The sequence below is a fragment of the Colossoma macropomum genome, unplaced genomic scaffold, assembly GCF_904425465.1.
Source record: "Colossoma macropomum unplaced genomic scaffold, Colossoma_macropomum, whole genome shotgun sequence".
Classification (NCBI taxonomy): domain Eukaryota; kingdom Metazoa; phylum Chordata; class Actinopteri; order Characiformes; family Serrasalmidae; genus Colossoma; species Colossoma macropomum.
Genome location: NW_023494807.1, coordinates 15,092,196 through 15,345,348, shown reverse-complemented (window position 1 = coordinate 15,345,348; position 253,153 = coordinate 15,092,196). Strand labels below are relative to the sequence as shown.

The window sequence follows — 253,153 nt, the reverse complement described above, 5'->3', positions numbered from 1 at the left end:
GTAATAAAGGTAAAGAGTGGACACACTAAATACTGAAAATCTTTATACAATAAACAACAGAAATGAAGAAGTGCTACAGAGGTCACAAAAATGAAACAAAAGACAGGTGGTCCTGGGGCATGGGTGCAGAAAACTCAAAAGAGAAATGGTTCCATGTATGTATATACACACACACACACACACACACACACACACACACACACACAAGCTTCTGCCACCTGTTGGTCAGGAAGAAAATAGGGGGAGAGAAAGGGGAAAAAATAAATAAATAAAATAAAATTTCAGCAAAAAGGAGAGAAATCACCAAGTTTGAATGATTTACAAGAAAACAAATCCACAAACAGATCATCTCTAATCATACTGGAGCAATGATTGCACCCACCACATCTAAAATTGCCTTTGGGTCTATGCAGCCATGTGTACTTCGTTGTATTTCCAAGCTGGCTGTGCACCAACTTAACTCTTTAAGGATAGGGACTCTTCTAAAACAAAAAGATGGAGGGTCAGGGAACACTGTCACTTTGCACTATATTCCAATTTCTTAAAATAATGCTTCTAATACAGCCAGTCTCTCTACTATACTGAGTCACGAAATGGACTTGAGACTGTCTCTGACATCGTATCACTCCCTGAAATAATTTGACTCAATTTGATGTTGGGATTGATCGAGTAAAGATAGCCATGAAACTCCAAAAGTTGTGACTCAGTACCCCGGAAAAATAAAAGACAACATACCTGCCATAAAACAACATGTTACCTCAAAAATGATTTAAAGAGCTATGAACAAATCTTTCTTCCCAATATCCTAGAAATAAACATGCATAGCTGGGAGCATAGCAGGCACCCATAGCTGTACTCTTAATCTGCTGAAAGAGTTGATCCTGAAATTAAAACACATTATTATGCAAAGTCCACTGCGTTAACTGCAGAATGAAGTGGCTGAGGGGCATCAATCCTTCCTCCCTGGATTGAAGACAGCGTCTCAGGGCTTCAATGCTTTCACTACGGTCTATATTAGTTTAAAGTGTCTCTACATCCATCATAACAAGAAAAGCATCTCCCACATTCTTCAGTCTCTCAATTTTTTTCAACATGTGTTGTATCTTGTAGGAATGATGGTAGCTCTGAAACAAAGGGTTTTATAAAATAGTCAACATATTTGGATAAAGGTTCCATAATAGTTCCAATACCACTGACAACTGGTCAGCCAGGGGGATTAAGAGGATTCTTATGTATCTTTGGGAGCAAGATATTTTCTTCTTGACCAACAGGTGGCAGAAGCTTGCGTGTGTGTGTATACATTATATATATATATATATATATATATAGGTGTTCTCAGGTGTTTTCTATTGACATGCCATTGTTCTGTGTCCTGATGAAGGCCTGAGAAGCACATTTTTATACTTATTGCCATGTTTCAATAAAAGGCTTTTTATACTTTTTCTAAGGACGGTGAGCCCAGGATTTCTTTGCTTTGGGATTTATTTTGCACATGCCTTGTGGATGTAGATGGATACTTTTGGGGTTTTTTTGCCTCTTGGTAATTTTCTGCTAAAATGTTTTCTGTTTTTTTTTCCCCCAGACACTAAAAATTGAATAATTTGTACTCAGTTGCTGCTTTTGCGACTTTTTCACAATACAATGTTATACGTCCAGGGAAGTGGACGACAGCTATACGAGTGGATGACGTTATGAACTAATGGGGTGAGAGTCTGAGTCAAGTCTCGAGTCTCCGAGGTGTGAGTCGAGTCTCGAAGTATTTATACTGCTGGTTGAATTGAAGAGATTCAAATTCAACACTTTATATCAAACTTGTGGATGTTTCTGGTATTTTGTGGAGGCTTTTAGCCCGACTCTACTAAACTTTGGGCCTTGGTGGCTCATGGAGGTTGGTTGCTGTTGGTTGAATTGGGAAGAGTCAAATGAACTTTCAGAATTGTGGACACTGCAAGTATTTTGTGGAGGCTTCTGGCTCTATTTTGCTAAACTTTGGGCCTAGTGGGCCTTGACACGGGATGATCAAAACATGCCACCCAAAGCTTCCAATAACACCACTGAGGAATATGTCACCATGACTCAAATGCGTGAATTGTTGGACCAGCAAAAAGATTTTTACAGAACTTTGCTTGAACAGCAAGAAAAGAGCTTTAAATCTTGTGTACAGATCATAGTTGATTCTTCAAACAGGAGGAGTGATGATCTGTCAAAGCAAGTCTATGATCTCAAGGTGAGTTTAGAAATGACTCAAAAGGAATTTGATGATTTCAAACTTTCAGGTAAAACTTGGTCCAAGAGCAGTAATGAAACCAGGGCAGATCTGGACACCGTCTGTAAAAGTTTGATTTCAATCTCAGACAAGACAGACTATTTGGAGGGCCAGTCAAGACAACATAATATTGTTGTTCATGGCATCAAAGAGTCTATCAAAGAAAAGGTATCTGATTCTGAAGAAAAAGTGAAAAAGTTATTCAGAAAAAAAACTACAACTGGATCATTTGAAAACAGAATTGGATGCGGCTCATAGGACTGGGAAGCCAACATCGTCTTCAGCTAAAATCTTGAAGAGCTCAGACATCTTTATTAATGAGGACTTCCCTGAAGCTGTCCGACAGAGAAGGAAAGAACTACTCCCAGCAATGAAGGCAGCTTGAGAGAGAGGTGATATTGCATATTTGAGATATGACAAACTCATTGTTCGTCCACCAATTCAAAATCCATCACAACAAAAAAAGCTCATTGCTCAGAATTCAGCTAATTAATTTTCGCTATTGGATGTTTACACATTGCTTGTTTGGTTTACATATTTACACCACATTGTTTTCTGTTTGCATTATGGACTGTAACAAATGTGATTCTGAGGGTCAGATTTTCAAGCCACTTGATCTCTCTACAAGTGACTCTTATAATTTTTACATTTTTCTTCCTCATTTGATGTCTCCAATATTTGTACCTTTTATAATGAAAGCCAGCTTAATGATTTGTGTTGCTACGCCTTCTAATATACTCTCTACTCTTCATTTGAATATAAGAAGTCTTTCCAGTAACTATGATAAATTTATTCATTATTTATCTACGCTTAAACATCATTTTTCTGTTATTGTTTTATCAGAAACTTGGCTTACAGAGGATTCTAAGGATATCTTTAAACTTCCTAAATATAACTCAGTTCATTTTGTAAGAGAAAATAGATCTGGAGTTGGAGTATCTCTGTTTATTTATGAGGATTATGAATTTAAAATTATGGATGATCTCATTTTGAAATCGGACAGGGCTGAGATAGAATCTGTTTTTTTGGAGTTTTCTGGTACTTTTAACAGAAAGAATGTTATTGTTGGTGTTATTTATCGACCACCTGACTCTGTCGTCAAAGATTTTAATGAAAGTCTGTCCAGATCACTTGACTTGATAAATATGGAGGATAAACTTTATATTTTAGGTGATTTTAATATAAATCTTTTTAAAAATAAAGTAGATACCCCTACTGGGTATTTTCTTAATATTCTTTATTCTAGTTATTTTTTTTCCTCTCATCTACAAATCTACACGAGTTAAAGAAAATTCAGCAACTTTGACTGATAACATATTAACTAATTCTTTGAATGAAGTGGTGAAATCTGGAGTACTGATTTCTGATTTATCAGACCATTTTCTTATTTTTCAGTACTCTTTGACTGACATTAATAAAACCAAAAATACTAAGAAAATAATACACTAACGAATTATGAGTAAGTCAAATATTTCTAAATTTAAAGACATGCTTGCTAATACTTCATGAAATGAAATATATGAAGAAAATAATGCTGATTTTGCATATCAAAAGTTTATGAAAGTTATTAGTCTTAGCTTCAATTATTGTTTTCCAATCGGCACTTTCAGCAAGAAATGTACTCAAGACTTCAAAAAGCCTTCAAATGCAGCACTGTGCAAAAGTCTAGGGCACCATTTCTTATTTAGAAAAAAGTAGTCGATATCTTGTAAACTAGTTTGAAGAACATCACTTCGCCATCGCATGGATTTGATATATTCCATCAGCAGCACACTTGATTCAACATAAGGAAGCATTAATTAGAGAAACCGGGTCTTAGATAATAACCAAAGGTAATACTGGGCTGCCATGAGGAAATGTTTGGAAATGGTTAAACAAACACACTGACATATGTAAAATCAGTACTTACTGAATTAATATTATTTAATATTTGTATTAAAATTCTAACATTAGTTTTTCTTCTGAGCAAATAAATGTTTACAGTCCAGATAAATAGCTTTTTGAATGTAATTTTTTAGGTTCCTAAAACTCTTGCACAGCACTGTATATCAACTTTCAGCTCCGCGCATCATTTTGTGTACATAAAATACCAAGCAGAAATTTTCCACACCCTACTTTGGAACTTGGTTTGGAACATTACATCTGTCTTACTGAGATATTTCAATGCTCCCAAAGATGTTGATTAACTGAATATGATTAGATGTTAGATTAGGGTCGAAACTGAACACTACATGGCAGTACATCTCCAGAAACAGTGAGGTGCAGTCCTGTTACACCTGAAACCCAAATCTCAGAGGGCAAAACTCACATCTGTTCATAACTAATAAAGAAGCATTTTATATTCAAAGCCTAAGGAACACTGTACAGTCTCAAAATCAGCACTTTTGTGTTCTTGACCAAAAGATGCTTAAAATGCGGAAAAATGAATATATCTAGTTCACCAAACATAATGGAGGATCTCAAGCAAGAAAAAAAGGTAAAAGTATATATTAGTTGTAATTCTACCTCATGACCACTAGGTGTCTGTGTTCTTCCAAAACTTGACAAAAATCTCTTGCATAATGACCCACTGCTGTGAAATGTGGTACAAGTCTCCACCGTCTCAGGAAGGCACGCTTTATCTCCTTCCCTCACACACACACACAACATGAAATTATCAAAAAGAGCATTTAGAAAATTCACTGAAAACTCTATGAACTAAAAACACCACATGACTCTTCACTATTCACTCTCTCCCTTAGAGCTCCAGACTCTTTTCTCAGGCACAATGGCCAGCTGGTTAAGATTCAGTAGAAGTAGTTTTGCTGGCCTACAGTAGAGTATTCAGTACCAACAGAGGCAACGCTCACCAGCTCTCTATTAATACCCTCCTCCCTTTCTCTGCCTCCTGCTATCTCTCTCACCCCTCCCTCTCTCTCTTTATCTCTCCCTCTCACACACACAAGACACAAGATAGACATTTGCTCTCTCCAAGCTCAGAAAGAATAAAAATATTATGCACACAGGGCAAAAGCTACAAGCTCCTCCAAAACCTGACCTGGTCTGAAAATAAAAACATGTCCTCATAAATCTCTGACCTCAATCACAATTCTTTAAGAAACAATTATCTCAACTTTCACCTTGAACGATTAATTTTGGTTCAAAAAGTTTTAAAAATATACTGAATATGCAGATGTAACTGGCAGTGGAATATACACAATAAAATACACACACCAAGCTTTCTATTGATTGTTATGGGAGTACTGATACACTCAGCTCACAATTCAGTTTGATTCACAATGGTGGGTTCGTGATTCAGTACTCTATTTGAAAAAAAAATTGAATGGAGAAAAAATATGACTGATGGCTACAGTTATGTTGCTGAACAGCTTACTTATGAGACTAGATCTGGGAGGAGTGTGGAGTATGACATGCTGATGTGCTGAAGTGGGTTGTTTGGTTGATTGTTGTTGGTTGTTTTTAAACTTCGGCATTCAAGCAATGCAACTGCTTTGGATGCCACACACTCTTAGCAAAAGGGTTGTATATAGTTAAAAGGTTCGTTGGCTATATAAAACCATTTTCTTTACTAAAGAACCCATGAAGAACCAACTTCTTCAAGAGTGTGTTTAACAGAATGTTCATTCTTTATAATGCATTGTCAGATTCCTATGATGCACATTGTCACAGTTTCGCATCACAATACACTATAACTGTTACTCCTCTAACCTTTATATACGAAAACATTTCAAAAAGTTATTTTGGCCAAAAAAAAGCGTATATTTTATGGAATGTTCTTGTAATTCACATGGCTCCAGTCCTCACAGGCCAAAACACTGCAGACATCAGCATACTGCCTCACTAAATACACCTGACTCAGCTAATCAGCTAATTAGCAAGGCCTTCTTGAACAGAATTCAGAGTGTTAGATGAGGGTTAATGTTAATCTCCACAGCAATTTGGCCCAGAAGTTCCCTGGTTTGACATGCCTGTTGTAACTGACAGAGCCCAACTGTTATATCGTCTGGCCAATAATATTAATTGATATTGACAATCTGCAGTTTCATTGCCAAAAACGTTGCATATAATTAAGTTGGTTGGACGTTTTTTGCATTATTACTGGGATTTGAACTCGTGACCTCCTGATGACAGGGCAAAATGATGGATCGTGCCACTGCAGAACCTAATTATAAACACTCCCTGTTTAATGACACAATGGCAATACAGTCTGAACTGGTGAATCTAAACATATAACATCATTAGCTGAAAATGACAAAAAACTTCAACTTTAGGATGAGAATAACATGTAATAAACAAAACAATAATAAAGTCAGAAAGGCGTAATTAAAACTGTAAAGAACTCTGGACAACTCACCCACCCTGCTACAACATTTATATGAATTAAGATTGTGAGTTTCTGCTGTTCATTCGAGTTTATAAAGTGTGACCATTGAGGACAGTCATATTTCACAATTCACAGTTGACAACTGAACCATCTGTCAGTAAAGTATTGTTTAACTAAAACTATTGGGGTACATAAAATTAAAAATTATATAAAATTAAACTGACCAATATTACTGGTTATCAGACTTTTTAGCCCCTTAAAATCAGTATCGGGATTATGGGTGAATGAACCCTCAGCCCACATTTCTATTTGTTTCACAATACTGGGTCCATGACTCTATATTCCCACAATATTTTGATCAAATTTCAAATGAAGCAAAATGGTGAGTGTGTCATTGATGTTGCACAGCTTATTCATGACATCAGAGCAATGAGGTAGGAGGAGCTGTTGATTGTTGCTGGTTGTTTGCAAGCTTTGGTGTTCAAATAACACAACTGCATCAGCTGGCATAAAAAAACAGAATGCCAATTCTCCATGACACAATGTGACTGATGAACTGACGGAGCTGAATCACCACCTTTATATGGATGCATTATGATGCATGGATGCATTTTTTCACCTCTATATCTTTATCTTTACTTTTGCACTCTTGTACCATAAAGTGATAATATTTATTTTAATGGTCAGCCACAATTTAGCATGACAATGCCCTATGTACTTATGTTGTTTTTATTTTTACACTACATTTAACTTTTTTATACTAAATTTTACTTTTGTATTTCTGGAGTATTTTAGTAACAAAATATAGAGTATGTTGTAAAACTCAAAAGCTTAGAAATGGAAACCTATCTACCTTCTTTATTTGTATATTGCTTTGGATTTTTTGCCCTCAGCCCACAACAAACAAGACAAAAATTTGGGTGTAAGAAGACAGAAACAGTCGCAACAAGAACACAAACACATGCACATATAAAATGAACAGCAAATATCTCCCCCGTATCTCTCTATCTCTCTGCCCATCTTTCTTTCTCCTCTTTCATCTTATGCCCTCTCCGTCTGAAAGCTTCCAATCCGTGGCTTCTTTCAGATCAGCTGATTACAAAACAATACCAAAGCAGTCAGCACATCCTGACACCATTAGAATGCACACACACACAGCCTCTGCCCTGACCAAGGCTGAGTTATTCATCCCTACTCTATGTTTCACACTGCATAACACTTCTGTTTACTCTCTATGCTTAGAAGACTGCACCCACTTTTCACATTCACACTCAAGTAAAAGTAATAATACTTCAATCAAAAGGAAAAACAGCAATCAAAAGCAACATGAACAGAAGTGAAAAAATATCTTAAACTTAGTACTGAGGAACCTTCAGATCTTAGCACAAAAATCATCTATCAACAGAGGAATTGCAGGTTGTTAGGCTCTGTTTTTCTCTGTTAGGGATTCTTTTGGTCTAGAACAAGATGCTTATACTCATATCCAAGATATGTGAGCAACAGAAGAGAATGAAATGAAACACCAAAATAATTTGTATTAGTAAGTAAATGTCAGTGGCTAAAGTGAAACTCAAAAATATACTTATCATTTTAAAATGCTCATCACTGCTCACATAGTACTCTTAAATCAAGCAAACTGGTATGGTCTATAAGCCTATAAGACTGTCCCACAACTCCAGTCACCTTGTCTTATCATTACTATTGTAACAATACACATTTTTTCAGGTTTGATTGCTTTTAAATACCATGTTTTTTCAGTTTTTCGGTAAAAAGTGTAAAAATGTCTTGATTCTAAAAAGCTCTAATTATTGATCCCTCAATTAAGACTTTTACAGTGCTCTTGATTGATTGATTGATTGATTCAATCAATTATTGACTGGTAACCTCTAAAATTTATATGCAACCCCAGGAAAAAAGACCTGGTCATTGGAGCGTGGGTGTGTCCATATCATAAGCCCTGCTCAACCTGCCCCACCCACTTTACTCTCACAGGATGCACCCAGATATCTTGTTTTTATTAGTGACAGTGGTTTGGTTTTGATGAAAGATGGCAAACAGGAGACCAAGGAATGCATCAAATGTACAATTTTAAAACTTCAAACTTTTTTTTTTCGTTACTGTACTGAAAATGTTCACACTACGTCTCACTTAACTGCTACTAGACATCAACTAAACTCATTCTAGACCCGTGATGTAATAGACCTCTTTGGACACATCATTATGTAGTTGACATGCCCAAATAAGAAACTCTGTGTCTAAGCAGTTTTTCTGTAAGGTTATAAAATTAATGGCCTGATACATTTTACTGTAGGTACAGTTTTCCCCCTAAATGTCACTATATCCTCTAAATTACAAGGTAAATAAAGACTGAAAATGCAAATGCAAGCTAACCCTGTTGTACACTGAACTGACATCATAAGACAGGCAACCTAGCCAAATATCCCACACAAACCATTAGGGTATGTCAAAGTTAGTTAAGTTGCTTTGGCATTAGGAGCCTACAGTTTGAGTAGCTGATGTTTTATAATAGTGCTGAATTTCATTAGTAGACTTAAGTCCATGCAACGTCAGTTTCAATTAAGAGCTTGCTTGTAGGTGTGAGCTTGCTTGTGGATTGTATGGATTATGCTAACCAATACACTAGAAGACTTTGAAAAGACTTCTGAAAGACTAAAGTCTGACACCCTCTCACATCTAAAGACAATGTCACAGTTTTTGGTCACAGACTATGATTTTGCAAAGACTAAGAATCTTGCAGTATCACTATTTGCAAGACCGCAACTAGATTATTCCTAATTATGCACCTGCTGGAAATTTACAAGCAGATAAACACTATTCCTTCCACTCTATAGTGGTACAGATGGGAAGATACGTTGGCTGGGCATGTAAAGATCTGGGGCTCAGCCCAGTTCACTGTAGAACTGTACACTCTGGCAGATCATCACCCAGAATGTTTTTAATTAACCTGTAAAATGTGCAATTACTTTTTTTATTTAACGTACAGATTTACACATTAACAAAACATGCAGTGATTCAGCATTGTTAAGTGGGTGTTATAAACTAAACCATAAAAACAAACAAACAAAATAAGAAACCAGTGTAAAAGAAAAAGGGAAAAAAACAGGCTTCCTCAGTAATGCCATTCTTAAAGTCCTATGCACATTTCCTTACATCAGTGTTACAGGCTCAGTGAACTTGAAATATTAAAACAGTCAGTTTACATTTTTAAGTTAATATGATTATTGTTTTAAAGTGGAGCAGATTTGCCTTTTTACAGAGATTTCAGGCACTCACACATGCATTTTCTCCCTTGCACTCTCTGTCTCTCCCTCTCTCTCTGTCTAGTGCGCACCCCTGGCACATCACTATTTGCATGAGCCAAGACTTAAAACTTACAGTAATATTAAATATGGTTGATTTTGTCACAGCGTCAAGACGAGAAAAACACCTCAAGACAGCCATCCTGACCACCTCACACTAAACGTTTGAGATGACGTGTGCTTTACGCAACTCTAGCAAGACTGCTACTGTAGGTTCAAGAAATAAAAGGCAAGACATGGACAAAAAACTGTCATATGTGTTTAGAAAGTTCGCTACACACAAGACCACAGTAACTGTTTATATATAATGCAGTCATATACTACCTATGCAAAAAGCATTCATCTAAAATAACTGTTACATTAGTGCCCCCCCAAACTGTACTGTAGGCTCATTACATCTTCATACACAGTCTAGACATGTGTTCACACACAGCTCTCACAGCAACCATCTCTCTATATAACGCACATACAAACACACACGCACACACACTTTCATGATTCAGTTCTTCCAACAGTCAGATTTAAACAATGCGCTGGTCATCTCTCCCTCCCACATCAGTCTTTCTTTCAGCACACACACCTTCTGCCAAGTCCATTTCAAGCAGCACTTTCTGTATGTCTACATACACACAGGCTCAACCAGATGATAACACACACTCCCAGAGCTAATAAGAAAACACAGAAGAATTAGACATTAGAAAACATTAGAAGACATTAGAAGATAATCTTTAAAAACTACTAGCTTTTAAAGTTACAGTTAAATTGAAGACCCTTCACTTAAATGTGAATTCCATCATCTTTTCAAATGCATAATGTAACCATTTAGATGTAAACAAAGTCATTCAGACTGGTTTGGTATGAAATGCTCCATTCTACAGAAGGTCCGAATTGTTCACAATGTTGGTGATAGGAACCAGAGGCATTTTAAGCATTTAATGCTGCTGAAAGCTACATCACAGAAAGTTATTACATGAAAAGGTTATGAAGACACTTCCTGATGCCTGATACACTGATTTACAATAGTTCTGAGATACAGTTTGGCCTAAAACACATTTTTAAATACATTGTAGATAGGTATAAGCAGGGCACTGTAAGGCAAAATAGTACCCAAACAGTTTTTTTTTATTTACCATTATTATCATAACATATAATAACTTTGATTGAAGTAGGGAGAAACAAAAAAAAATGGAAGAATGGTGGAATTCCCCATTAAGTTGGCAATCAAAATGTTACAATGCTCAAACTGAAAAAAAGTACAAAATAAAAAGACAAAATATCACAAGCTAGATTTTTCACAATATCAGATGGCATTTGCTTATTTTTAACTCCAACACCTAACCCAACATTGTCACTAAATATTAAAGAATGTGCCATCAGCAAAAAGCTCTTCAGACACTGCTATCAAGAAGCAATCCATTACCAGTCCACACAGTCAGTCCACAAACAGGTTTCAAGACTCAAACTTTACCTTTCATAAGTATAAGCTCTCCACTACGCAGCTGTGTAAAATGTGTGTTTGTGTGCATTTCTCTGTCTCTTACCTTAATGGAGCTGGAGGCATAGAGCATGTCCTCCAGAGTGAAGTGGCAGCAGTTGTTCAGATTCTCCCTGCAGAAGTCTTGGATCAGCTGTAGGTTGTAGAGGCTGTCGGCCAATGACATCGTCTCCTTCACACAGATATCTGCACGGGGCGGAAACAAAACGTGGAAGCGACCAATGAAAACACAGAGACTTGTGTGTGAGGGTTGGCAGGAAGAGAACTGGTGACGAATGCTGGGAGTTACAGGGTGGGGAAGTGTTTATGTTCGAAAAACTGCTCTACCGGTCACTCTACGGTCTTCCAGCCACATTATTACAGGGCCTGCTCAGAACAATACTGTCCTTCAAAGAAAGTGTTCCAAAAAGAATCCTTAAACGGATTCAGCTCCTTCTGAACTGAAAAGATTCATTCAGATGTAATGAAGCTTCCATCTGGTCTTTGTTTTCCCCCAGAGGGTTTTGCTGTTGCTACTTCTATAGAGCACTTTTTGTTTCCAACCACCTTCATTTCCCTCCCATCTCTAACTGTAAAGTTTGTTACACACTGAACATGAATTATTTGTCCAATGTATTCAGATGTCAAATTTATTCCAACAGCTGTATAACTGATTAAACTTTGCACACCTAATGCAATGTTTCAGATGGTCAGACAAATGTGGTATTATTTTATTCACCTTCTATTCAATTTTTGCAGACTTTCCTAGGCAACAAGGACTCACTCAAACAATCACTGTTGTCTCTGGTGCTGGTACAGCAAACAAGGTTTTTTTCAAAATAGGATGTAGCCAATGATGTAGCCTACCCATTGTTGACTATTGCATACAGTTTTTACAGTATTGTTCTCACTTAGTCATTTTGCACATTGTTTTCTGTTAGGGCTTTTTAGCAGTTATTCAGAATTCTTTTTTTATTTCACGTGTTTAATTTATTTGCATCACGTCAAAGTTGAGACACTGTTTTTCAAACTGGGGTTGTGAGAAAGGAATGGTTTACAAGAAAGCTGGATCAGGACATATTACTAGCTTTGTTTTTGTGTTAAGTGAAGGGCATTTTAGGCCAAAAGCAGGAACCACCCGGTTTCTACACCGCTACACCTTCCAAAGCACACCCGTATTATCAGTGTGGCCTTATTATACTAATTATTATATTAGTGACTAATTATGATATCAAAATTTTCAGGATTTAATATGTTCACTATTTGCCTTTCTTACAGCTCCCATTCTTTTCAAGTTGTCGCTTTTAGTTTTACAAAGAAATCTGCAGGGATGTTGTTCCACACCTACAAAGTTCAGCTGTCAACCCCCCCTTTCACCCTGTTTTTTCAATGTCAGGACCTCCACAGGACCACCACATGGCAGGTATTATTTGGGCAGTGGATCATTCTCAGCACTGCAGTGACACTGATGTGGGGGTGGCGTGCTAGAGTGTGTTGCGCTAGTACAAGTGGATCAGACACAGTGCTGCTGGAGTTTTTGTGTCCACTCACCCAGATAATCCCTGTTCTGTGGTGGTCCTTTGGGGGTCCTGACTATTGAAGAACAGGGTAAAAGGGGGCTAACAAAATACACAGAGAAACATATGGACTACAGTCAAAGTGAACTACAATAGTCCATCTAAGTGGAGCTGATAAAATGGGCAATGAGTGTAGAGACAAGGAGGTGTACTTAATGAAGTGGCCAGTTAGTGTACATATTTGCTGATTACTACTCATTTACATCCATGTATAGTGCTATTTCTGCAGTACCTTCCAGTGGAACTGCACTGGGGCAGTAGAAATGCAGCAATGCAGCCAGAGCACAGCCATCTGTGTTGTCCTTCAATAGATTGTCCACCAGGGGGAGACAGAGTGCAGCCTGCACTTTAGAGTCCTCCCTCTTGTACCGTGTCTGCGTGGGTCACAAAACAATATGGTTACAATCTGAACTGAGCAAAAAAATGTAAATACAACTACATGACACCTTTGAAGTGACAGAGATGGGGAAAGGGATCCATTTATTCAATCATTCAATATGTTTCAGTACACAAACACACACATGCACACTGGTGGCTAAGCTGGGAATTATTAATGCACTTTGTATTAGGAACGAGTAACAACAGTTACATGAAAAAATCTCACAGAAGGAGATAAAGTGATAGTGCCTGAGGTCTAGCAGTTTGGACAAAAGGTCATGGTTTTGATCCCAGTGTATGCCTACTTTCAGTGCTCCTTTCAATAAAGTACATAACCAGACGAGCTATCCTTTTAGTTGGGTAATGCAAGTCCATTTGTAATTCAACGGAGTACCATGACTTCCTTTTTTTTTTTTACAGTGAACACCATACTTGCTTTATATTTTATCAACTGATCAAAACATTTTAGTAATCTATGTTTTACTCCTACCTTTCGTGACAAGAGTAGGCATGTGCCAGTGTAATAATTAACCTTCGATCATGGTTTACTATATTACCATATTGCATGTTATGGCATATATATATATAAAAATTATATGTTAAAAATTAAAATGTTTTTTAATGTCAAAGATACATAAAATACATTCTGAGTGTATTTTTTTTAAATAACAGAAAAAATGTATTTATTCTTTATTTAATGATGCTCACTGTATCATTATGCAGGACTACAAGCAGTCAGGACTGGAGCTGGAAACTCAAAACACTGAGCCCTTTAACAACAGCTGTGAATCTGCTCCAACAAACATGTACTTTTTCAATATTTGCACTTAGGTAACACTGAAATATTTCAACTTATAGCCTAAAGCTACTTTCACACTAAACATGGAAAAACTCACTGCTACATTTTTTCAAACACATTATTTTCAATGTGATGTGCAGCGCAAACAGGGATTTTCACGACAGCGAGCTTCACACACAAGGTCATATAAAGTTAAGGTGATATCAAATTTTATGTTGGCCACTGTTTCATAAAAGCAATAAGCCACTTGAGGCTGGGCGTTACTGCGATTTTATCACAGGGAACTCACCTCTGTTCTTATCTGGAAAGGTTTTCTTCTATTGAGGTACTACAGGAGTGTGCTCATTCTAAAGATAAGCCTAGATTTTGGGATCATCATTCATCTCATAAAAACCTTACGTGAGCACATTTTCACGAGCACAATGACCTGTAAGTTTCCAGAACTACATCCTGCATGCATGCATGTTAAAGTATTCAAAACCACAAACTGCAGCAAAGGCTGGGGTTCCGGAATGAGATCAGACAAATGAGATGACAAAAAAACAAAACAGAAGTGAGAAGAGGGCATGCTGTTAAACTGGACCCAAACATCGAAGCAATTTTCTCATGACTTTTTCTTTCACGGACTAACTTAAAGTAATGTGTAGCAGTTGTTTTCAATATCTGCCATACAATAAAAATATCATAAAGCCAAGTAAACCATCAGTAAGTCAATCAAATCAAAGTACTGTACTGAATACAGAATGATTCTTGCATTAAAGACAGGTATTTACTACAATGCATATATAAACACATTACTTTATGGCTATAAGAACTTGCTTTTCTTAATGTTGCTACAATGGGAGCATTCAGGATGTGGCTTGTCCAGGAAATGTTGTGAACGTACTGTAATAAGGGCGGGGCAGTCAGGGCAATTCTTAACTCTCACCATAATTAGTACCATGTTCAATTTTCAGTGCAAGCCACTGCCAACTGCATCTACAGTTAGCTACATAAATAATAGCAAGCAATAAATATATTTTTTCCCTCCAAACTTGCATTTACAAATATAGATAAATATAAAGTGTTTTCAGGCTTCAAATTGGAATTGTTCACTCTCGTTCTTAACATTTACACGAGGCTTGAGGCATCAGATATGAAACAAATGATAATGTATTCAACATAATGCAAACATAACCTTTATTATTTAAGTAGGATTGTTGTGAACTTGCATTTCCTAATGTAGTTGCTATGTTGGTAACAGGGGTAGAGGTGTCCAGAATGTGCTGTGTATCGGATGTGGTGTGCACAGGATGTGGTGAGCACAAACTCTGTGTGAGGGCACAATCGCAATGTAATAAAAAGCATTTTCAGCATTCGTTGTGACGCACTACCAACTGGATTGTCAAGTCTGCTACATCAGTAACAGCAGCATCAGAAGTTTTTGATTTTCGTCTAGACTTTCTGACACACAGGTAAGATTTTAAAAATGCATTTGATATTTATTGTAAGATTGTTATAAATAATTGTCCAAACATAACTAAAATTTTAGTTAATTTTAATTGTAATTGTAGTTAGAAATGATTTGGGCTTGTAAAAGCTATAGAATGTACAAAAACACCATTAAATAGCTTCTTTGAACTAAACACAGCTGGTAGAACCATTTAGAGCCGTTTATCATTCCATGGTATTGTGTCTAGATTGTCTTTAGAGTGACAAAGGTTTCAACAATGCTTGATGTACTCTAGTTATTTTCTACCGATTTAAGATACAAGACAACAAGACTGGAGAGAACTCTGATATAATGGTTTAAACATGTCACTCATGTTAAGTACAGCAGTGGTTTCCAACCCTGGTCCTGGAGTAGCCTATCCTAAATTTTTCAGTGATTTTCCTGCTCTAACTCATTCCCTGAAATTCAGAAAGGGTTTGTTAACTAGCTGAAAAGTTGGCTCAGTTATGACTACTTTTAATTCTTGTCCGCACAGTGAACCAAGTCTTGAACTTGATATAAAATCATTTTCTGTAGTGTTGCTTTTCAAGCTATTTAAGCTTTCTTTATGCTGCACTGCTTTCAAGAGGTTTGAGCAATCAACCTCTTTGTCAAGGTAGTTCTTAACTGATAATAAATTGTGTTTTTGTACCTTCATTGTGACACTCTACTGACTGGATAAGTAGTCAGCCACATTAATAACAGCAAGCATTAACCCCTTAATATCCCAGGATTATTCCATACTAAGGCTTATTATTCAACAACTACGGGGACTTCAATGCAAACTGGCTGAGCTGTTCTTAGCTTGTTAAGGGTATAAATGAGTCACTCAATTTTCCCTACTTGCATTTATAAACAGATATACTTGAAATGTCTAAGAGAATGCATCTGAAAGAACTACAGGTATGAGTCACTTCTCCTTTTTTACAGTTAGTGTGTGTCTGTTCACCACCCAAAAAGTAAATAAAAATCTTTGGTTTTTGGTGAAAACTTTGAAAGGTCTCACCTGCTCTCCTGCAAAATTAATAAAAAATTACCTGATATAATTGTGTGCATAAAGCCTATTCTGTGTCTTAGTTTCTAATGGATTGTTTTCTTCCTGCACCTGTTTAAATGTTTTACATTTTCTTGTATTTTATTTTTTCCCTAAAGTACACTAACACATTTTATGTGGTTTTATGTATGTTTTACATAATTCATTTTAAGACTAAAATACAGTGAGGTGAAACAAGCATTAGATATATACTTTAATTTCTTATTTTATATAATATCAGTGTATATATTCACTTCACATTAACACACAAAATTTTATTTGAAAAGTCGCTCCCCGATTGCCCCTAGTGGTCACAAGTCATTGCACATTAATCCCAGTAAACATAACCATAACGGACACCGGTAACAGAGTCTAAGCATAGATCTAATTCAGTGGTCTAAGTTTCGATTAGTCTCCATCACTTGTCGCCTAATACCTGCCCAAGTGTATCATAAAAATTGATTATATAAATATTAACTGTGCACTTCTCATGTAAAGTTGTCACTGCACAGATACTCACCTTTTGGGTTGTAGGTTTGACCTCAAGTGTATTTCTTGTTGTCTGCTCTTGAGCCAGGATCTCTCTCAAGTACTCATTTACCTGTAGTGAAACACACACAAATCCAAACTAAGCAATAAATTGTGTATTTAAACATAAAACTGATACAATCTTTGCTTGGAAACCTCTATCTTTACATTTCATAGGTCCACAGACAATATACAGCACAATATACAGTACACTGTATTGGGCAATAACAATTTTGGTTATGTTCCAGCACAGATGAAACAATGACTATGAAATTGAACAGAAGAATATTATCTTTAATTTGACTTGCATCTTTTTAAGTTACATACTACTATTTATGTCATTTAAGACAAATCCAAAAATCAAAGTGTAATAAGCAAACAGGCAAAAGACCACAAATTTAGTGCAGCAATCTTTTGCTTTTTTGTGAATTTAAAATGATCCATAAAAGCTCACTAAAACGTGCTGAGCACTAAGTGTTTAAATAGATCTTTTTTGAATAGCTCAGGTGAGCTGGGCAAATTGTCTACATCAAAAGATTTGTTTATTGATCAATGTACCCAAATAGAAAGGTAAATTTCTTTCTCAGCTACAAAAGACAGGTTGCCACGCAGATAATGTGACAATGTGAAAAATGCATGTGGCTTAATAGGAGCCATCAGAAACTGTAGCCTACACAATATTTCAGGATACCCACTCTGTAAATCAAATCGTACATATTTCAAATCTTGCATATTTCACTTGAATGGATAGTTGGACATAATCAAATTAGTAAAGTGATTGTAATGCTCATCATGAATTTGCAGCCTCATCAAACATGCAAACATGTCAATAAAAAGGTTAACATTAGGGCCGCCCTTAACAGTTCCATAATTATCTACATTATTATGCCTCACACCATAACCCCTAACCATAACATTTAAACGACCCATTTGAGGGCCACACAAGGCGTTGTCCACATATTAAGTTCCTAATATCAAAACGACATAACTTTTATATCACTTTTCTAACATATGTAGCCAACTAGTAACTAGCTATTCAGCAAAGCACATGTGGGAGTTGGTATGTCGACTGTGTGGAAGTATTTAATACTAAAGGAAGAGAAAAGTACAGCTTTGTAGATTTTAAAGGACCAAAAAAAAAACAAAAAACAAAATTGAGATCATATCAGCAGTGGTTTCACACCATATCTATCTGCTGGCACTTTAAATATGTGTGTTTCTCATACTGTTTTCTTGAATAAAATACTGAATAACTGAAATAAAAGAGTGAATGCATTTTGGTTTGTGAAATAATTGCTTGCTGCAGTACTATTCAAATTAATATGTGTTTAGATTTATGCAGTAAAACATTTTAATATGTTATTCTTGTTCCACCTACAAGGTGTCCACAACAAGTATGTGAAGAAATCAGGGGTGGAGAGAACAGGCACCAGGCAACTTTACAGAATCTTAGTATGTTAAGGTGGGTTTTTTTTCATCAAATGTGCATTGTGTAGAAAATCATACTATCAAAATATGTTTGTATAGCATTTTTAGGAATTTAATAGAAATAAGGTGAAAGAAAAAACATAAATATTAACAGAAATATTTGTGTTTCTAAAGTAAGAAATGGTTATTCCATGCTCACTTAGGGCCTGTCAGATCATGCCATGGATTTCCATATACAAATTCAAGCAAAAAACATTCCATTCATTCAACTATGCAAAACTTTTTCACAAGTTTGACCCATCAGGTTTTAAATCACATCTTAAACACAGAGGGTCCTTCAGGTTTTAGATGTAAATAAGATGCATTCCGCCAGCATGTTGTTCATGAAACGGCATATGGGCCCAAGTGCATGAGTTATGCAGCATGTAAAGCCTTTATGCAACACTTCACAAGACCACACAATTAGTAGACAGTCCGATGTGCAGTTTCCTATTTAGCTACAGTACAATAAAACAATGTTTCATTTTAGATTAATCAGTTTAACTTTAATAAATGTCATCTTTGAAGAGGTTAATTCAGAGCATTAAATCTTTCATCTTAAATATAAATGTAGATTTCAAAATTATTTTTGCAAAATTTTAGTTTTATGGTTTATGTGCTATTCTTACATTTGTTTTGATACTATTCATTTGTAGCTTTAAAATAGTTCTAAAACACTTCATAACTAGTACTAATCTCTAATCTCTACGTTCCCTTAAACTTATGTTATATGTCCACTTGCAACTTTGCGAAGTCGCATCCTAGTAATTTTAATGGAGCGTTCTGCTGGACCCATGTGGTGCATAACAGTCAAAATCTGTATCATAGCAAAAAAAAGTTGATCACATTTCAACTTCATGCAAATTGGTCAAACTGCATTTAGCCAATCTAGCAAGTAAAGACTGTTGCTCGTTGCCAAGGGCAAATATAAAACTTTCTCTAAACGTAGAGAGGAGAAACAACCACTCTTTTTCTCTTCTTTGAAAGACTTTATTGGCAGCTTGTGTGGACGACTGATGCCTTGAAAAATCTAAAAATTTAAAAAGCATAAATCTGTATTTTAGTGTCATAGTGAGCTTCTGTGTAGCATTAAAACAAATAGGGTAGAGCAAAAAGAGTGTATCAGATCAGACTGTTCTCTGTTCTCTAAATTCTTTCATTTCTATAACAAAAACAACATAGAAACTCCCACCAATGGTGCCCACCAACTGCCTTTTTTGAAAGATCAAATTTCACTTTGACAAAGTACACTGATCTATAAAATAACCTGCTGAGGATTTTTTTTTACATGAAACTAATTGATCTCAAATTAAATATTATAATTTGTGTTCATTCTGAATTAAAATTTCAGCTCAGTATAGTGAGACATTATAAGCAGTAAAACTCAGTATTTAGGATATAATTAATTGTAACAGTGGTAGACGGAACCAGACGCTTGCAGCAGAGGCTTGGGTTAAGATCTTTAATGCCAAAGGCGTTGCCCAAAATCACAATCGAAAAACCAAAGCAGAAAGTCGAAAACCAGAAAACCGAAACAGAACTAAAGGGTACAGACAGAATCAAAGTCATAAACAGAAAACGGTCATACACAGGAAATCAGTCAGGAACACAAGAGAAACACTCCGTATGCACACAGTGTGACGTTACTTCACAAGAAACCTAAGCTAAAGGCCGGGCTTATATACTAAACTAACAAACAGGTGAAAAAAAGAACAGGTGTGAATGATCAGTAGTCTGGAGAAGCTGCGCGATTACAGGTGGATTGGTTAGAGTCCTGAGTCACATGACGGAGCGAGGAGCTCTGGGAACTGTAGCCTAATGCCTGTCTGCCTGCTGCTTCGCATGCTGAGGGGCTGACTCGATATTGCAGTGGGTCTGTTTCCAGACTTCCTCGCTGCGCTTCATCCAGTCATTGACGTCGGGGATGTTCGAAGGTCCAGCAGTCCAGGGGGCGAGAGGAGGCTGATAACCAAGAATGCACTGAAAAGGTGTCACACGTGTTGCAGAGCATATTAAAGAGTTTTGTGCTATTTCAGCCCAGATTAGAAACTTAAATCAGTCTGTAGGGTTACTGCTACTAAATGCACAAAAATACTTTCTCAACTCCTGGTTTACTCGTTCGCATTGCCCATTAGATTGTGGGCGATATCCTGAGATGAGACTGGCATTCATCCCTAAATGCTCACAGAAGCCTGACCAGACTCTAGATGTAAATTGTGAACCTCTGTCAGATACTATATCCTCTGGGATACAGTATCACAAAATTACAAAAAATGTGCTCATACAGAGCTAGAGCTGTATCTAAGGCATTGGGCAGGGACTTGAATGGAATGAATTTAACGCCTCTGGAAAAACAATCCACCATTGTAAGAATGGTAGTAAAACCTTTTGATGGGGCTAAATCTGTAACAAAGTTTATAGCTATATGAGACCAAGGGCGTTCAGGCACACGTAGAGGCATAAGTTTGCCAGCCAGAAGTTTTTTTTTTTAGGTGTTTTAGTTTGAGCGCATACAAAGCAAGACGACACAAACCTATGAATGTCTTGTTTAAGTGTTTCCCACCAGTACCGGTTTAATAACAGTTGTAGTGTACATCAGGATGACCAGAGCTAAGGGAGGAATGAGCCCAGGTAATCAAATGATCACAAAATTGGTCTGGTACATAAACCTTATTCTGTGGGCAGTTGTCAGGAATGTTAACTTGTTCCAGTGCTTTAGTAATTTCATCGTCAACCTGCCAACGAATGGAGGCTATTTCCACAGACGGGGGAAGAATAGATTCAGGCTCAGATTGGAAAACAGAGACCATCTAGCTTGTCGAGGATTCAACCATTTTGCAGAGCGGAGGTACTCTAAGTTCTTATGATCAGTAAGAACTAGAAAAGGGTTAGCAGCTCCCTCCAGCCAGTGACGGCACTCCTCTAAGGCAAGCTTAACTGCTAGGAGTTCGCAATCTCCTATAGCATAGTTCTGTTCAGCAAGGCGGTTTGTGGGAATAGAATGCTATGGGGTATAACTTCTTGGGGTTACCACTTCGCTGTAATAGGATGGCACCAACACCTGTTTTAGAAGCATCTACCTCCACTACAAATAGCTTGGACGGATCTGGGTGTTTGAGGATGGGTGCCGAAGTGAACGCTGTTTTGAGATCATGGAACACGGTTTCTGCTGCTGAGTTCCAAACTAGCTATTTGGATGCTCCCTTAAGAAGGGTTGTGAGAGGTGCTGGTATAGCACTGTTACGTTACGAATGAAGCATCAATAAAAATGATGAAATCTCTGACCATCAACAAAACCTAGAAATCTCTGAAGGTCCTTTACAGTTGGGGGGATAGGCCAATTGACTACTGCCTCAACCTTTTGGTCATCCATCAAGACTCCCTGGGAGCTAATTATATACCCTAAGAAGGAAATCACTTTCTAGCAGACAGTGTAAGGCTTGGCAGATGTGTTGTACATGGGTGTCATAGACTGGTGAATAAATCAGGATGTCATCAATGTATGCTATCACAAATTGTCCTATCATGTCCCGGGGGATGTCGTTAATGAACGATTGAAAGACTGACAGAGCATTAGAAAGACCAAAAGGCATGACAGAGTACTCATAGTGCCCCCTAGTGGTAATGAATGCAGTCTTCCACTCATCCGCTTCTTTAATACGTATCACATTGTATGCGCTGCGAAGGTTTAATTTGGTAAAATACTGGGCACCCCAAAGTTGTTCTAGAGCAACAGGTATTAAAGACAAAGGATAGTTGGAACGAATTTCTTAGTAATATTACTGAGAGCACAATGATCAATACAAGGTCTAAGGCCGCTATGCTTCTTTTTAACAAAGAAAAATCCGGATGCAGCAGGCGATGTGGATGGGCGAATAAAACCTTGAGCTAACGCCTCGTCAATGTACTCCCCCATGGCTGTCTCCTCCTCTTGGGTTAAAGGGTACACTTGTGATTTAGGCAAAAAGGCACCCTCTATAATATCAATGGAACAATCGTAGGGGCAGTGCGGAGGAAGTTTAGTTGCATTCTTTTTGCTGCAAACCTCCAGCAAATCAGAATACTCAGGGGAAATTTGGGTTGCGTGAGTGGTTTCTGGGCTCTCTATTGTGGTAGACCTAACCCTAAGTTCTGGTGATGTGAAACAATTAGAAATGCAATAATCTGACCAAGCTGTGATCTCTTTGCTAGACCAAGAGATTTGAAGATTGTGTCTTTGTAGCCAGAGAAGACCTAAAATCATAGAGAATTCAGAAGAGTCAATGACTAGAAAGGGCAATTGTTCCTTGTGAAGAAAGCTGGCCTCTAGCTGAATGAAGGAAACTGGGTCCACTCCAACGGGTGTGAACAAAAGTTCTCTGTTGGATCGTCCCTCATGAGAGTGATCGAACACAGTTTTAAAAGGCATTCAGAAATTGCTCATATGACAGATCTTGCAAACAAGACCATCCTGCGGTAGCCCAGTCTAAAGCTTTCTCCAACAGACATGAAATAACAAAAGCAATCTTAGCCTGATCAGTACTAGTGGGGGAATTACTGAAGTACGCAGAACACTGTAACAAAAACGCTCTACATTTATCAGGAGACCCACCAAACTTGTCTGGTTTACTCACAGGGGATGTAAGGACCTGACTCTCACAAACTGGGTTGTTAATAACAGAAACTTGAGTAGATGTAGGAGCTATTGCGGAAACAGGGAGATCCTGCAGCTGAGCAGCGATATCTTTAATGCCAGTCAGGAGTTGAGAAAGCTGGACCTGCTGCTTGGCTTGTTGCTGGCTCAGACTGCCGCCTGACTGAGTAACATCTGCCAGCACCTACCTTGACCTTGGCTGCTAAGGACCTTCTGCACAGCCTCCATGCTAAGTATCCTGTAACAGGGCAGACGGAACCAGACGCTTGCAGCAGAGGCTTGGGTTAAGATCTTTAATGCCAAAGGTGCTGTCCAAAATCACATTCGATAAACCAAAGCAGAAAGTCAAAAACCAGAAAACCAACACAGAACTAAAGGGTACAGACAGAATCAAAGTCAGGCAGGTTGCAGCAGAATAATCAATCTTTGTCTCTCACTTACTGCAAATTGCTGATGATCCCTTCATCAACTTAAAAAACAAAACCACCTTAAACTAAAATGACACATAAATACTCAGAGAACGTAGAATTTCACAGATTTAATCACTTCACACTGAATGAGCCACTATAACCATGTGTGAAAATATGCACCCATAAAAAAACCTGTGGGATTATTTAATCTTAAAACCTAAAAGCTGTAAAATTCTTTTTTAGTAATAATTTGTTTTGCCACTAGAAAACTCATGCTGAATGACCACTTAGAAAATGCTTTACTGTCAAAATATGTTTTTAAATCTTATTATGTATTTGTTTTGCAGCTGAAGTCTAATAGGGAAGAACACGAAATGCATCGCTACAATGAATGCTGATCTTTGAAACTAGAATGACTCAGAAAATGGAGTTTCCACGTAGAGTTGAGGAGTGGACAAAAGAGCAAGTTCACCAATGGCTGTCTGAAGAACTCAAAGTAGACCAAACATGGGCTGACAAACTGTATGAGGAGGAAGTATCAGGAAAAGAATTAGTTTGCTACAAACCACGAGATTTATGTGAATTAGGAATTAAGCATGGTCCAGCTGTAAGAATCATAAACACCTTAGAGGATTTAGTAAAGTCTCAAGAGAACAAGTCAGGGACAGACATTTCTCAAACACAATCACATTCAGAGTCTCCTAGATGTTCAAGAATAAAGCATACCGAGACAAAGCCAGACACATCCTCAATGAAAACTGCTGTATCAAAGAATCAAAAGAAATCACAAAAAAAAAAAAATAAAGGAACTATGCAGAAAGATTTATCCAATCCTGATACTTGCACAACTTCAGCACACAGAAGCAGTGCAAATGAAGCATCTTCGAGAAATACAACTATTCAAACAAGAGAATTACAAGTGGAAGAAACCCTGTGCAATATAACTAAAACACAGACAACAGAAATGTGCACAACAATGACTTCACAAGGAGCAAAGAATAAGGAAGAAAGTAAGGCAAATGTTCCCTCTAGTAATGTCCCTGCTCAGGTTCCAGAGACATACCCCACAGCAGAATCAAGAGATGACTTTAAAATAAAAGTCTCAAATGCAGGAAAAGTATCAGGAATGAAAATGGATGAGAAGAAGCAAGGAAAATCAAAACACCTATGTAGTTTCTATCCATTTGACCAGCAGTCTGTCTCTCACAGATATATTGAAAACTATATTTTACCACCAGAGTCAGGACCAAGTAATCTAGTTGACCCAGTACATGAATACAAGTTTCTGGGAAGAGCAGAAGACATTGACATCATGAAGAAAAAAATCAACAAAGAGGTTTTTCGGTTTGCAGCAGGATGCCTGAATAGGAGGACAAACGGAACCATCCATTTTGGTGTAGCTGACTCCAAAGACTCTACATATTGCCATGGTGAGATTGTTGGGGTCAGTGTCAATGAAAATGATGTCATCATTGATCATTTTAATCAGGGCATCAACCGGTACTTTGAAGACAAAGCTGACGATGCAAAAAGGTGTATCAGACAACCCCGCTTTGTGGAAGTGTTGAGCAGTGACAGCACCTCATCCAGTAAATATGTCATAGAGGTGGACGTTGTCCCAAGTTACAGCATAGTTCATGGTAAAATATATTATACCCAGACTCTGGATGAAGATAATGAATGGAGGAAAAGTAAAGGAAAATCACTGTTTATTAGGGATGGAGCAGCAACCAGAGACATATGTAAAATTGGGAACCCCAGAGATTTGCAAGTTGAATTAGCTAAAGTGAATACAGACCTGAATGTTCTAGACACATTGAGAAAGGAGGCAGAAAAGAAGCCTGAAAGCAAAAGAAAATTAAATCAGGGAGAAAAGTTAAAGAATCTGTTGACATGTGGAGGTGGTACTCTGGATCATTATGATTACTACATAATTGTAATGAACAAAAGCCACTCTGACCAACTGCAAAATCTAAAGTTTCTGACTGCATGGAAATTATTCTGTGTGTTAGACTTTGATCCAGATTCAGTGAAAAACGGATCCTGTCACAGCTACAGAAAAAACAGAATTGCAAATCTTCACAGCCCAGGACAGTTTCATGGGGATCCAGGATCATTAATACAAAAACTAAACTTGTACCAACAAACCAGCTGGGTGTTCTGCAATGGAAGAGTGGACATTGATAAAGAATCTGATAAACCACTGCCTCCTAGTGAGTGGTTAATACACAGAGCTGGTGAAGTGCAAGACATGATTTCCTTCCTCTGCCATCCAGATACTCTTCCAAGAGGGAGATTCTTGGTCATCTTCCTCCTTCTCTCTGTTGTTGAAGGCATGAATGATCCAATTTTTGACACTTTCATGTCATTTTACAAGAATCTCGGGGGAACACAGAACATCATAAGCATATGCACATCAGACAGTGCATTTCAGAAATGGAAAGACTTCATCCAAATCAGAACAGAACTTGACATCAATGGTCAAAGCATCTATGAATTAGAACTCAGTGAAATCAATGGAACAATTCTTGAACAACACAACCAGACAAAAGACAGACTTTTACCTTCTGTTGATCGAAGCTCAGTGGTTCTAACACAAATAGATGAGGATTCAATGCCTGCTCTGGAAATTCTGTGCCAGAACCAGTGTGAAAATGTGTATGATGAGGAAAGTGAAGAATTTGTAAACTTTAGGATCAAAACAGAGGCAGAGTTCTACCGGGGTGACAAAGTAAAATGGTGGAACTTTTACTTTTCAGATAAAACTCCAACAAAACCTTTCATTCAGCGTGACAAATACACCCACGTTAAGAACATGATCAGATCCCAAACCAATGAGCCCACGAGTACATGTGTCATGGTGAATCTTTTTCATCACCCTGGATGTGGTGGCACAACTTTAGCCATGCATGTGATGTGGGATCTGAGAAAAGAATTCAGATGTGCTGTACTAAGAGATAACACAATCTCAAAAACAGAAGTGGCACAACAAGTTAATTACCTCATAAAGTGCGGAAAAACAGAACGTTCACGTAAAACCCCGGTCTTGCTATTGGTGGAAGACTCAGAAGAAACAGAGAACACACAAGAGTTGCAGCACTGTTTAAGGAAAATCATTGGTGAAATGGACGCTTTTGTCGTCATCTTGAACTGTGTACGTTCAAAAAGTCCAAAAGAAAAACACAAAACCAGTGTAACTGACAGCCAGTACATCACTGCTGCTTTATCAAAGGATGAACAAAATGCTTTTGAAGTAAAGCTTAAAGAACTTCAAGAAATTCATGACAAACCTGAGAACTTTTACAGTTTTATGATCATGAAAAGTAACTTCAATCAGGAATATGTGGCAAACGTTGCATATAACATCTTAAGAGATGTTGATGTTGGAAGCAGAGAAGCCCAACTTCTCTCTATCTTGGCATTGCTTAACACATATGTGGCAGACTCATCCATTTCTGCGTCACTTTGTGAGGATTTTCTTGGCATTAAAAGAACACCCCACTGGAAAGAATTTGTAATGAATAAAATGGAGCCTTATTCATGCTTGTTAATTGAGTTCCAAGTTGAAGAATATGGAGTGTACAAAGCTATTCGCTTTGTTCATCAACGTATTGCAGCAGAGTGTGTCAAGGTATTAGAGGAAAGGCACAACAGCCCAAGAGCTGACATAATCCTCAATATGCTGCACACTGACCTATTTTTTGAAAGGGGAATAGGCAAAGATAACCTACTGCAGTCACTGAAGAGCATGCTGATCACACGGCAACGCAAGACAGAAGGTGATGAGAAGGACACACTGTTTTCACCTTTGATCGAAGACATAAAATCTGGAAATGATGGACCGAGAAAAATTCAACACATATTAACTGAAGCATCAAAGAGACTTTACAAAGACTTTACAATCCCTCAAGCTTTAGCAAGGCACTACTATCTCAATGAAAGAAACTTCGACCTTGCAAAGGAATGGGCAAACAATGCTAAAACCATCAAAGAAAATTCGTACACTGTTGACACAGTTGGACAGGTCTCACGAAATGAACTAAAACATAAAATGGATAGCAAAAAGCAAAAACTTTACACGTCTGATGATTTGCAAGAATTTCTTGAGCTAGCTAAAGCTGCAATAAAAGCTTTCCAAAGAGCTCAAATCTTGGCAAAGACAGACGACAATGCTGATATTGAGGAGAGACGTCACTGGAAGCAAAACACCTACAATATATCTGGATACATGAGTGAAATTGACATTGCTATGACAGTCTTTGACATTGTGAGGAGGCTTCCACTGTTTCCGGAGAAAGACGCCATGAAAAATGAGTACATTAAGCAATTTTTTGAAGGAAAGATGCCACTGTCCTCAATTCCCATCGCTCAAACTGATGCCAATCAGAAACTTGTTGCTATTCTGAAGGACTATGAGCAATTTCTTATTTCCTTGAAGTCATGTGTGGACAAAGCTTTTGAATTCCTTGAAGTGTTCTTCACCTACACAAGAGAAAAAGGTGTGGTTGACAAAGAAAGGCAGAACAAAAACAGGAACTGGATCTTTGATCATTATAAAAACTACACCTCTTTGTTCTGTTCATCATCTGAGGAAAAACTGAGTAAACCCAAACTTAGCCTAAACATGGAAATAGAAGAATGCAGGATGTTCCTTAAAGAAAACAGAGCAAACTACTTCCCAAGAATTCTCCAACTTTTGGAGGTCCGGAAAGAAATGATTGAACCAATTGCTGAAAAACATTCATTCATATATCAGAACTGTAATGACAAATCTCTTCAGGACAAGGCAAATCATTTGCTCACACACATAATCCTGAAATTGATCCAACCAAAATCAAAAGTGGCAAAATCCGAAAAAGAACTGACTGATCTTTTGAAGGAAATTTTACAAGAAGCTGGACTATCGCATCAGTATCCAGAACCATACTATCTTGCACTGCTGTTGCTATGGCCTGGAAAGAAACAGCCTGATAAACAAATAGCTACATATGTGGAAAAGATAAGAAACGCATCTCAAAAGCAACATTCTCCCATCTTGAGAAATAGAGCCTCAATTGCCCACTTATATTTGGGAAAATCAGATGGATTAGACAGGTTGGTTTCTAAAACAGTCCTTGATGGTTGTTTCAGTGATATTTCACGGCGAAATATTGTCTGGCAGAGCGGAGACATCTTCAAGGAAAAGGCTATTAAAGAGAAGCTTCTCAGAGTAAATGGCATTATTGAGCAAAGACACCTGTACGCAGAGTATGGCAAACTACAGATCCCTGTCCGGCCTGCCTACCTTGGTGGAATAAGAAGTGGGCACAGTACAGAGAAAGTGTCCTTCTATGTAGGCTTCGCCATTGATGGACCGCTTGCTTATGACATTCAATATGAAGATAGCTAGATCATCAATATAGGGCTTGCCATCAATGGACCTTGTTGATGGAAGACACCTAGACCACAAACAAGACAATCCTGTATCTGTAATTTCCTGTATCTGTTGCACCAGTTATTTTTTCCTATGTATCAAAATAATTTCTATGTGAAATCTGTAAAATATATTGTTGAAAAATGTAAACTTTGTTCTAGAAGATATCTGTGGTAATTAGGAGAAGCCAAGATAAGGGCAACCAACTGTTAATTCTCTTCTCGCAGGACACACATTTTTGTATAATAGATGTTATCAAAATCTTTTCATATAGCTATTTTGTGACTCACAAAGTGGTAATATTCACTTACATGTATTATTGATGCTGTTATTTGGACTAAGTAGAAATGTTTTTTGGATACTTGTTTTTCTGTTTTCAGAATATGCAGTTTTGATGCAACAATGAAAACCTAACGAAGAATCACACATAAACTCTATGCAGAAAATACAGTATGAATACACAGTCTAACTCTAAACTGAATTGAAATCTACACATGCTAATCTGTAGAATTCATTTACCAATGCACTGAAGTCCAAATTTAGACATTCTATATATACTGTTAAAAATGCATATAAATAAAGCATACATATAGTGCATTTTAACACGGCTGCTGTTCATTTATAAAAAATAAAATGTAATTTCACAAAAACAAATGATCACCTTTATTTCACATTCTTTTGCATTTATTTTAATGGTTGTCACTGTTGTTATTATGGTAAAATACTGTGTGTCAGAATAATTAGTTGAACTACCAAAACTGTTGAATTACAGTAAAAGCCAGTATTTCTAAGAAATGAAATGACCAATTTACAGATTTTTACTATTATAGAGAAAACATAGTTTTACTATTAATTAATTGGTTTTGTTTGAGTTTTTACGGTTTTTTTACAGATTCTCTTTAGTGTAGTATTGCTACATGTCTATCAAATCTATATATTTTTAATTTATTCATGCAATATTTGGAGCTTGCAGCAAAACAATGTCTACTGTGCAACAGGTTAACTATATTCCAACTGCAAGATCAATATTTTTATGATGTAACAGGCTGTTCAGAACTTGGAAAACTGTTAAAAAATTTGTTAATGAAGCAAACAGGGCTTTATGTGTAAACACATATACTGTAAAAAAGTGGCTCGTCTGATCTACCTAAAAAAATTACTTAATGTGGTAACAAGTAAATGAACTAGTTTTATTGAACTTAAAAATTACACTGATTGAAATAATCGTTCAATCAAAGTATTTATTTAGGTTGAATAAAACGCATGATTTTTGCATGTTATTATTCAAAATGTCTGAGTGCTTCCATCATGAACTACAAGCCTATAAAAACATTTCATATACTACAGCACATAAAATGTGCTAGCAGTTAGGGGTGGGGGAAAAATCGATTCTTACGATGCATTGCGATGCAGACGTGGACGATTCTGAATCGATTCACAAATGTCAAAAATTGATTTTCTAAATTTTCATTGATAACTTAATGTAACGTAATTGGAACACAAAAGGCGGAACTTGGAAGTGCTGAAGTGCAGCGCCTGGACAGTCTGTGGCGGCACATAACAAAAACACAAATGGATGAGAGAGAAATCCGACCAGCACCCTCTGCATTAAAAGCTAGGTTAGGTCAGGAGTCACAACCCAAATGTTAAGAAGAGCCATTTTGTCCTTTCAACAAAAATCAAACCACAACATTTAATGTCCAATATGTCTCAGTATGTGATAATGTCCTAGTATAGTTTTAAAGAGTAATATAAACGAAAACGCAGACTTACTGTGCTCTGCCTTAAGCTTTAGCTCAGCTATAGCTTTTTTCCTCCCATCTCTGATAGGAAACTTTTCCACAAAAGTAGATCAGTTTCTTGTAAAATGTCTCTCAACATTCGACTGTTTTATGAGACTGAAGTCGCTTCTTGTTCACCAGCTTTTTGTTTGAATTTTCCCATTCCACCAGAATGTAAATGCAGCACCATTTAAGGTAGAACGGGAGAATTCTAAAGAGAATCCGATTTTGGCTTCGCAACTATTTAGTGTTTTACCAGTCTGCACGCCAGCCTTCAGCGTTATAGGGAGGTGAATTAGCAGCGTTTATGACCATCTATTGTTGAAACTGTGCTAGAACGATCAGCAGAGCTTTATTTTACTGCAAAAGAGGATTATTTTATTTTTACCTAAAAATATAATTCTGCTGTGGAGCCACAACAGGGCAGTACAAGAGCCACATGTTACCAACCCCTGAGCTAGTATATGGAAGCACTTTGGCTTCTATGAAGGGAAAAGGGACCTGGATAAGATACTATAATATAATATATAATACTATATGCAAGTTGTGTCACACTAAACTATTTTGGAAACGATAAACACAAGAAACCATATTACATGGTTCCACTCTTTTCCGTCCATCTGTGCTTGCTGCCCACCAGAGGACCATTGAGCAAGCAATGTCAAAACCTCCACCCACCTCGGAAGCGAATTACAAATTCTGTCACAACTTTCATTGCCAAGGGTTTGCGTCCGTACTTTTGCATATGTTGCACACTTTAGAGCCGAGATACAGTGTCCCGTCTCGATGATATTTTACTGACACAGCGACAACACTCTACAACAGTGAAATATATTGCACTGTACTGTGTTTAATTCTGTTCCTTTTTCTCTCGATATCAACACAGGCTTTTGTTTCAGTATCTGAGCTGACAAGCTTTCTCTCTAACCTACTTGTAACTAGCAAAGATACTTTCTCTAGATAGACAAAGTACTTTTTGTAAGTTGCTCTGGATAAGAGCGTCTGCTAAATGCTGCAAATGTGAAAAAATGTAAACAAGACCAAAACCAAAGTTATGGAATCACTGAAGAAAACTGGCAGAATAGCTGTAACGTGCTGTGTGGTCATCCATTACCACAGGACCTTATTTCACCGTAACTGCGCATTTTATTGCAGATGAGTGGCAGCAGCGTCTCATGTGCTCCAAACAAGAGCAGTGAATGAGAGCCTTCTAGTTCACTTGCCTCATTGCTTCCGTTTGATTTATTAATAAAAGATATAGGAAGTAAATTCATTATGGATTATTACAAATACTTTGCTTTAAAAGTACCAAGTCCTCACACAGTGAGAAAAAAGGAATCCTGTATAGAAAAAAAGATGCATCAAGATGCATCGATAATCGTTTTATAACTGCATCGCAGCCCTCTGAATCGCAATCGAATCCACTCGTGAGGAGCCTAGAGATTCCCACCCCTGCTTGCAGTTCTGATGTTAGTAGCTGTTAGTATTTCATTTCTTTTTATTTTGCACAGTAGTGAATGGTGCTTTTATAATTTCGTATTTTGCTATTTGCTTAATAAAGAGGTTAGATAGATTTCTATTTACACATCCAAAAAAAAAAGTATGTGTTTGCGTCACATGCAGTCACTGGCAAATTATTTTAATAACAATTTATCGCTTCTCATATTGTCATTGTGACATCTGATAATTTCGAACATCACATTTTATATCAATACAGTACAGCCCTAATGAAGAGTAACATATAATGTACAATGCAATATAAATGCAATATAAATATACAATAAAACTCAAAAAACTACCCATGCTAATCTCCACTCTTCATTCAACAATGAAATTTAACAATGTCTCAAATATAATCTCAATGTCTCTACATAGTGTTCCCACATTTCTATCAAATATATGAATTATTCATTTTTGTAGTACATTTACTAAAAAAATCAGAAACAGCTACATATTCTAATAAAAGATCCATCCTACACAGTTACTGCTATTACATAAAACTACACACTTTTGAAAACTGAGTGAGAGATGAAAGATTTCACATTCTGAAAGTACAAATTGACCAGTCACATGAACATGATGGGGACCTCATAACTCATAAAGATTTGGACTACTTTTTAAAAATTTTATATAGATGCATGAATTAAATGTAAATTTTTGCTTATTTGCCTTTCAAACAGATTTTATGATGTAAGATTATGAAAAACAAAACATTCAATCATGTCCAAACTTTTAAGTGGTAATCTGCTGTATTTTTAATTCAGCCCTAAATTCATCTAATTATTGATGCAACTTTAGTAACAGCGCAGGAATTGAATTTTAGTTACATAATACTAATGCTGTGTAATATGGACAAAAATATGATGTGCAAAAAAGAGGTTTGGTATAGCACTGACAATGTGAAAGGTAATAAATTAGGATTAAACTATACCATTTCAATGTATCACTGACTGGATATGAGGCAAGGTCACACCCTAAAATTGACCAACTTGCTTTTGCTGTGTAAAACAAAATAACTCTGAGTACTGACCCTTGTCTCCAATGCTTTCTTCCACAATTTTTAATGAAATATGAAATATAAATTGAAACATTCTTCAGTTACATTTTTTCACAAGAATTTCTATAGGTGCCAATCACTGTGACATGTTTTTGTTTGGGGAAAAAAATTCATCTCATATTTTCATCTCAAAATCTTTTTCATATGTTCATTAATATTGAGCTAATTAACCACAAAGACATTGTGGTGGCACGTTACAAGATATGTTAGATATGGTAATATGGTAACAAGTTGTACTAACCTATCAATTAAATGCTAATTTAGTGGTTGTTACTAAATAATAAGTTAGCATTTGTACTAAGGAAAAGATGTCCAGCTCTTAAAGTATAATGTCTGCTTAATCAATATATCACTGCAATTCTTTTAAATCATTATAGGGTGATATAATAATAGAGTTATTACCAAAGGTGTGGACTCGAGTCCGACTCGAGTCATAAATTTGATAACTTGAAACTCAATAAAATCAAGAAAGACTTGAACACCAATGACTCTGACTTGAGCCTCATGACTTGGAAAGACTCGAGACCCAAAGTGGAAGAAGCGCAGAGAGTCTGACTGCAGACGGGACTCTACACAGCCGCTTACTTTTCATGTGAATGGATTTGTTTCCTGCCATAAATCTGATACACAGCAGTGTCCTCAAATGTGTGGTACTGTGTTTATGCTTGACTTGACTCAAAGTGTGAAGACTTGACTTAACTAACTTGAAACTAAGTGACTTGTTCCAACCTCTGCTTATTAGCATAAAACAATGCAGAAGTTTTAGTAACATTACATGACATTAGTTACAGGCTGTGATTACAGTAAAATTAAATGGTACTGGAGGTGTAAACTTACACCTTCCATCTTGTTTCTCAGTTACTGCCTGTCACACCAAGTAACAACATCAGTTCCTCAGATTAATGAGGATAACTGCACTGAAATGATGACAAAATTACTGTATTATAATCACTCATGGTTATTCTATTACTTTTACATGTAGGCCTTCCTAAAGTGTAGTTAGGGCTGGAAAATACAACAAGTTACAATACAACAGTTAACAAAAAACACAACAGCTAACAAAATAATGTTACTCTATTATAAAGTACAAATCTGCCAAAAGGCTCCAAAATGAGTTCAGTGATGGAAACCCCCCCACATGACATATCTATATACATCATGTTTATCTTATTATGTACTAACAAATAATATTAGCATATCATTTTAACCATTTTATTAAGAACTTTAGAAATATAAAATTACAAAAACTACAAAGTTAGCATGTAATTGATGGGTAAGTTCAACTTGTTACCATATTATTACCACATCTTTACCCACTGATCTGTAAAGTGCTACCAACATTTTTTATGACTTTTTTTATACATCTTTACCAAAGCTGGCAATAATTATGGAGCTGACTATTTATGGATGGCACAGGTCAAACAAATAAGCCAATTAAAAAGTGTGCTGTGTTACTTCTGGTCTGCTTCAATTTGAAATTGCATCATTTTCTTTTAGATCATTTAGACGGTCCAGTTTTATTTCACTTCATAGTAACTAAATGAAAATCTTTAATAAAAATCACATATTGAATAATATAATACAGAATAACCCAACATCTTTTCAACTACTTCATCTGTTGTTTTAATAGTTGTTACTGCAAACATGTGCATTCATGAGCTCCTTAAGGTGCAGGTGTATGGTTTTTGTGCTAACAGCGCTCCCTGCTGGAGAAACCTCAGACTGTGATTTCCCAAGCCGTGCCCACCTACTTCACACACAAAAAAATGAGGTGTTTTCTGTCGTTATAGCAGAGTCACTCTGGAACCCAGCCATACATGCCCTAGGAAAAGCATGTAGTATTTATTTAAAGTCTATTTTCATTATTTAACCACTGAACCACAGGAAAACTGCTGTACAGTAAATAACAGGAAACCCACAGGAAACCCATAGCAGAGACAGTGAGAAACTTACTCACTAATGCCCCATAATAACCCAACATTTTAATAGTAAAAAATAATAAAACATTGTGTGCATATTATTCAATATTATGTACAAGCTGTTTAAAGGTAAATTAGTCCTTCCTAGTTCTATGTCAGTTATTTTTCCCAAAAAGGTGCATATTGCCTTTTAAACATTGTCATCAGGTTACTTGCCAATCACTGATGATATTAAATTACATCCCTGTATCGCCTACGCCTGTGATACACATGAACATATCCCACCTGCGGCTGGGTCAGTTATCTCACCTTGTTAATCCAGGTGGTCACAGCCTCTTCTGCATCATAAGGGAAGTCTTCCTCAGGGAAGAAAGGTGAGTATTTCTGTACACAGTTCAGCACTCTCTCCACACTGATCATCTCCACCGTATATGCCATCATTAGAGTGTCAATCATCGCCAGGTGGGAGCTCTGCAACAGTGGGAAGAAACAGAACTATGAAGATTGTGGTAGGTTTGAATACAACCGCTGAGGAGTTTACAAACATTACAATAAGTAACAAATACAAAAACAACACTACATCTCTAACAGCTGAACATAAACACAAAAGAAAACACAAGCAGGTAGAAAGTACAACAGCAGAGCTCACAATGTTTCCCTGTCCACACACAGTCACAGTCACATAGTCAAAAATTTAAAAATATTTTTTGATATTTTGGACAATTTAGCTTGTTTCTACATTCTGTCACTTGAGAAATACAGCACTTATTTTCACCTTACCTTTGCAGATGTTTACTACAATTCACTTTATGTGGCATCATACATCTATACTTAAAGATCTGCACTGATTACCCATGATTCAAAGGATTACTGTTAAGGTTTCAGCTAGAGGTGGGTAATATGACTATTATTCACAAATACATATAGACATATTCAGAGTAGATAATCTCTATTATGTACGGTCAAACTAACAGTAGCAGCGAACAACACAATAAGCATAGTACTTTTTCAAGTGCTAGCATAGCGCTTATGTTTTTCAGCATTTAAGAGAGGATGCTTTACAACCAATTGTCCCAAGTTTTAATATTTTGTGACACAGAAATTCACATCGCACATCAATCCACATACAAATCGCAGGATTGTTTCAGCCAAACATTTTCGATATATGTCGTCTTGCAACCACTTCTTACTGAATTTGCATTTACCCATGGCTGAGCCTGCTTTACTTGCTTGACGCACTGTGTTCCTGATTTTTTCCTTTTCTTCTTGTGGTTTTGTTTTTTTCCGCCACAGCCCTTAAACCAGAATCTGGATCAACATGTTCGTCTTCTAGTTCAAAATGCAAATCACAGCCACACAAGGTGTACTACCATTGTATTACTATTGTCAAATTTATAACGAAGTATGTGCAAAGCAGCAGCAATAAAATATAACAAAACTAAATCAGTTTTTCTTTAATCAAATAAAATTTGTAAAAAAAAATTCAATTTAAATGTTAAATATAAACAGTGCAGTCTGTGATCTGTGCATTCTGTTGTCTGTCTACACTCTGCTGAAACTAAACTGTACAATCACAGGTCTTTATTGAAACGGAGGAAAGTCCGCGTCTCTCCGTGCTCGTGTGAGAGTCTCGCTCTCCTCTAAGAGCGGATATTCACCTCAGCAGGGAAGATGCGCTCTGATGGCGCGGATGGGAAAATCGCGAACGTTTGTGGGAAACTTCTCTATGAACAGTTAAATTTGAACGATTTTGTGTAAACGCTTCATTTCGGTAACCCTTTGTCCAGCTACCCTGTGTGTTCACGGAGAACTACCTCCTTAAACCGTTAGCAAGTGGAGCTAAACGTTCGCGGAGAACAGTAAACTGTTCATAAACGCTCTCTGTGTCCGCCGAATCTGACCGCACCGGCGGCCTCGACGTTTAGATGACGATGCAGTGTTTAAAACTGTGAACGTTATCTGGAAAGTGAACAGGGTCGCTGTGAATAACAGTTACATGCTTCTCTGTTCCAACTCCGTTAACAATTCCAGAGAAAATGCATTTCGAAATATCAAATGTTACAGCTCAGTTCACAGCTTTGAAGTAGGACGGCTTTTAGCGTTAACATTAGCTAACTAGGTTAGCCCGCTAGCACAACTATCGCCGCGTCCCAAACCACACACTTCTGTACTTCACGTACTACACTAATAAGTGCACTTCTAATGGTATATGCGCTATTTTATACACTATTTAGTGTGCTAGTATGCGGGTTGGGTTTAGCTCCACACTTTTGAGGGGTTTGTTCTTGAGGCAGCCATCGCGCTGTTAAGTCTCTAGTGAGCGGCAATGTCAAACCTCTCCTAGTGAGCGCGAGAAAGACGCGTAATGACGTCACCAACTAATCGACTACTTAAATAGCTTGGTCTTCGATTTTAGTCGACTAAGTCGAATAATCGTTGCACCCCTACTCTGTATAAAAAAGACAAATCTCCTAACTATCATTTACAAATTCCAATATGGCATAATCACAACTATGACTGGCTTTTCCCCCTTTCATACTAGAGAATACAGTCTGAACAGTTTCCACTCTGTCTCTTCTTTCAGTTAGCAATATTAGCTACCATGTTCATATTCATTCACAGTGATCAGAAAGTGAAAAAAAAAAATCACACCAGTGGGAAATTCTGCCCATTTCACCAAACTTTAGTGATTGTATGTCCCCCCTTTAAGATTACAATGATGTTGTGGCCATTTTTGTAACTGTCAGAGAACTGTCTTGTGAGCATTTTGAGCCAAAACATGCATTTTCAGGTGAGCCCTGGGAGACGGAGGCAGGGCAACTGGGGACAGCAATTGAACTCCTTTGTGCACTATTCACTTTATTAGGCATGCGCCATCTTGTTTTACCTAATATATAATCTTTGCTTTAACTGGCTTAAAGCGGCCCCAATAGGAATGTGTGAGAACTGCAACTACTTCAATTTGAGTGCAGTATGAAAAAAACCTCACTTTTAGCTGAGTTAAGAAGTAACAGGAATTGCTCCAGCTGAATGAAGACCTGAATAAAGCTTCACAAAAACAGTTCTGATAAGACTCTCTCTCATGTCTGTCTTATCCTATGACTTGTATTGTTACAATCATGAGTGAAATAATCATAGAATTGAATCCATATTATATAGTTACATATTCCAAATGCTTATGCATGGAATTCAGCAGCTTCTCATTCACTTTAATTATAAGTGAGTCTAAGTGTTCATAAATGAGTCCATTCATGAAAAGTTGGCATGTTGTCCGTGATAATCGACCCTACAATACAGATGTGGCAGACAGAGATTAGGTTGATCTGATACAACACAATGACAGAAAGAAATAGAAACAGAAAAGGACACAATCATCAAATGAAAACATGAACTACAAGCATTGTATGGCCACAGGAACAGAATGAACTCAGCGCAGCATCTGTTACTTAGCCATGCCAATACTAAAGGATCTTTGTGTTTTAAACAGTAACCCATAATTACAGCCTCAGTCCATACACCGTGTTTAAGAAACCATTTACACAGTTTCCTAATGACTCCAAGTGCTGCTGACTTAACAAACGTTTGGATATATTTTATTCACCCACATTTAAATAGAAACCTTGAAAAAAAACAGAGCTGATCTCAGTTCCATTTATGTGTAGTGGACAAAAAAAAACATCACAATATTTAATATTTTTCATGTTACACAACATTAATTATGATTTAGTTTTTCTGAGATTAATGAACAACTTGGATCAGAAAAATTGTACCGGCACAACAGCAGTGCTACATGTAAAAAAGCTTATAATACATATAATGATTTTCTGAATTTTATATAAATGAACTATGTAAAGTCTGGAGCCCCAAGCCATTCCTGGGCAGGAATATTTTGCTGCTTTTATATTTAAGCTTAGAGTGGGTCTATTTCTGACTGCAGTATGTTAGCATTGCATTTCTATGGAATCTGCAGAATCTAAATTACATGTAGGGATCATTTACACATCTCTGGGATGCTTTTTTCAGGTAACAATGTAAATGTAATTGCATGGTCTTCATAGGCACTTTTTATAAGAGCCTATGGGGGCGCTCGAAGCTTTGTTCTTCCCTGGATATTCTGCAGGGTTAAGCAGCTCAAAAATGAGGGTATACTGCATTGTTATTCCTACAGCTACTAGAACCAAAGCGATGACATCGATGAAGTGAAACGCAAAGTTTTAGTAGCTTGTCCAAGTAAGTGCCGGACAAACCAAACATTAAAATGAGCCTATGTAGCCTATGTTGCTTAGACCATTGAAAGTTAGCCACAAGTTGTAAAGGAATCATTCAGCATTCAACTTTTCTGCTGAACTCTGAAGTATTTAACATAATTCACTAAATCTTTGTATGACAATCAATCAACTTTTGGCAGTCACTTTAAAATATGCACAGCAGTGTATAAGTGTTAAGAGGGAACAGGTGGAAAACAATTAGCGAAGATAAAAAGATGGCATAACACATCTAATCAGCTACTTGTTCCAATGCCTTTACTATTCACTGGTTGTTGCTGTTTGTTCAGTGTTCTAGAAGGACTAAGAACACCCAGCCCTAGTTAGTTAATAAAGTCTAGCTAATACGGCAAATTTAAACCCTGTTAATTGTCACCCTATTTTGGGCCCACATATTTTGGGCTACAGTCATGATCTTGGTCTCATTTGAAAGGTAACACTTTCAAGTTTTTCCCCAACTGTCAGAATAATTGTATGAATTACTGACAGAGTAAGAGAAGCTAGAATGGAGGAGTTTATGTCTGGCTGGTGAACTGACCACTTCTTTATGAACTGACCACTGACTCTTGCCCTGTTATCAGGACCACATGTTTTGGATTATGATGTCTGTGGACAGCAGCAACGCTTTGAAGGTAAGGACTCACAGATTTGCTAGCGTTTGCTCATTCGGTGCTTATGTTGAAAATGAGACGTTAATAACGGCTGTGAATAACAGATCATAAAATGGTTAAGATGAATCCAATCCTGAGATTTCAAGCTTTCTAAAAGCATACTGCGTCATCTTACTGCTGGACAATTTAACGCATAAAAATGATGTATAAAAAACTGGAAGTAAACGCTTGGGCAGAACTGTGCCAGTACTGGTACAGTATTCTAGATAAGGTTAAAAGAAAAAACAAACAAAAAAAAACTGTTCAGTTTTAGCTCATATACTGAATTTTACAGATTTTCATTTGGTTGACTTGCCTCACCCACAAGGTTACGCACAGGGTGGGCTACCAAACACAAGGTACACAAAATCTTTTCAGGTTAAAGCTACTGTGGCTGAAAGGAAAGAGCTGCATGTAGATAAAACACTCAAGCAAAAACCTGAAGCAGTACAAATGTTGCACAACAAGCAGTCATGATCACAATTTTAGTGAGCAAATTTGCTAATGAAATGTAGTAGAGATGCACAAACTGTACCATGATAGATATGTTTAGATGCTTATCTTAAGTGATGTACAACATGAATGGATGGAGAATGGAGTCTGTGGACTGCAGGCCTCTTTCAAATCCAGGCTGTGTGTGTTTAAAGTATGTTTGAAGTGATATTCCAGTGATCTACGTGATGAAGTCATTCATAATGTGTGCTAAAGATAGCATTCCATGCTGAGGCATCACTTAATGCATCTACTCAACCATGACGACAGTGTACAGAAAAGCAGACGCGCTGTAACAACACTTCCTCTAGTGTGGGAAAGACTAAACCTCGAAGAGTGTCTGACCAAAACGTCAGACTTTATTCTACTTCAGTCCCTTTACTACTCTGAAAACTTAAACCCACTTGGAAAGGTTCAGCAGCTAGCCTGCGTTTCTAGTCTGTTTGCAAACAAGGCTTCTACTGTTTTCTCATTTACTCCTTTCTGTAGTAGGTGTGAAGTAAGGACTATTTCAGGAAACAGGAATTTAAAAGTTAGAAATATCCAGCAGGAGTTCCCCTTACTTACTCACTTATTCAACAGTCCTGGCTTTCTGCTGAAGGGTGTGGTGTGACAAAAATAGACTTTTCTGAAGGATTCTAATGCAGCTTTTCAGCATGGTTATAAAAATCACATGGCATAACCGAACCTTACTCGTTAAACATGTATTCAAGGAAAATTCTATAACCAGAAATTTATCACAGGCACATTTCAGTCATGTATATAGTACAAAATGATTTCAGATATTATATGTCATTATACATTTATATAGTCTAAATCCTTGAGTTACATTTCCTTGTTATTATGACTAGATCTGGGACCACTTATCTATGTACTGATATCATCAAAATGGTTGCAAAATCGCTAAGTAGAAGTTTAAGTTGTTCCATTTTGTATGCGTGATGCTTCAGCTTAGATCTCCGAGCATTAACATGAATTAACAAACCACAAGAATAACTATGAGCTCTGATGTGAAAGACAACTGTAGCATTTAAAACTGCAAAAGTTTATGTTTTCAAAACTGACCTGTACAGAATATATAACTGCAAAATGGTTAAAATCATTTTTTAAAAAGCTATTTCTCAATAATACTGTCTGATACTAATATACTAATATCTGATTCTTTTTCCAAACTGCAAATCATTCCACCCCAAATTATAACTTAGTAAGATATCTGAATGTGTTGTGAAGTCTGTAATGGCAAACATTTTTAAGGCAGCTTGAACCAGTGTAGTGCCTGGACAGGAAGATATACTCTGCCTGTTAAGCAGTTCCAACCACAAAACGTGTGCACCGTAAACACACATAAACACCAATTCCCTGTAGAGGCCAGTCTATAATTAAAGGATCTAAAGTAGGCCCAAAAGTCTACTGCAATAGAAAAAGAGACATCAATATAAACGTAATACAGCAGCCTGTACTACAGACATTTACTTATTATTCATAAGCGCATTCATTATTGTATCAAGTGTGAAGTTTAAAGTTGATAAACAGAATTTAGGGAAGAGAGACTATAATCATATAATAGACCATAAAACTGATTTGTTGGACTGGAACATGGGAGTCAGTGTTACTGACATCATCAGAGCCAGCTTTATGCATTTTCATATTCTTTTTGTTTTTCTCTTCACCTTTTCATCCATTAGTTTTGTGATAATTCCTTAAACTGAAGTGGATGCAGAGGTAAGAGCAGTGATAGTGAGCTGAAGCTTAACCGTTGTCTAATAAGAGAACATAAAGGCACAGTTTAGTGAAAGTTGTGGTTGTAGTATACCGTCATCTTCCATTCAGCCACGAAACTGTAATTAATCTAGGAAGACAGAACGGAATTGTGAATGTCACAAGAACACAGTTCGAGAGTTTGTGGTCACTTAGCCTGATGCCTTCATCTCCACATCCATTTCACAGGAGGCTGTTTGAAAAGGCCCGCTTCACTTGAAGGGCAAGAGTCGAGACATGACTTCTTTACCCGATTTAACCATGTTTCTCCTGAGACATTAAATTGTTTTTTTTCCTAACGTGTGGCACCTGACGCTGTGCTGTGAGGATGTCCTAAAATGTACACTTCAACATACACGGCTTTCTGTACAGGCGTGAAATCTTCCTGCCGCACTGAGCACATTCAACCAGCGCAGCCACGTTTCTAGAACAGCCTTATCTATGTTACATACAATAAACGTGGTGCTAAAGTAAGATGTCACATCACACTGTGTTTTAAAAGTTCAGTTATGTTTACATGTGACAATACCAGTGTCTTGCTGTGGTTCACATGAAGTAAATCAATAAATGAACAACCTTTTTTAAATGCATTTTTACAGTCACTGGGGACACACAGTAAGTCAGTTAACCATCACAGGCCTGCTATGAAGTCTTACAAGTCTTACTAACTGTAGAGCGGAAAAGAAATGACAACAGAAAACAGCACATAAAAGAGCAAGCTGGTTACACAACTCACGATGCCTTTGCCTTCTGCAGTTACGCTAAAATCATAAACACGAAATATGATATTTCACTATTTTTAGGTGGGCATACTGTAAATCCATCTTTTCAGCAGTGAGTTTACACCACGCACCAGTGTGTACGCACCACAACTCTAGTGACCTGAGCACAGTACTTGTCCTTACTACTTATGTCTCTGTGTTTTGAGCAGTAACTCTGTGTAATACACATTCCAGTTGAATTATATTGCCCCTGCAATGTTAATAAATCACTGGAGGTTTGCCAGAATTCAGCAAAGAAAGCTGAACAAACAGAAACAACAAAGAAAGGCATGCGTCACATCACATTTTTAACATAGCAACGTTAATTCATTTTGTTGGGGAGAATCGTCTGAACCCTGTAAAATTTTATGCAAAGTATGATCTGATTTCATTGCAAAGCCAGGCAGCTTCTGATCAGCCACTTTAAACTGTAGCAGAGCTCTAAACATCCCCTCTGGAAATATGCAAGCAGAAGCAAAAGCTGTAAGGAAGCAAAAAAGATCTAATAATTTCCACATAGCCAATGGATATTTTAATACAGAGCCATTTCTGCTCCAGGCCCAGACTGGTCCAGGTAGTTTATGAGGCTGTTGTAAAAACCCAACTTCATTAATCACCTTCCAGAGTCGACAGCAACCTCAACTGCAACCTCAAAAGAAGCTGACTTCATTGAAAAAAAAAACCTAACCGTTATCCAACTTAATGTGAAAATCTAGTGCCAAAAGGCTTAATCAGAGACCATTCTGTGAGCCAAAGTCAAAGCCCTAAATCTGCAGAGGCTTTACTTTGCTCCCAAATGAAAAGGGAGACACAAGCACGTTCTAGTAGTGAGCAGATGACCATATTTGACAGCAATATAGCAACAGACCACATGGTTTAGCGTCAGTATCATGCTGCTATATCATTACTCTCCACTTCAAGAAAAATATGTCATGCCATGAAATTAAAGTTGATCATATGGATACAAAAGGATCATGTACACATTAGGCACCATCAGCCATTATGATCATTTAAGTACTGCAAGATCAAGAAGCTCACAGACACAAACACACATAAATCGGTTGGATTTCACCAAATACCCCTAATGTTCACACTTGAGGCTACACCACAATGCAGTCTCCAAATGAGAGAATACAAAATGTGACTGATCACAGCAATAACCAGTTGCTCAGGCAGAAATCTGAAAGCTTAGCATGACCATGAAGTGCTAGCTTTCAAGCTAGCTTCCTTTCATTACAAGTCATGTTAGCATTTTTGACCAGATTATTGCTTTATTATTCCTTTTCAACTAGCCAAGGCTGACTCTGCTAACCTTCTTCTCACTCACTGAATATAAGGTAATGGAACTAACCATGACAAATCGTCCTCCAGCCCGCCCACTGGAACCCATTCCAACCACACTTTCCCAAACAACTTCCACCAACCTTGCTCTGTTTCTGATCTCAGAGATCAACTCATTATCAACAGCTGGCCAGGTTCACGTCTGCTCCAGATATGCTGGTACTCATCTTACCATCTTGAGAAGAACAACCTTCTCTGCACCACCCAGCCTGAATACCAAAGCCAGGACACTCTCAGTCAAATAAGCTCTCCACAAAGCCACTGAGAACTCTACACAGTCAGTCCTAATCCCCCCTTCTCAACCTATCAGCTGCCTTTGTCACCGTTAAACAGCAAATGTTTATTTCAGCACTTTCAGACTTTGGCATCATATGTTCAGGATAGATCCTTGCAGGTAGTTAAATCTTAAAAAAGATGGTGCTTCAAGGGTTCTTTAGTTGAGAAAATGGTTCTATATAGAACCATGAACACTCAAAGAACCCTTTGCATGATTTAAAGGCTCTTCGCATCATGAAATGGTTCTTCGGGTTGATGGAAAAAGTTCATGAATGTGCTACAGACGGTTCTATATAGAACCTTTTTGAAAAGTGTTCTTCTATTGTTACAAGCTTGACACCGTAACAACAGAAGAACCCATTTTCAAAAAAAATTCTACATAGAACCATCTACAGCACATTCTCCATCAGTCTGAAGAACACTTTCATGATGCAAAGAACCCTTCAACCACGCAAAGGGTTCTTTGAGTGTTCATGGTTCTATATAGAACCATTATTTTCACTAAAGAACCTTTGAAGCGATCAGATACGAATTGGCTCTCACATCCCAGGCTTCAGAGGATTTAGCTCCACACTACCTCTGCATTTTGGTTGAGAACAGCTTAGGTCATCTGTTTCTGGGCTCCTGACATGTCCTTCCCCTTAGCGGTGGAACAACCTTTGCACCAAACTCTGCACTACACAGTCTCTCTATTCCTTTAACTGTGGTCTGAAGACTTTTTCAAACACATTTCTTTACTCATTTGCTCTTCAGTTCTTAATCACTTAACATCTGTCTAAAGACTTTGTTTACTACTGCACTTAATTTATCTTGAAGGTCTACACTTGCACTTATTTAACTAAATAAAACTTTGATAGAGTTCCTGCTTATTTGAGCACTGCTTATTGAAAAAACAAACTCTATTCAGTGCACCAGAAGACAAAATTTCAAGCAGCAACTAGTAAAGCTTTTAACCTCTGGCTTCAGTGTGGTAAGTACACAGTGCTAAAAGTGCAGATGCTGTTCACATGGGGTGCTCAGTGAGGCAGTATCCATGAAAGCAGTCTCCTCTGAAGGACTTGGCACTGCAGGTTATGCACACTCGGATCAGGAGCCTGCAGTAACCTTCCTGCAGTCCCCTCCATTCTCTACAGTAGCGAACAAGAAGTGTTTTGTTAGTTTGTAAGCAGGCCTGTGACCTGACTTTTGATTTTACTAAATATTTATTATACTAAATATTTGAAGTTTTGTAATGTTGTTTGGTCCACAGAGTTATCTGATGTGGAATTAGTGAATAAGTGTGGAATACCTATTGTATATTTCGAAATATAGTGAAAGAAAGACTAGCTGGACATTTTGCTTACTTTGACCCTGAAAACGACAAAATAGAATACACTATCAAAAAACAATGTCTGCCTCATTCAAAACAGTGGAAAATCTACTGAGGGAAGGAGTCTCCTTTATTTGAACCCTTAAGCAAGTTACTAACACAACCACATTTTCAAAAATTAAAATACACACAGTTTTGATATCAGCTGTACTACTGTTACATGTTACATGTACTGTTCCTGTGGAATATGTTTCCCATGTATTTCTGTAGCTAAATAATACTGGTCCCACACCTAAACCTGACCTAAACTAAGCTCTTTAGCCAAATGATTTCGTTTAGGACAGTATTTTTACAAGACCATAACCCCTTTCTCCAGCCCCACCATCAGTCTGAATGGAACAGTTTGTTTACAGGTAACAAGGGATTTAAAAGTCTTTGTCAGATCTAATCCTGCTGTACAGCTCGAACCATACATGGCAGTCATGTATATAAAACCTCACAACACACATGACTGAAGCACTTACTACTGACAGGAATGCCTTATATGGCTTTATGTGTCATTTTGGAAGACAGCGGCTCAGACCCTGTCAGGCTGGACATTGCGCAAGTACCTCTCAAAAATATGACAAAATGTGTGGTACTGAAGAAAATATGATTGAAGAAAAATGAAAAAAGCTTTCACCAATGAGCTTTCAGACCATCTGATAATACTGCTTTAGTGTTATGCATAATGTTAGACATACTTTAATGTCTAGAAATGCACAGCAGCTTGAATGTCCAGAAATCTCTGACAAAGTATTACAGAGATCTGAAGTTGTGTGTCATTCTGTTGTGGATATCATGACCAAATAAGGAATTCTGGGTAGATGTTCTTTAGTGGAAAAATAAAATTGCTTTCAAAAATTGCTGGTATTGCATTATTTGGTAGACAAAAACCTTTAAAAGCTGATACGTTTTGTCCTACATATGTTTTTCCTCCCAGATGTACTGGATCCTCTGAATTATGAGGTCTATAAAGAGTCAAAATATGAATATCGCTACATCCATGTTACACGCAGCCCATCACTTCTGTGCACTGAACTGACGTCACATGAAATTAAGTCTTCAACATCATTCTATATCCCAGCTACAAAACTGGAGCCTTCTTCTGCCAAAGCAACGTAACTACTGCTTGCTGGTTTGCATGGGGCATTTTGGTTATGTTTCAAGTCTGTTGTCAAGTGAATGCACAGCAGTGTTTAACTGCATGTAGCAACCTTCGTATTATGGCTCTTTAATGACCTTGAGGATCCATTGAAATAAAAAAGGCTGGGATTTGAAACATACTAACTACAGAGTGCGACAGTGGCAGTTTTCAAAAACCCCACTCATTTTCCCCAAAGAGAAAAACTGCTTAGCCAAGAAGTTCCTTATATGGGCATGACACCGACTACAAAATGACAGCATGACTTCACAGGTCAGTGTTTTTACCTGACCAAGGTTCTACAGTGCAAGCAAAATGCTCACATTTGCCCACTTTTTTTAAAGATTCAAACAGAACTTTGACCTGAGAAGCCTATAACTTCATTATGCGTATTTAGTATGTGTGAATACAAAACGATGCTTTCACTTTCTATGTCGTTATGGAAATGAAGGAACCATACTTAACATATCTGGGGTACTAAACAATCTGATACTCAATTTGCTCTTGCACACGAACGTCTTACCTCCAAATCAGTCAACAGTTCTGTATAAACCAAATCTTTTATATTATGTAAAACTTTTATGAATTTAAAAAAGAAAAAGAGAGATTTCTCTACTCTCAGAAAGTTATGTTTGCCGTTCATGAGGAAGGCAAGTCTACCGTTGCCTGATTGGTTAAATACGGTGCGGGAACTGCATTCATTTGCATGAAGTTAAAATCTGCTGAACTTTCTTGCCGCGCAGCGAGGCAGATGTCGCTGCAACACAAACAATTATGCGCACAGCTCTCTACTGAAATGAATAAGATGCGGTGAGGCAAAGGTGAAAGTGGATACATACCGGAGGCAATATAATCCCCAAAGAAAACAAATTTTTTCACATCTGTAACTTTTTTGTACTGTTATCAACATTACATTTAAAAACTGAGAAGACTGTAAACAGAAGGCCTATATTGGTGTTGTAGACATCAGTACCCCTGACTCCTATCACCACCACTGTAAAGAAATTCAAGTTCGTCAATGAGTGTGTTTACATGCACTCAATAATCCGATCATGATTGGATTTCTGCAGTTATCTGATTATTCAAATGGTCATGTAAACAGCATACTCAGATTTCTTAGATCAGTGTAAGGAAGAGTGTAATAAAGAGAGCTGGATTTTAGCTCAGTAATCAGATTTCTCAGTGCATGTAAACTCTTACTCGTATTTCTTTTGGATTTCTCAGTCTGCGCATGTGTGAAAACAGACTACCAGAAATAAGCAAGCAGGGCTGCCACGAGATGACAGCAAAACATTTTTGGAGCAACACTGAAACCAACTAAAGCTTGACGAAATAAAGGATTTAAATATTCTTCATCTTCTAGACGATGTATATTCATATTTTCAGGTAAAGTGGCGCAATGTTTTTTGAAAAAAAGCCGCAGCATAAAGTTTTTCATCACGTTTACGTCACGTCTCATTCTGTGAGTTTATTGGCCGGCTGCAAGGCAGTAATCAGATTTCAGCTTGACTCATGTAGACCCGGAGTTTCCCCATTATCAAGTGCATGTAAATGCATTGATCAGATTACTGACAAAATCTGACTTTCTGTACTTATCAGGTAATGAAGTACATGTAAACGCACTCAGTGACTTTGTTTACATCTCAACAATTAAATTGTGCAGAAATTTTGAAAATCAGTGGAATTCCAAACCAGGTATAACTAGCTCTGAGCTTATGGACAGAAAGAATGGTAAACATACCAAACAATTTTGTGCAGGCATTACCCAAAATCCTCTTCACTAGACCACCAAAACTTGTAGGTTGTAGTGATTCTAGACAGGAGATTCATAATGTTCATGTTCTAAACAAGGCTGTGATCACAAAGGCACTAAAAGCATAGAACTGCCAAGAAAATGTAAAAAACAGGAAATCGCAAGATCATGTCTGCTGCTCTTTTGTTTTTTTTCTGTATTTCTTTGAACCAATAACACAGCTGTCCCCTGAGGCTTTAACGTAAATTCTGTGTTCAATTCAATAACTGAACCAAATTGTACTGGTGCATTCCCCAGTATAAGAAAGTATACATGCAATAGCCTGAGTGTTACATAATAAAACAAAGACCCCAAGGACAGTACTCTATAATAACAGATGTCTCAGTGCTGTTGGATCAGTCCCAGCTGCCTTCAGCCCCCAGAATGCACCAGGATGTGTTTTTACAAAACCCCCACTGCTTCTGAAAGCAGCTCATTCAAACACTACAAAAAGATCTAACACACAGCACTACAAAGCTATGAAGGAACACCTAGATACTCCTGCGCTCTTCACTGAGCTCTTCGGTTCAGAGGAATGATGCTGTACAAACATTCGTCCTCTCTCTCTTTCTCTCTCTCTCTCTCTGTGTACATAAAAACTCACAGCCTTTGTTCTCCTTTCCGGCTATTAGTGAAACACTGAAGGGTGGAGCACTGCTGGCTAAACTGGGGGAGAAAGAGTGTGCGATAAGCAGAGAGATAGACAGACAGAGACAGACAGAAAGAGAGCACAAAGAGTAAAAGAGAAACAGATGCAGAGAAAGAGCAAAAGTGAGAGGGAGACAGAGAAAGAGAAGAAGAGAGAACACCCTTTTATTTAGAGCAACTGCTGAAATCCCTGGTCTAACCAGCAGAGGAGACAAAACTTTTCAGCGCCATCTTGTGGACTAAGAAAATAGGTTTGGTATCCTATTAGTCTACCAGTTGTCTTAGGTGTGTTTATATTTGTCCAGACCAAAGCAGGAAATGATACATTGTTGCATTTTGGTTCTGGTGTGTTAAGCGTTCACACTAACATATAACACTGAACCTAAAGATGTAAACAAAAGTCACACAACTGAAAGGTCACTCACTCACCATTTAAGTCACTTATCCTAACCCAGGGCTCATTGGACGGAAGGCAGGACACACCCTGGACAGGTCGCCAGTCCATCACAGGGCAGAGACACATTCACACACATTCACACCTAGGGGCAATTTAGCATCTCCAACTGGCCTGACTGCATGTCTTTGGACTGTTACAGGAAACCGGAGCACACCGGAAGAAACCCACGCAGTCACGTAGAGAATGTGAAAACTCCACACAGAAAGGACCCTGGGCGCCCGGTCGGGGAACTGAACACAGACCTCTCTTGCTGTGAGGTGACAGCGCTACCTCCTGCACAATTTTAAGACATATAATTATATAACCGTGAAAACGTCCACTAAACTTTCTGAATCACGCTGTTCTCTGCTCTGTCTGGGCTTGTTGGTTTTATTTATGTCTTGTTTAATCTGTCTTCTGATTTTTAGAGCAGTAAGCCACGAGACTGTCTGTGTTACCGTGGTTTTACAATTTCTATTTGTTGATTTTAACATATTGAAAAAAAAATAAAACACGAAATATAAAATGTGCCGTAACTTTTGCTCAGGCCGCATTTTATGTTTTTCTCTTTTTTTAAACTCCAGCAGCACTGCTGTGTCTGATCCACTCGTACACACTAACACGCAACCACCACGTCAGTGTCACAGCAGTGTGAGAAATGATCCACCACCCAAATAACAACTGCTCTGTAGTGGTCCTGTGGGGGTCCAGACCACTGAGGAACAGGGTAAAAGGGGGCTAACAAAGTATGCAGAGAAACAGATGGACAACAGTCAGTAATTGTTGAAAAGTGCACCTAAATGGTAAGTCGAGCTTATAAAATGGACAATGAGTATAGATACACGGAGGGGGTTTTAATGTCAGGACTGATCAGTGCATAGACACACACACACACACACACACACTCTCTCACTTGGGCTTCCATGTACGAATAGTATTTTTTTCATTCAAATGATCACAATACTATGATGTTGTATGGAATTTTTTTGCCCTTAAGAGACAGAGAGTAAAAGAAAGGGAGAGGGAGAGAAAAATTTTATCGCCTCATTTTCCATCTGTCTTGCAGCTCTTTGGATGTCAGGAGGTTTGGGGAGAGTGGGAGGAGAAGGGGGGTGGTGGAAGGTGTCCTCTGTTATGTCTGCTGCTGCTGCTGCTTTCAAACCCCACCCACAGTCATACTGCAGCATTACACACACACACACACACACACACACAAATAAACCTCACAGTCATTTCTAGCCAGTCATCCACATACACAAACATTCTCACATAAACATAAATGCACACATACATACACACACACTAATGACACAACGTCATTTTCCTCTCATCCTCCTGGCAACAAGCCAAGCAGCAGCCCAGCAGAATCTGAGGTCATCACATCCCTCACACACACACACACACACACACACACACACACATATATATATATATATACACACAACTGAACACTGAAAAACTGCCTACTCGAGAATTTTACAGAGGAGTGTTTCACACACACACACACACACACACAGGTAACGCACCTTTGCCGCAGTGCTAATTACCACGCACCACCTTGCCCCACCCCATCACACAGTGAGGAGAGTTAGTGTGACCAGCAGATGAAACTGTGTGTGTAGATAAGTGTGTGAAGAGTGGGTGTGTCATCTTCAGTATGCTGTGGTAAATTATTTGGAATAAGACAGTCTTTTACATATGTACATTTTGGTGCATCAGAGCACATAGGTGTGTGTGTGTGTGCGTGTGTGTGTGTGTGTGTGTGTGTGTGTGTGTGTATATATGTGCATGTGTGAAAAAAAAAAAAAGACAGTGAGCGCAGCAGTTTCTGAGGTTGAGTCCTGAACGTCCGGTCATCTCACATACACACAAACAATGACTGTGTGATATGAACAAAATACCATATTGTTATTACATTGCTACATATTGTATTTAGGGGTATGCAATATAATGGTATTTTATCATTATTGCAATTATTTTTACTTTTTTATTTTAGTTACTTTTTTATTTTTTTATTTTTATTTTATTTTAGTTACTTTGATATACAAAATGAACGTCTAATCATATCAAGGATATTGTCAGTACTTAAAGAACTCTGAACAACTACGTTTTTCATTACAAAGAGAGTTTAATTTAATTAAGTGTACAGGGTATAAAATGTTGCATTATAATCACTGTATTTATAGTTTTTAATAGGAATTTTTAAATGACGCTACTTGCACATATTATGCATGTGTCAAAATATCATGATGCGTGTTGCGTTTCATTTAAATTTCTTTGAGCATCATGACACACTATTTTTTCCATTGCCTACCCCCAATTACAATTGCAACATTCATTCACAACCGTTGTGAAAAGCAAAAGGTTTTGCATTACCAGTGTCGCATCACATCTGGTATATATGTTAGCAGTAACAGCACATTCAAAGCCAAAAAAAGAGGATGCTACGTCACACATCTTACAACACAACAGTCTGAATATAACACATAAGTGGTCCACAAAAATATATATATATACATAAAATACACCACATGTCCAAAAGTTAAATGTGCAGACATCGACGCATTTAACATTTCGTCTGAAAAGGAGTTGTTATTCATTCAATATGACATTTGTTCCCCCTTTTCTGCAGCGACAGCCTTTATTTTTCTGGGAAGACTTTACACTAGATGCTGGAACACTGCTGTGAGGATTTGATTGCACTCAAGCAGTGAGGTCAGGTACTGATGTTGGATGATTAATTCTGGTTCACAAACTCCACTCCAGCTCAAGATCTAAGATATTGGATGGAGCTTCATCACTCTAGAGAACACAGTTCCACTGCTCCACAGCCCAATGCTGGGGGGGGGCATTGATACTTGGCATTGGACATGCTCACCATATGGTGCTTTTCCACTGCATAGTACGGCTCAACTCAACTCTGCTCTCTTTGGTACCAGCTACTTTGCTTTCCACTGCAGATATAGCATCCCCTCAATGTAGCTGGTCGTCATAGCGATGCAACACGAAACTCTTGTGATGTGAAGGAGATCATTTTTGTTCGGATGCAGCTGATGGCAGCAAGACAAAAGATTGCTGAAAAAAAGCAGAAGAGTTCGGGAAATTTTATAACAAAGTTCAGACGACAAGATGATTCTGGTTGCTCAAAGGCGAGACAAGAGGGTACGTAAACCTGGTAACTAACAACAGCATGTGTTTAGGGTGACAATTCTCTTCAACCAATCAGTAGTCTGCAGTTTTTCCACGTCACCTTTTGGAATCTGCTCAGCTCACCTGGGACCTAAAAGTGATACCAAAAATAGTATCAGGTACCAAATTTGCCGAATGTAAAAGTAGAGTCGAGCTGAGCCGACACAATTCGGTGGAATCATGTGCAACTGCTCCTCCTGGATCTGTGTACATCAAGTCAAAGTACACTGAAAGTCCTGACATTATGTGTACTTATATAAAATACAACTACCTAGTTTCTCGCCAATTAGTTGTTAACACTTAATCCAGGCAAGTTGCCTGTACTATCTGGAGGAAAATCCAATTATTATTTTTGCGAGCCCAATAAACTCAACAGTGCTAGTTTGTTACTGGGTTATATTTCCTTGAGAAGTTGTTTTCACAAGAACATTTTCACGTTATATATCTTTTTTACATTTTTTTACTTATTTTAAACGTGACCTTTTTATGTCTCTGTTCAGAAGTCGGTTTGTATGGTCTCTTCAAAGTCTGGCATAAAATCATGTAACTCATTAAAAAGCTGTTTACCCCTACGTCTGATGTAGTGTTGCACGGTATACCGATACTTGAAAAGTATCGCGATACTTCGTCATTAAAATCGGTACAATACCCCATTTATTTAGTACCGGTACTAAATGAATGAGCGTGTTTTAAAATAGGAGCAGTATTTCCAACGAGTGCCACAGGGGGCAGTGTGCGGGACCTTCACGCACGCCACGTCTGGACTTGCAGCGCGCTCGGATTGAAAACATGTGGTCAGTCAGTCAGCTATTTACCCTATCTGATTCAAACTCAACCAGAGCTGCTGTTGACCGTGTGAATGAGCCTGCTGTTTTCCTGCTGTTACTGCTGTGCTCAACAGAGAGCAAATACTGAATAAACCTCACATTGTTAAACTGTTGTGTTTATTAATAAAAAAACAAAAAAATTTAAGTTCTATGTTCGATCATCTATTATTCCATTACTTTTCCTGATGGTATCGTTTCAGTATCGGTATTGAGATATTTAGGCAGGTATCGTATCGAAAGTCATAAGTTTGGTATCGTGACAACACTAGTCTGATGTAAAGTAAATAAGTATGAAAATCAATAAAATATATACAACTTTATAAGCGAGAAAAAAGTTTATATAATCAGTTATATAAACTTAAAAAATCGAAGTTGATAAGTTGAAATTGCTTCAACTTAAAAATTCAATTTACTACAGACAATACACAACAGTTTAAGTGATAACCACTTCAATATTTAAAAAATTGGGTTTTACATGATATGGGCCCTTTAAGACATAAATTCACACAGTCTGTGTCTGTGTGTGTGTGTGAACAGATGGGCTGAATTATGTGGTCTCTCTGATGTAAGCGCATTAAAAATTAAGTAACAAAAAAAAAATAAATAAAAAATTCACACTGGCCGTATACCGCCATAGCAGTGGATGATCTGACAGGGAAGAGAGAGAGAGAGAAAGAGAGTGTGCGAGGGATATAGTGTACATATGTGTGAGATGGAGAATAGCAGAGACTTACAGAGAGAATATGTGTATATGTAGAGAAACTGTGGCAGAGAGAGACAGCGAGAGAGAATATGCTTGTGTGATTAAGAACAAGTATAAAAAAAGCGAGAGGCAGATGGAGAAGGAGAGAGAGTGAGCGAAGAGAGAGGAAGTGAGGGAGACAGAGAGAGAGAGAGATAAAAGAGAGAGAACTGCAATGCAGAGGGCAGCAGTTCTCCTTACCACTGCTCTATCCAGCTCTCATGCGTCTGTATTTATTAAACTCTGGTGTTTTGCACTGTAAGGGCTGAATTATGCTTCTGTGTCTGTGAAACCGAACAGATGTGAGCATTGTGTGCAAAATGGTGAATCTACAGTATTCTACTGAACCATACTTCAGAAGCTGGGTGCCAGAAAAGCCCACATGCTACACCACATGCCGTCATTGTATCAATGCTTTGTAACCTAAATAACATTCCAACACTTCCACAATAGAATAACTAGGCTAAAACTCACTTAAAGTCAACGTGAATAGAAAATCACAATGCACAACACTGGTATATGGTGACAACCAAAACTAAGAAGACATTTCAGTGGCAGAAGTCATTACACTTCAATGAAAGATCATGGAAAAACAATACTTTTGTCTTTTAAATGGTATAGTAGGATGAACAGTGCTTAATATGATCAGGGACACAAACTAACAAGGTAAAACAAAAAGCTAAATTTTTACGTTGACTGTAAACACTGCAGTTCAGTGTGTGTGTGTGTGTGTGTGTGTGTGTGTGTGTGTGTGTGTGTGTGTGTGTGTGTGTGAGACGCTCACACACACACACACACACACACGCTCTGTTTTCTTGCCTGGCTGAGCAGTGGGTAAATGCAGTACTGTAGAGGGTAACTGATGTGTGAGAGCATGTTATTATTTAGATTACGTCACCTGATGACAGGCATCAGAGAGAACTGATGGGTCCTTGTTACAGAACAGTGACTGTTACACAAAGAGAGAACCAGAGGAGCAGAAAGAACATTTTCCACGTTGTCTAGAACATGGTCATCAAATCCATTACATAACCCCAGACTTTCCACCATGGAGAAACAGCCAAGCACCAAGGTTGGAAACACAAACAAACCACTCCTGGACCAAGCCTTCACTTTACATCATTCCAGCAAGGCAACACTGGAATGACTTAAAGCAGCAGAAACGCCAGTTTTACTGGACTGCAGCACTGCACTGTTAGGTGTTTTTCTTGCTCCAACACTCACCTTGTGAAAGTTAATTGATAATTAACTGAATCCGACGTGTTAGAGCAGAATTTTACTGAGCTGAATAAGGCCCTTATTCAGCGGGTCTGCAGTATTCCCTGTAAGTACAGGCTCTATATTTTTGGTTGGATTTTGCAGATGTTTTTCAGACCACGTCATGCATCTTCAAGGATTAACCTCACACGCATAGACTCAAAAAGAAGGTCTGGCTTGATGTTTAGGTCTCAAATGCAAATCAACATTGTACTGATGAAGATATGACAACAATAGTAGATCATTCAAATCCTCAGAATTCTCTTTTAACACGTTCGCTATCAACCGATTCATCCACTCTGGGAAGGGGCCCAAAGCACAATGTTACAAAATATTCTGCCGCACATTTTGTGCAACTACACAATTCCACCAGAGAGGTCCCCAAAAAGTCAAGCTTTACATATTTTACTGTGAATGAGAAAGGAGTATAACAATAATTATGTTCCCTCTTTCTATCTGGTTTTCCTGTTCAAAGTTGATTTGTTTGAAGTCGGTGAAAGTGTAGCAGCTCGCGTAGCTCAGTCATAACTAATTTCTGTTCAGGCTGTGCAACAAGATCACTTCTGTCCATGCTGCTGCCACTCAACAGAAGCGTTCATTCTGCTACAGTGCTCCTTAAGCACAGCATTTCTGTTAGTTCAGGCATGTACAGCTATGGTTCAGAGCACATTATGAGAGATATGGGAGCAGTATTATTACATATCTGTAGTATGTAGACATCCACAAATGATAACTGTCAAACAGAAATATATTATGATTCAGTACCACTAACTCTCATAGACACTCATAGACTAATTTTCTAGCATTAGAAAGTAAAGAGAATTATACATTAGTGATGCAACTGACTCACTGTTAAAGTAATTCTATAAAGAGTATTAACTGGCTGTATTATTTTACTACACACTGCTATTATAGTCGAGTAAAATCCCTGCAGGATTTTAGTGAGAAAAGGTCTTTATACATGATTTATTATTAGACTATATGTCTAATATTCCTATTACAGTATATCATGAGACATTCATTAGCAGCAGTTTTGTCGATAACAATACATCCATGTAACCTTAATATCAACAATTTATAGCCCAACAATTCACATGTGAAACACGGTAGCCCTCACCCTTACAGACTGTGTGCATTCAAGGGGATCACACAGGATTTGGCCAACTTTGAGAACAAATTAGAAAAGAGTAACAATAAAACAGTTTCTCACCATCTGGATAGGTGTTTTGCAGAGGTCTCTCTCGGTGACAAGTCGCTCCTGGTCAGTGACATACAGTCCTTTCTGTGCGAGGGCCTGGATGACCCCATTGTGACCAAGTAGGGGTTTGGCTGCATCACTACGCAGGATCAGACTCCCAGCCCTGCAGTAGAGCTCAGCAGACAGCAGCAGAGACACCACTGGGGGCTTCAGGTGCTCCTGCTCATATTGATCCTTATAGAACGGGTCTTCCAGCTCTGCCGGGATGCTGTCTATAAAGAAAAAGAGGAACACACATGGGGTTAAAAAAATTGTTAGCAGCCCCATTGGGATTTATAATACTATGTTAGCACTAAGCTAATGGTGGTGCACTTTAACATTTTCTGGCAGTTGTAGATTAAACACTTTCAGAAGTTGATGGTTGATTCAACTGTCAATTCCTAGTCATGTTGATGGTTAATCTTAACCACAGTGCCTTCAGCCCAGCTCATGAAGGCCTCACAGCGGGGGAAAATAAACTGATATGTGTCAGAAACCACATAAGTATGTCTATTTGGGATAACTTAACATCACAAAGTGACAAGTGGGCCAGTTTGCATGATGCTAACTGGTTGCTAAGCTTTTATTACTTGTTAGCCACATTAGCCTCCAGTGCAAAATTGAAGAAGCAAACTCTGGACACCAAACACTGGCTGATCAACTACATTTGGGGGGGGGAAACCTGTGCACATTTGACTACTGGCTGAGCCAAATGCCCATTTGGGGTAAACAAATCAGCCCTACATTTTAGCTCAGTATAGCCAGTCGAGATATAAAAAATGGAGGATCCATCATAACTGATAATCCTATATCACTGACTATATCATTGAAATCCTATACCTTTGTAATTTTCACACAGATATCAATGATGATACCAACACTGCTTTTTAGACTTAGTACCTTTGAGTATAAACATGAATAATAATCTGTGAGCTGAGTTTCTCATAACTGGCTGAACTAGAATTTATTTCAAAACAACTGATGGAACTGACCCCAACCTTACTTCTTCTTTGATGCAGTCGTTCATTCAATACTGATTTCTGACTGTGTGTGATCTGACCTGAGGGCAGTGAGAAAGACCTGTGGCTCTTTACAGCTCAGCATGACAGAGAGACACTCTGTTGAGCCTCTAATCTCATTACCATGCACTGAATCTGATTTAGGGAATCTCTCCAGAATAGCTCCACACACGCGAATGCACACAGACACGCATTCAGTGTTTTTAATGTATACACATGTGCAGACACACTTTAACTAGCATGCATGCAGGATTCTTATTAACAAACACCAAAGTCTTCTAAAATAAATAAAATAAAATAGTATTTAAAGTCATAGTGATTTGTAAGTCACTCTCCCTTCTTACCGTGATGTATTTTTGAGTGAAACTAGCCATGTCTCAAAGATAAGGATGCAGTCGAGACCTTCCTGACACGTCACAGCAACGTGACGTAAGCAACGTTACGCTTGCTAAAAACGTTTTACAAAAGTTTACATTTTATTTTAGACTCTGATGCTGCAGAATTCTCACAAATGAAGGATACATTTTTCAGGCTGCTTCTGAAGGATCCTACAAAACGAAACAACCTCCGGTGATGTAACAGCCGAGAAATACAGGCTTAGCTTTTCTTTTTTACATCTTACACTGAAGCTATAAGGCTAACGTAGCTAAAAAGTAATGGAAGTCTATTACATCAAAAATTGTTTTATTAGCCTCGTAGCGCTGCTGCAAAACAAAAGAAGCAAACTTTGAAAACCAAGCATGTCTTAGCTGATGGGCTCCATCTGGATACATCTGCTTTTTTTTGGTCCATTTCTACAAATCAGTTGTCTGTTTAAATCTGTAATTATACTGTACTGACAAGAATCTCATTCAACCTAATGAGAAACTGTCGAGCAGCAGGGTAGCATTTTATTCTGTTAACTTCATGTAGCTACCCTAAAGCGAGGGTTACACTATACGACCTCAATTTACCCCAATTTTTCTTCCTTCTTGCCAAGTCTGTGCTGGCTGACTATAGCCTAAAGATTTTCTGGGCAGTCAAGTGGACGGCTGGGAGAGAAAATGAGGAAGCGTGCGAAGGGCAGAGACACAGATTTTTAGCCTCCTGATCACATTACAGAACCAGTTGAAGTATATCAAACATTTGATATTTTTCGTCCCAACTATGAGCGTGATCTAGTAGCATATGCTAGTCAGCAACTCAATCTGAAAGGGTTCCCCCAAGAGCCAATGAGAACTGACAGCGCAAAAGAAGAAAATACAACAAATTCATTTAGAAAAACGGCAAACAGACTTTCACTCGTGTAGCAATGCTTTTTAATGAACCACACAAACAAGTGCATGTACATTAAAAACTCTAAAAACTACCATGCTAATCACATCACATCCACCACCCTCACCCAAATGTGATTTTACCTGCCACTTCTCTACAGTGTCAGTGCAACAAGCAGCAGTAAGCTGCCAGAGGTTTAGCAACAAGTCATTTTGCATGTGATCCCCAATATTTCAGTCACCCAAAAGATATCCAGAAACCAGTCAGATGGTGTGAGATAGCCAATCTGTTTATAATCTGTTATGGGTTTAAAAGTCCTGTAGTGTACCTAGAGGTGCCCAACACAGGCCACAATACTTCAGGAAGTTGTTTACGATACACAATGTGTCACAATATATATTTTTTTTATTTAACATGTTAGAACAGACAAAGAAATATTATCAAAAATTATGAATCCAATTACTTGTATACAACATTTCACACACTGTGCTGCACTAAATCTAATTAAACATGACTAATAATGCTCCCTTTTAATCAAACATGCAGTTGGAAAGTAATTTTTAAGTAGACAATATCCTTGAGGCTCAGAAAAGCATACTGTGATATACTGTGATGTCATTTATCATGTCAACAATAAAAATTGTTCTATTGCCCAGTTCTAAGTGCATAGAAGGCTTAAAAAACTTTGCATATTTTACAAAAAATAAGCTGTGTGTCACAGTTTCTAATTAGGCGGGGATTTTTGCCAATGTTCGGTAAAGCTTTTCCAACTTTGCAACGGTTACTATGAAAGCATTGTGGGCAAAGCATGGAAAGGTCAACTGGCAGCTAAAAGGCTATAATATTTCACTGTTTCCGAAGTCTGAGTAAAGATCTTTAAAATGCAGGGTTACAGAGGCTGGACAAAATTCCCTCTTTCTTGCTCTGCTCCAGTATGAGTCAGACTCTGGGTGGTGGATTCCAGCATTTCCCGGCTTATTTCCTCCGAGTGTGTGCGTGTGTGTGTAAGAGAGAGAGAATGTGCGTTCAAGTTTTCCAGCAGCAGGAAATGCATGTCTTGAAGGTGCAGTATTTAGCTTCTGTGCACGCCCTTCTGCGTGTTTGGGCACATTGAGCGTGTGTGTTTAAGTGGTGTTCACAGATCTTTTGTTGAATGTTACGGTTGTATCCCTCTGAAAGGAACACAGACTTACACAGACTCTGAACAGACAATATTCAGAAGGTTTTCTGGACGTATGTCTGTGAACTAGCGTTATCACAGGACGTCTGTAATGTTTATTTGTACAGGATGTGTGATCTCTGTATTATGTTATTTATAGACAACATGTAAGGGGTGGGGAATACAGCAAAAATATAACATCCCAACTCGAAGGCGGTTTTACAACAACTCAGTATATAGAGGGATATTTAGCTTTTCTGAACTTTGCAAACAAATAGGAAGATACAACAGAAAAACAGCAATGCCATGTTTTAGAAAACTAGCAGTATAATGATTCAAAGTTTTTTAAGCCATTAACTTAATTCTATTTTTTTAATTAATGAGATATTAGTGTAAAGGGCTGGCTTCAAATAAACTACTTCCAATAAGACCTCCAAAAAGTTTACGCAGTTACTATATACAGTGGTTGTTGTTGTTGTTTACAGCCTCTCTATAATTGATCTAAATAAGTCTTTTTACAATTCGTGCAGTTGTTTAGTCTTCTAAAAGTACTGACAACCCCAATGACAGTAACATGTATTCTAACGTAATTTATCACAAAAAACACATCGTATTTTCCATCTCTAGCCTATAAAGCATACCTAAGCTACTGCACACAGTAGCCTACATAAAGCCAACAGAAGCATTGTTCCCCTGACAAGTCCTTTACTAATGTTTTCTGGATTTTAACGTTTGGTTTCATATTTTGGGCCAATAGTTTTCAGCTTCATCTAGGTTCCCAAATGATACAGCCGTATATTTGCCAGTATATCAACTTGCATGAGATTGAATATTTGGGGTTATTTCACAGCTCAATTCATAGCTTGTATACAATAACCCTTACAGGTAATAGTGCATAGTCCATGAATGGTTACTGATATAACTGAAGTTCCATACTCTGGTAATAATTACACGTTAAACTAATCACATCCAAAAAGTGTTTTAGTCCCAGTCCTGTAAAACTCAGTACTGTTTTACCTGCCTGCCTAGATAGCTAAACACAGCTTATCGTACACTCATACTCGCAGGTGACAAGTCAGTAACGTCACCGCAGGTTTGTCTCATGTGGGTGTGTTTGGACGTTCTTGTAGTTGCATCTGGGTTGTTGCTGCTTTGTTTAAAATATTAACCTTGGTTATATTAACCCCCATGTCTATGCTTGGCCTGAGGAATTTGTTTGATCTAGTCATTAAAATCTTCAGCCAGCCACTGTGTTGCTTGTTAACTAAATCACAGTTACAAATTGCCTACGCCCATAGGAAAGCACTGCTAATGTAAACGTATGGTGAGTTTAAGCCTCAGACACTGCTAACCATAGAGGCACAGAGTATCTTATCTTTCGCTTAAGATAAGCTGCCCACAAATATGCGAGTATCAAAACCTTTATCTTTTGCGAGTTAAGCTGCTCATAAATATTAGGATGTTGTCAGCTGCATTCCAGATGTCTGCACATCCATGTGTACACACTTTTCATGCACTGGTTTTATTCTATTCAAAAGAAACACAATTTTGCAAACGGATGCCCACACTGCACATGTTGGCGAGTCTTCTAAGGCAAGCTGTATTAGCTGGATGGAAAAAACCTGTGAAGTTCCGTATTCCAGTATGTTTGCTTCACTGTAGCCCTGTTTTGTATCCTGCCCCTACGCATTACGCTTAAACAACAGTTTGCATGTCAGTCAAATGGCCCTTTGCTGTCAATGTAAGTTGTTCTTGGCCCTGTTAAGCTGCAAATCACATCAGACGCTCTGACGATAGGCAGAGGTCTAGCTTGCAAGGCTAAACACACCTTGAACAGAGGTGTGCTACGTCTCGGTTTATAAGAGGGGCCTTGGGCCTTGTGAAGCTTTGTAAAGCATAGAGGTCATGAAATGTACCAAAAATGAAAACTCCATAAAACTGCTGGGTCAGGGGAAACCATTTTCTGGCAACCTCTGAAAAAGGTTGTCCAGAAAACACACCTCCTCCAGAGCAAAACACACACACACCTTCCTGAACACGCTCCTGAAAAGCCTTTTCCCTTTGTGTGGGTCAACCATGGGAGAGGAGGGAGGCAGGAAGCAGCTCAGTCCGGAAGGCCAAACACACAGAGGAAAAGAGGAGTCAGCCTGCAGCAGCATTCCTCTCAGCAGGACACTCAACTACAGACACTGCATGTATGAAACTGACTCTGAACCACAATCTGAATCTACACGCATTACTCCTCTCACACTAAACTACAGATACTATACAGCTGAATTAGGGCTGCATGATGAATCATATTTGTATTGTTATTGTGAAACAAGTCTCCGCAATAAATGCATTGTTGAGAGCAAATAACCTCATACACACAGTGCCAGTGAGACATCATTACATCGTCGGTGCAAACTGTTAGAAGCCTAATGAGTGCTTCTATGCGCTGGGGAACGTGGGGCACAAGTAACTTAAGCATTTGGCTAAGCGGCCAATTTCAAAAAATGCATGTGCACAGCTCGAAAACTACTCCATGCTAAATAGAAGCCTGTAAACACACACCTAGTATTTTGTTTTAAGTGTGGAAGGCAGTAATTTCTGTCACAACAAACATATTTATTGACTAAGTTCGTGTTCAGCACATGCCTTCAACATGTGGTGTGAGTATGAGGAAAGACTGACTGAGTGAGGGGAGAGAACTCTGAGAACTTGGGCTGGAGTTCTTGGCGGCTTCTGATTGTAGCTAGAAGGCCAGACCCCCCCTTGTAACTGTCACAATACTGAGGAACAGGGAGGAGACGGGGTGGTTGTAGGGATTGCAAGAATTTCGTCAAGGGACACAAAAGGTAATGATGTGAATATATAGGGCATTAGGTTGGAAGGAGGAGGAGTTTCAGGCATGTTCCTCCTCAAAGCTTCAGTTATTCCATTACTCCATGACTGACATTAATATATCTAATCCAGGGTCTTCTGAAAAAGTTAATCAGCTCGAGCAGGTGTGGCAGATTGTGGCTGGAACTAAACTATACAGGAAAGTAGATCTTGAGGAGACCACTGCTGTGGCCACTGCTCCACATTATAGATACGGTCCATCCACAGACACTAGAATTTTGAAACTGATTCTAAGCTACAGATCAACCATCTGAATCTCATCTCCAACTGGAACTGTTACTAAACTACAGACTCTGTCCATGTGAAACTACCCCTAAACTACAGACCGTGTCCATCTTAAACTGACCTTAAACTACTGATACAACCAATCTAAAACTATCCCTAAACTACTGATTCTGTCCATCTCAAACTGACCCTAAACTACTGATACAACCCACTTGAAACTGTTTCTAAACTCCAGACCCCGTCCACCTGAAATTAACCCCAAACTACAGAAACTGCCCATCTGAAACTATCCCCAAACTATAGAACTTGTCCATTTGAAACTATCCACAAACTACTGAAACTTTCCCTTCGAAACTATCCCTAAACTACAGAAACTGTTTCTCTGAAACTATCACCAAACTACAGAAACTGTCCATCTGCAACTTTCATCAAACTACAGAAACTGTCCATCTGAAACTATCCCCAAACTACAGAAACTGTTTCTCTGAAACGATCACCAAACTACAGAAACTGTCCATGTGAAACTATCCCTAAACTACTGAAACTGTCCCTCCGAAACTATCCCCAAACTACAGAAACTGTTTCTCTGAAACTATTCTTAAACTACAGAAACTGTCCCTCTGAAACTATCCCCAAACTACAGAAACTGACCCTAAACTACAAAACCTGTCCATATGAAACTGACCCTAAACTACTGACACATTGCATCAGAAACTATCCCTAAACTTCAAAACCTGTCCATCTGAAACTATCCCCAAACTACAGAAACTGTCCCTCTGAAACTATCCCTAAACTACAGAAACAGTACCTCTGAAACTATCCTTAAATTACAGAACTGTCCATCTGAAACTATCACCAAACTACAGAAATTGTCCCTCTGAAACTATCCCCAAACTACAGACCTTGTCCATATGAAACTAACCCTAAACTACTGACACATCGCATCAGAAACTGTCCCTAAACTTCAAACCCTGTCCATCTGAAACTATCCCCAAATTACAGAAACTGACCATCTGAAACTATCATCAAACTACCAAAACTGTCCATCTGAAACTATCCCTAAACTACAGAAGCTGTCCATCTGAAACTATCCCCAAACTACTGACCCTGTCCATATGAAACTGACCCTAAACTACTGACAAATCGCATCGGAAACTGTCCCTAAACTTCAAAACCTGTCCATCTGAAACTATCCTTAAACTACAGAAACTGTCCATCTGAAACTATCCTTAAACTACAGAAACTGTCCCTCTGAAACTATCATCGAACTACAGAAACTGTCCCTCTGAAACTATCCTTAAACTACAGAAACTGTCCCCCTGAAACTGTCCCTAAACTACAGAAACTGTCCCTCTGAAACTATCCCCAAACTACAGAAACAGTACCTCTGAAACTATCCTTAAATTACCAAAACTGTCCATCTGAAACTATCCCTAAACTACAGAAACTGTCCATCTGAAACTATCCCCAAACTACAGACCTTGTCCATATGAAACTAACCCTAAACTACTGACACATCGCATCAGAAACTGTCCCTAAACTTCAAACCCTGTCCATCTGAAACTATCCCCAAATTACAGAAACTGTCCATCTGAAACTATCCCTAAACTACAGAAGCTGTCCATCTGAAACTATCCCCAAACTACTGACCCTGTCCATATGAAACTGACCCTAAACTACTGACACATCGCATCGGAAACTGTCCCTAAACTTCAAAACCTGTCCATCTGAAACTATCCTTAAACTACAGAAACTGTCCATCTGAAACTATCATCGAACTACAGAAACTGTCCCTCTGAAACTATCCTTAAACTACAGAAACTGTCCCTCTGAAACTATCCTTAAACTACAGAAACTGTCCCTCTGAAACTATCCCCAAACATCAGACCATTTCTATCTGAAACTGACCTATATACACTGTCCATCTGAAGCTCACTGTCAATCTGAAGCTGACACTGAATAACAACCAGTGCTAATAAACTACAGACACTAAGCAGCTGACTGTGACTCTAATCCACTTTGTATGATGCTGACAGACAACAGATACTGTCTGTTAGAGTTAAAGTACAAAAGATGTGTTGTATGTTAGCAGGTTTATTCAGATTCTTCTTAGAGGGCTACAGTAGTTCACTGTTGCACTGTTTACAGAACAACACAGAATCAAATGCAATGCATGTACTTTTCATTTCCAAAGCTCGCAAGACGGAAAACCTACCCTCCGTAGACCTGTCACAATTATTACGTAATCACCAAATGTCACGTTTTTAGATCATGGCAGTTATTTTAGGCGAATGCAATTATTAAAGCTGATTCTAGTCATATTCCACAGTTGTTAGAGTTCACAGTCAGATTATGCTGCAACAAAAGGAATATGAATTGGGTGTGTTGGGTTGAGGAGAATAAATGTAAATAAAAAAAGGAGTACATTTATTCATTAAGACATCAAGGGGCTTACGAAAACAAGAGAAACTTCTTACTTGGTGTTCTAACATGTTTAGAGGGCAGCACTGAGTTTGTTTGTGAGCTATGTAGCTAATTATAATGATTTTAGCATCTGAACTGGCAGAATGGGTTTTTTTTGGTTATATTTTCACCCACATGAAGAACATGTAGCTTTGCATAACACTACACATAATTCTGCGTAAAGCGCTCAGTATACCTCTTTGCAAAATTCTGTTTGCGAGGTTTGCAAGAAGTCGAAAGCACCTTTGTGAGCTTACTTTCTGCAGTTTTGTCTTGCAAGTTCCATGACTTCTGGAAAACGATTCTATCACAGTTACCTACGGCGACGTGTCCAGAATGCTGCCACCATTTAAGGTGAAATGGGAAAATTTGAACAAGAAGCTGGCGAATAGGAAGCCAACTTCAGCCTCATCCTCTTATGAACTTAAGTATGACAACCTATATGTTTTGCTGCTTACTAATACTTCCAAATAACAGACTTAACATCTTACATTTAGGAAGTACTCATTGTTTTAACAAATGCACATTTAGCAGAAAAATTATGCTGTCACTGCCGAAGCACTCAGCATACTTCTTACGAAACAAAGTCGTCCATCTTTATTTCATGGCAAGCCTCTTTTTTACTGACCAATCACAGGCTTTGTCGCGCAGTGTCTTCGTCAGTGGAGTTCGCCCAGCGGTCATGTGCCTTACATGGTCAATGAAGCGCGTCGTAAGTGGATGTTCCTTTTCTTTGCAATTATGTCATACTGTTCGCCGAAGCCAGGTGAATGTCATCTCTGCAAGAAGTATGCTGAGGAATCAACCGTAGACGTTTGTGTAAGTGCGCATGCAGTAGTGATTTGACAGTACAAGTCTTAGCTATTAAGTAAACATTGCTAGTAAGGTAGCTAATCAGCCAATTTGGCCACTTTAGGCTTGTATTTTAAAAAGACAATTGAATGGCTAATCACAGTTATTTGTATGGCAGTCAGCTAAAACTTCATGACCATGACAGGCCTAACGCTCCATGATTTTTCTTTATTTTTGCACATTCACAATGAACTGCTGCTCAGCCTCGAGTCACATGCGCCTGATCTCACACATACTCCTGAGGCCACGGTGATGTAACACAAACAAAAGCACTCATCCCCGTTATGAGTTCTACCACAGATGTTATGCAGAGGGCAGAAAACTCTGCAGCCCTACACCATCTACAGTGAGGACCATTTAACATCTGTTTTCAACATGTCAGTTCCGTAATGAAGAACAGCAAACACAGATTACAGTTTAAAGACACTCAGTATAGGTATCGGGACAACAACAGCAGAAAATGTTTATCAGAAGAAAAAAAAACTAATCTGATCCAAATCTGTAATAAATATATTTGGAAATATTACAGAATCGCTTGTAGTACAATGTAACTTATCGTGAAAAAAACAGATTATGTGATAACGGTTGGTATAAGAACATGGAGTACATAGCTATGTATTACCGTGGAATTACAGTCCTTTTATTTTGTATCCCTATCCATCCTTAATTTTTTTGTTTATTTTTGCTTGTTTAAGCTGTGGTTTTATACTAGTCATGTTGTTGGCTATGTATTTTTTCCCTGTAGGGTACTAAAGTGTTTCAGTAGTTTTACTGTTGTACCTAGGGGATACAGTGATATCCCATCAGTACCAGCAGACAATTGCTTTAAAAAAAAATTGCCATCCAACAGATGTTTGGTTGACTGATATTTTATATGCATGTACATATTGTTTTGCTCAATAGCAGCTTGGGGCTCAGCAGCCACCAAATAGGATTGACCTGTTGAGACATGGGCAAGTTTGCTCTCATAATACCAAAACTAATCAATCTGACACTAAATGGAATCTAAGAGCCATTTATCATTAAATAAATGGCAACAAGCTGAGTAGTGGCTACTCCATTGTTAGTCACATTGATGTTTTGGCCAAAGTATAAAGACGTGTTTAGCAGTAATGGCTACTCTTCCTGTCTTTGTGTGACAAGTTGGTCAGCAGCGCTATTGTGCTGAGCTGGTGTTTCAGTCAGGGCAGGCAGGATACTGATTCAGAAGAAGAAAAGGAGGTGAGCAGGAGAGGTCAGTGTGCTCCAAGTGACCCATAGCCAAATATAGGCTACCTAGGAAGTACAGTTTTGTTCAAGTTGTTTTGTTTTTAATAAACAAAAGCAAAAAAACATTGTTAACTTGACAACACTTAAGGTTGGTTTCCCAGACAGGGATTAAAACTAGTCTTGGACTACATTTTTCCTTTCAGTGGAGAATCTCCAATCAGAATGCTCTGTAGCCGAGGTATATCTGTAATACTAGGGATGTGCATGGGTACTTAAGGACACTTAACTGTTTAAGGTGCTAGCATTAGAAAACTGAAATCACTATTCAGTTATTTGTTATGTTTCATCATGGGAACACAAAGAAAATGTACATCTTCAGTGAAATGCCAATTTTAATTGACTGTCAAATGAGCTTTACTACTGCAAAACATTAGTGCCTTAACACAGGCACATTACCAAGAATACGCTGTTAAGAAAGAGACTGAGAAAGCTGAGATAATGCAGTTTTTATCACTAACTAAGCTAACTACTCTAGCTGATGTTAGCTACGCCCCAAAAACAGCAAAAATATATTTCTCTGCCGAGCATGTTGGCACATCTACCAGTAAAAACACAATGAGTCCTCATCAGCATCCAGCATTGCACTAGTTAGTTGAAGTTTTAGCCCATTAGCTCATCCAAGGCATCATCTATTACTCATCCTACATGAAATCATAATTTCCCTATTTTTAAATACTTAAATGTTTTAAAATATATACTTCTGTGTGCTATTAAATGTTTGTGCAACACCAGTGCTAATCTAAAAAGGTAAGACTACAGCCCTTTATGTCTCTTAGTTTGCGCTGCTTTTTCCTTCCCAGCAGTTAACTGATTACTTATTAATCCTCACGGATACTCAAATATGAAAATGAGTCGGAATGCACATCCATACAAGTCATTTTAAAGTAGATTTTTTTGACCATTTTTATTGGTCCATTCTTTGTCTAATCGCAGCTGGCATTGTAAATTGTATTTCAGATGGAAATGAAAAACAAAATAATTATGAGTTATGAGGTTTTATGATGACAGTGACAGTTTATTCTAGGATAAAACTTAAAACCTACAGCCTTAAATACTATTCAGACAGGATTAGCTTTGCATAGGGAGGTGGGATATGTTTGTAATATTTGTAATATAATGTTTATGATTCACACGGTATAAGAAATCTCAGTATAAATGTCAGAGATGGGAATGACCACTGGATTTGTGCTGTTTCTTTATGCCAGTGACAAGTAGAAAACATTTAATTTAGACCATAATTTCATTTACCACAACCTAATCTGTCACATTGTCGTAAGTGAACGCACTGTGTAATCAGTATTGTCATTAGCTTGGGAATTCACAGCCAACAGTCAGCATCACTGCATAAAATCAAATGTTTCTCCTTTTTCACAGAATAACACAGCATTTTTACATGTCAATTTGCAAGGAATAATAATTAATCTATGGTTATTTCTGTGGTGCGTTTTATAAAAGGTAAAAGGTGCCAGAACCTAGCGCAAAGCCCATAAAAATCACTGACATTGTGGATTCAGATGAACTAAAATCACTAAGAAACACTGATTTAAGTTGCCACTACCACCTTCTCCTGTCCAAACAGTGCTTTAGTGAGAAATACCATGAACAAATCTTCCTACAGACATCAATTCTGTCCTGTTTCAGTCAAAACTATTATCTCATGATGATCAAAGTCAATATTCAATATTTACGCTTAAGAAAAAAACATTATCACCTCAGTTCTTAACAGCCCCTCTGATTCACACACCACTGATCAGCGGCTTACAACGCACAGTCGTGATATATAAGCAGCCACACACCAGCTGTTTAAGCTTCACTGCCACAAATAATTGGCTCACATCTTGCAGATCTATTAAGCAATGCTAAGATCCACAGTGGGTGTAGGAGCTCAAAGCAGAGAGATGAAAAGTCACTCTGTGCAATGAAAATTTAAGTAAGCCCATACTGTATGACCCAAATACAGAGTCTGATAGGAAAAACAGGCAGTCCCTGTAATGACCTCACGCACAGACACAGCCGCCAGAGGCCTTCCTGTTATAGCACACTCCATAGGGACTCTCTGTTGTGGTGAGTTGGGCTGCTTCACCACAAGAAGCCACATCACTGTGTGTGTGTCTTAAATCCAACATCCACCACTGAGGCCTGTTCTGGAAAATTCTATCCTGTTATCATGCTAAGGATTTTAGAAGACACTGAAGATAGAGCATCAATAGATTTTCATAGGGAGAAGATAGGAGAGCCTCATTTGAACACTAATTGACTTACACATGCTCCTAAATGCATTCTTTAGGAGCAACTGCTGCAAAGTTTGACTAGCAATATACTACATTTTCAAACATTCAACCTAACCAGAAATTGTAGCACACCACTCTGAGTTTTTGGAGTACATTATTAACTTGATATTTGCATGCATGTGAAAGGTCACACAGCTAGGATAACTCTGGTGTTTGTTGTGTAATTGAGCTAAGGTTAGCACTGTGGAACATTCATTGCTGTCAATTCACAACAACACAGTTCAGCTCAATAGCATAGTATTTTAAACTGGAAACTCAACGTGTAGCAAATCTTACACAAGTTTCTCCCAAATGTAGTCATTAATAATTTCACCTGCTGGCTAGGTCCCCTCCAATCACACAATGCTCAAAGCCTGGGACGTCCTCCAAGATTCATGAAGCCACCACATCTTTTTGGGCTGCTGTTAATATAACATGGGTGTAGGAGCTCAAAGTAACCAGTGCACTCAGAGGAGAATGCAAACTGCTAATCACGTTACGCCAGGTAAAAGACGCCCGCTCGCGCTGTATGATGGGGAGGCCATCCTCCCCACCTAGAGAGAGGCCAGTCATGCTCTTTCGGACACCCGGCCACAGATGGCTGTGACATCTGCACGGATCAAAATCGCAAACTCACAATGATGGGGCCAACACATGGATGATTGTGCCACTCATTAACCCATTTATAGAAATTCTGAACAAACACTGTAGTGGTATGATGTGAACAGTTTATGTATTTTGACAAAAACTGAGTTATAATTTTCCATTTTTGCCAACGTTCTGTAAAAGCTGTCCAACCTTGCAATGTTTGTGTGCAGAGCATGGATAGGTTATGACACATACTTAATGACAGCAGTGTAGCATACGGCTCCACATTCAGGGAGAAGAGCATCAAGGATTCTACATCGGGTCAGGCTTTTGCATCTCACAGCCTGAGGACGAAAGAAAGCGGTAAATCAAGTCAATGTGCACTGCAGAGGTCAGTGCAGCCAAGAAAGCGTAAAGAAAATATTCACTATGCTCATTAATGGAGAGAAGTACTGGAGACCCTCTGCCCCCACACATGCTTTACTTTACTTGTGATTTCGTTATAAAAACAATTAATCCCAAGTAGGGCTGAACAATTTAGGGAAAATGTCTAATTGCAATTATTCCAACTAATATTGCAACTGCAATTTAAATTGTGACATTTTATAAATTGAGATTCAGGCCTGATTTATTTTGGCCAAGAAGACCAGAATAAGCACTTTTTTGGCTTGAGGCTTGACCCCTGAACGTAGTGTGCCAAACTGCCAGTAAGCTGTGGTTGTGATGTCACAACACATGGAGGTTTGGTTGCTTCTGATTGGTCTAACTTATCTACAGGCATTTCACAAGCTCTTATTAGGTTCAGTTTCCCCTCTTGAAACCTCAACGTTTTTGCTAATGTATACACTTAAAAACGATGGTTCTTCAAGGGTTCTTTAGTAAAGACAATGGTTCTATACAGAACCATAAACACTCCACAACCCATGTACATGCTTAAAAAGTTCTTTGCATGGTGAAATGGTTAGATTTAACAGATGATTAGGAATTTGATTTATGGAGAATGTGCTGCATATGGTTCTATACAGCACCTTTTGAAAAGTGTTCTATATAGCACCAAAAAGTTCTTCTATTGTTACAAGCCTGACATCGTAACAATAGCAGATCCTTTGTTGGTGCCATATAGAGCCATATACAACACATTCTCCATCATTCTGAGGAACTATTTCACCATGCAAAGAACCATTTAAGCATGAAAATGGGTCTTTTAGTGTTTATGGTTCTATATATATATATATATCTATACCACTGTCTTTACTGAAGAACCATGTTTTTAAGAGCCTTGATGATCTTTTCTTAAAAGTGTAGGCTTTAATTTAAAAAAACTGCAGCTCTTGCGATTTGAAAATTGTCTTAAACTGTGATTTCGATATAAAAGCGATGAATCTTTCAGCCCTACCTCCAAAGCACTGACACAGACAAGAGGTGAGGAAACAAAGGGGTCGATGAAAAGGGACAAACGTCTAAGTTCATCTTCTACAAGTGTGCTTCTCCACAACAGTACTGTTGTTTCAATAGTCTGTCACAGTAGCTGGGTTTTGAAACACACTGTCTGTGTTGGGTCCATCTCTCTGAAACACACTGTCTGTGTTGGGTCCAAACACAGTTATCTTCCCGTAGTTAACAGCACTAAGTTTAGCCTGTCTGAAACCAGAAGAGGTTCAAAATGAGTGGATGTTGGAATGAGTGGCACACTGACTTCTTAAGGTTTATATGCAGAGTTTATGTGGTTTCCAGGCGTAACTGTATCTAACAGTGAGTAATAATCTCCCTTTGCAAAGTCTGACAAAGACAAGCCCAAGAATGATACAACTAGTTACAGCAGGCATGTGTCTTTAACCATGGGCCTCTGCTCGCTTAGCCATTTCAGACAGACACACAGTACCTGTATTAATAGTTTTTTGAATGTTCCACGAATTACCTATCAATTCAGGTTTTATGAGCAGACTGAGTCGTCAAAATTGATTTCGGTGTTTAAAAGCGTGTAGAGGCTCTAAAATGAGGCTGTTTTCTTTTCTCCCGCCTCAGGACAGCTTACCCTGCTGGAATCTCCTCTTCCCCAAATTTCAAAGGAAAAGCGCAACAGTTTGTACACTACTATGCTAATCTGTTAAACTAACCGCACTGAGGGACGCTGGAGGCTATCATTTTTTCCATTTTCCCCTCTTGTGATTCATTTTAAGCAGCAATGACGCCGGAATGGTTTCACGTTACTTTTTATTACTGACAGATTTTCTGAGGCACCGCAGTAACCAGGAAACACAGCCACGTTAGCTTTATTCTAACATCGTGACAACTACACAATATTCATTTTTTGCCCGTTTCTTTCTGCCGAACGTGATGTTTCTTCGCTGCCAGTGTCTGTAAACGGGTGAAAAGACGCCCCCTACCTGACCCAAAGGCTTTGGCCACGAGCCACGTCAAACTGCACGATATTTTAGCCCTTGCGAAGTCATAGTGGTCGAAGGATTTGATGGCCGGGACGATGAAGGTCTTCCTGGCCTCCTTGGCCTCTCTGGCCTCGGCCGCCTCTCCCATGTTCTCTCGCCCTCCGCTATGCAGCGGCTGACATTCCAGCGGCCGGAGCTCCAATGCGCCAAAACCTCACTGCCGAATAACGGAGATAACGGAGCACTTGGCGGGCTCGAGGATCACCGGGGACTCTTAAACCTCTTAAACGTCCGGCACACGCTCGGCTCGGAGCTCTGGTCTGACGATAAAAGCCATTCTGTCTTTTCTCCAGCGCTGCTCAGCCCAGCTGCAGTAGTTCTCATCCGTTCTCTGGCATTATCCTCAGGTTGCTGTTGGCTTCATCGATCTTCAGTTTGACCCGCAAAGTCCTCACAGGGCCGCGGTTAAGGATGTCAGGGCGGGTGGCTGAGAGATGTGTGCGATAAAATCGTTGCCGTCTGTCATTTTAGTGGTTTTTCCTCTCCTGTAAGTTTCAGACAGTAGGCTGCGCCCCCCCTCATCCCAAATCACGCTGGCTCTCTGCGGTCCGCCTGCAGCACTGCCCTGAAAAAGGCGGAGCTGCAGTGCGCCTGCGCGGTACGCCCAAACGCAATCTGGCGACCGACGTTTTTTTCCCCACCGGTATTCCTAAAAAACCCGCCCCCTGCACAGCGATTGGCTAATAATATACAGCCATCTGCGCTGGGATTGGCTACTAACTCATTCCCACTCTTCTACGCACGCTGAGTTTGGCCTACTAGCCAATCCTAGCGCAGAGGGCGGGGCGTTTGGAATGCGGGTGGAGAAAAAATAACGCAGTCTTGCAGTGTTGCCTACGCAACGCCGCCACGTGCGTTTCCGCCGAGCTCTTGACATGCTAGCACAGCAGCCCGCTGAGGCTGTGAGAGGAAGCGTCCTTATTTTGGAAAGTTTGAATTATAACAGTCCGCTTTCGGTGGCTTTTGGGTGTCAGCTTGGTGTGGCGATCTGTTTCACATCAGCCAGGCTCCTGAACTTGGATGCTGAGATCCCTGAGCTAGTAATCCAGCTAATTTACAGTAAAAATAAACAAACCCACCATTCTGTGCTTTTCCTAAACAATTCGTAATACACTTTAAATAGTAGACCTTTTGGGGCGATGAAAATAATTTCTACACTGCCAGTAGTTTTTATTGAACTGTTTGTCATTGTTTATTACCTTTTTTGAAGAGTTTATCCCAAATTCTCAAAGCCACACAGAGGTAGGGGGACTTGGAGAAAGAATCCAGCAGGGTAAGATCCTCCCCTCCCCTTATTCTCTCTCCAGATGAAATTGACCTAATGTAAACTCAACACGTTTAACGAATGACCACTCTGACTGAGGTTTATTGTGGATAGCGGAATTATATTAATTTGCATTTACCTGTTAAAGTTGAATGTTATTGCTTTGTTTACACTGTTGTTATTGCTGCAACACTACTACTACTACTATAACCACTGACAATAACATTATTATGATTATTACGATTAGTTATTATTATTAATAATAATCATAATCATAACAATAAGGAAAATACTAATAATAACACAATTAAATCAATATGCTTAATATCATTATGTACTTAATATATTCACAATGACTATTTAATAATTCAGTTCTTGGGATGTAAACAGAGTAATTCAGAGTGGTTTGATGTGAAGTGGTTCATTGTAGAGAAACTTACACACTCAGATTTCTTTACAGTGGTGGTGTTGGGAACCAGGGGTACTGATTTCTACAACATAAATATAGCCATTTTATTAACCATCCAAAAGCACCAGTGAACCTACACATGTCCTTTTGATAATGGCTCCTATGGTGGTGTGGTTCCAACCACCACCAATGTGAACAATTCTGACTCAGCAGGTTTTTCTACAATGGAGCATTTAACACCAAACGACTCTGAATGGTGATGTTTACATCTCAACCATTTAATTATGTAGAATATTTTTAAAAATGGTGGATTTCCCTTTGGTGGAAGCCACATAGAGGTAGGGGCACTTGGGGGAAAAAAGCTTGCAGGGTAAGATACTCCCCTTTATTTTCTCTCCACATCAAATTGACCAAATGTGACCAAAAAATATTTTAAGAATATATTTTATAGAATATGTTGTAAAATATAACACTACTATATATATATATATATATATATATATATACTAATACTTAATATAGCCGGTCATGTAGTTATGTGTCTTCAAAAATATGTCTTAACAAAAATGTCACTTTACTTAGGAATCTACCCTGACATACTGCTGTTGTGTTTCTTTTTTAGTATCCCAGTGCTGATGGTAGTGTAGTCCTGCATAGTAGAACAAGCAGTGGTGTGTCCTTACTCGTGGCTCTCCACAGCCCTGTAGAACAGCTGTAATTACTGCCCTCTACCCCTCTACACTACCCTTTCATCAGAGAGAGAGAGGGAGAGAGAGAGAGAGAGAGAGAGAGAGAGAGAGAGAGAGAGAGAGAGAGAGAGAGAGAGAGATGGGACACTTTTAGATCTGCAGCACAAATGGAAGCCATTTACTGTGACACACATACACTATTACAGTCATGTGATCAGGGTTGGGATCAGGGTTACGAATTCAGAAAACAGAAATTAAGTATCTGTATTCAGTACCTTTTGCAAAGGCAGTATTCAGAATATGGTTATTTCTACATTTTTGGGGAGAATACTTACCCACTAAATAAAAAAAAAACATTCTTCAAAAGAAACACTTATTAACACTTATTAACTATTTAAAGTCAGCGCACAGCATGTAACAAACATGATCAGTGGACGAACTGTGACCTCAATTAACAGCTTCTTTACAAACACTGAAGCTCCTGCTAAAGCCTGAGTAGACTGATAAACCAATAGGATGAGACAGTTATGAATCTCAGTGTAAATAAACTCTTTTGAGGGATGATCAAACTAATAAGTTCCGCAGTAGTGGTTTGCGAGTGATAAGCTTAGCATGGGTGTTATACTGGGGTGTTGTGCTCAGAGGATTGTGGGAGCAGCGGTGGGCTGAAGCAGGCAACAACAGAGAAAAGAAAAAAGATGAGAATTACAGAACTTCATTTAAATAACAAGCAATTTTTCAGTTAAAAATATACTGACAGAAGAATTGTGATGAAAATTGCCAACCAGTAACAGTGAGAACAGTGTGCAGTGAATACATTAAGGACAGCATACTCAGCCATCACTACTATTACAGTGTTTTGCCCAACTCTGCAAGTGACACAGGTTTAATCTTATGCTGCCATTTCTGAGCACATGGATCACTACCACCATTTCCAGGGATAAATCATAGGGCTAAAAGTCACATAGGTCTACAGGGTCAACTGGACCGGTTTCACAGGTTTATTTTAAAATAGTGGTTTGGCCAAAAATGTGCCAAGTCAGTCAATGTAGTCATTTAGACAAGACACATTTGGTGTACATAGTTTGTGTCGTTAGTTTTGTACTGGAGCTATGAGGCTAATACAGCTAACAAATAATGAAAGCGTATTGCCACATGTTTAGCATTGCATGTCTACATGCTAAAAACAGTACCAGCCATTGTGAAGCTTGAATTAGTTTCATACCGATGTCCACAATTCCAAATCCCAGTATAATTCCTGATTTATAATTCTGGAAAGATGCATGTGAATGTATCTGTGTTGAGACACACAGCAGGGGTTTATATATAAGAATAGCTTGCAGTGGCTTGCAGAGGCCTTGACATGCACAGCCACAAGAACTCAACCATGCATTATGCGAATCTGCAGAGCCAAATGTGAAGCGAAAAACCTGCTGCTATAAAAACCAGCATAGACCAGCATGGCTGGTCACCAGCAAACTAGCATGTGTTGTGTTTTGGATACTGGTATGCTGGTCAGCAGCAAAGCAAGCTATGATGTTAACCAGCAAAAACAGCATATGTTGTGTTTTGGATGCTGGTGACCACACTGGGAATTCATGCTGGTCTGTGCTGGATTTCAGCAGGGATTCAGTAGCATTAAGGGTAGGATGAGACCCAAACAACACTCAACACAAACCAGAACTAGCACAAAATTAAAAAAAGAACAGTTGGCAGAAGAGGTGCAGTGTTACAAACATTTATACAACCCATCCTCAAAACATGACAAGAACAACAAAGTGAGCGTCAGTCCTCCCTGTGGTTTGGACACTGCCGCCTAGTGCACACCTTTGCGTTATGTACAAAATGCTGGCACGACAGATATGCAGAGGTATAATTTGGCCTTTAGTCAGACACTGTGAGAAGCTACATAAGCAAGTTTACTTAAGACTAATCAGCAGTTTAAAGAAAGAATGTATGAGGCTTTAGGATTGCAGTGTACACAGGACTCACCTATTGACTATAAACTTCCATTACTTGTTAGCTACATTGGCCTTGTATCTCCTGTTCAAGATTAAAGAAGCACACTTCAGACATCAAACATGTCTTGGCTGATCGTGTTCAGGTAAAGGGGAAATTGTATAAGTTTGATTTCTGGCTGAATTATCACTGTAAATCAGCCATTCTGAAGCCAGTCATCAGGGATCCTGAGCCTATTTTTGTTCTGCTCCAGCTCCTGAGTCAGATAAACAAGCGTGGAAGCTCACCTGGCTGAGCTGTGTTTGGAGCTGAGAAATGTGGACTAGTTGGAAAGGCCCATGGACTCGACTGATAACCACTGGCTTAAAATGCAAATGATGTATTTCCTCCTAATGAACAAAATAAAAAGCATGCAAATGATGCTTATTTCCAGAGTAACTCTTCCCTGAGGGAGAGTCCCTGTTTGTTTACACTCCTGTCAGGCTCACTTTCTTTTCATGTTTTGCCAGTTTATAAACCAAGTGCGTATGACCCCAAACATAGTTGGTGAGCCAAGACATTTTTAGAGTCTGTAGTTTGTTTCTTCAGGTTTGCACTGGACCTACAAAACTGACGTAGTTAGGGAAGCTTATGCCCAGTCAAAATCTCCACGCTTCTGGTCACTTCGTAACTTCCTAGGGCTGTAGGACTGTCTGATTCTGCCATTCATTTAAGCCTTAAGGGGGATAATGCAGAATTTTTGCTGGTGGAGATGCCCAAAATTCATCGCACATGTGATGACATAAACGAAACAGGGGGAGTTCCAATGAATAATAAATAAAATGTTAAACATTTAAACATATAAATAACGGAAGTATTTCAATCTAAGTATGAAAGGTTAGATATTATCTCCAATATTCATATTTATATATCCTAATGTATAAGAAAAAAAAAATTGGAACAGAGGAGAAATTTAAATAGATACAAGACATCATTTGTAAATTATCTTGGACCTGTAAAATAATCCAACAGTTTAAGAATGTTCCTCAGCGAGTGCTTGCAAGGATTTCTAAGTATTTCACCCTCTACAGTGCATAATGTCATCAAAGATTCAGGGAAACCAGAGGAATCTCTGTCCATAAAGAGACTGAAAACCACACCTGAACCTTTGTTCACTTCAGAAGGCACTACATTAAAATCTGGTGTACCCCTGTGATGGATATCACCACAAGAGCTCAGAAATTCTTTGACAAACCGTTGTCAATAAACACTGTTCATCTCTGCATCCACAAATGCAAGTTAAGACTGTACTGTGCACAGTGGAAGCCATATGTCAACAATGTCCAGAAACAAACCTCTGGGCATTAGCTCATCTGAGATGGACTGATGAACAGTGGAAACATGTCACTGACCCTTCACATGCATTACATAACTCAAAGCAGTAGTATCACCCGTCTTGATGCCTAAATTTGGGTCATACTTGTCTGAACTAATCTTTTAATCCATGAGTGAACAGGAATGACCCTTTAACTAATTCAACTCACTGAGGCATGTTAGTTACCTAATTAGGTGTGTTGGGACAAGGAAAATATTAAACTCTTCTAATACACATAGTTGTAGATGTGGTTAAGATGAATATACTTTATTATATAAACTCTCCCAGCTGGACAAATGTGCATGTATGATGAATGTGTATTGAATAGGTCCATTAATACAATTAAGTGCTGAACTCTCAGGCAGGTGGCTAACATGCTGCACATCTCATTTAAGAAGCTAAAAAAAGTTTCACAGTCTGCCTGTTTTGTTCTACAGTGACTCACACATGAAGTCAACACATTGGCATCACAGGGTGGTGCAGATTTAGTGCCCTCACCAAATGTGTTTGTACCCTTGTAACCAACCAGTTTCTGCTCTGTGTTCAAATTTGGTACTGACCAAGAATGATTAAAGGGCAATACCACCTATTTTTCAAAATGTATGCATGATATAATCTCTGAGATGTAACATTCAGAGTGGTTTATTGTGCAGTGGGGAATTGTAGGGACAATTCTAACCGAAACTAACTGAGATTGAGATTTCTTTTCAGTGGTGGTGGTATCACTGTTTTTGTGATGTCACTACTTCAAAGCAAGCTGTTTTTGCTTCTTAGCTTCCATATACATGGGTTGTATAACTGTAGAGTGAAAAGTATGTTTTGAAACTTTACCAGTGTGTATGTACTACATCAACCTCTTTCATTTCACAAAAGTGAGGTAAACTTTTCCATCTGTGGGCTCTTTAACACATACTAGGAGCTTGCGCTGGAGATTATACACCACTAGGGGGCAGCAACCTTCTACCATCATCTTTCCTGATGGTCCTGTATTTGTAGGTCAATTACTGGAAATGAGACAAAAGCAATACATTCATTTGAGAACAGTGACATTTGGTGATTACAGAGGCTTCTTTTTTTCTTAAAGCCGCAACATTGTTCAACTTTATCGTTTAAGCCCAAACCAGCACTCGTACTGTTTGACAGTACATACAGTTCCATCCTGGCTTTAATAATGTAAGACTATGATTTCCTTCCTAATATATAGTATATATTTCCTTCTAAATGTACAGTATGAGTTTATAATGTGTATGTTCATATCTGTCTGAAACTGTAATGTTGCTTTAAAGCACCCATATCATTTGTTTTTCTTGTGATTTTTCCCCCTGATGTCCACTTATGATGTTTGTATAGGTTTATGTACAAAATACAGTCATAATTTATTTCGAATTGACCATTTTCAAATCTTGCTTTATTCTTTTGCATTAAACAGGCTGTTTTTTACTACTGTGCCTTTAAGACACATATATGTAAATGATCCCTGAAGCCTTTCACTTTAATATGGTATTAGTGTACTTAAACTAGATTCTTAAAGTATATATTTTGCTTTTACCTACTAAATCTATACTTCAGAATACTTTGAAAAGAATACTTCATTTGGGTATGGTAATTTGGCACTGATGATATACCTAATAAAAATATAATTTAAAAATGTGCCTTAATGAAGTATGCTTTAAAAACACACGTTTACAATGAACTGTATTTTTATGCTTAAACTATTTTCGTGTTGATCTAACTCTAAACTTGCTGTGCTGTGATTTGTATCTCTAGCGCTGCTTCCAACAGCACGCTTCCCAGCTCAAAGTGAGCTACGTTTGTTAGCTATCTGGAGTGAAGTCAGACACAGTTTCCTGAAACTGAGTATGAAGATTAACAATAATAACAATACCGGTTTGCTCATCCTGAAAAAAATCTCTCTTTGAGATTAATGTATGAATGTGAGTCACCTGAATTTTGAAAATTTCCCTCTGTATCTATCTGAGCTGCTAGCTTTGCTACCTAGTGAGCTGTGCAAAGCTTAGCAGGTTAGCTTTAGTTACAGTAAGAGTGATAGCTACATTTACTCAGCTGCACGTACCTAAAAAGTATGGATTTGCAGTTCTTGAGTAAGTTCAAATGACAGTTACTCAAGTAGCTTATAGGTGTGAAGAAAACAGTGCACTTTTTACTCAGTTCCACTTTTTTACTCAGCTCCACTTCATAATGATATCCTAATTCTGGTTTTCATGCTGTTGGTTTAGCACCTCAGCTGCTTTACTGTTGCTCACACATCTCACTCTGGGGCAGTTCTGCAATTAATACTCAGTTACACTTTTAAGTTCTTAAGGCTTTTGGTTCTTTTTGGTTCTTACTAAATTATACTGATACATTTCACTCCTACATTTCAAGCAGTGTTTTGCTAGGCTAGGCTAGGCTAGGCTTCAGGTTGAATCATTACTTCATTGAAGTAATTTTGTATGTTATAGTACTACTTTTACTTGAGTACAGATTAAGGTTACTCTACACACCTGACAAAATCCTATTCATGGTTGCTTATAAAATGTTAAAATATTTATTTTGTCCAGTGTTAAGAATGTTTTTTCCCCTTTCAGACATATATCATCAAGATTTGAACACCTGTCTATCTCTGCGTCACCCTAGCTGGTATGTTGTGCCTTCTGTCATACTTCAGAGAGACCATGTTAAAAAACCTAACCTTGACTTTATGACTTTATAATATTATATGTAATATGTTTATTTTCCAAATAAATTATGTATATGCGTTACCATTGTAATTTATAACATGTCTTTTTCACCTCTAGAAAGTGTACAAACTTTTATGCTTTTTTGGGGCGCGTCTTTTCAACAATTTGCTGTTTCCTTGAAGCTTTTTATTCAATATGCAAAAAATGTGTATGGAAACTCTGTGTGTGCTCATACAGTAATGAGATATAGTTTCACTTTATGTACATTTCCTGCTAGTAAAGAAAATGTTTGTGGTTATTTGTTTTTCTTTTCATTTTTTCCCACTATTTAACTTTACAGAGGAAAATCTTTAACACTGTTTTGTGCTATTCAGAGTCATGAAATGGCAGCAGTTCACATAGTTTGGGTAATGTGATTAGACAGTTTGGCATTCATTCACATTCACAATTACTGGACTGATGTTTCTGTGCTGTGTGGAGTGGTGTTTTTAGAACTAGGGTGAGCAGAGGGCAGCTAAGACTACTTTAATGGTTCTAAAGACCATGAACACAAAATTATTGAATTATCCAAAAATAATCCACATTTAAGGAACCTTTGTAGATAATGTTACATTTTTAAGGTAAGGTAGCTAATAGGCTATTCACATTATATCAGCTTTTGGTTCTTATTCTGAGTAACCATTTCTGATCAGTTTCATCTGAAAGATGAAAATTGACCGTTGATGGATTTCATGTAATTTATTGAACACAGAGAGCTGCTAGTTAGCTCTGACCTCATTAACTCGCTAGGAATGTTTCACCAAAACAAGACACTAACTAATCCGTTTGATCTTTCATTTAAAATATTAACAAAAATCTCAACTTTTGAAAAAAAGTTGAAAAAAATTGAAAAAAATTATTTTCCCATTTATATTTTATTTTAAAGCTCACCTGAGCATTCAGAACCACTTAAATGGTCAGCCATGACTTCTTTTGTCATGTCAAATCCTTCACTATGAGAAAGACCAGAGAATACAGCAGTGATGTATGACAAAATGTTGTTGAGCTGCACACATCAGGAAATCGCTTCAAGAAATAAAAATGTTCATTTCCACTATGAGGGCAATAATTAAGAAGTAAGTAAAGCAACTGGGGATGTTAGGAATCTGCCAGGAAGAGGAAATATGTCTATACTGATCCTACACACCGTGTCCTCTCCAAGGATTACAGCTGGGGAATTGCAGACATTAGTTAGGTCAAAATGTCTTCCAAACTACAATCAAACACCACCTACACCGACCACAGGTTGTTTGGGAGCGTTGCCAGGTGAAAGCCCCTGCTGTCATGGACCAACAAGCCCCTACAGTTTGCCAGACATTTCTGGAACCTTCAGTGGGACCATGTTTTATGGTCAGATGAGACCAAAATAGAGCTTTTTGGCAAAAAACACCAAAGGTGGGTTTGGCGTAGACACAAAGATAGCCATGAGAAAGGTTCCCCATCCCCACTGTGAAGTATGGTGGTGGATTTGTGATGTTGTGGGGCTGTTTTTCTTCGAAAGGCTCTGGACAGCTTGTTCAGATACATGGTATCATGGACTCCATCAAGTGCCAGCTTACTAAATCAAAACGTGACTCAGCCAGAAAGCTTGGACTGGGCTATGGTTGGATCTTCCAGCAGGACAATGATCAAAAACATGCCTTAAAAATCAACACAAACATGCTTCTCTTACCACAGAATCAAGGTTTGCCATGACCATCTCAGTCCCCTCACCTTAACCCCATAGGAAACATGTGAGATGAGCTGAAGAGGAGAGTCCACAAGTGTGGGCCTTGGAATCTGAAGGTTCTGGAGGGATTAGGTATGGAGGATCATTTGCCAGGTCACTTGTTATGTGTTCTCCAGTCTCATTAAGCATTATAGGAGACTCAGAGCTGTTATCTTTGCAAAGGAAGACTACACAAGGTATTAAATGAAGGGGTGCCAACAATTGTGGCACACACAGATTTGAGAAAAAAGTATTTATTTCATGATAAGATTATGGTCTCTTCTGTCAATCATTGGTAGGTAAACAGGCTTTATTATTGGTTAGGACTTCAAGAGCTGTGAGTTTAACAGTCTGCATCATTGCAGAGTTATGGAGGAATCAGCCAATCATGTTATGACTTCTAAAAGGTGGGATGAATATTGTGCAAAAAAACCACCACATTCGCAAGCCCTATGATCTGACTCTAACCAGAAAGCCCATAGATACGTCTGACTTTATGTACTTTAGTTTTCAGGCTAGAACTACGGATGGTTTTTACGGTCAAACTAGGAAAATGCATTAATGGCATTAAAACTTTGGGGGTGTTAATGGTTTATTGTGTTGATGCATCATTAATGCATTAACTTCAGTGCATGCATTACTACACCCTGTTCTTTTTTCTAATCAAAGTCAGAACATTTTGATTCTCTATCATATGGACCTGTTGTACTCTTAAGGCCCAAAAAATAAGGCAGGCAGGTCGTAAGGCAAAAATGAGTCAAAGTGCTTTCTTATTCTTTCTCATTCTTACTTAATGTGAATGTGAGCAGAGAGAGAAGAAAGAATGAGTAGCTGTGATTGTGTATGGAAGGTCTTTTGATTATTCATATGACGTACAATTCACACCATGATGTATTATCATGCAAAAGGCTGCCCTTCCCAGTCTCCCCAAGACACACACACGCTCACAAAGAGCATACATATCTGACACAAAGATGTCTTTGCTGAGTGCACAACACAGGCAGTGTTTGAGGCCGTCTCAGTTCATTCACTATTCTCTCTCATACACACACTCGACACCCCCATTCTCTACAGACCCAGACAGTGTGTGTTCTTCCTGCATGACAGTGCATACACATCTGTGTGTGCATGCGTGTGTGCGGGCGTGCATGTTCAGTAATCCTTACTGCCCTTGCAAAAAGAACTGCAGTAAAATCATCAGAAAGTATAAGATTTTTATAGCCCTATATGACATGTTTATAACATGTAGTAATTGTAATTGTCCTACATCTAACAAACATCATGTTTTTTTTTGTTTTAGCTTTTTTGCCATACACTGTTTATGCTATTTTATAAAAAACACTTTGAAGCACTTTGCGCTGCAGTTTTATTTATGAGTTTTATTAAAGGTTAAATAAAAATATTATTAATACTTTCATTTCATTATATGCTATTATGAGATGACATAAGGTTAAAGCACACATAATATAAAAATATACACATAAGCAGCTCAGATTCACAAAATACACAATCAACTACATAAAGCAAATATTTTACATAAAACTTATTTTAAAAACATACAAATATACTTTACTTATTTATATTCATTAGAAGCAACCCAAATCCAAAACTGATTTAATTGAATTGTATAAGATCTATTAGATTTTCCACTAAATCTTATTAGGAGGCAGTGCGCATGTGCAATAGTAACAGGAAATGCACCCTCAACCAGGAAATTGCTTCAGCTGGCATGATGGACATGAAATGGCTCTTTTTATCTTTACAATCTGCTGCCATCCTTTGTTATACAGTGCAACTGCAATGAAATAGTGATGCACATTAACTTAATTTGTGTTTTTAATGTTTTTGACCATATATTAATGTTTCATTTTACTTATTTTGAGAGATACTCTATACAACACCAGTGAACTAGCTAGCTAGCATCCTTGTTCGGTCTGCTGTCATGTTAACGGGTACAAAAGGTAGATTAAATAATCAATGGGAGTGATTTATTGTGAAGCGTAGTATATAAAGATGTATTCCATTAATATTCAAATCAACAGTTCATGGTTTTTGTAACTGTAGGTGACCTCGACATATTAGCATGGCATGAAGTGACTGATAGCTTTAGCTAGCTAACTTGCATGATGGTTAACATTAGAGCTGCACCTCAATAGGAATGTTGTGCACATAAACATTTGCTTTAATTAGTAGTTCAGTTGCGAGTAAATAGAAATTCTAAACCAGGGAATTTAATCACAGCTGAAACATATAAAGTTGTGTTTATTTCTTTCACATTAGACTTTAAAGTTTACATGTGTCTTGTAATGAGACTCAGCAAATACTGTTTAATACAGTTTGGACTACAATAAATGTTTGTGAATTCAACATGTATTGTCATTTAATACATTTACACAGTCTAAGTAATTGTGCTGTGAATACAGAAGGTAGTATTAACTCTTTAGAAAAATGTTACGTAAAAGAATTGCAGAAATCCTACAAGCACTTCTACTTTAAATGTTATTTAATTCAGGTTTATTGAACATGATGGAGAAACATAAATTATAATACCATTTTTTACATTGGATTTATGTATTTAAATTGAATGGAAAATTGACATGTAATTAAAATACATAAGTTTTAACTTTTGTGCTTAAATATTTTTTGAGTGTATGTTAGAAATGCTTGAAGGTTGCATACTTAACAGTCCATATGACCTCTCATAGTAAGAACACTGACTTTCACAAGTAGCAAATAAGGTCATTTGGCTCAAAACATTGATCTTTTCAAATCTGAAAGAAGGTTATTATTAATGTAGGGGTCCCACATGGTTTTGTCTTAGGCCCAATTTTACTTTCTGTATACACACATGAAATTAGGGTCAAGCACCATGCTGCAGCTTGTTTAAATATGCAGAAGATGTGGCCTTCATTGGCCTTTTGTACAAAGGTGACTCAGCTGCAGAACTGGAATGCCTGAGCCATGCTGCAGTGAAAATAATGTGCTTGACCTTCGTTCTAGAAAACCAAGGAGCTGTTCTTCTGTACTAAACAGGATTTTAAATATCTAGAAACATTTCTTGACATGAGACTGAATTTCTCTGTACTGCAGCAATGTATGCAGGATCCTTGTCGTTATAATGGCTTACAATTACAGTTAAGCCGGCTAGTTTTTAAGTCTGCTGTTAATATTTTTTGTGATATCTTGCCTCCACTGATTGCATATCCTGTTTTTATCAACATCATTGCCATTTGTAACTACCGCAAAGACTGAAGGCAAATATCAGATTGTGTGGATCGTACATTTTCTATTCTATTCTATTCTATTCTATTCTATTCTATTCTATTCTATCCAGAAGTTCTTGAGGGGACCTTGACCAAGCTTTAAAGATTCTACATAGAACATTTACAGTGCTATGAATAAACCATTTTCATAATATGCCTGCTTATAAGGTTATACTTATGTGTGTTACAGATGATCATTACCAACATTACAGTTTCTTTTTATTGTTTTTGTGTTTACATATGCAGACAAAAACAGAAGAGGCAAGCTAATCCAAGATGGGCACTCCTACTCTAAGAAATTTCCAGGAGCGAGAAGAAAAAGAGGAATAAAGGGAACTTTAGTGAACTGTGAACATCATGATTTGTGTGCTTTGCTTTTTCTCGGGTAAGCCATGGCTATTTTTAATGTCCGCAGCCCTCAGGATCGTGCTGGTTGGGTGGGGTCACACCAGCCTGGGGTTGAAGCATATGTAGCCTCAATATATACAGCAACAATATTGCATAGACAAATAAAGCTGTGGTTATGAAATCTGCCCTGTCATTTGGGGAAGGGGAGCATGTTTTAAAAGTAAGGTGGCTTTTCTAGGACTGCTAGAATTCCTGATTGACTAACAGATTCTAGAACTGCTGATCCAAGAACTACTGTTTGACTGGAAGAGCTTCTTCAAGCACAGCTAAGTGACCACACAAACTTATCCAAGAACTGCTAACTGAGTGCAAGAACTGATACAAGAACTGCTAACAGAAAGAACTGATGATCCAAGAACTGACCACAAAAATTGCTAACTGATGGCAAAAGCTGATCCAAACAGTGCTAACTGATGGTAAAAGCTGATTGCAGAACTGCTGATCCAATAACCACTAAGTTACTGCAGGAACTGATCCAAGAACTGCTAACTGACCATACAAACTGGTCCAAAAACTGCTAACTGATGGAAAAATCGGATCCCTGCAAGAACTGATGCAAGAACTGCTGACAGAACCTGAAGCACTTTCAGCAGAAACTGATCCAAGAACTGCTAATAACTGCAAGAACTGGAAACTGACTTCAAGAACTGATACAAGAACCCCCAACTGACTAAAGAACTGGTCCAGAAACTGCTAACCGATGGTAAAAGCTGATCCCAGAACTGCTAACTTACTGCAAGAACTGCTAAATGACTGCAAGAACTAATCCCACACATGCTGATCCAAGAATTGCACACTGACTGAAAGAACTGCTCCAAGAACTGCAAGAACTGATGCAAGCACTGCTGACAGAACCTGTCCAAACACTGCTAACTTTAAGAGCAGATTACAGAACTGCTGATCCAAGAAGCACTAACTTACTGCAGGAACTGATCCAAGAACTGCTAATAACTGCATGAACTGGAAACTGACCACAAGAACTCATCCAAGAACCCCTAACTGACTACAATAACAGGTCCAGAAACTGTTAACCAATGGTAAAATCTGATCTGAGAACTGATAACCTACTGCAAGAACTGATCCATAAACTGCTACATGACTACAAGAGCTGATCCCAGACCTTCTGATCCAAAATTTGCTCACTGATTGAAAAAACTGCTGATCCAAGAACCACTAACTTACTGCAGGAACTGATCCAAGAACTGCTAATAACTGCAAGAACTAATTTAGGAACTGGAAACTGACTATGAGAACTAATCCAATAACCTCTATCTGACCACAAGAACAGATCCTAAAACTTCTGACTGATGGGAAGGGCTGATCCAAGAACCATGAACTTACTGCAGGAACTGATCCCAGACCTGTTGTTCCAAAAAATGGCTGTGGACAGAAAGAACTGGTCCAAGAACTGCTAACTACAAGAACTGATCTGAGAATTTGTGCTAACTGGCTGTTAGCTCAAACTTCTACTTTTTTCATTTCAAAGAGATTTCAGCAGGAGAGTAAACCCCCAGATAATCTACTTCATTTCACTCAGGAGGGACTGCATAAAGAGTGTTGGAGCTGTCCTGTAGTCAACCCACATGACTAGAGTTATGCAACCCTGCTAGTGTGACTATTTAATTTTTTAGTTAAACATTTTACAGTAGCACTTTTTGTTGCAGGATTTCATCACAGAAAAGCTTTACATGCATCTGGGTCCAGACTACATAAACAGGCAGCGAAACAGTTTCAAGAAAACTTGCTGCCTACTGAAGGTGCTCTAAGCACATATCCAGTTTGCCAGAGTGATTGCTAAACAGCGTAGGCCTACTCTTGCAGCCCAGCTGTTGTAATCCAGATGAGAGAAACAGAAATATAACATGAGTTGACAGACAAAAAATGATGTAGACCACACCACTGATATATGGACCAATGGGTTACACCGATTCCATGGTTAGGCTACACCCATTCCCATGGTAACAGTGGGAGTCATGAGTTCTGAGAAGTCATGTACCACTGCTGGATGAATGTTGCTGAAGGTGAAGAGGCAAAGAAATGTCTATGAACTATTCAAAATGATTGAGCAGAAAAAGAAGATTTGTAGGTCATATTATAAGAGGGTAATCCAAAGTTGGCTGGGGGAGAAGGTGGGCTGCAACTGTACAGCGCCCCACCCTCCCCTACTTCTGAAACCAAATCTACAGCCGTGACATTAAAAGGCCTTGAAAATGTGCAAAAATGAATGCAGTATTTTAGTTGGTGTGACTCTCCCTGATGATGAGCCTAAATGTGTGGGGGAGGCTTTGTAACCTTTTGTCCTCAGCCATGAAATAACAAATAATTTATAATCTTGCTGAGTGCCATGAAAATTCAGTAATTTTGAAAAAACTCCCTACTATGGGTTTAAGAAAGACACCTTGAGAGACAGCAGGAATGCTTAAGTCTCAAGAGAAGCACAGCGACGGTGATGCTCCTCTAAAAGTCTTATGATGTCTACAGTAGTTTTAGTTGAAGTAGTTTTAGTTGCTTCCAGAGGTGGGTAAAAAGGGTAACTAGAGTTTTCAGTTTCATAAAAAAAATTGTACAAACACAACATAGCAATTGTTAAAACTGAGAAATTGTATTCTTTTTTTTTAAATGTGTGCAAATTTAAATTTGTTGCCAGTAACATATTTCAAAAAATTGAGATGGGGCAACGGAACACTGGTAAAGTTGTGTAATGCTAAAAAACACTTGGTGGAACATCTCACATCTAACTAGGTTAATTAGCAACAGGTCAGTAACATGATTGGGTATAAAAAGAGCAGAAGATTCAGAAAATCTGGAGAAGATTCAGAAAATCTGGAGAAATTTCTGTCTGCTAGAGACAAGACCGAAAACCAGTAGCAGCTGGCCGTGATCCCCGGGCCTTCAGGCAGCACTGCATTAAAACAGACATGAGTCTGTAGTGGAAATCACTGTATGGGCTCAGGAACACTTCCAAAAACCATTTTCTGAGAGCACAGTTTGTTGCTGCATCCACAAATGCAAGTTAAAACTACCATGCAAAGTATAAACCACATATAAACAGGATCCAGAAACGCCGGCACCTTCTCTGGGCCCGAGCTCATTTAAGATGAACTGAGGTGAAGTGGAAAAGTGTCTTGTGGTCCATTGAAGCAAAATTTGAAATTCTTTTTGGAAATCATGGATGTCATGTAAGGGTGGCACAACAAGAAGCGCCTGGGTTCAATTCCCTGGCCAGGTGACCAGGGTCCTTTCTGTGTGGAGTTTGTATGTTGTTCCCATGTCTGTGTGGGTTTCCTCCCACAGTCCAAAGACATGCAGTCAGGCCTATTGGAGACACCAAAATGCCCCTAGGTGTTAATGTGTGTTTTAATGTGTATGTCTGTGTGTCTGTCTGCCCTGCAATGGACTGGTGACCTGTCCAGGGTGTTTCCTGCCTTTTGCCCAATGAATGCTGAGGCTCCAGCACCCTCCTGACCCAGATAGATGGATGCCATGTCCTCTTGGCTAAATAGGTGAGGGACCATCTGGCTTGTTATCAGTACACAGTTAAAAAAAAGCCAGCATCTGTGACGGTATGGGGGTGCATTATTGCACATGGCATGTGTGACTTGCACCTAGGTGTGAGTGTGTGTGAATGTGTATGTCTGTGAGTCTGCCCTGCAATGGACTGGTGACCTGTCCAGGGTGTTTCCTGCCTTTTGCTCAATGAATGCTGAGGCTCCAGCGCCATCTGCAATCCAAATGGATGGATGCCATGTCCTTAGGGCTGAATAGGTGAGGGACCATCTGGCTTGCTAGCATCTGTGGCAGTATGGGGGTGCATTTGTGCACATGGCGTGGGTGACGTGCACATCTGTGAAGGCACCATTAATGCTGAACGATATATATAGATTTCGGAGCAACATACGCTTCCATCCAGACAACGTCTTTTTCAGGGAAGGCCTTGATTGTTTCAGCAAGACAATGACAAATTACATTCTGGCAAAAATGAAAAAAACATTTCACTTTCAAAACTTTAGCAATTGTGCTCCTCAGTTCCCAAACGTTTACAAAGTGTTGTTAAAAGAAGAGGTGCTGCAACACAGTGGTAAACTTGCAGCTGTCCCAATATTTTTGAAACATGTTGCTTGCATCAATTTTTTATTTTAGCATATATATTTCAAAAAGCAATAACATTTCTCAGTTTCAACATTTGATATGCTGTCTTTGTTCAATTAAATATAGGGTTTAAATGATTTGCACATCATCGGGTTGTATGAGTGTGTGTGTGTGTGTGTGGTATGTGTGTGTGTGTGTGTGTGCATTGTTTGCATTGCATCATATTATTTTGAAGAAGCTTTTTATGAAGTGCTTGAGGAGATGGCGCCCTTCTCCAGGCAACATGGGAAAACTATGTGATGTTGAGGTCAAGCCTGTCGAGTGTGTGTTATTTAGCTCAGGTTGACTGGGTTGAACAGCAGGGGAATGAAGCACTATGGAGTGTTGTACTTCATAGCATTGCTGAGAAGACAAGGCTTCGCAGAAGCACTGCCATGTTCTTTTGATGACTGACACAGATTTGGAGAACAAAGCCTTTCTCTGGGCTGAGAGAGAGGGAACGTGAGAGACAGAGCGACAGAGACTCAGGAGTTCTGTTTTTTTTTCTGTCTTTTTTTTTCATGCACAATCTGCACTTTTTCACTCACCAATTAAAAGTTCGCTCTTGCACAATGCATGTTTGTGCTGATCCAATTCACTCCCATGTTTTAATATGCCCTACATTTTCAACATGAATATTTCTCCCCGAACACTCTCTCCCCTGGATTTTGCATTCATTTGTTCTCTCTCTCAGAAAGAACAGTTGGCAGTGGAGATCATCATGTTGCTTTCTGATATTTTGCAGTTAATTACAGTGCAGAACCATCACTGCTTGATTAAGTGTTGTTCCCTAATGCCCTTCAAATGAGACTTCATATTTTTTAATGTTCTGTTTAATAAAGTAAAGTGGGTACATAAGGCATTGGCCCAATAATGCTATTGCATTCTACCCTACAGACGAAGGGCCACTGAGCAGAACAATTGGTTTGTAGTTCAGTAAATAGTCAGCAACTCATCAGTCACACCTGTATCTGAATGCTAATGAAAGGCCTTGCCGTGTTTTTAATAGCCTTCAGGGAAGTTGCGAGCTTCTTCATATTGGCTGTTTAATTCTAATCTCATTGGTGATACATAAAAAATGCTTTTTTAAATGAAAGAGCTTGATGTAAAATGTATGTTTCAAAACTTTGACATACCTGCAGTATCATTTACTCCTCAGTCCATAAAGTCATATGCAAAAGTTTAAACACCCTGGTGAAATTAGAGGTTTTGTTAACTTCCCAAGTGACAATAAGTTACCAAATCCTCTACAGAGAACTTAAATGCACATTTTCTGCAAATGTTGGAGCACATTTTGGAGCATTTCTATTTATTTGCTGAGTTCCACTTAAAAAAAATGAAACACTACATATTAAATGTACCATATCCTTTGTACAGGCCCCATTTTTGGTTTTATTTTTGGTTCCAGTATGTCAAATAGTAAGTGTGCATTAATGTTTTTGTTGTTCGCTTATTTTCACTTCGAAAATCAAAAAAACATATCATTTGACCAGGGGTGCCCAGACTGTAGCTTCTCCATGAATGAGTGGCCCAAACTGCTATAGGCTGAAAAGACGAATTTATGTAAATGTGTTGGTTTTCATCACAATGGGCTGTGATGAAATGGGCTGTTTTTGCGGTTTAGTTTCCATATAATGACTGTATAGACTGGGAAAGGAACACTCCCAGTGTGAATGTTGAAGGGAAATTCCACTGATTTTTCAAATTTCTGCATAATTGGTTGAGATGTAAACAAGGAGTGGTTTGATGTGAAATGTGTCACTTAGCAACTTACCAACTCAGAATTCTTTACAGTGACGGTAATAGGAACTAGGGGTTGTAATGCTTACAGATGTTTACAAAATCTGATCTCAGAGCTTTCATAAAAGAATGTCTTAGGCACAATATTTGAAGGCATTAAATACTTTGGCCGTTTGGTTCCTGTCACCTTTGTGAACAATTCAGACTTGATATGTTTCTCTAGAACATTTCAAATCAAACTACTCTAAATGACTTTGTTTTCATCATAACCATTCAATTATACAGAAGTGTTGAAAAATCAGTCGAACTGCCCCTTTCCAAACAAGATTTCTTTTTTTAGTACTGAATGTGTCATGTGCACTGACAAGGGTGTGGTAAATAGAGAGGGGCCAGAGCACTTTAATGTGGCTCTGTGTATGCGAATAGAACATATAGGCAGTCGTAAGGCCAAAAAATGCCCAAAGAAAACTTTTTTTTTTTTTTTATTTACCACTATTTTACTATTTTCAGCATTACATATAAAAACTCAGAAGACATGTGTAGGTTCACTGGCTATATTTAAAAGTAAATAAAATGGCTATATTTGTGTTGTAGACATCACAACACCTGGTTCATATCACCACCACCACTGTAAGGACATATGAGTCTGTGAGTTTTACTACAATGCAGCACTTCTTATCAAACCACTCTCATTGACTGTGTTTACATTTCAATGATTTATGTAGAAACTTTTAAAAATTGGTGTAACTCTCCTTCAAGTGAAACAGTGTAAGAGTACACATAATACATTCTGATTTGCCCTTTAATTAGGATAATATGAATTCATCATTTGGCCTCATGTCTGTTGAACACTACGCATGTGAAAAGGCCAAAAAAGCATGTGCCTATTTGTCATGATGCTTGTCCACATAGAAATATTTCAGCTTCATGAGAAGTGCAGTGACCGCAATGTTCTTTAGAAAGAGCCTGCTTGAGTGACTTGTGCAACTAGGATTACATCCAATACTTGCTGCATGGAGGGAGTTCCATGCAAACTGAGACCTTGTTGGCTGCTGGGCTGGGTGGGGTAGAGAGCAATCCAAAAAGAAATTTATCAAAATGTAAAATGTTAAATGTTCATTGTGGAATAAATTCATGCAGAGGTCTTGAACTTGAACCTTAACTTTTCATATTTGTTTAGGTTACAGCTTTTCCCATTTTTAAGCTTAAACCTGTAGATCAAAATGTCTAAGATTATAAAAAAAATATACATTCAATCAAATGAGTGTACATTTTTTGTTTATGTGACCTGGTGAACCTGATCTGTGCTTCTTCTTCTCTCAGGGTAGAGCTCAGAAAGTCCAATGTGTGTGTGTATTGTGTCAGCAACTAGGACTCCAGTCAGACTCAGAAACTTATGACTCAACTCCAGACTTACACCTCATGAAATGTCAACAGAAAAACATGAACAGTTTCAAGTTGTTTTGCCTCTTATCTTTAAAAGGCTGAGACTTGACTCAGACTCACACCTCAGAGACTCAAGATTCGAGATGGTCTTGCACTCCAGAGACTCAAAACCTGACTTAGATCCGCACACCAATGACTTGAAACTCAGCTCAGACTTGCACCTGAGAGACTTGAGACTCGATTCGGACTTGCACCTCAGAAACTGAAGACTCAACGTAGTCTCGTATCCAATAGACTCAAGACTCGACTCAGACTAGCACCCCAGAGACTTGAGATTTGACTTGGATTTGCACACCAGAGACTCGAGACTTGACTTGGATTCACACTCCTTAGACTCAAGACTTGACTTGGTCTTTTGTCCTAGAGATTTGAGACTTAGGTAAGACTTGTACATCAGAAACTTGAGACTTGACTAGGATTCTTGCCCCAGTAACTTGAGACATGACTCGAACTAGCACCCCAAGACTCGATTCAGACTTGCACCTTAAAAACTAGAGACTTGACTAGGATTCACACCCTTGAGACTTGAGACTCGGCTTGGTCTTTTGTCCCAGAGATTTGAGACTCAGGTAAGACTTGTACCTCAGAAACTTGAGACTCGACTCAGACTGGTACCCCAGAGACTCAAGACTCGACTCAGACTTGCACCCCAGAGACTCAAGACTGAACTCAAACTTGCCCCTCAGAAACTCAATACTTCACTCGCACTCATGCCCCAGTCACTCGAGACTCGACTCAGAGACTAAAGACTTGACTCAGACTCACACCTCAGAAACTCAAGACTTGTAACTGCACCCCAGAGACTGAAGACCTGACTCATATTCATACCCTAGAGATTAGAATCTCGACTTGTACTTGCACTACAGAGACTTGAGACTTGACTCAGACTCGCACCTCAGAGACTCGAGACTTGTACATGCACACCAGAGACTCAAGATCTGACTCGTATTCATACCCCAGAAATTAGAGTCTTGACTTGTGCTTGCACTACATAGACTTGAGACTCGACTCAGACTCACACCTCAGAGACTCGAGACTTGTACTTGCGCCCCAGAGAATCAAGACTCAACTCAGACTCACATGAATCAACTTTTGAACGTCTCTGATATGTGTGTATGTGCTCACCCCAGAAAGCGCACACACTCTGAGTACATTCTCCCCCAGTGAGAACACCAAGACAGACCATTTGGAGGATACCACACAATAAATCCACACTCTGTGTCTGTGCATGTTTGAGGGAGACCACTTAGACCTCCAGTTTTTTTTAGCATTGGTTTCTGTGTCCTGCAAAAAAATGTAATCCTCAAATCCTCAGGCATTGCTTACACTTTTCCAGACTCAACGCTGCTGGTCCATTCCGATTCATGCTGGACTGTGGGTCATTTAGTACATTTTCAGGTCTCCGAAACATAGAAGCCCTAAATACACAAAACAGGCTTATTGTGCATGCAAATCCAGGCTTGCGTGCAGAATCACATACGCGTGAATGCATTCTGCTAACATGCAAGCATACACACACTCAAAACTAAAGAGAGCACAAACATGCCTACATGCCCTCACACACGCACATGCACTCATTACTACATGAACACTCACTCATTTTCTCACACACACACACACACACACACACACACCCACCCACAGAGTCGCATACATAGCTGCAGGATGTTCTCTACAGTCTGATGGCCTTTCTGAGATGCTTATGTAAGTGGAAACTGTCCTTTATCATTAGGGTCAGCACTAAAACACACACACACTCACACACCCACACGCACATGCCACAACAACAATGTGTCACTTCCTGTGTGCGCCCACTTTTTCCCCTATTGCTCTCAACACACGGTCATATTTGTATGTAAAGCACCATAAGGAGCATTAATATAGTTCATTTTTTAAAGTCTCAGGGAACAACATAGAGTAAATATTAAAAATGCTCGTATGATACTAAACTTCAGTGTTCTATTAAACATCCAACAAAGCTTAAAATGAAAAATATAAGATATAAATATGATAAAACACAAATCAGATGCTGATCAGACCGATCTGAGAACTGTGTGGGTGTGGCTAATGCTTGATTGACAGCTCTCTGTCCAACACTCCTAGCCTGCTCTGTCACCCATACAGAACTAGAATCATTATCCAGCTGTTACATAACAGTGACAGAAACTGGACAAAAAAAGTCACGGACGAACAGACGGATGGACAAAGCAATGTGCAAAGGTATGGACAAACAGACGTGCAGATGGATGAATGAACAAATAGACAGACAAACTAATGCATAAATGAAGGAACAGATAAATAAACAATGTTCATGTATGGACAAGTGAATAAATGAATGACAGGCAGTTTCAGACAGGTGGTCTAGCTTACTAGCTTTTGTTCATGCTGGGTTAGCTTTAGCTTGCTAAGTTTCTCTGACTCTGAAACTATTTTATGTGGGCGAGGCAAGAGATGTCAGTCTTGTCATTGGTAAGAGGAATGTTTACAGAAGCGTTACCCAAGATTAGGACCTTCCAGTTTAGAAGTGAGTAATATGGTAAAATGTATCAGTCAGTTATTGGTCATTGGAACATTATTCAGAGGCAATACTTAGTACATGTTGACTGTTTGCCTGATTAACCTAATTAGAAAAAACACAGATTTAGATTCTCCTGGGTCCTTAATGCGTAACTATTTTTCTTGTTTATCACGTTATTACCCCATATGTAGTCGAAAACCCAAGCCTGTTTGTAGCCTGAAGTTCACTCCTTTAGTTTTGTAGTGAAGCTAGAACGCTATCGTAACAAACAAATAATGCAAGCCTATGTTGCACCAATTATCATCATTCAAACTGCACACCTAAATTGCTTTTAAAACCATGCTGAGTTGTAGACTAGCTTATGTGGTTTCTGACACTGCATAACACTATAATTTATAAAAAAGGACAGAAGTATGGCTAAAATTCAGGCTAGCTTGAGATAGCTGCTACTACTGTTTTTAGCTAAGCAGCTACATTTGTTAGCTACGTTAGCCTTGTCGCTCAGGTGCAAAAATAAAGAAACAAATTATTGACACGAAACCTTTCTTTGGCTGACTGACTACATTTGAGGTAAGTTTTAAGTGAGACTAGAAAAGAGGGGAAAAGGGAAACATTGTTTAGTACAATGTTAACCGGAGTATGCTAAGGCTTTTGTTGGCTTTTGGAGGCGTTAAAATATTGGTTTGGAGAAATCAAAAAAGCTGGGAATTTTTCATTGATTTTTTTCTGCTTTGATTTCTGAATGAGGCAGATGTCTGTCTGTAGCTGAACTCCTTTGTATTTCCTAGTTCATGTATGCTTAAAAATACATAGCTAAAGAATATGTAGCCAAAAAATAAATAAAAGGCTTATGAATCCATGCTGTGTTCATTTAACCCACTTTTTAACACATTTTAACTAATCGATTAAATACAGTGCCTTACTGGAAGAAACAAGATCAAATATTAAAACTTGAATGAAAAAACATCTATCCTGTCTACTGCCCAATGACAGCTGGGATAGGCTCCAGCACCCCACCACGACCCAGAAGGATAAGCGGTTTAGATGATGTGTGTGTGTGTGTGTGTGTGAAAAAACATCTGTTTAACATTTTGCTAGCCCCTCTTATGGCATTTCTAAGCTAAAAATCATCACATGAACATTTTTTGTGTTTTATTTGAAGTTTCTAACAGACATTAACATATATACTTTGTATGTTGGAGTTTTAGAGTGATTCTCAGTAAAGAGCCCCTGTATTGTGCTATCAACTGACCAAAGCCTGGTTAGCTTACTGCTCATATTCGCAGTCAGTGACATATCTAGGACTTCCAGAATGCCTAGAGTGACATTCTTCTTACAAAGTTGGTCCCACTCATTCGTAGTCAAAACGAGATTTGTTGATTCCACTGTCACTTCTCAGTTACATTTGAAGTTAATCTAATGTGTCAGAGTCTTCAGTAAAGATAACAAATGGGAGATCTAGCCTGACTGTTTTTCTGACCAAAACTTAACAGTGAAATTAGAGTATTACTACAAACGCACAGAGTTTAAATACAACAGCGATGATGATACTACTGCACAAAAATACACTAAAAATTACAGACATGTATTTTTAATGGCCAGAAATCATTAGGTCTTCTCTGAAGACCTAGAAGGCAGATTATTCACTGATAATTGGACTGAGTAGATTCACACCAAACAGGGCAGTAGACATCCAGGGTAGAGCTGGATGGTGTCGAAATGTAATATTTTATGGTGTCAAATATAGCTTTAAAACAATAGTTGGCCAAAAAAATTAAATTTGCACAGTTTCTCCTTACCTTAAATGTAGTTGATCAGCAAAGACATGTTTGGTGTCTGAGATTCTGCTTCTTTAGTTTTGCACTGAAGCTACGAGGCTAATGTAGCTAACAAGTAGCATGTACCCTGGACATTAGCACTGTATAAACTACAATGAGTTGTAATGAGTAATCTCAAAAAGACTTGATTATGTGGTTTCTGACTCTATTTGGCCTACTGTTATCAGCAATACTTACGGTGGGACTGGGAAGTTAAGCAGTAGAACACAAATGAGAGTAAGTTACCGTGAACAACACCGCGGCTATCATTCATCCACAGCGAGCAGCACGTAGAGCTAACAGTCTATTGAAAGAGAAAGTGAGAGAGGATAAAATAATACTGTAACTGTAGGGCCCCCCTGTTTATAAATTTCCATATATAGTACTGTTAGTCATGTTTCAGTGTCAGGAAAAATACAGAAAACATATATTTAACAGATTATTGATTTCAGGTATTTCAGCCACGTCCATTGCTAACATGTGTATAAAATCAAGCACATAGCCACGCAATCTCCAGACAAACATTGGCAGTAGACAGGGCTGTACTGAAGAGCTCAGTGACTCTAAACTGTTATAGGATGCCACATTTGCCACAAGGAAGCATCTTGGAGCAACAACATTGCACACAAACTCACAGAGCGGAGACCAAATGCTGAAGTGTGTAATTCATAAAAACACCTTCTCTAGAACAATAAATCATGTTTAATTATCTGGCAATCTGCCAGATTTATAGTGCCAACAGAGAAGTTTGGTGGAGAAGGGATAATGCTCTGGGGCTGTTTTTTAGGGTTTGGGCCATGTAGTTCCAGTGAGGGGTAAAGTTAATGCTACAGCTTACAAAGACATTTTAGACAATGACATGCTTCCAATGTGTGGCCACAGTTTAGGGAAAACCCTTTTCTGTTCCACCTTGACCGCACCTGTGCACAAAGCGAGGTCCATAGACCAAGACATGGTTTGACAACGTTTGATGTAGAGGAACTGGTCTGCACTGAGCTCTGACCTCAACCCCACAGAACACCTTTGGGATGAACTGGAATGTCAATTGCGAGCCAGGCCTTCCTGTCCAACATGAGTGGCTGACCTCACAAATGTACTTTTTACTAAATGGGTACACATCAAAATCTTGTGAAAAGCCTTCCCAGAAGAGTGAAGGCTCTTATAGTGGCAAAATGTGGGATGGGGGGGTAACTCCATATTAAGGCCCATGTTTTTGCAATGGAATGTCCAACAAGCTCATATATGTGTGATGATCAGGTGTCCTCACACTTTTAGCTACATAGCGTAAATGTAATATTATTTTTTTAGTATTTAGTGTATCCACCAACTGCATTTATTACAACTTCCATTCTTTTCAGAAGACTTGCTTTCAGTTTTTCAAAGAAATCTGCAGGGATATTTCTCTACGCCTCCAAAGTTCAGTTTTAGAAGTTGGTTGCATTTTCTGCTTCTCACAATCCAAGTAAACCCAAACACATCAAGTGATGCCGACGTCTGGCCTCTGAGCTGGTCTGTTCATTGTTCTGAGAACACCAGCAGCTTCTTTGTTTAGGTTGCAATTGTTCTTTTTTGTCTGTTTTCTTTTCTTAGTAACAGCTTCTTAAACAGCTTCACATCCTTTCAGACCCATAGAGTTGTCTTCTCACAGTGGAAGGATGGACAGAAACACTGTGGATTTTTTCAGATCTGAAGTAAGAGTGGAGCTTGATTTTCTCCTCTCTCTCAAAGATGAAAGCTTTAAGTATTTTTTATCTGAGGGTGTCAGTTTTGGTGGTCTTACAGGAGTTGCATGGTTGTTAGGAGTCCCATTTTCTCTGTATATTTTATAAGAACATTTAAACTCCAGTTTTGGATTTTTTTTTTACGTATTTTCCTTTCCCTTTACTCTTCCTTATGCAAGTAAATTATCTTATGTCTAATCATCTCAGAAACATTTCCTGAAAATGAATAACTTGTATTTAATTGCAGTTTTCAATGGAAACTAAATAAATGAAGGGTGGACGTCTGCACAGTACTGTATGAATTGTAAAATCTCATCCCCATGCTACTGCTTTACTATTAGTAGGTTTTCTGAGGTCACTTGTGTCAGTTAAGCCATCCGTTTCCTCTCACCACAGATTACGAAGAGTGAATGAAAAAGTTGAAGAAGAAAATAAAAATTGGATGATGAAACTGTGTGTGTAAATAAAACAATCAAGGCTGGTAGGTTGTAAGTACGGCCAATTTTCTCTCTTGGAAATCTCTTCACTGTGGGGAGGTAATGATGAGAGGGAGAGACATATGGTGGAAGAGAGATAATGCAGAGAGAGAGAGAGAGTATGTGTGAGTGAGAGAGATAGAGAGAGAGAGTGATATGAGGAGCAGGGAGGAAAATACACTGAAAAAAGTGAAGCATTGAATTTACTGAATTCAAATGTGTACAAAATACATAACATTTCCACATGAGTAAAATCTATTACCTCAACACTATTTTGTCATTCAGCTTACTTAATTATTGTAATAATTGTGTTGATTGAATATATTTTATTCATGTTTAACCAATGCACGTTTGAATAAAGTAAATTCATAGAGAGGGAGAGAGAGGAAAAGAGAGAGAGAGAGAGAGAGAGAGAGAGAGGCCCTCTTGCCACTACGCAGAATAGCAATCGTCCAAGATATTTTGAATTTATATAAAAAAATAAAAGACAATTCTCCATAACTCTGTTATCAGATTAACGAACACACTATTGGCTCTCTGTGTGTGAAATGTTGTGTTGAGCTGCTAGTGAGCAATGAAGGCTGAAAGGGAGGGGTGAGAACCCCCTGCTCTGAAAACACCACTCCACAAAGATGGTCATGCCGAGATAAAACAGACAGGCATTCGTCACATCAAAAAAAAATGTGCTACACTGTCAAAGAAAAATGTACTGAGCTGGTATATTTTCTGTTCATCAACATACAAACAGTGTAAATGTACCTTCAAAGGTACAACAGTGGTTTTCAGGTCCAACTGTGTACCTTAAATACGTTTTTCCCAGGGTAATGTATGTGTTTGTACCTTTTCATAACCTGATGTCTTAAAACAGAACAATAAAATAAAAGCCTGGAGTCAAGACGAGGTGTGTGGAGTTAGTACAACTTACAAAAATAGAATTGCAATGGATTATGGCACAGTTATGTTCCCTATCTAAAGATACTAAAGACATACCCTTGAGGGTACCACCATAGTTTGAGTGTACAGTAACACAATATTGACTCGATTGCTCACCTACAAACAATGGGGAGTGGGTAACTGGGATTGGGAAAAATTCCCTGTGGGCTGGTTGCATTTTGGGCCGATTACTATAAGCTAATGTATACTCACGCATATCAGCATAAGACAAACCATAAAATTCACTTCCAAGTGTATATCTGTAGTAATTTAGGGGTTAAATCAGCGGCCCCCACCACAAGTGATGCAGCCCCAGTTTGCTGATTGTAACTGAGTCTTCTACAGTGAATGACGTCCAGAGAGGCCATGAGTTATAATTTCCTGAACGGAATTGTTGTCTTGAGATCATGACTTAATTACCTTGTGGTGTCAAGATAACAAAAGTTGTTTTCTGGGGATCACAATTTATTTGCCTTGTGATCTCAAGATAATGAAAATTGGCTTCTTGTACTTGTCTTGCAAGTGCGAGTGCCATCACTTAACTGCAGCACTATTTAAGGTAGGACGGAAATACGAATAAGAAGCTAACATCAGTCTTGAGAGATTAGCATATCAGGATGCAGCAGCACTGTGAATCTGATACTGTTACTTTTTTTCATTATATGAATCATATGAAGATGGATAGCAGCAAAAACTCCAAAAAAAAAACAAATTTGCACCAAGAAATCAAGAACTGAAAAGCTACTTAAGGAGGATGAGGACATATCCGAGCAGATGGGAAATGTGAAATCCTGGCCTTAACATACTTAGCTAGCATTAGTTTAAAGCATATTGACTGTCATGATTGTGTCACAGTTAAGATAAAAGCATTTTATCATTAGCTAGCCACGTAGCATATAAATAATAAATAAGAGTAAGAAGAAGAAAATAAAAACGTGATTTTAGAAAAAAATATTTTGCACGAAGCCAATGCTGTGTGTGTGTGTGTGCGTGTGTGTGTGTGTGTGTGTGTGTGTGTAGCAAGAAAATTGCAGTTTGAGTTTAGGTTGGGTTTGTCTGCATCATGTAATTCCCAGTCTGAAAACTAGTCCCACTCTGGCTCTGCCTAGATAAAAATCCAGTTTGATAACGGTTTTGTAGATATTTATATCCGAGGGATGAACAAAACATTCAGAAAATATATGGCCACTGTGAAAGGGGGTTAAAGAAGTCTGTGCCAGTCAGACGGAGTAAAACTGAGAGAGAGAAAGTGGAGAGAGAAGAAAAGAGAGGATGGAGAGAATTAGTGCCGTGTCTAGACTCTAGCCAGATCGATAGTGAGTGTGTATAAATGCATAATGGAGCGGCTTGGTGGGGGAGGAGTGGAGCTAGAGGCCCTCTAAAGCCCCTCTATCTCCCTTACCGGTCCGCTCACATTAGTCACACACGCTAACAGCGTTAGCACTTCAGCCCCGGGCCCTGCCGGCCTAACACACAGCCAAGCGCTGCCTCGGCTTCCTCCACGCAGCCTTTCACTCCAATCAGCAGTGATGTGTATATATACCCCGCATAATGGAGTCCTCTACAAATACGGCTGCTGCAGCTTGATATACAAAACTACTGAAGACGTTAGATGATTTGTTTGTCGTAAGTATATTGTAAAGTTTTTTTTATAGAATACGCTAGAAAGATGCCAAGAATGGCCTTCTCAGCTGCCATAGGGCATTTTCACACATGAATGTCCGGATCAAGGTCCAAACCATGGTTCATGTTTTTGTTACACTATACATTTGATCCGGTTAGTTTTGGTTTCACACTGCAATTTAGCGAGAGCACTATAGAACTTTCCATGACACACCTGCATCCAGTCATCACTACCTACATGGGCTGCATCCCCCTGTACTTGACATTGATTGGTTTGTTCTAGCGCAGCTCTTTTTTCCTTCTCTCCCGGTTCTTTTTCTTCTTCTGTTGTTTAATGGGTGATGATGGCCTGCCTTATCTTCTTGTCATTTGTGCGAAAGTCCAAACCATCCAAAAAAGTGTTTTCACATTGCAAACGAACTGAACCATGGTTCAGTTTGATTCAGACCGAGACCACCTCTTTTGGTTGGACCAAAATTTGGTCATTTGGTCTGGACCATAGTCTGGGGCACCTTTCACATCTGCTATTTTGGTTTGGACCAAACTAGAAAGTCTGAAGGTCCAGACCAAACAAGGTAGGTGTGAAAGCACCCATAGTTGCAACGCTTGCATAACACAATCATGTGTTTAACGCACCACCGTTTCTGATTACATAAATGTTTCACAATGTTTTGTCGGGGCTGAATACAGCCCTGATCTATCTTTCCACATATTTACAAAATTTATTGACATTTAGCAAAAACACCCTAAATGTATGCATTTTGACATGAAAATGATGAATGGGATTTTGACTGATTTATCCAATCTGTGAACCCACAAATACAGGCTTTCACAGCAACTGTTGCTACGTTGGATAAGCTTTACAAAACATTGGCAAAAATCCCATTCAACCAAATCAGAAATTTGAACTCGCTTTTTAATGTAGCAGTGAGTTTTACAGTTTAAAATGCTACACTACCGAGCAGAACTACGCTATAAAGCTTGTCCAACCTCACAGCAACTGCTAAGAAAGAATACATTCAGAGGTGAAGCAAAGCTGGGAGATTAATTGGGTTGTTCTCCATGTACAACCTTGTACATGGAGATAACATGTACACATTTAAAATCAGGCAAATGTTGTGTTTTCAGTTGCTGTGTGTCTGAGGCAGTTAAATGACTGACCAATTTCTAATTCTCTTCAGACACTCTGTTCCCTTATTTCCTTGATGCTTACCTCATGTCCTCCCTTGGTCTGTAATAAATAAAATTAAAAAAGGAAATACATAGATTAAATGGCCAGGGCCCACCAGCATGTCCAAAGTTTTATTACACACTTCTATATAACATTGTAGTCCATGTAATTACTGAATAATAAGCCTTAGTATGTAATAAGCCTGAAATTTCAAGGGGCTAAAAAGATTCCCAATAGTGATAAGTGCATTACTGTTTTCGACAGTAGGACATGTGGATGATAGATAGATATGCCTAAATACACAAATACTAATTTAGAAATTAATAAATCGGAAGAAAAAAGACATAAATGGGTCTAAAAAAAGAATTACGCCAAAAAACATTAAATAAGTCTAACCTAAATAGGTAAATATACAATAAATAAAATAATACGTACATACAACAGTCAGCCATAACATGGCGTGTTGGTGTGTGTTGTGCTGGTATGAGTGGATCAGACACAGCAGTGCTGCTGGAGTTTTTAAATACTGTGTCTACTCACTGTCCACTCTATTAGACACTCCCACCTTGTCAGTCCACCTTGTAGATGTAAAGTCCAAGACGATAGCTCATCTGCTGCTGCACAGTTTGTGTTGGTCATCTTCTAGTCTTTCATCAGTGGTCACAGGACACTGTTTGCTGGATATTTTTGGTTGGTGGACTATTCACAGTCCAGCAGTGACACTGAGGTGTTTAAAAACTCCAGCAGCACTGCTGTGTCTGAACCACTCAGACCAGCGTGACATGCACTAACACACCACCACCACATCAGTGATACTGCAGCGCTGAGAATGATCCACCACCCAAATAGTACCTGCTCTGTGGTGGAGGAGATGGATTTAGTGTTGCGGCTGATCGGCGTACATACAGACATATATACATAAATAAACCCTGACTACCCTAAACTAGCGTAGCTTTGACATTTTTTCAAATAAATATTTAAATGTTAAAATCAGAATAACAGAAACATGCCATTAACTGACACATCATCATAACCATAATGCCCACTGGCGGCCATTTGGACTCCCATGATTTTAGGGTGGGAGTGCAGGGGGAAAGAGGTTGGGGGAGCGAGACTTCATTCAGTGGTGCACAAGTGAGCGCATGCTCCACTGAGCATGTAGGACACACAGCTCGGACACGCCCCCCGGGCAGCACGCGCCACTGCTTAGCATGTCGCAGCACTGATTTCACATCAGCCAGACAGCGCACGGCCCTGGAGGGCGCGGACTCTTATGTGCCTTTCCAATGGGACCAAGAAGACTGTTAGGAGATACGCTTTTTGCAGAAGAACGTCGGTATTATCACATCTGACTCTGAAGTTTTGACCTGTATGCTCATATGTTTCATTTAAATATTGAATTTGAGAAAGACACGGACCACCATGACACCACTTTAAAATATATTTTTTTTGTATTCGCCCCTTCAGCCTGTTAAGACCACAGAAGATCAGTCCTACGTGAGATCGTGTGACCTCTGATGCCACTGAATCTGAGGCCGAAACTTATGCCATGTCTAAAATGGTCCCCTAATCACTATACACAGCATTCAGAAATCTGGATCACTATATGGAGCACTATTGTAGGGAACAGAATTAGTGATGGTAGTAAATGATTGCGGATGCTACGTCATACAGGTTTGCTCATTACCGTGCGACAGCAGATTCTGTTGCATAAACATTGTAAACATCATGCCGCCAGTCCAATAGAACCGCTGAGTCTGACTGCACACATGAGAAGAGCTTAATTACATCTGTAACAGATCTGAAGAGGGACCTGTAGAGATGCTGCCGTCGTAGCTGGGCTCAGTAATGCTATTCAGAGAAGTTACATGTGAATCTTCAAAACAAACAATGCAGTGCATTATGGGTATGCCTTATCCACTAGGGTACATCGGGTTGCACACTACTTCTCGCAGTGCATTGTAGGATAATTAATGCACTGGATCTTTGTGTTTTCAGACACTACAAGAAAAAAGCGGAACCTCAAAATAGTGCATTAGATAGTGAATAGGGCACAGTTTGGGACACAGCTTTAGAGTGTTTAATATGCCCTACAGCAGCAACAGCAAGCAAGCAAAGTTTATTTATATAGCGCTTTTTACAACAGGTGTTGTCACAAAGCAGCTTTACAAAGAAATCAGCATTACAGAAAGAAATCCGGGTCCAAGCCCCCATGAGCAAGCCAGGGGCGACAGTGGCAAGGAAAAACTCCCTAAGAGAAACAGGAGGAAAACTTGAGAGAAACCAAGACTCAGAAGGGGAACTCATCCTCCTCTGGTCGACACCGGATAGTAAACAGTTAGTATATAGTATTATAGTACAAAAACAGGGAAAACAGGTGGAGCAAATGATTAATTTGATTAGTTTAGTTCATGCAGCAGCAGCAGCAGCAGCATCAGTGGGGTCAGGTTGTGAGGGTGAGGTTGCACGGCGTTGTACAGCATGAAGCTCAATGGTGGTCAAGCCAGTCCAGAGGGCTGGCAGCAGTGGCACCAGATCAAGGCAGAAGAGGCAGCAGCATCAGAACGGCAGCTCCAGAGCAATGCAGAGAACTTTTGAGGAGCATGGGGAGCAGTTTTATATGTTAGTATACATCCCTCCAACTCACTTTCGTCAGCTGTCTAAGAAATTAGATGTACTTTTCATTGCATACATGTAGGCCTGTTCATATAATGCTTCAGAGAAGGCCTCATCTTGCTAAATTTTGGTTAATTTTCATTTAATGGAATCCTAATGCATGTTGCATTCATAGATTGCAAGTAAGTTTTGTTTGGAAAAAATGGCTAAAATCTTAAAACACTTGACAGGAAACCGCCCATCAAATCTATGATATCTAGGTAGAAGCAGCTAAGTGAGCTTTCCCATTGGTTAGGCCTTCAGGAACTGGACAGGAGGCCTAACATGTCAGATAAGCCACCAACCTAATTAGGAAGTGGAGTCAGCTGATCACATTTGTTTTAAAAATTTTGAGTTGAAAAATAAATGATGACACGTGGCCTGTGCAAAAGTTATGGCACATTTGATAGGTGTATGTTTTGTTTTTTCCTATTTATATTAAATAGGAATTTGCAGGCAAATCCTGAAGTTTGTTCCCTGTGTTAACTTATTTTCACCTAGAAAATCAACAAAATGTCATTTGACCGATAGTGTTCAAACTTTTACAAGACTTTAACTACATTTTATTTTGTGTTTGGTTGTGGCCGCTCTCCTCTACATAATCTGTTTTAGAAATGTGATTAGTAATTGTAGCCTAGTCAACTGCCTACAAACAGCTGCCCGGTCCAAGAATAGACCAAATATTAGTACTCTTAATGAAATGGTTCCCAGTCCTGGGGACCCCCTGCTTTGCAATTTCTCTCCTTTAACATGCCTGATTCAACTTAGCAGTTAATTATCATGCCCTTTCATTTGCTAGGTCAGGTATGTTTGAGCAGGGAAGGCTAGAACACGTGCTGAGCTGGGGGTCCCAAGGACTGGGAGAAGGAACCACTGTGCTAATGAACCAGCTAATGAATGAATTGACCTAAAAACTCCCAATCAAGATTCTGCCCTACAGTTCTCAACAAGGGAGGTGAACTGACCCATCCACAGTCCACTCACAAATGCATTTTTTTGTAGCTACTGTCAAGCTTTACAGAATGCTGAACAAAAATCCTATTCAACCTAAAGAGAACCTGTAGCACTAGTTTTTGTCACATCACAGCACCTCAATTTCACCTAAATGTTTGCATTATTAATTATTAACTCCTTTTCACTGAGGTGCCTGGAGGTCCCTTAGTTGCACAATGCATTTCTTTCTTCAGTAATCAGTGTATGTGAGAGAAGTGGAGCAGCAGACATTTTCACTCCTCTCACAAAGCACTCTGTAATCACTCCACACTCCTCATTCACTCTTTACTCACACATCAGAAAGAATCTGCTCCATATGATTCATTCTCATTCATTCATTATATTTAGTTTATGTCTTGTATGTATGGACAGTTATACACCAATCAGCCATAACTTTAAAAGCACCTTCTTGAATCTAAACTCTTTGTCCATTTTATCAGATCCTCTTGCCATATAGGTACACTTTGTAGTTCTACAGTTACAGACTGTAGTCCATCTTTTCCTCTGCATACTTTGTTAGCCCACCTTTACCCTGTTCTTCAATGGTCAGGACCCCCAAAGGACCACCACAGAGCAGGTATTACTTGGGTGGTGGATCATTCTCAGTACTGCAGCGACACTGAAGTGGTGGTGGTGTGTTAGCGTGTGTTGTATTTTTTCATAAATACAATGAATTCAAACAACAATCCATTCAGTACACTATATGAAGGGAGGGTGTTTCTGCACTTAAGAGGCAGCAGTAGATTTATTTCTACTGCCCATAGTTACAGAAACACCCACAAACACAAACCATTGAAGTGGCAAATGGTGCCCCATTTTGAAGTAATTTTGAACTTTAAAGCCATGAAAATGAGCTCAAAATAAGATTAAACCACAGAAATTTCTTGTCTGTGTATTCTTTGTTCTATTCTTGAACTGACCAATAAAAACTATAATTATTCTTCTTTTTGAATTTTTATTTCAGTGATTTTTATCATGTTGTGCATGAAAAACAGTGCGTCACAGCAGCAACTTCACAGATGCTGAAGTATTACTTTTATGTGAAATGGCAATTTCATGCTTGTTTTTCAGTTTAAACTGTAAAAATGCTTTAAAGTTATTGTCTGTCCTGTGTTCAAATTGTTTTAAAAATATTAATATAATTATACTATGACAAATTTTATTCCACGTTTTTTGTCAGCAGTGTTATGGAAACATGAAATGCCATTTAAAGGGAAACAGAGGGTTTTTTAAATGACTTTTTGTATGGATATTTCTTAGGAAGACAATCTTTCTATAGAAATGTAACATTTCTGAGAAGTTTGACTAAAATACTGACCGCTTCATGTGCCACAGAAAGATGCCAGTAAGGTGTCAGTGGTGTTACTCATGGAACATTTCGTAACAAAGTGGAATGAAATTAACAACATCAATGCCATATTTTCATTTTCTACATACAATGTGACTTTGAAACTAAAGTGACAAGGACTGTATTTTAGAAAATCTCAGGTTTTACTTATTTTGTCAGTGGTGTTACAGTATGGCAGACTACATTACACTTGAATTACATTTCATTTGTCACTGCAAAGGTAGAGTGACCCAAGTTCTTGATGATAAATGCAGAACAGACAATAAAGCAAAGAAAAACAAAGGCACAGTTCTTAACAGCAACACTGTCAAAAAAGCAGACAGTGTGTACAGCAGAAAGTACAGCGTGATTCAAAAAGATTCATCTGATTTCAAAATGATTTATTTCACTTGTAAATAATTACAGAACAATGCAGTAAATTGTAAATGGTTTAGATAAGCGTAAATTTTATTATGTAATTTTACAAGTGCTCAATATGACCTCCTCCAGCTGTACGGACAACATCAACGTGATAGTCAAATTCATCCCATTCACGATTGAGCATGTCGGGTGTCACTGCGCTCACGACTCTTTCAATGCGATTTCAGAGATCATCCAGTGTTGTGGAAACAGCGACGAATGCTCTGAGCTCAGGGGTCGCCATCTCCTCACAGACTTCTGCCGACAGTCAGAAACTCTATGACCCCATCTTTCAAGTGGCATGTTATTGGTTCCTAGGTGCCTCACGGTTGTAAAGCATAGTGCCAAAGGACGACCAACATAAAATATGGCCAACATAAAATTTATTAAATACACAATGTTTTAGAAAATTATTTAAGTTATTATTAATAGTAATCAACACAAACAAGTATTCCGCCAATGTAGTTCCTTTAGAGTAGAGTATCATTGCTAAGCAACCATTGACCACTGAATGAGGAGAAGAATGTTCGGTCACCAATCACTGTAAACTGCACACATTTCATGATTATTTAAAACTTTTTTCATGTAACAGTGAACATATGATAACACAGCACTGTTTAATGCAAATACTGTCAGTTTATAAGTACTTTTTGGTCACCAAATTAGTACGATGCCACTTTTCTCAGGCTGGGGCTGAATCTCAAATGGCTCCCTGCTCCCTTCTCCCTACATTTAGGAATTTAAATATTGACCCCAAATCCTGCACCCCAACAATGCAAAATTTCGCTAAAATGGTCATTTGGGATTCATTCATACTTGACAAGCAGTGCACTATTTCACAGCAGAAGCTAGAATTTCTAAACGTAATGTATGCAGCACACTATTTAGCTGGGGAGTACGGAGCCGTTTGGGATTCAGCCTGGGTTTGACGCTATTTCTGACTGAAACATGGATATTTGAATCATGTAAGCCTTTCAGGTGACATTCTTTAGACTTTTATACTGCCGTCTTCAGTGAATCATATCATGAGCACTTGAATTCAAGCCTGTGATATTAATGTTGGAGTTGTTTAGCATGTTTGCTATCTTTTAGCTTGTTGGCTAGCTGACCAGCCTAGTTCTAGTTAAGAAAATAAGTTTTCAGCCCCTCAGTTTAAACAAAAACATGTTCTCACTTCATCAGTTCACTCGGTGCTCAGTGCGATCAGCACTAGAATCAAAGATTAATCCATTAACAGCAAGAGGGTTTTTTCGTGTCGTGGCGCAGTAATACAGAGTTAAGTTTTTGTGAGGCGGTCATAGCTGTGGTATATCATGGATTTTACATTGGCATCGAACACGGCTCAGCCAATCAGATTTTAGGACCGGAACTATCCGTTTTATTATATTAAATATTATTAATATGAATAATATTAAAAGAATACTCCACTGAAGACCTGTTGACTCAAAACATACACCTGCCCCGCTCACACAGCACCTTTTGTGAATCAATAGTTTTCTTCTCTAAGCACAGCAGAATTATTGTCTGTTGTAATTGACCGTGTGAGACAGATTCAGCAGACAGAGATGCTAGTCCTAAAGATCACATGCTCTGCATGGGTGAGTGTTTTCTCTGCTCTTTCACATTTGATTCACCTCATTGTGTAACTATCAAGGCCCTTCATGAACTGAAACAGATGTGAAAGAGACAAAAAGAGCACTGGATCGCCTGGACTGGTGAAAAAGCACCGCGCTGGGAGATAACTACAGTACGTGCCTGAAGCAAGACTTGATTAACCAAAGCCCTCTGTTTCTGAAAGCAGCATGCAGCCTCAGCAACTCGCTCGAGCTGCTTAGCAGCCCTTATCAGTGTTGAGCTGTGAATGGCAGATCTTGAGTTTACTCCAGCAGCTGAAGGGAAATGACTGTGCTGGTTTATTTGAATTGTCCTGAGTTACTATTATGGTAGACTGACAAAAGGCTAACAGGCCAATGGCAGTGTTTGTGTGTTCTGTGTGGAAATAAGACTTGACTGGTATGATTATGTAAAATAACATGTATGACTATGCCTCTATGGTTCAACTATGTATTAGGGTATGAGTGATATGAAGATTTTGTCACTGATATTGTGTTGGTGCCAAATACTACTGGCACCATGCCTGAAAGTTGCTGCGTCGCACAATAAAAACGTTTGCGCGTCTAACAATCTAAAAACGTTTTTACGATTTTCTTTACTTCCCCAAAGAGCAAGGGACAGCAGAGAGGATGAAAATGGTAGACTGTGGGACCTGGCCAGTCAATATGTATATGTCTGTGGCAAACACTTTATTGCATGTTAAAATCGCATGTTATAATGTTAAAATTCAAAGTAGTGAATGTTGATGTATGGGCAGTACATAGAGCATAGTGAAAAGCCAAGGAAATCCCAATTTAATGTTAGTCTGTAACAAATAGGTTATGTTAGCTAACAGCTAGCTCGCTAGCACTGGCTGCAGCCAGCTGGCTTTTCCCTGCTTTGTTGTGGAACAGGCTACAAAACAGCTAATATAAAGTGTCGAAACGACAGAAACAGTGACAGATGTCAGAAATACATTACCTAGTGATTTAGTAAGGTGATTGTATATGTTGTTCTTACATTTCTTATCTTATCTGATTGCTGATCGGCAATGATATAACAAATGTTTGCCTGACTGGCCATAGTATTTAGACTCCTAATCATTTTATGGAATTAAATTGTTGACTGGAGAATCAAATCCAGGCCCTTCTTGCTCTGAGGCGACAGCGCTAACCACGCTAACTGACAATTCTGTTATGATGGGTGTAGGATGAGGGCCATGCTTCCTACCTAGAGAGAGTAAGGCCCATTATGCTGTCTTGGGCTCAAACTTGTGCCGCTCAAGAGCTCCACTTATCCTCATTTTAAGGAGCTAAAATTGAGATATAATTTAATTTGGTCAAACATTAAATAGACTCCAATAGTTTTAGTTAAACAGTGCTTTACTACTTGGATACATACATGGATTATTCTACTGAATTAGTTCAAAGTCAGAGTTGAAAACACATTTCAGACTTTTAACTGACTTTAGACTAAAACCTTTTTACTTTGAGTGACCTTATAGTTTAATTATGTGTATTTTATTAAAACTGATTAAACATTCAGTAATTTGGACATTTGGAGTGTTTTATATTATACTTAGTATGATATACTCCTGCATTACAAAACACAACTCTTCCTTTTTGTTAAAAGTAGAATTTTTATGTTTGTTAAGGGGTAACAATAGGTTCAAGAGGTTCTACAAAAATTTGGGGACAATATTGTTTTGTTTTAGTGATATTAATAGATTTTACTGTCTTGTTAACTGGACATTGGAATTAGGCACATGAAATCTGAAAGATTTTGAAAAATAAATAACATCTTCAGGATAACGGACGCAAACAAAAACCTAAACATTTCCTGTGTTTCAGAAGTGTTATTGCTGAGTTCTTCTTTAGAGTAAGTCTTTGCACACTGTGTGCTGACTATTCAGTTACATTCCAACCGTGCTTACATGAACCATCAAGTGTACTGAAAAAGGAAGTACAATACACATAATTTGATAGGGAATATTTAGGCATTTGCATATGACTGTAAGTATGTATGACTTCAAATGATCTCAGAGCTGTAGTAATATTCCTGTCCTGACATTTTGCTGTATGGATTACAGCACCAGCACAAAGTTTTATGGGTTTGTGTGTGTGTGTGTGTGTGTGTGTGTGTGTGCGTGTGTGTGTGTGTGTGTGGGCAATCAGAACAGTTTCCTGTGCTACTGGTCATGTCTCTTGTGGGTTTGATAGCTCAGGGTTTCAAAGCATCACAGCAAACACACACACACACACACACACACACACACACACACAATCTGTGCTGCCATATTGTCTGAGAGAATGTGGCGGGACTTGTAATCAGCTGATGACATGAGTGATGTGCGATTGGCTGGAACAGTAGGGGCTTTGTTAAGGCCCTGTCCCCTCGTTAAGAGTTAATCACACCAATTAACAAACATCTGGCCTTTATCCTCCTCCACAATCAACTGGAGACAGCAGCTAAATGAGGCCGTGGGCTGCATCCAGGCGAATCAGCCGCGGCACATTAATCTCTTCTCTCACCCCGTGTTTAATACTTGAATGCTTAGCGTGACATATTTGAGAGACAGAATGAAAGTTGCTTCGAGCGGATTTAGTAGAACTTCCAGAGACGACTTCATGAAAGAAGGATTCATCAGTGGAAGCAGCCGAAACCAACCAATGGACTGTGAGCTAATCAAAATATCTCTATTTCTTCATGGTAATCTCTCCTCTCCACTAGGGGTGGGAAATAAGGCAAAAATATAGGGGGAAAGCGGAGAAATGCCCCCCCTTAAGAACAACATCCGTTTACTGTACAGCTAAACCAGATCTGTGCAGGAGTTTAGCATGTACAGGATGATGAGGATGTATAAACCTACTTAAAGTTAGGGGAAATAAACTGGAACAGCAGACTATTTCTCCTTTTTATAGCACAAAAAAAGAAAATGTTGCATAAATAAAGAACTTGCTCAGCTTGCTTTACGGACTTTAAAAAAGGCCAGCGGGTTATTTGTTTCAGAAAAATCAAACACAAGCCTCTGGATCTCCTTCCGATGGGGTAGAGAACCCCTATTGGTTACAAGCCTTTTTGCTGGCGTAAAATAGAAGGGAAGGCCACTCACAAAAAAGAAACTACTTTTGTGAAATTTGCACTCACCATGCAAACTGTCCTTATTTCACAGGCTACTTGCAATCATTACTTGAATACAACCTAGTTATCTGGTGTCCCCTTGTTGCTGCAACTTTCTACAGTGCAACAGAAAATTCACTGGGAGTAAATGTACAGATCACACTGGGAGTGGATAGAAACTGAACAACAGCTACTGTAAATGGTCTTCAACAGCCCCCAGTTGGGAATCACCAAACAACTGCCAAAACAGACACAGAACTAACAGGTCTATGAGAGAAATGCTAACAAAGAGTATGTTCATCATCCTCCATGTTTCAGTGGATGCAGTCTTGCAGAGCTTTGTATTCATGCTCCGCCCACAAACGCATTTTTTGTGCAGAAGTTAATGTTAAGATGGCAAATTTATCATTTCCAACCTGCCTGGATTTGATTAGCTACAACATAGCCCTGCTTGCTAGCAGTTTCCAGTTTATGTCCATAAACCAGACTCTAAAGAAAGATCGCAGTTTCTCATTTAATTCAAGTAAATTTTTGCCAACATTCTGTAATGCGCAACAGCTGCTACAACATTGGGTAAGACTGAAGATGTGTTATCATTATTGTTATAAATTATACTACAATATACTTTACGGAGTGGGCAGTGGGCAGACGTGGGCAGTGTGATGATATTTTATCGAAATTTTATCGAAATTGATCAAGACAATGATGAAATAATGTCACAATATGCTTTTCTGAGCATATCATTGATTTTGTCAGTACTATATTTCATTGCAAACTGAACATAAATAAGTCAGTTGGAAGTGTATTATTATTACTATTATTGTCATTTTCATATGTAGCACCACAGGTTCTATTTTGTCTGTTCCAACTTATTAAATCTCAGAAAAACAAAATATTGTGATGCATATTGTGTGTCATGAAAATGTCTTGAAGTATCATGATAATATTTTTTGCCTACCTCTATTTTGGAGTATACTGTGCATAATATCAGTACAACAATAGGTTGTTAGGCATCATTCATGTAAAGGATATTTATTTTGGGAAAGACTTCTGGGACAGATTGGTTGTCATTTTCTGTTAACATTATGATGATGGCAGTCTTGTTTCCAGCTTGTCTAGACTTTGTTAGCTATGACAATACAGTCCAGCTCTCTAGGGTAGCTTTTTAAATTCAAACTTACGCAGCAACTGTAAACAAGGATCTAAAGAATTTCTTTTTTTTTTAAATACTGTCCAACAATATGAAGCTATGTTGTGATTATTCTGACAAACTACACTACAGTATACTTTCCAGAGTATATCATAGGTATCATGAGTATGACAATTTGTTGTTGTATCTAAACTGTATAGTGTATTTTACTAAAATCAATTCAAAATTAAAGCAGGATATCTTGGTAAGCTGGATAACCTAAGCCAAAAGTTGAGTATTGTCCAATAAGAACGTTCCTCAGTTCTTCTTCTATTGGACAAGTTTGTTTTTTTGGCCTAAGTTATCAGGCTAACTGAGAAATCCTGCTTTGTGAAATTCCATCCCAATTCCTTTAGATACGACAACAGAGCCCAGCTCCAACTGCCTAGATTCCATTAGCTACAACAAAGTCCAGCTTGCTAGCATGGTATTTTAAATGAGAACTCAACTTTATGTAGCAACGGTAAACGAGGATTACTAGAATTTTCTGTCTTTTTTGCTAACTTTCTGTAAAGCTTGTCCAACCTGGCAATAGTTATGTTGTGATTATTGTAATAAATTAAACTATAATACACCTTTATGAGCATATCAACTGTCAGGGTGACAGTTTATCATTGAGTGTGTTTACATGCACCAAATAATCTGATAAATACAGAATATCAGATTTTGTTATAAATCCATATCAGATATTGGGAAACTCTGGGTCTACATGTGTCAGGCAGTAATCAAATTTCTGCTTTGCAAATGGCCAATAAACCCACAGGAAAAGTGACGTAAACATAAAATTTAAACTTCATACCGCTGCTTTTTTTTGAACTTCAGTGAAAAATATGAATCTAGAATCTAGAATTCAAGCAAGAAGTTGGTTTCAGCATCACTCCAAAAGTGTTTTGTTGCCATCTTGCAGGTGCTGTATTAAACACTGCTTGCTATTTCCGGGACAATGCTCTGTTTCTGTTTTGCACATGTGCAGACTGAGAAAAATGAAAGAAATCAGAGTAAGGGTGCACATGCACTGAAAAACTCAATTATTGGGCTAAAGTCCAGCTCTCTTTATCAGATTTCTTGATCCGATTTCTAGGCCTTAATCTGATCTAAGAAATCGGAATAGGCTGTTTACATGACCCCGTGAACAATCAGATAACTGTTCTGATTATGTTCTGATTAAATCTGATTATGATCTCATTATTGGGTGCATGTAAACACACTCCTTGTCATGTCTAACCTGCCTAGATTCCAACAGCTATAACAGCTTAGTCCAGCTTCACCTGACTAGATTCCATTAGCTACAACACAGTCCAGCTTGCAAGGTCTTTTTATTGTTTTTAGACAATTTCAGTCCATATTTTAGAGTCCATATTTTCTACATGTGACAAGACAGGCTGCCAGGTCTTCTAGAACTTGTGACCACCTTGTGACCCTTTTGGTAGAGTTGTCTAGGCAAGACTCCTGTGAAGTCACTCCAACTATTGCCACAATAGGAGATGGCATCAATAATCTCTTCAACACACCTGAGAGAAAAGCAAATATTGGCTGCCAGAATATGGTTAATCTTTACCAGGGCCAAAACATTTGAGAGAGAATGGCTGGTTCTATTTTACACCTATCACACATAGGATCAACACTTGGGGTAAATTTAGCCAGTCTAACCTTGGACCAATGTAAATGATGGACAACTTTAAACTGGATGATGGTGTGCCTTAGACACATTAAAGAAGAGTGATTCCTGTCCAAAACATCTTGCCACATCTCAGTTGAGTTCCTCCTACCCCTGTTGTTTCAATAAATTTAGAGGATTTAAATTATATGAATTAAGCAGAGAGCACACCACACCAATGCATTTCTTAGACTGTGGGCTGATGTTCAGCATAATATCTAGAAAAGAGTGAAGTGGTAATAATGTAAATTGTGAATAGCTTAATGACATAACACTGCAGAACTGTAGGCACCTAAAGAATATGACTGAGGAGTATTAAAGTGTGTTCTAAGCTGTTTGAAAGGTATGAAAGTGTCATCAATAAACAGGTCTTTAACTATTCTGAATCTTAAACCCAGCATTTGAAGGCACTATTGGTAACATAGGGGACATACATCTTATTTATCGTTATTGGGCTACATATAGAAAGCTTGTTAAGTGAAGAGGCCCTTCTAAAGTGTGACCAAATCTCGAAGGAATGTTTCACAATCGGATTTGCGGAATAAGTAGACATGGGTTCAGACAGGGGTATTTTTGAGCAGAATAGCACTTGCATAGCATTTTACACTGGGAACTCTGTAACTGTAAACTATATGACTAGAATTACTCATTGATTTTTTGCTAACATTCTGTAAAAAGTTCAGTTTTGAAACAGATGCTAAGAAGATATGAAGATATGTCGTGAATATCAAGATAAATTACGCCACAATTCACTTTTCTCTTGGCCAGTTAACCAATTAGTCATTCGTTTCCAGCCTGCCGAGTTTCCATTAGCTACAACAACAAACTCCAGCTTGCTAGCATTTAAAACTGGAATCCTTAACAACCATAGATAAAGATCGCTATCTTGTCACTAGCTTGATCGAAGGTTTTACCAATGTTTTGTCCAACATTGCAACAGTTTCTATGAAAGAGCACATCTGTGGGGGAGCATGGCTCACTCTGGCTGGCTGGTTTGGAGCTGACTTGGACAGGAATGAACTATCTTCACTTGGTTTGAGCCAAAAGCTTAAGCTAAACCAATACTCTTTGACAGACAATAGTGCCTTTAGCTCTCTCTATCTGTCTCTCTCTCTCTCTCTTTTTCTTACACACACACACACACACACACACACACACTTCTCTCACAGGCATCTGTTTGGCACAGATATGGTTAAATCCCTGGCTTTGAAACGTTGCCATGGTAATCGAGTGTAGCTGATCAGACACAGTTGAATTTGTGATGACGGTGACAAAGGATGGAAAAATCATGTTATACACATGCACAAGAACATGTGTGCACACACACACACACACACACACACACACATGCAGTGTGTTACTGTGATCTCTATTTAAATTGATTTGCAAAGCATGAAAAAAAAACCAACACTGCCCTCTGTTCTCTCCATGCTGACTCTCATACAGACCTACATGGAGTAACTATCCACAATAAAACTAGTGCAAAAACATCAGGGCCACAACAAGCAAGTACAGATACTCATTATAAGTGGACTATAAACACACCATACTGGTAAATGTGGGCTGATGCCAATACCCTATATTTTTGTGTACATGTCTGTTTTTGCCAATACATAAACATTTATAACATTATAATTCTATCTGGATTTGTGTTACAGAGGCTCATACCATTTATTTCTAAAGGGTTATAAATGCAGTGAAAAACCTCCTGTCTTTAGTTACATCATATTTAAACAGCATCTTATCTCATGTATGGAAATCCTGATCTACTCAATCGAGGCTGATAATCAATTGTTATGTGTGGCTCCGTTCACACTGGACATTAACATGCATCCAATTATGATCTGATCTTAAGTGGACTCTACTAAGTACAGGTGTGAATGGGGTACAATGTGTCTTGGAGACACATCATGATCTGATCACTCAAACCACGTTAAACATTTGTAACAGCCCTTTCACAGACTCGCGGTACATTTTTTGTCTGACAACAAATGCAGCGAGACACTGGCATAGTAAATGTGGGTGGTACCATTCCTCTAGTTATCTGATCACTGGAGATGCAATTGGGACACATAGAGATGCCAGGTGTGAATAGCTATGTGTCTCATTGTCCACTTATGATCAGATCACTCGAGACGGATGTCTCATATCCAATGTGAACAGGGCCTCAGCAATCAACCATACGTGCACAGCTGAAATGTGAACATTTTTCTGTAAGCTCTTTTTCAAAACTCTTCACACATTCAGCATAACAACTCACTGTTTGGACCAAACCAACAGTTTTTCCTTGTTTGAATGCAAAATACATTCAGTGACCACAACTACCACGATTCTGTAATTCAGTTCTCGCTCAGTCTCAGGCTTTAGCAAACTGTGTCTTTCTGTGGTTCAAACTGCAAATGCATGCACTGTGCACTGTTACAAAACTGTTCCACTTATCTCCACAGCCTGACATGATCATAAACTGCATATCAGCTCGCAAGGTCACAAATACTGTATAAGGCAAAAATCAAAAAGAATTTAATGATTATAGAGAAAAACTCCTGATTGTTAATAGGTCACTCACAGCTGATTCCAGTCACAGCTGAAGTTCTATCCAGGTGTCAATTGTCTACAGAAAAGAGGAATTTCTTTATTGATCATCATCCCTATGATGGGAGGCAATGAATGCTGCATGCCTGGACATCTTGGCTGAAGATTTCTTTGGATAGATCAGGCATGGCAAAAGACTCTATGCATGTGGGCAGCAAGAGAGGACATTAGGTGAGATGTGGATGAGCAAAATGACACAGATGGAGTGCAATAAGCAGTTACCTGTGATGTAGATTTTTTTATTCTTTGCTAGATTCTGTGAAGTGTTGGATAGGTTTTTTTTTATCAGTTCATTTTCTCATATGCAGTACAGATATATCTTTGTGTTTTGTAATGTTTTTCTGTCGTAATGATTTTGGTGGGGTGGTAATTATACACTGGTTACATAATCAACCAAAGGGCAAATAATAAACTAATACGAATTCTGAACAAACTACAGAGTAATCAACCCCTTAAATGGCCAGGACCCATTGGTGGGCCCAAAGTTTTGTTACACACTTCTATAACTTAAAAATATGCTCAACCAGTTTGCACTGAAGTCGCTGTAGTTACTGAATAATAAGCCTTAGTATGTAATAAGCCTGGGATTTCAAGGGGTTAATTCTTTACTAGTTTATATACTTCATAAGATAGTGGATCTACAGCACCTTAATGCCAACAGCTGTTGGTGTTTTTAGATGACTGTGCTGTGATTGACAAAGTGTTTTTGTTGTATGATGTTTTGATGGAATTTGTTGTATGATGTTTTGATGGAATTTGTTTATCCTGGGATGTTTTTTGCAGTAATTTTGTAGCTGTACGGTGTTTTGGTCATAAAATGAACTGTTATGCTGAGCTGCCAAGCAGGAGTGAAATCTTGCCTCTGCGTTTACAATGTGCGACGAATGGCCGTGAAAGTATCCGGCTAAATTTAGAAGTGAAATTCCGCCACTGAAAACCCGTCTCAATGAAATGTTTGTACCACATGTGGACATCTGTGTCAAATCACCATGGAGACCGCAGAAAAGTAGCCTCCACTGCAGAAAACCTGCTACATTTTCATTAAGGATTAGCCTTTTGCTTAGAAAATGTCTCAGCCTTCTTAATAACCACTGTGTGTGTGTGTGTGTGTGTGTGTGTGTGCAGATACAGCAAAAGAGATAAATTTTATTGTGCATAATTTTATTGCATTGTCCATACAGTGGAGTGAAGGCCACACAGAGAGATATTGTGTCATTTCTATTTATTAACCCACCTAACCTTTACTAAAATGCTTCATCATTTCTGAATTGTCATTGCAAGAAATACTGGCCTCTGTACTTTTGTGAAAAGCTGTGATATTACGTACACGGCCCATATCCATATTTTATTATTGTCCCTCAGTTCCACTTATGACATCCATGTACCAAAAACAGTCATGATTAGATTTTCATGATCCAACCTGTTTTAACCCTTACAATTAAACAGGCTGTTTTTGTTACTGGGACCTGGAGACTTATAATGAGCTCTGTTCTAATTGGCTGCCCCACAGTGGTGCTTCATTCAAAAAGCAGTTAACACTCCTTATAACTTCAGTGTGAACAGTCAGACCTGAACTGCTGCTGAATAGACATTTATGTAAGCGCATTGGTTTTTGTGACCTTACAAAAACAATTTATTCAAAGCAGGCTGTTTTTGCAGCTTGTTTTCTCTATATTGAGCATATGGATTGGGAAGTTAATGGTGTGTTTAGAAATAATTTTTTTTTTTGCAATTTAACAATTTTTACACATTACATTAAACCAGTTGTTTAAGTAAAACACTGTGTTTTTTCATGAAATTTCAGTTCAGTGTTTTGTGGAATACAATTTATTTAGATTAGTGATAGAGAAAATGATTTTCTCTCACATTCTCGACGTCATTTTTCTTCGAAATCATTACTGCAGTGCAAAAAATCTGATAAAATCAAATCAAATAAAATAAAAAATAAAAATAGAATTCTATTCTTCTCTATTCTATTGTTCTGATTTAGTCTTCTTTTTTATTCTGTTCTATTGTTCTGACTTATTCTATTCTATTCTATTGTTCTGATTTATTCTATTCTATTCTACTCTGTTCTACTGTTCTGATTTATTCTATTCTATTATTCTGATGTACTCTATTTTTTTCTATTATATTGTTCTGATTTATTCTATTCTATTCTGTTCTGTTCTATTGTATTCTACTGTTCTGATTTGTTCTATTCTATTCTACTCTATTCTATGTTCTGATTTACCCTATTCTTTTCTATTCTAGTGTTCTGATATATGCTATTCTATTCTATTGTTCTGATTTACTCTATTCTATTCTGTTCTATTCTTTTGTTCTGATTTATTCTATTCCATTCTATTGCTGAGGTTTATTCTATTCTATTCTGTTCTACTCTATTCTATTGTTCTGATTTACTCTGTTCTATTCTGTTCTATTCTATTGTTCTGTTTTGCTCTTTTCTGTTCTATTGTATTCTTTTCTGTTATATTCTGAAGAAGGTGCCTAAAGTGGGCTTTTGAAAAGAGTTATTCTATTGTTACATTGTTTTGTATGATGCACTTGCGTGATTCTCAGGCTCAGTGTTCCTAGCACGCCTCGAGGGTGGAGCCCCCCGTTTCTATTCACGGGGGTTTTGTTTTTTTAATAATTCACTGAAATGTGCCACACGACTTCACTGCTCTACTTTAAAACAGCACAGAGCTCTCTCTCTCTCTCTCTCTCTCTCTCTCACTCTGTCTCTCTCTGTCTCTTTCTTTCTGAAGCACAAATCTAGAGATACAGCCATCTCCCTTTTTCTCTCCAACGCTCTGTGGAATATTTTCAGTAGCCGTTTTTTATTCTGTTTCTTTGTTAGGTTTTTATTGGCTGTGTGGCTCAGTGGATTTCCTCCATGTTTCCTGTTCACTGTTCTCTCTTACAGCGAAAGTCTCATGCAGAATGGATGAATGATATTTGAAGAAATCCCACAAGCAACTAGGGTGGTCTTACGCTAGCAGTCACATTTAGGGCAACAACAAACAAGAGAACACTTAAAGCACTCCCACGGCTGAGGCCAAACGGTCAGCATCCACTACGGAGGGAGCAGATGGGCCTCTCCATATTATTTCATAAATAAAATGTATACGCCGGTACGTTTTCATGGACACATGGTATTTCATACTGGATCCGAGCGATGCCCAGCAGCCCCACCCTCATCATACCCCCCACCACCACCACCACCACCGCCTCCACCAAATTCTCTCACAAATTCCTGCTCAGCTTTTACCCGCGAGCTCCAGCACGGCATCGGCTGGATTTGCCTCATCCAATCAGAAACAGCCGTCCGTTCTCATCCTTCCCCCTACAGCCAATGAAACGGCGTTCTTGTGGGGTCACGTGACACGCGGCCCGCCCTCTAAGCCTGTGATAGTCGGCTGAATGTTGAGAAATCATAAATCGGCGAGTGGAGCTGAGCGGCTGTGGACGGACAGGAGAGCCGTGCTGCTGTAAATGGAGTTTTGAAGAACAGCGTTTCGGCAGTCATGACCTAAAATCAGACTGGTCTGAGCTTTAAACGGCCGAGCAGACAGAGCTGAGTGAGTACACTTTTACTGGTTTCGCACCTTGCACTGCTCCCAGTCCCGCTCTGCTCCATTCTGCTTCATAGACAGGAACGAGCCGGTGTTGCGATTGTGGGCGAAAAAGAAACTGCGGTGACTTGTTAAAATAAAACAACAAATTTCCAACGATTTTAAGTAGGCCTGCTGTTTTTCCTCTCCCGGTTTCACATCTCTTTATTTTGTTTTCCAGTGCGCTTGAGGGGAAGGCGTAGCGTAACGTAACGTTAATGTTATCGTTAGCCCTCAAAACCAGCTCACCTCACTCTCCTTACAGCCGAGCACAACACAGCAAGTCCAGAATCTGAGCAGTGATTAAAGGGATGTAGCTTCCACAGACGAGGTTTAACTTGGCGTCTCATTCCAATTTTTCGTTCTACCTTAATTGGTGCGGCGGGTGCATTCTGGCGCCCTCCGGCCCCGGAGAGGAGCCACTGCTCCGTTAAGGTGGAACGGAAAATTAAAATAAGAACTTCAGTTTGACTCCCAGAGCTGATCTTACAGCCCCGCTCCGCTCAGACACGGCGGACTCAGCGGGATAATGAAGTGGGGAAAGTGGGCTAAACTCCGTCACCCAGCCGGCGTGTGTGTGTGTGTGTTTCAGTATCCACCTGGCCGTCGCTGCTGGAGGCTGCTCGTTTATTTTAGCTCAGAACGAGCCGCCCTGTTCACTCGGAGAAAACGTGTTTTAGCAGTTTTACAAATGAGCCGAGCGCTTCAGGCTGCTAGCCTTCTAACGGCTGAGGGTAACGACCGTTAGGCGGATTTTTATTTAGATTAATTATTTTTTTGTGAATACAACAGCATAATAATTCTTTTTTAATTAGTTTGGACACATTAGCCCAAATATCGATCCTGATAATGCGTTTCTATTATCTTTTCTCTGATCCTGTGTCGGCGGCGCTTTCGTAGCCACACAAAAATATTGAACGTTAGCTACGTTACTGTACAGGAGGCCGGGCTTAAATGGTCTAATTTAACTTTTAGCTACTCGTTTTGCTGAAAATGGCTTCAAAATAAAGGATAGCATATAAACTGTGAGCACAAATGCTATAATAAGCGTATTTATTGTGCTGAAGTCCTGTCTGCTGTTGACGGGATCCAGATGTGCCTGATTAGGCTTGTATAACATCTGTTTGTTGTCGTTCCGGTCCGGCGTGAGCTGCCTGTAAGGTCACGGAAAGCTGTTAGAGAGCGGGGCTGGACCAGCCCGACTGTTAAATGCATTACAGCCTGGGTGATTATATCCGCCCCGGAAAGGTGCCCCCCGCTACCCCCCCCCCTCCTCTTTTGTCTGACTCTTGTCTGTGGATGTCTGAGGGCTGCACCTCCCCCAAAGACAGCCGCCCTCTGCTCGGAGACACCTGGAGGCCCAGACATCATGATAATAATGGTGATGATGGTGATGATGATGATGAACACGAGCGGGAGGGTTTTAAGTCTAGCAGTGATGAGTGAAGGAAGCTGGACCTGTAAAATCGTGAAGATGTTAATTACTGTTATTAGACAAAGACGAGTAATGTGCTTCTCTCGTTTTTATAGGATGTAACTGTATCAAACTGTGATGGAGCTTTCTGTCTTTTTTGGGTGATAAATACTTGAAGACTCTCTTATTGAGAGCGTCTGTTAAATGAATAAACAAATGTAAATAATTTTGTGAGGCTGCGTTCAAATCTCATCCACAGCGGTTGTTTACAGACCCCGCCCCTTCAGGCTGCTTACATAGATAGCCCCGCCTCCTCCGGCGGCGCAGCCTGACTTGCTAATTTCACGGCTAAAAGCCTGCTGGGAGAGGGAGCTCTGTGGTGAATGTAAACGAAGAAAAAACATAGTTATGACTCGATGTTGTGTTCTGTTCTGAGATTACAGCAGGGTCTGGATGCAAAGGGTGTGCAAGCGGGACGTGGCAACTCATATGTACCTCAGCTTTTTAGTGAAGGTTTGGAGTTCCGGGTGTTTTATGAGCAGTACCACAGACCCGCTCGGCCTTGAATTTCTCATGAACAGTAGAGCTACTGCAAAAGAGCTTTAACCAACGAAATGGCACCATTAAACTTTGTAAAGCCTGTGGATGTTATTATAATTTACTATAATAACTTGTGTAACTGATACATGTGTAACTGCTTGATTGTTTCTTTCGCTATTCCCACAAAAGGAAGGGCATCAATACACCTGACTGGAGTATGATTGATACCACATAGTCATAGATACTGTAAGTTAAGGCACTGATTAAACTTGAAAAGTGACAGTGATGGTTATTATTGCAGCTTATTCCATCAAAACTCTCTATTTTTAAGAAGGTGCCTTTTTGTAGTTTTTCCCTCTCTGCCTTTGAATTTGTGATTATGGTCAAGTCAAGTCAAGTCAGGCTTTATTGTCATTTCAGCTATATACAAGTACACAGTGAAATGGTTTTGCAGGAATTGGTTTTGAGGCCAGCTCAGTTTTAAACGTCTTTAAACGTCCTCCAGCCTCAGTAGCCAACCCACAGCCATGTCTTTGGGCGAGTTGCTGCAGTCTGCATGAGGGCGATGCAGAAATGTCTGTGTCACTCATGTCTCAGTAGCGATCTTATCAATATATTGCACCAATCCTTCTCGTGCATTTTGAGCAGCCAGTTGCAGTCCTCAGATCTGCTTAATGCATTTAATTGGAGCGTCTCATCAGCAAATCCATCTACAAGGCCTTTTTCGTATTGTCTGTTATGTATTAAGGGAAATGCTGGGGCCAAATAGAAAGTAGGGCATGCTTCTCAGATTTGTGTGTTTATCCATACTATGTATTATTCCTTATTATTACGTATTCCTAAAGTTTATTAAATTTTATAGAAATGTATGTTTTTTGTTTAATCTTATATAATTGTGCAGTCTTTATCCTTTGGGAGCCAGTGTGCTGTTTAAAGCATTTCATGCAGTGACTTGAGTGCCTGTCTTTCATAGCCAAATGCAGAAATTTCACTTCTGATCTGTTTACTCTGAACACATTTTGAAATGGCTAGTTTCGTACAATTCTTGATCCCAGGTTTTTTTCCTTCAGGGCCTGTTGTACCAGTAGGCAAAAAAGCATCTTGATAACACATTTTAGGGCATTGCAATGTATAGTGTCAAATTTTTTAGTATTTTGAGCCTTGAAAGTCAATGTGAAATGGATATAATAACTCATTTTCCTTTCCATCAATTACAGTGGCGTATTTCCACATGGAATGCTGTATTAGGGAGGGTCTCTGAGCAGAGGGGAGATGAAACATATGATTAGTTAATATTATTTTCCCATGCCCACTGGTGCACAGTGATGCAATCAAAACTCAGAAGACGTTTTGAGGCAGGCAGAAGTCTTTCAAGTGATGTGATATGATGCTTACTATGAGAAAGGACATGAATTAACAAAGGAAAAAAGGTCTGTTTTAATTTCAACCTGACTTTAAAAATATCTGAGCATTTTGTGCATATTAATTTTATGCCATAGGACCCCTGTGTCATACAAGATTTTCTACAATATAGATGTCCAGGTTGTACACAAGATTGTTCAGGAGTGATGACATGCATAAACAGCCAGAGTGAGTTTTGTTAAGTTTTCCTTTTTACCTTAAGTGAGCTGCGTAAAAGCTCTTTAGGGATATGTTTAAGTGGAAAGTGAATAAAATTCACTTAAACACTTAGTTTAGGTTTCAACACTTCAGTTTTTGACAGTAGTAAAAATGTAAATCTGAATTTACAACTTTAAATTTCCCCCTTAAGTGTTTAACTTAAGATGCAAGCAGCCGCTGGACTAAAAGCCTTGACAGTATGCTTGATATAACATTGTGTTTCATTGCCATCCTATACTTCCTGTAGTCCTATATTTAAACACGATTGTCTTACATAAAGCATGGCCAAGCTTCAATAAATAATGAGTGATTTCTATTTTGATACTCTATATGTTACAAATGCAATACATAATTATAGTGTTCATCCTCACACTGTAATTTAGACCAATTTAGCATTTGGAATAGCATCATTAGTTTCGATCACTGTTCCATTGCGACAGATTTCTGCAGAGGGGATTCTGTGATGTGAGCTTCAGATTCTGGTGAGCTGCTCTTCTTTTTTGGTGGATTCCTTTTTGAAATTGTATGTTGTTTTATTTTATTTTTATTCACTCTTTTATGTTCCACTAGTTAAATGCGTGCGAGCGTGAGAGCCTCTCCCATCAGGGGTTCTCTCCCTCCACCCGTGTTTTTCTCTTCTCTCTCTGGCTTTTCAGTTGAAATGACTTCCATTGCCACGTGTGGCCTTCTCCCTGAGATTATAGTGGGATGTGGGAGGTAATTGCATGTTATTTTCAAATGGATACTGCATTTAGCTGCACTACTTTTTTCCCTGAACAGACTCCACTTGACCAGGTGGATTTGTGGCCGTATTTTGCACCACAGCCACAATGGAACTGGAAGCTTAAGCTTGTAAGGCCAGTCCACACCAACCCATCGTTCCCCCCAAGAGAACACCAACGCTCTCCACCAAATACCAAGCTTCTCCATTTCCAGCTTTCTCCATTCCCCATCCTGATGTTTAGATTTGGCTTCAGAATGTGTTTGGCTTCGGTACCCCAAAATAACTGAGAATCCAACTGAGCCAGACTGAACGTGGGAGAACATTCTAGAGATTTCACAACAATTACAAATAGGTATTCACCTTATTTATGCCATTTTGGTATTACGCCACATATGGGAATAGGTTTAATAACTTTTGAGAGCATTAAAAAAAAACAGACATATCTTTCTGCAAAAAATCCTCAAAGCACAGTTGAAAGTTGCATTGATGTTGAAAACAGTACACAAGTGGCACCATAAAAACAGGTTAAATCAAAAATCAAATCAAATTACTTAGTTTTCCCCAAAATGCATGATAAATATCATCTTATTGCTCACCCCTAATATAGAACCAACATTCTTCAACATTGGATTGGTGTGCTCCAGACTTAGAATTAGTAAATTGTGTGGTATATGAGTTTAGTCATTTTTTTGCATCACTGTTAAGAAAATTGACCCTACTGAACGTTTGAACAAGTATATTTCTCTTCACAGAAATCTTTTGCATTAATAAGTGAGAAAATCTGTACATTATTTTTAAACCTAAGAGCCTGACGCTACTGGTTTTTAAATCTGTACTGTAATACCAAGCTTCTACGATGAGTATCTGGGTGGGGATCATTAATAAGGACCAGTATATTTGTTCTAAATAACAGGCTTATGGAATATTTAAGAAAGTGTTTTTCAGAGAACTGTATGTCCAAGCCAAAGAACCACTAATGAATTTTTATTTTTAAGAGTGCAGAGTGCAGGAGATTGCATACGAAACATGCTTTGCCTCATTTTTTCATACATCATGTGGGATCATTATCCTACAGAAAAATTGTTGAAACCAAAGTTGCATTGTATGCAGTAGTGGAAAATGTGTGAGATGAGGAAGATGTACAACCGTCACAAGTCCCAACCACAAGCCATAGACTGCCTGTATGTCTTCATGATCAACATCTGAAAGTGAGGAAGAGAAACGCCTCGGAGGGAACGTGACTGGAAGCTTCAAGTTTCATTCAAAGGCGAGACGGAGAGACAAAGAGGAAGAAAAAAGTCTTTAAGCAGATTCCGCGGCATCTAGAGACAGAACTATTTTCAGTTGAATGTGACAGCTCCTAACCTTTTTCCCAGCAATCTTTGTTTTTTTGTTGTGGTTTGGGAGAGGGGGGATGTTGTTGCCGTGCGTCTCTGTCACACTCCGTGTCTGAAGCTGTGCCACGCTGAGTCTGTCATTACAGCAGAGAGAGCGGCACTGCAGGGTTAATGAACCCATCTGCATAAACTCTTAACTCCATCTGGAGCTGGTGGCGGCATGTGGCGCCACTGCGCTGCCATCGCACAGCCTCAGCTCTGCAGCTAACCCGTTTATGCTAATAACGATGCTGCCTCTTCTCGCGCTGCCATTTCTCAAAGTCTGTGATATACAGTACAGGAATGTTGAATTAACCCTGTAAACCAAAAGGCACTGTATGCAGACTTACATCTTACTGTGTATTAGTATTATAGTATTTATTATATAGTTACTGAAGACTGAATAGTAGAGCTGGATGATATTAATATTGTATTGCAATTTTATTGCTACATCTTGCAATTGCAGTGTACCTGCCAACATTTGTGAAACATTGATATAATTGGCCTGCATAATTTTATTATTTTTTTTTATTATTTTTGGTTTTTATAGAATTTTCTACTCAATTTAGTCATGGCCAGTTCCACCCACTGTGTAGGTCTCCCCATCTCACAGTGCTGCCAGGTTGTGACATAGAAGACTAGCACATCCTCTGATACATTTCACTATCATTAATGCAACGGACACTGGACAGTCCAGCACGCTTGGAGTAGAATGCTAGCTGCCAATTTTGGTATGTCACTTAACTCCTCCCAGAGAGAGTGAGGCCAGTTATGCTTGTTGTCCTCAGCCCTACACCACAGATGTAGTATCATCAGGGATTGAACTCGTGATCTAAAGGCAAGAGGGATAACCGGGTTTCACCATCTCGGAGCCCCTGGCTTGATTTTGACCAAAATTAATTATTTCTATCAGATTGTGTGAATGCCTTAATTCATCCAGACACCCAAAGAACATCTGGGATTGCTCAGGATGCTGAACAGCACACAATAAAACATTCAGTAACTGGTCAGAAGTACCTTTTGTACCTTGTACGCTTCTGTTATATAAGTTTTACGAAGGGTTAAAGAACAATATATTGTTCAGCCCTATTGAATAAGAACCCTCAGGTTCAAGGTTCAAATGTTGCTTTATCAGTGATGTTGAACGGTTGGCAGAAGTCTAGCGTCAATACTGGTAGCGGTATTGAAACCAAATTGAATCTTTCATGCTCCGTTCCCTAAAATGCATAAAGAGGGGGCATATTTGAAATACAAGTCAAATCATTTAATTTAAGCATATCAAATAAACCAGTAAATAATAAGTCAAATCAGTTGCAGAGATGTGACGAGGCAGGAATTGCCTCCTCCTTTTAGGATTCAGACATCAGTGTATAAGCCATGATGACTAGGGCTTGTTGAGACCAGCACGTGTCCATTCGTTCAGGCTTTTGCCTCCTCGTACTCTTTGTTGCTAGCAAAAGCAGCTTTGTTTTCGTGTCCATTGAGTAATACCCTTCATCGTGGAGGAACACTTGTCAGGAGGAAATGTGGGTGATTCACCATCGCTGATTCATTTAGAAAGTGAGAAGTGAGCCAAAGCAAAAGGACAGTGGACAAGTAACACTGTGCAGCGATGCTGGGAAATATCGTATGATTCGTTGTAATCTGTGCATTTCTTTAAAGTGGTTGGCTTCAGTAGCACAAAGACACACACTAAAATGAGTACAGTCTGTTTAACTGATTTAGCATGTGTAGATTTCACTGCCAGTGTTATTATTCATTAATTTCATCTTGGAATATCTGTAAGATCAAACTCCCACCAGGTAGAAGTGCATGTAAATTTGAGCGTAATATTTTCAATGATAATGCTAAAGTGGATGTACTTACCTTTAACATTCACACAGATAGAAACAAGTGCTGCAACTGTATGTTCCATTTAAAGACTTTTGCTTTATATTACTGATACTTAAATACTACTATATTAAAAAATACAACACATAGCTTACCCAGTACAGTAGAAGCTTCTCATATCCTACTGTAATATAACCCAGACAGCCAAAGTTTTATGAAAATAATTACACTACACAGTCACTTCACTTTACAATCTGATAACAAAAGCTGTGATATTTTGCTCGGTTTACATTATATTCTTTTCAGTCGTTGTCATTTTAACATTATGATCTGTTTAACCTCTGGCCAGCTGGGGTAGGGGCAGTGCACTACCTGCTCAACCCTAAACTCTGGCCCTGAGGAGAACCATTGCTCATCAGTTGCTCAATACCTTTTTTTCCACATGTATAGCAGGGTAAATTGGGGCACTTGTTTCCACGCACAACGCAGAGTTATTTGTACGTTATACAGTGCATTCGAATCTGCGCTCATTTTTACGCAACTCAGAATGTGGTGCATATTTAGAGGAGTCTAATCACAGAGCGTCATCTCATCACAAGCCATCACAATCACTGTAATATTGCACACAGTAGACTGTAGAGGAAAGATGTTCCAGAGAAAGCCAGTAGGTTTTTGTTTACGCTAAAACTGTTTGCTTGAGGCTCGTCCTGCGTCACCAGACTTTGCCACATGAATGGGAGATGTGTGTGGCAGGCAGAGTCTAAGACTGTGTGAACTTTTTCAGGCACGCATATACGCCCACACACGCAGATTTTCAATCCAAGTGGAGATGCACACGTCAAAGTGGCAGCGAGAAAAGAAAAAATGTACACACACTTCTAGAGAACATAGCAGTCTACTGGAGAACGAGAGAGCAAACAGAAACCAACAGTTCCCTTTAACATACTGAACTTTCTGTTCCAGTAGACAACCACATAACCGTTCCACAGTTTTTGTACCTACTAGGGCCCAACCTGCTAGGCCAGTATTATCAGACGATTTTACAAGACTGACTCATATTGGAGTCACATAACCATTGAAGGCCCTGCTTTGTCCTCGGCAGGTTGTGAGTTTGAATCCCAGGATGCTGGTATCAAAAAAACTGCTCATTATTGGTGCATTAATATCGACAATATAATGGCTGATAGTGAAAAAAAACCACAAGGTGTTAATATCAGTCAATGTGGTGAAACATTTATTTAGTCACTTGATGTATACTGTAAAAGACACCTCCTTACCTCCATGAGGAAGATCGGAGGATTCTGAGGATTTAATTGTTTCTATGCTAATTAGCAGTTGACAGTCTTATTAGTAAGTAAAGCACTGTTTAACTAAACATTGTTTTTTGTTACGTATTATTTGTTCTTGGAATTTTTAGTTCCTTAAAATTGCTATTGGTCACAAGATTTTCATATTGTTTGGGCCCTAGGGCCCACTACCTCGGAATACGCTGATTTCTACTACAAGAGTCTTTTGATGCATAGCTAATGGTACAGATTTTTTTTCTGCCCATTACCCATAATGCTAAACATCCCCAGCAGACTCAGTGTTAGATCCTGCTGGTAGAAGATGTGGAGCCAATGAGCCATTCACTGCTTTCTCTTTTTTGCCTCTTACCACTCCCTGTGAGAGTAATGAGTATGAAACGTTAGTAAGTTTAGCTCATTTTATATCAAGAGGAAAGAAAAAGGAGAGGAAGACTGTTTCATTCATTTCACTCATTATGTCTTTGGTAAGCGGAGGTCCAAAGAGAGGTGTATAGTAATATAGCACTGCTGAATGCAGGGTTAAGTATTCAGCAATACAGCAGCTAAAATCTGACACTAAAAAGCATTGTTTATGCCAAATCTGCTGTGAGAACGGAATTAAAATGAGGAGTTGACTTGTCGACTCATTAATTAGAGAACTCAGAGTGCTTTTAGAAACAGGAATCACCGGCGAATGCTGGCTGTATGATATCTAATTAAAAGTTACATCACATGATAAGGCCTAAAGAAAAAAAGGCTGAGCACTGAGCTTTAGTTAAAAAATTCAAAACACAAAATCTCACTGTGGTTCTCAGGGAATTGCTAGCGTTTGTTTTTGCTGTCACTATTGAGTAATTTACTGATTATTAATGAATAGAAATGGTTAATAACAAACAAAATGTATAGTTTTTTAAAGATTCCAAAAATACGTTCTTGGAAAACCAAACTGAGAAGCCTTTAAAAGATTTCAGTAAAGAAAAAAATAATGCATATAAATGGGTGTGTCCATCACACGCTGCTTCTTGCTGTAAAAGTGACCAGTAGGAGAATTTAAAGAAGCCCTCACCATCATGCAGTAGTTGAAGCACTGATGCTGATTTAGTCATATCTATTATGAATAAAAAAACAGAAACAGCAGTGTATTTAGATTTGTAATGTTACATACGAGTAGGGGTGAGAATCTCTAGGCACCTCACGATTCGATTTGATTACGATTCAGAGGCTGCAATGCGATTATAAAACGATTATCGATGCATCTCGATGCATCTTTTTTTCTATATAGCATTTATATCTTCTCACTGTGTGAGCTCAAGTTTCAAGTTCAGGTTTCAAGTTTATTTGTCACTTGCACAACATGTCAGGACATTTATGCATTGAGATGCTTGTGGTGAGGCTCAGGTAATCGCTCTACAGAAAGTAAATAAGTAAAAATAAAAATACAAGAAAAACCAACTGAAATATATTAAATATACACAAAATATACACAAAATATATACAGAATGTAGAGACAATATACATTTCAAAGTGACTAAGTAACTCAGTGTTATTGTTATTTAAAGTGACCTGGTACTTTTAAAGCAAAGTATTTGTAATAATCCATAATGAATTTACTTCCAATATCTTTTTTAATAAAACAAATGGAAGTGATGTGGCAAGTGAACTAGAAGGCTCTCATTCAGTGCTCTTGTTTGGAGCACGAGAAGCTGCTGCTTCTCATCTGCGATAAAATGCGCAGTTACAGTGAAATAAGATCCAGTGGCAGTGGATGTCCACACAGCACGTTACAGCTATTCTACCCGTTTTCTTTAGTGATTTTATAACTTCGGTTTTGGTCTGGTTGTAGAGAGCTGGGGGATCACTGTGTCAATAAAGTATCTTTAAGACGGCTCGTGTGCAAAATAGCGCGAAAGCCCTGTTTTGTGCAAACTGCAGATCACGTAGCAGCGATGAGTTATTCGCATTTATAAGCAGCGCAGTTGGTTTCCTGGTACTTAAATCTGCAACGAGAGACTGTCACACACTAAACAGTGGCGAAGCTGAAGTCAGCTTCTCTTTCGAATTCTCCCGTTCCACCTTAAATGGTGCCGCATTTACATTCAGCGCCTCAGTTAGAATTTAAGGTGGAACGGGTAAATTCGAACAAGAAGCTGGAGAATAAGAAGCGATTTCAGCCTCGTAAATCAGTCGAACGTTGAGAGACATTTAACTGATCAACTTCTGAGGAAAAGTTTTCTGGCGGAGATGGGAGGAAAGTGGCTGTAGGCGAAGCTTAAAGCAGAGCGAAGTAAATCTGCGTTTTTGTTTATATTGTTTAGCCCATACTAGGACATTATCACATACTGACACATACTGGACATTAAATGTTGCGGCTCCCAAGGTGGTTTGATTTTTGTTGAAAGGACAAAATGTTAACATTTGTGACTCCTGATCTAACCTGGCTTTAATGCAGAGGGAGCCGGTCGGATTTCTCACTCATCCAGTTGTGTTTTTGTTATGTGCCACTACAGACTGTCCGGGCGCTGCATTTACCCACTTCCAGTTCCGCCTTTTGCGTTCCGTCAACATTACGTTATAAATTAAATATTTAGAAAATTGATTTTTGACATTTGTTAATCGATTCAGAATCGTTCACGTCCGCATCGCGATGCATCTAAGAATCGATTTTTTCACGCACCCCTACATAAGAGCACTCTAGAATCAGTCCTGTCTTAATACAACTGAACAGTCAGGGTGAGTCCTACCCTAATAAATCTATGAACATCTACAAACCTATGGAGTAAATCAGAAAGTATCTAGATCAGGACTTTCCACTCTGAGACAACTTGAATAAGGTTCAGGAGGTCATAGGTTCAGCCCCCGCTGCTGGCTACTGCCACTGTGCCTTTGAAGAAGAGCACTATATGTGGAGATACTGTTTTTTGTATCAGATAAAACTAAAAAATATAAATCAAATGCCTTACAGGACAAGAGCTAATCTAGGGCTAGTTTTTGCCCAATTCCTCCTGGTGTGTTCCCGTATTCTGGACAGCAGGAAACAGATTCTATATCTAAATCGGTTCTCACTCTAAGATGTGTGATTAACGTGAATCTGCTCTGGAGAAGATCACTGCCTGATCAGCGAAGGGTTCCCGAGTTCATATGGAACTCTGCACAGGAAATGGCATGCATTCTTTCAGTCAGATTCAAAAATAAACTCCAGTCTTCGCTTCCTGCGGGAGCGCAGAGTTGGAGAGGAGATGGGGAGGGGAGGTGTGAGAAATGTGGGGGCTCCTTTCAGGGGTCTGTGCTGTGAAATGAACTGGAAACTCCTGGTGTGGAGGTTTTCTGGCTTCCCCCAAATCATACGATATTTTTTTCTCTCTTCTGGAAGATTAAAGATCTCACTGTTGCCACATACATCCCTGCAGACCTACACTTCCTGTAAACGGGGCCTTGCGATTGGATGGGGGTATGTGAGGTCGACTCTGGCCGCCTGACCCCCCTCTAGCTTCTGGAAAGTTTCTGTAAGAGCACAAGGGCTTGGTTTTGGTGTAGGGTTTTGTGTAGGCTTGCTGAATTTCCATCCCTGAGCTCATTGGAAAGCCTCGTTGGAATACAGAACTGATGAGCAAAAAATCGAGCGTACACAACCCTAAATGTGGTCAGTTGGGCATGTTTGGTCTCCATACATTAATTTTGCATTAGCGCTACGAAGCAAATGTAGCTAACAAGTAGCTAACAGGAAGCTTATATCTCACAAGGGATGGCCCTATCAGTCAAATGTGATGTTCAAATATATAAGCCATTATTTGAAAAATATTATTTGAAAGGATATTTTTTGAAAGGTTCTGAAGGCTGTTAACTATTGCATATCAGGCATGTCAGGGACGACACGTAGCATCCCGAAAAAAGCATCTTAGAGTCCTACTGTTAGTGTACTATATCAAACTCACACCACAGATGCATAGTAGTTGATATGTAGCTTGGAATTTACATTGGAAAAAGCAGTCAACCTAGTCTTAAAGATAAACGCACAAATGCTAATTGTCTGTTTCTTCAGCTAACGTTAATAGCCTTTCAGCTGGAAAACATTGTGGTTGTGAAGAGTTAGTTAGCTGACACTAGACATACCAGTTTTATTCTCTATTCTTTAGTAGTGTGTTAAATGAGCTTGTCTTTTACTCATGCTTCTATGCAGTGCTTCCTATGTGCTATAGCTTCACTTTGTACCATTTCTATGCCGCGCAGAGCTTCTTGTCCGGTGTGTGGTGGACTTAACCGGCTATAGTACTCTTTTTATACTTCCTTCGTTAGACTAAACAGATTAGACGTGACCAAAACGTAAGATGCAGACTCTTTACTGCCCTCTGGTGGAGCATAGAGTTTAGACAGTTTTAAATATGACAACATATAACATTTAGAGAGAAGCTAAAATTCACATAAAAAAGTCCAGAACCACCTGCCTAAATCATCACATGCTTTCCTCAAGCCCTGGTGGACTGTGAGGCAACACACCGACAGTGTATGACAATGTTATTTATCCAAATAGACAAAAGTACAGGCAGAATTCAGGCAGTGTGCCATACAGTGTCGGCAACCACACAAGCAAGTCTGGTTGAGATTACTTAACAACTTGATATGGTCTGAAGCAAATGTATGATGGTTTACACAGTGCTAATTGATAATGTAGCTTCAATTAGCTGCATTAGCCACGTTCCTCCAGTGCAAAACAAAAGAAGTAAACTTCAGACCTCAACAGTTTTGGCTGATCACGTACATCTGAGCTAACAGGAAAAATGTTTAGATTAGAATTTTCAATGAACTATCTCTTTAAGACAAAAGGCCTATGAAAGTGCCTTTGTTTTATAAACAGGAGTTTGTGTCTAAGGCCGTCCATGGGAAAAACAAAGTCCAGTGTAATTATGAACAAGGTGACCGAGCTACTGTGTGTGTTTATAGCTGCGAGTCGTCCATGGCCTGGACTTTGCTCACTATTATCAGTGGTTGCGTGAGCAGTAGTAGACAGTTACTGTCTCACCTACTGTTGCCCTCTTTCCGGAGCCAGCCGGTCTGCTCCTGTTCCTCTGCGCCTGTCTCTGCTCCAGCTACGAGATGCTTTTTGCATCGATGATTCAATCGCATGGTCATGTAATGTTTTTATTGTGCAGGAGAAAATACAGGAGGAGCAAGGAGAGTTGAGATCTGCTGTATGAGACGACTCTGTGCTTCTCACCGTCTCTTACACCCCTCTTAATCTCTTTTCTTTGCGCTGTCTTTTTTCTCTCATTCTCCTTTACTTACTGCAAAGGGGTTGAAAAGTGGGTATATATATATATATGTATATATATATATTAATTGACTTTAGATGGTTAAGTAAACCTGTTTTTGGAGGTTTTGTATTTTGTTAACAGTGGCTTATTATTCTGGGATGTCCCTTTACTTTTTGATAAGAACCTTTTTTAACAACCAAAGTAAAATATACTTATTTTATATAAATATAAGTGTATTTATATATTTTACATGTGAAATGTTTGTATTTAGAAATATAGTAAAAACCAAACTGAACAACATATAGATAAACCTACATCAGTGATGCTTTAAAACACTTGCGCTGGGGTCTGGCAGCAACAGTGCTAAATGCCTTAATTTTTGCTTCAGCTTGCTTTTTATTCGGCAGTTTTTGGTTCAAATTTTCCAATCCACCTTAGGTGGAGCAGCTGTACAGGTGCCTGAATGTAACTGCTGCAACATTTAAGGTGGAACAGGAAATTAGAATAAGTGAAATTAGAATATAAGAGGAAACAAGTGTGGCAGTCGGTTTGGAATCCCTGTTATAATGTTATAATGATAGCATAGTTTATACTGTATGTACATCATGTTATCTGGGCTTATTTGTGGCATACCAGTACAGGATGAACTGGTATACCGCCTGCTACTAGTCCTCAGTACTAGTAAGATTTCGATATATGTTTCAAAACACTCTGTAAGTCCTCAGTCCATACAGTCCGTATAAGGAAAATAAGCTGCAAAAACCAACACGTACATATATTCACACTTTCACATTGAAGTTAACTGGATAACTTTAGTATAAAAGGATAAATATATGTAAATGTGTTGGTTTTCAGCCCAGACTAGGCCTAGTAATCAGGGTTGTGATGTAATGGAATACAAGTATTGTGGCTAAATATTCAGAATAAAACAAATTAAGTATCTATTCAGTCCAGGTTACATTTTGTAAAGGCAGTATTCAGAATACAGTTATGTTTTTCATTTTAGGAGAAAATCTTCAGAATACTAAATAAAAAAAACATTCAATTTTCAGAGGGAACACCATCAGTGCTTGTTTATGAACCATTTTAAAATCAGTGCACAACATGTAGCAAAGCATGTTTTAAACAGGCCCTCAATTAACAGCTTCTTTACAAACACTGCAGTTCCTGCTAAAGCCTGAGTAGACTGATAAACCAATATGATGAACCAGTTATTAATCTCAGTTTTACTGAGCTGCTTTAAAGGAGTGATCAAACTAATAATCTTCTCAGTAGTGGACATGTTTGTAGGAGTGTTGTAACACAGCCCTGCTTGTAGTAGATTTCATTGAATATCATTAATGACTGACAGATAATGTGATTGACGACACTTCGAAAACAGTAATTTAACCTCTTAATGAGTAACTATTACTAATTATTCTTAGATACTGCCCTGACCTAGTCTGGACTGCTTTTGAATGAAACACAATAAAGGGCAGCCAATCAGAACAGGGTAGTTTGCATATATTAGTCTTAAAGGCACGGTAACAAAAAAAGGTCTGTTTAATTGTAAGGGATAAACAGAGTCATAAAAAAGAATTATGACTGGTTTTTGGTGCAAAAATGTCATAAGAAAAGAAAAATGAGGTTATGGCCCTCTTAAATTCACTTCAAAAGGCTTTATGTGCACGAGCGCTCTTAGTTAGCCTTGCCGAAGAAAAATGCCTAAATGTAACAGTTAATGATTGCCTCATGAATCCATCAGTCCAATACAATTAAACACACATTTGAAGTGGAACAGATCTCTCTCCCCCTCTCTCTCTCGCTCACTCACTCTCTCTGTGTCTCTCACCCACACGCTGGCTTTTCTGGCTGTAAGGGTTTTGCTGAGTTGGCAGGAAAAAGGCACGCTGGAGGAACAGAAATAAACTGTCAGGCTTCAGACAGCTCTCTCGAAGCACACATCACACACACACACACACACCCGCCCATGCACACACACTCTACCCACACATGTCACTTAGCCTCCGTGGAGGTCAGAAGGTAAGAAGCTCCTAATAGGGGTCATCTCTAAAGAACGAGCTCTAAAGAGCAAATTCTAAACAAGATACCAGAGGGTCGGTATATAGTTGCTGTAACTGTAACCTCCATTCAAACACATGTAAAGAATATGGCCCACATGTGCCTGTGAAGCTTGTGAGTGGACTTCTCCATTTTCTCTCTCTCTCTTTCTCTCTCTCTCTTACTCTCACTCACTCTCTCTGATAAATTGTTATTTGAGTTTTGGCACCAGGCCCCTGCTGTGGAGGCTATATGGCGCTTTCTGTTCCAAGTAAAATCTAAGCGCGTTTTCTTTACTGTTGCATATGAGGTCATCTGCGTACCTCAAGTGACCTCTACCAGCGCAGAGATTTGTTTTCTTCTCTTTTTTTGCACATGTGACTTTCTATAGGCCTTAAAGGGAAAATTCCACCAAAAACAACATATAAGTGTGGGGTTTTTTTACAATGCAGTGCTCAGTTTTAAAGAAAATGAATAGAGGGTTGATTCCTGAAAGCTAATTGGTTTTATCAAATACACTTACTTATTCTTAAATGTGGCTGTGATTGTCCTTGATCAATAGTTGTAGTCTACAGTTACTTTCATCTCTAATTTCATTGTAATCGGTCATTTTCTTTAGTTTAGAAAACGTTAAAACCATCCATGATCCATGCTGAACAGGAGCGTCACTAAAACCTGAACGTCAGTGTGAATTAAAGTGAATCACACTATTTGCAGTGGCTGTTTCAGGAGATCTGTCGTTTGAAGAACTTGACTACACATTCAGCATTATGCTGTATGTTTGAGCCTGAAAATAGAGAGGATCTTAGCATTTACCATTTTTCTTGCTGAGTTTGTTATGCTATATGCTGGCAAGACTGCTAAATAGGCTGTTCATAGTGTTCGATTATGTCATTAAGAAGACCATGTCGCCATATTGGTAGGCAAGCTTCAACTCTGACTGTGCTCTGATAAAGCTTGTCTCATCACCTTTACTGCAGCCACATCGCTGCAGGTGGAAAACCAAGCAGAATAGCTTAGAACGACCACAAAAAAATGAAAAGATATATAGACGCTGTAGATGCGTCTCCAGAAAATGCAACAAGAAGAAGATTAGCTAGATTGGTGGACTGGATCCACATAACCTGCATTTCTTCAGCGTTCAAAACATTGCAATGCGTGAGATTTTACAAAACTAATAAAAGTGGCTAAAAAAGCTGTCAAAGCTCTTAAATAATAAAGCTCACGTCAGCTGCTTATTCGCCAGCTTCTCATTTGAATATTCCGTTCCACCTTAAGATGCTGCAGTTACACTGAGGTGCCTTAAACATAGAATGAATTTCGAACATTGGCGAATATGAAGCGAATATCAGCTTACCTCACTAGGTGCATCAGTTTACCTCATTAAACGATCCTTAATCAGCAAATACCTCAAACTTTCACTTGGATGTTTAATGAGCAGCTAATGAGCAGCAGAGCCAAGCGATAATCAGCCATTGGAGCCGTTGAATGGGTCTCACTGGCTGATCTAACACTGCGTCCCAAACTACACACTTCTGTACTTCACCTACTACACTAATGAGTGCACTTCTAAAGGTATATGCACTAGTTTTGCATACTATGCAGGGTGCTAGTATGCGGTTTGGAACACTAAAATAATAACACAGTGGGAAATCTCAGCTGTTTCTCAGCTGTTGCTATCAATACAGCAACAAATCAAATGAAATCAAGGCAATACACTCAAATATATTGGTTACTACACTTTAAAAATGTGTTTTAAAAAGTGTTTTAAAAAATGTGTTTTAAAAAAATGTGTTTTACTTCCTTTCCTGGGTCTATTAATAGTCTCCAGCCTCGGACGCACGGCCCCTACGTATCTACGCTAAGTTTGCCATGACTACTGGCATTTGGTCAGTTTCCATACCCACATGTTTGTGTGCCTGTGCAGCAGGTTTAATCAGTGTAATGGATGCCCACTCTGCATACTGTGACAATGCGAACCTGTCAGAGATTAAAACAGTCCTCAAACTAAAATGTAACAAATCAACTGATCAAAAAATGAGTATTTAGGCTCAAAATAGTTACAAGACCCTAACAGTCACAAAAATGACTTTGCTGTGATTTTAAAGGGAGGTAAAAATATAATCATTAAAGTTTAGTGAAATGGGCAGAATTTCCCACTGGTGTCAATGGGACTCGAGTCTCTTTTGTCTGCATAAAGTGCGAACGAGTCTTCCACATGAAAAAACAAATTCCCAGAAATATCTTGGCATGGCTGCTCTCGTTTCATGAATCCTGTCTGGTGGTTCTTGGTCACGGTAAGCTAACGCACCAGATTCTCTGACTATGAGCAGAAGTATGGCTTGTGAGATTAGGTAGATACATGACCAGGACCTATATCTGCATGGTGTACGTTAGCTGGTCTGTTGGGTGTTTGTATTTTTTAGGAAGTGTCAGAAAATGCCAAAATGTGAAAAAGAATTGAATTTTGTTGTGTTTGTGGGACACATTTATATTATCATAGTCATACTGATAAACGCATGCAGAATTTTGGTAGAGGTCTGTATGCTAACCATGCAGTGTTATTTGATATGGTTTTGGGCCATCAAGATTATGGGCTGCCACCTCTGTGTGATTGAATAGCGTTAAATCAGCAGAGCCGTCAGCACATCAGGCCATTGATCAGGGCCGAGACTGACATGGCCTCAGGCAACAGCGGCAGCCACTGTCAGTCAGCTACAGGATCAAAAAGCTGCGGCGGGTTCATCATCTTGCTCTGTCTGGGTCTGCATGGGTGTGTGTGTGCAAGTAAGATCCACTGGAACGAAAAAATGAAAGCATAATTGGTAAAATAACATCACTGTCATATTAAAAACCTCATAACTCTTTCCTTACTTTTCATTCCAGTTTAAAAAACTGTGTGTAGGTTTGCAGAATGTGAATAAAATGTTGGATAAAGCTGTTGAATGTCACAATAACAATATGAGAATTCTCACTAAAAATTTGAAAATGCTAATTCTATTAAACGATGAATTGGTCAAAAATTCCATTTCCATTTTTTTCAGATTTTTACTTTTCCACATCATGTGAACACAGGAACTGTTCTTTAAATTATAATAAATGGACTAATAGAAATTTCAGGTTAATAGTATTTTATTTAGGGGGCAGCACGGTGGCGCAGTGGGTAGCGCTGTTGCCTCACAGCGAGAATGGCCTGGGTTTGATGCCCGGCTGGGCGACCAGGGGCATTTCTGTGTGGAGTTTGCCTGTTCTCTGCGTGGGTTTCCTCCGGGTACTCCGGTTTCCTCCCACAGTCCAAAAACATGCAGTCAGGCTGATTGGACATGCTGAATTGCCCCTAGGTGTGAGTGTGTGTGTGACTGTGTATGTCTGTCTGTCTGCCCTGCGATGGACTGGCAACCTGTCCAGGGTGTATCCTGCCTTCCGCCCAATGACAGCTGGGATAGGCTCCAGCACCCCACCGCGACCCAGAAGGATAAGCGGTTTAGATGATGGAAAAATGGAAATGGAAGTATTTTATTTAGCTAGTGTTTGTTTGTAATTGGCCATTTAGCTGAAAGGTTACTTGTTCCACGCAAGGAAGAACTTGTGTAGCTTCTAATGCTACATTCCGCCAGTCTAATTACATCACCCTGCAGCCCTCAACAGTGTGTTTCATTTGCCATCATATAAACTCGTATCGCAATAACAATAAAAACATGATTTATTGTGTACGCCTAGCACTGTGTTAACTATTCATGGTGCATACAACATTAGAAATGGTCCAAAATTACTTGGAAAAAAATGTCTTGTTACAGGAACATTACCATTTCTGGAATACAAGGTTTCCATCACGTCACTGACACTAACATATACTTTGCATAAGCATGAATTTAAGAGAAAGAATGAATGCTTTAGGAAACCCTTGAGGAGCGAAGAGAACAGGACTGCTGAAGATAAAGAAAGATAGAGAATAAGAAAGCAGGAGAATTGCTTCCAAGAGCTTTAGGAAGTCCCTGAGCAGAGAGCGAGAGGGAGATGTATTGTGTTGCTCGGTGGGTGAGGGAATCAGGTTGTACTCTTGACTCTGTGACGGTGAGTCACAAAAAAGCCACATTTCACTCAACTTCTGCAGTCATGGCCACCACCCACAGCAGCAGCTCTCCTTTTGTCTCTCCCAGGTTTTCACTCAAATGTAGATGCTGCTACCTTCGGCAAGGGATGGAGGAGTTTCCACTGTGGAATAGCAGATCAGAGCCTTGTATAGAGCTGGATTACTGCTGGCTGATATATCTACTATACTAGTGTTGCTGTCACAGCTTTAACTTGAAGATGAGGTAATTTATTTGAAGGAATTTTGTGCCATTTCTGTTGGTCCATTCGTTATGAAACACGGACACAATTTAAAGAGCAGCCAACATAGTGTTGAAAAAAATATACTATTTCAAGTTTTGATGTGGTATACTTAGATATATACTTACGTATGCTTATAACTACAGAGATACCGATGAGGTAGGGATGTGCTTGAGTGCTATGTTAACTGTTTCAGGTTTTCTTTTTTCAAATACAGAAATCACTTGTTCATATTTGCGATTATTTATATCATAATTTACTACTACGAAACATAGGGCACATTGTTAAGGACGTATTTGAAAAGGCAGAGGCAGTGCAGCTATAACTAGGCTAACTATTGAGCTGGCGTTAGCTAGAACGAAAAGATATTACTCTGTTCTGAGTTTTAACCTAACAAACTAACACCCACTGATTCCAAGAGTTGGGAATCAATGGAGACCAAGAGCTGATTCCACACAATAAATCACGATACCTCAAAACCAAGACACAGAGAAGGACATCTGGCAAAAATAAAGAACACTATGTTAATTATGATTGACCATAGCAAAGATATTTAAAGAGTTAACGTTAACAAAAATAAGTAATGAGGGCTGAGTGCACTTTTCCTGTCAACTCCTCCTTCCTGAAAAACATGGCTTAGACCACCATGAATTCCTTGCTGATCTTAGCTGTTTTTTCCTGATCTGGTGCTGGTTTAGCTCATCTTTGACCGGCATACCAGCATCCAAAACAGCATCCTGTGGCCAGCTATGCTGGCCTGTGCTGTTTTTTCTAACAGGGTTTTATGTGGGTAGAAGTTTCAGCACTGGTGTTGAAAGTTGATTGTAAGCCACTTTTTATTTACTCTGTTATCGACTTTCTAAAGTCTTATTGTCTGACTGTCTTATCGTCCTTACTGTCTAAAGTAAAATACAGTCAGTGCACTGAGGTGAGTATTGTTGAAAGATGCATTTTTCACAAAGGCTGCTTAGAGAGTGATAGCAGAATATTTCTCGACTCGAGTCAACTCTCGATTCCCAAATGCCTGGAATCAGACAATCAGTTATCATCGGGATCGACTCTCTGTCACGATTATTACATAATTGCCATAATCACAATTATTTCAGCAAATGTTTAAGCTGGCTGCAGTCATTTTCCAGTCATTAGATTTTACAGTCAGATTATGCTGCAACAAACAAAATATGAATAGGGTGCGTTTGGGTTGAGGCAAATAAATGTAAATAAAAGGAAGCAGTAAATACATTCATTGAGACATTATAGGACTTATGAAAACAAAAGTGTTTTTCTTCTAACTTGGTGCTCTAACATGTTTAGAGTGCAGCGCTGAGTTATGTTTGTTTATTTGTTAGCTGTGTAGCGAATTCTAACATGTTCAGTTCCCTTATGTGGCGTGCGGCCGCCCCCCGGGCCCCGACGATGACGGCCGCCAGAGCCGGCAGGAAGGCGGGGCCCGAACACCCAGCAGCGACGAACCTCGGCCAGGACGGCGGGAGGAGCTCGGGCTTTGCGCTCCGCCCGCTCCCCACTCGCGGCTCTCTCCCTGCACGTCCCCATGCCACACCTGTGTTTAACCAAATATCTTTAACTTGGGGTGAATTGGGGTGAAATAGCCTACATCTTGGTTTATGGGGCTAAGAGAATGAGTGCAGACAGGCAGAGTGGCATCGGGCTGGCAGTGTCTCATTTTTCAAAGTGTGAAATAGAGTCTAATGTTCTTAATGTGTTCCTGTCTGGGTGAGAAGGGCTCCTTATTGCTTCATTATTCAGTTTTTGGCAAACGTTATCCAACTAAATGATCTTACTCTTAAAGTGAGGACTTTTTCCTGCCTGCCCATAAAAAACGGTTTAAGATCTAGTCGTGTACATGATGGCCGCCATAAAGTGTAAACAGGATAAGAACCAATTCACGCAGATTATATGATGGTATTCTGTTGAGCAAAGCAAAACAAAGCAAAAAACAATTTCACATCATTTTACATGTTACATTACTACACATTTGATATTGTACTATTTTAAAGATTTATGCTGCTCTAAAAGTTAAGCGCTGAAATGACATGTTAAGAAAAACACATAGCAAATGGCTCCTTTTCCTGCATATTGTAGTGTTTTTCCTATTTCGCCATTTTTTCGTGACTTTTTTTATTGAACTGAATCAAACTGTGAAATAAAGCGTTTTGTGCCCAGATGGGTTGAAGATAGTTCAGGTTGAATAACAAGGTCTATCACGTAAAATGTTCTTACTGGAGTTCCAGCGATAAGCTAAGCATACAGGTTAAGACTTGTCAGTGAGTGTCTGGTGCAGGCTAATGACTGAGTGCTCAGAACCCTCTATTATAATAATCATAACACTAAAATTATTTAGGAACTCTCCCAGTATGACTGTCAGTGATAGCTCTTTCTGACTTTAATTTAGTCAAGCGCTAGAATAACAAAAAGCTGACACTCCTGTCATCAAACATTCATTTCATTGTTATGGTGTTTCATCTGTCAGAGACGCTCTGTCTAGACAAACCTGTGTCCTGTTCCCAGCTCTTGGCGTTTGTCCAAGTTACCCATTCCTCTTTAGTTTCTGCTGTTAGAGCTCAGAACTGAAGAGAGATAAGACTGCGATTGTGTTGTGTTTCCATTAATCAGGCCACAGTGCTGATGCTAAATTGTTACGATGTCTTTTTCATGACAAATCAAATTTGTGAAATTCTTCTGGTGTATATGTCTGTTAGGGATGTGAATCTCTGACCTCACTTTGATTCATCTGCACCACAACTGGATTCATTTGAAATGATTCAGAATTGTTTTTAAAAAATACATTGAAATACAAATGAGGAGCTGTTTATACAGCAGTTGAATATACATAATGAAAAAACATCATATTTGATCAATATTATCATAACTGTTTATAATTGATTCCAACATTAATTAAGTATGCAGCTTAATCACCACCTTCAGATTTTACACCTATATATCTGTACAGTTTAGTTTATGTAAAACGTGCAGGGTCATCTTTTGCTCTCTGACTTTTAGGCCAAATACTCAACATGCCAAGGAGTGCTGGAGAGCAGGACTGCTGGCTGCGTTCCACTCCAGCATTAGGGCTTGGAAATAGCGGGTGAGCAGGCCTATAGGAGTTAGACTTTCATCCTGACTGCAGCTGCATTAGATCATGGCCAACTTCATAATGGGACCACTCTGTAACTTGGCCCGATTAGGACAGCTAATCTTTCTCTCTCTCTCTCTCTCTCTGACTCTCCCCCTCTGTTTCACTTTGAAACTGTTTTGAACCTTTAACCTTTCAAAATTGTCTTCTCCTAAATAGTGATTAGATAAAGTCAAAAGTAAAGTTTTTTAAGGTTTTTTTTTTTCTTTGTTTGCTTTTTACACTAGAGATGTTTTTAGAAATATTATTTTGTTAAGTTAGTTAGGAAGCTAACGCTTTTAGCATTTATGCTAGCTTTTACAGAATGAGGTGTTTTGCTCATATTTTCACGCTCAGCAGAGAAAAACTGAAGCTTTGCTTGATTCTACATGAGTCTCCATAAAGAGTGAGTGTTTATGTGCGCATAACAATTTTTATATCAGCTAGTGAGTTAAGCTAACTAGCAAACAAGATGGCTAATTGGCCAAATAAGATGTTTAAGACGCACCACATGATCAAAAGACAACTAAATTTATGTTAAATGCTAACTGCGGTTATCATGATGGTTCCAGTGTCTCAAGCAGGTATGAAATGAACAAGAACTAAAACTGTAAATTGGTTCTCTTTTGGGTCAGTCTCTTGTTTTTGAATGGTGGACCATCTTTATGTGTCTGTTTCTCTTCCTCTCTCTGACAAATGTAGTCGATGTAAGCACACGTGCTACAAGCATTAGGGCTGCATGGTGTCTCGTTCCTTAATCGTTATTGTTTTCATGGGTCCGCTATTGCCAAAGCGTGCAATATGCAAATGAGCATCCAACCAATCATTGAATGTTTTCTCCATTTCCAAAATATTAACTTAAGACAAGAGGGCAACATTTTTTTCACAAAAACAAAATAACATGATGTGACTTCCTCACAATGTCTTTGAGCCCTACCGAGCGTGCATGCTGACACATACAGAAAGAGCAGTGTGACGGAGCTGCTCTGTCAGATTAGATTAATTAGTTTGATGTGGCGTGTTGTGCGACTCGTGCTCCTGCTTGCTCTGATGGATGGCGCTGGTCATGCGCTTTGGTTTATGCGGACTGCCCTAGTGGGGTTGCTTTGGTTTGTACATACTGCCCTACTCTACTTTCAAGGCCATCTGACCCGGCCTTGAAAGCAGAGCTTACTCTGTATTGTTGTTATTTGACACAGTGACTCTCATACTTGCCACAGTTTGTCTTTCTTTCTCTCTGTCCTTCTTTCTTTTTGTTTCTCTCTGCTGTTGGGAGATTCTATCAGTAGTCTGTTATCTCAGCAGACATTCTGTCTGGCCTTTTCTCCTCCCATCCTACCTAGTGAGAGCATGCTGTGACTGTTTTTGGAGACACAGACCCAGTCTATATTGTTACCAGCAGACCTAACAAAACCCAAGTATTGTAGCATTGGATTAATAGCACTGCTAATCAGTAATACAGTTTACTCTATTGCTGCTTTTATTAACACTGTAAATCTAGTCTCCTGCTGTTGACTAAAGCTGTGACCACTGAGGTCTCAGTAATGCTTTGATTAGGCTTTATTAGTTGTAATAGTTAAGTTGCTTTGGCAGTAGTCGCCTACAGTGTTGAAGTTAATTAGTCGACTTACTTTCATGCAGTGTCTTTTCAGTGGGCAAGGGTGTTGGTAACCTGACTCCCCCAAATTTCAACCGTCCCATAATTTCAGCTACTTCTGCATTTTGCATATTTCCCTTCTCTCTCTTCGCCAATCACTGTGAGGAAATTCAAGAAACATAAGTTCCCAACTTAGTAGGGCATTTAAACTGTATTCTTGCAAAAAATCACATCAGAAAACAATATTTATTTATCACTAACACTTTTGTAATTCTGCATGTACAAAACTGCAGGAACTCACAACACTACTTCCATTTCATGGTGGCTGTTTGTCTCGATGTAAAAGTCTTAACGAAAAGTTGGGGTGAAAAGTTTACCGTGGTAGTTACTTGGTAACTGGTGTTACGTATATAAGGCTGCCCCCCGAGGATAAACTTAATCTCATTGTAAACACAATATGCTCTTTTAAGCATAATAATGAGCTACGAAAAACTTAAAATGACCAGTGGAGGGCCATATTAGGGGATGCCCATCATTCTAGCAGTGTGTCAAAGTAAACAAAAACGTCATAATGGAAAAAAATATTTCTTTGAAAGTCAAACATGTCTTGGACATTAATCTACACACCTGAAAAACATTATCTGGGTGAGTAAAGTGCTTTCATTAAGTGCAGTTTGCTTAGATTACCCATTTTTCATGTTGAGGTGGCCAACAGGTGTTGTCTTTATGCTAGCTTTATTAGCTTTATTCGTATTTTGACTACTAAACAAACTTATAATTCAGAGGAAAAATATATAAAAATAATATAAGTACAAAATAGCAGATATCTGATTTCACTGGTGTTGCGCATAAATATAGCAGCATAGAGGAAAATACATTTGAAAATGTATTTTATTAATCAAGAACAACCAAAGGAAATTGGTAGGTTTTCATGTTGGATGAGTAAAAAAAGCTGCCTCTTCAGATAATCTAACGTACATGACAAGTGTTGCGTTGAATGTTGATGAGGATTCGTCTTCTACACAATGTGTTTTCTTCACAGTGGATGATGTGTCAACATGTTATTTGTCAAAAATATATATATTTTTATTGTTTCTGGACCTGGCGAACATCAGCTAGAGTAGTTAACCCTGTTAGTTATACAGTGATACTATCTCTGTAGAAAAGTGTAACATAACTTGCAAATATGAGAAAAAACGTCACATTTAGCTGAATTGTTAGCCTGTATATTTTCCGTCTTCCAGTGTTTATACATAACAAATAGCCAAATACTGTGGCCTCAAACGGTTAACTGAATGCTCGAGTACCTGTGCACATCCCTATTTGGAACATTATTGTTTACCACAGGATGTGAGAGTGGTTAAAAAATTTGGAATAAAATATGAATTACCCATGAATCAAAACCCTCAAAAGCATAACACACTTATGCATTTGTCTTGTACGAATAGTGTTTCTGGTAGAAATGTTTGTCCTCCTTAGTGGTAAGGATTAGGTCTGGGTTATTTTGGTACAGTATTATTATGGTCAATGTAATCTCTCAGCAGTATAGTTAAATATATGTATCTATGTTAGTATGTGTATGTGTGTAAGAGATTAGACGGCTGTTTGAAACAGTGGGGGTATTTGAGGTGGTGGAGCAGGACTGATTCCACCAAAGCCACACCCAGCACACCCCCTCCCCCTTCCCACAATGTAACAGCACACCACATCATACCAAACCCACTTGCAGTGGCCACATTCACTCAGTCTGAAAGTCATTAGGTGGATGTTTGTGAGTGAGGTTTACAGAGTATGTTCTTGTGTGTCCCCTACAGGTCAGAACATCAGCTGCAGCATGGTCTCATTCTGTTCTCCTCATATAAAGCTGCTTTTATGGACAAAGTCAGATGGAACGCCGTCATACTGTACACAGATACAGAGGCTATGCTCAGGTAATAACAACAACAATAATAATAATAAAACTCACTCTGGGTTACATAAACAGTGCTATACAAACACTTTAGGCACCAGAGAAGATGAGATTTAAAAAGCCATTTATTTGGGCAGTAAGCATGAAAAAACTGTATGTGTCACTGTGTTTGTTTAACCATTTCCAAACCTCTCCTTGAGGAAGCCCAGTATTATTTGTTGTTTCCATACAACACCTGATTTGGCAATAAAAAAAAGAAAATCTTGTTACTTTTTACAGTATTTATGTACTTATTGCCAGGAGAAATGACTTTACATAATATATTTAGTTTCCTAAGACTTTTGCACAGTACTGTACATACAAGTGCAAAACGATAAGCATAATAAAAATCATAATTTTATTGTAATCACAATACGTTTCTGCAACACATTGTCAAGAGCTGTGATGACAGAACCCAAAGGATTTGTAGCTGTGAAGAAGCCATTGCTGAGAAAAGGAAATAAACAAAAATAAGAATAAAATTTGTAAATTGAACAAAGATGCTACCGATGTTCCCAGAACAATGGACTGACCACCTCGGAGTCCAGACCTCAGGTGCTTGCAATGTGTTTGGGATTACTTGGATTATGAGAAGCAGAAAATGCAACCAGCTTCTAAGACTGAACTTTGGAGGTGTGGAAAAAACATCCCTGCAGATTTCTCTGAAAAGTGAATAGCTTGTACTTAATAGATGGGAATTACATAAATGATGGGTGGGCTCTGACTTTTGTACAGTAGTGTTAATCCTGTAAGAATCCCTCCATCCTAAACTGAACCTCAGCCTTAACCTCTTAAAGGAATGCGCCATGGTTTTTTCAACCTGATCTTTGTCCACCACATCTGTAGCCTATGATCAGTTATGATGGACTGTAATTTCTTTGTTGCCGCAAAACACTTACAGCAGAAGCCAGTGGGCAGGTGCTTCAGCTTCTGCCCTTTGACCTCTGTCATAAATGTGCTAAGTCAATTTTCTATTCTTTTTTTTTTAAAAACAGTGGTAATCAACCTACCATCTACTGCAAAAAGATGGCGTAATGCTTTTAACAAACAAGGTAGAAGAAAAGTTTCTGTTAGTTTATGCTTATGGAAAAAAGCATCTATGAAATAAATGTTCTTAAACCTAAGAGTATCATTGTAAAGACATTAGGAGAAACACACGCGCACACTTTTGGACCCCACAGCACACACAGGGACCACCCTCAACTAATAATACATACGCATTGACTGTATACCACAGTAATTCATGAGGCTGCGTGTGTGTGACAGCGCTAATGCTGTATCTCACTGGACTATTTTTACTGGGGCTCAAAGTCACTCAAACAAAATTATTTATTACCTTTCAGAAATGTTTTCTTTTCATCTCTTTCCGTCTCTTGATGTGTTATGTTTGAGAGATATATAAATAGTCTGATTTTTTTTTTTTATGAAGTCAACGTCTCTCCTCCTCCCTCCCTATAAGAGACCCTTTTGTCTCCGACAGAAGGCCTGACTATTCTGGAGAAAGGAAAAAAAAAAAGCAAAAATGAAAATAAACTCTAAATTATAAATCATTTAGCTTTTAAATGATTCATAGGGGAGCAAGGCCTTAATTATGGCTTTGCTGCAGAGTGGATTGCTGCATAATGAAGGTCCTGAGTCAGCGCTGTGCAAACAGTGATTGGGGGCGTTGACTCGCGCCAGTTATTTTTGACCTAGTGGTTTTCAGGCTACATTAATCATATCTGTATTAGGCTCTTTATGTTATAATGGCTGTAGATTACTGTATTTGTGTATGTGCGCAGAAGTTTACTCACTTTGTGGGGACCAAGAGTGAGGTCTTGAGTTTAATACTTGAAAATAAGCATGAAAAACCAGAGGAGAAAAAAGGACCTAATCAGCATAAAAGAAGTTTTTATGTGTGGATGTGGTGGAAAAGTTGGTTTATCAATGAAGGAGAAAAAAAAACAGTGCTGGAAATAGTTTTTCAAGGAAGTTCGGAAGCAGCGGGAACAAAGGTCAGTTTTTGGCGCTACGTCCTATCAGAACAGTTTGCTTCAGTGATTTTGCAGGAGTTCAGTGGGTGACAGTGAAGTGGGACAGCGACTTCATCCCTCATTAAATGAGCCACTAATTCCTTCCCTCGGCGGGCCTGAAATGTTAGAGCTACAGCCATGTACAGCTAAAAGATGCCTGCCAAAACTGCTCTACCGAGAGCTAATAAAGATTCATGTCTGGTTTGCATTTTCTTTTACCAGCTTTTCAGAGATTTGCTTAAAATTTGCTGAACATTTCAGTGAAAACCCTGCAAAGGTGACTGCAAATGTTTGTGCTATGTACATTATATTAGAAACTAGAACTATATTATTGATGTACCCTATCCCACTTTGCTCATGGCATTCTCTCTCTCTCTCTGACAATATTAAAGGAATGGTTTGGCAAAAAATCTAATTTACACAATTTTCTGCTTACTCAAGATGTACTTGTACTTCAGCCAAGACAAATTTAGGGTCTAACTTTGGCTTCTTTAGTTTAAACTGAACTAAAAAAAGTAGATGTCCTGGTAGGGGTGTCACAATATGCATGTTAATATATTGTTTTTTTTCAGTACTGGGATCACAAGACAGTACATGCTGTGAAACGATTACAGTTTTCCTGCTGTAAAATGTGATACCGGGAATGATTTCCATAGTTCTCTTTAACCCATTCCATGATATTCCTAAAAGTGGTAACCACAAATGTGAAAAAGAAGCTCCACTGCGTAGCTCTCAGAACTGAAAAAAATAGTTTGGTTAGCCTACTTTGGATGGTTGATTAGCCAAGCTGTTTGAAAGGGAGAGGCTTTTCGGGCCAGTACAATAATTATGGGTAAAGAGTGGTAGACTGAACATTGAGCGTTTGCCGACGTTGCTTAACACGTGGATCAAATAGCCATGCTAACATAAAATATGCTAACTCATTTGTGAAGACATCATCCAGATTTGTCAGTTCCCGGAGCGAGGAGAAAACGCAAAGCTGAAGTTGGTTGCATTAGCAATTACAGGTTACTGCTGCTCCATTTAAGGTGGAACAGAAAATTTTTATAAAAAGCTGCCGAATAGGAAGCTAAGGTCAGCCATGTGGAAAAAAACATGAGTCTCAGAAGCTGCTTCCCCTCACAGGATTCTAGCACTTGCTAAGTGCCGATTCAGAACAGGCGAAACAGATCTCATTCAGTAGGAATGTTAATAGATACGGATTTCCACCTCTGTTTGGCTGTAGAGTCCACCTCTATTCAGTTGTAGAGTCTACGTCTATTCAGCAGTATTCACCTCTATTCGGTGGTGGATTCTGCACTTTACTGGGAGTGACTGGAGCCGTGTTAGAAAATCCCCTCTCACTCATTTCAGCCTGTAGGTCAGAGCCACACGTAATATAGAAACAAGATCAGACTGTAAATGAACTTGTAATTCTCATTTAAGTTAATATTGAGGTGCAGTCTTATTGTTTCCATTTTTTGTTTACTTTTATGTAGATAGTAATACAAAAATGACATTACATACTATATTGTGAAACCTGCTTATTGTTATATCCCTAGTCAAGTCACCCAAGCTGTATTCAGGTCTTCATTGAGGTTGTGCAGACTTACCGATGTGGTTTAGGACACAGTATGACTTACTGTGAGCTGTAAAAATAAATTAGACTTCATGCTATTTTAGGCGACAGATGTTATGTCGAATTCCAACTTCACTTCAGAATCTCACTTCCCCCTTTGCGTGCTTGCATGTCACACATCCTTTGCAGAAAAGCAGGTTTATGGACACTAGATGACATTTGAGATTTCTGTTGTTTCTCGTTTTAAACATGTATCTTCAGTTTGAAAAGTAAGATTAAACAGTTTAACTAGAAACATCAGCAATTGCAAACATAATCTGTAGTGTCCATATACCTGTGTTACATTGTTTCTGCGAAGGAAGCCTGTTGCCTAAAATTGCTGACCGCAGTGTTCAGATACAGGGTGCTTGTTTTGTTTTGTTTTGTTATTAGAGTTCACAATAAGTCATATAACTGTGTTATAAATCACATTGGCAAGTCTGTACAACTTTAATAAAGATCTGGATGCAGTTTGAGTGGGTTGAGAGACGTTTTGGGGATGTATTTACAGCAACCATTTTGGGCGACTATTGTTTTTTAATGTTTGTTAGCCTCCAGTTCTAAATTAAAGAAGCAAAATTTGGACATCAAACATGTCTTGGCTTTTCGACCATCTGTGCTAAATGGAAAACTGACCATTTGATTTTTTGCCAAACTTCCTTTAAGTTACAGTGTTGCCACAGTATGCAGTGTTCATACATCATTCAGTGTACACACACACACAATTTACATCTATAAACAGTATTATTTCTGCTGTGTGTTTAAATAAAAACACTGTATGTCTAAATGTATTCAGTCACACCTTCTAATTAGTGAATTCGCTATTTTAGGGTGCACTCATTGAGACAGAGGTGTTCAGGTGTTCAGTTCACATACAGTTTGTATAATCTTCATAGAAAAGCATTGCCAGTAGAATGAGACGTTCTGGAGCAGATCGCATTTTACAGATGCTATCACCACGCCACTCAAGGCACTGCACTACGCCATGCTGCACGCACTACACTCCTATGTTAATCAGTGTAGCCTTTCACGCCAGTTCTGTGCACATAAACTGCAAAAAATACAACCCCCCTCTCTCTGCACTGCTCTCACATGTAAGCTGTCTCCCTCCATGCCCTTTATATTCTCTCAGAGCAGCAGAAATCTCCTTGAATACAAACCGTGTGTTCAGACTGGGGGTGCTGGGTCCCGCTCTGACCCCCTCCCTACCTACACACACTCAAACACATGGCCCTAAGAGTCCTGTGGATTAACGCATGCCTGTCCCATACTCCTGTCGCCATGGCAAACCCCATCACCCCACCCTCTCCTGTTTCTCATTTGGGTGTGGGTTGTGGAGTGGTTTTGTGTGTGCGTGTTCATATATGTGGTCAGGGTGGTTGTGTGTGTGTGTGTGTGTATATGTGGGTGGAGGTAGGGGTGGGGGTGGTTGGGTGTATGTTTATGTGCTAGCATGTGTGCCTGTAACAGCGTGTAGATCACGAGGATGAAAGACTTTATACTAAATTTGAATTGATAATGTGAATGTATACAGATGAGAGCACAGCCTCTTGTCTGAGGAGTGTGTGTGTGTGTGTGTGTGTGTGTGTGTGTGTGTGTGTGTGTGTGTGTCAGCAGGTGGGTGGGTGCTTGTCTGCCATATGAATGAAGCCTGGGCCTCTTCGAGGCTTTATTACAGAATGAAGGGCAGAATGCAGGTCCGTATGGGATGGAGAACGAGTGCTGATTGAGAATGAGCTGTTGTTCGTCAAATGGAAGAAACTGATCCCAGATCAGCACTCATAGCCTGAGATGTTAAGGATTTGCTCTGGGGTACACTTCAGCTATACAGGCTAGAGACATCAGGTCCACACCTAAACTGAACATACACTCTTTTTAACTAACTCAATGTTTTTCTAATTCAAATGTTTTGCTTATTCAAAAGGTTGAAATGCAAATATTGAAATGCGGTGTATGCGGTTGGAGTATGAGCTGATTTCTGTGATTTTGTGTTACTTGGCTTGCGTGAAGGCTTTCAGCAGTTAAAACGGTTCTGTTGTTGCAGCATGATGTCTGTTGAGAGCTCTTCTATAAGGTCTTTCAGCCTTCTGTCAGCGTACCATTAATATCATGACATCATCCTCCATTAGGCTGTTTTGCCATTCTGCTCTTATAAAAACATGGAACATACACATTGGACAAAATTAGGCGGTAAGGAGGGGGAAGATGTAGGGAAATCTTAGAATTCTCCATAGAAACTCCAGAGTTTCCAACAAATTGCAGATTTTTTATCTTGAGGTGCTTTTGTGAATTTGGCCTGTTTTTCTGGAAGGTCAACTTTCTCATTAAGAGATAATACCTCGTCAGGTATTATTAATCAAAACCCTTAGAGAATTTTATCTTTACTGTTTCTCTTTTGCTTGAATACTTTGTGTTCTTAACATTACTCAGAAGTTAAATCCTTGTGAAACAGTGAAATGTCTAGAAATCTTTACACAAACAAGTATGGCCTGGCCTTCAATTTTCTTTCATAATGCGAGACTGATTAGCAATATCATCTAATACCAGTACTATAAAACAACGGTGGAAGGGGGAGTATTTCACATGTTTGAATACATCTCGTATTGGAGAGCTCCTGAAATTCAGAGAGTGCGTCCTTCACACTATTGGTCTTCAGAGATCACTGCTACTGCTACTGTTAGATGTTAAGGTCATGACCAATACAAAATTCAGTTTTACACAGTTTTATGAACAAAGGTTAATGAGTTACATGAAAGAAGACGATACAAGGTTACAGAAAATAATGGGCCACATTCACCAATATCTTCCTAAGTTTTTTCCTAAATTTATTCTTGAGAAACGTTCTAAGACAAAGTCTGCGTCAGATTCATAACGTGTTCTTAAACCGCAGAATTGTTCACACCTTTGTGCTGTTGAGTGTGTGTAGATTCTGTTCTTACCTAGGAACAAATCCCAAACAAGAAAACACTGGTGAATGTCAGAATCTTTGTGAACCGTTAAGAACGGCTGGTGAATGAGGCCCACTGTTACCACTAAGTGCATCATTTAAAAAAACACTGTGGAGTGAAAAAGTGTAGAGTGATATTGTGTTCTTTCTTTCGCTCTGTCATTAGTGTTAGAACCTCTGTGTTAGGTTGTACTTTGAAGGCTGTTGATTGCTGATGTCAGGTAAATGAGGTGAGCTGTGGGGCACTGAAGGATGAGCGGGGTTTAAGTAATTGGAATCATTTTCTGAAAAGAGCTGATTATGTTTCTTCATTTTGATGAGGAAATTATTAATGCCTTCTGTTTCTCTCACACTGGTTTCAGGGGCCTTTGTGAGGCTGATGTCAGTTAAAAGTGGGACTCCTTTCCTCTGACTGGTCTCGGGGAACATTCAACGCTGTCGGTGAGTTTGATGATAACACTGTAAAAACCATCGACCGTTGATTGTGCCCTGCGACTGGACCAAACAACACCAGCATCAGCCCTAACCTCGGGCCAGCCAAAGAGATGTTTTATCCTCCATTCTCCTGCTTTTTTTTCAAAGGTCACAATCAACATTCATTGCTGTCGGTGGGTTCGAGTTTGCTAAAGCTCGCTGAACAATGAGTGTAACTGTGGCCGTGTTCTTTACAGCTTTCCAGAAGGACAAGATGCTTTTACACAATCACAGTGTGGATCTTGCTTTTGTTCTTCAGGTTTTTCATTTCATTGTTGCCTGTGTAACATGTCTGAATGTCTGTTCTGGGTTGTACATCAAACAAACCAAAAAATGTAAACATTTGATTTATTTAACCAGGAACTGAATCAGTAGGGAAGCACTTAGTACTGGCTTAGATCAGCTGATTCTTGCTCCAGCTGCGCAATCGCAATGTATTTGAAAGCTGCTGCTGCATCTCTACCAAAATGTCCTAGCATAATTATACATGACTCACTCAAAACAATGCTGGGTTGAAAACAACCCAATTTGAGTTTTTTGGGGGTTTTATTGGGTTACTTTCAGATTTTTTTTATTTACTTGTTTTTAATTTCCTTTTTTTTTGCATAGTATGTTATTATCTTAATAAAATCAATATAAAACTTTTAGTATTATTTTTTAAAGTTAAATTGTCAAAACTGTTAAACTTTGCTGTAGATATTCTGGTATTTCAGCATGTTCTGTATATAATTTATGGACGTTAACCTACTGATTACTGTCAACCTTGACTCTGTGCTGCTGCTTATAACTGGCGCTGTTATGAGTTGAAAATGAACCCTTTGCTGGGTTGTTATTGTGACATAGCGACTAACCCAAAGTCTGACCTCCCAAAAAACCGTGACAGTAACACAACACAATGAGGCAGCTGCCTCAACTCAGAGTTGGTTAGAAGAAAATAACTCCACAGTTTTTAGAGTGTGTTATGCCAAGTAGCCAGTTGCTTTTTGCTTTTGACGTTGCACTTTGTTTGATTTGAAATTGTTTAAACAGGCAACTGATTTTAAGCCAGTTTGGCCCATCAACCCTGTCGAACCAAGCATCTCACCAGCGATCCATTTAACTCGTTCAAATCTGGCGCCAAAAGATGTTGTGTGCACATCCAGCCTGTCGAACTGTGTGCTCTTCATATTTTCTATCACTGTATAAAAGCTTTTAGGTCACATTCTTTACATATCAAATAAATGTAACAACAGAATTGAAGGATTTAAGAGCAAATATTGTTATATTGGCATTTAAATGTAAACTTATTGATATGGTTAATAAAAAGTACTTGAAATATGCTTATGTGTTTCACATGTGCTTTTAACCCACACAGTGTGGAGAAAAAAAGGCAATAAAAATCAGCCAGCAGCAAATTTTTCTGGAAGAAAAGTGTTCAATGTAATGGAGGTTGATCATTTTACATGGTTGTATACCTCTCTCTCTCTCTCTCTCTCTGTCTCTCTCTCTCTCTCTCTCTCTCTCTCTCTCTCTCTGTCTCTCTCTCTCTCTCTCTCTCTCTCTCTCTCTCTCTTCCTCATGGATCTCGAGTTTTTCAAGGGAGACGCAAATAGAAGCAGCCGCTCTGCCTGCATCCTCCTGGGCTTAATTGGGGGTTGTGTGTGCATTTGTGTGTGTGTGTGTGTGTGTGTGTGTGTGTGTGTGTCTAACGGATGGAAGGAAGCGGAAGATGAATGTGTAATCATCTGGATGTTCTTCTCATTTGCCTGTTTTGTTACTTAAATTATACACTACTCACACTGCAGGCCGGAATTGGCTTAAATACTGCATCTCGTGTGTGTGTTTGTATGTGAGTGTGTGTGTGTGTGTGTGTGTGTGTGTGTGTGTGTGTGTGTGTGTGTGTGAGAGAGAGATTTAAATGGACAAAATAGTAGAATGCGCTCTGTGTACGAGTTCCTCTCAGTTCCTACGTGTGAATGTGTGAACTGACTGAGCACTGCTCAGCTCTCTGGACCCTGAAGTAAAATCTCTGCATCCAGATAGAGAAATGCATCTGGCTAAAGCTCTAAAGTCTTCTTCCTCCATCTCTCTGTCTCTATTGTGTCTTCCAAAAAAGCATTCATGGCAACTCTTGCAAGGTTGGACAAGCTTAACAAAATTTGACAAAAATCCCAATCATTCCACACATTCAACATACGTGCATTTTAAGTATGAATTAAACCTGTGTAAAAAGTGTTGTGTGACTATTAATATGAATCCATAATATAGTTCTAATACTAATCAGACGCCAGCCTGTTGTCATTCTTTTAATCTGTGATGCTTTAAAGTGTAAAAATATTTCTTAGCAAGTGAAAACATCTTAAACGTAAACAGAATATCTAATGTTTCTCATAATGAGATTGTTAAGCTTATATCTAGAGAGTTTTACAAGTTTAAGAAATGTACCTTATGAAAGCGCCTTATTCTATTGGCAGATAATTGTACTCGGTTCAACCATTATTTCTGGAAACAAGGCAAATGATCTGCCAAAGACACTTTCACTAGTTAAAATTACTTAAGTAAGAACATATATAAACAGGTTAAATAATCTTGTAATATTCTTACAACAGTCTCATAATCAGACCATAATTGACCATATTTGCTGTCATTTTCTTACATTGTAAAAACGGCCTTTTTGCCTTTTCTTTTCATATTACATTAAAATGTGATCACTCCAGTGATGAATGTAGCTGGTAAACCTGAATATGAACTATTGCAAAGATAAAATGAGCTTACTCAGCTGTTCAGTTGTGTGAGAATGTTTGATGTTGCTATAGAAAATTACAAAATTGTGTTTCACATCGCACATTAGTAGCAATTTGTTGAGAAAATGTAGTTAATTAAAGTAATTAATAATTAATTAATTATATTTCTGTCGTATTTTCCCTTTTTATCTATCTTTATCAAGGGTACCAGTACACTGCTTAGTAGCGCAGTTAGGTTAGCAATTCAAGGCTTCCAGTTTGTTCTCTAAAAAGTGAGAGATGCCGTTACTAATCCACGATAGTTTCTGATAATAATGACAACTTTGACGCTTTGTTTGTATGACTACAATACAGTCACACAGATTGATGTGATTTTGATTCATTTTGCCATTGACATGCTTGCATGTGTTTAATTTGAACTTCACCTTAATTGAAAGATCACCCATACGCACTACATGTCCAAAACCTGCTCTTCTAACGTCTCTTCTAAAATCAAGGGTGTTAAGAGGGAGTTTGTTTCCCTTTATAATTAACAGCCTCTACTCTTCTGGGAAGGCTTTACTCTAGATGTTGGAAGATTGCTCAGAGGATTTGAATGCATGGTGGATGATTGGAGCTCCATCACTCCTGAGAATGCAGTATTACTGCTCCACAGCTCAGTGCTGGAGGGGCTTATATCCCTTTAGCTGATGCCTGGCACTGGGCATGGTGACCTTAGGCTCATGTACAGCTGCTACAGTGTGTCTCGTTTAATTAGCAATGCTAGAAAGATTATACAAACACCTTAAAGTGACTGAATTCACTAATTAGAAGTGTCTGAATACTTTTGGACATATAGGATTTGTCATTTTTTCTCGAAGATGTAAATCATAAACATTTAAATGGGTGCAAGCTGTATTTCATTGGTTGATATTCTCATGCTCCGCCTACAAATGTGCTCTTTCATAGCGGCTGTCTCAACATTGGACAAGCTTTACAGAATATTGGCAAAAATCTCATTCAGCCAAATGAGAAATTGTGGCACACAACTCATAAGATGTAAAATAACAGTACTAAATTTATTTATTATATAAAATGGACATTAAATGTTGTGGCTCCCAAGGTGGACTGATTTTTGGTGAAAGGACAAAATGGCTCTTCTTAACATTTGGGTTGCCGACTCCTTGCCTGGAGTGCTGCTCAAAATTGGTCCCACTATTGTAAATCAAAACGTGATTGGTTGATTAAAATCAAGGGTAAAATAAAAGAGTTTAAATACACAAACATGATGATATATTAAATAAAAATGAACTAAACATTCGACATGTATTTTTTCCACTTTCCAGAAATCATTAGTTCTTCTGAAGGCCTAGAAGGCCCTGAAGGTTCCCTAATGCTTATACCCATGGCTGTGCATACACACTTGCACATACAGCCCTGCCTGAGTGTGTAAGTCATGTGATGTGCGTGAGGAAGCAGCGTCCCTCCCAGGATCGCTCCGAGGCCTAATGGCTACTGATCCACAGAGTCCTTCTGTTGCTGTGTCTGAGAGCCGAAGAGGAAAAAACAGTGTCTGCTAGAATGAGAGCATATTCGGAAGTGCGTGCGTGTGTTTACGTGTGTATTCCTCCATTATGCACCAGGATATGTGCTCAGTCGTGCAGAGAGGAGCAAGGCAATGATGTAACGGCTCGAATGGAGCATTGAGGCCCTGTAATTAGGCCTCAGACGCAGCTACAGGAAGTAGTCTTTGTGACTAAGGGAAGCACTCAGGAATATACACCTCAGAGGAGATGCCATATATCCTGTGATCAGTAGAAACCTTTTTGGAGCAAATAGCAGCGGATGCAATGAAATCCTGCTTTCAGACAGAGCTCCCAACTGTCTCTATATTTACAAGCAGTGCAAAAAAGATCTAAATTTCACTTTAAAAAAATCAACAAAATCTGCTACAGAGAAAACACTTCTTCACATTTCAACGCACAATTATTGTTTATTTGTTAAATTTAACACATTGGGGGAAAAAATAAAACAAAAAAAGTGGCCTGTGCAAAGTGATGGCATATTTTAAATTTTATGTTTTATTTTTTCCTGATATGTTAAACTCAGCAAATAAATCGAAACTATGCAGTAAAATTTGCAGGAAAATATTGGCATATTTAAAAAATTCCCTGTAGAGGATGTGCTAACTTATTTTGACTTTGAACAAAACATGTAGTTTGACCGAGGATGTTCAATCTTTTGCATACAACTGTACACTACAATCACTTTCCCAGAGGACAGGTATGTGTGGACCTTTTCATATCCTAAAAGTTTCAAATAAAAAGGCTGGAATCAAGACACGGTGTATGGAGTCAATGTAACGTCAACAAATATTGCTAGAACTGCAACACAATATGGTACAATGATGGCCCCAAACTAAAAGTACTGAAGATGTACGACTGAGGGAACCACCTTTAGGACACTTTTTTCTGAGAGTGTCTTAAAAATGATAGTAGTGTTGCTCATTGTCCTACTTGGGTTGGTGTCTGTATAATTAAGTGAGAGTAAGTGTGAAAAAAAGTCTGATGGTGAGGCTTTATACAGTCTATGCGTATGAACAAAGATAAGAGCAGATAACAACAAATGTGTTGATGTCCACGTACAGTAACTATTTCACTTTTTAAGATTAAAATATGGGTGTAGGAGTCAGTAAAGAGATTGTGAGTTGATCCCTGGCAATGCCTTAGCCCTTCATGGCTGGGAGTCCAAGAGAGCATAGTTGGCCTCGTTTTCTCTGGGTGGGTAGGAAAGCCCTCCATCTCCATCATAACTCAGCATGATGCTAACCATTGCAGGCGTCTGATAATTGACGTAAGAGTATTACAGTTAGCGTTCTTATGCATGCATGATGAGCTGTCAAATGATGTTACATAAGCAGCGGTTTTAAAAGATGCAAAGGTGTTTCATGTGTTTCAGTGGAATCATGTGCCCTCCCATCATGTGTGCCAGCAGGTAAAACCGGCCACGACTAAATCATTAGGGAAAAGGCTTTTGATTTCTGGGTAACCTGAAAAAATGTGTTTGTAATTTTTAGTTAATTTTTATCCAAAAGTATCATCGTTATATTTAAATTCTGCAAGTATTACTGTACTACTCTTTTTTCACTGTTAAGTTCTGAATGGAAACACAAGGGCAGAAAATCAGCCATCAGGAATTGTTTTTCTCTGTGGTATCTAGGTAGAGATAGCCAAGCAAGCTTTTCTATTGGTTAGGACTTCAGGAGCTGAAGAGAAGTCCAAACGCATTAGATTAACTATCAGCATAAGTGACAGAGGAATCAACCAATCATGTTTTGGTTTCCAATGGGCAGGAACAATTTTGCATGAAAGAAACCCTTCTGGAATGCAATTTTACACCCCTGCGCAAAACTGGATTTAACGTCACTATTCTGATTCTGATTTAATTCAGCTGGTTGTTCTACATGTGCTGAACTGGATATTTTAAACCACCTGATTGACCACCCTGCACCCACATTTTGCAGAACTAGTTTTGCTTGTAGTAGCTCAGGAGCAGGACCATAGAGTAGTGTTGGAGCAGTGGGAAATGGCCTCCAACAAGAGTCAACAGGAAGTGGAGTATAGTGTGGCATCACTGGACTGACATCCTGTCTGACTGCATATTTCTCGCAGCTGTGTCTGGAAACCATCTTGGTTGGAATGTGTACGATGTTACATTGTTAAAGCACATAGAGCTGTTAGGTTGCATCATAGAAAATATATGAAAACCACTGTAGGCACACACATTAGCCGATATGCAGACATGGTTCACACTGTCCAAAAGTATCCAGACAGTCGTAATTAGTGAATTTAGCTACTTTAAGGTGCACCCCTTACTGACACAGGTGTTCAGCTGCGTATACACATCTTGTATAATCTTCATAGTGAAGAACTGCTGATAGAAATCTGGGGCAGCCATACATGAGCCTAACACAAAGCATTGGCTAGAGGGGTATAAAGCCCCCCCAGCATCTGGCTGTGGAGCAATGGAACTTGAGAGATGGTGCTCTGCCCAATACCTTTGGGATGAGTTGGTGTAGTAATGTGATCCAGATCATCTAACTTCAGCACCTGACCTCTTTTATGCTCTTGTGGCTGATTGCAATCAAATTCTCACAGCAATTTCCAGCATCTACTGTAAAGCCTTCCCAGAAGAGTAGCAGCTGTTACTGCAGCAAAGGGCAACAGGCTCCCTATTAATACTCCTGATTTCAGAAGAATCGCAGGACAAAGAAGTGTATTGTGTATTGTGATGTATTGTATAGTTTCTGATAGAATAACACAAAGATGCAATTTAATTTTACAGTTTATTATGTGCACATAAACATGTAATTTGATCTAGTACTTTGTAAGTGCTTTTGACATTTGTTATTAATGATTTCTTGTATGTTTAAGTCTATTAAATGAGCTGTAGTAACTTGAATTAGCAGCACAAATGGAAATGTTTGGAGGACATCTAGTGTTACGTTTCTGTATTGCATCACTTTTTTTGGCCTCACCTATTTGTAATCAGTGTGTTTAGCACAAGGGATGGATCACTGACTACGCCAGCGCGGGGGCCACCAGCAGGCCTTGGGGACTTTAGCCCACAAAACCCGAGGCAGTTCAAAGACAAAGGGCAGTTTAATGCAGATGCAAAAATTAGATGAATTTTGAATACAGTACAGGGCAGCCAATCAGAACAGAGGTAATTTACATATTTCAGACTTTCCATTTGCAAAGGAAATACATTTCCATATATTTTTTGAAATATGTGTCCAATTCCATTACTGTTGTATATATATATATATATATATATATCAAAATATTAAAAATGAACACTATTACATAGTTTTCAGCTTCATATATGCGCATATATCAGAAAATATTTAAATATTCGAAAATATCAGTTACATATATATTTTGCACCTATTTTTTAAAACATTACATTTATCACATATATAGTTATTATGAGCAAATATAAGGACATATATTTTTTCCTCCATATGGCTTAAATGTAAAGCCTGTTAATTCTAATTAACAAGGAGAGGTAGAACAGTGGTCATGGTTTATAGACCTTTTTTTATAAATAGAACCACAGAAATTCAATAATTTGACCTCAAATAAAATGCTAGAACAAAGACAAAGAGCGTCGCTGATGACAAGCACCAGCATGTAGTGCACCCAAGGTCCTAAAAAGCACTCGCATGGCCACAATGCTCAATACACTCAGCCATTTCAACAAACAGAAGGCTGTTTTCACTCTAGTTCTTAGAGTACCAGTAGCTCCACCTTGTGGACAATCTTATTAAATGTGAGTGAGTGAGTGAGTGAGTGAGTTACAAGCCAGGTCCATGAGGTGCATTATATCTAAAAATGTAAGATATCCCTTCAGCAAGATAATTGACCCTGAAAATGGCGATATGTAAGCTTTTTTTTGTACTGCTGTGGCACTACTTGGAATAGCAGCAACCACTTATTTAACCCATTTATAACTGATATTTTAACATATCCACTCATTTCAAACAGAGACTTTGCTTTAGCTTTGCTTCCTAGCTATGTTCGGGGCCCTTCAATCATAAGTTTTTACAAGTAATACAGGCTAGTCGAGATGTGCTGTGCAGTAATGCATTATTGTGATGTTATTATGATAATAATTATAACATACTGCAGTTCATTATTTAACCAATATAACATATAAGTGCATTTATTATGTTTCATTTGTTTAGTTCCTAATCAGAATTGAACTTAAATATTTTTTTAAATATTATTTTGTAAATTAAACTTATTCCACATCATCTTTCTGTATATCCTTTGGTAACTGCTCTTCTACCACAGGTTCAGAATCACAGGCACAAATAAGGGGCAGGAGGGTGTTTGTGTGTGCATGAATTTGTGCATAGCTGCAAAGTTCTTTGGTTCACGGCCTGATCGTTTATCTTTTACTCATTAAACCGGGTGTACAGCATTCCAGCACTTCTGCTGTTGCATCACTGGATTTCCCAGTTGCATAGGTGAAGGCTACTGGAAAATGAAGGGAAACATGCACCTGGAAATTCTGCCACCCATAAATAGAGTCACGTGCTTGTAAGTTTCCACATGGTAAATCTAAACAAACACCTCGGCTGACAGCTGACCGCAGAGCGTATGGAAATAAACAGGCTTGCAGACAGGCGCTAAGGCATTTAAATAAACAAACGGCATTTCAACCTCAGAATCTAAGTCAGTAAATTATTAAGCTGTTTTTTTTCTTTGAGAGTTTCCAAATGCTTCTGTTATCTTATCTTGGGGAGGTTGGGGAAACGTGACGTACCTGGACATGTGCCAAGTGATCAGCTCAGGCTATGATAAGGTCAGGATGTTTTGAAGTCTTTCCATGCAAGTTATAGTGGCTGTTTCCTTGCAGGCTGCAGCTCTGCACTGTTCAGCATTTTATCTTATTGAATACACCTGATTCAGCTCATCAGCTAATCAGCAAGGCCTTCATGAAGAGTATTCAGAGTACTGTAAGAGGGAAAATGCTGATCTGTGCAGAGCTGTGGCCTGGAAGGAACCCATTCCAAAAGCTAGGCTGCATCTGAGAAGGGTGAATTCTTGGTAGCACTGAAATACAAATAAGGCTCCTCATTTTTATTACATAATGCAAACAGACCAAATCTCTCAGGGTCATTTTGTCACATCACATGATGTGGAAAACTGGGAAGCATAATTAAATATCCTGCAAGCTGAAAATTGTTAAACTCACTAAAAGCAGGAGCATTATGCACCCCATATTCAATTCACATCCTTTTAAACAGATACACCGCTAAAGAAATAGAGTACTGGATATTTTATACATTTTACTGGCCTTTTTACACGTGTTTGCATGAGACTTTCACCAGTAGCTGTCCAATGGGCGAAACACAGCTAGCCTTTTTTACAAACACAGACTGATCTTCGATAATCTGTCATTACACATCAAAAAAAAGCTGAAGTATACATTTTCATCATCTGCAAGCTTTTGGAGTGCTGCATATAAAAACAACTTACATGTGAACATCTCTTTGGGTCAGATGAATGCACAAATGACTATGAGTGACAGAAGACTCGGTAGCGGCCTCAAAAATTGTCTGAATGTTGGCTGCATTTCTCGGGTGACTTCAAAGGATCCTTGGGCGTTCTAAGTTTCATTTTCACATAGATTCTTTCTTTAAAAGAACGATGCGTGCAGAATGTTAGTATGTGTAATTGATCACTATTTGTAACTAAGACCATCACCTCCCACTTCATTTCATGTGAAATGAAGGCCTTTATAAAATTGTAGAACACATTGATTTCTTTGGATGGCCAAAACTACTGAAAGCTAAGGGATCATCAACAAATTGCATCGTACTGAACAAATTTGTCATCTCTGTGTTTGAAATATTTCCATGTACTGCTCCACTTACCAGTGAACATCTGTGTGAGACACAATATCAGCTGCTTATGTCCCCACCTTGTATGTAGTTCTACATCATCGCTTATTTAAATACCCAATTTTTAAATAGACATACATATCACACATAAAGCACAGACAATTAAGTCATCTATAATCTAGCATTTTGTTTCATAAAACAGTGCAGCTTTCCTGTTTTCCTGATCTAATGCTTTGTAGCTGAGCTGTTGCTACTCCTAGATGCTTCCATTTCACAGTGGCACTTACAGTTGTCCAGGGCAGATCTAGAGGGACAGAAATTTCACAAACTGACTTGTTGCAAAAGTAGTATCCTATGACATCTTCAGTACAATTCTACTGCCAATGTCTATGGAGATTGCATGGCTATGTGCTTGATTTTATACACCAGTTAGCAATAGATTTGGCTGAAACACCTAAACTCAATAATTATCCACATACTTTTGGCCATATAGTGTAATTATGCAAGTTTAAAAAGACAGGTGATCCTAAAGTAATGGAAAGTGACCGTTTACGTTACATTAAAATAGCAATCTTTGGGAATAAATTACAGATCACATTTTCAACAGGTAATCAACACCAGAAGTAACCCTCCCAACCCTGCCCATGATACACTCAGAAAAGAGTATCGTGACATATGTATTGCTACAGTTTTGATAAACAGTTGTCTTAATGCCCACTCCTATCCTGCACTGCAGGTTTCATGCGTTGCCTGACTCATAATGGGCTTGATCTTTACCGGATGAATTAAATTAGGCGTGTAGAGGCCCTTCAGCACACCAACTCAGTAAATATATATATGTACTGGTGGTATTCCAGTGGCAGCTTAAGGAGCTTCACAGGATGATAAAACTTAAGAGTAATAGAAAACTAATAGAAAAAGAGTTTTATTTTAAAATCAATGGCACAGATCAAATTTAAATAAATAAATAAATAAATAAATAAATAAATAAATACCAACAGAGTTACAATTTTAATTAAACACTAAATTCAAGAGATGCATTTTCAAATGCTTTGTAAAAGTGTCCACTGAGTGTGGCTGTCTAACAAAAGGTGGAATATAGTTCAACAGTTTAGTAACATAATAACAGAAAGACGCCTCTTCACGTTTTTGTTGTTTTTTTTTTTTATTTAATGGAAGGTGTTTGCAGAAGGCCAGTATCTGCAGATCTAAGATCACATACTGGAACATAAACAGACAGACATTCTGTGAGGTAAGTAGGTACTTTAAGGTGCTTTAAAATCTAGTAACAACTTTAAAATCTATCTTAAAAAATACAATCAGCCAGTGCAGTTCTTTGTTTTTGTTAGGATCCATGCTGCTGCATTTTGTACAAGTTGTAGAAGATGTACTGCTTCGTAAGGAAGTTCAGAAAGAAGAGCATTACAGTAATCAACTGTGCTTGAAGTTTAGTGGGATAAAACTCAGAATCACCCCCATGTTTCATACTTCAGGTTTGGTATATAAGCCTAGTTTCTCACAAAGCAAAGGCCCTAAAACTGAACCTTGTAGGACTCCACAAGAAATGGTTATGTGTTCATTTTCTCTTCTGGTAAGAATGATCCTAATGAGCTGCTTATAGAGAGCTGGTGTGTGGGTGTGTGTTCATGTGCGTGTGGGCGTGTTGGATATTTAACAACAGTGCTCTTGGGGACATGCGGAACCTGCAACTGGAATGTTTTGTTTTACTGATATGAACCTCTTCCTCTTTGGCTGTGCTTTCCAAACAGAGAAACACTCTTCAAAGGACACACGTATGCACAAACTCTTTAGGAAAGTAAAATAGATTTAATATATTCCATGTAAAAAAGCATACATAAATATGCAGAGTGGTTATGCAAATTGCATAAAGAATAATAGCTTCTTCATAAAGAATAACATATGAATAAGTTACAAATATATTATTATTATTGTTATGATTATATATTAACATCTTGGTAAAGTGTTAAGTTTCTTTAGATGCTTTGCTTCAATTTCTTCACTAATGTTTTGCCTGCTTCTTCGTCATAGCCCGCACTTTGTCCCTGAGGGGGGAGAAAAGAATTGTTATTTTAAGAGTGTGCTAAAATTCCTTTCTTAAAATAAATTTCCTTTATTTGTCACACAAATGCAGTTTAGTATCAGTGCTTACTTGAGTTTGCGGATAGTCTCCATCACCCAGTTCTGAGAAGGATCGGCGCATACATTTCGGCCAATGCTAGTGTGGAAGCTAAAGGGGGAAACAAAAAAGAGCTCAATATAATGTTTCAGTGAAATGCACGACACAGAGAAGGAGAGAAAGATTAAGTATGTGATTGTGAAAAATGACCAACTCACATGACAGCATCGATGTTGCAGAACGTTCTGACTGTCTGGATGGAATATCCTCTGATACGTGTGAAAGGGATCTCTCCTTTTGTGTATTTTCTGCAACAGGCTGAACAAGTAGAAAAAAAAGCACATTAGCATGCTTGTTTCTCAACATGTCACTTGTACCTTAACCAATTTCTCTTCCTCAATCTGTTTGCCCTTTGTAAATTAGGTCTTTATGCATCTGACTGTCTGATTGTTATATGTCCTTTTTGTTTTATGTCCTTTGTATCATGCATGTTATTTTTTCAATGCACCTACACCCAAAAAATAATGCATGCATGTGCATTTTATATTCACATAATGTATTGCTGAATAAAGGGGTTTTTGATTCTGACTGGAGTTCCAATTTACAGATTTCTCTGAAATTCTGCTTGTTTGTAATCCAAGCTGTAATAAACCATTATAGCATATCATCACTCTGATATCAAAAAAATTTGAAGTTACTTTTTCATTTTTTTTACATAAATTTCTAACACTTGCAGCCCTTCACATTGTGTGATAGTTGCATTAGTAGGCCAAAACAAATGCTAGCAAATCTAAGATATTGTTGCATTAACATACATCAAATTAAGAATGTTTTATGATGAATAGACTAAAATAAATAATGAAGTATAGCTCTAAATAAAGTCTCATTAATGTGCATGGAAATTAACATGTTTTCCTTCTACTATATTCCATTCTAGAGGTATAAGGTTTTGTCACAATACACTCCACAGTAGTAAATCTTTGGACGTTTACAAATAAAGTGAAAGACAATCAAGATGAAGCATATTAGCAGTGTCAACATAGTTAAGAATGTGTTCCAAGCACTTTATAAGCACAGACATAGTGGACAGTTACATGCATCCACCTGCAAATGGATCCTAATTCAAGCAGGCTAACTGTCAAAGAGATAAAGAAGAGGATAGATTCTTACCCAAAGCGGTGGCATTCTGACAGAACAGACTGACTGTCAGAACTAGCAGGAGTGTGAGCGCTGTGCCAGAAATCTGGGCCATTATCTCTGCGTCTCTGTTGGTGCAGGGTGTGTAAAAGTGTTCTTCAGAGTGATTGAAGCTCGCTGTGTCATCTGCAGTCTCTCGGCAGTGGCTTTATAGCCACACAGGCTGGAAATTACCTACCTGAGTGGATTTTCCAGTTGCGCGCACCCACACATAACTTTCTCCATCAGACAATGAGGAAGAACTTTAGGTTTATGTAAAAGAGGATTTAGGGGATTTTAGTTTTAGAGGTATTTTTGGACTATTGTATCCTACAAAATGTCAACTCAGCAGTGTGTTACTATAATTAGTAGCTACGTCAGAGGACCGTTTTGTGCACTGTTTACTATTGCCAGGATTTATTGCCAGTGCAATATATTACACTATTTTTGGTGGTTAGTCAAGCCTTTATTAATCACTTTTTGTGCAGATTGTGGGATGTTGGTGCTTACATCCCTAATGCCTGTGCTACCTTCTGGTTCTCCATTAGTATCAGTAGTTAAAATGTTATAGAGAGGCCGGTGGGAGTCTCTGCTTGCTAATCTACTCTGCTAATTGTATATATCATGTCCAGTGTGTTCCAAACTAAACAGAATAGGTTGTGTGTCTTTGCTGAGCCGAGCAACTGCACCTCCTGTCCTCTCCAGTTTGAGATTGGTACAAGATCGACCCTGACAAGGTGTTCCTGCTCGCCTGCCCTCAGGACCAGGCCGACTACCATGGAACAACCAGCATGTGCCTTTCACCCTCCTGCTATGCTGAAATGCCTTACTTGCATGTACCATGTAACACTGACACGTACCTTGCAGTACTGAGTGCAGCATGAATTCCATGCTTGTCTGGTGCTGGTTTATACTGGTCTGATGCTGGTTTAGCTACTCACCCAGCATAGTCATGCTGGTTAACCAGCATAACAGCATACAAAACACAACATATGTCTGGTTTTGCTGGTGACCAGTATATTAACTTCTATTGCTGTTGACCAGCATACCAGCATCCAAAACACAAACATATTGTTGCAGCTGGGACAAAACTTTGCATCTTCTTTTTATCATTGACATAATATCAAACCACCAGCTGGCCTTTACTCTTTGTCAGAATTTCAAGACGAATGGATCAATAGAAATGGTCTAAGGTTACTTGGAATAAGTCATTTTTTTTCCCTTCTGCTGTAAAGTTACCTTTTTGGAGATACGAGGTTTTCCTCCGACAGTGCCAATACGCTGGTTTCCCTGGTGACCAGCCATGCTGGTCTATGCTGGTTTTCTTAGCAGGGTTACCTGTTCATGTTGAAATGTTCCTGTGTCTAATATGCTTTCTGACTAATTATGATATTTGAGGATGTGTATGAGTTGATGAATGAATACCTGGCTAACTACAGAAAAGGAAATAACAAAAACAAACAAAGAAAAAAATGTACTTGCCCCAGAAGCTAGTGCAGGGCTGTAGGATAGCTGATAGCACTGGAGATTAAAATTTGAAAACACAGTGGATGAACAACAGAAGCTGCCTCTGAAGATAAGCTTATAAGAGAAAGAATTCCTGGCCTACCCTATGTACAATATTTGCTAATGAGCTAACACTAACTGGCACAGTGTTCTCAGTCACGTCCTTAACAAGGTGTTCTTGGTAACTAGTCACATTCATAGTTGAACAAGTTTGTTTCGTAGTTGAAAAGTATAATATACACACTCAGAAAGCTGTCACATTGTTTTTACAGTCCTGGTAAAACATAAAATCAGCTTTTCTCTGAATTGTCAGCCTGTTTATTTTCATCGTCTTCCCATGATGAAAGGCACTAAGTACCCAAATAGTCATTTCAGTATTTGATTACTGGCACCTCAACAGTACTTGAGTACCCGTGCACATGCCTAATGTCTAACAGCATATCGCTGCTGTCGGAACTAAGCCTTGTATCTCTATTTTAGTCGTTTTTCAGTTTTTGACATAATTTGAAAGTACTTGTTGCCCTTTATATTGTGTGTAATATTCATGATGAATGGACCAAAAGAAATGGCTGAAAATTACTTTGAAAAAATTCTGGTTCCATTGATTTACATTCTAAGTAAAGTATGTTTTTTCCTTTTCCATCATGTTGGAAGTATGAGGTTTTGTTCGGAGTAGTTGCGATATTTACCTCAATTTCTAGTCTACCAGATTTAATTCTCAGTGTGTCTTTTTAGACAATATTTGAAAGATCTCTGACTTTTGTCACTGGTTCTTATTGGCTGATCTGAATGCTTCTGTTTAATGCTTAGGCTCACCTAATTTCTTTTTTCATAATTCTCATAACTCCGTTTTCTGTTACCCTTATAAGGGGATTTCTGTAAAGCTGCTTTGTGACAATGCCTGTAAAAAGTGATACACAAATTAATCTGAACTGTATTGCTATAAAACATTTCTGGCAAATATCCTACAATTTACCAGCAGTTTTAACCAGAAGCTGCGGCCTTGAGTATGGATTTGAACCTCAGGGTTCTCCAAGAGGGCCGTGCAGGGTCTATGTAATTGGTTCTTGATGATTTTGTGTGCCACTGTATTAGATTCAGCCTGTGGCAACACTTGAGAAAGGTGTCAAACAGGTAAAAGCTACGCTGATCCACTGCATGGAAAAATAAACAAGACAGACAGGTTGACAATAGAGCTCTATCTTCATATTTTGTCAGCAAAGACAAAGGCATGAAGAAATATTGGAATTGCCAAATGATTATGCAATAATGTACAACAGGACCAGGGAAACCTTTTATGTTCTAATTATACATGATAAAAGGAGGAGCTGACGAAAGCTAAAATGCTGGTACTGAAAGTTCAGCACTGTGCAAAAGTAAACAAGAAGTTATTTAAATTAAAATCTCGACAGTGTGTTTTTCCCAGTGAAACACCATATAATATTAGAATAAATGCTAATACACATAAATACAGTAAAAACATACATTTCAGTTTTTAAAAATGCTATCTACATGGTGAGAACCGGGCTGCCAATTAATTTCATATCAATTTATATATTCATTTATATTGGCCATTAATCTATATATATATATATATATATATATCTATATATATATAATCTATATATATATATATATATATATATATATATATATATATATATATATATATAAAATGTGACTGTTTCATAGGTGTATTTTTATGGTATATATGTACATTTTTTTCCAATATATAAATTACACTCACCAAAAACAACAAAACAAACAAACACAGCAACAAAAAAGAAACTGTGCACTAAAATTTGCAGAAAAACGTCTTGTATAAACTTCTGCATGTGACTGTACATGTAATAAAACTAAATAAAATATAGTGTAATGTCATAAAATACATTTTTTTTTAATTACCTGTTTTTTTTTGTACTGTTGGCCATAAACATTACACTTTGACCCCCCAACAAAAAAGGTTTGGACATCTCTGGGATAGAAGAACACAATTAGAAGAACACAGGTTTGAATTATTTTATTGTTTTTTTTTTTCGTATGAATGTTTTTGTTACGCATCAGGCCTGTGATAGTACAATTACTAGTACTCAATACCACTACACAAACTACTGAATCATAAGATCATAAACATGAACTGTGTTAGAGTGAGATTAGCCTTTAGCTGCGTATTTTCCATTTCAATCCACTGCACATAAGGAAATGCTGACAAACATGTGCCCTTTAAGAGCCCCTTTATATCCTTATCAGTGATCTACATCTGAACAGCTTGGGGGAAAAACCTATAAGCAGTAGTACAGTGTTTAAGAACTGATACTATGTTGGTGTACCTCTTAATATGTCACACCACAAAACGAACATTAAAAAGTTTTACTGTATATAAGAAAAAAGCTAGTTCTGCAGACGAAGATTACATTGTGTCTTGCTCTAAGTGATACCGGACTGTATAAATTACATCGTAATACATGTTGAAAATCCTTGTTGTCCCAGATTTCACCTCACTGGTGTGGGAAAACCAACGCCTACTGCTGTTAGGACTCATATGTCACTTAAAGTGGGGCTGATGTGTGGGCTGCCAATGATTTTTGTTTATTTTCTAGGTCATAAGGAGACATTATGCATCTGATCTTTAAAATCAAAGAGGGAAATGTATCTCGTAACTCATTAAGTAGGTCACGGTGGAGACAGACGCTTTAAAATGTTTCTGTTAATTCATCATACTTCCCCTCCAAACCCACAGAATTTCCTTTGCCTTTAAGCACAAAAAGCTAAAGAATAAAACAGAATTGTTAATATCCTGCCTCCGTCACTGTTATGCCATTTCGGTATTTATTGTATATGTTTTGAATATGACTGACCCTTACATTATATGAACGCTTCATAATGAACGGACAAATAGAAATGGTCCACAGTGAATTGGAATTTGTAAAATGTGGCCTATCAAGTGGGGTGTGGGGGGGCCATGTCAAGGGTCTATGGCCTAAATATGTAAAACCAAGTGAATAAAGTGCACCTACATTTAAAGTTACCATACTGTCAGTTTATCTAATAGCTTGTAAATCAATAAAAATATTAGTGACAAGAATAGCATCCTGTATTTTCTGAGACATATTCAATACAGAATAATAGTAAGAAGATTCTTAATAGTGAAAATCAATATTTTCTCCACTGCAATGGCAAGTTTTGTTCCATTATTATTTGTCACTGAAATACACTTTTCATCTGATCCACATGCTTACATATTTTTAGAAAAGTGCTATAAAGGACTGTAGAGGTGTAAGTCAAAAAAAATTTGCACAATATAATACACTGGAAAAAAAGACCTAAAATGCTGTTTTATTGACCTGAGAAAATTTGATCACATGCTACGCTTTACTTTTATTTTTTCCACTGAAAACTTCCCTTTTCCCTCCCCTTAAACTCCCAGGCTTATTACATACTGAGGCTTGTTATTCAGTAAATACATGGACTTCAATGTAAACTGGCTGAGCTGCTCTTAGGTTATAGAAGTGTCTTGTAAAACTTTGGGCCCCGGCCATTTAAGTCAGGAAATGAATGCAAACTGTGCACTAAATTGTGTAGAAATAAATGGAATGTGTTTAAGCACATTCCTTGTACAGGATATGTCAACATAGTGCTGGGCAATATGACAATATATATCGTTATCAGGATAACTTATGTCACAATATGCTTTTCTGAACATATTGTGTATATCATCAGTACTTATGAAAACACTGACCAGCTGCCTCTTTCATTATACAGAGAGCAAATTTGGTCCCATTTAACAAGATTTAGAGCAACACATTATGATAAATATTGAATAAAAATCATTGTGCTCACAGTGTTTGATAGTGTTTTTTTTTGTAGCACTACTGGATCTTTCTCTCTGTTCCAACTGATCAAATGTCTACATATCATAACATATCGTGTATTGTAAAAATTTCTTGAAGTATCGTGATATTATATTTTTGTCATATTTGTGTTAACGTACTTCTAAAACATGTAGTTTGACGGGGTGCCAAAACTTCTGCACAAGGCTGTACGTAAATGTGTTTCATATTTTTGTTGTTTTTGTTTTTAATACAGTTACCATTTCAGAGGAATTGGGTTTTGTTATAGCAGGGAGGACTTTGCTTTTGATTTTATTGTTAAAAAAAAAACAAATACACAAACAATACAGAAATGCACAATATAGAGATTCCATTAAGAATTCATAACTTCTATGATTACAGTCTGTCTAGGACAGACTGTTATCAGATAGGAGATGACAGATACAGATAAAGTAGAGTTGGGTTTTCTGGCTTTGATATTTAAAAATGATATGCCCACGCTGAAGTATCAGAGGGCATTTTATTCAGCAAAGAAATACCACAGTTATTCTTCAGATGGTTTTAAGCCTGCATTATATTTTAGGCGTACTTTAGGCCTTCCTCTGTGCCTCTGTTATTATCCTGACACTGCAGGTTTAGTAAAGTTCGGCTACAATAAAAATACTGGGATGTGACCGTATTCAAAGATACGCAGTAATGTTACTGCTATGCTAATTCAAAGTCTTACATAAATGAACAAGAAGGCATAACTACGTTCTCCAGTTGCTTGTACTAGTTTTATGTGCATGAGTTTAAAATCATGATGTACTGTAATTAAAGGGGAATTACACACACACACACACACACACACACACACACACACACACACACACACATTTTCTAAACCGCTTGTCCTTCTGGGTTGCTGGAGCCTATCCCAGCAGTTATTGGGTGGAAGGCAGGATACACCCTGGACAGCTTGCCTGGGAATTCCAGCGACGTTTTAAACTTTCTCTATAATTAAATGGTTTTAGAGAAACTTATTGAGTCAGAATTGTTTACAGTGTTGGTGACAGAAACCAGACATTCAAAGAGTTTAGAAAGAAATACTTGCAGTGAGTTCTATGGCAAAATAGTCCCCAGTGAAAATTAATTTTATCAGATTATAACTATTTTAATACCAGCAACGTTGCACATGAAAACTCAGAAGACACATGTAGCTTCATTAGAATATTAAACTGTTAATACTGGTATTACACCAATTTTCACAAATTGCTGCATAAATTAAATTATTGAGATGTAAACGAAGTCATTCAGAGGGGTCTGATGTGAAGTAGTTCATTGCAGATAAACTTACTGACTCGGATTACTTATAATGGTGCTGATAGGAACCAGACATTACAATCTCTATAACACAAATATAGCCATTTTGTTTGCTTTTCAAAATGACCAGTGAACCTACATGTGTCCTTCAGGTTTTTATATGTAATGTTGATAATATGAAAATAGTGACAAATCTGAGAAAATAAGTTTTCTTTGGGGACTATTTAGCCTCAGAACGGCCTTTATGTACCCTGCCACTATGAATATCTTTAAAAATATGTTTTTGGCTAAAATTTATCTCAAAATTATCATAAAACAATATCTCAGACACCAGGCAGCACATTTATAACTACTTCACATAATACCTTTCTGTGAGGTACAGTTGTATTCAAATGTTTTGGTGCCCCTGATTAATTTAATTTAACATTTGTGTTTGTTTTCTAAGTGAAAATACATAACACATCCTATACAGTTAACATAACTCTGCACTTTTTAATGCACAATTATTGTTTATTTCCTGAATTTAACCTCTTAAATGGCCAGCACCCACTGACAGGCCCAAAGTTTTATTACACTTCTATAACCTAGAAATAGCTCAGCTAGTTTACACTGAAGTCCCTGTAGTTACTGAATAATAAGCCTCAGTATGTAACGAGCCTGGGATATTAAGAGGCTAAAATATTGGAAAGAAAAAAAATAAAATGTGGCTTGTGCAAAAGTAATGGCACTAAATCAGCAGAAAAATATCATATTTAAGATTGATCCCTGTAGAGCACGTGTTAACTTATTTTCTTTACTAAAGATGTCTTAAATCAACAAAATATGTCATTTGACCGGGAGTGGTTAAACCTTTACATATCACTGTTGTCGGAAAACCTTGTATCTCCAAAATGACAACTTTACAGGAAAAGGAAAAAACATACTTTACTTTTAACGTAGGTCAATGGAACCAGACTTTTTCCAAGTCATTTTGGGCCGTTTCTTTTGGTCCATTCTTGAAATTTACACACAATGTAAAGGGCAACAGCCATTTTTAAATGTCAAAAACTGAAAAACAAAAAATGGAGATACGAGGTTTCTTCCAACAGCAGTGACATGACTGTAGCTTTTAAAGACTTAAGGCACTTCAGATGTCTAGTTCCCATCACCACCACTGTGAACAATTCTGACTCAGTAAGGTTCACTAGAAGAGAACATTTCACACCAAATCACTCTGAATGACTGTTTACGTCTTAACCAAAGAGCTTTGAAAAGTGGAAGCGTTAGTTGGGATGTAATATTTCTTACAAGGCAGCTTTAAAGTAGTTTCTTAAGTAGTTACTCAAGCTGTGGCCTAAATTACACTAAAATAGAAGTCAAAGTAGTTTCGTAGCTCATTGATGATCTATGAGACATTTTGTGGGTTGTGTTGAAAGCAAATACAGTTCATTTTATGTTTAACTTTTATACCATCCTAACACGTACAGCAATAATACTCAAGCCAATTTTCATATCAAATAATGTCCGGAATGTCGCCTGTTTCAAAGTAAAAAAAAATAAAAATTAATTTTCTGCTCGTAATGGCATTCTAGGAACAGTATGTTCGCTGTGGTTGACCCAAATACAGCTTCCCCTACGAGAAATTTCCCCCCGACTTCCTCTACCTAAAAGACGGTCCCGGAATTTTCCCCAAGTTAATGTATAAAAGCAGAATTTACAAATGCCAGGTGTTAGAGCCAGTTTGACGGACTTGGAAGCGTCATCATCCAAAATCAGCAAGGCCTTCACGACAGCCACTATCATTATCTCCGTCACCTTGTTTGGTCTCTCTCTACATCAGCAAGTGACTCATTTCGTTACACAATGACCAAACTGTTCCTCGTTCTGCCTACGGTGCTGGTGCTGCTGTGTGTTTGGGTATCTCTGGGAGAAGCCAGTAAGTAGACCTTGACTTCAGACTTCAGTCACTACTAGATCGAAATCCACTGTATGTTTCCCTGACTAAATGTGAATGGCCTAGTTTAGGGGTTTCAGGCAGGCTGGTAAAAGGCCAGATGATCTACAAAGCTGTATGAACTGTTATTCCAGTGCATTGCTTTGATGTGACTTTTTCAGAATTAGACTAGTGGAATTTAGCCTGTTTGTAACCATGTAAGTGAGACGTATGTGTAAAAGCTTGTTATTTTTAGATATGAGACATTCTAAAATGAGCACATTCTGCTGGGGGCCGATAATTAGAATATATCTTCCATTCTGTAGCAACAAAGATTCCGCTATATCATCAGCTTCATATTTAAGGTGCCATCTGCAATGTGAATAAACCCACTTTGAAATGGAAACTTCACTTGTTAAAAAAAAAATCACCACAGCGACGAACAGCATTAAATGATTAACTATATAAACTCTATATTAACTATATTAACTATATATAACTCAATTTCGACAAACATGTCGGATAGAACTATAGAATTCTCTGCGATGTTTAAGTCTTCGGCCTTTAGTCTGTTAGATGACTTTAGACTTAATCCACTGTACGTTTCTCTGACTGAATGTGAATGGCCTAGTTTATGTGTTACGAGCAGGTCTTGCCTTGCTTTGATGCAGCATTCTCAGAATTACACTAGTGAAATATAACTCATTTATAACCATGTATTAGCTTTGTTTTCACACATCTAGATTTTGGAAATAGGGCAATGTAGTATTCCAACACTGTCTCTGATAATCTGAATGTATTATTGATTCTCTAATAATTGTGAAATTTTGTTAAAATCGCCAAATATTGCATAGATGCTGATTTTTCACAGGTTATAAAAGAAGCAGTTTAAATGTCACTCTCAATCAAAAAAAGAAACAAAAATGGCATTTATGACACCAACAGTCATGTCATAAAAAATGACTTGATTTCTAATAATAATAGCTTAGCTTAGCTTTCTTCTAAATCTGTATCTTTATGAGCTTCTCTAATTCTTTATATATTAATGATTACTCAATTTAACATGTATTGATCAGCATTGGCTACATAGGCCTCTTATCCTGCCATGCCAATAAAGCATATTTGTCTTAATTTGATTTAATTTGAATATTAACAAATGACATAAATGGCATTTATGACCTCAACAGTCACTGGTGTCATAATAAAACAACTATTTTTTCATTAACAATATTTTTTAAAGCATTTGGAAGAAATCATTGGTAGTCAAAATAAACAAAACACTAGCAATACACCATTCTGCTTTGGTAGACTAGATTCTGCTCTTTCCAACTCTTGGCGTTCATCTAATGTAAAGTGTATGGTCTTGTGTGCAGGTCCAGTGAAATGCTGTACAAGCTTTTCCCCGCACCCTCTTCCTCTCAATAGACTGAAGCACTTTGCCATACAGGATGCCACTACGGTCTGCCGACTGAACGCTGTGATGTAAGTAAACTTTAAACAGAGGCAGTAAGCAAATACAGCTGTGATTTATTTAATACTCATCCTGAGCACTTAAAATCTATGTTGTAGTATGATTCTTTGTTTGACTGAGACACTGTACCCTGCAGTTTAAACAGAGAACAACCTTAAATATGGCATTTTAATATACAAATTAAACTGCACAATTTTTAACATATTGCGAAAAAACATAATATATAAAATGCGTCATAACATTTATATAGGCCACATTTATTAACAAAATTTCATTTTACCAGGGGCCGCCAAACTCTAACAGACTATATATAAATCAGTCATTGTCAATCAACATTCACATTTAGAAAACATGATGTTTTTTAATTGAAATGGCAAAATTAATAGGAATTTTGTTTAAAAAATAGGGGAAAATGGGGTTATACTTTGCATTTTGTTGCCATATGGCAACAGCATATGAAAGTGGAATTGCACTTTTAGATCATTGTTTTCATACGACAACACCTTGCAGTAAATGGTTGAATCCAAAAGTAGGTTATTGTGACTGTTGTAAAATTTAGACTTTATTGAACTTTAAAGGAACACTTTTATATAACTTTATATAAGTCTATTCAGATTTATTAGAATTACTCTGAATTTCACATCAGATTTGAATCTGAACACCACATCCAGATGTTGACTATCATGTAATCTACATAATTCCTATGGGTTCATAGAGTAGTCTTATAATGTAAGCCACATTCCCTATGTTGGTTAATATGGTGGGTTAACATGCTTTGGAAAGTGACAGTGATGGAAAAGCTGATGTATTTTCCCTCTCTTCATAGATTTACCACTGTGAAAAGCAGAAAGATCTGTGCCAATCCTGATGCCCAATGGGTCAAAAACGCTGTTCGTCACCTCAGTAAGTACATGATTGTACAGAATTTCCATTAGCTTTAATTATCTTTTATTTGGTCAATTCAATATGTCATCACTTTAACTGCTCCATAAGCTCATTTCAATTTGCACTACTGTTTATATTTGCACTATTTATACCCACAGACCTTAATCTGTATGTGCCTTATGTCACTTTAGTGTTAATTTCAGGACCTTCTTATATTTATACTGTTTCTATATATTTTTTTCTTTTTATTATTCTATTTTTCTACAATTAGTGTTTATTTTGTTTAGTGTTTACACCATGGGGTCAGAGTAACGCAGTTTCAATACTCTGTATGTCCTGTACATATTGTAGTATTGACAGTAAATCTGACTTGACTTTACTTGACTATGGGCTCAGCAAGATTAGATCAGTAGTCCCCATCCCAGTCCTCAGACTGTTCATATTTTTCCTCCAACCCAACTTGCCACACATAGGGATGAAGGAAAAATGTGGACTGGCTGGGGGTCCCTGAGGGCCAGGCTGGGAACCACTGGATTAGATCATTAGTCTCAGCTACTGGTGATTTTGATATGTTAATAAAGCTACACATGAATAATAACTGGTAATGATAATAATAGTTACTGAGTATTGCTTATTTGCACTGAAATTTATTGAAGCAAGTTGTGGTTTTCAAGAATGTGGACAAACAGGCCTCGAACTTGCGCTCTGTACTAATGAAACGCATTTCATGCAGAAAACAAAGAGAAGCCAACCGAGTCGAGCAGTGAAGCTGTCTGAAGTGATCCTCATCACCCACTGGCTGTTCTGCCTTATATTTCAAGCGTCTGAAAGCGACTGGAAACTTTAAAAGAAGATGATCCACCCTGACATCTGAACTGAATGTACTGAATTGAATGTATACCTGATTTAATGTACTGAAAGAAGCGCGTTTGTAATAAAGATTTTTTTTTTACCTCAGCTCTACTTTCGTTGGTCTGTAAGTTTCAGAATCACAAGATGTCATAAGCAGAGTGGTAAACAATGGCACTGTGCGCTCATTCTGAGAGCCAGTGGTGTTTCTCTGTGGTTACAGTGAACGCTGCTCTGCACTGGAGGCGTTTGCGTCAATATGGCTTTAGTCCTCTAGATGGCAAAAGAAGACAGCCTGTGACGTCATTTGGTTGCCAGTACGATATAACATCAACGTCCCGTTCACGAACTCTTCAGAAAAAAGTGCTCTTATGACAGAGACATATAGTAATAATACAGGATTTCTGTAAGAATGTTATAGTAAATTCAGACACGTAATACACGAGTATTATAAGAAGGTACTACAGTTCTCTCAATGCACCCGGTACATTTGCATATGTTTTGGAACTGTCCCTTTATCAGGGGATTTTTGGGATTTTGTTAACAAAGATTAGCATTTGCTTATTTTACAGCTGCAAAAAGGACAATTCTGCAGTTATGGGACACTTTTAGCGTTTCTGTAAGTTCTTACTGGAAGCTCGCTCTCTTTAAAATAGCAAATTTGGAATGTACAACCTAATGTGGCACATCCTAAAACAGTACTTGAATAGACATTGTTACTGCCATAGATCATTTATGCATTTTATTTTTATTTCATAAGGAAAGAGCATGGTAACATGGTAGGAAACATACGAAAACACAAAACAGTTCATGTATTAAAACGCAAAGCATAACCGACAGTCCACGCTCACCACGATGCAGCGACACCACAAAAGGAGAACAATTATTTATTTGGCACCCATTCTCATCATTTTCACGTATTTAAAATATTATGAACCTCACTGGGGTGGTATAATGCTTGATACTCACATTTTGACTCTGCTGTGCTCCGCTAGGCTTGTTGGAGGAGTTCTACGTATCGGGACCTGGCAACCCTGGCTCAGTCGCTGTATGAATGACAGTGTTGTCTGCAGCGTGCCGTCTCTCCGGAAGTGTTGCTCTTGGTTTAGAAAGAGAGATTTGTGCACTGCATGATTTAGCTGGTTTAAACATACGCATTGTATTACATTTCAGGAGCGACTGGGTAGTCAGACTTCATTTCGTCCAAGTTATAAACCCTGCAGTGTTTTTTTGGAACATGAAAACTCGGTATTTCAACAAACAGTTAGCAAATTAGCAACCTAGCTAGCTCTGCACAAGGTAGGTTCAGTGATTTCAAAACAATGATTAATTCCTGAACATATACAGCCTTTTGCGATAGATAATTCCATAAAATATCACCTTTAACGTTATTAAGTTTGTCATTTTGCTTATACAAAAATGGAAAGACGCTTTTTTGCTATACATGGTGTGTTTTTCCTTTGGGAAGGTGTGAGAAATAACATTGTTGTGGTTTCTTCGGGAAACTTTGAGCAGTAAATGATATGTAGACTGGTAAATAGGTGGGAATAAACACTGTACTGTCCCAACTAAATAATGTAGTTGTTTTGCGTTTCATTTTCAGTAAATACAGTTTAGAAGTTAATGTTGCTGTTTCATATATCACATATACGTGCACTATCCATTGTACTTAGAGATAACGAGGAGGTGTCATAACCGAGGGTTTTGGCTGTTGGTGATTGACAGGTCTGGTTGCCATGGAGACTGAAGAGGGTGGACTTTTTAAGGATCCAGACTTTGCTGCTGATGACTCCGCCCTTTTCACAGACTACACCACACCCCTGTCCAGACTTGTAGGCAAGGTCACCTGGCTCCGCCCACAGGTATGATATGGATGCAGTCGAGGGTCAGTAATCTTTGAAATTCAGAAAAGACCAGGGTGGAGGCAGGTTTTCATTCGATCGAAGAGAAGCACACCTGATTCCGCTTCTTTAATCAGCTGGACTTAGTTTGTCTTCAGACAGTTGTATGAGGTGAGCCCCTGCTTGATTGGAGTGAAAGCCTACAGTCACACTGCAGGCACTCCTTTTGCAGATAAGATTGGTGACCCCTGCCATAAGTCCATAAGAATCAAGACACCAGCTCTAATTATGTGAATATTACAACCTTGTCCAGATTTAAAGAGAAGGGACACATAGTATAAAACACTGGGGTGTGAATAAATGTGATATATTTTTGAGAAAGTTGCCAGTTTGTTTCTATTTTCCTTTTCATAATAATATGAGTAATGATTAAAAATAACAAAATTAAAATGCAAATATTGACAAACAACAAGGACATTTTTCATAGCCTGTCTTGCTTATTTTTTGCCAAGGCTGCTAATAATTCAGGAGGGCACTGTGCACAAGTGAGCTCCCAGTTTATTAGGTATATCTACGTTGTATATCTGCTTATTGACAAATTTATCAGTGTGAGAGGATGACCATCACAAACTATGCATGAGCTACTGTCTGTAACTGTACACCTAGAAGCTGCATCGATGCAGATATTGCTATTGGGTATCAGCACTGATACCGACATCTGGTAACACGTGATACCATGTGACTTAAGCCTAGCGTACACAGGTGCGCTAATGAACAAATGACTAAAGCTGGTACTTCACACAGTGAAGTGTTGCTGACGCCGTAGCAGTCGGACGCAAAGTTGCTGGTCACTTTAAACACAATCATTTCTGGAGTTCAAGAAATGATTGATAGATCTAGAGAAAATGGGGCTTCTAACAACCCTGCAAGATCTAGTAGACCACCAAAATTGTCACCATTGGATACACAATACTTAAAACCTTCATCATTTAGAGAGAGGAGAAGCTGTCCATCCTTCCACTGTGAGAAGACAACTCATTGTAATGAATCTGCAAGGATGTGTAGCTGTCAAGAAGCCCTTGCTGAGAAAAGGAAATAGACAAGAGGAAAATTTGCAGATCACACAAAGAAGCTGCTGGTGTTCTCAGAACAATGGAAACCCCAGAGTCCAAACCTCAACATCACTGATTGTGCTTGGAATTACTCAGATCAAGAGAAGCAGGAAATGCAACTAACTTCTAAGACTGATGTTTGGAGGTGTGGAAAAATATCACTCCGGATTTCTTTGAAAAACTACGTCTCCTGAAAAAAATGTACGCAGTATTAAAGACAAAGACAAATACTGAGAAAATATATTTAGTTGTTGAGGCTTCTGTGTATTTTTCTGTTAAATACATGCTTTCTGTCTTTTTCTAACACTGAAAAATTAAATGTTTGTACTTAATGGCAGTTTCGACTGAAAATTTAAAACTCTGACTTATGCACAATACTGTAGGCATATCTAAAAAAGTGGCCAATAATTGTTGGACGCTGTGTTTAAAAACCCATTTATTGCTGCTGTGCCTGATAGACTCATCTTATACCAGTGCAACATGTAATACCATGGCACTATCATGTTGGTATTGCTGCTGTGCTGAGAACGGTCCATCACAAAAATAATATTAGGTCAGTGGTGGTTCCTTTCCATGGACAGATGAGATAGCAGGGCCTGAAAATTTGTAGAGCAGCGTGCACAGTCAGTAATTGTATACCTACAAAATGCACCTACATGGTAGGTGAACCTGATGAACTGGCGACTCAGTGTACAACATTACACACTATAATAGAACCAGAAAACTGGTTTGTACATTATTGGTCATTGATATTGTTGATTGATTAGTGAGAGCATTTTGTAGGATGTGTTGAGAGTATCTGTTATCATTTTCAATGTCTATAACTTTTCAAATAGTTATTATACAGAGTTGTTTCTTGTTATTTAAACAGGATATCTGTAAGCATCCACGACTGTTCCCTGATAACCTTACTGAGGCCTACCCGAAACAAGGCATTCTGGGAGACTGCTGGCTCCTGTGTGCATGTACCATGCTGCTAAAGAGCCGCCATCTGCTAGAACAGGTAACAAACGCTTAACAAACATGATGTTCAACTGGTTAAACTCGGGGAGCCATACTTCTTTAATGGGTGGCAAAAATATAAATGAATTATTATGTTATTATATGTAGTTTCCTGCACTAATATCATAGAAATGTCATTTAAGCAGGTTTCAGTACACACTAAATGTCCAAAAGTATACAGACACCCCTTTTAATTAGTAAATTCAAGTACTTTAAAGTGCACCCGTTGCTGATATAGTTGCTCAATTGTGCATACACAGCTTGTGTAACCTCCCTAGGAAGGCATTACCAATAGAATAGGATTCCCTGGAGCAGCTGCTCATGAGCCTAAAGTCACCGTACACAATGTTGGCTAGCTGGGTATAACGTTCTCTGAAGTGATAAAGCTCCATCCAACACCTTTGGCATGAGTTGGAGTGGAGTTTGTGATCCAGAACTAATCATCAGTACCTGACTTGCCTAATGCCCTGGTGGCTAAATGCAATTAAATCCTCACAGCAGTGTTACAACATCTAGTGTAAAGCCTTCCCAGAAGAGTAGAGACTGTTAGTGCAGCAAAGGGGGGCAAACTCCCAATTAATACTCTTGATTTTAGAAGAAACATTGGATGTGCAGGTGTCTGTAAACATTTGGAAAGAGTTTCATTTCAAAATGCTGTATATGCATAACATACATAAACACAACAGTTTTATACATAATGAGTTTTTGAAAACAATGATGGAACATATACTATTTCTGTAGTAGAAGTGGTAATGAGCATAATATAGCACTGATATTTCTTGACTCCTGTCAATGTATATCTTCAAAGGGAGAGAAGTGGTCTATAGTGTGTATATAGTTGGAACAAAACCCTTCATATCTAGTAGAGCCCGACTGATAAATTGCCATGCTGATATTAGCAGCCTTTTGAAGTATTTATTAGCCAACATAATAACTGCATAAGTAGCCGTCAAATGTAATAAAAATCTATTCTTATTAATAGGTGTAGTGTTTAAGGACAATTACTTTAGCTACCTCGGTTGTGGTATGAATGCTGTAGAATTACTTTGGATGTAGTGTTAAAGCAGGGAAAAACAGGAGTAATGGAAGCAGTTTATCGAATATTTATTGTATTTCACAAAGAAAGAATATACAGTTCTATCAAATTACAGTAGCACTTGCTGTTCACATAAACCAAAACAAACATACTGCATACTGAGTATAGAAAGACATTCGCTTACTCATCATGTTGTATAATACTGAAATGCAGATACCGATCATAGCAGAGGGTGTCCACAGACAGACACAATTCTGTGGTTTTGCTGATCTGATATACTGATAGACATGCTGGAACAGGAAGAATAGAAGATGTGTTGCTATGTTTGTCGAACCGAGAGATTAGAGATAGGTATTCAAACAAATATGAAGTATTAAATGTCAGAACATTTTCTGGAATCTCTGTCTTTCCAAGACTCCTGTCCTGGAGAGTTCTGTGGTTTTGCTAATCTTATCTACTAATACACTGACTAGATATGGGCGGAGTAGGAAAATTAGGAGATGTTTTGATGTGTTTTCCAAATGGAAGATTAGCACTAAATAACCAAATGTAAATACCCATTTTAGATGCAAACAAGAAGTACAAAAAGTCAAACGGCAAAACTTTTAGCTCGTATATAATCAATTTAATTCAGTTTAATTTACAGTATGTTAAAGCAGTAAGTCACCTGAAGTCATGCGTTACAGTGATTTTATGACATGTATAGTGTGTTAGGCATGATGCCACAACGTAAAATATGACAAAATAAATAAATAATTCAAGAAAGAATTTCAGTTATAATTAATAATCACAATTAAAAAAAATCCTCAAAGAAATATAGTTTGTTTAAAGTGTGCTATGGTTACCAAACAATTGTGGACTGCTGAAGGAGGACGAGTATGTTCAGTGACCCATTATCTTATAGTGTAGGGGTGAGAGGGACAAGCATATTTTATTTTTTGCTTATAAATTTTTAAAGTATTTGAGTAAGATTAATCATTTTTTGTTTTTGAACAGTTCAGCCAGAGTACAAATGTTACAGCTAACCCCACAGGGTGGATTCATTGGAAAAGACTGAGGGGGCTAATTGTAACATTGCTAAAAAAAAAAAATGATACATTGATGCAAAACACAGTTCAGTTCAAATCAATTTAGTTTGAACCAAATGAGCCTTCCAACCTTGAGTCTGCACAAGACATATTTATGTGTGTGTGTGTGTGTGTGTGTGTGTGTGTGTGTGTGTATCGCTGTTGTCAGAAGAATGTAAGTCAATGGAACCAGACTTTTTTCAGAGTCATTTTTGGTCATTTCCTTTAGGCCATTCATCATGAAATTTACAAACAATGTAAACGGCAAAAGGTATTTTCAAATTATGTCAAAAACTGTAAAACATCAAAAATGGAGAAAAAAGGTCTTCTTCCAACAACAGCAATATATAATGTGTGTGTGTGTGTGTGTGTGTGTGTGTACTATAAATGTCATGTATTTCATGTATTTCATGACATCCATAGCTTGTTTTTGACGAGTTTTTAAAAAAGTGGCATTTGAATTTAAAAGGAAGGATATCCTCTTGTTTACTTTGTGAAGCCTTGGTGGCTGTATTTTAGCCTTGCTAGCTTTCACTGTGAGTTAGCAAACTTACACATTTTCAGATTATGTTGCTATAGAAATAGGTGACTGAAAACTTGAACTTGTTTAAACTTGGGTTCGTACATCATCTGTCATTACACTTGGTGGCCCATGTGAGCAGCATACTAATCCATTCGCAGTACAAAGGTTTTCAGTGGCTTGGTGCATTAACACAGAATTCAGTTGTTGTGAGGAGGCCATAGTGCTTATATAAATTATTTTACAATGGCTTAGCCAATCAGATTTTATAACCAGAGCTATCCATTTTACAACATACGTTGCAGCAGGGCTGCACAATGTAGACAACTGTTGTGATTATATTTCTACAGATTACATTACACCTTCTAATCCATTAAAAACCTGGAGATACATTTATGTTTTATTGTGGTTAAAGGCTGATCTGCATTATCTTGAGCCAAATAATTTACTTGCGCTGGATTACTGACATAACAGGTGCCGTAGGTGTCATTTCAACTTTAAGGGGGTTGGGGCGGGTGGCACACTGCCCGTACCATACACCCACCATACTCACACTCACACTTTGCCCTTAACTCTCAGGAAACGTCTAATATCAGGCTTCCTCTTCTTCTTAACTGTTTACATGACTGATCCCTGATCTCTGTAACACAGATCAATGTAGCCATTAGAAGGCTAAGAGAGAGAGAAGTGCAATGAAGAGGCTAAAACGGCACTTTGTCTATTTACTTTGAATGTCTTTAGAGTGTGACTCAACCCAGACATTTTAACATTGGTTTGGCAACCAGACACTGAAGCTCAAAACCAGATACCTGGCAACCCTACTTTGACATATGTAGGAGTCACGCCGACACAGAAATTCACATGTAGATGTAGATATATATACACACACATATATATATATATATATATATATATATATATATATATATATGTATATGTATATATGATATTATATGGTGATATTTAAGGTAGGATGAGTTCAGAAAACAGGTGAGGAGTTCATGCAGGTATTGGCAGCCATGAAGTTAATTAGAAAACCATGACAGAATTTCAAGAGAAATATGGTGGAAACCATTCTTTAAAATCTCTGGAGCATTACAAACAACAGATATTGAGGAAAATACCATGACAAAGTACAATGCAAATGAATTGAATTTATTTAAAAACAATAAACTGGGTTTATTTATGAAAAAGAAACTGTAATTTCCCACAGATCATGCTTCAGTTTTGAGATCAGAAAAAAGTTTCCTGAAGAATAAAAAAAATGTAATTAGGCAAAAAATTAAAAGAAAGTCATCACATGGAGTCAAAGGTTAATAAATTTGACTTGATTACATGATTAAATTTACAAATAAATAAATTAAATGATAAATTGAGTGTGATAAGTTGGCAAATTGATGATAATGCATATTTTAAACTCTAGCACTGGTCTTTCTTACAGTAAGAAAAAGAGCCTGATAGACACACCTATTTATTAACTTTCATGTTCCTTTCCTATCTTGACTTTTGAATATGTGTGATTGTTTCAGGTGATGCCCCCAGGGCAGTGTGTATGGGAGGATAGCCGTTACCATGGTAAATTCTGCTTCAGATTCTGGCGTAACGGGCATTGGATGGAGGTTCACGTGGACGATCGGCTACCCTGTGTCAACAACACACCCTGTTTCTCCCGCTGCCACAGCCCCTCTGCATTCTGGATAGCATTGTTGGAGAAAGCATATGCCAAGTGAGTTTTAAGGGGCTCCTCATTAAATAGAACAAAATAGTCCTCCATATTTGGCCTCATGACCTTCATTAGTGTTGTAATGACAATTCTGCAGCTTACTTGACTGCATTCCTCCATGTCATTTATAATTAAACTAAATTTACTTACTCGTGGAAATTAATTGACATGTATTGCTGAAACAAACAATACAGACTTAATTACTTATACTTAAACTTAATTACTTCTGTGTCTGAGCTGCATCATTTTGTAGAGTCTTGATATGGAGGTTACACCCTGATGCAGACTGAGAGGGCAAATTAAAGGGGAATTCCACTGATGACTTAAACACAGTCATTCAGAGTGTTTTGGTATGAAATGCTCTGTCCTAGAAAAACTTTCAGAATCATAATTGTTCATAGTGCTGATGGTAGGAACTAGACGACCGTAGCAATTGTTGCTTCTGAGAGCTTTCTCACAAAAAGCTTAAATGTGAAATAGTTACCTGTTGCCTGATGCCTGAGTCACTGTTTAATGGTAGGTTTGAGAAGGTTTTGACTAGGATGTTGTGAAGCAAATTATTCCTCGAAGAACACTCAGACACATGTCGGTTCACTGGTCATTTTGGATGGTAAATAAAATAGCTATACGCGTTGTAGATGTTGTGACCCCTGGTTGTTATCACTGCCACTGTAAATGCACCAATTTACATCAAGTCACTGCAAATGACTTTGTTTGCGTTTTGTCCATCGAATTGAAACAATTTTTGAAATACTCCTTTAAGAGACCATATGGAACTTGAGTGTTATTTTTTCTAATTATTTATGTGTAAGTGACTCTTACCATTATCAAAAATAAAATCTTTCAGCTATGCATGCACTGTGGCGTAGACTGGAAGAAAGTGCATGGAAATTATCATACTGCTCATTTTTTTGTTTTTCCAAAGGCTGCATGGTTCATATGAGCACCTCTGGGCAGGGCAGGTGTGTGAGGCCATGGTGGATTTAAGTGGGGGCGTGGCTGAGCGCTGGAGCTTGAAAAGGGCTGCTGACACGCCCACTGAGAAGCGCTTGTTTCCCAGGCTTTCAGAGGAGATGAGAAGGCGCAGTTACATCAGCTGTTGTGTACACAGCACCCCTACAGGTAAGAGGTGGAACCGCACCATAGCAGGACTGTGTAGGTCAGGGGCACTCTCAGGACACTATGTAAAGGAGTGAGTTGCCTTGCTATGGCAAATTTTGGGCTCCATAGTTTGTTATTATATAAAATATCAACCAAATATTTGCTGTTCTTTAATGAAAATGTAATTTAACAAAAGGCAGTGTATTAATATTGAATCAGATTCCGTGAGAAGCATATGACACAGGAACTAAACAGCCCTGTTCATGTACTTGAGGAACACACATCTAAACCAGAGTTTTTCCAGAATCTTGGCTCTTGAAACTTCAAGCACTGCACAGTTCAGTGATTAAAGCGCTAGGGACAGATTCAACTCGTCAGCCAATTAACCCTGTCTTACCTAACGTATCATTTATGATTCTTTCAGAGGCTTTGCTGATGTTCCCTTTAACTCATTAAAGGGGAATTTCACTTATTTAAAAATCTGCATAATTAAATAGTAAAGATGTAAACAAAGTCATTCAGAGTAGTTTGATGTGAAATAATCTATTCTAGAGAAATTTACACAGTCAGAATTGTTCACAGTGGTGGTGATAAGAACCAGACGTCTGAAGAGTTTAATGCCTCTAAAAGCTCCCTCAGAGAAAGTTATTACATAAAATGGTTATAAATATGTTGCCTGATGTCTGACACATTGTTTTACAATTGGGAGGAAAGACGGAAAGATACATGCAAGGCGCTGCAAGGCAAAATAGTTCTCAAAGAAAACTTATTGTTTAAGATTTACCACAGTTTTACCATAAGCAACATTACGTATAAAAGCTCAGAAGACATGTGCAGGTTCATTGATTGTTTTGGATAGTAAATAAAATGGCTATATTTGTGTCCTGGGTTCTGTCACCACCACTGTAAAGAAATGAGTATGTTTCTTTACAATGAACCATTTCACATCAAACCACTCATGACTATGTTTACATCTCAGTGACAGAAGGAGGCTGAAAATTTTAAAAATCAGTGGAATTCCTCTTTAAACTTTACTTCCACAGTAGTTGGGAGGCAGGTGTTCAGCATAGTAAAATGCAGAGTAACATTCTTGCCTACAGCTTTCAGAAAAGAATAAGTTAAAGCTGTGGTCTGTTGCTGCTGACCCTTACTTGACACAACTTGGTTACACACACTTTCTATCCTGTTCCTTTTGTAGGCGACTAAAACAAAATCTATAACAGTTTTGCAACAGTGAAGCACAACAATAGGACGATAATTGTGGTGTTCGTGTGCTAGAATTTCCTTCTTTTCGTCCCTCACAGGTCACGCAACACCTGCCACCTGCGTCTTTGTGCTGAAGGAAGCACCCTGAGGAAGCAGTCTCTCACTTCCTCTTGGAAGTTACTGCGTGCTAAAAAGCTGCTCTTATTTAAGCACAAAGCCAACAATTGTTTTTCTGATTAGACCAACAGCCTGCTTGGCGTGAGGGAAAAAAGGGGAATTTCACTTGTACAGTTTTTATCAGTTTGTACCTTTTCAGCTGTGGAAATCACATATTAACCTCAACAGTGGTACACTTAGAGCACGTACATCACATTCTACTGAACAATAAAGCATATAGTGAATGAATCATATCATAGTTTACAATTTACTAATACTGTATGTCAGTAAATTGTATCAGTAGAACTATGTTTAGTACTGTTGTAATGTTAAGGACGCAGGGCATTAAAGTATAAGTATATTGAGTTCTTTTTTAATAATTAGGGATGCACAATGATATTGAAGTCAAATATCAGCAGCAGACAGATATATAGTTTTAACTGATATTTAAAACTGATATTTGATGATGTATTTATTGTACCCCATAACAGCAGAATGTTTAGGTGATGCTGGGTTGCTGTGCTAAAATACCTGCATTTTATTCATTTTGCTGCAGTTTTAACTCTACAAATAGGTGTTACATTGCTCTGTAAAGATAATTCAGCTGTAGTGTCAGTTTCTACATTTTATAAATGTTTATACATCAGCACTTTATGTCATATGGATGCTGTTTCACCTTTGCCATTGTATCGCAGAGTAAAACCAGTAAGAGCTCCCCCTGCTGGATGTTTGCAGACTTAAGCAGTCAGCTTTTTATAGCGTTCTTCACAAGGCAGGACTTTTTGTTTTTTTTTAGGCCGAACATTTCAAATAGTATTTAGTGTTGATAAAAAAGAAGTCGTACAGCATCAAAAACTGTTTTCTTATGGAACTGTTAACACTATTCTTATATATTTCTACAGAAGTATGTGCAAATTCTTTGACCTATCAAGGACTTTAAAGCATTGTCATACACAAACTCTGAATATAAAATATAAAACTTCCATAATAAATCATAATTACATTTTTTGAAAATAAAAGTGCAGAGAATACGGCATACTGAATGTTACTACTCCCTGCGTTTGATGACACAATATATGCATGAAAACACAGGTGGCTGTGAAGTGTCTACCACTCTGCCTGAAAAAAAATCTAGGGAAACATTGTGTGATGTCAATGCCATTATGTATGTGTATTCATGAACTTTAATAATACATTTAGTGAATGGCCTGAAAGTACCCACCATGATACAAGTACCATAGTAATATTAAAAACAGCAAAGTTCAAATATAATTGTGTTTCAGAAAATATTTTGTTTTGATAATCCAATTGAAAATACAGTATTGTAATGCACTGTACTGAGTTACAGTTTACTGGTGGCATTATCTAAAATATTTTAGTGCTGTGAGATACAGTTTGTGCTTTAGCTCTTTGCTAGATTTTGTCCTCTCTCTCTTTCTGCAGGTGCGCCTGAGCTGGGGCAGTTCCACGCTCTTAGTGTAATGGAATGGACAGATGTGAAAACAAGTGATGGAGAAGAAGTGCGGCTGCTGCGAATATGGAACCCCTGGGGGAGGAGGTGCTGGGGAGGAGCCTGGACCGAGAGGTGGGAGCTCATGAATGGGTCATTTCTGACTCTGACTTTCCTATCCTGGTTTGGTCTTAATAAAGTATCTCAGTATATAATTTTAGATATCCAGTTTGATTTTATTGCCATAATGCCAATGACCAGTAAATGAAAAACCTTGTTGCTGGTCATAAGGTGCGTTCAACAAATATGAACAGTAAACAAGACAAAATAATAATAATAATAATAATAATAATAATAACTATGTGCAGAGCAGCTCAAAGTGCTTTACAGACGTGTGACAGAGCTTAACAGACATAGAAAAATTAGAGTTAAGTTTTATTGTTATATAGTTCTAATTTATGAATTTATTTGTTATTTTATTTATTATTAATGTAAAACTTATATGAAGCGATACATTTACGTGCTTGACTGTCTAATAAAAGGTGGAATTGTGTTCCACACTTTAGAATTGAAATAACACAAAGAGGCCTCTCCACGTCTTCTGTATTTTACGAAAAGTATTTGCGGAATGCCAGTATCTGCAGATCTAAGATCACGTGCAGAGACATAAACAGGCAGACATTCTGTGAGGTAAGCAGGTGCTCTAAGGCTTTAAGCTGTTTAAAAACTAGTAATAAAACTTTAAAATCTATGCTAAAAACAACAGGCAGCCAATGCAGTTCTTTCAAAATGGGACCAATATTAAATCTCTCTCTTTTTTTTTGTTAGGATCTGTGCTGCTACATTTTGTACACATTGTAGACGATGTATTGTTTTCTTAGAAAGTCCAGTAAAGAGCTTTACAGCATTCATCTCTGCTTGTAAAAAATGCATGAATAAGATTCTCTGTGTTGCTCTGAGATAGAAAATGCTGAACTTTAGCAATATTTTTAAATGATTTAAATAATTAGTGGCTGTGTTTACATACGAGTTAAAACAGAATCTAAGATCACACAAAGGTTTCATACTTAATGTGTGGTATATAAAGCAAAAGAGCCTAGCTTCTCACAAAGCAGCTTTCTCTGAATTTCATTATCCATTATCTGGTAATTGTTCATATCAGAGTGAGCTCCATAGACCTTGAAATAAAATGTGTGGTACACAATAGCTAACAGCTAAAAGCCTGTGTCTTTCTCTTTTTGCCTCTTTCTGCCTTTTATCTCCCCCCCTCTCTCTAGTGGAGCCGGGTGGAGCTCTTTGGACCCCTCTTGCTCTGTGGATCTGTTGGGCCGAACCCAGGAAGGGGAATTCTGGGTAGATGAGACTGAATTCCAGCAGGAATTTGATGAAGTCACAGTGGGATATTCGATCAGCGAGGATAGCCACCTCCAGAGCATCTACACAGGTACTTAAAATACATCTGGCAGAAAGTGATAGTTTGGCAAAAATGAAATACATGACACAAAAATGGACAACAAATTGACAGAAGTAGAGACAAAAGCCTTCAAGTTGGCTGGTACTACCATTTTAGCTGTGTGACGGAGGGGAACCCTCAGGGCTTTTTAGGTGTAATGTTTTCTGTATACTGAAAAACGTCTGTAGTTTTGAGTTCATTTTTATTCAGTAGAATTTTGCTTGTGTTTAAACTCAGTATTACACAAGTATTACAGTACTACTCTTGTTTTATTATTGAGTACCAGATGGAAACATAAGGGTTAAATTCTTCAAATGGCCACCTAGAAATTGTTCTTCTCCATGGAATCTAGGCAGGTAAACTAACTGCCTTGTTGGTTAAGACACAATTCAGTAGTCTTACCCACAAAGGACCAGTGTGGCATGAGGTTTTCATTCCAATCAAGCAGAAGCTGATTCCACTTGTTTAATCAGTTGGTGTCATTCAGTTATAGGTGTGCTACTGCTTGATTGGCATGGAGACCTGCAGCCACACCAGCTCTTTGCGGATAAGACTGGTTACCTTTGAGTTAGGACTTAAAGAGTTGAAAAGAAGGCCTAACATGTTACGTTAACCATCAGCATAATTACAAATTGACAGAGGAGTCAACCAGTCCCGTTTTGATTTCCAATGGGTGGGGCCAATTTGGTGAGAAAAAACATCAGTCTAAGCCTTCTGGAAGTCCCAAATATGTCACTGACTGTGAATATGAGCAGCAGCTTGCAATCAGTGGGGTTTTAATGTGCTGCAAATTAAGTTTAATTCACGTTCATGTTGCCATTTTTTCCTTGAGCTCCTGCCTGCCAGTATGTCTGTGGACCAGCCTGTCTAGAAAATCATCATTTTGTTCATCTTAAAATCCCACACTGTACCTTTAATTGCTATACAGTTGAAAGTTCTTCTGTCGCTGTGTCTCTCTCACTCTTACAGGGTCCTTTCTAACTTACACACAGCAGATAGGTGGCCGCTGGATCAGAGGTCACTCTGCAGGAGGCTGTCGTAACAACAGTAGTTACAGCAGCAACCCTAAGTTCTGGTTGAAACTTGGAGAAGGAGGGGAGGTGCTGCTCTCGCTGCTGCAGTGCAGGCCACAGAGCGCCCAGCGGAGTTGCACAGAACGGCCACCAGGAGGCAGCAGCACTCCACAGCACCCGCACTACCAGGCCATAGCGCTACATTTATGGAAGGTTAGTGAAAAAGCCTGTGAAAGATTTGGAAACGTCTGGCTTTTCACCATGTTTTTAATGAATACTTTCAATACATTACATACAGTCGTATACAAAAGTTTTAACACCCCAAGACAAATGACATGTTTTGTTGATTTTATAAGTGAAATTAAGTTAAAACATGCTCTACACGACAAACTTACATATGCCATCTGCACTTTTTTGAGCACAATTTTTATTTGTTTATTTATTTTAACAATGTCAAATTGAGCCTAACGTGAAAAAACCTATTGAGCCTAAAATGAAAACAGTTATTTTTTGCTATATAGACCTTTCAATAATGAAAAAGTATACAAGTGGTAAAGTTAGTCAATCTTCGTGTGGGAGAACACAGTTTAAGATTAGTACAGCAAACGCTTGTTGAGCTGATAGTGCTATGTTCTAGCGAAACTAATTACAAACCCAGTTCTGAAAAAGTTGGGACATTATGTGAAACACTAATTAAAATAGAAAGGTATGGTTAAAATGAAAACAGTACAAAAACACAATATTTGAAGTTTTACCTTATTTTTTATTTTTTTTAAATACACTCCTTCCAAATTTTATGCCTGCAGCACAGTCCAAAAAAGTTGGGACAGGACGATGTTCACTTTGTTATATCACCTTTCCTTTTAATAAAGATGCTAATTGACAGTCTTCAGCTGGGCAACGGTACGGGTCCCTCATTGTGGTATTTTGAGCTTGATGAGACAAATGTTTTCAGTGGGAGACAGTTATGGACTGCAGGCATGTCAGTTTGACCAACACACTCTCAGATTATGCAGCTATGCATTTGTAACACGTGCAGAACGTGGCTCAGCATTGTCATGTTTAAACATGGAGGGATGTCCCTGAAAAAGACAATGTCTCCCTCTATATCCAAACATGATTTCGTCTCCTGTTTAAGATGTTTTTGGACAAGTAAGTCTTAAATTGCCCTGTCCCAACTTTTTGGAATCTGTTGCAGTCTTCAATTTACGAATGAGAGTATATTTACAAAAAAAAACAATGAAGTTGATCTGGTGAAACATTGCATATCTTGTCTTTGTCCTGTCTTTACTCAAATACAGGTCAAAGAAGATTTATAAATTTATAAATCACGGATTTCTGTTTTAATTTGCATTTTACCTACTGTCCCAGCTTTTTTTTTTTAATGTTTGTACGTAACTCTAGCATTGCATATTTGAGGTCATTAGTTTTGTTCTGTCATTCTTAAGCCAATAACAATATGTTTATCGCATAAATTCATATCGGAGTAATGATAAAATGCGATTTAACATGCAGCTCTACCAAGTTATCCCTGAACTTTTGACAAGCAGTCTGTCTACTTTCATATTGCACTTGAGTCCTGATATTTTCTTTTTTGTTTCTGATACTGTAATTTTTGGTAGGTGTTTTACCTTTTGGATAAAAGAGAAAGTGGCTGATAAATGAGTGTCTAACATGGCTTTGGCTGTATTTCAGTAACAGTTACACTTGGGTGCTGAGAGTGCACTTGACTAGCTGTCAGCCAGTGTTAGAGTGCACTTAGTCCCATCCAGAGATATCAAAATGCCTACTTTGTATATGACGGTGTTTTTTTTTTGTTTGTTTATTTTTTAGGTGGACAAAAAGCACTTTAACCTGAAGCGGACGCTGAACTCCACACCTTGTGCCTCCTCACACACACACGCATATGAGCGGGAGGTAGTGGTGCACACTCATTTGAGTGCTGGGTTCCATCTGCTGGTGCCAAGCACCTTCCTGCAGGGAGCAGAGGGACAGTTCTTGCTTCGAGTGCACTCAACCTGCGCCACCAGTCTCAGGTACACACATTTACACACAGACATACATACGTATACACAAAGACATATAGACACACTCACACTCAATTCAGACATGCACACACACATTTGCAAGAGCACATTTTGAAATTTTAGACTACCACTCAATCATAGTATAACAAAATTGCTGTAACTTAACACTGTATGCAGTGCAACTTAAATGTATGCAATGAACACTACTGTTCAAAAGGTAGTGTACATGGAATCACTAGTCACATTATTAATTTAAATAATAATTCTCACACTAATAAGGCAAACAGTGTAGATTGAAATACTGTAATTTCTGTATCTGTATTTTCAGATGTTTTATGAGAAGTATTTTCAGAACGAGAAATTATACAACGAAAAACATAGTTTAACTATTTGTTATTTGTTTTCTCAGTTATGCAGTCATCTACAGCTCTGTCGATCAAATTGTAGACTAGTAGCATCATAATAGAATCCTTTTATACCTGTACCTGCAACACAATTGGTTTTATATTATTGTGGCTCCAAATTTTAAGACAGTGATTACAAACCTTGCACGGTTTTGTAGATGTAGTGGTGCATTTGTTTTAGAGACCATTAACTCATAGTCCAAAGTTTAAAGTTACTATTGTCATTGTCACTCTTCTGCTAAACACAAATGTGGCATCAGTTGAAAACCCTCTTTCAGAAAAACCATTTTCACTTGTTTCTATGAGCAACATGCTTTTGTTATCACTGGTGATAACTGTGTCTTTAAGGCTTAAGCTCTGCAAAATGTTTGGAATTTTATTAGACCTTTTAAGATAATCACTCTTCTTCTCTCCTCTTCTCTCTCTCTTTGCAGTGCAATAAAGGTGAGCCTGCAGCAGGAGTCTGTGGGTGGAGAGTGGGAGAAGGTCAGCGTGTGTGGTCGCTGGACGGCCGGCTCTACAGCTGGAGGGGGTCGGAACTTCCCCTCACACGGACAGAACCCTCGTGTACCACTCACTGTAACGTATGACCCTGGGGGCACTAACATTAGGGTCACTCTGCGCCAGCACAGCCCGGAGAATGACCTTCATGCCATTGGCTTCCATATTTATAAGGTCAGGATAAAGTGATGTGACCGCTTTAATGCTGTGTACTATTATTGCTTTTACTATTATTGCTTTTCTAAATAAAATGTGCAGAAGAGAACACTCAGAACATTTTGTAATGTCCGTTGTGCTTCGGACCCCTTCCCCAAGCGTATGAATCTGATGATTGTGAGGGTGTTGAACGAGTGTTCAAAGAGAACTGAGTTCTGATGTGAGTGAATGATCTACTGTTATCATCACATCTTCATTAGTATGATGTTGATTTTGCATTAAAGACCTAAACATTGAGCCGGACCTTCTTTCTGCACCTGTGCATGTGATTTTAATATGTAAAGGCGTGCGGCGTGGTCCAAAAAAACCCTGTTTTTTTTACTGTAGGCTTTACAGGGCAATTCACGGTAGCCCACGGAAGCCATATTTTAGCATGTTTTTTTTTGCTACTTCTTTCATTTTTAACAAAGAAATCTTATGTAGTGCAGCTTTAACATACTAGTGGGAAAAACATAAAATGTGGCCTGTGCAAATGTTATGGCACATTTTAGATTTTTATTTTTTCATAGAAATTGTGTTCTGAAATTTACAGGAAATTGCCACATTTGTTCCCCATGCAGGATGTGTTAACTTCTCACTTAGAAATTCAACAAAATATGTAAATTGACAGGGAGTGTTCTTTTGCATACGACTGTACATAGATGCAGTGACAAGTGTGAGTGGGCAGGTGCATGGACTAGTCAAATAATATCCATTAGTTGGTGCTATGGGCACCTGTCAGCTGGTCAAGGCAGTGCCTGATTTTAATAACAAAGGATGGCTGTGGAAGATGTTTTTGATGACTTTCTGCTAAACACAAAGCTGAACATACTTTAGTCTGCAAATGCCAACATAAACTACGAGCTGTTTAATACAAAAGTAGAAAATATAAGTTTAATAGTATAATAGTATTGATCTCTAGTGTACCAGAGTACTTGCCAGATTATTTACACATGCTTTCTGCTGTTGGTATGTAGGTCCCCGATGGGAAAGTGGACTCCATGGTCATCTCTGCTGCAGTGTGTCCTGTGGTGAGCTGTGTTCCTCACTCTCACTCTCAGGAGGTCAGTGTGCAGTGTAGACTGCCCCCTGCTGTTTACACCATCCTGCCCTCCACATACCAGCCTGACCACAACGCAGAATACACGCTAACCATCGCCCGCAGGATACACAGGTAAACACACACAGAGCTTAGGTTGGGCCCTAACATATGCACTTTGTTACGTAGGTACACTCATTCAGTGTTGTGTGAAAGATATGGGTAAACACAAACTGACACACGCATTACACAGAGGAAGTACAGGGAGATTCACTCGAAAGAGTCCCTGAATATTCTGTAATAACCCTCGCTAGGACGAAGCGATTTGAACGAAACAATTTGCAATGTGCTCCTCAGTATATGGAGCTTCGAACATGCCAGGATGCCCCTGCGTCGGAGTGATGAGGTAGGCGTTGGACTGCCGTCGTGACATTTAACCTCCGTTTGCAACTTCCGGGTGCATACCCCCATGCCCCTTCACTCAGTCACTTGACTTCTCATCAGGATGGCGGTGTACAGTATTGAGCAGCGCGTCATCATGGTGCGAACCTATTGGGTCACCAGTTCATTTAAGCAATGTCAGAGTGAACTTAGGAAGAAATAGGGTGTTCTTGACGTACCCTCAAAGAGTGTTATTCAGACGATGATACAGAAACTGTAAACAACAGTATAATTTATCCCTTCTCATGGCGGAGGCCGTCCGAAAATGACGCAGGACACAATCGATGACGTGCAACATCGTCTGCAGCAATCGCCTAGGAAACCTCTGAGAGGCCTAACACATGGGACTGGGAGGTCTTATTCAACATGTCACCGGATCAGACACCACCAGACTTCTTCCTTTGGGGTATGCTCAAAGGAAAAGTCTATCGGAACAAGCCTCGCACTGAGGAAGATTTGAAGGAAAACATCCAACATGAAATTGCTGGTATTCCCCCCTATATGCTTACCGTTCAGGAACATGGAGTGCCGCCTCAAAATGTGTCTGGCAGAAAACGGAGGTCACTCCCAGCATCACATGTAGTGCAATCAATTACACTTACATCAAGGTATGTAGTGTATTTTTTGGGTTCAGATTGCTTCATCCTAACGGCAGTTACAACAGAATATTCGGGGCCTCTTTCAGGTGAATCTCTCTGTACAAGGAGCATAGTTGGTCATTAGATACACAGGTGAACACTCAGGACACAGGTTACTCTTGTAGACACACCTATACACTCAACATCACAGTTTACAGCTCTGTAAATTGTTTCATATATCTTGTCTCTTATTCATGATTGAATATGTTTTTAACAATTTAGCTACAGATATTACACACTATACTAAATTTAAAACAGATATAGACATTTATAAAGATAAAATTGCAGTTAGCTCTTGATTTCAAAACATTATTTTTCACATTTTTACTCTTACTGTACAGCTTTAGTGCAAAGATTGTGTGGCTGCTAAATAATCAGAGGTCATTCGGCATAACACTGTAGGAGTGAGACTTCACACCTGCTGCTATGATAGCGAACACAGCTGAGAGGCTGAAAGGCAGTTAGCCTACTGGGATCAACTGCACTACAAGATGAGAAACAGATACACAGAAAACAGAAACAGAACACATACGCATCCAGCACACACAAGATGTAATATTTTTAGTTTTCTTGGAGATTTTTTCCTTTAAACTGCAGCGTACTTGCTTGCAGCAGTCTGGTTTTCAAACTGCATCTCCTTGACTAAAGCCAGTAGCATTAACGTGTTTCTTGGGTGATCTGATGTTAAGTGGACAGCACAAGTACTGTGATTGGAGTCCAGTGTGTCTCAGAGGCGCATTGTGATCAGATCACTCAAACCTTCTTCAAACATAGTCTTGGACATCTATACATAACATTTGTAATGTGAAAGCTGAAGCATCGGTTTTAAATCTTTTTTAGTTAAAAGATGTAGATAGTGCCTCTGCAACCCACCTTGCAGGCTTTTTCCATAGCTATGGCTGAGCTGAACAAACAGTGGCACATGTTCTGTGACATTACAGCTTCTAGTTAAGTAGGCACAGTATGGCCATAAATCATGTATTTGGCATATATTTTATTTTAATGACGTTTAATAACATCTACCATTTTTTAAACCAGTACTACTTTTTTAAAGATGAACTCCAGTGTCAAATGTCATCTCTTAGGTGTAACAACATTCTTTTAGATTAAGTATTGATTTGAAAACCTGTTTAAGGGTTTCAGTACTTAAATTCATGTTGTTATTAGTAAATATGATCACAGTCGCACAATGCAATGCTGCTTATAAAAAGACATTTACAAGGTTTCTGCAATACACAGTGCCATGTAATGACATACAGTTGGGAGATCTTCAGGATTTTTAAACTGCACCTGATTCACAATATAAACAAAACTAGGGAGTACATGAAATGACTGGAATATCCCATATTTTATTTATACATTCTGTTACATCCATGCTATCCCTTTAGCAGTTGTAATTTCGCCCTAACAGCTAAGATATAGCAAAAGTAGATTTAATTAACGGAAAAATGAAACCTAATTAAACTTTATTAAAAAAACTTCTGAGTTTTTTCTGCAGCCCCCTTAATACTCCCCTGCAGCCCTCAGGGTGAGAACCACTGCGCTCAAATGTTCCCCACCGACGTGTCCCCGAAAGCAACAAAGGACTGCCAAATCAACTGCGTCATCACAGCAAAGATGAAAGCAGCTGCCATGCTTATTTCATCTTTTCTCTTGTTTTTGATTACAAGTCACAAAATCTGATCATAGTGGTCACTGGAGATGCTTTTGAGAAACATGGAAATGCCAGATTTTAAATGGCTCTATGTCTCATTGTCCACTTCTGGTTAGATCACTCAAGACGGATGTTAATACCAGGTATAAACAGGCCCTGAGTGTAAGGTGTGATATGGGTAAAATGGTTTATGTTGATACTGAAATTGCACGATAGAACTGATTCAGTATTTTTAATAGCTTTAATAATAAAGAGGTTCTTTGTGTAATGCCTGTGCTAAATATGCCCCTGTTTTTGTTTGTTGCTGTTGTATGTGCAGGAAAGTAATAAGCAGCCAGGAGCGTTTGGGCCAGGTGGTTGAGGAGGTGAGTTTTGCTTCAGACATACTTTTATCAATAAGAATGGACACACATATGGACAAACTTAGGCCTTCAAAATGGCCACTGGTACTGTTTATAGCTGTGACATCCTTTTGTTTCATAGAAAACAGTAAAAACTGTCCTACAGTGAAACCACATAAGCAAGTCTATTCGAGATTACTTAAAAACTCAATACTAGGCGAGAGTGTGATGATTTAGATATGCAGTTTGCTCAGTGCTAACTTGGGCAGTATATGCTTCTTTTGCTTCTTCTACATTAGCCTCATAGCTCCAGTGCAAAACTGAAGAAAACTTCAGACACCAAACATGCCTTGGCTGACTCACTACATTTGAGTGTACATTTAATTTCCTCAGACATTCTCTTAAAATACTTGTGAATCAGTCTCGCAGAATGCATAAGAAATTTGAAGTTGCATTTAATGTGTGTCATAGTCTTTAGTCTAGCAGTTTGGCAGACTGAACATCAGCTTTAGTACAATTTAATTTAAGTAAAAACATAAAGAAAACTTTTCCATTACACTTGTTTGATCATCAAGTTCTCGCCAGTTTTTTCCTTTATTTATGTATACACACTTCAACTCAAACATTTGGACACAACAGATGTATGTGTTTCTGTTTGTGTAAATCTATGTCATATTTAATATTGGAAATAAAATCATTATGTGTTTCTCATTAAAAGTAAATAGTGGAATATCTGATCCTGTTAATGTATTTCAGCCACTCAGTTGTGTAGTGACAACAGAGAGCGGTGTCTAAATAGCTCTGTTTGGTTGAAAGGCCAATATTTCCTTCTAGAGTAATTCAAAATTTACAATAATAACGAAGACAGGTAGCATCTATGCAGTAACATAAACAATGAGGCATTAGCGTTCACATATGCACATTTATAAATGAATCATTCTACTGAATTGGTTCAAAGAGAGTTGAAAACACATTTTGGACTCTGTAACTTAATTATGTTTATTTTATTAAAATAAATGATTGAACATTCCATTTTGTCACTAGCAATAAAATAATAACGCCTCTGAAACTTTACTAAATGTTTTGGTAGTGACAATTTTAGCTAATTTGATCATAACTAAAAAACAGCCAGCCAGTATGCGACTCACAAACACATAAAATCATAATAGGTTTATTAAAATAATTTTGGTATTGACAATTCTTAATGGCACGCTCTGATTTTCAGACTTTGGGACACATTTACTGCAAAACAATGGGATTTAACCCCTCCCAATGTGGCCATGAGGGACAGAGATGCAGTCTCACTTCCTGCTCTAAAATGCAGCATTTTTTGAATAAAGATTTTTTTTATTTAAAAATTAACCAGATGATAAATGTACATCTTTCAACTTTAGAGGAAATATTTTAAAGAACAACGAGGAAAAAAAATATATTTTTTATTTTTATTTACGGGTTTGGAACAGACACCTCCCAATAGATAGTACACTATAAATTATGATTTTGTATATATTTATGTATTTATATCAAGTAATGTCTTGGGTTTAAATAGATCATAACGGAATCATTGTAAATATCTTAGGTCTGAATGCTGAATTGCTTTCTTAAAATATTTTTTTTTTGCTGTAGGATCGCAGTTTGAACTAATTCAGTAGAATGGTTCATATATACAACACAGAAAATAAGAAACATTGTTTCTCCAATGAGGGCAGACACATAAGTCACTTCTCAGTACCTGTAAGCCTGTTAGAGTGCTGGTAGATAGCGAAACAACTCACTTCCTTTGAAGTTTTGGCCCTTCCCTTTAAGTTTTGTTATGCTGTGACTACCTTACGATGTCTTGAGAATGACACTAAAGAAAGGTTTTTAGCTGGTCACAGGTCAGACCTGCCCATAGTATCCTCTATTATGCTTGAATATTCGGCCTTAGGTTTTTTTTTTTTTAGTGCTGTCTTGCTCTCTGGGGGTTGAGTGTAATGGGTGGTTACAGCCAGCAGGTGACAGTGTGTGTCCACTGTTGGCTGAAATGAGCTTGTGTGATCCGACCTAAATTTGTCTGAAGGAGTCTCAGTAAGAGATTACTGCAAATAGTGGCTGCTTTTTAGTGCTACAGTAACACCACCATCATTAACACATACATTATGGGCGTTTGTTGTTGGTAAACACAGGAGAAACATGTGAACAAGCAAAAACAGTCATCGGTCAAGACCTGAATAAGCTGAATCTAGTGTGTTGTTGGTTGCAGCAACAGTAGCACAGTGGCACTAGATGGAACACAACAGACTGTCAATTTTGTGGAGTTTCATGCTTGTTAGTTTTAAACTCTGCAAGTATTGTAGTAATACTTTTATTTCATTGTTAAGTTTTGGTTGGATACTAAAGGGTTAAATTCTTGAAATACTCAATGGAAAATTGTTCAGTCAAGATTTTTTTTCCCTGTGGTATCTACATAGATACAGCCAAGCTCCCCTACTGATTATGCCTTCAGAAGCTGAACTGAAAACCATTAACTACCAACATAATTAGTACCCGACAGTGGAATAAACCAATCATGTTTAAACGTACAATGGGTGGGACCAATTTTGTGAGAAAAAACGTCACTCCAGCATTGTCTTAGAGGTATTTTTTACCCTTGTTTTTGACTAAGTATTTATAGCCCAAACTGAAAGCTTTATTTTATACACCAATTTGTTTCAACCACACACTTGTGCATCATTTTGTAGACAGTGTCATGATCATATGTGGAACTCTGGATATAATCAGGTTTTCTCTGTGGGAAAAATGAATGGTGTTTTCCTGTAGTAAATAAAAAATTCACAGTTACGATATGTTTTATTTACGATATGTTGAATTATAAAGTCATTAAGGAGCTGAAATACAAATTATGCTACATCCATGCTACTAGCAAGCTAACAATCCAGCACACAGAAAAAATGTTGCAAGAAGATAAGTGTACTACTATACTTTAACACTCTTATATAACACTCAGACTGTACCCTATTACTGCCAAAGCAACTTAACTGCCACATTTAATATCCCACATACATGAGGTGTTTTGCTGAGGTTGCTAATCATATGTTGTCAGTTCAGCATACAGCATTGTTAGTATGTATGTAGTAATATTCATATTTTGACTCTTTTTTTTTTTTTTAACAATTCAGAGGATCCAGTGATATCTGGGGGGAAATGTACAAACGGGAAAACAAACATTTATTTTATAAAAACGGCGTTCATTTTTCCCATAGACAAAAAATAGCGTAGACCCACATTTTCTAATATGGGCATGACCTGTATTATTCCACTGCCAGTGGTTATGAAGTAACAACAGTGGTTTACTTTAAGCAGATGGAACTTTTTTGATGGAAGAAATCGCCAGTATTAAAAACATATTTTCCAAAGAATGTTTGCTTTAATCTTTTGTTTGTGCCCTGCAAAACTGTTGTATAAAAGCAACATAATACTCAAAGTTTTGTGTTATCATGAATAATATTGTGGCTTTACATGTTGTTCTTCTTCTTGTGTTCTGTTGTTTAAATATATATCAAATTAATTCACTTGCTCTCTCTCTCTCTCTCTCGTTAGATCTCCCATGTTTCTGTGATGGGGCTGTAGCATGAGGGGGGATGTCTCTCCCCATCCAAGGCTGACGTGGGTCTTTTTGGCCCTGGCTGGAGATGAAAGCGAACCATCTTTCTCCAAAAGCTGGAGGGGTGGAGGGCTTGGCTAGTGCGTTAGCGTAGCCTTTAGCACATCACAGTCTCGTCCAGTGGCCTGACTCTAATGGAAGCCGACGGCGTCCGGCCCCGCTGCCTGACGGGAGCTATTGAAGCTGCCGCCCCAGCCACGGCCTGTCCCACCAGAGCGAACAAAGACATCACTCAGAGAGAGAGAGGGGCCGGCCTAGTGGTCGACCCATACGGACCCGTTGTGCCAGCCAAGCCATGGCACAGCTAAGCCAACTTTCAGAGAGAGAGAGAGGGTAGGGGGTGGGTTCTGCTCCATGGCGGCTGAACAGAGGCGCTTGGTTCCCTCTGAAGTGACCGACAGTGGCTGTATTTTGGCTCGGCCCTCGGAAGCTGCTGGTCGGCCCGTTGGAGCGCGTGCTCCAGTGCGTGGCTCGAGCAGCCGTTAGCGCGCTCAGCGCTGAGCTAGTGACGAAGCCGGCGCGCTGCCGATGCACAAAGAGCCATTGTGAGAGCAAAGTACTTGCGGCTGTGACCTCCTGTTTGCTCTGTGTGTGGGGAGCCATGTATTTGGCTCTTTTTGGGGACCAGATGATCCTAGGATGATGTTAAACATGACAGTTTTGACATTGAGGGACATTTGGCTGGTCCTCACCAGGAAAAACACTTTTTTTGCAAAAGATTAGGGTTGGCTTAGGTGTTGACATGGCAGCATTTAGCAATAGTCATACAGAAGTCGATTAACATACCCAAAAAGACCGGACGACAGACTTGTGTGTTTATATGTGCAACTCTTGTGTGCCTTCAAATGAGTAAATCAGTGGACTGAAAAAAAGTTCTGTGGGCTGAAATTATTTCACGCTTTGACACTGTAATTTGAGTCCCATTTACTTTTCAAACACTACAGTGGAAACAAGCAGCCTCACCCACATCTATGCACTTCTGCTGGGGTCCAACTGAGCAGGCTTCTGCACCAAACCTTCAGTAGAGATTTAAACCTTTCAGCTAAACTAAAATAGGGCAGAGCCTAGGTCTGGATAGTGCAGAACAAATGAGGCCTGTTAGACTAGTCAAAGATTTGAGTTTTGAAGGTTTTTAAAACCCTCTACACTAGTGTAAAACATTATTATTTAAACCTGTACAAATGTTGGAGGCAATTGTACAGTGATTGACATACTGTATATAAAAAGACACACAACAAATCCTTGTCAGGTTTGATGGTTTACTAAAGCTATAGAGAGAAGTTTGTCTGTATCATCTTGCCAAGGCAGGCTTCAGTCTTTGGTAACAGCTGACCTGAAATAGCCTAAGTATGGATATCACACGACAAATGAAGCTTATTTGAATACCCATTTTAATGATTTACATTTACATTTAATCACTTAGCAGGTGCTCTGACCAAGAGCAACTTACAAAACATACAAGCAATGGAAGCCTAAGAGAACAAAGTATCTGGATGAACCTAATTTATAACCTAAGCGACTTAATACGTAAATACAAGTGTAGACATCAAAGAGTATTAATTAAATTCATTTTTTTGAACAAGTGAAAAATAAAACACAGGTAAAGTGCAGAGAATTGACAGTAGAGAAATGACAGTGATTCAGATATGAAGTCCAAATAGGATGTTAATGTATTGCCTGAAGAGGTGAGTCTTCAGACCACACTGGGAGGAACTGCAATGTGGAGTTCAGGAAGAAGTTGACGAGCGAGACAGAGCTTTAAAGACTTTTCATTTTAAGGAAGGACGTATCAAGAGTCCAGAGGTTAAAGACCCAAAGTGGTGTTCTGGTGTGCAGTTGTAAACTAAGGTGCTGAGAACTGTAAGCCTGTATTGTGAGAAACAGAGCTTTGTATCTGATTGTTTCTTCCACAGAAAGTGGAGTGATTCATTTTCATAAAATGTAATTTTCATACTTTTATTCACAACTAAATTTGAATTTTCTGTTTTTGAATGTAAAAAAAAATTATACTTAATATGATTCTATTGAATTAAAGCCAGTTCAAATCAATTCTAGAATCATTCACATACTGTCCTCTGGATTATTATGAAACCGTATATAAATTATATACTTTGGACTTTTGTTATCAAATTAAACAATCAGTGAAAATCTAGAAGTGGAAAAACTAGCCATACCTAAGTGGAAACATAAGTGCTTTGTCAGAATCTTACTAATTAAAGTGGATGTATAGAGGAAGAAATTAATAGCTGAAGGTTAGAAAAAATACATAATAGACATACTCAAGTACATAAAAGAAAATGTACACTTTTAAAAGGTTTTCTTTGTTGTGTGGTGCAGCGACTAACTGCTAATATTGCTACCACAAAGACAAATTAGCATAGTTATGGGCAGTTTTATTTTAAACTGATGCAACGATCAAATAAAATACATGTAAACACAGCTGAATCAAAGGAGTTCCGTTACTAGTTTTTCAGGCTCTAAATGACCTCAAAGCACCTGTTTACCTCACAGAATGTCTATTTATGTTTCAGCACAAGATCTTAGATCTGCAGGTACTGGCTTTCTGCAAACACACACACACATCTTTTAAGCTGCTTCTCCTTCTGGATCGCGGGGGTTGGCTGGAGCCTATCCCAGCAGTCATTGGGTGGAAGGCAGGATACACCTTGGACAGGTCACCAGTCCATCGTAGGGCAGACCTTCTGCAAACACCTTCCTTAAAATACAGAAAACGTTTAGAGGCCTTTTTCAGTTATTCTGCTTCTAAATTGTGAAAGTCAGTTCCACCTTTTATAAGAGAGTCAAGCTCAGTGCTCACTTTTAAGGCACATCTGAAAATGTGTCTCTTTGTCCTATTGTTTAATTAAAATTCTACCTCTCTTTGGTATTTATTTTTATTTTTTTTATTTGATCTGTGTCATTTTCTTCTATGATTTTAAATTAATACTCATAATTTGTTATATTAATAATCTTTATCACCTGTCTGTAAAGCACTTTGAGCTGCCACCAGCATGAAGTGATATATAAACAATTATAATACTATAAGATATTATCCATAGAGATAATATCAAAAATAATTTACATTTTCTCAAAATATTGACTTCTTTTAAAAGAATGATTTCTCACAATAATGACTTATTATACCACAGTAATTGCTTGTTTTGTTCAAATTTAATAACACTATTTTTGACATAGTATCTTACAATCTCAAGAAAATAATTGTTTTGAGACACTAAGTCAATATTTCAAGAAAATAAGTAACTATATTTAGATATTAAGTCGATACTTAAAGAAGATAATTATTTTGAGAAATGCATTCAATACTTCAGGTAAGAAAATGACTCATTATTTGAAGATGATATATCAATATTTCAAGAAAGTAAATCAGTTCTTTTATTTTTTGTCATTTTTTACACACTGCACTGTTAAAATGTCGCTGTTTAAAAAGTGAGTTAAAGGCTTAAATGTTTAAGTTTCCTGAACTTCAAAATAGTAAGTAAACAGAACAGAAGGCGCTCATTCTTGTTCTGTTAACAGACTATTAGAAGCTCCATTAACTGAACATTTTAAAGCAGCCCTGTTTTTTTGTTTTTTTTCTTTCTTTTAAACAGCTTTGTTTTTTACAGTGTGCTGGCAGCAGAGAAGGAGAGAAAGCTGTTGGGAACGCGTTTCCACAGAGGAGCAGTTGGTTCCTAACGTCGATATAAACAAGGTCCTCATAACGTCTCTGATAAAAATTTCCACTGCAAGCGTTGCTGTGCGCGCGCCTGCGGGACGCGATGCTCGTGCCCGCCGCGAGGTTGCGCGCGTGCGCCGCTCTTCCTGCGAATTCGACGGGACCGAGAGCGGAGAGAGTCCAACCCGGAGGAGAATGAACAACAAATTTGACGCGTGAGTAAAACTAAAGCGCCCACAACACCCACAGGCGTCGTTCAGTAGAGAGTCCCCGCGCTGTCGGTGCACAGTCCGCTGTGCGGGACCTCACTGAGCGCGCTGCTGAGAGAGGTGTGTCTGCACACACGCACACACACACACACATGCGTGTGCTGAGAGCTCTGCTGAGCGCATGACCACACACACTCACATGTGTGTTTCCAGCTGAAGTAGACGCGGATTAAGAGCACACTGAACTCTGTGTGCTCCTCTGTCTGAGCGGTGTCGGCGTGCAGTGTAAACAAACCCAGCAGCTATGTGGCCTCGCAGGCCGGAGCCTCATCCCCGGGTTATGAGTGCGTGTACAGCGGGGGCAGGTGCTCCGGGACGCGGCGTCAGCCAGCTTTCCTCACCGTTCTCAGCTTTCCGTATGGCTCTGTCCTTCAGCCTCACAGACGGGGCTTCCTCTTCTCATATTTCTCCTGGGTGGACACGTCTCGGATAAATTTACAGTTTCAGAAACTTATCAGCACAGCGCGAGCTGCCCTAGCTAGTTTTCTGCAGTGTAAAAGGTGAATATGTAGATAGAGCATAAATTAGCAACGCCCAGGTTACAGTAGCTGTTAGAGTTACACTGCGTGTACAACCCTGCAGAACAATGTGAGGTCTTCTGCCTGACCACCGCCTTAGTTTATGTACTGCTGGACTGAATTATGTTCATAAACACACCACTGTTCACATGTTTGTAATCACTTGTCATCACTCGACATAACTTGTACAGTGTTGGCTTAAATATGATAATCTAGACACCAAAGAGTAAATCGTTTATTCAGTATTTTAGGTGTTTGGGGAGCGCCAAAATTATAAATAATACACTGTAATTATATATTAACTGTTCATATTATCTGTTCACAATCTGTTTATTTTTATTCAAGTTATCTATCTTGAGATTTGAACACCACTTTTGAAATATGAGGCATTCTGGGTGTTATTTTTATTATAGGTTAATTTCTGATGCTGTCCACCTTCCTCAGTCATTTTAGAACCGTCCACGTCCCCGTTCAGCGTTCTGGACACATCTAAAAATGTGTCAGTTTAGACAGCTGTTTCATACATGCATGTGCAACTAGATTGGTTTTACAATCATTGAAATTGAAAACAGTAACTTAAAATATGTAGACATGTTAACTTATTTTCACTAAGAAGTTACAGAAAATATGTAGCTCGACCGGGGTTGTTAAAACTTTTGTATACAATGATACTTTGCATGTGTGTGCAAAGTATCACACACAAATTAGACCTAAAAAGCTATTTCTCTGGGCAATAAGCATTTATTTGCTCAGAAAAACGCTGATATTACAATAAAGACAATAATATTACTACAGTAAGTAGTGATTTTACTTGTGTAAATGGGTTTGTTTAACCGTTTCCACGCATCTCCTTGAGGAAGTCTAATATTATTTGTAGTTATCACCCAGTACCTAGTTTGTCTGATCAGTGCTTTGTAAATTAAAACAAGTGTGCTGGTGCTGAATTTAACAAATTTATGTGATAGATGAGGCATCCATGAGATCAAAGTCTGATCTGGAATCAGGTTCTTCTAACCAGCTCAGAAAATGTCAAGTACTTTTTTAAAACCAAGATATTTTTGTTACATTTTACTGTTTTTATCTTTGTCTATTTGTATTTATTCTAATTATATGTTTTACAAGCACAAACATATTCAATGCTGAGCTGAGATACAAGGTTTTAAATAATGTGTTTAAGTGCGTAAGACTTGCACAGTACTGCATATACTAGGTTGAACGTCAGAATTGTACATCAAATTGACCTGAAAATTCAACACTTTATTTAAGCAGAAAGAAGCAGCCAAGTTCCAAAATCACTGGCTTAATTGCTGGTATGGTAGCCTCAGAACTGCAAAACTGTTACTTGTATGAAGGGAAACAGTCTTATATTGCATCAGCAAAAAGTAATGGGGGCAAGGAAACTCACCAGTAAGGATAAACAGGACACTTATAACAGGTTTGACTGGACAGTAAATGCCACAAAACTAAACACACAAAACTGTACAGTGTGAGCCGCAGGGCTGCCATTCAGAGATCACTGGTAACCAAAGCCAACAGATGAAGAGGTTTAACCTGTGAGGAGCACAAAATCTGGACTCATGAGTAATGGAGAGAAGTAGTGTGGCACAATGAGTCATCTTTCACCTTTTTCGTAGATCCAGGCATGTTTATGTTTGGAAACAACTTTTCTTCATCTCACACTATTGCCAACTGCTAAAAGTAGTAGGGGCTTTATAGAGTTATGGACAACCATCTCAAAAGAGTTATTAGGTCCAGTAATTGCTATGCATCACCATCCAGAGGCTAAGAAGTATAAAGCCACTTCATAGGGTTAAGTGCATCTGGTGATGCAAAAACTGGTCCCTCATCATGATTTCATATTTTATATATGTCCATTTTATGTATGTCTGTGCTGCTAAACACGTTCATGAAAACTAGGATGAGGTCATGATCTCCCCAGTCACCAGTTCCAAACATCACTGGGCCTTCATGAGGCCTTCAGCACATAGAGTTCCTCCTCCTTCTTTTCTAAAAGAAATAAAGGCTTTTCATCTTTAAGAATGGTCAAATATTCCACTGTATATATTTGTGGTCCCTTGCATAAAACATTTTTAATGGAAATTTTAATGGAAAAAGTGGGAAGTGAAAAAAACTAGACCCTAATTTTATTTTATTTTTTTTTTGGGACAATTGCAAAATTTAAATATGAATTTATGGCTTTATATTCATCACTTAAGCAGTTAAATTAAGATTAAGCATTCCAAGAAGGAGAAGAGCTTTTTCTGATGGTAGTGCATAGCTCTCATATACACACACATTTTCTAAGCCGCTTGCTGCTGGAGTCTATCCCAGCAGTCATTGAACGGACGGCAGGAAACACGCTGGACAGGTCACCAGTCCATCACAGGGCGACCCATTCCCCCCTTTTTTATTGGTCAATACATAATATGAAGTAGGCGGAAGAGTCTGTTATTGTTTCTAAGTTCTGCGTGTGAAGTGAGTTTTTATGGTGTATGTTCTGTCGTGTGGGAGATGCTTTTGCTACTGCTACAGAGATTTTTCTTCTGTCTGAAATACAGTCTGAAAGATGACGATAGCGGAGATCATGACCAGGACAACGGCTCACCGAAAGACAGTGAGAAGGAAAAAACTGAGGATGAGGAGAAGGACCAAAACACTACCAAGAGGAAGGTAAGTGTATATGTCTGTTACTTTAGTCATTAACTTTGTAAATCGATGCAGAGAGGTTCAGGGAAGTTTATGTTCAGAAAAGCAATACAATTCTCAAAATATCAGTTGTCATTTGTGTTAAAGTGTCCATATCCTGGAAAAACAAATTCCCCATGCTTTTTTGAAATGAAGGAGTGCGAGGTAATATGTAGACTTTGTCAAAGTTTTTAATCGCACCATTCACTAACCAGTCCAGCCTGTTTTTCAGTTCATTGTTTCTGTGATGTCATGAGAATCAGCTCATTTGCCTCTATCAGCCTACAGAGGTTTAGCCCCACCTGTTCATGTTGGAGTTCAAAGCTTCAGTCTGGACTGCCTTTTGAATGAAGCACAGTACAATACAGCCAATCAGAACAGAGCTCATTTGTCTTATATCAGTCTTAATGGCACAGTAACAAAAAAACGCCTTGAGAGGTTGGAAAATGGTCACGTAAAAATTACCGATATGACCATTTCTGGTACACAGAACCACACAAATGTTATTAGTAAACCTCGAGAAAAAATACCACCTGACACCTGAGTTCATGAAAGACTTGGTAATAATACAGTAATTGGCCTCAATCCTGTTAGATCAGAGTAAACAAAAATATGGGTCAGTGTATCCGTTTTGACCACTGCTTTGTAAATATGAACAATTCTGAGAATATTTTGTCATAACATGCAGTAATATATACACTTACACATGCTCTGCAGCTTTCTCTGTCATTTTGGAATGATTTACAGCTCCATCACACATCTAAACACATCTAAAAAGTTCTTTACAGTTTCCTACAACTTGATTCAAAACTAAAAATTTGCACTAATAACTTAGCATAACTTAAGGACTAATAACCTATTACAGTGTTTTTATGTCCATTACTGTGCTGTTCTTTTAGGGCAGCAAGTGTTTATTTCCTCAGAAAAAAACATTAATAATAGAACAATACATTAACTAAAATTAATACAGTAAGTAGTGATTTTAGGTATGCCAGTGCGTTTGCTTAATCATTTCTGGACCTCTACTTGAGGATGTCCTTATTGATTGTATCATCATCTAGTACCTGGTTTGTCAAGCCTTCATTAAGTTAAATCAAAATTTAGCTAATCAGTATGATAATGCAAATTAGTATGATAATGTATTTTTGTCCTTTTTGCTACTCCATTCCTCATGAAATATTAAGTGCTCTAATGATAATGGAAAAAAATGAAATAAATGTGTGTGTGTGTGTGTGTGTGTGTGTGTGTGTGTGTGTGTGTTTCAGGCTGTGGTTCCTGGTGCTGGGGAACACCCTCTGCAGTATAACTACACATTCTGGTACTCTAGGCGAACCCCAGGCAGACCAGCCAGCACACAGAGCTATGAACAGAACATCAAACAGATTGGCAGCTTTGCTTCGGTTAGTCTCTCTCTCTCTCTCTCTCTCTCTCTCACTATTTGCCTTGAATTTTGATTGTCTTTATTAAGCCTAATGCTATGCTGTTGCCATATAACAGCGTATAACAATTAGCATGTCCTTACTTTCATAGTTATAGACATACATATGTCCAAAACTATTCAGACACTTCTTCTAATTCTAATGAATTCAACTACTTTAAGGGGCACCTATTACGGACTCACATGTTCAATTACACACACTTTAATAAGTTTTTGAAATGAGTGGCATTTGTGATCCAGAACTAATCATCAAACATCAGTACCTGACCTCACTAATGCTTTTGTCGCTAGTTAAATCCTCACATCATTTTTCCAACATCTAGCATACAAACTCCCTTGATTTCAGAAGAAAGTCCAATAGGCAGGTGTCTACAAACCTTTGGACGTAAAAATCAGTTGCAAAGTTTAAGGTTGATTTATGGCTGGTTGAAGTTAAAATCAGACAATAAATCCTGTAGTATGCACTTAGCTTAACACTAATTCTGTGACACAGGTGGAGCAGTTCTGGCGTTTTTACAGTCACATGATCAGACCAGGCGATCTGACTGGCCACAGTGACTTCCACCTGTTTAAAGAAGGAATCAAACCCATGTGGGAGGTGCGTACTTCATAATATACATATATTAATAACATGAAGTACTTGAATCCGTCACCGGTTTCTTTGTCTGTGCACATTGCAGTTTATGCTAAATGAAGATTGTTCCTCATTCATTCCCCACTTGATATTTTGCACTGGAATAGTAATCTTACACGTTATTCTATTATGTATAAACATATCTATATCATATACATGTACTGTAAGAAATGCAACTAGTTTTTATAGTTTTCTTATTTTAATGCATTTTGCATTCTGAAAAAGTGTTTATTATAATTACAGCTGGTGACAGACACCAATACCATATACTTGGTGAAAATTATTTGTGATATTTGCTAATATTAGCACAAGGAAGAAGGTAAAAGTCTTAACAAAATGTTTAAGGAAAGGATCACTGACACTGAAAGAGAAGAAACAGTTATTTTATTTCTTTGCTCTCTCTTTAGGACGATGCTAATAAGAGTGGGGGGAAGTGGATAATACGGCTGCGTAAGGGTCTGGCCTCGCGCTGCTGGGAGAATTTGATTTTGGCTATGTTAGGGGAGCAGTTTATGGTGGGCGAGGAGATTTGTGGAGCCGTCGTCTCTGTACGCTTCCAGGTACCACAACACAACCCCATCACTTAATGATGTCTCTGTTTAGCTTCCCTCCACCAGTCAAGGAATCTCGCTGCAGTCCCTGGAGACCCACTGCTCAGTGGTTTTCTATATTTTGTGAACTTTACTAACCGTTAAATGCCTATGAAGACCTGTGACCAAATGATTTAATTTTGGCATGCTGGATGCTTTATCTAGTTGAATGGAATCATTTACAATAGTGTAGCCTTACATCTATATACCTTTTTTGTTTATATGCAGATTTTTAGTAGCACTACTTGCAGAGTATAAAAACGAACATGTTTCTATTTAATAAAAATGAACAAAAAAAGCATGATGTAGAATAGTTATTATATTTTTTTAATTTCCAGAAATCATCCAGCCTTTTCTGAAAAAGGCCCGCAGGGATATCTTCTGTAAAATGCAGAGTTTAGTGTTATTTGTTATCAGCTAGAAGCCCTTAATGAGTTAAGCTGGGTTTGTCAGAGATGACCAACCCAGCCTAACTGTGCAGATATTCTGATTAAGTTCTGAATGTGTGTTTAGGAGGACATCATATCTATCTGGAACAAAACAGCAAGTGACCAGGCCACTACTGCTCGCATCAGAGACACATTGCGCCGAGTTCTCAATCTGCCCCCAAACACCATCATGGAGTACAAAACACACACTGACAGCATCAAGTGAGTTACTAGACACACACACACACTTGCATGCAGTCTCAACCTGCCCCCAAACAATCAAGCGTGGAATACAAAACACACATACTAGCTTAATCAAGCAAGGTACACTTCCCATATATTACTGGGCAGCTTTTGTTTTTCTAAAGTAGTTTCTGTGTGTGTGTGTTTTCAGGGCCTGGGAGGATTTCCATGGTCTCGTGAATGCTAGTGGTGGCCGCTAGCTCTTCATAATGTGCAAAAAATGCAAAGGGGTAGGATCAGTATAGCACCCCAATAATACACTTTAGTTCTACAATCGCAAAAAAAAGTCAGCTCCATAATTATTGGTGCATAAGAAATTATGTGAAAAAATGTATGTGGTTCATTTTTTCTTTTAAGAAAACCATATGCCACAATTATTGGCACCCTTGTATTTGGTACTTGGTGCCACCTTCTCTGAAGAGGAATCTTCTCATTAGTTTGTCCTGCTGGAAGATCTAACTACAGCCCAATTTTTTTTTTCCCAATATTCAGTCATATCCAATTCCATCCACTAGTTAGGACTTCCCCAGTCACACATTACCATTAGCACTAGGAGGGTGAAAGCTAGCACAGGCTTTCTCCAGACCTGTGAAGCCAGCAACTGCATCTTTTCGAACTGTCGTTAACGCAACATAATTAGACAGCTGAACCTGCTTGGAGGAAAGCACCAACTGCCACTTCTGTTACGTCAGCTAGCAGACGCCTGTGCTGATTAGCATTGCACTGAACGGCGGGGGGGGAGGGGCCATCCTACCCACCCAAAGAGAGCAAGGCCAGTTGTGCTCTCTTGGACTCCCGTCCACAAATGACTGTAGCCTCACCAGGGATCGAACTCACGATCTCCAGATGATAGGGCTAATGCTTAGACAGTTGTCACTTCGGAGTGAGTTTTGCTTGATAGAGCCCATGATGCCATGTATCCTAACAAGGTTCCAGGGCAACTGGGGGGAAAACAGCCTCAAAACATCACAGATTCTCCACCATACTAAACATTAGAGTTTACCTCCTTTCCTGTATAACCAGACTTATTTTCACGCCAAGCCTACCTTAAGTGTTTTGTGCATCTGAGTGTACGTTTGTCTCATCTGACTGTAGTTGTGGTTAGATGAATGAATCTGGCATGCCTTCTGAGTAGTTTTCTGGCATGCAGGTGGTGTATACATTTTGGATACTTAGTAACCTAAAATGCTACCATCTTCTGCAAATCTCCAGCCAAGATCTGGATTTACTGACTGATTTATTTAAGGTCAACAAACTTGTTTCATGTGTGTTCGGTAATCTTCCCCATGCTAATGAAGGGAATTGGGCTTCTATGTCACCACATATTTAAACCCCAGTGACAAAAAGTGAAATATAAATGGGAACACACTTTCAGTTAAATTTTGTTTATAAGAATTGTGAGGGATGCCAGTAATTGTGACAAATGATTTGTTGATTTATTAAGGGTTTTTGTTTCTCTTTGACCTATATTACTTCAATTAAAGTTGAGAGTTGAAAGAGAAATTCTTTCATATTTTAAGAGAGACTGAGGTAATTAACCACAAAGACATTTTCTTGATCTTTACCAAGGGTGCCAGTAGTCATGGAGCTGACTGTACCCAGGTCTAAACAGTTTCAAGATCTGCTTGTTATTTTTCTTGTCTTTTCTGTTTTTATTGTTTTAGTCATTAGACAATTCATTAGTAATATGAAGTGTACTCCTTCTTGATTGTAGTGAAAACCTACAGCCACACTAGTCTTTTGCGGATAAGAATGTTTGCCTCTTGTCTAAATAATCTATAGACAGTTCACAAGCTCCATGTTATTATATTAAATTTTTGCACTTAATACTTGTCAGAGGTGGGTAGTAACTAGTTACATTTACTCAAGTATGTGTACTTAAGTAAAATATTGATGGTTTTGTACTTTTCTGAGTATATAAATCATAATACTTTTACTTCTACTCAGGTATGTTAGTAAACAAAATAATCAACTTTTTACTATGTTTATGTTTTAGCCATTCATATTTAGTTACTAATTCTTTTTTGTTTGCGTTTTTTCATTGTGTTTTGTTGGTAACAACATCTGTACTGCTTTGTGATTGGTCACATCTCTCACTTTGGAGCTTTAGCATTTTATTTTGGACCAAGAGAGAAATAGAGCCTAACAATCTTCAGTTCCTATGCTGATAGGATTTACTAAGACTTTCCTCTGCAGTTCTAAAAGTTACTCACTACTTAAGTAGTTTTTTGACCTGATACTTTTGCACTGCTACTCATTTTTTTTGGGAAGGTACTTTTGGTTGACTCATCACTTTACCCAAGTATCAATACTTTTAACTGAGGATTGATTTAGGCTACTCTACCCACCCCTGATACTTGTTAAGACAGTGTTGATGATGTTGGCTATAATTAAAATTGCACTTTTTTTAAATTGTGATTACACTTACAGAAAAGTTACATGAATTTCACATGTGAATAAAACACCTTCACATGTTAACTGTGTTATCACAAGTGAAAAAAATCACATGAAATTGTGTTAGAATGTAAAAATATGTGATCACGTGAAAACTTGTTCACGTGAAAAAACGTGTGATCAGTTGTAAACATGATTTTTGCACATGTGAAATGTGTGACTTTTCTGTTTGGGAAATCTTTCAGTGTTACATTCTTTTGTTTTTTAATGTCTCTATTTAATCTAACATTTGTTGTTCCCTTCTAGGTTTAGTTTACTTTTGTGTGGATGAAGAGGACATTTCTAGGGGATAAACTTATTTATCAAATATCACCATTTTAAAAACAAAACAAAAAATGGACACTTGTGGAGTCTGTTTTAAATTACCCGAGGAGCTGAAAATCTCTTAGAATGAGGGTCACACAGCCAGTGGTTACGCAGCGGGTGTTCCAGATGACTGCAAGCTCTTTCTCCAGCCAGCAGGGGGAGCCTGCAGAAATGGGCTGCAAAGACTGCAGCTACCGTGGCTCGGACGAAGGCTGGTCGACGTGGTGTATCGTTGTACAGAAGTCACATTTACCTGAATTAGCTTGTTATTCATAGAATCTTCAGCAACACATAACCCCCCTTAGAAAGAGAGTACTTTTATTTTACATTGTAACAAACAGGGTTACATTTTACTATAGTGCAGTATTTTAACTACAGTGTTAAGAAAGAAATGTCGTTGAATTGAGAACTTGTACAAAACAAAAAAATATATTTCTAAGGTCATTTGAAGAGGATGGGATGTGCTCTTGATCTTTTTCTGTTTTGAGCTGAGGATGTTGAAGCCTAAGAGACGTTGCTGCCTATCGCACTGTGCCTGGCCAGGAAAGGCCTCTGCTGGACTTTCTGTGACTCCACCATGCAAGGAGAGTCTGGTGACATCAAACTGTCGTCAGGATCTGTGGCTGTGCTCCGCCGTTGTATCCCCGACCCAAGGGTCAGCTGAACCAGCCTGTGTCTCCTTCACCACTGAGTAGAGCTAAAGAATGGTGGGGCGGGGTGGGGGTTGGCTCTTGTTTGTCTACATCTCTTACATACTGCCTGGAATTCAGTGATGGTGCTGAAAGTACTGGTGTTTGAGGTAATATTTTGATTACGATTGACTGATGATAGCAATAAATGTTGAATATGCAGCTGCTGCTAACTGGACTGTGGAGTGATGTACTTTTGTCAGAACAGCACTGCTGTGTCTGATCCACTCGTACCAGCACAACACACATTAACATGTCACCATCACGTCAGTGTTACTGCAGTGCTGAGAATGATCCACCACCCAAGAACAGAGTGAGAGGGGGGCAACAAAGTATACAGAGAAGCAGATGGACTACCGTCTGTAACTGTAGATTTACAAAGTGCACCTGTACGATGAGTGGAGCTGATAAAATAGACAGAGTGCAGCTACAAGGAGGTGTATATGCACCTCTGTATTCTTATAAAACTCTGCTTGGGCCATATTCTGATTATCAACCACCATGGGAGAGTGGTCATCTTTTGCTTTTGGGTCAAACATCATCTTCTCTGTTTTCTTATTATTTAAAATTACACTGTGTAACAGATCTCTACATCTCCAAATGACCTCAGATTCCTCATTGTCAGAAGGCCCAAAATGGCAGTAATACTACTTACACAGTCAAATCTAGATCTTCTGTTTGACATGTGATAACGAACTTGATAGCCCTTGTTTCATTTCAAATCTAGTATGCTAAAGTACAGAGGCCTAGCAGCAAAAAACGTGTCACTAGACAAACACTGAGATTACACTGTATTTTTAGAGGGCAAACATTTACAAATGTGTGTTCAGGGTTTGTGGGGGAAAAATACTGAATTTTGCATTAGTTGAGAGCTCTAGCTATGTATTTAGAAGGTTTCTCAGGTCAAAGCTATTTTAAGGCACAAATTAGTGGTTGCTCAGTAACGGTGAGACTTGTCTGCAGATTTTCACAATCCGAAGTTTGGGTTTCTTCTTTAAGGGCTCTTGTTATCTTTAGTTCAGCTCATTTCGAAAAACATATGATTCTGCAAATAAAAAGCACAGTGCGATTTACTGTTCACTCAGTATGCTGACAGCAGTTTTATGTTCATTAGGCAGATTTAAAACTGATGCAGAGGATAAACTCACCAGGAGAAATGTAGCAGCAAGCAGCAGCACTTTGGTACTCACACACAGATTCTGGGGCACTGAAAAGGACAGAATCACAATCAGTAGCTGACTTTAGGCAGAAACCCTCTAATCCAGCAGTTATAGGGGCATCCTTGTTTATTATAAAGTTCAAGAGATAAAGTGTCGTAGAAACTGTGAATACTGCAGATTATGGATCTTGTTGGTAACCGTTTTAATTAGTTTTTCACGGATAGTGCTTGTAATGGGAATTGCACCAATTTTTCAAACATTCTGCAAAATTCAATGGTTAAGATGTAAACAACGTCATTCAGAGTGGTTTGGTGTGAAATGCTTAGTTCTAGAGAAACCGACAGAGTCTGATTTGTTCAAGTGGTAGTGATAGAAACCAGACGTTAATAATGAGTTAATGTCTCTAAAAGCTTTTTTTTTTTTTTACATAAAATGGTTATGAATACACATTTTACAATTTGTTTGTGGTGAAGTATGTGCAGGATGTTGTAAGACAAAATAATTTTTTCCCCAGATTTACCGCTATTTAACCTTACATATAAATATTTAGAAGACATGTAGGTTCAGTGGTGATTTTGAATAGTAAATAAAATGGCTATATTTGTGTTGTAGACATTGCAACCCCTGGTTCCTATCAGCACCACTGCTGTAAAGACATCAGTAAGTTTCTCTACAATAAATTACTGAATTGTGTAGAAAAAAAATGCTGGAATTCCCATTTATGTCTCCATTTCTGGCATGTGGATGTTGGTTGAACTTACCATCCAAGCCGAAATGCTCATGATCCATGTTACAGCCCTCATTGTACCCTGGCCACTTTTTCCATACAGTTCCAATGCGCTCACCAATCATGGAGACAACCTCAGGATGAAAAATCAGAACAAATTATTAAACAGCTTCAAAGGCTTCATGCCTGAATCTGCTACTTGAAATGGACATTTCACCTTACAATGAATGTTTAATACGTTATTTGTCATGTTACATATTTTAGCACAGCACGTTGCATCCCTCAGTCTCATCAGTTTGGTAGAATTAATGATTTTGTAACCTTTTAGCCCCTCCTCCTCCCCACTGTGATAAAAAAATCTTGTGTTAGCATAGCCACAAACACAGAGGCTAATATACGGGCACGGTAATTCTTCCTAGCAGTAACGTTGGCTGTCTGCAGCTTCCTTCTGCCAGATAGTGGGGTAAAACATTTAGAAGAGCCCTCAAGTATCTGCTATTGTAATTCTTCAAAAAAATCCACCCACTTTCAAGATACATCATCAGAGGAGAGTTCATAGTCTTTAAACCATAAATCTCTAAAAAAAGAAAAAAAAACTGTAGGGGATGAGGATACATGTTAACAACAGCTTTAGTGATAGTCACATTCTTTCTTTCAGCTGGAGTTTCCCTTTAAGAGGAAGAGTCTCCTGATAGGCTCACAGATCAGAGAGACAATCTGATTTCTTCAGAAAAAAATTAAATTTAGATAAAGACATAAGAAATCTTTATATAAAACAGTGTAGGTGTGTCCACCTTTGAACATACAATGAGGGAAACAAGTATTCAGGCGCTTTTGTTTTTTGTTATTTAATGTACTTCCATACTAGAGCATATTTCCACTCAAATTTCATGTCACACATAATGTCTTTTGACTTTGCATAAATATGAACAAGTACATATGTACAAGCATAAACAAAGATGTTTTTTAAAAAACTAAATTGCTACAGAAAAAGTATTCAGACATCACAAATTAATAATAATAGCACAAACCACTTGTTGGTGATTACAGCTTTGAGACGTCTACAGTAAGAAGTAATTAGCATTTTGCAGCATAGTGGTTTAGTTTTGGTCTATTCTTCTTGGCAAAGTGTCTTCAATTCCCCAATCTTCCGAGGGTCCCTCTGATGAACTCACAATTTCCAACTCCCTCATAAATTATTAATGAGATTCAAGTCAGGAGATTGGCCAGGCCATGCAAGCACCTTCGCCTTGTTTTATTAGAAACCAGTCCTGAGTCATTTTGGTTGTATGTTTGGGGTCCCTTTCTTGTTGAAACATCTTCTCCCCAGATTCAGTTTCTTGGCTAGTGAGATTAAATTCTCCTATAAAATGTTCCAGTACATCGTTCATGTTTCCTTCCTTGATGTCTAATGGTCCAGTACATTTGTAGAGAAGCTGCCCAATATCATGATGCTCCCACCACCATACTTCACTGTGGGTCAAGTGTTCTTGGTGTCATATGCGCAACCCTTCTTCCTCCAAACACGATGAGCCCAATTATTTCCAATTATTTCCAAGGACATATGGAACAGCAGTACAGATGGAGGAGCAAGATTGTGCTCACCGTCGGGGTTCTGACCTGAAACTCTTGGCTCAAGAGGTGAATGATGGTGATACTCACACATGAGCATGGCTTGGAGAAATCTCACCTGAAACTCCTGGTCGGCGAGGCAGCGTACTGAGCAGCAGGAGCCTTGTATCCTTACTGTGGAGGACCCTGCAGAGTCACACACTTCGAAGTATGGTGTTAACATACTCCACCTGATAGACAGGGGGAGCCATGTACCACATACAAATGTAAAGAAGATAAAACATTTTTACTGTGCTGTTCGAAAGAAGTTTGTACTAAACTGGAGTCTAAGTAGACGTTATAAGAATACTTAACATAAAATATCCTAGATAATCTTAAGATTCTGAACTGTATTGAATGACTTCCTGATTGGCCATCATACTAAGAGATAGGTTATCAAAAAAATAAATCCATAATAAATAGTAAAAAATCAAATGTACACAGTTCTGCAGAAGCCCTGAAGGGTATAATGATGCGTTCCTGACTCTAAGTTGCACTTCTTCAGTTTTTTTTTCAGCTACTGAGATGTGTCAGACGGATAACACGAAAAAAGTAATTGGCTAATACTTAGCATTTTACACCAGCTATAACCAGGAGGAGGCAGCTTTTTTTTCTCCCTTACAACTTCGGGAACCAAGGGCGTTTTCAAAAGGTTATGCACTGTTTTGCTATGGTTTCTGGGTTGAAAGACGTTTTATCGAAACAGTGAGCAACAGGCTTTGAGTTACGTTTTCTCTCGTTTGATTGGTGTGTCTGAGGTGTTACCCAATCAGCAGTGATGTGTATGTAAACCCCACAGTATTAAAAAGGCAGTGCACACAATGAATTCTAAGTCCTCTACAAATGTGGCCGCTGCAGCTTGGTGTACGCAACGACTGACGATGTATTAAACTGTTTAAATAAGTATTAAACACTTATTTAAGCCCATTTCATCAGGCTCTGAAAATTCTTCAGAAAGAACGCCAAGAACGGCCTTCTCAGCTGCCATTCAACACAGCACTGTTTTTGTTTAAATAAACATTTTGCTGTGTTTTGTCAGGGCTGAAAGCAGTTCAGTGAAAAAAAAAAACAGTACTGGAGAGCTACGTGGCTAATAGTTAGCATGCTAAGGCTAAATATATATATTTTTTCACCTGGTCCCTGAAGTGTCAGGGGAAAAAACAGCCCATGTTGGTTATAGCAGGTGTAAACAATTTTTTTTTCATATATTACATTCAAGTCTGGCATAACATGAGGAAATTTTTTTTTTTTTTGAGGTCTGTGATGGCTGCAATTGCACAAGTGATGCTAGAAATGTTTTGTCAGCAACTTTTAATATGTTATACAGACAGAAAAAAGTGGAACTGCTAAGACTAAGACTAAGAAATGCACTTTAATTTTTTTCTTTTCTTCTTATCCTTCAGGACCTCTCTTACTTCATCATATAATTACATACACATTACATATGTAGTCTATCAGCCAAGATTTGTTTGGCGACTGACATTCTTTAGTTTTGCACTGGTGCTATGAGGCTAATGCAGCTAGAAAACTGCCTAAATCATCACACACCTGCCTCAAAGCCCTGTGAGTTGTTGAATAATCTCAAATAGACTTGTTTATATAATTTCTGACACTGTATGAAATACTGGTATGTACAAAAATGGACAAACGCACAGACAAAATTCAGGCTTCAAGATGGCTGCTACTGTTGTTTTTAGCTAGGCCAAGACAAAAAGCCTTTATCCATATTTGATACAATGGTATGAGGCTAATTAGCATTACCCAGATGCTATCTCTGTTTCCACATGTTCTCTGCTTTCATTTATTGCTATTAGCTTTGTGTCCTTTCTATCAAATGCTAAGTTTAACAACCTGTGTTTTCTGTATAGCTTTTCTTTAGTTTCTGGATCAGGGGGGTAGCTAGCTTTTAGAATGGGGTGGGCAAGGAAGCTCCAGAGATTTCATTGGGGTGGCACAATGTTAGGAAAAAAAGCTAAATAAAATAGCGTTGCTTTATTAAAATGACATAAAAAGTGATGTTTTCACTCTACATATTACTATGTTACTAAATCTGTCCATCATTTCCACATGAATAAAATAGTATCAATACAATTATTGTTGAAAGTAAACTAAAAGACAAAACTGTGTTGATGTAACAGATTTTTTTTCATTCATGAGGAAATGTTGTGTTTGAATCAAAAAAATTAATCACTTTTTTCAGCACAGAACATTCCTATAGAAAGACCCTAGAAGATAATAATTTAGGCTTCTATCACTGCAGGTTATAATGATGAGAAAGCTATCCAGACAGCACTGTATAAGGTAACCTACAATTACGTGCTATAATGTAGCATACAGAGCAGCACTGCTGAAGGGACCCAGTGCACGTTCACTCAACTGTTTGCTAAGCGTGTTAGCCTATGACAGCTAACTATTAAATGCACTGTCATCATACTCTTTTCACCATAAACATAAATGATACTTTATTGATGATGGCTGACTGTCTCACTTTCCATAACTGGGTAGCCAGAATGGTGGCCATACTTAATTCTAGAGTGGCACTGGCCACTCTGGCCACCTCTTGGTTATCCCTCTGTGCTGGATATGGCTTTGTCTTCATTATGGTGGTTAGGCAGCATTGAAAACTTTAGAAATACATTACACTGTACATGTATAAATGGTTTTGTTCTCAATTAGCCACCCCTGAGATGAAGACAACATTTAAATGCTGTGTTTTGTAAGCTACTCCACTCCTGATGTCCTGAATTGGAGGTCATGTTGGTGTTTTCATTCTGGAGTTAAAAGGATCACTGCGTGTTTAATTGCATCTCTGAGTTAGCCAGAGAGAGAGAAAGGGAAAGAAAGAGAGTGAGAGCTATATGCTGACACAAAAATCAGATTCACAAAGATGGCCTTATCTGACCCTGCAGAACGGCTGGCACTGGAAGAAAGAGGTGAAACGAGGGAGAGAGAGACAAAATGGGCTGGCAGATGAAAGAGCAGAAGGAGGAGAGCATGAAGAAAAGAGTTTTGTCTGAGTTGGCACTCTTACTGACGCAATGGGAGCTGTTTAAAATGGCTAGAGATCGAGCGTGATGTAACATGGGGTGAGCAGAAAATCCTCCGTAACAGCTTTGTTATGTCCTGATGGTGTAACCAGGATTTTATTATGAGGGGGCATGGGATAGTTACACTGACCAGCCACTTAATTAAGGACACCTCCTTGTTTCTACACTCTTTGTCCATTTTATCAGCTCCACTTACAGGAGCACTTTGTAGTTCTACAATTACAGACTGTAGTCCATCTGTTTCTCTGCATACTTTGTTAGCCCCCTTTTACCCGTTCTTCAGTGGTCAGGACCCCCATGGACCCTCACAGAGCAGGTACTATTTGGGTGGTGGATCATTCTCAGCACTGCAGTGACACTGACGTGGTGGTGGCGTGTCAGTGTATGTGTTGTGCTGGTCTGAGTGGATCAGACACAGCAGTGCTGCTGGAGTTTTTAAACACCTCAGTGTCACTGCTGGACTGAGAATAGTCCACCAACCAAAAATATTCAGCCCACAGCGTCCTGTGGGCAGCGTCCTGTGACCACTGATGAAGGACTAGAGGATGACTAACACAGACTGTGCAACAACAGATGAGCTACTGTCTCTGATTTTACATCTGCAAAGTGAACCAACAAGGTAGGAGTGTCTAATAGAGTGGGCAGTGAGTGGACACAGTGTTTAAAAACTCCAGCAGCACTAGTGTGACTGATGAAGACTGTGGTTATTTTGTCACGGTCCAACAACTCTGCTAATTCCTGTAATTTTAAAACTTTATTTACTGGTGATTACCATGGTAAAGCATTCGTCCAGCTAGAGTTCCCAGATAATCTTATACAGAATCAACAGCTGAACAACTACACTAGGTGGAAGGGTAGATTACCTACATAGCAATCTTACATTTTGAAACATTTTTATCGGCAACAATGTGGCATATGCAGTTAATCCATTTGGGTTTTTTCCCTATATTTTCTTTTGAACAATCATCAATCTGCTCCACCCAGTCCAATCAACAATCATAAATCTGCCCCACAGGTGTTCCTGTCCATCCTTCCACTGTGAGATGACAAGAAGTCATCTGAAAGGGTGTGTTGTTGTTTAAGAAGACGTTACTGAGAAAAGGAAATAGACAAAAAAGAAAAAACTTGCAAATCAAGTTCTCAGAAGTGTTCTCAGAAAAATCACCACCCACCTCATAATTATTGAAAAACTGTTTGGGAAATTTTGGATTATGAGAAGCAGAAAAAGCAACAACTTCTAAGACAGAACTTTGGAGGTGTAAAACATTTCTGCAGATTTCTTTGAAAAACTGGAAAAAAACTTGTCTTTGATGGTCTTTGACTGGAAATTAAATAAATGAAGAATGGTCTCTGAATTTTGCACAGTACTGTATGTAACCTGAATTAAGTGAGTGCCGCTTAAGTTAGGGTGACCAGATGTCCCAGTTTTCCAGGGACAATCCCTGTTTTTGGTGGCCTGTCCCTGGCTGGAGCTGTCCCTGGAGATGTCTCTGTTTTTAACTGTGAATTAAATACACGCTAGAAAGTCCTATGAAAGAGCTGGCAGCACAGCAGATGTGCGGACATCTCATGTTGTGCTTATTTTGGCCAACAGAGGGGGCTGGCTGACTAACCATTTTTACCACTTGCTCTCCTAGTTAGAAAAGTGCTGTGTTAAACTCGACCAGAAGCTAGCAAGTGTCAAGTGAGTCCACAACATCACCACAAATGTCTTTTCAAGACACGGCATAACCCAGGGATTAAAAGGAGGGATGGGGTTACAGGACTTGAATCGTACTACCAGGTGATAGGTAGGTCTTATTTGTGTAGGCATACAGTCTACTTGAATGTAGGCTACCATGCGATCTACAAATAGTGCATCACTTTTTCACCCATCCATATATGACATATGGCATATGCTGACAGCAGCAGTCTTTTTTTCTGTAGCTACTATCTAGTGTCTTTCTCCATAGTTTAATATAGCTTTCCTCATGGTGAATGATTTTCTGACACAGTTTACAAAGTTACTTAGTTAGTACCCAATTTTATAAGTTAGTCTTCACCATAGTTTATTACAGTACAGCAGTTACCAGGGTCGAAATACATGAACTAGAACTGTCCCCCCCTTTTTTACTTCATAGATAAAAACTTTGGATATTTTAATGATATATTGACCGATGAACTGGACATGTTTCAGAAATCTGTCACTTTAGCTTAAGTTAGTTAAGATTTCCATTTTGACTCTGGCATAACCCCAGTCCTGTTGGGCTGGAGTCTTGATTTTCCTGCACACCTGGTTTATCTCTGTCTATTATGGAGTGTCTTAACAGTGGGGAAAACACTGAGTAAACACTGAATAGATATAGTTTAGGGGTACCTCTGGCGGACGCTGCCGATGAGCTCCCTCTGGGCCGTGTACGCTCTCATTTCCATCAGACAACAGCCCAGACAGCATGAGTCTGCCCTCAGGGGCCTTTCAAACTGGAAGACGTGTTGGTGGTCTTGGTCGAAACCCTGGAGAGAGCAGGAGCGAGCAGGCCCACAGCACTGCACACACACACATGAGCTCTCTGAGAGAGAGATAGAATGAAAAAAACTATGAAAGAATATGGAAGAAAGTAGGCCTCTCTTTCTCTTGGCCTTGGCTTTACATCTCTGTGAACCTCCCCTGGGTGAATTTTCTTAGAGCATTCTCACTTCACGATAGGTGGAGGTGGTGGGATGGTGAGGTGATACACAATACTGCACATTGATGTAATCAAAACTCAGAAGACATTTAAAAGTCACCTCACTTCGATCAAAGATAGTGAAAAAAAAATATTTTTATAATAAAATGTTTATTTTATTATAATAATTGTTATCATTCAAATGTTAACCATTTTGACACTACCAAAGCAATACCAAATGTTTCTGTAGTGACAATTTGAGCTCATATTGAGCAGAGCTCAAAAACACTAGCTACTACAGGACTAGCAAACACAGCGTTGAACAGTTACTACACACATAAAATCATAAGATTTTCATCAAAACACAAAAAGTTGTTGTAGAAAATATATGTTTCGGCAGTGACAATTCTCAATGTTGCACACTGATTTACAGACTTTGGGACACAGTTACTTTCACTAAACTAAATCTAAGTGCTCAGCATGTGGCCATGAGGGACAGGGATGCAGTGTCACTTTCTACTCTAAAATACAGGGGTGTGGCCAAAATAAGGCTCCACCTATGGAATAAAACTCATTGTGTTTTGGTAGTGACAAAAAAACTTGAGAGCCTTTTTTTCAAGTAATTAAACTCACAGTAAATCTAAATCAACTTCTCTTAAAAAGGTCAGAAGGATCTTTTAAAAATAACATTAAAAAACTAAAAAAAAAAAAATACAAACAAAAGTAAGTATTATTTTCACAAGTTAAAATTTAGAGATTAGTGTTTGGGACAGACACCTCCCAACAGAAATGACCTTATTAATGGTGATTTTAGATACATTTAGCTTATAACTTTCTCAATTAATGCTTTTAATAGATCATAACAAAATCATTGTAATCACTGTAAATAGTTTTTTTAAACTAATTTGGTATAATGGTCCATACTGGTCTTGAAAATGGATTGGGCTTTTGACGTCCCATCCCGTATTTACCTTCCACAGCCACAAACAGTTGTTCTCTGGTTTCCGTGGTGATGCTGTATGTCCTGCGGGCTATGCACCGGGGACCTGAGACACAAAATTAATAGCAGTGAGAGTTCAGTCAAGAATGTATTGTTCTGTGCAAAACAAACGCATCCATCACGTAAAGTCTTCCTGCATTCCTTCACACTTCACACTTATACACTTATTTCATACTGTTATTGCATTTTTCACATATGGTTTAACATATAAAATAAGTTTAAAACAGACTTAAAGGGGTTTCTTTTTAAGCACTGCTCCCTGCTTTGTCCAAGTAGAAAAACACATAGTTGGATGTTAACATCCTTTCTGAAACAAATGATTGTTATTTGACATACTAAGGTAACAGGGTGATTGCAAGTGTCTGAATCTGTTCAATTCAAAATCAAAGCAATCAAAGCAATTCAGTGACTTGGCAATAATTAATTTGAATTTGATTTCACAAGGAACTAAAGGGGGTGGGGTGTGCATTCATATCTATTACAGTGCCAGACTAATATAAATCTGTAGTTAGCCTTAATTTGGGTGCAGACAATCAGCCCTCCTTTGTCTGCATTGACATTATCATTAGGGATGCATGATGATAACAGAATCACACTGTTTTAACAGATATTTGCTTAAAAAATATATGCTGGCATCAGATGGATGTTGAGATTTGGGCAATATTTAAAACAGTTGCTAATGCAGGTGGATGTAGTTCCACTCTCCTTTGATGGCATCGGCAGACACATATCATGAAACATATTGGCTCAGAATTCCCATATTAGTGCATGCCTAATTATTATCTACCAATGGGAACCATTTCACAGGGCTGGTTATGAGGAATGATTTATACAGGGATTAAACACAACACATCTGCTCTGATTACAGACATGGCCTGCATCTCTCACCTTGGAGCTCAGGTATGGCAGTGATGTGCAGCTGGCGGACTGTTCTCAGAACAGCTAGACCTGCTGGTAATCCCGCAGTGATCCACTGCTCTTCTTTACCCATGCTGTTCATCTCCATTCCCACTGTCCGGATCCCTCCACCATCACTGGACTGGTGGGAAGAGATGTGGCTGTGTCTGTGGTCATGTGGGGCAGTAAGCTCCTGCGGGCCTGTGGAGGGTCTCCACCTCCTGCTGAAGGCTCTGAACAGCATCTCAATGTGCTTCTCTCTCTCCAGGACAAATGGCAGAGGCTGAGCTGTTACAGTGGACATAGTCTGAGAGAGGAACAAGCCCAGGTGTCCCATGTTAGATTGATTGTTTAAACAATGAATAGTTTTGAACACTTCTCTTGATCTGAGTCCTCATTTCATCTGTAAAGACTGCGTTCATTGATAAAAAGCATAAACCAACTAGAGAGCTGTCTATAGAAAAGCAAGCTTTTTGAAAGTTGTGAAAAGAGGGAATCAGATCAGCACTTGCAGAAGCATTGGGCATAGTTAATACAACAAATTGGAATGTGCTGAAAAAGAAAGGAACCACTAGTGTACCAATAACTAGACATCAAACCATTTGGCCAAGAAAAACAACAGCAGTCGATGACAGAAACATGGAGTGTGTTTACATGCACACCAATGATCTGATCATTATTGGATTTCAGGGATTATCTGATTATTCAACTGGTCATGTAAACAGCGTACTCTGATTTCTTAGACTGGATTAAGGCCATTATTAGATATTAGAAATTAAGAGAGCTGGATTTTAGCTCAGTCATGGGATTTTTCAGTGCATGTATACCCTTACTCTGATTTCTGTAGTTTTTCTCAGTCTGCGCAGGTGCAAAAACAGAAACAGAGTGCTGTCCTGAAAATAGCAAGCAGGATATAACACAACACCCTAAAAGCTGAAATTCTGATCAGTTGTCTCATATTAATCTTTTGATCTCAAACCCAAATGTTTCTAGTATAGCAAAAACAAAAGACTTTGGCTAAAATTTAATAGCTTGTGCTTATTGGCCATTTTGACTAGAAAAGAAATAACTTACGTATATGCTTATACTAATATATACCGAATATGTGCTGAAAATGAATATACTAGTTCACAGCACTTAAAATTCATGTCTAAGTAAGTATCACACCAAGAGTCAAAATGGAAAATGACCTTATAAAGCATATAAAAAAGTTGGATCAGTTGCGAGTCTTACCGTGCTCGCTGCTCCTCTCTGGGTCTGGCTGATGTGTAAATCTCAGCTGGTTCAGAGTGATTCAGTCATGAGGGTCTAGGAAGTGTCTCTTGCCCTCCTTCTGTTGAAGGTGGGTTTCTAGGCAATCCCTGAAGACTGCAGTTTTGTGTATGTGTGAGTGAAAGCACACGAATGTGTATGTACTTTGGTACGTGTACTTTAATATCCTTTTCCCCCCTCCAGTCCAGGATCTGCTCTTTGTGGGACACCGCTCAGGCATGTAATTCAGATCCTGCCTCAATGGGAGCACACACGCACTAGGTTTATTTCTTTCATTTTAAAGAAAATGTTCTTTCATTCAATATTTGAAAAAGTAAATAAAATAGTTGTATGAAATAGTTTGAATGCCCTAAATTGTATGTTAATGCATCTTTTGCAGGAAACTCATTTTTCTACTAATTTCACTGAACAATTTCTATTAAGTTTAACATATTGGAAAAAATAAAACATAAAATATAAAATGTGCCATAACTTTTGCACAGTTTATTTTTTCTTTTTTCTAGTATGTTAAAAATAATCAAAATTGTGCATGCAAATGTTCAGACGTGTGTTCTTTGTAGAGGATGTGTTACTTAGGAATTCAACAAAATGTCATTTGACTAGGGGCGCCCAAACCTTTGCATATTAATCACACTTAAATTATGTTTGTTTTAATTAAAGATTTGACCAATACCTCAAATCAATATTTGCTGATGTATTTATTATATATAAAGGTGCAGGATATTTGGGTGAAGCTAGGTTGCTCTCCTAAAATATCTTATAAAATCTTAAAATATGAATAATATTTTATTCATTTTATTAATTTTACTGCATCTTTGTGATCCTAAATAAATAAATGTTTTATTTCTTTGTAATGCTAATCTGTTTTTGGCCCAGATTTACACTTTATGAATATTTATGTATCAGCATTAGTTTCGGCAGATATGTACAAGCAAAATATCAGATACCAGCATCAGCCCTCAATTCCCATATCAGTGCATCCCTACTAATATTACCATTATTGCTGCAATCGTGATTATTAACATTATGACTATTACTATGAAATGATCCTTCTTCTTTTTGTTAGCACTTGGCTTGAGCAAAACCACAGACTCATCTGGAAGAGGTTTATGCTTATTTATTACCAAAGATGAAAACCCCTAAAACAGTTCATTTTATTTATCAAAACAACACCAAAAACACACCTGCAGTTGCATTATATTGGCTATAACTCGGATACAGACATACATTAATAATTGTAATGAGAAAATGGAATTTTGAATTTCTGCATGAGATGTAAACAGAGTGGTTTGACTGAGTTTGACTCAGATCTCTTTACAGGGGTGGTAAAGGGAACTAGAGTCTACAACACAAATATTGCCGTTTTATTTACTATCCAGAATGAACAGTCAACCATGTACCTCTCCACTACAAAAAAGACATCTGGTTCCTATCACCACCACTGTGAACAGTTCTGACTCTAACTTTCTCTAGAATGATCCATTTCATGTCAAACCACTCTGAATGACTTTACAACATGAGATCAAGTTCAAATGAACCATAAAGAAATTATGAGAAATTTGTGGAATTCCTCTTTAATTTATTCCTCATTTGCATAACGTAAAAGAATCTCAAAGAAGCTCCAACAATCTTATAGTACAAAAACAAAAATACAAAATGGCAAGAATGGCTCAAATTCCTCTCAGACCAAGCAAAGCACTATGAGTATTGTAGTCCAGTCACAGTACGGTAATGTGTGATGGCCACTGACAGCACAGGCTGGAGGACTCAGCTTTTTCAGCAGTGATGGAGCTGAACTGACCACTGTTCTCCTACTGAGTGAGGTAAAATCTGGCTTAAATATGCCAGAGTCTGCCATGGTCTGGTCAAAGTCAGCCTGTGACATTTGTGGGGGACACTTCGGGCAGGTATTTTTTGGGATCTCCAGGGAAGGGCAGAGACGGAGCCTGGTTGAAATGGCCCATGAGGAAGATTCCAGTGGTTCCTAGGACAAACAGCATCGCCATGGCGATAAAGCAGAGCCTGTCGATCACTCTGGCAACCAGAAACCACTCCTCATTCTCCTGCAGAGAGCAAAGTCGGGTCATCCACAGCACAAACATCTAAAATTCCTCCACAAATCCTTTAAATGGTTTCCTGATCCACTGGCCAAACATTAGCCCTCCTGAACATTAGAGCTTAATCCAGTAAAATCACATTTTACATCCAGCCACAGAATATAACTGTTTTTTTTTTTCCAAATCATCGTCATGGCAAATACTTCAACCTCAAGCTACAGTGGGGATTTCTTGATTGTTGAATTTTGAAATTTAGCAAGTGGGTGAGAGCAGAAAACCTAACACATGGTAAAATGACCAGTTAGTTAAGTAGTTAAACAGGTTTAAGTGAAACGTACTTCTGGCCATCTTTTCGTATTCCCATGGCAACGTCATCTGTGTGTCATCTGTGCAGTCGGGCTGATATTTTTCCAATTCATTGCAAAGACTGTAGCACAATTAAAGCAACTTTTTCATTTTTCATTAAATAACTTCAGAAATGTTTTTGAATCCTGAGTTTTGTGTACAATGCACAGAATTCACACCTGTATTATTTTAATCACCTCTTGGTGGCTGTAATATAGCACCATTTTGAAGCACATGATCATCTCACAGTGAGAGCTACCCAGGTTAAAATATATCCTTCACATGGTGGAGTTAGTTTTAACACAGCACTACAACTAAGCCTCCCAAAGTAAACAATGAGAGTTCATGTCCATGTCCTCCTATAAACATTTAAAACAGTTTCATTTTTATTTGCAGATTAATCAAAAACTCACTTTGGATGTAATGCAAATAAAATCTATGTGCACTGATATTTGCTGTTTTACTCAAAACCACTCACTTACACAGAATATACAACATTTCTCATTACATATTGGTAGACAAACGCACCACTACTCATCCACTTGGATTTGTGTGCATCTAACACAATCAAAAATCCACCAGAACCTGCCCAATATCTGTTGTAAAAAGCACCAGACACTAATATCACCATAAACTGAAGGTTATCATTCATCTACAAGCACATTTCTGCTGCTCAGATTATTTTGTGTTGGGCCTGTTTTGTTCCTGCATATAAGCTATAAGAAGGTTAATATCAGTTTGGCTCTTCTAAATATATTAGAAGTCTTCAGCTTGCAAACTGAAGTAAATCATTTCTATGTTTTGGTAGTATCTGTATTATTTTTTTTGTTTAATCTATATCAGTGTTAGTTGCATTTGAATGCTATGTGTAAACATCTTGACTGGGGCCTTTAAGACTTAACTATTCTAACAGTTCTAGGTTTTATTTGAATGGTGTGTGTTTACTGTGTCTGTACTCACGCTTTGGAAGTCATTCTGCTGTTTGGTGCTCTCAGCAATGTGTTTGCAGGACGCTACACACTGCCGCACCTCCGGTGAAGCCATGGCAAGACTAGAGCTCAGATCCTGCACAGTGTCTCCCTCTAGGCCGTTCTCTGGAGGTCAAAATGTACCTGAAGCTAAGTCACATGATGTACAAACAACCCAGATCCAGTTAAAGAGGAATTCCACCAATTTGTCTCAGTTTGTGCATAATCAAATGGTTAAAATGTAAACAGGTTCATTCAGAGTGGTTTGGTGTGAAATGTTGTATTCTAGAGAAACCTACAGAGTCAGAACTGTTCACAGTGGTGGTAAGAGGAACCAGGCACCTGAAGAGTTTAATGCTTTTAAAAACTCCATCACAGATATGTCTGAGACATAGTTATAGTTTTATGGTAATTTTGAGATAGGACTTTGGCCTAAAATTATTGTTTTAATTCATTTATGGTGGAGAGGTACATGCAGGGCTCTGTAAAGCAAAATAGTTCTCAAAGATTTTCAGATTTACCACTATTTTACCATCAACATTACATATAAAAACTCAGAAGATGTGTAGGTTCACTGGTGGTTTTGGTTAATAAATAAAATGGCTGTATTTGAGTCGGTAAGTTTCTCTACAATAAACCATTTCACCTCCAACCACTCAATGACTTTGTTTACATCTAAACCACAGAATTATGCAGAAATTCTGAAAGATCAGTGGAACTCCCCTTCAATAAAATGTAAGGGTGAGTAATATGGCACTATGAATTTTAATTAAATTGAAAACTATTTAAGAAAGTACACAAGGAAAAATCAAAGAAAAAAGAATGAATAACATAAGACAATGATGTAATGGGCTGATATCCAGTCCACTACTTGTTATTATGCAGTTTATGCAGTTACTATATATCAGATGTTGTTGTTATTTACAAGCTATCTATAATTAGTCTGTATAATTAGACTTTTTATGGCACACAAAAATACAATAGATGTTCAGTGTTCTACACTCTTTAAAAAGATGGTGCTTCAAGGGTTCTTTAGTAAAGAAAATGGTTCTATATAGAACCATGAACACTCAAAGAACGCTTTGCATGATTAAATGGTTCTTTACATAGAAAGGGTTCTTCAGATTGATACAGATGGTTCTATATAGAACCTTTTTGAAAAGGGTTCAATATAGCACCAAAAAGGATTCTTCTATTTTGTCAAGCTTGTAACAATAGAAGAACCCATTTCAAAAAGTTTCTACATAGAAATGTCTAGTTCATGCACATTCTCCATCAATCTGAAGAACGCTTTCATATGCAAAGAACCATTTAATCATGCAAAGGGTTCTTTGAGTGTTCATGGTTTATATAGAACCATTTTCTTTACTAAAGAACCCTTGTAGCACCATCTTTTTAAAGATTGAAGTACTGATGATACCCATGATATACTCAGTAAAGCATACTGTGATGTAAGATCCCAATGATGATAACATATCATCATATTGCCCACTAATCAAAATCTTTAATCTTTCTGCAGCCGAGTGTGTTAAATTAGGGTTGCTGTGTGTGTGTTTGTGTGTGTGTGTGTGTGTGTGTGTGTGTGTGCGTGTGTGTGTGTGTGTGTGTGTGTGTGTGTGTGACTCACGGATCTTTTCCAGAGCACTTCTCATAAGACCATCTCTCTCCTTCAGCCTGCTGAACATCAACTCAGAGCGCGCCGTCCTCAGCATGTATTCATCCGCCTTCACTATCAGCCCCAGTGAGCTGCGTCTCCTCAAGGGGACGGTAGATCCGTTTACTGTACCATTTACTCCGCCCTGTGGAGTCCAGCGCTGCATCCTCATCCTCAGCAGCCGAGGAAGAATGTTCAACAGCACCTGAGTGTCGCCATAAGGAAGTATTCATGTGAGACACAAAGAGTTACCTGTTAATAGTCTACGCTTAGAGTAATCAATTCCTGGGTTCGGAAGTTGTGCTCTGTCTATGATAGATAAATGTCGCTGCCTAACCACGTCACCAACAGTGCACCTTTCTGAAACAATTGATGGTTCTTTAAGGGTCCTTTAGTAAAGAAAATGTTTTAATATAAAACCATCAACACTCAAAGAACTTTGCATGAATAGATGGTTCTTTGCATCATGAAATGGTTGTTCCAACTGATGGAACTACAGCTTACATTCACAGTGGGTGATGTATCTAGAACCAAAGTGATGACTTTTCTCATGAAATTGGTCTCACCCATTAGAAATCTATAATATATATCTATGAAGATAATATTTTTGGTTAGGTAACCGCAAACCATTTTATTCAGGTTGTTTTGGACACTCTCCTACCAGACATGCGTTTGATCATACAGATGTGCCAATGATAAAACAGATGAATAACAAAACTGTCAGTCAAATTTGGGTGCGCTAATTTTAAGATTGCTAAAACGCTGAAATATTGCTTTAAAAATCAGACACTGCCAGGCGCATCAGCTATGGTGTGTATGTGTGTGTGTGTGTGGTGAATGTTACCTTCCTGACTTTATCAGTCATGGGGTGTGTGTTGGGAGTTCTCAGGGAGACATTTAGCACCACCACACAGTTCATCACTGTGATTGCAGTCACAGACATCACAAACATCAGATACCTGAGCAACACAAGCATAAGAACACATTTCATTTATCAAACATCACACCGTTATTTAAGAAAATGAGAGGACTTTAACCATCAGTCACCAACCCTCTATTTTTGTAAAGCTTTCAGTAGTTATAGAAAATGTTACATAAAACAATTTAAGCTACTTACTTCCCAATCAGCGGGACGGCCTTAGAGGTTTCTGGAACCTTTTTGGCGATGAGGAAGAGGAAGACAGTCTGGGCCAGCAGAATGGTAATGGACATGGTACACTTCTGACCTCCAGCTAATCAGTACACACATACACACACAGATCAGAATCCAATCAGTCAATACAGCTCAAAGAATCAGAATCCAATCAACCTATACATCTCAAAATATCAAAGAAATATCAAAGTCCAATCAAATAATCAATCTAACTAATCAACACACAGATAGATCTCCACCAAAATGTAATAATAATAATAATAATAATAAGAAGAAGAAGAAGAAGAAGAAGAAGAAGAAGAAGAAGAATGAAAACAATCTGAACCTTAAGGAAAGATTCAATGCACTCAAATGTTGCAATATTTCTATTTACACAGTAGTGCAATACAGACAATACAAGCAACTACAAATAAATGTTTATTTATTTGTAATTTTAACATTTGAAAATAACCTGGGAGTTTTATTTTGGATGAAAACTGCCACAGTTTCAACATTTTTAATGATCACATTTCTGTTTTGTCAGAAAAAATTACAAAATTGTTGTGTATTACAGCATATATTTTTATGTATTTTCAGAATATTCAGACTGGAATATATCGACAAAACGTCATGATATATTTCCATTTCATATGGGTCAGTAGGGTGTTTTGGACTTCCATTAGAGTGTAGACTAAACAAAGTCTGCAGAAAAGGTTTCAAATACTCATCTTTTTATGTTTTTCTTCCTTCTAAAGTCTTCATGAATAGATGATGTTGTGAGGGGGCCAGACTTAATAAAGCAGGGACAATGGAAGTTATGCAGGCCAAATTTAACCTCAGGGTCAGTGCTTTAAAGATTATGATTAAGATAAGGCTGTGGACAGTATACGGTTAGGAGTTGCCGCTGTTATTTATGGGACATTTTTCCATTCATTCCAGCTAAGCACAGCTAGAATAAACACAGCACAGTGCTAAAGTTTCCATTCGTTTGAAACTGCTGGGACCAAACAGGTGAGAGAAGCTGGGGAAGGTTCTTTATTTATACAGCTATAAAAGTTTAAAGCTAAATGCCTTAAATAACTGTATTCTGTGATTAGTCTTCATTACTGGATTCCATGTGACTAAGTTGGCCAAATGGACACCAAATTGACAACTGGCTGGTCTCTTATATAGTGATGTTCACTGACCAGTTGCTGTCTCGGAGACGTAAAGCCACAGCTGGTGTGTTGCAGCATGCCTAAGACTTTAACTGGGTTCCAGTTTGTATGGTCTGCCTGAGCACTATTTGGCAGGAGGACTTTTTTAACAATGTGCACTCTGCATTCTGTAGTACATCTCAGTGTCATCAGCTCATTGGCATCACCCTCCCTGATACTGTCTTTCACTTTGAAATTTGTCACAGTCCACACAGAATATGTATTGTGATTTTACACTGACTTAAAGATTATGATCCCTGTAATGCAGTGGACACATCCTGACTTTTATCTCAGAGAGCCTCTCAAACTCATAGATTACATTAATCCATGATATGCCCTTACACTTCTCTGCCACCTGTGGTGTGTAACCCGCCAGTTCATACACTCTGACCTTTAGCCGGCAGGTGGTAGACAAGCAGTCCGAGCGAGGAGAAGAGGACGCAGGGCACGATGATGTTGATGACGTAGAAGAGCGGCTTCCTCTGGATGATAAGGAAGAAGATGATCTCCTGATAGTCCAGCTCGTCTCGGCTGAACCGTTCATTTATCACCTTCTTCGCTGGCCGGTGTTTTATTATCCATTCACCATTCTCTAGCCAATCAAAGCACACAGAAATACGTTTAATACAGTGTCACTGCAGTGTCCACCACCCAAATAATATCTGCTGTGTGGGGGTCCTGTAGTGGTCCTGACCATTAAAGAAAAGGGTGAAAGGGAGCTTGCAAAATATACAGAGAAACAGATGGACTACAGTCTATAATTGTAGAACTACAGCGTGCACCTATATGCTTAACAGAGCTGATAAATACCTTTATTACAGAAATAAAAGTGTATTTTCCGTTTAAGATCAGCTTTTCATCTTCATTTTAAAAAATCATATTTTTCTAACAAATGTGTCACACTTATTGCCACTCTTGTGTGTAATACTTTGCGCCCCTCCCTAACTGCTGGATAAAGTGGGAGTATATACACTAAAGTAACTGGACACTAATTCTAATTAGTGAATTTAGCTACTTTAAGGTGAAATTGCGCACACATGGCATTTGAATAATCTCCATAGAAAACACTGCTAATAGAATCTGACATTCTGGAGGAGCCACACATGAGCCAAGGGTCACCATGCCCAATGCCATGTGTCAGTTAGAGGGGTATAAAGCTGTAGCAGTTATCTGGAGTGCATTATCTGGAGTGATGTAGCTCCTTCCAATACCTTTGGGATAAGCTGAAGTTGGTGTGGTTGTTTATTGGTGGTAGACTGGTGTAAAAAACTCTCCTACAGCTTGATGGCCAAAATTTTATATTTATGTTAAAACCAATCTTTTCTACAGTCCATTCTCACCTATTGTTACCATGTAAAAAGCATTTCCTGTAAACGATATACCTGTAAAAGCCTCTGGGTCAATCTCAATCCATTCCACTATAGAGTTTTCTTCATCCGTCAGCTTCAGCTCAATCTCATTAGCACTGTATGTTTGAGACCTGCAACCCATTCGGTATCAGAGCAGCACTAAATCAGCACCTCAAAATCACAAGTCAGGAAAATCCAACAGAAATCACAATTAGATCAAAAAGAGCAACGAGCCATGACCACTAGAGCTAGGCTTTCAGTTCAGGCCACAAATGGCAAACCTAGATCGAAAAATGAGAAAAACCCACTTCTTAGATAATACCTCTATAACATTTCTATTAGTGACCTTATGGGCTTCCTAGTACTGTGTTTACACTAAGCTAACAGCAGTTCACATGAACATTATTTAGGATATTCTACATAAAGCATGGATATTCCATATTTAACAGACATTAACACATATTTTACTTTGTATTTTGCAGTTTTACAGTGAAGAGCCCTGGCATACAGCTGCTGCTGCTGTTTTCCATTTCTATCAACTGGCTGAAACTTGGTTAGACTACCGCTCGTATTCACAGTCAGTCACATATCTAGCACATCTAGAAGATTTTTTTTCTCACTAAATTGATCCTACCAATTGGAAATCAAAGCGCGATTGATTCTACTGTCATTTCCTAAGTTTGTTGATAGTTAATCTGAGACTTCAGGACTTCAATCCATTTCCTGAAGTCCAAACCAATGGGAGAGCTAGCTTGGTGTACCTTAAAAAAATCTGATTGGATCATTTTCTGCTAGGCATTTTAATAATTAAACTCTTTTGTTTCCAACCAAAACTTAACAATTAAAAAAGAGTACAACTACAATACTTACAAAATCTCAATACAACAAGCATGATGGTTCTATGAGATAAAAATGAACTACAGAACTACAGACATGTGTTTGTTATTTCCCAAAAATTATTCTCTGAAGACCTAGAAGGTCTTTAGGGTTCAGCACTGCCAGATGGCTTCCCTCTTGATCTATTTGGTTAACTAAGAAATTGACTAACTGAGAAGTTGCTTTGTGAAGAAGTTGCCCAGGTACCTGTTTTAGACCAGCAACTAATTACCAACCCCTTGAAGAACTTTAACCCAAACACACCAGACTCTAGAATGTTCTCTGTCATTCAAAATTTCAAAAAACTTTTTGAACATTTTAAAGCCATCAGCAAACATCAGAAGGTTGGTGTTTGGTGGAGAAGGTGAGAGATGAGGAAAGTCCAAATGAGCTTCACCTGAATACCATGCTGCAGTTCTGCCAGTCAAAGGGGAAGTAGTTGACTTTGATGGCACAGGCGCTGCGGTAGATAGCAGGGGGCAACCAATAGACCATTCCATCTGGGTCTACCAGAGCGTTGGTATACAGTGTGATCTCAAAATGTCCATCAACGCTACACACGTTCACACATAGGAGAGAGGAGAGATGATTTGGGGAAACATGTATATTTTTGTATATTATTATCATTATTAGTGTTATTGTTGTTGTGTGCCTCACTTGTTCTCCAGTATGATATCAGGAAGCCAGATAGATTTGGAGGGAATGCGTGTGCGTGTGATGTTCTCATAGGCTTCAAATCCCGGCCTGTTAGCCCAACTGAGTCTATAGTCATACCATTGCTGCAGAGAGAGAGAGATAATATGCAAGGTAAATGTTCTGAATTAAATTCCAAATTCAATTCACTATTAAAATAAGTGTAACACAAATTTTACAGATGTAAAATAAAAAACAAGAAAGACACATTTACATTTCCTAATCTATCTTGAATAGTCCAGCCACAGGTTTTAAGTGACCTAAGCCTAGGTCAGACTATGACAATCAAGCAATGCTGTTTAAAAGATCATACCTTAGTCAGACTAGCACTCTCATACAAATATCGATTACTCTGCATGTAAACACAATTATTATTAAGAAAATGCAATCTTGAGCATTTCAGTGTCTTTAAACATTTGAATCTGGAATGAACTGACTCGCAGTAAAGCCTTCATTTGTATGTGTCAGCAAAGATCAGTGGTGTGACAGCAGCAGGTAAAGGTTTGATGTTTTCAGCTCTTACCATCTCTACCCAGACACATGTGGTCAGCGTCTCCTCCTTCTCATTCTGCAGGAGCACAGTGGAAGTTACGAGTTATTAGAACAATCATAGAGACCCCAAAATTGATATATGCACACTTTTACACTTTCTCATAATCATATCAAATAAATTTACCCCAATTCTTATGATTCTCCATCTACCTGATAATCTACACTCATAACATATGTCCAAAAGCTTGTAGACTCTTGGTCATCCAATATTTCTTCCAAAGTTAAGGGTATTACATATGAAATAGAGATGTACTGATCATGATTTTTTAATAGCCAATTCTGATTATTTTACAGCAAAGACAACAATGTTAAATATTTACTTTTTCACGAGAAGTTTTGTGCTTTGTAGGCAAAATGAACACACTGCTTTAAACCACTGCCTGCACAGATGCATGGATGTGCACGCAGATGTACATTTTCACAGGAAACATGCCATACTGTAATGTTCCTTATAGCTTGTAAAACAGAAGGTAACCCTCAGAGCCTTCTGGGCCTAATGGTTTCTGTTAATATGAAAAAAAAATATATATATAAAAAAAAGTATTTTTTATTTAAAATAATCACAATATTTCTTGTGGCTAAACTCTGCAAGTGTAGTAATTCTCTTATTCCATTCCATTAATTTTCATTATTCCATTTCCAAGTTTTGCTTGGAAAACAAAATGGTTAAATGCCCAGCAGCAAATTATCCAACCGGGACATTTTCTCTGTGGTATCTGGGTACATATAGCCTCTTGGTTAGAACTTCAGGAGCTGTACTGAAGTCAAAACATATCAGATGAAACCAATAACCTAAATTTGGGACAGAATTTTGTGAGAAAAATCGTCAATCTAGATCTTCTGGAACTCCTAAATAAATCACTGACTGCAAGTAGTGAAGCAGTAGCCTGACAGATGCATTTCAGTTGGAAGGAAGCAGTGACATCGCTATGACAGGGCTCTGAATCACTGTTAAACAGGTAAAATATACATTTATGAAATATCTTTTATAAGCTTTAAATGTCTGCGTCCGCCATCTGGAACGGCTAGAAATGTGAACTGCTAATATCTTAGCACTAACGTACAACAAAAATGTTATAAAGGTGCTATCAGATATTAGCATTGTTGTAGGGGTGTTTTTTTCCTTGTTTTTGACCAAGCTTTGACATTTATGAATTGAACTGTAGGCTTAGCAGTTACAGTCATCATTGTCACTGCTTTACATATATATGTATCAGATGAATCCTAGTAGGGGTCAGTTTTTGACAGAGCATGGAGCAGTTTTGTTTGTTAACCAGCTCAGCAGAAAGCTAACAGGCTAACAGGCTTCTGCACTCATATTCATATTTAGGCTTTAAGGTAAAATTTTAACTGAAAGATTCACTGTAAAACTGCAACATAAGGACTATGTTATACATTTATCTTACTAGCTAAGTAATATTAAACCCATTGTGAGTACATCACCAACAAATTGGTGCAAACATATAGGAAAAACCCTTTGATGTGCTAGATGAAATTAGCATTATGCTAGCGGAGGGACTGCTTACAAAGTGAATACTTTGACATTAAATACTGCTATTCCATGAAATATTTAGGATTATATGACAAAACACACACAAAAAACCCATTAACTTACTGAAATATCATATTTAAAAATAATGATAGTACAGGTTGTGCTATTGGAGAAAAGCAAAATGGCATCATAGGTGCTCCATAAAATTGCAAAATAAAATGGCTGACATGATTTTAATAAATTATCCACTTGCTCATCACTTATTAGTGAATTTTGGTTGACTCCAATTCTGGCCAATTCTAAGAAAGCACTAAGAAAGCAAAGTTTGTCACCCTTTGCTGCACTTACAGCTTCTACTCTTCTGGGAAGCTTTTACACTAAATGTTGGAACATTATTCGGCTTTGGGCATGGTGACCTTAGGGTCATGTGCAGCTTTTCTATGGAGATTATATGAGCTATGAGTGCGCAAATGAACACCTGTGGCCTTAAAGTAGTTCATTAATTAGAAGAAATGTCTAAACACTTGTTTAGCTAGCTTAGTTAAACACAGACACGCAGACACACACACACACACACACACACACACACAGCTTCACCAGAGAGATAAGGTTGGTGAGGGTCATCTTCAGTTTGACCTCCGTGATGTCGCCATTGTTCTCCATTGGTCTGATGTTTTTGTTGTATCCTTTCATCAGATCCCTGTGCAGAGCTCCCTCCAGATTGCATAGCACTCCTACAGAACACACACAATACATACATAAACACACACACATCCTTTGTGTACTTTACTTTGCAGGTTTGGACCATCCCTTCAACATGTGGTGGCAGTATGAGCGCAGACTGATTGAGGGAGGGAAGAGAACTCTGAGAACTTGAGCTGGAGTTCTGGGCGGCTTCTGCTTGGAGCTAGAAGGCCGGACACCCCCCTTTGAACTGTGGTAGGACTGACATAGGACTGAGGAACAGGGAGGAGATGGGGTGGCAGTGGGGATTACCAAAACTACACCATTGGAAACAGAAGGCACAGATATACATTTGCAGGATGTTAGGTTAGAAGGGGTTGTGGTTTCAGGCATACTCCTCCTCCTCGGTTACTCCATAGCTCCATTTGATTAGAGCTACATTGCATTCATCTAATGGAGTTATGGGACATCGCTGTATGTTTAGCTTCTTAAATTAAAAAGTTTTACTTTAAAACTCTAAATAAGTCTGTATAAATCAGTCTTTCCTAAGACGTACACATAGCACAACTGTAAAGAGGCTTGATTTTGGTGAAGTCAACTTTGACCTTTTTACCCTGTTAGCTTATGTTTGTAGTGACATTAAGCACAATTCATCATATCATTTCATTTAAAAGACAAAATTCTTGTTTTTTGTAATCTTTTATCCTCTTTTGCTCACCTCTAAAAAGTCTTTGATACACCATCATCATACACCAGCATGTGGGAAAAAATACTATTTACCAATATCATATTTCACCACCCCTTCCATCTCCCCCACCTATCATCAAGATAGTTCAGAGACCCTCCTAGATAGCACCTGTCACTCATATATGTCACCGTACTGAAAGACAATGTATTATTTCTGATTCACACTGATTCTAAATTACTCTTCAAAAACATATCTTTAGAAGTCTTTTAGAAGTCTTATTATTTCATATATATTTGTGTTTCTGTTTTTATTCACTTTTACAGATCACTTAGTTTGGACCCCCCTGGCCAGATTACACATGTTGATTTTTCAGGCCAAATCAATTGGATGAACTTAAAAATAGAAAAAATAAATTATTCATGGCAAATATATCAAATATAAAGTACTGAGCTTTAACATTTGCAGAAAATAGTTATTTTTTAAAATGAAAAAAAAAAATATCTAGAAGGCCTTACACATTAGATGAATTACCAACACAAGAATTAAGGCTGTTCATAATCATAACACTCAGAACTAAAGCTGTGTGCATGATCATGAAGCTATTTCCATAACCATAAATAAGGTTACGTCCATAATGATAACATAATAACTAACAATGTTCACCATCATGCAAATTATTAAAACCTATAATCACAACATAATTATAATAAAAAAATGTTTATAAAAATATCAATTATGACAAGATAATGTTCATAATCATAATCACAATCATAGCTAAAGCTATGTTTATGATCACAACAATCACGTCTAACAGTATTTTAGCATACACATAATTAGTATATTTATTGAGTATATTAATAATCGCTCAGTAAGGACAGGCCTCTTATCTATGTACCAGTAAACAACAAAAAAAAGAAAAAAAAGATTTACGTGTAAATGCAACAAATTACGTATTTATTAGAAGTGTCATGATTGCCAAAATTTTCTATTTATTAGAATATTCACCATCAAAAAGGTAAATATATAAAATTATATTAGATATATAAAATTATAAACTGGTACAGTGGAGTTTAGCCTGATCCATTCAGACACACTTAACAGCACAGAGACACTAAACACAAGCCGTGCTTCACAGTGTCTCAATATAATGCACTAGCCACAAGATAATATATCAGCTACAATACGACAATACAGTATGATAAGTTACAATATAATACATTTATGCACATCTATTATTTAAATACATGAAGTACTGCGTAAAAATCTCAGGCAGCTGAAGCAGGTATTGGAAGGTAACTGTAAATACTGAACTTTGGTCTGGAAATGGTTGAGCTAACATACTTACACACACCAAATCACCATGTATAGTTTATTTGTTTATGTGTGTTTCACTGTTGTCTGAAGAAAACCTTGTATCTCCAAAATGGTAACTTTACAGGAGAAGGAAAAAACGTGCTTTACTTTTAATGGAAGTCAATGGAACCAGACTTCTTTCCAAGTCATTTTGGGCCATTTCTTTTGGTATGTTCATCATGAAATTTACATGCAAGGTAAAGGGCAACAGGCATTTTCAAATTATGTCAAAAACTGAAAAATGACAAAAATGGAGATACAAGGTTTTCTTCCGACAGCAGCGATTTATTCTAATGTTAACATATAAATGCTTACTGCCCAAATAATCTCATTTTCTCACATGTCTAGGAGTTTTGTACAGTACAGTGTGTGTATGGTTGATGTCACTGTAGTTTTTTATGTAGTAGCTGCTGCTTTTCTGACTTCAAGCCTCTTGACTAGATCATTAGTGTAATATGATGATGTCATTATGAAGAGTTGTCATTGAACATATTTACTGTGTTAAATAATGAAGAAATGAATGAAAGAATGAATGAATCAGGAATGGAAGGAGTTTTACCTGAGAGGAGGAGGCTCAGCAGTGTCCATGCACGCACAGCTGATAGAGAGAGGTCAGTCATGACTGTACAGCTCAGCTCACTCACTCACAAGCTCACAGCAGCATTTCTCCTCTCCTCTCTGAACGCACCACCTGAGAGGGTCTGGAGTCCGCAGGACAGAACAGAGAAACGTGTGTGTGTGAGACAGTCAAGGATTGAAGTGAGTGTGTCTTTCACCATCAGTCAGTGATGAGTGCACGGTGTGTGTGTATGTGTGTGTGTGTGTGTGTGTGTGTGTGTGTGTGTGTGTGTGTGTGTGGAATAATAGGTGTGGTTTTTGTCTCTCATTCATGGAGTTATTTTTAGAATGCCTACTACATTCTATCTACACCATTGACGGACCCCCACATTATCAGCTGTCTCACACACACACTCACACACAAAGCACATAAACACACACACACACACACACAGCGCACAGGCAGTGTTTGAGCACAGTGGGGGTCACAGGCCAGGTCAGAGCAGGTCAGAAACAGAGTCTGTGACGGGAATCTGCTGTATTTTAATACCTCATTCCTGCTCTCTCTCGCTCTCTCTCTCTCTCTCTCTCCAGTCTTTCTTTCTTTCTCTGTCTCTTTCTAATTTGTGTCTAATCTATTATTTCCTTCAGATTCTCAATTTTAACACCTCTGTCTTTCTGCATTCTTCTATCTATCTATCTATCTATCTATCTATCTATCTATCTATCTATCTATCTATCTATCTATCTATCTATCCTCCTATCTATATCCTCTCTTTCTCAATTAATTTCTTCCTATCTTTCCACTTTTGCCTGACTACACCTCTCTATCACTGTCTATCTCTCTCTCTCTCTCTCTCTCTCTCTCTCTCTCTCTCTCTCTCTCTCTCTCTCTCTGTCTCTGTCTCTCAGTAAAACAATGAGCTTGGGTTACAGTAACTCCCGCAGATCTGGCTGCAGATGGTGTGATGAAAGCAGAAGTGTGGAGGGATGAGTGTAGGCAGCTGTCCTCCATTCATTCCTCGCTCCCTGTTCAAGCACTAAAGGCCTGCTTTACTAAATGCCATCTCATATTAGCATTTCTGCCCAGGGAATTTCAGTGGCATGGTTAATGATTACAGCATCTCAAATAGCTCAGCCTGTAATATGGACTTTTGTCTGTGGCAACACAGCAACTTTAAATTAATGCAAAGTAACTCTGATGTGTGTTTCTGTACTTGATTGAAAATACCCACTCAGTTGTTGGTAAGCATTAACGTGAAACACGTATTTATTTTAGAATGTTTTACTGAATTCATTAGTCAAAGGTACTTATAAATAAAGCTGTAAATTCAGATATGGAGAACTTTATTGCTAGAGTGTAACAATTCACACATGCTAATAAAGCTGAAAGTGAGAAGGCAAGCAGATGAAGCCAATCACCACTTTTTTTAAAAATTGATGCTAAACGCACCTTCACTGAACAGTTCAGTGCACTTGGAGGACAACACTAACTGATTATGTTACATCAGCTAATGGACATCCACACTAGAGTTTTAATGGGCCTGATGTTTTGGTTTGAACCCAAATACAGCCTGAGAATTTTCACACAGCTTGGCACTTTGAATCTGAACCCAAACTTAGCTCAGCAAAATTCTGCCCAAACATGACCAGAACCAATTCATTCAGGTTTCAGTCTAAAACTGACCCAAATCTCAAGAAATTATGTCCAAAATGGACCTGAACTGGCCCATTATCACTCAAAATAAATTTCTAATGACAGCACTTGTTAACTTACAGTGTAGCAACAGGTATAGTAAATTACTAAATAGTTTATAGTTAAAAGATAAATGATATAAATGATATAAATAATATAAAATTATTTTTATATTAGCAAAATTAAAAACTTAATTTACACAAAATGTTACATATACTATATTGAACATATGAAATATTTGGCCAAACAAATTAATCATCCTTTTAGCTGCACTAAA

At 38.4% G+C, this 253,153-nt stretch overlaps 8 protein-coding genes and 1 long non-coding RNA gene across 12 annotated transcripts; 5 read left to right on the top strand and 4 right to left on the bottom strand.

Moving 5' to 3' along the window:
- Nucleotides 1-403: 403 nt before the first annotated feature.
- Nucleotides 404-74,482, bottom strand: camsap2b (calmodulin regulated spectrin-associated protein family, member 2b). Of its 3 annotated transcripts, none has more exons than XM_036556116.1 (7): nt 73,883-74,482; nt 57,487-57,746; nt 35,660-35,821; nt 17,163-17,243; nt 13,194-13,335; nt 11,452-11,591; nt 404-482 (listed from the first exon to the last, which is right to left on the bottom strand). In XM_036556116.1, the coding sequence occupies exons 1-7, from the start codon at nt 74,028-74,030 to the stop codon at nt 465-467; spliced, it is 951 nt and encodes a 316-aa protein (XP_036412009.1). In that variant the 5' UTR covers nt 74,031-74,482; the 3' UTR covers nt 404-464. The 3 variants fall into 3 exon arrangements, with proteins under 3 accessions (XP_036412009.1, XP_036412008.1, XP_036412007.1); XM_036556115.1 differs by lacking the exon at nt 404-482 and adding an exon at nt 10,139-10,575; XM_036556114.1 differs by lacking the exon at nt 404-482 and having other exon boundaries at nt 10,785-11,591.
- On the top strand, nt 15,502-29,672 carry LOC118796951 (sterile alpha motif domain-containing protein 9). 2 transcript variants are annotated; one of them, XM_036556112.1, is made up of 3 exons: nt 15,502-15,592; nt 18,552-18,632; nt 24,028-29,672. In XM_036556112.1, exon 3 carries the CDS (start codon nt 24,072-24,074, stop codon nt 29,067-29,069), a length of 4,998 nt encoding a protein of 1,665 aa, XP_036412005.1. In that variant the 5' UTR covers nt 15,502-15,592; nt 18,552-18,632; nt 24,028-24,071; the 3' UTR covers nt 29,070-29,672. The 2 variants fall into 2 exon arrangements, with proteins under 2 accessions (XP_036412005.1, XP_036412006.1); XM_036556113.1 differs by lacking the exon at nt 18,552-18,632 and having other exon boundaries at nt 15,504-15,592.
- Nucleotides 74,483-124,265: 49,783 nt separating the features above from the next.
- On the top strand, nt 124,266-159,869 carry LOC118797375. Its single transcript, XR_005005934.1, has 3 exons — nt 124,266-124,398; nt 151,387-151,503; nt 158,439-159,869. It is a non-coding gene; the product is annotated as an uncharacterized LOC118797375 (long non-coding RNA).
- A 10,602-nt stretch (nt 159,870-170,471) lies between these two features.
- ccl20a.3 (chemokine (C-C motif) ligand 20a, duplicate 3) lies at nt 170,472-172,157 on the bottom strand. The gene is made up of 4 exons (XM_036556421.1): nt 171,971-172,157; nt 171,019-171,118; nt 170,834-170,911; nt 170,472-170,726 (listed from the first exon to the last, which is right to left on the bottom strand). The coding sequence occupies exons 1-4, from the start codon at nt 172,050-172,052 to the stop codon at nt 170,684-170,686; spliced, it is 303 nt and encodes a 100-aa protein (XP_036412314.1). The 5' UTR covers nt 172,053-172,157; the 3' UTR covers nt 170,472-170,683.
- Nucleotides 172,158-179,619: 7,462 nt separating this feature from the next.
- Nucleotides 179,620-183,742, top strand: ccl20a.4 (chemokine (C-C motif) ligand 20a, duplicate 4). Its single transcript, XM_036556413.1, has 4 exons — nt 179,620-180,529; nt 181,900-182,008; nt 182,824-182,900; nt 183,616-183,742. The coding sequence occupies exons 1-4, from the start codon at nt 180,457-180,459 to the stop codon at nt 183,657-183,659; spliced, it is 303 nt and encodes a 100-aa protein (XP_036412306.1). The 5' UTR covers nt 179,620-180,456; the 3' UTR covers nt 183,660-183,742.
- A 1,050-nt stretch (nt 183,743-184,792) lies between these two features.
- Nucleotides 184,793-211,358, top strand: capn10 (calpain 10). Its single transcript, XM_036555979.1, has 13 exons — nt 184,793-185,030; nt 185,457-185,593; nt 187,556-187,687; nt 191,839-192,035; nt 192,958-193,154; nt 195,939-196,080; nt 197,223-197,389; nt 198,368-198,624; nt 200,245-200,447; nt 201,277-201,517; nt 202,516-202,712; nt 205,630-205,675; nt 209,231-211,358. The coding sequence occupies exons 2-13, from the start codon at nt 185,468-185,470 to the stop codon at nt 209,258-209,260; spliced, it is 1,935 nt and encodes a 644-aa protein (XP_036411872.1). The 5' UTR covers nt 184,793-185,030; nt 185,457-185,467; the 3' UTR covers nt 209,261-211,358.
- Nucleotides 211,359-213,050: 1,692 nt separating this feature from the next.
- eif4e2 (eukaryotic translation initiation factor 4E family member 2) lies at nt 213,051-223,402 on the top strand. The gene is made up of 8 exons (XM_036555981.1): nt 213,051-213,185; nt 216,316-216,427; nt 217,708-217,842; nt 218,374-218,478; nt 218,922-219,074; nt 219,618-219,754; nt 219,927-220,005; nt 222,476-223,402. The coding sequence occupies exons 1-7, from the start codon at nt 213,166-213,168 to the stop codon at nt 219,973-219,975; spliced, it is 711 nt and encodes a 236-aa protein (XP_036411874.1). The 5' UTR covers nt 213,051-213,165; the 3' UTR covers nt 219,976-220,005; nt 222,476-223,402.
- Nucleotides 223,403-224,242: 840 nt separating this feature from the next.
- On the bottom strand, nt 224,243-235,571 carry LOC118796842 (phospholipid scramblase 2). The gene is made up of 8 exons (XM_036555980.1): nt 235,545-235,571; nt 234,303-234,618; nt 233,386-233,460; nt 232,126-232,318; nt 226,802-226,913; nt 225,146-225,245; nt 224,373-224,431; nt 224,243-224,269 (listed from the first exon to the last, which is right to left on the bottom strand). The coding sequence occupies exons 2-8, from the start codon at nt 234,613-234,615 to the stop codon at nt 224,243-224,245; spliced, it is 879 nt and encodes a 292-aa protein (XP_036411873.1). The 5' UTR covers nt 234,616-234,618; nt 235,545-235,571.
- Nucleotides 235,572-237,452: 1,881 nt separating this feature from the next.
- chrng (cholinergic receptor, nicotinic, gamma) lies at nt 237,453-251,359 on the bottom strand. The gene is made up of 12 exons (XM_036556342.1): nt 251,182-251,359; nt 248,495-248,631; nt 246,377-246,421; nt 245,818-245,939; nt 245,558-245,713; nt 244,318-244,415; nt 243,327-243,527; nt 241,725-241,839; nt 241,452-241,566; nt 240,581-240,812; nt 238,946-239,079; nt 237,453-237,646 (listed from the first exon to the last, which is right to left on the bottom strand). Exons 1-12 carry the CDS (start codon nt 251,240-251,242, stop codon nt 237,455-237,457), a joined length of 1,608 nt encoding a protein of 535 aa, XP_036412235.1. The 5' UTR covers nt 251,243-251,359; the 3' UTR covers nt 237,453-237,454.
- Nucleotides 251,360-253,153: the final 1,794 nt, after the last annotated feature.

What these genes read in the sequence shown, in the direction of transcription:
- eif4e2 (XM_036555981.1), top strand. Translation starts at nt 213,166, where the DNA reads ATGAACAACAAATTTGACGC. An exon ending in ATGAACAACAAATTTGACGC is followed by an intron (nt 213,186 to 216,315) that starts GTGAGTAAAACT and finishes TCTGAAATACAG; the next exon opens with TCTGAAAGATGACGATAGCG. An exon ending in AGATTGGCAGCTTTGCTTCG is followed by an intron (nt 217,843 to 218,373) that starts GTTAGTCTCTCT and finishes TCTGTGACACAG; the next exon opens with GTGGAGCAGTTCTGGCGTTT.
- LOC118796951 (XM_036556112.1), top strand. Translation starts at nt 24,072, where the DNA reads ATGCTGATCTTTGAAACTAGAATGACTCAGAAAATGGAGTTTCCACGT.
- camsap2b (XM_036556114.1), bottom strand. Translation starts at nt 74,030, where the DNA reads ATGGGAGAGGCGGCCGAGGCCAGAGAGGCCAAGGAGGCCAGGAAGACC. An exon ending in GCAAAACACCTATCCAGATG is followed by an intron (nt 35,822 to 57,486) that starts GTGAGAAACTGT and finishes CCACTGTTGCAG; the next exon opens with AGCTCCCACCTGGCGATGAT. An exon ending in CAGTGCAGTTCCACTGGAAG is followed by an intron (nt 11,592 to 13,193) that starts GTACTGCAGAAA and finishes CGCCCCGTGCAG; the next exon opens with ATATCTGTGTGAAGGAGACG.
- capn10 (XM_036555979.1), top strand. Translation starts at nt 185,468, where the DNA reads ATGGAGACTGAAGAGGGTGGACTTTTTAAGGATCCAGACTTTGCTGCT. An exon ending in TCACCTGGCTCCGCCCACAG is followed by an intron (nt 185,594 to 187,555) that starts GTATGATATGGA and finishes TTATTTAAACAG; the next exon opens with GATATCTGTAAGCATCCACG. An exon ending in GCCGCCATCTGCTAGAACAG is followed by an intron (nt 187,688 to 191,838) that starts GTAACAAACGCT and finishes TGATTGTTTCAG; the next exon opens with GTGATGCCCCCAGGGCAGTG.
- LOC118796842 (XM_036555980.1), bottom strand. Translation starts at nt 234,615, where the DNA reads ATGTCCACTGTAACAGCTCAGCCTCTGCCATTTGTCCTGGAGAGAGAG. An exon ending in ACTGTTTGTGGCTGTGGAAG is followed by an intron (nt 232,319 to 233,385) that starts GTAAATACGGGA and finishes TCTCTCTCTCAG; the next exon opens with AGAGCTCATGTGTGTGTGTG. An exon ending in TGAGCATTTCGGCTTGGATG is followed by an intron (nt 224,432 to 225,145) that starts GTAAGTTCAACC and finishes TGTCCTTTTCAG; the next exon opens with TGCCCCAGAATCTGTGTGTG.
- ccl20a.3 (XM_036556421.1), bottom strand. Translation starts at nt 172,052, where the DNA reads ATGGCCCAGATTTCTGGCACAGCGCTCACACTCCTGCTAGTTCTGACA. An exon ending in TCAGAATGCCACCGCTTTGG is followed by an intron (nt 171,119 to 171,970) that starts GTAAGAATCTAT and finishes CTACTTGTTCAG; the next exon opens with CCTGTTGCAGAAAATACACA. An exon ending in GAGACTATCCGCAAACTCAA is followed by an intron (nt 170,727 to 170,833) that starts GTAAGCACTGAT and finishes CTCCCCCCTCAG; the next exon opens with GGACAAAGTGCGGGCTATGA.
- ccl20a.4 (XM_036556413.1), top strand. Translation starts at nt 180,457, where the DNA reads ATGACCAAACTGTTCCTCGTTCTGCCTACGGTGCTGGTGCTGCTGTGT. An exon ending in GGTATCTCTGGGAGAAGCCA is followed by an intron (nt 180,530 to 181,899) that starts GTAAGTAGACCT and finishes TCTTGTGTGCAG; the next exon opens with GTCCAGTGAAATGCTGTACA. An exon ending in AAACGCTGTTCGTCACCTCA is followed by an intron (nt 182,901 to 183,615) that starts GTAAGTACATGA and finishes CATTTCATGCAG; the next exon opens with AAAACAAAGAGAAGCCAACC.
- chrng (XM_036556342.1), bottom strand. Translation starts at nt 251,242, where the DNA reads ATGACTGACCTCTCTCTATCAGCTGTGCGTGCATGGACACTGCTGAGC. An exon ending in GCTGAGCCTCCTCCTCTCAG is followed by an intron (nt 248,632 to 251,181) that starts GTAAAACTCCTT and finishes TGTGTTCTGTAG; the next exon opens with GAGTGCTATGCAATCTGGAG. An exon ending in GATATCATACTGGAGAACAA is followed by an intron (nt 245,714 to 245,817) that starts GTGAGGCACACA and finishes GAACGTGTGTAG; the next exon opens with CGTTGATGGACATTTTGAGA.